General features: G+C 50.2%; 16 protein-coding genes and 1 non-coding gene across 43 annotated transcripts in view; 12 read left to right on the top strand and 5 right to left on the bottom strand.

The window, feature by feature from the left end:
• TP53 (tumor protein p53) overlaps window positions 1-8,724 on the bottom strand; it is an 18,954-nt gene extending 10,230 nt beyond the window's left edge. The window contains exon 1 of the mRNA XM_030800485.1: window positions 8,548-8,724. The gene's annotated coding sequence lies outside the window, so the exon portion shown is untranslated. The remainder of the gene's footprint in view (window positions 1-8,547) is intronic.
• A 628-nt stretch (window positions 8,725-9,352) lies between these two features.
• Window positions 9,353-25,112, top strand: WRAP53 (WD repeat containing antisense to TP53). Of its 2 annotated transcripts, XM_030800483.1 has the most exons (11): window positions 9,354-9,727; window positions 9,814-10,245; window positions 10,390-10,488; window positions 10,756-10,867; window positions 22,363-22,451; window positions 23,086-23,176; window positions 23,284-23,416; window positions 23,971-24,179; window positions 24,358-24,461; window positions 24,608-24,742; window positions 24,853-25,112. In XM_030800483.1, the coding sequence occupies exons 2-11, from the start codon at window positions 9,815-9,817 to the stop codon at window positions 25,094-25,096; spliced, it is 1,647 nt and encodes a 548-aa protein (XP_030656343.1). In that variant the 5' UTR covers window positions 9,354-9,727; window position 9,814; the 3' UTR covers window positions 25,097-25,112. The 2 variants fall into 2 exon arrangements, with proteins under 2 accessions (XP_030656344.1, XP_030656343.1); XM_030800484.1 differs by lacking the exon at window positions 24,608-24,742 and having other exon boundaries at window positions 9,353-9,727; window positions 24,853-25,105.
• Window positions 25,113-26,705: 1,593 nt separating this feature from the next.
• Window positions 26,706-32,989, top strand: EFNB3 (ephrin B3). Its single transcript, XM_030800482.1, has 5 exons — window positions 26,706-27,330; window positions 29,565-29,857; window positions 30,044-30,136; window positions 30,245-30,349; window positions 30,777-32,989. Exons 1-5 carry the CDS (start codon window positions 27,209-27,211, stop codon window positions 31,184-31,186), a joined length of 1,023 nt encoding a protein of 340 aa, XP_030656342.1. The 5' UTR covers window positions 26,706-27,208; the 3' UTR covers window positions 31,187-32,989.
• Window positions 32,990-39,317: 6,328 nt separating this feature from the next.
• Window positions 39,318-66,969, top strand: LOC115831525 (dynein heavy chain 2, axonemal-like). Its single transcript, XM_030800105.1, is given in 15 exon segments — window positions 39,318-39,400; window positions 41,217-41,396; window positions 45,399-45,460; window positions 50,256-50,426; window positions 56,206-56,434; window positions 57,364-57,474; window positions 57,941-58,179; window positions 60,505-60,696; window positions 61,401-61,558; window positions 62,370-62,457; window positions 63,176-63,381; window positions 63,858-63,987; window positions 64,254-64,436; window positions 66,275-66,727; window positions 66,730-66,969. Coding segments are annotated over 14 exon segments (2,628 nt in total). The 5' UTR covers window positions 39,318-39,400; window positions 41,217-41,230.
• Window positions 66,970-78,270: 11,301 nt separating this feature from the next.
• Window positions 78,271-78,916, top strand: LOC101177049 (60S ribosomal protein L29-like). The gene has a single exon (XM_004091516.2). It carries the CDS (start codon window positions 78,458-78,460, stop codon window positions 78,797-78,799), a length of 342 nt encoding a protein of 113 aa, XP_004091564.1. The 5' UTR covers window positions 78,271-78,457; the 3' UTR covers window positions 78,800-78,916.
• A 2,051-nt stretch (window positions 78,917-80,967) lies between these two features.
• LOC115831496 (dynein heavy chain 2, axonemal-like) lies at window positions 80,968-94,709 on the top strand. The gene is made up of 14 exons (XM_030799799.1): window positions 80,968-81,152; window positions 82,397-82,553; window positions 82,787-83,026; window positions 83,323-83,511; window positions 83,691-83,838; window positions 84,635-84,827; window positions 87,996-88,196; window positions 88,282-88,438; window positions 89,382-89,556; window positions 90,325-90,488; window positions 91,877-92,038; window positions 92,141-92,244; window positions 94,228-94,384; window positions 94,534-94,709. Exons 1-14 carry the CDS (start codon window positions 80,968-80,970, stop codon window positions 94,636-94,638), a joined length of 2,337 nt encoding a protein of 778 aa, XP_030655659.1. The 3' UTR covers window positions 94,639-94,709.
• A 290-nt stretch (window positions 94,710-94,999) lies between these two features.
• LOC115831526 (dynein heavy chain 2, axonemal-like) lies at window positions 95,000-99,394 on the top strand. Its single transcript, XM_030800106.1, has 3 exons — window positions 95,000-95,448; window positions 98,707-98,924; window positions 99,189-99,394. Exons 1-3 carry the CDS (start codon window positions 95,397-95,399, stop codon window positions 99,318-99,320), a joined length of 402 nt encoding a protein of 133 aa, XP_030655966.1. The 5' UTR covers window positions 95,000-95,396; the 3' UTR covers window positions 99,321-99,394.
• Window positions 99,395-99,706: 312 nt separating this feature from the next.
• On the top strand, window positions 99,707-158,246 carry LOC100581416 (dynein heavy chain 2, axonemal). The gene is made up of 57 exons (XM_030799798.1): window positions 99,707-99,716; window positions 99,796-100,085; window positions 100,715-100,825; window positions 101,379-101,567; window positions 102,010-102,113; window positions 102,212-102,401; window positions 103,177-103,357; window positions 104,094-104,221; window positions 104,550-104,702; window positions 104,960-105,085; window positions 109,961-110,179; window positions 110,407-110,524; window positions 110,733-110,869; window positions 111,691-111,828; window positions 111,917-112,075; window positions 115,738-115,890; window positions 116,073-116,164; window positions 116,478-116,676; window positions 116,802-117,026; window positions 118,114-118,218; window positions 120,379-120,567; window positions 121,097-121,182; window positions 121,321-121,451; window positions 121,601-121,750; window positions 122,078-122,245; window positions 122,479-122,639; window positions 123,009-123,148; window positions 125,206-125,338; window positions 125,564-125,703; window positions 127,919-128,129; window positions 128,620-128,736; window positions 128,927-129,068; window positions 131,153-131,322; window positions 131,469-131,585; window positions 141,044-141,208; window positions 141,763-141,888; window positions 142,034-142,182; window positions 142,261-142,327; window positions 142,417-142,567; window positions 142,783-142,931; window positions 143,114-143,247; window positions 143,390-143,534; window positions 143,685-143,884; window positions 145,724-145,850; window positions 147,918-148,104; window positions 148,310-148,458; window positions 148,597-148,780; window positions 149,013-149,203; window positions 154,814-155,005; window positions 155,163-155,347; window positions 155,591-155,819; window positions 155,895-156,046; window positions 156,165-156,279; window positions 157,081-157,257; window positions 157,354-157,428; window positions 157,584-157,734; window positions 157,881-158,246. Exons 1-57 carry the CDS (start codon window positions 99,707-99,709, stop codon window positions 158,033-158,035), a joined length of 8,637 nt encoding a protein of 2,878 aa, XP_030655658.1. The 3' UTR covers window positions 158,036-158,246.
• Window positions 158,247-158,698: 452 nt separating this feature from the next.
• KDM6B (lysine demethylase 6B) lies at window positions 158,699-180,094 on the top strand. The gene is given in 24 exon segments (XM_030800033.1): window positions 158,699-158,836; window positions 170,565-170,684; window positions 170,984-171,126; window positions 171,220-171,361; window positions 171,542-171,640; window positions 171,748-171,967; window positions 172,070-172,162; window positions 172,249-172,410; window positions 172,496-172,678; window positions 172,767-173,114; window positions 173,209-173,359; window positions 173,362-175,369; window positions 175,462-175,588; window positions 175,713-175,818; window positions 176,663-176,868; window positions 176,972-177,036; window positions 177,120-177,191; window positions 177,290-177,438; window positions 177,593-177,707; window positions 177,791-177,978; window positions 178,137-178,278; window positions 178,641-178,767; window positions 178,851-179,021; window positions 179,139-180,094. Coding segments are annotated over 21 exon segments (4,893 nt in total). The 5' UTR covers window positions 158,699-158,836; window positions 170,565-170,684; window positions 170,984-171,126; window positions 171,220-171,224; the 3' UTR covers window positions 179,163-180,094.
• A 415-nt stretch (window positions 180,095-180,509) lies between these two features.
• Window positions 180,510-181,734, top strand: TMEM88 (transmembrane protein 88). 2 transcript variants are annotated; one of them, XM_012501575.2, is made up of 2 exons: window positions 180,510-180,924; window positions 181,406-181,734. In XM_012501575.2, exons 1-2 carry the CDS (start codon window positions 180,715-180,717, stop codon window positions 181,715-181,717), a joined length of 522 nt encoding a protein of 173 aa, XP_012357029.1. In that variant the 5' UTR covers window positions 180,510-180,714; the 3' UTR covers window positions 181,718-181,734. The 2 variants fall into 2 exon arrangements, with proteins under 2 accessions (XP_012357029.1, XP_003274682.1); XM_003274634.3 differs by having other exon boundaries at window positions 181,080-181,734.
• A 585-nt stretch (window positions 181,735-182,319) lies between these two features.
• On the bottom strand, window positions 182,320-183,525 carry NAA38 (N(alpha)-acetyltransferase 38, NatC auxiliary subunit). 2 transcript variants are annotated; one of them, XM_003274636.4, is made up of 3 exons: window positions 183,018-183,525; window positions 182,650-182,833; window positions 182,320-182,478 (listed from the first exon to the last, which is right to left on the bottom strand). In XM_003274636.4, exons 1-3 carry the CDS (start codon window positions 183,096-183,098, stop codon window positions 182,366-182,368), a joined length of 378 nt encoding a protein of 125 aa, XP_003274684.1. In that variant the 5' UTR covers window positions 183,099-183,525; the 3' UTR covers window positions 182,320-182,365. The 2 variants fall into 2 exon arrangements, with proteins under 2 accessions (XP_003274684.1, XP_012356916.1); XM_012501462.2 differs by having other exon boundaries at window positions 182,650-183,525.
• Window positions 183,526-183,597: 72 nt separating this feature from the next.
• CHD3 (chromodomain helicase DNA binding protein 3) lies at window positions 183,598-238,145 on the top strand. 14 transcript variants are annotated; one of them, XM_030800288.1, is made up of 43 exons: window positions 183,598-183,928; window positions 184,036-184,112; window positions 184,239-184,457; window positions 185,023-185,194; window positions 215,073-215,185; window positions 215,989-216,159; window positions 216,358-216,482; window positions 218,691-218,974; window positions 219,210-219,340; window positions 219,501-219,639; window positions 219,789-219,982; window positions 220,305-220,538; window positions 220,727-220,930; window positions 222,467-222,678; window positions 223,355-223,486; window positions 223,880-223,979; window positions 224,395-224,586; window positions 224,727-224,927; window positions 225,280-225,417; window positions 225,666-225,787; window positions 225,934-226,107; window positions 226,228-226,369; window positions 226,619-226,750; window positions 227,979-228,096; window positions 228,306-228,430; window positions 228,636-228,867; window positions 229,189-229,355; window positions 229,805-229,982; window positions 230,465-230,530; window positions 230,986-231,071; window positions 231,222-231,355; window positions 231,918-232,062; window positions 232,234-232,396; window positions 232,488-232,609; window positions 232,716-232,851; window positions 232,964-233,065; window positions 233,258-233,386; window positions 233,770-233,878; window positions 234,078-234,210; window positions 234,535-234,730; window positions 235,819-235,982; window positions 236,238-236,364; window positions 236,853-238,145. In XM_030800288.1, the coding sequence occupies exons 1-43, from the start codon at window positions 183,769-183,771 to the stop codon at window positions 236,972-236,974; spliced, it is 6,522 nt and encodes a 2,173-aa protein (XP_030656148.1). In that variant the 5' UTR covers window positions 183,598-183,768; the 3' UTR covers window positions 236,975-238,145. The 14 variants fall into 14 exon arrangements, with proteins under 14 accessions (XP_030656148.1, XP_030656137.1, XP_030656140.1 ...); XM_030800277.1 differs by having other exon boundaries at window positions 234,535-234,776; XM_030800280.1 differs by having other exon boundaries at window positions 219,489-219,639; window positions 233,261-233,386.
• LOC115831642 lies at window positions 231,488-231,626 on the top strand. Its single transcript, XR_004027165.1, has one exon.
• Window positions 238,146-238,727: 582 nt separating the features above from the next.
• RNF227 (ring finger protein 227) lies at window positions 238,728-242,760 on the bottom strand. Its single transcript, XM_003274637.4, has 2 exons — window positions 240,998-242,760; window positions 238,728-240,896 (listed from the first exon to the last, which is right to left on the bottom strand). The coding sequence occupies exons 1-2, from the start codon at window positions 241,512-241,514 to the stop codon at window positions 240,841-240,843; spliced, it is 573 nt and encodes a 190-aa protein (XP_003274685.2). The 5' UTR covers window positions 241,515-242,760; the 3' UTR covers window positions 238,728-240,840.
• A 3,572-nt stretch (window positions 242,761-246,332) lies between these two features.
• Window positions 246,333-255,456, bottom strand: KCNAB3 (potassium voltage-gated channel subfamily A regulatory beta subunit 3). 4 transcript variants are annotated; one of them, XM_003274638.4, is made up of 14 exons: window positions 254,300-255,456; window positions 252,907-252,950; window positions 252,781-252,818; window positions 252,468-252,547; window positions 251,162-251,206; window positions 251,034-251,078; window positions 250,786-250,829; window positions 250,196-250,282; window positions 249,358-249,443; window positions 249,088-249,208; window positions 248,908-249,002; window positions 248,651-248,771; window positions 248,396-248,484; window positions 246,333-248,119 (listed from the first exon to the last, which is right to left on the bottom strand). In XM_003274638.4, exons 1-14 carry the CDS (start codon window positions 254,539-254,541, stop codon window positions 248,042-248,044), a joined length of 1,215 nt encoding a protein of 404 aa, XP_003274686.1. In that variant the 5' UTR covers window positions 254,542-255,456; the 3' UTR covers window positions 246,333-248,041. The 4 variants fall into 4 exon arrangements, with proteins under 4 accessions (XP_003274686.1, XP_030656131.1, XP_030656133.1 ...); XM_030800271.1 differs by lacking the exon at window positions 248,396-248,484; XM_030800273.1 differs by lacking the exon at window positions 250,196-250,282.
• Window positions 253,974-273,299, top strand: CNTROB (centrobin, centriole duplication and spindle assembly protein). 7 transcript variants are annotated; one of them, XM_030800265.1, is made up of 20 exons: window positions 257,246-257,347; window positions 258,324-258,745; window positions 259,533-259,617; window positions 259,877-259,958; window positions 260,383-260,539; window positions 261,447-261,563; window positions 261,781-261,897; window positions 262,249-262,347; window positions 263,540-263,776; window positions 264,123-264,269; window positions 267,108-267,241; window positions 267,843-267,968; window positions 268,195-268,357; window positions 269,445-269,703; window positions 271,286-271,437; window positions 271,631-271,694; window positions 271,872-272,042; window positions 272,202-272,334; window positions 272,803-272,875; window positions 273,102-273,299. In XM_030800265.1, the coding sequence occupies exons 2-20, from the start codon at window positions 258,476-258,478 to the stop codon at window positions 273,225-273,227; spliced, it is 2,712 nt and encodes a 903-aa protein (XP_030656125.1). In that variant the 5' UTR covers window positions 257,246-257,347; window positions 258,324-258,475; the 3' UTR covers window positions 273,228-273,299. The 7 variants fall into 7 exon arrangements, with proteins under 7 accessions (XP_030656130.1, XP_030656128.1, XP_030656125.1 ...); XM_030800267.1 differs by having other exon boundaries at window positions 259,533-259,621; XM_030800270.1 differs by lacking the exons at window positions 257,246-257,347; window positions 258,324-258,745 and adding an exon at window positions 253,974-254,058.
• TRAPPC1 (trafficking protein particle complex 1) lies at window positions 255,456-257,229 on the bottom strand. Of its 2 annotated transcripts, none has more exons than XM_003274639.3 (5): window positions 257,046-257,229; window positions 256,837-256,935; window positions 256,611-256,681; window positions 256,118-256,256; window positions 255,456-255,841 (listed from the first exon to the last, which is right to left on the bottom strand). In XM_003274639.3, exons 2-5 carry the CDS (start codon window positions 256,933-256,935, stop codon window positions 255,713-255,715), a joined length of 438 nt encoding a protein of 145 aa, XP_003274687.1. In that variant the 5' UTR covers window positions 257,046-257,229; the 3' UTR covers window positions 255,456-255,712. The 2 variants fall into 2 exon arrangements, with proteins under 2 accessions (XP_003274687.1, XP_030656134.1); XM_030800274.1 differs by having other exon boundaries at window positions 257,078-257,101.
• Window positions 273,300-275,489: the final 2,190 nt, after the last annotated feature.

Here is a 275,489-nt window from a genome sequence, read left to right as displayed (position 1 = left end):
ACAGACGGACTCCTGGGCTCAGTGATCCTCCTACCTCAGCCTCCCGAGTAGCTGGGACCACAGAGGCCTGCCTGGCTAATTTTTTAGTCTTTTTCTTTCTTTTTTTTTGGAGACGGAGTCTCGCTCTGTCGCCCAGGCTAGAGTGCAGTGGTGTGATCTCAACTCACTGCAACCTCCACCTCCCGGGTTCAAGCAATCCTCTTGCCTCAGCTTCCTGAGTAGCTGGGATTACAGGCGCCCACCAATTTTTAGGTGCCTGAATAATTTTTTGTATTTTTAGTAGAGACGGGGTTTTGCCATGTTGGCCAGGCTGGTTTCGAACTCCTGACCTCAGGTAATCCTCCCGCCTCCGACTCCCAAAGTGCTGGGATTACAGGCATGAGCCACTGTGCCCGGCCCACTTTTCTGTTTTTTGCACTGACAAAACATCCCCCTACCAAACAGCTCCTTTAATGGCAGGCTCTTTTCTTTTTTTCTTTATTTTATTTTATTTTGAGACGGAGTCTCAGCTCTTGTTGGCTAGGCTGGAGTGCAGTGGCACGATCTCCGCTTACTGCAACCTCTGCCTCCTGGATTCAAATGATTATCCTGCCTCAGCCTCCTGAGTAGCTGGGATTACAGGCACTATGCCTGGCTAATTTTGTATTTTTAGTAGAGACGGGGTTTCACCACGTTGGTCAGGCTGGTCTCGAACTCCCAACCTCAGATGATCTGCCCACCTCGGCCTCCTAAAGTGCTGGGATTACAGGCATGAGCCACCAAGCCTGGCCTAGTACCGTGTGTATTATGGGAAATGTAAAGAGTTGAGGAAAGTGCTGGGCACACAGTAAGAGCTCAACAAAGGTTAGCTGTTTCTGCAATTGTTCTATTTCACTTGTTCTATATTATTATTCTAGAGAGAACTGTGTGATTGTTAGTACGGATCTGTGGTACTGCCCCCACCCCCACTCCATTAAGGCAAGTGCATCTCCTTCAGGGAACTATTCAGTCAACAGGCCAAGAGGTGCTGTCCTGGAATGGGGGGCCCAAAGTCTCAATCCCACTTGGAGGGACACAGCTCCACAGACAGGTCTCCCTGTCTTCATCTCTGAAATCTTCAGTAGCAACTAAAATCTCAGTGTTTTTCAGAGCAGGACCTTCCCAGGGGTACCAGCATCAGTGGGCCAGGATACAAATGTGCCAAGCTGAACTAGGCCTTCCAAATGGCCAGGGAGCCAAGAGAAATACAGGCACCCTTGGCTGGGTGGGAAGGCAATGAGCTCAACTGAGACCCCAAACAGGGGCAGGCCTGACCAGAATCTTAACAGTGGCTGCTGGTATCAGTCTTGAAGGCATATATGCCCAGTGATTCCCTAAACAGTATAGTACGACAAGTACTTACATACATACTTGTATGTACATTAGCATTTTCATTGTATGGGGGTAATGTAAGTAATCTAGAGATAATTTAAACTATATGGGAGGATATGTGTAGGTTAAATGCAAATACTATACCATCTTATATATGGGACTTAGACATCTGTGGGTTTGGTGTGTGAGGAGTCCCAGAACCAAGCCCCTACAGACAGAGGGATAACTATATTGCCCTGTAACCTGCAACCCTGCTATATTTATTTATTTATTAGTTTTGGTAGCTTTTTATGGATTTTCCATTAGGACTTTTTTTCTTTTTTGAGACAGAGTTTCACTCTTTTTTTTTTTTTTTTTGAGACGGAATCTTGCTCTGTTGCCCGGCCTGGAGTACAATGGCATGATCTCGGCTCACTGCAACCTCCACCTCCCGGGTTCAAGCAATTCTTGTCTCAGCCTCCCAAGTAGCTGGGATTACAGGCGCCCACCACTACACCCAGCTAATTCTTGTATTTTTAGTAGAGACGGGGTTTCACCATGTTAGTCAGGCTGGTCTTGAACTCCTGACCTCAGGTGATCCACCTGCCTCGGCCTCCCAAAGTGCTGAGATTACAGGCATGAGCCACCACACCCTGCTGGAGTTTCACTCTTGTTGCCCAGGCTGGAGTGCAATAGCGCGTTCTTGGCTCACTGCAACCTCCGCCTCCCAGGTCCAAGCAATTCTCCTGCCTCAGCCTCCTGAGTAGCTGGGATTAGAGGTGCCCGTCACCACGCCTGGCTAATTTTTTGTATTTTTATTAGAGACGGGGTTTCACCATGTTGGCCAGGCTGGTCCCAGGGGAGCCATCTGCTTCAGCCTCCTAAAGTGCTAGGATGACAGGCATGAGCCACCACGCCCGGCCCCATTTATGTATAGAATCATACTGGCTGTGAATATAAGTTTTATTTCTTCCTTTCTAATCGTTATTTCTTTTTTCTTTCCTTTTGTTTTTGAGATGGAGTTTTGCTCTTGTCGCCCAGGCTGGAGTGCAATGGGACAATCTCGGCTCACTGCAACCTCTGCCTCCTGGGTTCAAGTGATTCTCCTGCCTCTGCCTCCCGAGTAGCTGGGACTACAAGCGTGCACCACTACGCCTGGCTAATTTTTTTTTTTTGAGACGGAGTTTTTGCTTTTGTCACCCAGGTTGGAGTGCAATGGCACAATCTCGGCTCACTACAACCTCCGCCTCCCAGGTTCAAGAGATTCTCCTGCCTCAGCCTCCCAAGTAGCTGAGATTACAGGCACATGCCACCATGCCAACTAATTTTTGTATTTTTAGTAGAGATCGGGTTTCACCATGTTGGCCAGGCTGGTCTTGAACTCCTGACCTCAGGTGATCCACCCACCTCGGCCTCCCAAAGTGCTGGGATTATAGGCATGAGCCACTGTACCCGGCCAACGCCTGGCTAATTTTTAAATATTTTAATAGAGATGAGGTTTCACCATTTTTGTCAGTCTGGTCTCTAACTCCAGACCTCAGGTGATCTGCCCACCTCGGCCTCCCAAAGTGCTGGGATTGTAGGTGTGAGCCATCGGGCCACTAATCATTATTTCTTTTTCTTTTTTTTTTTTTTTTGAGACAGAGTCTTGCTCTGTCGCCCAGGCTGGAGTGCAGTGGCTCGATCTCAGCTCACTGCAAGCTCCGCCCCCTAAGTTCATGCCATTCTCCTGCCTCAGCCTCCCGAGTAGCTGGGATTACGGGCGCCCGCCACTACGCCCGGCTAATTTTTTGTGTATTTAGTAGAGACGGGGTTTCACCGTGTTAGCCAGGATGGTCTCGATCTCCTGACCTCGTGATCCACCCGCCTCGGCTTCCCAAAGTGCTGGGATTACAGGCCTGAGCCACCGCGCCCGGCCCTCATTATTTCTTTTTTCTTGCCTGTTTAAAACCTCCAGTATGATATTAACGTTGTGAGGGTCAAATCCTTTTCTAGTTCCTGATCTTAGAGGAAAAAGCATTGAGTTTTCTTTTTCTTTTTTTTTTTTTTGAGACGGAGTCTCACTCTGTCACCCAGGCTGGAGTGCAGTGGCACGATCTAGGCTCACTGCAAGCTCCGCCTCCCGGGTTCACGCCATTCTCTCGCCTCAGCCTCCCAAGTAGCTGGGACTACAGGCGCCCGCCACCACGCCCAGCTAATTTTTTGTTTTTGTATTTTTAGTAGAGACGGGGTTTCAGCATGTTAGTCAGGGCAGTCTCGATCTCCTGACCTCATGATCCGCCTGCCTCGGCCTACCAAAGTGCTGGGATTACAGGCGTGAGCCACCGCGCCCGGCAGCATTGAGTTTTCTACCATTATGTATGCTGCTAGTGGAACTCCGACTGTGGATGCCCTGTTATCAAACTAGGTAAATTTCCTTTCCCTAGTTTGCTAGGAGGTTGGTTTGTTTGTAATCATGCGTATGTGTTGAATATCCTTAACTACTTTTGCTACATCTGTTGAAATGATCATAGGGTTTTTATGTTTCCATTTGTTAATGTGGTGAATTACACAGACTGAATTTTTTTCCCCCAGTAAAGACCAGTCTGACTATGTTGCCCAGGCTGGTCTCGAAATCCTGGGCTCAAGAGATCTTCCTGCCTCAGCCTCCTAAAGTGTTGGGATTACAGACCTGAGCTACTGCACCAGGCCAATTTTTGAATGTTAAATCAGCTACAATCATGAGATAAACATTATTTGGTTAGAATGTATTTATCCTTTATCTTTTTCTTTTTTTGAGATGGAGTCTCACTCTGTTGCCCAGGCTGCAGTGCAACGGCGTGATCCCAGCTCAATGCAACTTCTGCCTCCTGGGTTCAAGCGATTCTCCTGCCTCAGACTCCCAAGTAGCTGGGATTTCAGGTGCCCACCACCATGCCCAGCTAATTTTTTTTTTTTTTTTGAGATGAAGTCTTGCTCTGTCGCCCAGGCTGGAGTGCAGGGGCACGATCTTGACTCACTGCAACCTCTGCCTCCCGGGTTCAAGCAATTCTGCCTCAGCCTCCTGAGTAGCTGGGATTACAGGCAGGCACCACCACACCGGCTAATTTTTGTATTTTTAGTAGAGATGGGGTTTCACCACATTGGTCAGGCTGGTCTTGAACTCCTGACCTCGTGATCTGCCCACCTCGGCCTCCCAAAGGGCTGGGATTACAGGCGTGAGCCACCGCGCCCAGCCTAATTTTTGTATTTTTATTAGAAACGGGATTTCACCATGTTGGTCAGGCTGGTCTCAAACTCCTGATCTCAAGTGATCTGCCTGCCTCGGCCTCCCAAAGTGCTGGGATTACAGGCATGAGCCACCGCACCTGGCCTATTTATCCTTTTTTCTATATTACCAGGTTTGGTTTGCTAAAATTTGTTAGCTTTTGCATGTATATGCTAACAGGAATATTGTTCTAAATTTTCTTTTCTTGCAATGTCCTTGTTTGGTTTTGGTACCAGGATTACGCTGGCTTTAAAAACAAGTTGGGAAATGTTCCTCTATTTTTTCTTTCTTTCTTTTTTTTCTTTTTTTTTTTTCTGAGACAGGGTCTCACTCTGTTGCCCAGGCTGGAGTGCGGTGGCGCAATCTTGGCTCACTGCAACCTCCGCTTCCCAGGTTCAAGGGATTCTTGTGCCTCAGCCTCTTGAGTAACTGGGATTACAGGTATATGCCACCACACCGGCTAATTTTTGTATTTTTAGTAGAGATGGGGTTTTGCTGTGTTGGCCAGGCTGGTCTCGAACTCCTGACCTCAAGTGATCCCCCTCCTCGGCGTACCAAAGTGCTGGGATTACAGGTATGAGCCACCGCGCCCAGTCTGTTCCTCTATTTGCTGAAGAGTTTGTGGGAGATGGGTACTGTTTCTTCCTCAAACGTTTGAAGAGAGCAAAGAAGAGGAGATAAATAGAAAATAGCACTAAGAGGTCAGGCATGGTGGCTCACACCTGTAATCCCAGCACTTTGGGAGGCTGAGATGGGATGAAAGCTTGAGGCCAGCAGTTTGAGACCAGCCTGGGCAACATAGTGAGATCCTGTCAATACAAAAAAATAAAATAGTTAGCTAGATGTGGTAGAGTAATCCCAGCTACTCGTGAGGCTGAGGCTAGAGGACTGCTTGAACCCAGGGGTTCGAGGCTGCAGTGAGCCTTGAATGTGCCATTGTACTCTAGCCCAGGCAACAGTGTGAGTCCCTGTCTCAAAGATTAAAAAAAAAAAAAAAAAAAAAGAAAATAGCACTAAAATGGTAGCCCTATACTCCAACTGTACAATAATTAAAATTAAAAGCATTCAGTAGAGAAAGGAAGCCTATTTCAACAAGTGGAGACAGAATAACTGGATTTCCATACAGGAAAGCTACCAGAGACTGACTCCTACACCTAACACCATAAACAATTAATTTTAAGAATTAATGAATGGCTCAAGGACCTTACTGTAAAACTTACAACCATAAAGGTCCTAAAAGAAAATATAAGATAATATCTTCATGACCCTGGGGTTAAAAAAAAAAAAAAGATGTCCTAAACAGGACAAGGCAAATACTGGACATAAAAAAGATAAATCCACTCCTCTTAAGATACTGTAAACTCTGTAAAGCAAACAAATAGGCAAGCAACAGATCAGAAGAAAACATTCACAACACATGGATCTGATAAAGGACTTGCATCCAGAATGTATAAAGCAGTCCCACAACTGAACAATAAAAACAAACAAAAGACCAAAATAACAGGCAAAAGACTCGAAGAGCTACTTTACAAACAAAATGCGAATGGCCAATAGGCACGTGAAAAAATGCTGAACATCCTTAGTCAACAGAGAACTGTAAATTACAACCACAAGGATATGCCACATTAGAAAGACTGACAATACCTAATGTCCGGAAGGCTGTGGCACAACCATAGTAACTCCCATACCTTGCTAGTTGGAGTGTAAAATGGTACAACCGCTCTGGAAAACTCAGAGCTTCTGATAAAGTTCAAAATACGTCTACTTTTTACTTCCAAACTCGCAATTCCCCTCCTAAGTATTTCTCTAAGAAACACGAAAACATATGATCACAAAAAGAATTGTACAAGAATGTTTATAGCAGCTTTATTTCATAACCCCAAATGGGAAACAACTCAAAAGGCCATCAAAAACGGATATACAATCGATGGACTATACTAAATGAAAAGGAGCAAAATACTGATATATACAACAACATGAACGAATGTCAGACAGTACATTGAAGGACAGAAGCCCGACAAAAATGAGCACATAATGTATGATTCCCCCCGCTTTTTTTGAGACGGAGTTTCGTTCTTGTCGCCCAGGCTGGAGTGTAGTGGCACGATCTTGGCTCACTGCAACCTCTGCCTCCCGGGTTCAAGCGATTCTCCTGCCTCAGCCTCCCGAATAGCTGGGATTACAGGCACCCACCACGCCCAGCTAATTTTTGTATTTTTTAGTAGAGACGGGGATTCACCATGTTGGCCAGGCTGGTCTGGAACTCCTATCCTCAAGTAATCCGCCCGCCTCGGCCTCCCCAAGTGCAGGCGTGAGCCACAGCGCCCAGCCTGATTCCATTTTATATGAAGTTCTCCAACAGGCAAAATGGTTATGGAGATCAAAATAAACGTGGGGTCGGGAATCGACTGGGAAGAGGCGTGACGAAACGTTTCTGGGACGATGAAAAGGGTCTGTGACTTGGTAGGCATCACGGAGAGGTTAGGGGCCAAAACTCATCTTCCTGTGCACTTGGTGTGTGCACTGGCGCTGTGTGTAAATGCCGCCTCGACTTAGGAAAAAGATGACGTAAGTACGGCACAAAGTGCCCGGTACGCGGCAGGTGCATGGGAAGAAACTGCGGAATGAAACAACCGCGAGCTAAGAGATGGGGAAGCGGGAGAAATGAATTCGAGTTCCGCCTCCTGCCGGGAAGAACCGGCTCGGGCCGGAGGGCTGCACGGAGGATCACACGGACGCCTGCGGGCCCGCCCCTTCCGCTTCACGACGTTCAGCCTGCGTCTGGAACTGGAATGGCCTAGCCCAAAGCCAGATAACAGGTAGATTGTTTTTCCGACAAATTATCAAACGACCCATCATTGCACTCTTTCAAAATTTGATTATCAGACGTACCCATTCTTTTTTTTTTTTTCTCTGGGAAGATGAGATTTACTCATTCTTGAAAATACCCCCGGGCTTGCCTTCTGCACACTTCTTTCCCTCCCTGTCTCACGCCATGGTAGCGTCCGCCTAGGTTGCAGGCGACACACGGGGTGGGGCACACCATTCAAAGAAGGGGAGGGATCGAGGTTTGCATCAAAACAAATACCCCTGCCTTTGCAAAGGCCGTAACTAAGTAATCCAGAAAAAAAAATGCGGGCGGAGAATAGCAGCCTCCCTCTGCCAAGTAAGAGGAACCGGCCTAAAGGACATTTTTTCTCTCTCTCCTCCCCTCTCGTCGGGTGAATAGTGAGCTGCTCCGGCAAAAAGAAACCGGAAATGCTGCTGCAAGAGGCAGAAATGTAAATGTGGAGCCAAACAATAACAGGGCTGCCGGGCCTCTCGGATTGAGACGGTCCTCCTCGGCCTGGCGGGCAAATCCCTGGTTTAGCACTTCTCACTTCCACGACTGACAGCCTTCAATTGGATTTTCTCCATCTAGCGGAGCCGGGGGCTGGCTGGAAAGATCGCTCCAGGAAGGACAAAGGTCCGGAAGTTGTGGGACCTTAGCAGCCTGAGCTCCCCGGATCACCCCCAAATGATCATTTCGGAATGGAGCCCGAGGTTTCACTAGGATGCCATGGGCTCTAAAATATACAGCTATGAGTTCTCAATGTTTCGAGATCCAAAAGTCTCAGACCTCATGCTTTGTGCATCTTTTATTTCAGGGATTCCCTACGCCCAGCACCGGATGGATGTGCAAAGAAGTACCCTTTAGGCCGGCTCAAGGTTCCCCAAAGCTCCACTCCTCTGCCTAGGCGTTCAACTTTGAGTTCGAATGGTCCTAACATCCCCATCATCTACACCCAGATCTCCCAACAATGCAACTCCTATGTTGATCTCTCTAGCCAAGCTTCCATCCCACTCACCCCCAAACTCGCTAAGTCCCCACTGCCCCACCCCCAGCCCCAGCGATTCTCCCGAGCTGAAAACACACGGAGCCGAGAGCCCGTGACTCAGAGAGGACTCATCAAGTTTAGTCAGGAGCTTACCCAATCCTCAGGGAAGCGTGTCACCGTCGTGGAAAGCACGCTCCCAGCCCAGACGCAAAGTGTCCCCGGAGCCCAGCAGCTACCTGCTCCCCGGACGGTGGCTCTAGACTTTTGAGAAGCTCAAAACTTTTAGCGCGCCAGTCCGAGCACATGGGAGGGGAAAACCCCAATCCCATCAACCCCTGCGAGGCTCCTGGCACAAAGCTGGACAGTCGCCATGACAAGTAAGGGCAAGTAATCCGCCTGCCGGAGGAAGCAAAGGAAATGGAGTTGGGGAGGAGGGTGCAGAGAGAGTCAGGATTCTCGCCGAACTGGTGCCGTAGACACTAACATTTTGGGGTGGAAAATTCTACAAGCCAGAGCTGTGAGGGCAGAATTGGTGGAAACCATTTTGGAGGAATCCTGCACTGTGTCAAATATGAAGGGTGGAAGGAAGAAAGCTTTTGCGTTTGCTCTCAGCTGGATCCTTTCTTCTCATCAGTTAAAATGTCATTTTTAGGAAGGCTTTCCTTAATATCTCACCCTAACGTTTTCTCCCAGATACTTTATATCACACCATGTTATTTAATCTCCTTCACAACCCTTATCACTGAAAAGATTTATTTGTTCATTGCTTTCAGTACATGGAAACGTAAGCCTTATGAGGATATAGAATTTTTCTACTATCTTATTCATTGTTGTATTCCTCAGTGCCTATATTAGTGCTGGGTAGGAAGTAAGAGCTCGGTAATAAATATTTTTTGAATGAAGGGAGACAGGTCTGAAGCCTGGAGAATGAAATGCAAAAGAGGTGCAAGACCTGCTGCGCCCTCTGCAGGCGGCGGGGGGGCGGTGCAGGTGCTTTAAGAATTACCGCGGGACTCGGTAGGGGGAGTGTAGGCGCTTCTCGCCAAGATAGAAGCATTCAGACTACAACTCCCAGCAGCCCTAGGGCTTGATGGGAACGGGAAGCCTTCTAACCTTTCACGTCCCGGCTCCGCGGGTTCTGTGGGTCGCCCGCGAAATCTGATCCGGGACGCGGCGGCCCAATCGGAAGGTGGGCCCAAATCCCGCGACAGCAAGAGGTCCGTAGCGACCCGCGGTGCTAGGGAACGCAGTGCTTTCAAAAGAATTGGCGTCCGCTATTCGCCTCTCCTCCCGGGAGTTTTCTGCCTACTCCCAGAAGAGGAAGGAAGCACAGGTGGGTTTCTTTAGCTCTGCGTCGGATCCCTGAGAACTTCGAAGCCATCCTGGCTGAGGCTAATGTCCGCTGTGCTTCCTCTGCAGTATGAAGACTTTGGAGACTCAACCGTTAGCTCCGGACGGCTGTCCTTCAGACCAGGACCCAGCTCCAGCCCATCCTTCTCTCCACGCTTCCCCGATGGATAAAAATGCAGACTCTGAACTGATGCCACCGCCTCCCGAAAGGGAGGATCCGCCCCGGTTGTCCCCAGATCCTGTGGCTGGCTCAGCTGTGTCCCAGGAGCTAGGGGAGGGGGATCCAGTTTCTCTCTCCACTCCCCTGGGAACAGAGTTTGGTTCTCCTAGTGAGCTGAGTCCTCGAATCGAGGAGCAAGAACTTTCCGAAAATACGAGCCTTCCTGCAGAAGAAGCAAACGGGAGCCTTTCTGAAGAAGAAGCGAACGGGCCAGAGTTGGGGTCTGGAGAAGCCATGGAAGATACCTCTGGGGAACCCGCTGCAGAGGATGAGGGAGACACGTAAGTGGTGATGGCAGTGGAGTGTGGAGTCTGGGGAGATGACGTGTGAGGTCGACCTGCCCTCTGGTCCTGAGACCCACTTCTCCAGGCCCCTGCCCCCTTTGCTTGGCGACCCAGGTTTGTTGTCCCCAATCTTCCTTTCAGCGCTTGGAACTACAGCTTCTCCCAGCTGCCTCGATTTCTCAGTGGTTCCTGGTCAGAGTTCAGCACCCAACCTGAGAACTTCTTGAAAGGCTGTAAGTGGTAAGGATAACAACGGGGCAGGGAGCTGACCACCCCCGAGATTTTCACTGTAAAACAGTCCAGTTATCTAGGAGAGAGATGCCCCAGAGCTGGGAGAAGGGGCACGTAGCCCTTTTAGACTGAGTTTCCATTTTATCTAGCAGTTTGTGTCTTCTACTTCCCTCAAGGATTCAGGGGGGCTTACCTACCCCAGAGGTAGGCTCAGCCCTAGCCCTACACTTGAAAAGCATAGGTCTGGCCAGCTTTCTAACTCTCTCCTGTTTCTAGGGCTCCTGACGGTTCCTGCATCTTGACCAATAGTGCTGATAACATCTTGCGAATTTATAACCTGCCCCCAGAGCTGTACCATGAAGGGGAGCAGGTGGAATATGCAGAAATGGTAAGGACTGGGGCTGTCTCTTCATCAATGCTGCACATTTAAGTCCTTCATGGAGATGGAGAAAGTGTAGTCCAGGTGTTTCCTGTTCACAAACGAGACTGATTTTCAAGATGAGTTTCCACATGTAGCGTTTTCCGCCCCGAATTCTGAAGTTATTTAGGGAGACGTTTCCCCTTTCTTTAATTAGGAATCTGTGTTTTTCGCTAAAAAGTAGCGAATTTCTTGTGGCAGTATATATATATTTATATTTATTATTTTTTTGAAACAAGGTCTTGCTCTGTCACCCAGGCTGGAGCGCCGTGGTGTGATCTCGGCTCACTGCAACCTCCGCCTCCCGGGTTCAAGCGATTCTCCTGCCTCAGCCCTACAAGTAGCTGGTACTACAGGCGCACACCATCACACTCGACTAATTTTTATAGTTTTAGTAGAGACAGGGTTTTGCCATGTTGGGCAGGCTGATACCAAATTCCTGACCTCAGATGATCTGCCCACCTCGGCCTCCCAAAGTGCAGGGATTACAGGTGTGAGTCACCATGCCTGGCCTATAGATATTTATTGATTAACTGCTGATATATGTTAGTCACTGTGCTGGGATAAAGTGGTGGACAAGACAGATGAAGGGCTGGTTTGTTTTCTGTGTGGGAGATTGACAACACACATGTAAACCAGCAAACATCAGGACCAAGATGATAATAAATGCTCTGAAGGAAATACACAGAATGAAGAGAGACTAACTAGAGGAAAGCATATTGCATAAAATGTTCAGGAAGGAGCTCTCTGAAAAGGAGGCATTTGAGCTAAGACCTGAAGGAGGATGAGGGATCAGTCATGTGAAGGCTTCTGGAAAGAGCTTTCCAGGAACTGGCAATGATATTATAAACACCCAGAACTGGGAAATAGCTTTGTGTGTTAAAAGACCAGAAAGGCCCTGCACGGTGGCTCACACCTGTAATCCCAGCTACTCGGGAGGCCGAGGCGTGCAGATCACTTGAGGCCAGGAGTTCGAGACCAGCCTGGCCAATATGGCAAACCCCATCTCTACTAAAAATATAAAAATTAGCCACATGTGGTGGCACACGCCTGGAATCCCAGCTACTCGTGTGGCTGAGGCAGGAGAATCTCTTAAACTCGGGAGGTGGAGGCTGCAGTCTGACAAGATTGTACCACTGCACTCCAGCCTGGGCGACAGAGTGAGACTACATGTCAAAAAACAACAAAACAGACTGGGCTCAGTGGCTCACGCCTGTAATCCCAGCACTTTGGGAGGCTGAAGTGGGCAGATCACCTGAGGTCAGGAGTTTGAGACCAGCCTGGCCAACATGGCAAAACCTCATCTCTACAAAAATACAAAAATTAGCTGGGTGTGATGGTGGGTGCCTGTAATCCCAGCTACTTGAGAGGCTGAAGCAGGAGAATCATTTGAACCCAGGAGATGGAGGTTGCAGTGAGCTGAGATCATGCCATTGCACTCCAGCCTGGGCGACAGAGTGAGACTCCATCCCAAAACAAACACAAAACAAAAAACCCAGAATGCTGGTATAGCCAGACTGAGGCAAGTGAGGGGGACAGAGGGGTGAGGACAGAGAAGAGCAGCCACGTTGTGTTGGGTCTTATGGGTAAGGCATTTGGAGTTTATTTGGGAAGTCATGAGAGAGGTTTTTTTTTTTTTTTTTTTTTTTTGAGATGAGTCTCGCTCTGTCACCCAAGCTGGAGTGCAGTGGCGTGATCTCGACTCACTGCAACCTCTGCCTCCTGGATTCAAGCGATTCTCCTGCCTCAGCCTCCCAAGTAGCTGAGATTACAGGCGCCTGCCACCACGCCCAGCTAATGTTTGTATTTTTTTAAATAGAGACGGGGTTTTACCATATTGGCCAGGATGGTCTTGTACTCCTGACATTTGATCCGCCGGTCTCGGCCTCCCAAAGTGCTGGGATTACAGGCATGAGCCACTGCGCCTGGCTTAATTTTTGTATTTTTAGTAGAGACGGGTTTTGCCTCGTTGGCCTGGCTGGTCTCAAACTCCTGACCTCAGGTGATCCACCCACCTCGGCCTTCCAAAGTGCTAGGATTACAGGCGTGAGCCACCATGCCAGGCCATGGGAGAGTTTTTTTTTTTTTTTTTTTGAGACAGAGTCTTGCTCTGTTGCCCAGGCTGGAGTGCAGTGGCACCATCTCAGCTCACGGCAACCTCCGTCTCCCAGGTTCAAGCGATTCTCCTGCCTCAACCTTCCGAGTAGCTGGGATTACAGGCATGTGCCACCACATCCGGCTAATTTTTTTTTTTTTGTTTTTTTAGTAGAGATGGGGTTTCACCATATTGGCCAGGCTGGTCTGGAACTCCTGACCTTGTGATCTGCCCACCTTGGCCTCCCAAAGTGCTGGGATTACAGGTGTGAGCCACCGTGCCCTGCCAAGAGAGTTTTAAAACAGGAGAGTGAATGGTTTATGGGTGGGCAAGAGTGAAATCTGGGGCCAGGCATGGTGGCTCACGCCTGTAATCCCAACACTTTGGGAGGCTGAGATGGGTGGATCACCTGAGGTGAAGAGTTTGAGACTAGCCTGGCCAACATGGTAAAACCCTGTCTCTACTAAAAGTACAAAAATTAGTTGGGGCCGGGCGCGGTGGCTGACGCCTGTAATCCCAGCACTTTGGGAGGCTGAGGCAGGTGGATCACCTGAGGTCAGGAGTTTGAGACCAGCCTGGCCAACATGATGAAATCCCGTCTTTACTAAAAAAATTAGCTGGGCCTGGTGGTGGGCGCCTGTAATCCCAGCTGCTCTGGAGGCTGAGGCAGGAGAATTACTTGAACCAAGGAGACGGAGGTTGCAGTGAGCCAGGATTGCACCACTGTACTACAGTCCAGGCAACAGTGCAAGACTCTGTCTCGAAAAAAAAAAAAAAAAAAAAAAAAAAAAGATTGGCTATACTTTTCTCCCACCCATCCTAATCAGGTTCTGCCTCCATCACTTCCCTGAAACCCTGAAAGTGCTCTTGTCAAGGTCACTAATGTCCTCTTGGGTTATTCTCCCTTTTTTTTTTTTATTTTGGGACGGAGTCTCGCTCTGTCACCCAGGCTGAAGTGTCTCTCTCTGTCACCCAGGCTGGAGTGCAGTGGCGCGATCTCGGGTTACTGCAAGCTCCGCCTCCCGGGTTCATGCCGTTCTCCTGCCTCAGCCTCTCCCCAGTAGCTGGGACTACAGGCGCCCGCCACCACTCCTGGCTAATTTTTTTGTATTTTTAGTAGAGACGGGGTTTCACCGTGGTCTCGATCTCTTGACCTCGTGATCCTCCCGCCTTGGCCTCCCAAAGTGCTGGGATTACAGGTGTGAGCCACCGCGCCCGGCCGCTCTTGGGTCATTCTCTAAATTCGCCTCACTCCATCTCTCAGCAGCATGAGTCACTGTCTCCACCTCCCTGCGCTGGAGCACTCAGGCACTCAAGGCTCTGCTGGGCCTTCTCTTCCTCCATCAGCACTCTTTCTTTTTTTTTGAGATGGAGTTTCAAAAAATGAGACCCACCGAGGCATGTGGCAGTTGTGTTGCTCTTTGCTCGGTGCCCACTAGAGGTCTGTTGCCATTAATTTGAAATGAGACCAGTTAGTGTGACTGTGCATCTTTCCTGGCAAGTTAAATGACTATGGTTTCTCTGTTTGTAAAATGGGGATGATTATAATAGCACCTGCCTTACAGAGTTGTGAGAATTAAAGCACTTAAGGCCGGGCACGGTGGCTCAGGCCTGTAATCCCAGCACTTTGGGAGGCCGAGGCAGGTGGATCGCCTGAGGTCAGGAGTTCAAGACCGACCTGGCCAACATAGTGAAAACTTGTCTTTACTAAAAATACAAAAATTAGCCGGGCTTAGTGGTGGGTACCTGTAATCCCAGCCACTTGGGAGGTTTGAGACAGGAGAATTGATTGAATCCAGGAGGCGGAGGTTGCAGTGAGCTGACCACGCCACTGCACTCCAGCCTGGGCAACAGAGCAAGACTTAGTCTCAAAAAAAAAATAATAAAATTTTAAAAAAGCACTTAAAACAGCACCTAGCATATAGTAAGTGTTCAGTAAACACTAGTTGTCACTGGTATCAGTTGCGTGCAAACCAAGAATAGGAGGATGGTCTGGTTGAGGTTTACCAGGAGAGAAAGACAAGGGTATCTTGAGAGTGTCTTCAAGAGTGTGCGTGCCATGGTGGACTAGAATCTAAAGTGGGTAAGGAACTGGACTGTAAATATGTTTTTGATGAAGCTGAATAAATTGTCATGGTAGAAATAGCAGAGCAGGGTCAGGCCTGGTGGCTCACGCTTGTAATCCCGACATTTTGGGGGGCCGAGGAGGGTGGATCACCTAAGGTCAGGAGTTCGAGACCAGCCTGGCAAACATGGTGAAACCCCGTCTCTACTAAAAAAAATACAAAGTTAGCCAGGCATGGCCGTGATTGCCTGTAGTCCCAGCTACTTGGGAGGCTGAGGCAGGAGAATTGCTTGAACCTGGGAGGCGGAGGTTGCAGTGATCGCACCACTGCACTCCAGCCTGGGTGACAGAGCAAAACTCCATCTCAAAAACAAAAAAAAAGAAACCCCACAAAAAAACAAGAATGATAACAGGACTGTTTGTGGGCAGTGAGATGGTGAACCAGGTGGTAAAGTCTTAGTGGATGAGGGAGGGTGATAAAACAGAGGAAACTAGTCTGATAACAAGAACTGCAGAGGAGCTGGGGTTTGACAGCCGGGGGCATAATGACACCCAGCCACCTCTTGTCCTTGAGGTGTGTACTGGGGACAGCTGGCCATGAGCATTAAAGCCATCTCAGTATATAGGTGGTGGTGATGCCAGATGACCCAGAAGACCAGGACTTCTCTAGTGCTTGAGGTTAATAGGAGGATGGGGCAGGGGTGAGTCTTTTTTTGTTTGTTTGTTTTTTTGAGACAGGGTCTCACTCTTGCTTAGGCTGGAGTGCAGTGGGCAGTGGCACAATCTCAGCTCACTGCAACCTCTGCCTCCCAGGTTCAAGTGATTCTCGTGCCTCAGCCTCCCAAGTAGCTGGGACTACAGGCGTGCGCCACCATGCCTGACTAATTTTTGTATTTTTAGTAGAGACAGGTTTCTCCATATTGCCCAGGCTGTTCTCAGACTCCTGTCCTCAAGTGATCTGCGGCAGGGCTGAGTCTTGTTGGCTTGTTAAAAGAAGAAAGGTACTCAGTTCCAAGGCTGGTCCTGAACACTCACCTGACATGCAGCTCTTTAAGGCTGGAGGCTGCAGACATTTGAGTTCTCTGTAAAAACTATAAGATGATCTAAGCCCTGAACCCTGGTTCCTCAGGGCCAGGGGGTGGTGGTGCAGCTGGTGCAGCCATGTTAAAAGAGTTCAGGAGGTGAGAGGTTGTTTCAAGGCAGGGATAGTTAGAAGAGACTCTGGAAATGTGAGGGGGGGTGGAGGGGCAGTTTTGAGTATTGCAAAAACTTGTTTAAGAGAAATGGGAATGTTAAAAAGAGAAAAAATCGTCATTACGTGCCACTGCAGAATTTAGCCTTCTGAATTTTTCTACATTTCTTTCTAAGCTCTGTCCAAGTACTGAAAGCTTTTATGCGGTTGTAATCATGTAGTACATGGTTTTATACATTCCCTTTTTCCTTTTAACAATCATATCCTGAATGTTTTTTGTGGTAGTCTAGTCTTCACTGTTATGATGTCTAATGGTGTGTGATATTGCATTGAGTGCTTACCGTAATTTTCTTACCTCTTCTCCTGTTTTGGACATTTACGTTGTTTCCGGGATTATTATAACATAAATTATTCTTCAGTGAACAAATTGTCTTCATGTATTTTGAGGGAGGTTCTTTTGTCAAGAGAATTTTTTTTTTTTTTTTGAGACAGTCTTGCTCCATCATCCAGGCTGGAGTGCAGTGGCATGATCTTGGCTCACTGAAACCTCTGCCTCCCGGGTTCAAGTGATTCTCCTTCCTCAGCCTCCTGAGTAGCTGGGATTACAGGCGCCCGCCACCATGCCTGGCTGATTTTTGTATTTTTAGTAGAGACGGGGTTTCACCATGTTGGCCAGGCTGGTCTCTACTCCTGACCTCAAGTTATCCACCCACCTCTGCCTCCCAAAGTGCTGGGATTACAGGTGTGAGCCACCACACCTAGCCTTAGGAGAAATTTTATGAATAAGAAATATCCTAGATCAGATAATATTAACTTTTTTTTAATATATCTTGTAATACAGGTAGTCAGTTTGTTTTTTCTTTCTTTTCTTTTCTTTTCTTTTCTTTTCTTTTCTTTATTCTTTCTTCTTTCTTTCTTTTCTTTTCTTTTCTTCTTTTTTTTTGACAGTCTCGCTCTGTGGCCCAGGATGGAGTACAGTGGTGTGATCTTGCCTCACTGCAACCTGTTTCCCGGTTCAAGTGATTCTCCTGCCTCAGCTTCCTGAGTAGCTGGGATTACAGGCATGCACCACCACACCCGGCTAATTTTTGTATTTTTAGTACAGATGGGGTTTCACCATGTTGGCCAGGCTGTTCTCAAACTCCCGACCTCAAGTGATCCACCCACTTCCACCTCCTAAAGTGCTGGGATTACAGGCATGAGCCACCGCTCCTGGCCAGTCAGTTTGTTTTCAAAAGATTTTTGTGGCTGGTGTGGTGGCTTATGCCTATAATCTCAGCACTTTGGGAGACCAAGGTGGGAGGAACGCTTGAGCCCAGGAGTTTGAGACCAGCCTTGGTAACACAGCCAGATCCTGTCTCTATCAAAAAAGTTGGGCCTGTGGTCCCAGCTACTTGGGAGGCTGAGGTGGGAGGATCGCTTAAGCCTGCGAGGTTGAGGCTGCCATGACCTTTGATCGCACCATTGTACTCTAGCCTGGGTGACAGAGTGAGACTCTGTCTCAAAACAAACAACCAAAAGCTTTTTGGGTTTTGTTTTTCCCTGCTAGTGTACCAGTTCTTTTTTTTTTTTTTTTTTTTTTGAGACGGAGTCTCGCTCTGTCGCCCAGGCTGGAGTGCAGTGGCGCAATCTCGGCTCACTGCAAGCTCCGCCTCCCGGGTTCACGCCATTCTCCTGCCTCAGCCTCTCCGAGTAGCTGGGACTACAGGTGGCTGCCACCACGCCCGGCTAATTTTTTTTGTATTTTTAGTAGAGACGGGGTTTCACCGTGGTCTCGATCTCCTGACCTCGTGATCCGCCCGCCTCGGCCTCCCAAAGTGCTGGGATTACAAGCGTGAGCCACTGCGCCCGGCCCGCTAGTGTACCAGTTCTATCGCAACCTCTCTCATTAGGTATTTTCATTTTTAGTGTCTACAAGTTTAGCATTTGAAATAGATAACATTTCTTTTTTTTGTTGTTGTTTTTGTTGTTGTTGTTTTTGTTTTTTTTTTTGAGACGGAGTCTTGCTCTGTTGCCCAGGCTGGAGTGCAGTGGCGCCATCTCGGCTCACTGCAAGCTCCGCCTCTCGGGTTCACGCCATTCTCCTGCCTCAGCCTCCCGAGTAGCTGGGACTACAGGCGCCCACTGCCACCACGCCATGCTAATTTTTTGTATTTTTAGTACAGACGAGGTTTCACCATGTTAGCCAGGATGGTCTCGATCTCCTGACCTCGTGATCCGCCCGCCTCGGCCTCTCAAGGTGTGGGATTACAGGCGTGAGCCACTGCGCCCGGCCTTAAATAGATAAAATTTCTATAGGTCAGAAAATTGGGGAAGGGCGTATTTGGGTATTTCCATATATTTGCGTGTACTGAATCTTCCCAATATAGTTTCTCGGGTTTTCTCCTTTCTTTTCTACCTTTTCACAGAACTTTCTGCAAGTCTCATTTCCAGCTCCCCAGCGTCTTTCCTGAGTACTTGCCCTGCCCCATGGCTCTTGCGGGAAGCCTTTACTCCTCATCTTGCCCTCTCCAGGAGACACTTTGCATCCTCTGTGCCCTGCATCTCTCAGAGTGGGGAGGAGGAGTGTCCTCATTCCCAAATGCTGTAGCCACACAATCGCTCTTTCGTCTTTGTGAAACTTTTCCCTTGAGGCTTATGCTGATTCTCTCTCCCACTGACGACGTTGGCACTGTACAGCCTTCCGGGGCTCTCCAGTTCTCCCGCCATTTTGGTGACCTCAGGTATCCAAGCCAGAAGCCAAGGCCTCTCTCATCCTTTAATCTCCCTTTTCCTAACCCCTCACATCCAATTACTTCCCAAATCCCATCAAGTCTGCCTAATCTTCCTAATCCACCCACATCTGTCCCTCCCACTGCCTCTACTTTAATTCAAGGTCCTGTTATTTTGGGCCTTATGTTGCTGAAACAGTCTCCTGCCTCCTTTTGCTCATTAAAACCTTATTTATTGACCCTGCTGATTCTGCACCACGTGTTGGGGAAGCAGTGGTAGGAGCGAGGCAGATGTGATTCCCTCCTTCTCTGATAGGTATGATGGAAGGGGAGTGAGGAGCACCGGGGATATAGGAAAGAGGAACAGGGGCGCCTTGCTTAGCTGGAGGGGTTAGAGAAGGGTTACCAGAGGAAGAAGCATCTAAGAGACCTGAAGGATGACTAGGATTCAGCCAGGAGGAGTCGTTGGGGGAGATGAAGGAAGAATATTCCAGACTTGGAGCCTAGGACATGTGAAAGCCAGTGGGTTGAAAGTGTGGCGAGTTGGCACTTTATGGGACCTGAGAGTTAAAATGGCGGGACTCAGATTTTTTTTTTGTAATGGAGTCTCACTTTGTCGCCCAGGCTGGAGTGCAGTGGCGCTATCTCGGCTCACTGCAAGCTCCGCCTCCCGGGTTCACGCCATTCTCCTGCCTCAGCCTCCGGAGTAGCTGGGACTACAGGCACCCGCCACCACGCCCGGCTAATTTTTTATATTTTTAGTAGACACGGGGTTTCACCGTGTTCAGCCAGGATGGTCGTGATCTCCTGACTTCGTGATCCACCTGCCTTGGCCTCCCAAAGTGCTGGGATTACTGGTGTGAGCCACTGCGCCTGACCGGGACTCAGAGATTTTTAAGGGAATGAGCAGATAGAGATGAGCCTTGAGAGGTGGGTCGGGGGTAGCAGTGTGGTAATGAAAGGTTAGGAGGAGGAACTGGCAAGATTTGGTATTGGGTTGGACCAGGAGTGGAAAGGAAGTGAAGAGTGGTAGCAGGCAAGGCTGGTGCTCAGATTTCAGGGTTGAGCACTGGATGTGGAGTCCAGGAGGAACAGCAGGTTTGATGGTGGCAGATGCCGGGCCCATTATGGACAAATTGACTTTGAGGAACCTGTGGGATGATCAAGTGGCACTGTCCACCAGGCAGTTGGATATATGGGTTCAGAGTATAGAGGTGGACACTGAAGTCCTGGCTGGTTGACATCAGCCTGAGGCCCAGAAGACAATTGATGAAGGACAGCGTCCAGACTGTTTATCTCTCACAAATCAGTAAGAAAAAGACGGCTGGGTGCGGTGGCTAACGCCTGTAATCCCAGCACTTTGGGAGGCCGAGGCAGGCGGATCACCGGAGGTCAGGAGTTCAAGACCAGCCTGACCAACATGGCGAAATCCCGTCTCTACTAAAAATACAAAAATTAGCCAGGTGTGGTGGCAGGCGCCTGTAATCCCAGCTACTCAGGAGGCTGAGGCAGGAGAATTGCTTGAACCTGGGAGGTGGAGGTTGTAGTGAGCCGAGATCGCGCCACTGCACTCCAGCCTGGGGGATAGAGCGAGACTCTACCTCCAAAAAAAAAAAAAAAAAAAGAGAGAAAAAAAGAAAAGAAAAAGACAGCAACTGGCCAGGCATGGTGGGTCACATCTGTAATCCCCACTTTGGGAGGCCGAGGTAGGCAGATCACTTGAGGCTGGGAGTTTGAGACCAGCCTGGCCAACATGGTGAAGCCCCATCTCTACTAAAAGGTATAAAAATTAGCCGGGCTTGGTGGCAAATGCCTGTAGTCCCGGCTACTTGGAAGGCTGAGGCATGAGAGTCGCTTGAACCCAGGAGGCAGACGTTGTAGTGAGCCGAGATCGTGCCACTGCACTCCAGCTTGGGGAACAGAGAAAGACTCTGTCTCAAAAAAAAAAAAAGAAAATGGGCAGAATTTATGAAAAGGTATACCTAAGTGGCTAGTAAACATAGAGGAAATATCTAATTTCTCTTATAGTAATGATGGAAATACAAATTTATGCTCTGATGAAATACCATTTCACCACCTTCAAATTGAGAAAAATGTAAAGTCTGGCAATACCAAGAGGATAAAGAGCAATAGATACTTTTTTTTTTTTTTGGAGACAGGATCTTGCTCTGTCGCCCGGACTGGAGTGCAGTGGTGCGAACATGATGCACTACAGCCTCAAACTCCTGGGGTCAAGCAGTCCTCCTGCCTCACTCTCCCGAATACCTATAGTGGGACTATAAGTATGCCAACATGCCTGACTAATTTTTTATTTTTTGTAGAACTGGGATCTTGCTATGTTGCCCAGGCTAGAATAGAGACTCTTATACGCTGCTGGTGGGAGAGGACATTGGGATAAGTGCTTTGGGAAAGAAATTGACGTTATAGTATCTTACAAAGTTTGCAAAGTGCATAGCGTAGAGACCAGTAATTTTACTCTTCAGCAGAAACAGTAGAGAAACCCTTCTACATGTGTACAGAATGTTAAAGCACACTACCCAAAAAATAGAAAAACATCAGTGACTCTAAATAGAAGAAGGGTAGATCAGTTTGAATATATTCATGAGTGGAGTACTATACAGCAGTGAAAATGCATGAATTAGAGCAAAATGTGTTTCCATGGTTAAAGCTTCCTATTACAGAGGGATGTATATGATATGATACCATTACTGTTAAGTCTAGGCCGGGCATGGTGGCTCATGCTTGTAATCTCAGTGCGTTGAAAGGCTGAGGTGGCTGGATTGCTTGAGGCCAAGAGTTTTAGACCAGCCTGAGCAACACAGACCCCTGTTTCTACAAAAAAAAAATTGTTTAAATTAGCCGGGCAGGCTGGGCGTGGTGTCTCATGCCTGTAATCCCAGCACTTGGGAGACTGAGGTGGGTGGATCACAAGGTCAGGAGTTCAAGACCAGTCTGGCCAAGATGGTGAAACCCCGTCTCTACTAAAAATACAAAAAAATTAGCTGGGCGTGATAGCAGGCGCCTGTAATTGTAGCTACTCAGGAGGCTGAGGCAGAGAATTGCTTGAGTCTGGGAGGCAGAGGTTGCGGTGAGCCAAGATTGCGCCGCTGCATGCCAGCTGGACTACAGAGTGAGACTCTGTCAAAAAATAAATAAATAAATATATAAATTAGCCAGGTATGGTGGTGCATGCTCTGTCTCATAAAATAATAATAAAAAAAGTATGAATCTATATGGCTTTTGGTGGCTAAATTTGACGTTAAAGTCTGAGCTCACCCTTGAACATCGAGACAGAGTCTCTGCTCCATATATACACCCCATCTGCCACAACACTGCTAGAGGCACGCGCCTTAGACTCCTTTTCCCTCCGAGTGACTCAGCCATTCCCACATCTCTGTATAGGTCCCTGTCCTTCGAATGGTGGAAGGTGATACCATCTATGATTACTGCTGGTATTCTCTGATGTCCTCAGCCCAGCCAGACACCTCCTAGTAAGTAATGTTTGCCTCCCCGCTCGCCGCCCCACCTCCCAGTTTCAAGCGGGGCCTCTTGGGAGAGTCAAGGGCTGCCAGGGGTCTTCAGAGGAGGAAGGCTTGGCATGCTTATCAGAGGGGCTGGTCAATTGGCTTCCTCCCCTTCCTTTTTTTTTTTTTTTTATAGATTGAGTCTCGCTCTGTCACCCAGGCTGGAGGGCAGTGATGCAGTCTCGGCTCACTGCAACCTCCGCCTCCCAGGTTCAAGTGATTCTCCTGTCTCAGCCTCCTGAGTAGCTGGGATTACAGGCGCCTGCCACCACACCCAGCTAATTTTGTATTTTTCATAGAGATGGGGTTTCACCACATTGGCCAGGCGGGTCTTGAACTGACCTCAGGTGATCCACCCGCCTTGGCCTCCCAAAGTGCTTGGATTACAGGTGTGAGCCACCACACCCAGCCTCATTTTTGTATTTTTAGTAGAGACAGGGTTTCACCATGTTGGCCAGGCTGGTCTCGAACTCCTGACCTCAAGTGATCCACCTGCCTCGGCCTCCCAAAGTGCTGGGATTACAGGCGTGAGCCACCGTGCCCGGCCATTCCTCCCCTTCCTTTGACAGCACCAGGGTTTCAGTGTCCATGTCTCTCTCAGCGTGGCCAGCAGCAGCCGGGAGAACCCGATTCATATCTGGGATGCATTCACTGGAGAGCTCCGGGCTTCCTTTCGCGCCTACAACCACCTGGTAGGGACCACCACACTCAGCCCCAGCACTTGTACTGGCCCGGCTCTCCTTCCTTGAGGGCAGCTGAGGCTTTGCAAGACCTGTTTTCAGCCCTTTCCTTCCCCCAGGATGAGCTGACGGCAGCCCATTCGCTCTGCTTCTCCCCGGATGGCACCCAGCTCTTCTGTGGCTTCAACCGGACTGTGCGTGTTTTCTCCACGGCCCGGCCTGGCCGAGACTGTGAGGTCCGAGCCACATTTGGTAAGCATCTGTGCCTCCAAGGGAGGCGGAGAGGGAAGGGCACTGCCACCTGCACAGGGGCCTTTTGTGAGCCAGGGGCCACCTGTGGGGTTTCATGCCGTCCTCTGTACGGCCCCGGGAGCAGGTACAGCCCAGTCGGCAGAGGAGCAAACAGACTCAGAGCAGGTAGGAAACCTTCCCAAGGTCAACCAGCTGGTCAAAGGACTGCTTCCTTTCCGAACCCATACCCTGTCAGCTGTGGAGCTTTTGGTCTCTGAAATCTTTCTAGGAAATTTTTGATAAAGCTGATTCTGTTTTCCTGTAGGCCTTCAACTTGCATCTCTCCGAGGAAAAACTGGAATTTGAGAGGGATGAAGTGGGGCTTGGGCATTTAGGTCCTTTGGGAGGATAGATGTGGGGAGCATCAGAGGTCTTTGTCCTGCCTGTGACAGACAGCATGGGGGAGATGTTGAGTCCAAACATGTTGGTGCTGGGATGGGAGACAGACCTCTGCTTAGCCTGGTTAGTGCCAGGAGCCATTGCCCCCTCCCTCACTTTGTTCCTTCCCTCTCTAGCAAAAAAGCAGGGCCAGAGCGGCATCATCTCCTGCATAGCCTTCAGCCCAGCCCAGCCCCTCTATGCCTGTGGCTCCTACGGCCGCTCCCTGGGTCTGTATGCCTGGGATGATGGCTCCCCTCTCGCCTTGCTGGGAGGGCACCAAGGGGGCATCACCCACCTCTGCTTTCATCCTGATGGCAACCGCTTCTTCTCAGGAGCCCGCAAGGTAGGGGTCACACCCTGAGAGCCCAAAGCAGCTGGGCAGGAGTGGGGATGTAGTCTGCAGTGTAGGGGAATGGGGATGGGGAAAAAATCCCAAGCTGAAGGAGTGCCTGGAGACCCCGAGGGAGGCAGGGACATCCAGGGCTTTGGGGGAGACTCCAGGTCCTGTTCTGTGTCTCCAGGATGCTGAGCTCCTGTGCTGGGATCTCCGGCAGCCTGGTTACCCACTGTGGTCCCTGGGTCGAGAGGTGACCACCAATCAGCGCATCTACTTCGATCTGGACCCGTGAGTGGCCATGACTCCTTCCTACACAGGGCCCTGATAAGCCTAGGAATGCCACAGCCCAGCTGTAGGGTCCCAGCCCCTGGGTGTGAGGGGTTCCTGCCCCAGGGGTGAGGCCTCTGCCAGCAAATCTCTCCTCTCTCTCCCAGGACTGGGCAGTTCCTAGTGAGTGGCAGCACGAGTGGGGCCGTCTCTGTGTGGGACACGGGCGGTCCTGGCAATGATGGGAAGCCGGAGCCCGTGTTGAGTTTTCTGCCCCAGAAGGACTGCACCAATGGCGTGAGGTCCTCAGTTTAATTCCAGAGATGTTGGGGCTTGGGGAGGGAGGTGAATCCCAGAGGGAGCAAGTGTCCTCACTGAAGGCACTGATAGACCCTCCTCATCTCTCCCTCAGCCTGCACCCTAGCCTGCCTCTCCTGGCCACTGCCTCTGGTCAGCGTGTGTTTCCCGAGCCCACAGAGAGTGGGGACGAAGGAGAGGAGCTGGGCCTTCCCCTGCTCTCTACGCGCCATGTCCACCTTGAATGTCGGCTTCAGCTCTGGTGGTGTGGGGGGGGCCCAGACTCCAGCATCCCTGATGATCACCAGGGCGAGAAAGGGCAGGGAGGAACGGAGGGAGGTGTGGGTGAGCTTATATAAAAAGGTTTTTATGATACTAGAGTCTTCGTGTCTGTTTTGGGGGGGCATATGAGTGAGGTGGGGACCGGGCAGGGGGACTGGCGGGCTCCCTGGTCCAGCAGCAGTGGATATGGCATATTGGTCCTGAAACCAGGGGTTGAGAGGTGGGACCAGGCAGGAGCCAATGGGGCGGCTGAGCTTGGTGTGAAGTCAAGTGGGTGGGGGTGGGGCTTCATGCCATTGACTGGTTGGTTGCTAGGCAACTTGGTAAACTGAAGGGGGAAACCTGTTTGAAATCTCACTCCCAAGGTGGGGGCGGCAGGGGTCAGGGTGAGCGGGGCTGAGCAGGAGCTGGGTCAGACTGTTGGGTGTGACCGTGTGAGACTGTGCAGACAGTGACAGGGCGCCTGTCACCCACACTCCACACTGTTTGCCATTCTCCAGCAGTATGGGGACCATTACTCAGCTGTGAGGGGAGCAGGAGCACCCCCCTCCCCTCCCCGGGGCTCCCCAGGAGGCAGACAACCCAGTTGCCAGAGTCAAGGACACACATAAAAGAGTAAAGGTGTTGAAAAATACAGTCGTCACCTTTGGTATTGCTGTTCCATGCGGGGTGCGGCGAGGGTCTTATTCATTCAGCGGCTGTCGCTGGGCTTGTTTCTCCATTTGTCTGCTCTGTCTTTGGGGGTGGGGGGACGAGTGTGTCATTTGAAGCAGTGACTCCTCCTCCCTCCTCCCCCCAACACCTTCCCAAACACTGAGAATTGGGGGACTTTGAAGAAATACCGCCAGCAGGGGATGTGATTTTGGACCTCACAATCAAAGGGAAGGGACGAAAGGCCTGTGGAGGCTTGAGAGGGAGAGGAATGTCACCCCTGCCCAGAGGTGCTGAAAGCCAGGGCTCTTACACCCGAAAAGGCAACTCCTCCCTTCCCCCAGGATAATTGGAAACAGCCCTTCCTGCGCAGCACCGGTTTGGGGTTGTAGGTACGCCCCTTCTCCCAGCCCTGCTTCTCCCCCCAGCCATCTAGGAAAGACCCAAGTGTATCCCCTAAACTCTTGTTTCTCACTAACCCCCAGGTAACAACAGCACATGGTCCATGGAGCGGTGACAAAAGAGACCCCAAGAGTGGGAGTTGCGCAGGCTGGGTTTGGTTTCTAGCTTTATCCCAGACTTCCCGTGTGACCTTGGGCAAGTCACGGGTCCTCCCTGAGCCTCAGTTTCCTCATCTCTGTAATGGGATCGTTAGCTCTGCCCCTCCCACTTCACACAGGTAGTCGTGACGATCAGCTCCGCCGCACTTTGTAAAGTGCCAAGCCTTCAAGCTTATTATTATTCTCTCCAAACCTGCTGGGAGCAGCGGTGTTGTTTTGGGATGGAGGAGGAGGCTGCGGGAGCGAAAGGGGTGGGTTCCTCGGGGTGGAGAGGGCGAGAGCGTTTCTGGATTCGAGAGAGGAAGATTCCAGCAGCTTGGGCGATCGGAGGGCAGGAGGGGAGCCGGGCAGAACTCAGCCGGAGCTAGCGGCTCGGAGAGACAAAGGGGGCGTGACAGCCCGCGCCGGGGGCTGAGGCGGGGCGGCGGGCGGGAGGTGCGCGAGGTGACGGAGGTGTGGGGGGCGTGGGCCGCGGGATGCTGCCGCCCGCTCCGCCTCGAGCTCCAGCTCCGGTTTTTCCCTCCACCATCCTCTGCCCCTCCCCGCCTCTCTTTTAACTCCCCCCTCCTGGGCTCGGGACTGGCTTCCTCCCTTAGCCCGCTGCCCTCAATCCCGGCGAGGCTGGGGCTCCGGCTTGGCGCCCCCTTCCTCGCTCCCTGGTCCGGCGCCCCATGCCGCCCCCGCCCGGCCCCCGGCTCCCCCAGTCCCCCACTTAGGCGAGCTCACAGATCCCGGGGTGCTGGCGCGTGGGCCGGGGGCGCGTAGGGCGCCTGCAGACGGCCCCTGGAAGGGCTCTGGTGGGGCTGAGCGCTCTGCCGCGGGGGCGCGGGCACAGCAGGAAGCAGGTCCGCGTGGGCGCTGGGGGCATCGGCTACCGGGGTGGTCCGGGCTGAAGAGCCAGGCAGCCAAGGCAGCCAACCCGGGGGGTGAGCGACTTTGGGGGAGTTGGTGCCCCGCCCCCCAGGCCTTGGCGGGGTCATGGGGCCCCCCCATTCTGGGCCGGGGGGCGTGCGAGTCGGGGCCCTGCTGCTGCTGGGGGTTTTGGGGCTGGTGTCTGGGCTCAGCCTGGAGCCTGTCTACTGGAACTCGGCGAATAAGAGGTGAGCGGCCTGCGGCTGGGGAGATCCCAGACCCTAGGGCAGTGGGTAGGGAAGCTTTGGGGGCTTGGAGGCGGGCTTCTGTGGGCAGGGAGGAGGCAGGACGGAAGGTGCTGGTGCTCTGATGTGTGATGGGTTACTAGACAGGTGATCTTGGGAGCCAGACTCCGGGTCCCACGCAGAGCTGGATGCGGGTGGTGCTATGGATGTCAGGAGTTTGGAGACCCCAAAAGGGCAAGGAGAAGAAAGTTCATGGGTAGCCGGGAGGGCAGTGAGGTGGGTATTTGGATCTGTGGGAGGCCTGCGTCGGGGGCTGGGCTTGGAGGGAGCCTGGTTACTGTCAGCTCTCAGGAGAGAGCTGCAGATTAGGTGCTGCGAGTCGCTGAGGGGAAGGCAGGGCAGGGTGCCTCCCTCCCCCAGAGGGACTGGGCATTCGAGATGGGAGGCAAGGGGGTTCCGTTTGGGGGCTCTGGGGACAACTTCCCCAAGGCTCCTTGACTCTCTTCACAGTCTATCTCTCAACTCTTCCCCACAGCCAGAGGGTCAGTGAACTGTTGGCTGAACGATTTCCCAGCCAGAACATATTCCTGCCTTCCTGGCTTTCGGGCATCTTGCTGGAAGAAGCTTGGAGCCCCCTGAACCCTCCTTCCTTCCCTTTTGCATCTGGAGTCCTGAGGACTCCATTGCCCCCTCCCCCAATCTTTGCTGCAAACTCTTCCATCAGACCCTCTGTTCCATGGCATGCCTGCTTTGCTCTGAAAAGAAGCCAGGGGTCAGATGAAACTTCAAGCCACGCTGGGTAGGACAGAACCTTCGGGAGGCCATCTGGGTCCCCTGCCTACATGAGGATCCCACTTCCCGCTGGTAAAAGAGTTCTGTGTTTTGAAAAATTCCTACTTTCCTGGGGAGACTGTGTGAGGCCATGGGAAGGGGGTGGGCTTTGGAGCTCATCAAATCCTTGGTCTTAATCCTAGCTCTGCCACTTTCAGTTGTGTGGCCTTGGGCATGTCACTTAACCTTTCTGAGTTTGTATCCTCAATCCTTACAGCTATTATGAGGATTAGCGTTAAGGTGTTTGAATGCATTACGTGCTCATTAAAGGAGAGCTAGGATTATTGTTCCTCTCTTTATTTCCCAGCCTCCCTCACACTTCTCTGCCCTGCCATCCTTCCCTCTCTTTTCCCTGGATCTCTTCGGGTATAATCTCAATGTCTTTTCTGTACTCAGTCACCCACCTGCCAACTCCTAGCTGCAATGTGAGTATCAGGTGTGTAGCTTGAGAACATAAGCTTGTTTTCACAGGGTAGAGAAAAGGGAGTTAGGGTGTCCTGGGGGCTCTTTCGGATGTGGGGTGGGAGTGGGACATTTGGGAGTCTGGGAAGATATCAAGTAGCAGTACCCTGGGACCCAGTCCTGAGACCTGTCTCAGCAGCTGTTGATGTCCAGGAAGGGGCTGCAGGGATTGGCAAGTTGTGGCTGTGCTGGGACAGTGGATGCCTGGGTGCACTGGCCAAGGAGATGGTGAAATGTGTTGGTTGTGGTTAGAAAAGTCAACTCCTTTCCTTTCCAAAGCAATAGAGCACTTGCCCCGGAAGTCTAAGACCCAGTGTGGGATTCTGAGTGGGAGAATGACTCAGGCGGCAGGTCCCTAGACCCTGGTTCCCATCAGCCCCATTGATGGTCATGGCCAAACCAGGCATTTGCCTTCTGTCCTACTAGCTGGCTAACTTAGGACACTGGTCTGGACCACCCTCCACACAGCCCTTCCCTGAACCGCCCCTTTGCCCTGAAATCCCTGAAATTCAGTGGTGGCCTGAAGGAGGGGAGGCTCTGCCCCCATGGTTGGCTGCCATGGAATAGTGAAATCACCTGGGAGGGGTGGGCTGTGTGGTTCCAGAGAGGCCAGCTCCTTGGTAACTGGCATCCTGTTGCCATGGCAACGGGGCTGGTGATGGAGCGGGAGATGGCAGTGTGCATGTGGTGAGGGCGGGCTGAAGAGTGCATTTGGGCACACCAAGGGGCAGGAGACCTCTGAGCCTGGCTTCCTGCTGCTTCCAGTGTGAACACACAGAGTCCTTGGTGCCTGCTTTGTAAGAACAGACTTTCCACTCAGACAAAGGCGGGCAGGCGTGAGCAGAGAATTGCTGTCCTGGAAGGTTGTGGGGTGAGGGAAGGAAAGCTCTGGGGGCCAGGCCTCTGACATCTCTTCCTTGTCCACCTTACCCTCCTCCCCATAGGTTCCAGGCAGAGGGTGGTTATGTGCTGTACCCTCAGATCGGGGACCGGCTAGACCTGCTCTGCCCCCGGGCCCGGCCTCCTGGCCCTCACTCCTCTCCTAATTATGAGTTCTACAAGCTGTACCTGGTAGGGGGTGCCCAGGGCCGGCGCTGTGAGGCACCCCCTGCCCCAAACCTCCTTCTTACTTGTGATCGCCCAGACCTGGATCTCCGCTTCACCATCAAGTTCCAGGAGTATAGCCCTAATCTCTGGGGCCACGAGTTCCGCTCGCACCACGATTACTACATCATTGGTACTGCTGGGCAGAGGGCACGATTGAGTGGGGGCTGCTCCTGATACTAAGCAGAGAGGGAGGGGGACCCCTGCAGCCAAGAGGGAGATCCCAGTGCCCTCAGGCAGTGTTCACACCAGGGCGTGGGGCCAGAATCGGGGCTAGATTCTGGAGTGCCAACCTCTTCCTCTGGCTTTTCTCTCCCAGCCACATCGGATGGGACCCGGGAGGGCCTGGAGAGCCTGCAGGGAGGTGTGTGCCTAACCAGAGGCATGAAGGTGCTTCTCCGAGTGGGACAAAGTGAGTGGGGCTGGGGGACACCTCCTGGGCGCGAAGGGATGTTGGGACAGTATGATCATGGTCAGGGGCAGTTGTCTCAGCCCCTCTCTTGGTCTTCGTCATCTCCAGGTCCCCGAGGAGGGGCTGCCCCCCGAAAACCTGTGTCTGAAATGCCCATGGAAAGAGACCGAGGGGCAGCCCACAGCCTGGAGCCTGGGAAGGAGAACCTGCCAGGTAGGAACCAGGGGCTAGGCCCCTGCCCTCCCCAGCTTCCTCTGCTCTCAGACCCCAGCTGCCCTGCCGTCACCCTCCCTCCCTCTTCAGTTTTGGGGGCGGTGACACAGGAAAGAGGAGAGGAGAGGATGGGAGGGTGGGAGGGGAATGGAAGCCAAATGAGGAAAAGACTCAATTAGAACTAATTAGCCAAGTCAGTGCTTCAATCAGTGCTGTCAGAGAAGTGGGGAGGACTCCGTGGCAGGAAGCTGAAGGGCTGGACACCTGGATTCTGAGCAGAGTTTGGCGGGGGAGGGGAGGTGGGGTCCCCAAGGGGCCTGGGCCCTACAAGGGAAGCCCATGGGGACCCCCAGGGTTGGGTGTCCAGATGCCCAGGTGGCTCCTTCAGTCCCTCCCCCTCTTTCCTCCTTCACCCCTTCCCTGCCAGGTGACCCCACCAGCAATGCAACCTCCCGGGGTGCTGAAGGCCCCCTGCCCCCTCCCAGCATGCCTGCAGTGGCTGGGGCAGCAGGGGGGCTGGCGCTGCTCTTGCTGGGCGTGGCAGGGGCTGGGGGTGCCATGTGTTGGCGGAGACGGCGGGCCAAGCCTTCGGAGAGTCGCCACCCTGGTCCTGGCTCCTTCGGGAGGGGAGGGTCTCTGGGCCTGGGGGGTGGAGGTGGGATGGGACCTCGGGAGGCTGAGCCTGGGGAGCTAGGGATAGCTCTGCGGGGCGGCGGGGCTGCAGATCCCCCCTTCTGCCCCCACTATGAGAAGGTGAGTGGTGACTATGGGCATCCTGTGTATATCGTGCAGGATGGGCCCCCCCAGAGTCCTCCAAACATCTACTACAAGGTATGAGGGCTCCTCTCACGTGGCTATCCTGAATCCAGCCCTTCTTGGGGTGCTCCTCCAGTTTAATTCCTGGTTTGAGGGACACCTCTAACATCTCCTCGGCTCCCTGTGCCCCCCCAGCCCCTTCACTCCTCCCGGCTGCTGTCCTCGTCTCCACTTTTAGGATTCCTTAGGATTCCCACTGCTCCACTTCCTGCCCTCCCATTTGGCCATGGGTGCCCCGCTCTGTCTCAGTGTCCCTGGATCCTATTTCTTTGGGGAGGGGCACAGGCTCAGCCTCCTCTCTGACCATGACCCAGGCATCCTTGTCCCCCTCACCCATCCAGAACTAGGGGTGGGAACAGCCCACCTTTTGGTTGGCACCGCCTTCTTTCTGCCTCTCACTGTTTTTCTCTTCTCTCTATCTCTTATTCTTTCCCTCTCTTCCATCTCTAGGTCTGTTCTTCTTCCCTAGCATCCTCCTCCCCACATCTCCTTTCACCCTCTTGGCTTCTTATCCTGTGGCTCTCCCATCTCCTGGGTGGGGGCATCAAAGCATTTCTCCCCTTAGCTTTCAGCCCCCCTTCTGACCTCTCATACCAACCACTCCCTTCAGTCTGCCAAAAATGGGGGCCTTATGGGGAAGGCTCTGACACTCCACCCTAGCTCAGGCCATGGGCAGCAGGGCTCCCTTCTCTGCCCTGGCCCAGGCCTGTACATACTTACTCCAGCCATTTGGGGTGGTGGGGTCATGACAGCTACCATGAGAAGAAGTGTCCTGTTTTGTCCAGTGGCCAATAGCAAGATATGAACCGGTCAGGACATGTATGGACTTGGTCTGATGCTGAATGGGCCACTTGGGACCGGAAGTGACTTGCTCCAGACAAGAGGTGACCAGGCCCGGACAGAAATGGCCTGGGAAGTAGCAGAAGCAGTGCAGCAGGAACTGGAAGTGCCTTCATCCAGGACAGGAAGTAGCACTTCTGAAACAGGAAGTGATCTGGCTGGAACTCCAAGTGGCTTAGTCTGGGGGAATCAGGGGGTGGGAGGTGGATGGTTCTTACTCTGTGGAGAAGAAGGGCGGGAAGAACTTCCTTTCAGGAGGAAGCTGGAACTTACTGACTGTAAGAGGATAGAGGTGGACCGAGAAGGACTTTTCCCAGTCTTCAGTGGCACTTCCCAAGATCTCCCTCCCCTTGTGCTCTGTGCTGATTTTAGGACAACTAAGATGACTGCCATGTTCTGTGGCAGGCCCAATTTGTCTTGTTCTTTCCTTTCCATATCCCAGTATAATCTCTGTTAATCAACAGGACTACCCCAAGAACCCATGTGTTCTCCAGAGTAACCCAGATGGCTGTCTTGTTCATTCCATCCTCCATTTCTGACTCCTTTCAGACTCAACACAGTTCCCTTCTTAGTGACCAAAATGGTGGCCTACTGGCTGGTCTAGCTGACAGTGGTACTTAGCAAAGGCCACTGTTTCCATAGTGACCAGCTGATACCTCTTCCTGCCCTCTAGTGTGCAATTGGGTGTTGCCTCAATTTCCTCCCAGCTCAGTTTTATTAGATCAAAGCTGCTGTTGGGCACCAGGTTGGCCACCTCAATCACCAGCCAAGATGGTTGCTTTGTCCACCAGAGGTCAAGTCACCTCTCTGGTGCTGTAGTTCCCAGCTCCTTCCTGATTTTTCTAATCGCTCCTTCTGTGGAACAGGAAGTTGATATTGCCATGGTGGCGGGGTATGCCGTCACCTCAATAGTTTTACTGTAAAAGGGAAATTTGAACAACAAAAACCAAAAAAAAATAAAAAATAAAAAACTTCAAAAGTTGACAAGAAGGCTGGAGAATGACTGGACTTGGGACAAAGGCTTGGTTAGAATGGCTTTCAGCTGAGGGTTGGATTGCATGAAACCAACCAAGGGGGGTGGGTCCCTAGGGCTAGTTTGGAGTGGTGAGGTTGGCAGTGCTTGGGGAGGTGAAAATGGGCTGGGTGAGAAGGCGGAGGAAGGTGTCACCTCTAGGGGAGGGAGAGAGTAATGCAGGCAGGAGTGGGGTTGCCAATTCGTCCATGGGGACAGTCTGAGTGTCTTGCTAAGCCAAAGCACCAGAGACAGGGCAAGTCGAAATTAGGATCAAAGCAGTAAAAACATGTTAACGTATTAAAGTCTATTCCCTACCATCCCTACCCAAGGCACTTGAGAAGTTTTGCTGTTGGGGACTCGTGGGGAGAAGGGATGTGGCTGATCAGAAGGAAGTAGGAAGGACTCAGGGAGGGACCCAGGCATCAAGCTGCGTGTGCCCTGGCTCTCTGTATACCTATAACCAAGGCTCTTCTCCCCCAAAAAGCCCAGGTGCCCAGCCCCCTAGACTTAGCCCCATTCTCCAACCACAAAAGCAGCCGTCAGGAGCATCACTGGAGCGAGTCAGCAGGGGTCACAACCTCTGCCCTCCCTGCCCCTCCCCTGACTTTAGGTCCCCTCCCGCTGTCTCCCATCTGCCTGGAGGTCAAGGGGTCCCTCTTCCTCTCTTCTGTCCAGTGGGACCCCCGCTCCTCCCCCTCCCCGTCTGAGCAAGATGCCTGGGTCTTGAGAGGTGCAGGCACCGCAGGAGGGGAGTTGAAAGCTGGGAGGCCAGGTGCTGGGCTGTCTGGAATTTACTCTTGCCTTCTGAGCCCACACTGGAGCTGACCGAAGTGGGGAGGCTCGTGGGGGGTGGAAAGGCTGGTCCTTGCCCCTTAGTGGGGGTTGGTTGTCATGGCAACATCCCCTTCTCTACACAATGGGAAGCCCCCCTCAGTCTCCCGCGTGGATGGAGCCGACAGCCCCATCGCTGGCTATCAGCCTCAGGGACTTGGCAACCGTCACTATGGCAACCCAGAGCCCAGCAACAGGGCCCACTGAGAAAGGGAGGGGTCCAAGACTGGGGCAGGGCAGTGTGTGGGGGGCAAGGGAGCTCAGGGAGACTCTCCCTCCACCTACATCTAGAGGCACAGGTGGAGAGACGAGAGGGAAGAGACGTGGGGATAAATAGTCTCCGTGACAGACAAGCACCTCGCCAAAGCAGCCAAGACATCGTAACATGCTGAGAGACAGGAAGACACCTGGGGACAGATGCACAGCCGGGGAGAGGAACAGCACAGACTGCACAGCGCCTGGGACACGCCCCCTCAGAGCGCTGGCATCCAGAGACTCCCCGCAGCCCCGCTCGAATAGCACAAGACCAACAGCCTTTCACATGTGTAGTGACTTGGGTGTCTGGAGCTATTTGAAAATGCTGGTGACTTCCACGCAGAATAACACATGCCGTCCTATTTGCTTTGTGGAGACAAATACACACACATATTCCGAGAGTAGCAACTACAACAAAACAACTACAACAAAACGACTACAGGCACAGGAAGACATTCGTTTGTTCATTGGTTTGTTCATTCACTCGCTCAGCAGCATGTTAAATGCTACTTTGTTTCAGGCACCGGTTCAGGTGCTGGGAGGATGGGGTAAGGCCAGGTCCTCGCTTTCACAAAGTCCACATTTAGGTAGGGAATGAAATAATACAATTTCAGGTGTGAAAAGGGATATAAACAAAACAGAATGACAGGATGAGGAGGGTGGAGAGTAACAAGGAGCTGCTTTATTTATTTATTTATTTTTGAGATGGAATCTCGCTCTGTTGCCCAGGCTGGAGTGCAGTGGCACGATCTCGGCTCACTGCAACCTCCATCTCCCGGGCTCAAGCGATGATTCTCCTGCCTCAGCCTCCCGAGTAGCTGGGATTAACAGGTGCCCGCCACCTCGCCCAGCTAATTTTTGTATTTTTAGTAGGGTCGGGGTTTCACCATGTTGGCCAGGCTGGTCTCGAACTCCCGACCTTAGGTGATCCGCCCAACTTGGCCTCCCAAAGTGCTGGGATGACAGGCATGAGCCACCACACCCGGCCTGGAGCTGCTTTAGATGAGGAGGTCAGGAAGGTCCCTTTGAAAGAGATGTCCTTGATCAGGACCTTAAGTCATGAGACAAGAGTAAGCCATGCACGCTGAGAAGGGCATGCTAGACAGAGGAACAGCGAGTGCACGGGCACAGAGGTGAGATCGTGGTGTGTTTGGGAACAGTAAGAAGGACGTCACCACCACATGCATGTTTCAGATGTGTCCTGTTCTTCCCTAGCCTCGGCCTGGAGGGGAGTAAGTCACTTAGGGTCTGGGATCCACATTAAGGAAGTTGATCTCACTCAGTCTTCCATCTCCCTGCCTTTTGTTTCTTGTGTGTCTGTGACTTATGTTTTCCTCGTCTAAATTTTAAGCTCTGGGAGGGCAAGGATGATGCTCTGAGCTTTTTTGGGGGCTGTGGCACAGCTGCTGGCAGAGTCCACAGCAGGCAGGCAGAGCGGAAGTGAAGGAACTGAGAGGGCTGGGACCACAGAAGCTAGAGCTGTCCCCCTGCGATCACCAGACCGCATTGGATTGAGGCTGTCCTGGGGCTGAGCTGTAGAGTGAAGCTCAGGCTTTGCCCTCCTTCCAAATAATGGCAGCTGAGGGATACTATTCAGCCCGAGGTGTGTGTGTGTGTGTGTGTGTGTGTGTGTGTGTGTGTGTGTGTGTGTGTGTTGGGGGTTTTTAGGGAAAGGGGAATGGGGCAAGGAGTGGCAGTGGGAATTTCTTTTTTTTTTTTGAGACAGAGTCTTGCTCTGTGGCCCAGGCTGGAGTGCAGCGGTGCGATCTAGCAATTCTGGTGCCTCAGCCTCCCGAGTAGCTGGGACTACAGGCATGTGCCACCACGCCCGGCTAATTTTTTGTATTTTTAGTAGAGATGGGGTTTCACTACATTGGCCAGGCTGGTCTGGAACTCCCGACCTCAGGTGATCCACCCACCTTGGCTTCCCAAAGTGCTGGGATTACAGGTGTGAGCCACACTGTGCCTGGCCTTGCTGTGGGAACTTCTAATGGGGAATGGTTGACATCACATCTGGAATTTTAATTAGAATGAGAAATGGCGCTTCCTAAGGGGCTATATGGGCCACTGTGGACATGGGGCTTGGGAGAGTTTCGAGACTTGAGAGAAATGTGACAGGGTGGTTTGGAGGCAGGAGGCTGGCTGGCATAGGCTCAGAGTTGGGTGGGGGAAGGAAAAAGGACACAGAATGAATGGGAATGACAACTGGGCAGCCAGAGAGCTACTTGAAAGGTAGCAGGGCAAGTGGAGTTCTGAAGGGAGTTCTGAGGGGACCAGGCCCCAGGTACCCCCAATTCCCACAGGGAATCGAAGTGTTCAGTTTCCTGGTTCTCCCTCTTCCTCCAGTTGCCATCAGAAACTCAGGCACCGCAACCCCAGTGGCTGGTGGGGTGATGTCGGGGGGAGACTGAGCTGCCTCAGGGGGCGGCAGCTGGTGAGTGGGGAGGAATCTGTATGCTCAGCAAACAGCAGCCTCAGTGCCCGGTGGCTGCCTCCTCCCTCATCAATCAGCCCCAGCCAAATGTCCTTGCATTCCCACCACCCCAAGGGGACTGGGGCTGGGCCAGGGTCCCCAGGGGAGATGGGGTGGGGGGAGGCGAAGGGGGGTGCTTGGCTTCCCTTCCCTTGGCCTCTGTTCTCTTCTGTCCTGGAAGCTCTCAGTTCTTCATGTCGTGGAATGACTATCCTGGCCCCTACCATCGTGGGGGCATCAGCTACAAATCACCTGTGGGGGGCTGCTGGGGGAGAAGTATGAGTCAGGCTGTAGAGGAATCTACTCTGGTTCTCACGGGACTAGCCCAGGGCACAGCTGGCAGGGAGGCTGCTGGCATAGAGGCCCTGTCTCCCCTGGCCTCTGTCCCTGATGGATGATCCGGACAGCAGGCCGAGACCCTGACCCCTGGAATGGACCTCTCTTTCCACCTTCTCCTACTCCCCAGTCCTCATCCCCTGCTTCCAGCCAAGATCCAGAGGTCTGGCCCCCAGCTCACCCCAAATCTGCTGTTCCCCACTAGGGACTGGGGTCTCTAGACCTTAGCCCCTGGCTCTCTTTCCCCCTCCTCAGCCTTTGCTCCCCTCCGGGACCCAGGCGTCCTGCCCACTCCCTTCACCATAACAACCATTCTTTTGGAGTTGCTTAAGACTTTAATATCATTTCATTAAGTCAGCAAGTTCAGAGAAGGTTGGGGGCACAAAGAGACTGGGGGTGGGCAAAAGAGGGCCAAGGTGGGGGGAGGCAAGGAAAGACCCCCCACCACCCTCTCCGTGGAGATGGCTCTGAGAAATCAAATATTGACAATGAGGGAACAGAACTTATTAAATCTGGGACAGGGATGTGTGTGGGGAGCTGTGGGAATGGCCGGATGCCTGGGTTCGGAGGGTAATGAAGGTTCTGGGAGGAGGAAAAGGACCGTGGCTGGGAGGTGCAGCAAGGCTGAGGCTCGAGGTCACAACTCTTCTGTCCTTTCCTTTGGGATGTACACGGTCTTGCAACCCTGGCTGTTTCTCTATCCCCTAAGAGCCCCTGGGGACAAGACCCCCATCATAGCTAGCTGTGGTTGCCCCGCCTTCGTCCCTTCCCCCTACCTCCACCTCTGTTGATGAGCTTCAGCGGCGTTTAATCGCATTGAGCAGTAATTAGCAAAGCGAGATGTTTGATTACCTATTTAGCATAATGTGGGGGGCTGGGATCCGTAGGCACAGCCACAGTTGGGGAGGGGAGTTTAAGAAAAGAAATGGGGTCTGTGCAAAGTTCCTTTCCCCGAGGGACCCATGAACCTTGCCCCTGAGGCTCCCCACCCCACGACTCCAGCAAATTTTCACTCCTTTGGGACTTTTCCCTAGGGGTTCTGGCCAATCACATCACCTCTGTCTGCCACCCATGGCCTATCTGGCTAGAGGAACACCTCCACGTTCCATCTTAGCTGTGCTTGCTGTGCAGCTGGTTTTGGGATGGGCGGGACTCCTCTCCTTCCATTCCTGCTGTCAGCAACAGGAGTCTGGCTGGGCAGGAGGAATTACTGGGGGTCGGGGGGAGGGAAAGGGTTGACACTTCTGGGAATAAAGATAGGGTAGTTGGGAGGGTGAGGTCGGGGCTGGGTTAGGGTGTGGTTAATCCACTTGCTCTTCAGGAGTACCAGGGACTGCCACTCCTGGTAGTGCCAGGCTGGCATAATGACATCTGTTAGGTGTGAACGCCAAACAGAAAAAGGGGGAACTGAGGTGCCAGCTTCTCTTCTCCTCATCTAGCAAAGAAAATGTCATAAATTTTCCTCATGGAAATGTAATCAGTGGGCTCGCTGCTGGCTTTGTCTTAATTATGCACTATTGATGGAAACAGGGAGGGCGCCTTCCCATCCTCCGACTCGGCTTCCTCCCTGTATTTCCCAGGTTTCCCCAAAGCTCCTCCCGGCACCAGGTACAGCGGTCTTCCAGGCGCCTTCTAGCAGCCCCGGCCCGCAGCGCCCCCTGGCACCCTCGGAGATCTACCCTGGCCCTCATAGCCCTCCCCTCTCGCCTCCTCTCTCACGACGCAGCCTTTGTTCCTATGGAGAGCGAAGCCCCTCCCAGGCCCGGTCACCTTCCCCAGGGAGTCCCCGCCTCTAGTCCCCCCCCAAAAACCAGCGACGCTTTCGAAAGCCAATCCTCAGATTCCCAAAACTCCAGTTCCAGTCTTCCCTCTCTTTCCCCGCCCCGCAATCCTAGACCCCAATCCAAACTAAGAAGGGGGAAGGAGCAGGAGGGCAAGGGTGCTCCAGCCCTGGTTTTTCCCCCGGATCCAGCTGCAGCCACGGCTGCCTGGAAATCCTGGAACGCCTTCTAGATTGCGAATATCCCTCGCCGGCGGGGCGCCGGGCGCCATCTGCCGGACCCGTTCCGGCTGGGGCGCACAGACCTGGGCGCGGGGTCAGGCGCTTGGGTTCTCCCTGCCTTTTCAATGTCCTGCGGGGCGGTAGCTCACTGTCTCTCTCCCCAGCCCTTCCAGCTGGGTCCTGACACCAGGCCCCCCCGCACCCTTCGGCTCGCCAGATGCGGCTACTTTCCTTTAGTCCCGGAGCCTTCAAGCACCGGGTCCCTGAGGGGTAGACCTGGGCGGGGTGGGGCCGCGAAGCAGGGATCCAGGGCGCCTGCGCGGAGGAGGCGGGCTCTGCGGGGCCGCGCACCGGCCACTCGCCCCTCCCTGCCCGGGGTTGCCATGGGGACGCGTGCAGACGCCGGCCCGAGAGGGCTGCGCGGGGCAACTTCTTAGAGTGGCCCATCGGTCGGTCTAGGGAGGAGAGGGTCAGCGTGGCAAGGTGTGTGTCGGGGGCAGAGGGAAGGAGGGAAGGAGTGCTGGGGAGAAGGGGCAGTAGTGTCGGGGTAGGAAGGGACAGTTGTAGGGGAGAAGACGCAGTTGTGGAGGGAGAGGGAGCAAGGAATATTTGTGTGGGGGAGGGGGAGGAGAAGGGGCAGTTGTGACAGTTGGGGGGAAAAGCGATTTTGAGGGGGAAATTTGCCTGCTGGTAACCAGTTTAAGGAGAAAGCCTGGCCCCTGCGGTATTTCCTAGTAATAGAGTGAGCCCCGGGTTAGCAGAGCAGTTCCTCCAGGGGCCTGCGGTGTGGGATCGCGTGGTGAACCCCACGGTGCATGCGCCTCAGGCTCCAGTTTGAGGCAGGAAAGCGCAGCTTGATGCTTCTCTGGAGACTGATGGAGGAAGCCTCCTTGCTGTAGTTGGTTTTATTGATTTGTTGGCCCAACAGAACGTTTTTCCTTGGAGCAAAGTACCAATCCTTCAAGTTTGAAATTCATAACCTGAGATCAATGCCTGTGGCAGCCTGTGGGGATGAGGAAGGAGAGCCACAGGTGGCGTTAGGCTGCAGCTGAATGAAAAGAGAGTGCCCAGCGCCTCAAACTTTGCCCTTGGGATTCTGAGCACCTGCCCGAGATCCCCGCTTCCTGCCATCCTACTTTTCTGAGAGAGGCACCACTGTGGCCTTCCTCGTGCCCCAGTTGCTTTTTCCTCATTACACAAATTGAAATTTATGATTGGAGGACTTTTGTCCTTCTTGCTTCCAATCTGTTCTCAGGGCATTTTGAGTCAAATAAATGATCCTGACTGATCTTAACAATTAGCACAGAGTTCCTCAGCCAGCTATGCTAAGAGACCTCAGTACACACAAAACAGTATTCCTGCCCCTCAGGACTTCAGAGTGATAGAGCCAGGTGGCAAATACTGTTTTTCTCTATTTACAGATGTTGCAGATTTTAGTGGGATTGGGAGGAGCATTTTTCCATTTAACTTGGGAGGAAAAGAGGTACATAGGAAAATCATCTTGGTTTGCTTGAATGATTGAACAGTGACAAAGGGTGGGGGATGTGCACCCCTTCCTTGATCCTCTCTCACTCACTCATGGTCCTGGAGAGTGGAATGGATGAGGTTTGGGCAACCATACTTCAGCTTAATAGATCTTTTCCTGATTATCTTATGTTCTCATACCCCAGGGCAGAGATGGGGTGTCTGTTTGGCCATCTTTTTTTTTTTTTTTTTTTTTTGAGATGGAGTCTCATTCTGTCAGCCAGCCTGGAGTATAGTAGCTTGATCTTGGCTCACTGCAGCCTCCGCCTCTCGGGTTCAAGAGATTCTCATGCCTCAGCCTCCCGAGTAGCTGGAATTACAGGCACGCACCACCACACCTGGCTTATTTTTTGTATTTTTAGTAGAGACGGGGTTTTGCCATGTTGGCCAGGCTGGTCTCGAACTCCTGACCTCAGGTGATCCACCCGCCTCGGCCTCCCAAAATGCTGGGATTACAGGCATGAGCCACCACACCCAGCCTGGTCATCATCTTTAACTCCCATTTATTCCTAGTGCCTTGAGGGACTGATTTTGATTTTTAACCCAGTGCCCCGAAGACAGTAGGATATCCTAGGGAAAAACAGCAAGGCCTCCCAGGCCTCTGTGGAGTATAGAGCCCTTGTGATTAGTGGAGCAGGGTGTGGGTACCGCCAGAAAAGATGATCATATTGAGTTTCAGTCAATTTATGAATTCAAAAGGGACCACTTGTATCAGGGGGCTGGTTCGGGGGTGGTGATATCTGCTTGTGGACTCTCCATTCCTGTGTACCTGTAGGTTTTGCCTGCACGATGTCCAGCAAAGCTGAGAAGAAGCAGCGATTGAGTGGCCGAGGAAGCTCCCGGGCAAGCAGGTCGGCGGGGGCCCCTCAGGCTGCTGTGGCCACACGGGAGCAGGGGAACGCCCTGGCTGTCAGTGAGCCAGAGCCGCAGGCTGAGCTTCCCAAGGAGGAGCCTGGTGGGTACTTGCTGGGGTAGAGGATGCTTGGCAATGGAGAGGGGGGGGAACGTCAGGGGGGCTTAGAGGCATTTTAGGGCTGGGGAGCAGGCACTGTTGCTTCTGGGCAGGAAACCGGCTAAGTGACGCCCCCAGCCATGGAGGTTCAGCAGCCCTGCCACTGGGTCCTTTTTTTGTGTGTCTTCCTCCTGGCCAGCCTCGTCCTTGTTCTTTCTGTCTTAAAATTTCCCACAATATACCAGGAGTTCACCAGCCAGTCCTTTCTCTAGCCTCTTCCTCCTTATTTCAAGTGTTCCTGGTTGCTCCTACCCCACTGAAGAGGGTTTGATCTCTTCCTTTTTCCCATTTTCACCCTGGGTGGCAAAACAAATAATGTGTTTCTCCCATTAAGCCCATCACCATGGAGACTCAGCCTGTTTTGCCACCCTTTGAATCCGAAGCCCGGCTGATGCTTTCTACCATCTGTTTAAGGCTCTTGTATCTCCGCCCTCATTTTGGCAGGGACTTGGTAGACTGCGGAGGTTCAGGTTCAGGACGACAGGAAAGAAGTCTAGATCTAGGAAGGAAAGAGTTTAACGAGGCTGCCTCTTGTGGCTTTGACCTGAGGGGTTCCTTTCCTGTGGGTGAGCCGGAGCCAGTAAGGTCGGAAGGTTTTTGGTAGTTGTTGCTATTGCTGGGTTCTCCCCGAGAGCACAGGTCAGTGTAGACAGGACTATGAGCTAAGTGTAGACCCTCCTTCTTTACCTGGAGCTCCTTTACACTGATAGTAGCTTGTCAAGATGAAAAGAAATAGAATCCCTGTTCTAAAATTAAAGGTTGAGAGATTAAACATGGGCATGGGAGAAAAGTCCCTGGGCTATAGAACCTGCCTTAGGTTCCAGGATCTTAGAAATATGCAGAATGTATCCTTCTGAGTTCTGAAGTGCTCAGGTGAAAGCAGTTAAAATGGGACTGCTGGGTGCTAGAAGGACTAGGGGAAGATGGGAGGGAAGGCAGTGAAGTTCGGTTTGGAGAATCCTCTGGGGAGGGAAGGGAAGGAGCTTTAAAATGAACGTGTTGGCCTTCGAACAGCAAGGATTTCTGCCTCTCCCAGCTCTAGCTTCTTTTTCTTTTCTTTTCTTTTTCTTTTTGAGACAAAGTCTCACTCTGTCATCCAGTCTGGAGTGCGGTGGCATAATCTCAGCTCACTGCAACCTCTGCCTCCCGGGCTCAAGTGATTCTTGTGCCTCAGCCTCCCGAGTAGCTGGGATTACAGGCATACACCACCATGCCCAGCTTATTTTTTTTCTTATTTTTTTGAGACAGAGTCTCGCTCAGTTGCCCAGGCTAGAGTGCAATGGTGTGATCTCAGTTCACTGCAATCTCTGACGCCTGTGTTCAAGCGATTCTCCTGCCTCAGCCTCCTGAGTAGCTGGGATTACAGGTGTGCGCCACCACATCCGGCGAATTTTTGTATTTTTAGTAGAGATGGGGTTTCACCATGTTGCCCAGGCTGGTCTCGAACTCCTGTCCTCGAGTGATCCACCTGCCTCCGCCTCCCAAAGTGCTGGGATTACAGGCATGAGCCACCGCACCCAGTCTCCCCTGGCCTAGTTCTTGGCTGGAACCTGAATGCCAGCAGTTTTCCCAAGGGAGTTGGATCATCTCACCTACCGCTAAGCTCCGGAATCGCCTGTTCCATCTTTTCATGCCTTCCTGCCTCAGCCTCTGTGCCTCATTCCCCTCTTAGTTTTCCTTTCTGGAAGCCAGAGGGAGTGTCCTGTTCCTCATGGTCTTTTGGTTATATCTCATTTGTTCCTTCTTCCTTTCAGCCCCTGGGGGGATGGGAAAGCCACCAGTTTTACCCCAATCTCCTGTGTGACCAGTAGATCAGGAGGCAGAGAAACAGAGCCGCTGGGTTTTATGGGAGTCAGAGTGGGCGTGGCAGAACTGAGTGCCCAGTAGGCCAGTGCTTTGGAGAAGAGCTGATTCCTATGAGCCTCAACTTCTCTATGTGGGAAGAGGAGTGGGGGAAGATGGAGGGCCAGAAGCTGCGTGCCTGGAATAACCTCAGTACTAACCACCTTCATTCCCTCACCCCTACCCTAGTCAGTGTTTGTTTTATTTTTATTTTTTGGAGACAGAATCTCGCCCTGTCACCCAGGCTGGAGTGCAATGGCGTGATCTCAGCTCACTGCAATCTCTGCCACCCGGGTTCAAGCAATACTCCTGCCTCAGCCTCCCAAGTAGCTGGAATTACAGGCACCCGCCACCATGCCCGGCTAATTTTTTGTATTTTTGTAGAGACGGGGTTTCACCATCTTGGCCAGGCTGGTCTCGAACGCCTGACTTCAGGCGATCCACCAGCCTCAGCCTCCCAAAGTGCTGGGATTACAGGTGTGAGCCATCGTGCCCGGCCCCCAGTCAGCTTTCTACATTAAATTGAGAGAGAATTCACTGACTATAAAATTTACCTTTTTAAAGTCTACAATTCAGTGGTTTTTGGTATATTCACAAAGCTGTGCTACGTTCCCAATATCTAATTTTAGAACATTTTTATCTGGCCAAAAGAAAGCCACTTTGGCCGGGCGCGGTGGCTCACGCTTGTAATCCCAGCACTTTGGGAGGCCGAGGTGGGCGGATCACGAGGCCAGGAGATCGAGACCACAGTGAAACCCCGTCTCTACTAAAAATACAAAAAAAAATTAGCCGGGCGTGGTGGCAGGTGCCTGTAGTCCCAGCTACTCGGAGAGGCTGAGGCAGGAGAATGGCGTGAACCCGGGAGGCGGAGCTTGCAGTGAGCCGAGATTGCGCCACTGCACTCCAGCCTGGGTGACAGAGCGAGACTCCGTCTCAAAAAAAAAAAAAAAAAGAAAGCCACTTTAAGCACCTTGAGAAATTGGCACCAAGTGACTCCTATATCTTTACTTCTAAGTTGCATCAGAGCCTCGTCCTTTAGCAGTCACTCCTGGTTCCCCCTTCCCCCCAGATCCCAGGAACTGCTCATCTATTTTCTGTCTTTATGGATTTGCCTATGCTGGACATTTCATCGAGTGGTCTCTCATGACTGGCTTCTTTCACTTGGCACTGTGTTTTCAAGACTCATCCATGCTGTAGCATGAACCACACCGCCATGCCTTCTGATGGCTGAATAATAGCCCACTGCATGTTTACATCACTTTTTGTTTATCCATTCCTCTGTTAGAGGACACTGGGCTGTTGCCACCTTTTGCCTATTGTGAATAATGCTGCTGCGAACGCTGTAATGCAAATGTCTCTTTGAGTCCTTCCTTTCAAGTCTCACCGGTCTCTACCTAGAAGTGGAATTGCTGGGTCATTGGGTGACTGCGTTTAGCTTTCTTTCTTTCCTTTTTTTTTTTTTTTTTTTTTTTTTTGAGACAGAGTCTCGCTCTGTCGCCCAGGCTAGAGCGCAGTGGCGCAATCTCTGCTCATTGCAAGCTCCGCCTCCCGGGTTCATGCCATTCTCCTGCCTCAGCCTCCAGAGTAGCTAGGACTACAGGCTCCCATCACCATGCCTGGCTAATTTTTTGTATTTTTTAGTAGAGACGGGGTTTCACTGTGTTAGCCAGGATGGTCTTGATCTCCTGACCTCGTGATCCGCCCACCTCAGCCTCCCAAAGTGCTGGGATTACAGGCGTGAGCCACCGCGCCCGGCTTTTTTTTTTTTGAGACAGTCTCACTCTGTCACTCAGGCTGGAGGGCAGTGGCACGATTATGGCTCACTGCAACCTCTGCCTCCTGGGTTCAGGTGATTCTCCTGCCTCAGCCTCCCGAGTAGCTGGAATTACAGGCACCCGCCACCACACCTGGCTAATTTTGTACTTTTAGTACAGGCAGGGTTTCACTATATTGGCCAGGCTGGTCTCAAACTCCTGACCTCAGGTGATCTTCCCGCCTAGTACTCCCAAAGTGCTAGGACTACAGGCGTGAGCCACCACGCCCGGCTGACTGTGTTTAACTTTCCAAGAAATGCCTTCCTTTTTGTATCTTTATTCTTCCCAGAGCCACGGTTGGAGGGACCTCAAGCACAGAGTGAAGGATCAGTGGAGCCCGAGGCAGATGTGGTAGGCTTGGGTCTTCCCTGTGGCAAATATTCCTCCCCCAAAACTGGTGAATCAAAGGATCAGTTGTGGATGGCGCATGAGGAATTCTCTCTTGTCTGCCACTTCTTCTACTTCCTCTCTGCTGTTAGGCTACTCACCACAAATCCAGTTCACTGAGTAAAAGACAAAGTCATCTGTGCCTTCGCCAGGAGAGTGGAGGGCTTTAAGTAAGGCACAGGTCTCTCGTCTCCCCACCTTGGGTCAAACTGTGATGAGCTTATTCATCATGTGGGTGAACACCTGAACAAGTTGAACGAGCTGGGAAGACATTGTCCTAATTGGATACTAATTTCTAAGACATTCTCTTTCCACCTTTCCTTCAGTTCTTTCCTTTGGCTGAAGAATTTACAGAAGCTGCTTCAATCGCTTTGAGAAATGGCACTAAATGACCTCTGCTTCTTTATTTCCAAGTTGCATCAAAGCCTAGTCATGACCATAGTTACCTGGGTGAGAAGAATAGAGTGGTGACCTTGACATTTTTCAAAAAGGGAGAGAAAATTAATAACTATTGAAGGAAAAATGGCAAGAGACAGAAAAGTAAAACAGAGAAAATAAAACTCATGGTGTTACTGCCCAAACACATTTAATATTAATATTTGATATGTCTGGCCAGGCGTGGTGGCTTAAGCCTATAATCCCAGCACTTTAGGATGCCGAGGTGGGTGGATCACCTGAGGTCAGGATTCGAGACCTGCCTGGCCAACATAGTGAAACCCCATCTTTACTAAAAATACAAAAATTAGCAGGGTGTGTTGGTGGGCACCTGTAATCCCAGCTACTCAGGAGGCTGAGACAGGAGAATTGCTTGAACCCAAGGGCAGAGGTTGCAGTGAGCCGAGATCGTGCCACTGTACTCCAGTCTGGGCGATAAGAGCAAAACTCTGTCTCAAAACAAACAAACAAACAAACAACAAAAAAAGATATTTTGATATATCTTTTACTTTTTTTTTTTTTCTGAGATGGAGTCTCGCTCTCATCGAGCAGGCTGGAGTGCAGTGGCATGATCTTGGCTTGCTGCAGTCTCCACCTCTGGGGTTTAAGTGATTCTCCCTCCTTAGCCTCCCAAGTAGCTGGGATTACAGGCATACACCACCACGCCCGGCTAATTTTTGTATTTTTAGTAGAGGCGGGGTTTCGTCATATTGGCCAGGCTGGCGTCAAACTCCTGACTTTAGGTGATCCACCTGCCTCGGCCTCCCAAAGTGCTAGGATTACAGGTGTCAGCCACCGTGCCTAGCCCATATGTTATGATTTTGTATTAAACCTTTTCATAAAACATTTTATTTGTATTATTATTATTTTTTGAGACAGAGTCTTGGCCTGTTGCCCAGGCTGGAGTGCAGTGGCACGATCTGGGCTCACTGCAATCTCCGCCTCCCAGGCTCAAGTGATTCTCATGTCTCGGCCTCCTGAGTAGCTGGGACTACAGGTTCCTGCCACCACACCTGACTAATTTTTTTTTTTTTTTTGAGAGTGGTTCTTGCTATATTGCCCAGGCTGGTCTTGAACTCCTGGGCTCAAGTGATCCTCTTGCCCCGGCCTCCCAAAGTGCTGGGATTAAGAACGTGAGCTACTGTGCCCAGGAACCTGGCTAATTTTTGTATTTTTAGTAGAGACAAGGTTTTGCCATGTTGGCCAGGCTGGTCTTGAACTCCTGGCCTCAACTGATCCATTCACCTTGGCCTCCCAGAGTGCTGAGATTACAGGTGTGAGCCACCATGCCCAGCTATTATTCTTCACGTTATATATTCTTTGTAAACTTTTTTTTTTTTTAAGAGACCGGGTTTCTCTCTGTTGTCCAATCTGGAGTGCAGTGAAACAATCATAGCTTACTGTAACCTTGAACTCCTAGGCTTAAGTGGTTTTCTTGCCTCAGCCTCATGAGTAGCTAGGACTACAAGCATGTGCCACCATGCCCAGCTAATTAAAAAAAAATTTTTGGCCAGGTGCAGTGGCTCACACCTGTAATCCCAGCACTTTGGGAGGCTGAGGCGGGTGGGTCACGAGGTCAGGAGATCGAGACCATCCTGGCTGACATGGTGAAACCCCGTCTCTACTAAAAATACAAAAAAAATTGCCGGGCATGGTGGCGGGCACTTGTAGTCCTAGCTATTTGGGAGGCTGAGGCAGGAGAATGGCGTGAACCTGGGAGGTGGAGTTTGCAGTAAGCCAAGATCGCGCCACTGCACTCCAGCCTGGGCGACTGAGCGAGACTCCGTCTCAAAAAAAAAAAAATTTTTTTTTTGGTGAAGATTATAGTCTCACTGTGTTGCCAAGGTTAGTCTTGAACTCCCAGACTCAAGCAGTCTCCTGCTTCAGCCTCCGAAAGAGCTGGGATTATAGGCGTGAGCCACAGGGCCACCACTTTTTGCAAACACCACTTTTCACGGCCATATAGCATTCTACGTTACATGCAGGTACCATAGTCAAACCATTACTCTTGGACATTTTGCCATTTCTAATTTTTTGCTCTCAGAATACTTTCATGAATATTATAAGTAAAACTAACACTCTTGAAATACTTAATATTTCCTTAAAATAGATTCCTGTATGTGGAGTTACTGAATCAAAGGATAAAGAACATTTCTATCACTTTTAATACCTCACACGTTCCAAATGCATTATACTTTTTGCCCTTATGCTAGCAATACGCCAGTACACCTTTTCCAAGCCTGGGTGTTATTTGTTTAGCAAGGATTTTTTTTTTTTAAATGATGGGCAATAAATGATTTTTTTTTTTTTTTTTTGAGACAAAGTCTTGCTCTGTTGCCCAGGCTGGAGTGCAGTGGCACGATCTCGGCTCACTGCAACCTCTGCCCCCAGGGTTCAAGTGATTCTCCTGCCTCAGCCTCCCAAGTAGCTGGGATTACAGGCACACGCCACCATGCTGGGGTAATTTTTGTATTTTTAGTAGAGACGGGGTTTCATCATGTTGGCCAGGCTGGTCTTGAACTCCTGACCACTGGTGATCCGCCTACCTTGGCCTCCCAAAGTGCTGGGATTATAGGTGTGAGCCACTGTGCCTGGCCTTCTTTGTTATTTTATTTGTATTTGACTTCAAGTGAATATATATATATATATATTTTATTTTTGAGACAGAGTCTTGCTCTGTTACCCAGGTTGGAGTGCAGTGGCATGATCTCAGCTCACTGCAACCTCTGCCTCCCAGGTTCAAGCAATTCTCCTGCCTCAGCCTCCTGAGCAGCTGGGATTACAGGTGCATGCCACCATGCCCGCTGATTTTTGTATTTTTTTTAGTAGAGGCGGGGTTTCACCATGTTGGCCAGGCTGGTCTCGAACTCCTGACCTTGTGATTCGCCCCCCTCCTTGGCCTCCTGAAATGTTGGGATTACAGGCGTGAGCCACCACGCCCGGCCAGTTTTTTTTTTTTTTTATTTGCATTTAAAAAAATGATATATCTATGCGGGTCCTTTTGTCTATTTGTTTATTGAGGTTTTAGTGTTTTTCTTATTGGTTCATCCTGTCTATATGTATTATAGGAAAGATTTTAGATCACTATTAATTTTTCTTGACCTGGGAACTTTAAGTAAGAGAGATTCCTTCTTCCAGGAGGAAAGATGAAAAGACTTCCCAAGTTCACTGATCTGTATCTTCATATCTTCTGGTTTCCTTTATTTATTTGTTTGTTTATTTTCGAGACGGAGTCTTGCTCTGTCGCCCAGGCTGGAGTGCAGTGGTGCAATCTCGGCTCACTGCAACCTCTGCCTCCTGGGTTCAAGCAATTCTCCTACCTCAGCCTCCAAGTAGCTAGGATTACAGGCACCCACCACCATGCCTGGCTGAATTTTGTATTTTTAGTAGAGATGGGGTTTCACCGTGTTGGCCAGGTTGGTCTTGAATGCCTGACCTCAGGTGATCCACCTGCCTTGGCCTCCCAAAGCGCTAGGATTACAGGCATGAGCCACCGTGCCCAGCTAATTTTATTTATTTATTTATTTTGAAACAGATTCTCACTCTGTCACCCAGGCTGGAGTGCAGGGGTGTGATCTCAGCTCACTGCAATCTCTGACTCCTGTGTTCAAGTGATCCTCCTGCCTCAGCTTCCTGAGTAGCTGGGATTACAGGCATGCACCACCACGCCCAGCTAATTTTGTATTTTTAGTAGAGATGAGGTTTCTCCATGTTGGTCAGGCTGGTCTTGAACTCCCGACCTCAGGTGATCCACCTGCCTCGGCCTCCCAAAGTGCTGGGATTATAGACGTGAGCCACCACGCCTGGCCCTTTTTGGTGTTTTCATGTCTTTTTCCCCTCCTCGCTTTTTCCTTACTGTTGCACCAATTGACTTTTACCCAGTATTTTACACTTCTTTTGGACTCCATCGTGAAGAAATTGCTCCTGTACCCTCTCCCTTTTCCAGCTTGTGGTCTCCCTGCTCCTAATTGCTTGATCGAGGCTAATATCCTACACATTCCCTTAATTCACCTTTACCTTTGAGATCGAGGTCTGACATTTTAAAAAACTACAGGCATAAAGATCATCTCTTGCATTGGGTGGATAATATCCCAGTTTTCCAGTTCTCCTCTATGATTTTTTTTTTTTTTATGCTTAGAGGCAAGAAATCTTATTGTTCTGTTTCTTCCAAAGCTTGAAATCTATCATTCAATTTCTCCTAACCATTCTGAACCTGTCTGGCTTCTCTCATCTCCCATGTCCTCACTTGTGATTGTGGATGGGAGGAATGACTCATCCTGGCAGTTGTAGTTACTTTGGCCCTCTGTTTGCTCTCCTTCTATAGAAGCCCCTTTTCCTTTCCCGAGCTGCGCTGACAGGACTGGCAGATGCAGTGTGGACACAGGAGCATGATGCCATTCTGGAACACTTTGCCCAGGACCCTACAGAATCCATCCTCACCATCTTCATTGACCCTTGTTTTGGGCTGAAGCTAGAGCTGGGCATGCCTGTACAGGTGCGTACCCTACATTCCCAGATCAAAGGTGGTCCTACAGAGAGCTGAGGGCTCTCAGTTCCTTCGTCATCCTTAAGTCTTGTCATCTCCTGTGCCCACGGCCTATTGAGCCCCACTGTGTCAGGCACCCTACTTGGTGGCAAAGATAGGAAGAAGGATGATGCAAGAATGCTGTCATGGGCCGGGCACGGTGGCTCACACCTGTAATCCCAGCACTTTGGGAGGCAGAGGTGGGTGGGCAGATCATGAGGTCAGGAGATCGAGACCATCCTGGCCAACATGGTGAAACCCCGTCTCTACTAAAAATACAAAAATTAGCCAGACATGGTGGCGGGCACCTGTAATCCCAGCTACTCGGGAGGCTGAGGCAGAAGAATCGCTTGAACCCGGGAGGCGGAGGTTTCAGTGAGCTGAGATCATGCCACTCTGCACTCCAGCCTGGTGACAGAGAAAGACTCTGTCTCAAAAAAAAAAAAAAAAAAAAAAAATGCTGTCCTGGTCTAGTGGGGAAGACAGACATATAAGCAAATTAAGCAAATATTTACTGTAGTTTGTGATCATGGGCAAAGCTTTACAGGAGTGTTATGGGAACAACTAACGGAGCCAGTGGAATTCTGGGAAGGCTTGATGGTGGAGGTGCTATTTGAGCTGGGATGAAGGGTAAGTAGGATTCCATCAAGACTAGGTAAGAGCTATTCAGTGAAGACCACTCTATGTACAAAGAAAAGAGAAGTAGTGGGAAGTGATACTGAAAGGGGCTTGGGGTCAGCTTGTGAAGGGCCTTGTATGTTATACTTCAGAATTTGGCTGCTATCCCAGAGAGTGCTACTGAAGTCTTTTATAGTTTAGATAGATAACTATTTCAACAATGTGGAGAATACATTAGACAAGGGTAGACCTAGGGTAGGGAGACAGTTAAAAGACAGACGGATAGTAAAATGTTGCTGGTAGAATCTGGGCGGTGGTCGTACAGGTCATCATTGTAAAATTCTTTGAACTTTTCTGTATATATCTTTGAAAATTTTGGAAATAAAATGTTGGAAAAGTTAAAAGGCTGTTGCTTTGCTCTTATTGGCAGCACATATACAAAAGTGGAAAGGATGAGGATGATTGGCATGGCCCTGTGAAACAATGATGCAATTTGTGAAGCATTCTGCATTGAACATGGGCAGAAAACCTTTTGCCCTGTGCACTGGCAGTAATCAGCCACAAAACAATGAAAAAAGATTTCATTCGCAAAAGGAACCAAAATTTGCAAAATATATTTGAATATACATTTTAATATAAAAGTATGATTTATATGAAAGAAAAGAACTTTGTTGCAGGCCATGAAAAATGATTCAAAGAAATGAGCCACAGCTTGTTTTGGAGTAGGAATCTTAATATCATAAAGATCATTTTATATAAAAAACTATCATATTTGGCTCACACCTGTAATCACAGCACTTCAGGAGGCTGAGGTAGGCTGATCGCTTGAGCCTAGGAGTTCGAGACCAGCCTGGGTAACATAGTACAACCCCATCTCTACAAAAAATACAAAAATTAGCCAGGCATGATGGTGCATGCCTATAGTCCCAGCTACTTGGGAGGCTGAGGTGGGAGGATCACTTGAACCTGGGAGGTGGAGGTTGCAATGAGGTGTGATCACTTCACTGCACTCCAGCCTGGGTGACAGAGTGAGAACCTGTCTCAAAAAAAAAGAAAAGAAAAGAAAAGAAAAGGGCCAGGTGAAACTTCCTTTAAAAATTATTACCCTTGAATACCTGATAAAATGAGCAAAAAGTAAAACTACCGAAAAATAGAAAAAACCAAACCAACCAAAAAACCACAAAAAAACCCTGAGAGTAAACAAATTTAATCTAATACACTTTTAAAATGGGAGACCAATGAAAAACATATGCACCGAGTCAAAGAATGGTGCTCCCCCGGTTACATGGAGTGAATGCGAGAGGGTGTAATAAAATTTTAGTAAAGAGAAAGACAGGCCTGTGCACTGTGGAGGCTGAAGCCAAAGGATTACTTGAGCCCAGGAGTTTGAATCAATCCTGGGCAACATAGCAAAACCTCCAACTCAAAAAAAAAAAAAAAAAAAAAAAAAGAGAGAGAGAGAGGAGGAGCCTAGGTTTGTTTGTTTGTTTGTTTGTTTGTTTTGAGACGGAGTTTTGCTCTTGTTACCCAGGCTGGAGTGCAATGGTGCAATCTCAGCTCACTGCAACCTCCGCCTTCCGGGTTCAAGCGATTCTCCTGCCTCAGCATCCCGAGTATATGGGATTACAGGCATGTACCACCACACCAGGCAAATTTTGTATTTTTAGTAGAGATGGGGTTTCTCCATGTTGGTCAGGCTGGTCTCAAACCCCCGACCTCAGGTGATCCACCTGCCTCGGCCTCTGAAAGTGCTGGGATTACAGGTGTGAGCCACCACACCCGGCTTGAGCCGAGGTGTTTTAACAAAGATTTTTCACTGCCTTAAATTAGCACTAACCACCTGTCCATTTCCCTGAGGCAATTCTCTTAGGCCAAAGAAAAGTGAATAAAAGATAAAACACCCAACCCTTTCACTTTAGCTTCCAGGGGCAAAAATAAACTGGTCTCTCACGGTGGGAGGTCAAATCACCCACAGTACATTAGAGCAAAAAGAATGAGTTCACATGCTTGCTGCCCAAGCACGAGCAAAATGAAAAGAAATTGCATGGTAACTGCAAGCGCATTACATCAAAGAAAAAAGAGGAACAAAGCATGCAAAAGAGGAAAACATAACTGTGAACAGGAGGAGATTCCTCACAACAGTACCATATTCTACTACAACTTAATAAGACCAGGGATTCAATTAAAAAAAAAGCTGAGCGCTGAAATGATAAAATATGAGAATGAGATAAAAGGGAGATTGCAGATTTTAGGAAATGAATAAAGCGGCGTGTTATAAAACCAGTAGATTGGAAATAGCAAGGAACTGAATAGCTAACCCAGAAAATGCTATCACTGACAGAGGAGGGGCTTGAGGTAATCACAGTGTGTGCAGAAGAAAAAGCCAAGGACATTAACACAATTAGAGAAGCTAACAGATACGAAAGACTAACATAGATGATCTTGTATACAGAGCCAACACATGAAACAATAGAAATGTAAAGAGAAAATACAAATCATTTCCCTGAAATGCAGAAGGAACCGAATCTGGTAATCAAAAAGGACACACTGTATTCCACAAAATTTGTTACACATCTTGGCTAAGCTACTCAATTGTAGGAAAAATTAATTCCTTAGGAATATCCCCTATGTGGTAATCCTGCTAAGAATATTTAACTTGAATCTGGCAATAAGGAGACCATCCGATAAATCCAAATTAAGAGACATATTGGGAAAAGAAAACTGGCCTGGACTATTAGAAATATCAATGCCGTGACGTGAGAATCGCTTGAACCTGGGAGATGGAGGTTGCAGCAAGCCAAGGTTGTGCCACTGCACTCCAGCCTGGGTGACAGAGAGAGAGACTGTCTCAAAAAAAAAAAAAATAAAAATTTAAAAATTATGGGCTGGGCACGGTGGCTCATGCCTGTAATCCTAGCACTTTGGGAGGCCAAGGCGGGTGGATTGCCTGAGCTCAGGAGTTTGAGATCAGCCTGGGCAACATGGTGAAACCCTATCTCTACTAAAATACAAAAAAATTAGCTGGGTGTGGCAGCATGCACCTGTAATCCCAGCTACTTAGGAGGCTGAGGCAGGAGAATCGCTTGAACCAGGGAGGCAGAGGTTGCAGTGAGCCGAGATCGTGCCATTGCACCACTGCCTGGGCGACAGAGTGAGACTCCGTCTCAAATAAATAAATAAATAAAATAAATTAAATTAAAAATAAAAATTAAAAATAAAAAGAAAATGAATGCCATGAAAGAAAAAGGTTGGAGAGTGGTTTAAAATTAAAGGATACTAAGAGACATGACCATGTGTGATCTTGGATTAGATTCTGGATTGGGTCTTTCAAAGCAGTGAGCTAATAGAACTCGAAATTGAAAGTTAGTGAGAAAACTCATAATATTTTTCATAATCTTTTTTTCTTACCACCATAGAAAGGGATCCTTTGGGAAGAAACCTCTCTTCTGGATGAAGAAACATTTATTTGAAGCTCAAGAATTCCTTTATAGCTACTTCTATTTCTTTTTATTTGCTTAAATTCAAGTAAAATTAAATTTAATAGTTTTAATTAAAAACAGCTTGCTCCTATTTAAAAATAATGATTTTAATTAAATTTTCTATATGTATATAGCTATAGAAAAATATGTAGAATAATGTTGTCTCTAATATTAACAATATTAATTTTTAGGTGGTGGAATTTTAGATGACATTTTAACTTTTATCTTTGTACTTTTCTGCATTGTTTCAATTATTTATATTTAACATATGTCATCTTCACAAAAATAATAGTTGTTAAGCTTTTAAAAAGGTGGACATGGCTGGGCACGGTGGCTCATGCCCTTAATCTTAGCACTTTGGGAGGCCAAGGCAGGCAGATCACCTAAGGTCAGGAGTTTGAGACCAGCCTGACCAACATGGAGAAACCCTGTCTCTACTAAAAATACAAAAATTAGCTGGGTGTGGTGGCACATGCCTGTAATCCCAGCTACTCGGGAGGCTGAGGCAGGAGAATCGCTTGAACCCGGGAGGCGGAGGTTGCGGTGAGCTAAGATCGTGCCATTGCATTCCAGCCTGGGCAACAAGAGCGAAACTTCATCTCAAAAAAAAAAGACACAAAATGTCAATATTTATTTTATTTCTGGGTGGTAAGAAGACAGATGATTATTAATTTCTTCCTTGTGCTTTACTTTGTTTTTAAAATTAAATGAATTGTCAGCAGGGCGTGGTGGCTCGTGCCTGTAATCCCAGCGCTTTGGGAGGCCGAGGCAGGTGGATCATCTGAGGTCAGGAGTTTGAGACCAGCCTGGCCAACCTGGTGAAACCCTGTCTCTACTAAAAATATAAAAATTAGCCAGGTGTGGTGGTGCGGGCCTGTAATCCCAGATACTTGGGAGGCTGAGGCAGGAGAATTGCTTGAACCCGGGGGGGCGGAGATTGCAGTGAGCTGAGATAGTGCCATTGCACTCCAGTCTGAATGACAAAGCAAGACTCCGTCTCAAAAAAAAAAAAAAAAAATTGCCAAGACTAGTCAAAAAAGCACTAAAAAAAACAAATGAAACAGGTGAGTCTGATATTAGGGTGGAAATGGCCTTTCTAAATATGTAGCAGTCAGAACTTTAAGGAGTTTTATATTTAATTACACGAAAGATATATGCTTTTGTATGTAAACCACAAAAACTCACCATAAGCAAAATTGAAGCATATATGTTAAATTTTGGGAGAAATATATGCAACCAAAATGGAAAACCCTAGACAATTGTCTCTTCCTTCCAGTCCTTCTCCTTTCTGCTTTTTCCATTGGCTGAAGTGCTTCCTCCATTCCATCTTTTCTTTCTATTGATCCATTCATCCATCCAACAAATATTATTGAGCATCTACTCTATGCCAGGCAGTGTACTAGGTTCTGGAGCCTAGTTGGACAAAATGTACAGTCCCTACTCTCAAGGCATACTCTCTGCATTTCCTCCCCACATCTCTGGATATGGAATCTTATATCCGTGAAAAGAACAGGAAGCACTTCATGGCACTTCCATTTAGAGAAGGATCAGGATACCCTGAGGGACATGAGAAAGAACTCAGCCAGGCTTTCGTGACTGGGTGTCATGGCTGGGCCTGGAGACTGAACTCTGATCTGCTGTCTTCCATGCAGACCCAGAACCAGCTTGTCTACTTCATTCGCCAAGCACCGGTCCCCATCACCTGGGAGAACTTTGAAGCAACCGTGCAGTTTGGGACAGTGCGGGGCCCCTATATCCCGGCCCTGCTTCGGCTGCTCAGTGGAGTCTTTGCCCCTCAGATCTTTGCAAACACAGGCTGGCCTGAGAGCATTAGAAATCATTTTGCTTCTCATCTGCACAAGTTCTTGGCCTGCCTGACAGGTAAGTGGGAAGACCGGAGTGACTAGTTTCTCCTTAGTGTCCCCCAACTGTACAACTAGTGAAGTGGTGGGTCCGTCGTCAGAGCACCTGCGTGGAGGAAGTATTCAGCATGCTTATCGAATTGGTAGAATAAGGTACAAGATTATTCTTCTTCTTCTTCTTCTTCTTCTTCTTCTTCTTCTTCTTCTTCTTCTTTCTTCCTCTTCTTCTTTTTTCTTCCTTTTCTTTTTTTTTTTTTTTTTGAGACGGAGTCTCACCCTGTTGCCCAGGCTGGAGTGCAATCGCATGATCTAGGCTCACTGCAACCTCTGCCTCCTGGGTTCAAGCGATTCTCCTGCCTCAGCCTCTCGAGTAGCTGGGATTACAGGCACATGCCACCATGCCTGCCTAATGTTTTGTATCTTTAGTAGAGATGGGGTTTCACCATGTTGGCCAGACTGGTCTGGAACTGCTGACCTCATGATCCACCTGCCTTGGCCTCCCAAAGTGCTGGGATTACAGGTGTGAGCCACCACGCCCTGCCAAGATCCGCTTTCTAATCCAGACACACTTTTCTGTTGTAGAACTGGTTGGCCAGACCTGCTTCAACTTAGACTTGGAAATTTCTAAGAGCACATGTGGGGGAAGGGGAAATATAGGTGCTGTGGGGGCACTGGGGGGACTCGCATGTCTCGTGGTAGAGAGTATTGAAGGCGCGATACAGATCTTTGACCTTATTTTATGGCAATTTCTTGTTATAACTCCATGAGGTTTCCCTCTTGTCTTTGGTCATTTCCTGATATCAAAAAAGCATGAGTCATCATTTCTCCCACCTGCTCTCCTGAAATGCATATGCTTCCTGGTCCCCTAACGATCATCAACTGTGATTCCTTCGGGGCCAGCAAGAACTCATCCCCTCTGTCCACTTCCACAAACTTTCCTTTCCTTAGACACTCGCTATAAACTGGAGGGGCACACGGTCCTCTACATCCCTGCAGAGGCCATGAACATGAAGCCTGAGGTGGCGGTAAAGGACAAAGAGCTGGTGCAGCGGCTAGAGAGTGAGTGGCTGGTACTGCCAGCGTTACCTGGCGATCACAGGGGAGAGGGAAAGGGGAGGCCTGGATGCTGACAATGGAGTTGGGTTAGGAGGTCTCTGTCGGGGTTGTGGGGAGGGAAGATGCCATTGGGAAGCATGTGAAGAAATGAAGGAGATTTTTTTTTTTTTTTTTTTGAGACGGAGTCTTGCTCTGTCGCCCAGGCTCGAGTGCAGTGGCGCGATCTCGGCTCACTGCAAGCTGCGCCTCCGGGGTTCACGCCATTCTCCTGCCTCAGCCTCCCGAGTAGCTGGGACTACAGGCACTTGCCATGACGCCCGGCTAATTTTTTGTAATTTTTTTAGTAGAGATGGGGTTTCACCGTGTTAGCCAGCATGGTCTTGATCTCCTGACCTCGTGATCCGCCCACCTCGGCCTCCCGAAGTGCTGGGATTACAGGCTGAAGGAGATTTTGTACTCTCCCCTGCAGCCTCCATGATCCACTGGACCCGGCAGATAAAGGAGATGCTCAGTGCCCAGGAGACTGTGGAGACAGGAGAAAATTTAGGTCCTCTGGAGGAGATTGAGTTCTGGCGCAACCGATGCATGGACCTGTCTGGCATCAGTAAGCAGCTGGTGAAGAAGGGAGTGAAGCACGTTGAATCCATCCTGCACCTTGCCAAGTCGTCCTACTTGGCGCCCTTTATGAAACTGGCACAGCAGATCCAGGTTTGTGAGCGAATCAAAGGATTCAGGCTCAGCAAGAAGTGGGCAATGGTTGGGATGATACAGGGAGCTAAGTAAGGAGAGGGAGCCAAGGCAGTCTTCGATAGCACAGACTGACTCACCCAGGGTTCGGCCTTGTACTTGCAGTAGAGTATAACATAGTAGAATAGAGGGTCCCTAAGGAGAGACACATCGAGTTAACCAATAAATATACATCAAGTACCTTCTGTGAGCACAACCCCTGCCACCCAGCTGGGAAAATAAGATTACCCAAAACAGGATTACTAGACAGCGTGGGAGCCTAAGATGATGTGGTTCAGTCCAGGAATTACAAGATAAATACCCTTTTTCTTTGTTTGAATCTGCCTTCCAAGGAAAATCCAAGGAAAAGGGATAAACACTTTTTTTCTTTTTCTTTTCTTTATTATTATTATTTTTGAGACAGAGTCTGGCTCTGCCGCCCAGGCTGGAGTGCAGTGGTGTGATCTCAGCTCACTGCAACCTCTGCCTCCCAGGTTCAAGTGATTCTCCTGCCTCAGCCCCCTGAGTAGCTGAAATTACAGGTGCCTGCCACTAAGCATGGCTAATTTTTGTGTTTTTAGTAGAGACGGGGTTTCACCATGTTAGTCAGGCTGGTCTCAAATTCCTGACCTTGGTGATCCACCCACCTCAGCCTCCCAAAGTGCTGGGATTATAGGTGTGAGCCACTGCACCCAGCTCTTTTTCTTTTCTTTTCTTTTTTTTTCCTTTTGAGACAGGGTGCTGGAGGCTGGAGTGCAGTGGCGCGATCTCGGCTCACTGCAACCTCTACCTCCTGGGCTCAAGGGATCCTCCCACATCAGCCTCCTGAGTAGCTGGGACTACAGGTGTGCACCAGCATGCCCGGCTAACTGTTGTATTTTTTGTAGAGACAGGATTTTGCTACGTTGCCCAGGCTGGTCTCAAACTCCTGAGCTCAAGTGATCCACCCACTTCAGCCTCTCAAAGTGTTGGGATTACAGGCGTGAGCTACCTCACCCAGCTCAATTGTTAATTTTTTTTTATTATTATTATTTTGAGACAGAGTCTTGCTCTGTCAACCAGGCTGGAGTGCAGTAGCGCGATCTTGGCTCACTGCAACCTCTGCCTCCCGGGTTCAAGCCATTCTCCCGCCTCAGCCTCCCGAGTAGCCCACCGCCATGCCCGGCTAATTTTTGTATTTTTAGTAAAGACAGGGTTTCATCATGTTGGCCAGTCTGGTCTCGAACTCCTGACCTCAGATGATCCACCCACCTCGGCCTCACAAAGTGCTGGGATTACAGGCATCAGCCACCTCGCCTGGCCTAATTTTTCAATTTTTTTGTAGACAGGATCTCACTATGTTGTCCAGGCTGATCTCAAACTCCTGGTGATCCTCAGCCTCCGAAAGTGTTGAGATCATAGGTGTGAGCCACCACACCTGGCCAATAAACATTAAAAAAAAATTTGACATGATGTGACAAGCTGATTATGTTAGTGCTGGGTCACACAGGAAGTAAGAGTGGCTTGTAGAATACAGATAGAAGACCTGTCTTCCTAGGTGAAAATTTCAGCTGGGTATTAAGGGAATTGAGCCAGAACTAACTGGAGGAGCCTAAAGCCCTGGCTGTGAACAGGGCAGTGAAAGGGAACTGAGTGACAACTATGGGGATGAATGAGTGTGATGTGCAGCCAGTTGATCAACAGCAACAGAGTGTCCACTTAGTGCAGAGTCTTGAATTCAACTGGAGAAAACAGACACAAAATCTAGAAAAATCTAGACTCGAGGGAATTCTCGGTCTGGTGGGGGAGCTAGGGCACACACATGAGGAAAGACAGAAAAGTTGACATGTGCTAACTCTGGTCCAAAGGCTCACAGAGACCTGAAATGATCGCTACTGTGTAGGGCTGATGGGAGGGATTCCTCTTAGAGGCAAGTCAGAATGGGGTTGAAGGTGGTTAAAAAGCATTTGTGGGCCGGGCGTGGTGGCTCACGCTTGTAATCCCAGCAATTTGGGAGGCTGAGGCAGGTGGATTACCCGAAGTCAGGAGTTCGAGACCAGACTGGCCAACATAGTGAAACCCCATCTCTACTAAAAATACAAAAATTAGCTGGGCGTTGTGGTGGGCACCTGTAATCCCAGCTACTCGGCAGGAGAATTGCTTGAACACGGGAGGCCGAGGTTGCAGTGAGCTGAGATCGTGCCATTGCACTCCAGCCCGGGTGACAAGAGTAACCTCTAAAAAAAAAAAAAAAAAAAAAAAAAGCACTTGTGTTGAATCAGTGCTTTCCAGTGCATAAATCTACTTCTTGTCTCTCTTTACTGCCAGGATGGCTCTCGTCAAGCACAGTCAAACCTGACCTTTTTGTCAATCCTGAAGGAACCTTACCAGGAGTTGGCTTTCATGAAGCCCAAGGACATCTCTAGCAAGCTCCCAAAGCTGATCAGTCTCATCCGCATCATCTGGGTCAACTCTCCCCACTACAACACTCGGGAGAGACTGACCTCGCTCTTCCGAAAGGTGTGCATATGCCGAGGGCGGGATGGAGGGGTTTATGAGGGTGGCCGGGTTTTCTGAAGCAGGGGGAATGCATTTGGCAGAGGATCTGTGGTTGAAAAGGTAGTGAAGACGGCCCTTCTGCTCAGAGACTGAGCTCAGAAGGCTCCTACCGGCATCGTCTGCTTTAGGGTTGCTCAGCGTTGGAGCCTGGGCTAGACTTTCTGTTTCTAGGTGGAGGTGGCTTAGGCAGGAAAAGGGACTTCAGAAGAGGAGTTGGTGGAACACGGGGAAGCAGCAGGAAGAACAGACCCCCAAGCTGAGCTGTGTGGAAGGAAAAGCTCTTCTTCTCATTCCTCAAGATGGAGATTGCAGTGGGGGAGAGGGGGATTTAGGAAGGAGCACCCGCTCTTGAGGAGCAGGGCCTGGTGCATTCACTGGGGGTGACAGAGCCAAAGAGTGGGAGAAGGGACACTGAGCTGAGACCTTGCTGGGCAGGGCAGCTGCAGAGCTGGGCTGAGGCAGAGTAAGGGGCCACCTAGGACAAGGAGTGGGCATGGAACCCAGAGGTGTCGGCCTGGCCAGGGGTGGAGAACCAGGGGTGGGATGAGTTTCAGGAATCAAATCAAGGAGTAGGGGGCTGAGACACAAGGTACGGGCGGGGGATGCAGAGAAGGAGTTGGGTGTCAAGGAGGCGGGTACAGAGGCTGTGGGGACTCCTTCCGCAGATGAGCAATGAGATCATCCGCTTATGCTGCCACGCCATCTCCCTGGACCGGATCTTTGAGGGATATGTCTCTTCCAGCAAGGAGGACCTGCAAGGCTGCATTCTCTGTTGTCATGCTTGGAAAGATCACTACCTACAGGCTGTGCAGATGCACACCCAGTACGATACGCCTCCCCTAACATCCCATATCTCAACTCCCTTGTCATCCCTGTAAGAGGGTAGATTCTGACTTCTTTCTTGTACACTTTGTTTAGCCTCCTGGTTGTATTTTCCTAGACCCAGGAGTTTCTACATCTGGCCAAGTTTTCTCTCTGGATACAGACACTGTAACTCATTGCCCTGGCTTCTCCTTTTTTTTTTTTAATCTTAATTTTAATTTTAATTTTTTTTGAGACAGAGTCTTGCTCTGTCACCTAGGCTGGAGTGCAGTGGCATGATCTCACTCACTGAAAGCTCTGCCTCCCGGGTTCACGCCATTCTCCTGCCTCAGCCTCCCCAGTAGCTGGGACTACAGGCGCCCGCCACCATGCCAGGCTAATTTTTTGTATTTTTAGTAGAGACGGGATTTTACCATGTTAGCCAGGATGGTCTCGATCTCCTGACCTTGTGATCCACCCGTCTCGGCCTCCCAAAGTGCTGGGATTACAGGTGTGAGCCACCGCGCCCTGCCTGGCTTCTTATTTTAATAATCTCTCCTCCTTGATCCCAGGAACCCTACCTGATCTTTTCCTCCTATCTTGACCTCATCGTCTAAAATTCCATTATGTATGAATCTGCTCCTAGAACTTAGATGCTCTGTCTCCTGTCTGGTTCTTCTCACCTTGAGTCTTGTCCTTTGGGATTCAGGAGAGTTGTTTCTCGGGATCTGATTTTCTAGGGCTTTCCCTGAATGCAGGGCTCCTGGTCTAGCTTTGCATAGCCAGACTGATGCTCTTGCCTTCCAATTCAGTCAGCCTTTCTCCTGACGCAGGTTCTCCAGTCGGGGCTGGGTCCTAGACCAGACCAGCATCTTTGCTCAGGTTGATGCCTTTGTGCAGCGCTGCAAGGACCTTATTGAGGTGGGAAGACTGAAGAACCAAAAGCTAACAGTAGACCCTCCAGAATCCCTCCCCACCTCCCACCCCAGGAACCAGGGCAAACGGGGCAGAGGCTAAATATTGAACTTATGGCCGGGCGCGGTGGCCCACACCTGTAATCCCAGCACTTTGGGAAGCTGAGGCGGGCAGATCACCTGCGATCAGGAGTTTAAGACCAGCCTGGCCGACATGGTGAAACCCCGTCTCTACTAAAAATACAAAAATTAGCCGGGCGTGGTGGTGCATACCTGTAATCTTAGCTGCTTGGGAGGCTGAGGCATGAGAATCTCTTGAACCCAGGAGGCAGAGGTTGCAGTGAGCCGAGATCGCGCCACTGCACTCCAGCCTGGGCAACAGAGCGAGACTCTGTCTCAAAAAAAAAAAAAAAAATTGCACTTACCACATTGGCTTTTCCTGCACAATTGTGTGTCCTGCCACCACACCACTTTTTCTGGCATTTGCCTCTTATCGCTGCCCTACTATTTCATATTTCATTCTGTGGCCAAAGTTCATCCCAGCAGCCCCCTGCAGCTGGTTGGCCCTTCCTGTTTTTTAGATATTTTCTTTTCTTCTTCTTTTTTTTTTTTTCACTTGCCATCACTCGCGGTGACGTTTTTAGACGTTTGAAGCTAAACCAAATAGCGTAGGACTTTGGAGTTTGGAAGGAAAGCAGGAACCCTCACGCTGTCTTCTTTTTTAGGTATGTGACTGTCAGTATCACTTCGCCCGCTGGGAAGATGGCAAGCAGGGTCCCCTTCCTTGCTTCTTTGGTGCCCAGGGGCCACAGATAACACGGAACTTGCTGGAGATTGAGGACATCTTTCATAAAAATCTGCACATGCTGCGAGCCGTTCGCGGGGGCATCCTGGATGTCAAGAACACCTCTTGGCATGAAGACTACAATAAGTGAGGGAACCACAGGCTGATGCCAGGCGTGGGCAGGGAAGGCAGATCAGGCAGCCAAGAGTGGAGGAATGGCGAGAGTGTGCAAAGGAAATCGTGGAAGGACAGATCGGGATCGGGGCGATGGGGAGTGGGGACAGGAGAGAGTGCAGGGGAGGGGGGTGGCAGCTTGGGTTGAGGGTTCCAGAGTGAGCCTTTCCGGACTTGGATCTTGGTTCTGCCACATACCAGATATATGACATTGGGCAAATTACTCCACCAGCTCTCTCCGCTTCCTCCTCTATGCAATACGGTTAGAGATAGAGCCTATCTCACAGCATTGTTTTGAGGATTAAATGGATTCATGTAGGTAAAGTACTTAGAGTGCCTGGCACACAGGAAGCCCTCCGTCCTCAGCAATGCATGGGATTCTTCCTCAGGGGTTGGACTTGGGGGCAGGCGAGGGCACTCAGCTGCCACATGCCTCTCCACTGGTGCAGGTTCCGTGCCGGAATCAAGGACCTGGAGGTGATGACCCAGAACCTGATCACCTCAGCCTTCGAGTTGGTGCGGGACGTGCAGCACGGCGTGCTCCTGCTGGACACCTTCCACAGGCTTGCCTCCCGCGAGGTGCGGCTGCCCCGCGGCTTCCTCGGCTTCCCGTCCCGCGTGCTTTCCTGGAATCCCTTCCGAGCCTTCCGGAGACCCTCCTGCCTCCACGTGTGCCCTTCTCCATGTCCAGAATTCGGGCGCCTCTTGTCTTTCTTCTGTTCCCTGGCTTCGGCGTCCCCGGGAGTGTGACTCCCGCAGCGGGGTGCAGCTTTCCTCTGGGATGAGTGACCGGAGGGAACCCGCCTTCCCGGGCACGTCGCCAGCCTCTTCTTCTTCTTCCCTAGGCTATCAAGCGGACTTATGACAAGAAGGCGGTGGATCTCTACATGCTGTTCAATAGCGAGCTGGCCCTGGTGAACCGTGAACGGAACAAGAAGTGGCCAGACCTGGAGCCCTACATGGCGCAGTATTCCGGACAGGCGCGCTGGGTGCACATCCTCCGGCGTCGCATCGACAGAGTCATGACCGTAAGTGCCTGGCCTTCTCCAAATTCTGTCGTCAGTGAGACGGCCGGGTTTGCAGGCCGTGCCGTGTGCCGGGAGGGATGGGGGACGGCTCCTGAGAGGTTCCCCAAAGAGTCTTCATGACCAGCACCTATGTCGGTGAGGGGAGTGGCAGGTTCAGTTCAGTGAGGTAAGTCGCGGGTTAAGACCTGCAGAGGTGGTGCGTGAGGCTGGTAGAACATGGGCCATTTTAGGAATTTCTTTTCTTTCTTCCTTTCTTTTTTCTTTTTCTTTCTTGCTTTTTTTTTTTTTTTTTTTTTTTTTGAGACGGAGTCTTCGCTCTGTCACCCAGGCTGGAGTGCAGTGGCTCAATCTCGGCTCACTGCAAGCTCTGCCTCCCAGGTTCACGCCATTCTCCTGCCTCAGCCTCCCGAGCAGCTGGGACTACAGGCGCCCGCCACCGTGCCCAGCTGATTTTTTTGTATTTTTAGTAGAGACGGGGTTTCACCGTGTTGGCCAGGATGGTCTCGATCTCCTGACCTCGTGATCCGCCCACCTCGGCCTCCCAAAGTGCTGGGATTACAGGCGTGAGTCACCGTGCCTGGCTTCTTTTTCTTTTTTCTTTTTTTCTGAGAAGGAGTTTTGCTCTTGTTGCCCAGGCTGGAGTACAGTGGCGTGATCTCTGCTCACCGCAACCTTTGCCACCCAGGTCCAAGCGATTCTCCTGCCTCAGCCTCTCAGGAGCTGGGATTACAGGCACGCACCACCACGCCCAGCTAATTTTGTATTTTTAGTAGGGAAGAGGTTTCTCCATGTTGGTCAGGCTGGTCTTGAACTCCCGACCTCAGGTGATCCACCCACCTCGGCCTCCCAAAGTGCTGGGATTATAGGCGTGAGCCACCGCGCCTGGCCTCATTTTAGGAATTTCATATCAGGCTGCAGGGGAGGAATAGGGCTGGTATCTGAGGTGTCGGGTCAGTAGAAGATACAGCCTTATGATCCAGAGACCTGGACAGGTGACACCCTTACAGAGCCTGGTCTCTCTGGAAAGACAGCACAAAGAAACAACAGAAAAACATTGTTTTAAAACTTTTTGGGGCCAGGCGCTCACACTTGTAATCCCAGCACGTTGGGAGGCTAAGGTGGGTGGATCATTTGAAGTCAGGAGTTCATGACCAGTTTGGCCAACATGGTGAGACCCTGTCTCTACTAAAAATACAAAAAGTTAGCCAGGTGTGTTGGTGGGCACCTGTAATCTCAGCTACTTGGGAGGCTAAGGCAGGACAATTGCTTGAATCCTGGAGGCAGAAGTTGCAGTGAACCGAGATTGCGCCATTGTACTCCAGCCTGGGTGGTGGAGAGAGACTCTGTCACAAACAAACAAAACAAACAAATGAACACACACACACACACACACACACACACACACACACCCTTTGGGAATACAGGTTGAAAGCTGTTGAGGTAGTGACCTGCCATCATGCAGCTGGTGCTGGTAGAGAGTTAGGCAGCCTGCAGATAGTTGGAGGCTGGTTTGGGCCTGGTGGGCTACGCCTGGGCCTCATATCCTGCTCCTTCTGTGACTGACTTTTTCTCCCAGATTTTTTTCCTGAACAAATTCTCTGCGCTTTTCTTTCCTCATTTTGACTCCTTTTCTCATTGTGCCTTGGTCTCTTCCTGTCACCTTCCTTTTTGACTCTACCTTCCTTCTAAGTTATCAAAACTCAGTCCATCTCCATAGCAAGCCTTATGCATATTGTCGGGGTACGTGCGCATGCGCGTGTGTGTAGGTCTCAGGGAGATGGTGGCCCCTGGAGGAAGGTGGCAGGCCGGCTCCACCCGCCTGTTCTTCTTCCCCTCAGTGCCTTGCTGGTGCTCATTTCCTGCCCCATATTGGGACTGGAGAGGAGAGTGTGCACACCTATCAGCAGATGGTCCAGGCCATTGATGAGCTGGTTCGAAAAACTTTCCAAGAGTGGACATCAACGCTGGACAAGGATTGCATTCGGCGGTTGGATACCCCATTGCTGCGAATCAGCCAGGAGAAGGCGGGCATGCTGGATGTCAACTTTGACAAGTACAGGAGCCACCTGGCCCCTTTTCCCTACACTCCCCTTCTGCAGCTCTCCCAAGAATTTAACTCCCATCTTTTGACTCCTCTCTTCATTATTCTCTCTCTTTCTTATACTACAATATGTTTGCTATTGACATTTTACTTCGTTTTTTCTTCTTTTATTTTTGTCTCTCCCCACCTCCCACCCTGCTATCAACATTTTAATTTTACAACTTATCTTAAAACAAAACAAAACAAAACAGCAAAACAATGATCGGCCAGGCACGGTGGCTCACACCTGCAATCCCAGCACTTTGGGAGGCTGAGGCGGGCGCATCGCTTGAGCCCAGGAGTTTGAGAACAGCCTGGGCAACATGGCAAAACCCAGTCTCTGCAAAAAATACAAAGATTAGCCAGGCGTGGTGGTACAAGCCTGTAGTCTCAGATACTTGGGAGGTTGAGGTGGGAGGATCGCCTGAGCCCGGGAGGCAGAGGCTGCAGTGAGCTGAGATCACACCACTACACTCCAGCCTGGGTGACAGAGTGACCCTGCCTCAAAAACAAAAAACAAAAACCACTCCACTATCCAATTAAACCAGTGATGTCGCTGTTCTGCCGCTAGATGGCCATGATGGCTCAGCTAAGTCACCCAAACCCTGTGCTTTTCCTGACTGTTGGTGGGGCTGTCAGACCATGCCTTCTTCTACAGCTTTATAGTTATGAAACTGTCATACTATAATTACTTAAAATGTAATTAATCAATTAACTAATTTATTAAAAATATATAGCGAGTGCCTTCCGTGTGTCAGGAACTGAAATAGGAACAGGCAGGGAATGTACACAACGGCGAAGTCCCTGCCTTCAGGGAGGTTAGGCTGCTGCTCTGTAAGTCCACAGCTCTACTCTTGGAGTGGGGCTTCCTGTCCACATAAGATGCTTTGAGGCTGTGGCTACTAGTGTTAGATTCCATTCATAAAATGTCCACGCTTGAGCCCGGCCAGCATGGCAAAACCCTGTCTCTACTAAAAATACAAAAATTAGCTGGGCATGGTGGCAGGCACCTATAATCCCAGCTACTTGGGAGGCTGAGGCAGGAAAATCGCTTGAACTAGGGAGGCGGAGGTTGCAGTGAGCTGAGATCACGCTACTGCACTCCAGCCTGGGCAACAGAGTGAGACTCTGTCTCAAAAAAAAAAAAAAAAAAAAAAGTCCGTGTTTGTGGGGACAAATGTAGGAGGGGCTTTGCCAGAGAAGTCCTGTGTGGAGACGGAGTCCCAGGGACAGATGAGACTGTGAGTGTCTGTCCTGGGCAGCAAAAGGTAGCCTAACCAGGGCAAGAGGGCACATTCTGGCTGAGAAAGGAAGCAAAAGAACGAGGATGGAGAAGCAGAGCGGAGTGTCAGGTGACAGGGGTGAGGCAGAGGCATCAGTGAGGGGGACAGGGATATTGGGAACCGCATGGATGAGGAAGCCGTTGAGGAGCCGTTGAGGCCAGGTCGAGAGGTTTGAGAAAAGGCTCCGAGCAGTGAGGGTTGTTGGAGATTGGCTTTGCTGAGCTTCCTGGTTTTGTGAGTTATGGCCAAGCACAACCATGTAAACATTGCCTCCTAAATCAACGATAAGATTCTGAAGAGTTAGAAGCTAGGCCAGAGTTAGCCTAGTTATGCCATTTGCAAGCGTATAATGGGGTTGAACCTGCAAGACACATTCTCCCATCAAGCTGGGTACCCCCAAAGGTATTGTGTCAGGGGAGCCGCAGAGACACCGTTAGAGTTTATGGATATGAGCACACACAGTTCACCAGCCGTCCTTTTTCTGTGAAATAAGGGATTGTGTTCAAATAACTGGATTTCATTAAACACTAATGATCAATCTTTACATTTCTTTTTTTTTTTTTTTCTTGAGACAGAATCTCACTCTGTCGCCCAGGCTGAAGTGCAGTGGCGCAATCTTGGCTCACTGCAACCTCTGCCTCCCGAGTTCAAGCAATTCTCCTGCCTCAGCCTCCCGAGTAGCTGGGATTACAGGCGCCCGCCACCATGCCCAGCTAATTTTTATGTTTTTATTAGAGATGGTGTTTTGCCATGTTGGCCAAGCTGGTCTTAAAATCCTGACCTCAGGTGATCTGGCCACTTTGGTCTCCCAAAGTGCTGGGATTACAGGCGTGAGCCACCGTGTCTGGCCAAATATTTACATTTCAAATACGAGAGAAAACAAAAGTTGAGACAAGAGGTAAAGAAATGCTGTGTGTGGGTAGGTGGTAGGAGAGGATCAGGAAAACTAACTAATGGGTACTAGGCTTAATACCTGGGTGACGAAATCATGTGTACAACAGACTGTCATGACACAAGTTTACCTATATAACAAACCTGCACATGTACCCCTGAACTTGAAATAAAAGTTAAATTAAAAAAGAAAATGCCATATGTGGCTGGTGCAGTGGCTCATGCCTAGAATCCCAATACTTTGGAAGGCTGAGGCGGGAGGATCGCTTGAGCCCAGGAATCCAAGATCAGCGGGGAGATAAACAAAAATTAGCCGGGCATAGTGGTGCATGCCTGTAGTCCTAGCTACTCAGGAGGCTGAGGTGGAAGGATTGCTTGAGCCCAGGATATTGAGGCTGCAGTGAGCTGTGATCATGCCACTGCACTCTAGCCTGGGCGACAAAGCCAGACCCTGTCTCAAACAAAAAAAAAAAAAAGAAAGAAAGAAAAGATAAAAGAAATGCCACGTGAGCACTGGTTGGTGGCTACCTCCTTCCAGTCGCCAGGGGTCAGCCAGTGAGAATAGATACAGCATGAACTTCAGTGCTAACTAGTCTCAAGTTCAAACCCTGGAGCATTTTGCCACGTGACCTCAGGCAGGCCATTGAATTTCTCTGAGCCTGAGTTTCCTCATCTACTTAAGAAACGCTTTCCGCCTCGGCCTCCCAAAGTGCCATGGCGGGCGCCTGTAGTCCCAGCTACTTGGAGAGGCTGAGGCAGGAGAATGGCTTGAACCCGGGAGGCGGAGCTTGCAGTGAGCCAAGATCGTGCGTGCCACTGCACTCCAGCCTGAGCGACAGAGCGAGACTCCGTCTCAAAAAAAAAGAAACCCTTTCCTGGTGTTGTCGTGCAGCGGATGACTCATGCAAAGGTCCTCACAAAGAATGAACAACCAACAAGCATTCTTGCCCCTTCAAAACAATTGCCTCATAAAACTTGATGAAGATAGTATTTTCAAAACAAATTTAGCAGAGTGATGTAACAGTTTTAATTTTTAAAACATTTTAACCTTTACAAAGGGCTCATACAGGCATACAGTGTAAAATTCAAAAGTTATTCTACAAAAGGATAGAGAATGAAAAGCCTGCTCCTCTGCTGTCCCCTAGGGGAGCCAGTTTCACTCTGAAGACAGTCAGTGTTTTAGGTTCTTGTATAATATTCCAGGAATAGACATCTATGCCTACTTAAGTATCCTTTTTTGCATAAATAGTAGCATACTATACATATTGTTCTATATATTCGAAGTGTTTTCAAAATGATTTATTTAATTTTTCCATTATGAAATTATTGATCATTTTAGAACATTTGCAAAATGCAGAAAAGTAGAATGAAGAAAAAAATACTCCTAAGAATAACCACTTTTAATGATTTGGTGTATTTTTATCACTTCCTCCCCACCCTCCATTTCATTTGGTTGTTTTCCTTTAATCTTTTAAATCTTTACTGGGTATTTTAAAATGACAAAAACACTACATGTTCACTGTTAAGAAAAAAGATTAATGCAGAAGTATGTAAAGGAATGGCTGGCATGGTGGCTCATGCCTGTAATCCTAGCACTTTGGGAGGCTGAGGTGGGCACATCACCTGAGGTCAGGAATTCAAGACCAGCCTGGCCAACATGGTGAAACCCTGTCTCTACTAAAAATACAAAAATTAGCCAGGCATGGTGGCGTGCGCCTGTAATCCCAGCTACTTGGGAGGCTGAGACAGGAGACTCACTTGAACTCGGGAGGCAGAGGTTGCAGTGAGCCGAGAATGCGCCATTGCACTCCAGCCTGGGCAACAAGAGTGAAACTTTTTTTTTTTTTTTTTGAGATGAAGTCTTGCTCTGTCGCCCAGGCTGGAGTGCAGTGGCGCAATCTCGGCTCACTGCAAGCTCCGCCTCCTGGGTTCACGCCATTCTCCTGCCTCAGCCTCTCCGAGTAGCTGGGACTACAGGCGCCTGCCACCATGCCCGGCTAATTTTTTGTATTTTTAGTAGAGCCGGGGTTTCACTGTGGTCTCGATCTCCTGACCTCGTGATCCGCCCACCTCGGCCTCCCAAAGTGCTGGGATTACAAGCATGAGCCACTGCGCCCGGCCGAAACTTTATCTCAAAAAAAAAAAAAAAAAAAAAGCTTGTAAGGGAAAAAGTGAAAATTCAGCACATATCCCCAATCCCTAGAGGTAACCAAGATTATCATGTAATAATAAATATATCCTGCATACATAAAATAGAATCACATTATGAACAGCATTTTTGCAACTTGCCTTTTTTTTTTTTTTTTTTTAATGTGGAGACAGGGTCTTGCTATGTTGCCCAGACTGGTCTGGAACTTCTGGCCTCAAGTGATCCTCCCACTTTGGCCTCCCAAAGTGCTGGGAGCCACTGCACCAGGTCTCACCTTGCCTTTTTTTAAGGTTAACAATTTGTGTGGGGCATCTTTCATTCTGTATGTATAGAATTACTTAATTCTTTTTCCTGGCTTACAGTATTTCATAGTATGGCTGTACTGTAATTTAATGAACCAGTCTACTATTGATGGCCTTGTAAATTGTACAGTTTCTGTAAGGTTCTTGACTATTCTGTGCTGGTGGATTTCAACTGCGCTTCCCACACTTTGTTCCCTTCCCTCTGCAGCGCTGTTTACTGAAATTTGAGCACAGTGTCCATCTAGTTGGGATAAACGAGGAGACAACTTCTCTGTCTGCTATTATCATCTCTTGTCTGGAATACCTTTTGCATAATCTTGATAGTAGAGCTTATCAAGGCAACTTTGGGCCAAATATTTATGGTGTGGGTTTATCTGAAATCCAAATAATGGCGAAACACGTCTTCTAGACAAAAGAGGTACCTGTTTCTGTCCTTTGGGGATTGTTTTCTAGAGAGATGTTATAGGATTCTTTACATTTTTGTGGTTTTAAGATAAAACTGCCTCAATCCAGTAAATAATGGAAGGGAAAGAACATGATCACAGTGAAGGATTTTGAAAGTCTGGGCTCATCACCAGTAAAGAAATCCAAGTCAGTTACAGCTTCCAAAACTTATTAACACTTCAAGGAAGTGAAGATAACTTTATCAGATTTGCTCTTTGTGTTCAAGCTCCAGTTAAGATCTTGAAATAAGCAGACCTTTCAAATGTTCTGATGTTCCTCGGAATTACCTGGCTCTCTTAGTCCTGGAGCCTTCCAGTCCCTAATAGCACTTATTTAATCCCACAAGAGGTTTTGCTATCCCACCTATATCCCAAATATTTGAACTCTGAAGTCCAAATTGGCTTTTATCACGTTTTACAGCCAGAACAGCTTCACAGATTGCACTTAACACAAACATATTCCAGATGTCATCCACACCCTGGCTGAAGGAGCTGTGTTATCACCCTGTGTAGAGCAGAGTAGAATTTCCTGAGAGGAGGAGACGAGATACTGAGGTCTGTTTTTTGTTCCCAGAGCTTCTCTCTCTTTTTTCCCTGGTCATAGATTGCCTTTCCCCCCAAGGTCAGCCCGCTCTGGGCTCTAAGCACTCGATTCCACTGGCTTTCCTTTCTACCTCTACTGCCTGACCACTTGTTTGGAGATAAATTATGAAGTATTTTTAAAAAGTCATCCCCCAGACAGATGTTTATTTATTTATTTTTTTGAGACCAGGTCTCACTGTTACCCAGGCTGGAGTGCATTGGTGCAATCTTGGCTCACTGTAGCCTCCGCCTCCCAGGCTCAAGCGACCGTCCCACCTCAGCATCCTGAGCACTGGGAACACAGGCACCTGCTACCATGCCCGGCTAATTTTTTCTATTTTTGGTAGAGATGGGTTTTCACCATGTTGCCCAGGCTGGTCTCGAGCTCCTGAGTTGAAGCCATCCACCCGCCTCAGCCTCCCAACGTGTTGAGATTACAGGCCTAAGCTACCTTGCCCAGCCCCGCCAAACAGATTTTTTTTTTTTTAAAAGAAAAACTGATATTTGTCAATAAAATAAAATTTGCATTCTGGAAATTTCTTGACAAACTTCTGTTAAAGACTGAACATCATTCAAAGGTTCTCCCAGGATTTTCAGCTCAGCATCAGGAAGGTATTGTCTGAATTCATCCTGTTAACTGACATATTAAACTTGGATAATTTGCCTTAAAGTTATCTTGAAAATCTTGCCTAGGCTGGGTGCGGTGGCTCACACCTGTAATCCCAGCAGTTTGGGAGGCCGAGGCGGGTGGATCACCTGAGGTCAGGAGTTCGAGACCAGCCTGACCAACATGGAGAACCCTGTCTCTACTAAAAATACAAAATTAGCTGGGCATGGTGGCGAGCGTCTGTAATCCCAGCTACTCAGGAGGCTGAGGCAAGAGAATTGCTTGAACTAGGGAGGCAGAGGTTGCACTGAGCCGAGATCGCGCCATTGCACTCCAGCCTGGGCAACAAGAGCTAAACTGCATCTCAAAAATAAATAAAATAAAATAAAATAAAATAAAGAAGAAAGAAAATCTTGCCAAGATGAGAGAATGAAGAATTTGTTTTGGTGCAATATTGGCCAGCGTACATGCCCAAGTAGGCTTGCTCAGATGTTTATCAACAGTGACAAATCCAAGACATCCAGTTTGAAGGACATGATAATATGTTTATGCTACTAGAAATGTTTCCGTATCTATTCACACACTTCCATTCTCCCCATATCATTATAACACAACTTTTTGTTACATTGATGCTTAGGGCTTATCTTATTATAACTCTGTTAGGATTGTTTACTGCTGAGCTGAGTAATTTTGCATTGTTCTTCTTTTGCTTGTACGATGTTTTGCTCTATTTGGAATTTAAAATTACCTCATTATTAGGCCGGGCGTGGTGGCTAGTGCCTGTAATCCCAGCACTTTGGGAGGCTGAGGTGGGCAGATCACGAGGTCAGGAGTTCGAGACCAGCCTGGCCAACATGATGAAACCCCGTCTATACTAAAAGTACAAAAAATAGCTGGGCATGGTGGCAGACAGCTGTAATCCCAGCTACTCGGGAGGCTGAGGCAGGAGAATCTCACTTGAACCCAGGAGGCAGAGGTTGCAGTGAGCCAAGATCACACCATTGCACTGCAGTCTGGGTGACAGAGGGAGACTCTGCCTCAAAAAAAGAAAAATTACCTCATTATTATCGTTATTACTATTATTATTATTTGAGATTGGAATTTCGCTCTTGTTGCCCAGGCTGGAGTGCAGTGGCGTGATCTTGGCTTACCGCAACCTCTGCTTCCCAGGTTCAAGCGATTCTCCTGCCTCAGCCTCCTGAGTAGTTGGGGTTACAGGTGCCTGCCACCATGCCCGGATAATTTTTTGTATTTTTCGTATAGACAGGGTTTCACCATGTTGGCCAGGCTGGTCTCGAACTCCTGACCTCAGGTGATCCACCCACCTCGGCCTCCCAAAGTGCTGGGATTACAGGTGTGAGCCACTGTGGCCAGCCACCTCATTATTTTTGTTAGCGCAGCATTCACTATCACTAGGTCTTCCAAACCAACCAATAAAACCCCTTTGAGTAGTATTTTTCCTCACAATCTGACATGCTGGGTATTGGTTTCAATGTTTTTCTTAGATCTGTTTTTCCCCTGTCCTCCTGCTTCTGTCCAACTGGTGTCGTTTTCAAGGCCTGTTACAAAGCAGTTACCCTGGGACTTCCCTCAGCCTCTTTCCTTATTTGATTTCGTATTTCCTTTGTGTTCCTCTTTCTTGGTTTATGCCTTTGTTTTGTTGGTGTGTATCCATTAGTAGCTTCCTAAGAAACAGTGCACGGGAGGTAAATCTTTTGAGTTTTTGTGTGATTGACAATTGTTTTCCTGCCCTCTGCTTGTTGTACATTTGGCTGGGTTTGGAATTCTAGCTGATTTATAGTAATTGTCTTTGGCTTTGGCCTCTCTCTTTTACTTTGGAGGCTTTCCTTAAATGCCTGGTGATTCATTGCTCATTTATACTTTCAAGAGGCTTACTCACTTTGAAGAAATTTTAGCAGTTTTAAAAATACCACATACGTTAGTGGAGATCTTCAGGGTTTGAAAAAACAGCATTTCTTCTTCCACAATCTCTTAAAGCCTGTATCACAAGTAAGTGAGCACTTGAAAATCATTTCATTCTTGGAGGATTCTTCTCCAATAAGGACGGTAAAAACACAATCCTTTGCGAAATTTGAAATGTGTTATTATCTCCAGTATTGTTAATTCAGTGCTTGCCTGTAGAAAAGACGAAAAAAATTCTAGAATTTTCACCTCAATATTCTTTCCAAATAACATTTCAGCAGTATTTAGAATGCAAAGTTTCTTAAGCGTATCTTCAGGTCGTGGGAACGTTTATCCTTTGTGATTAAAAAGTGCAATTTTATTTTTAAAACCCTGCAGATTAAAAAAAAATCAAGTTATTTATTTATTTATTTATTTTTGAGGTGAAGTCTTGCCTTGTTGTCCAGTCTGGAGTACAGTGGCACCATCTTGGCTGACTGCAACCTCTGCGTCCTGGGTTCAAGCGATTTCTAGCTAATTTTTGGATTTTTAGTAGAGATGGGGTTTCACCATGTTGGCCAGGCTGGTCTCGAACTCCTGACCTGAAATGATCCACCCACCTTGGCCTCCTAAAGTGCTGAACTTACAGGCATGAGCCACCACACCATGCCAAGACTTTTTTTTTTAATTTTAAAAAATATTCCATATTTTCTTCTGGTATTTTATGATTTTATTCTCTACATTTAGATGTTTGATCCATTTGAAATTTATTTTGGTGTAGAGAAAGAGGTGCAGATTCAAATTGAGTTTTGTATTTCATTGTTTGTTTGTTTTTTCCAGATGGCTAGAGCCATCTCATTTAGAGTTGACCCAATCTCATTTAGTGAACTACTATCTTTATAGTAACAAATTCCCGAGTATATTTGTGTCTATTTTGGGATTCACTATTCTGGTATCTGTCTATTCATGTGCAGGAACCAAACTGTTTTAATTATTGTCCTCATTACTCTTCTTTCTTCAGAGTTTGCCTAGCTATATTTAATATTTATTTCCCACAAGAATCTTAGAATCAATTTGTTTAGTTCCAAAAATAGTCTCATTCCTATTTTTATAGGAGTAGAGATTTGGTTAAATTTATAGGTTAACTTTAGAAGAATATCTTTATGATCTTCAGTCTTTCCAAGAATAGTTGTGTGGGGTGTGTGTGTGTGTGTGTGTGTGTGTGTTTTGAGACTGAGTCTTGTTCTGTCATGCAGGCTGGAGTGCAGCGACACAATCTCAGCTCACTGCAGCTAGAACCTCTCGGGCTCATTGATCCTCTTCCGCCTCAGCCCCCCAAGTAGCTGAAACTACAGGTGTGAACCACCGTGCCCAGTCAACAGTGTTTTTTCTTTCAATTTATTTAAGTCCTGCCTTTTCCCCCAAGTCATTTTACACACACACACACACACACACACACACAATTTCTGATGAATTTTTAGTATTTTATTTTTGTTGTTTTAATTGTTATTGTCTCTTTTCTTGATGATAATATCTAACAAGTTACAGTTTTTATATTGAGAACTTTGATTTTTATAAATTAATTTTGTATCCAGCAACTTTTACAAATATGTTTAAAATTATTTTTTCCTTTAAAAACATTTTTATTATGAAACATGTCATACACAGAGATATACTTAAAACTTGTATGTTCAGGTGGGCGCAGTGGCTCATGCCTGTAATCCCAATACTTTGGGAGGCCGAGGTGGGCGGATCACGAGGTCAGGAGATCGAGACCATCCTGGCTAACACGGTGAAACCCCGTCTCTACTAAAAATACAAAAAATTAGCCGGGCATGGTGGCGGGCGCCTGTAGTCCCAGCTACTCGGGAGGCTCAGGCAGGAGAATGGCGTGAACCTGGGAGGCAGAGCTTGCAGTGAGCCGAGATCACGCCACTGCACTCCAGCCTGGGCGACAGAGCGAGACTCTGTCTCAAAAAAGAAAAAAAGTTGTATGTTCAGTTTAACTAACAAATCACTATAAAATAACACAAAATAAAACACCCTTGCAAACTACTGCCCAAGTCAAGGATTGCCAGGAGTCCTAAAGCCTCTCCCCGCTGGCCACTGAATAATTATTTTTCAGGTGAATTGTTGTTAGCACTTAAAATTCAGGAGATTTTACGTGAAAAACCAATTTCTGGCCTCTCTTGAAAAATCAGAAAATGCAGCCACTCTGGGCCCACATTTCCAGATGGCAACAATTGCCTGGAGCGTGGAGTGTGGCTTTCTTAGGGGGAGCATGCCCTCTTCAGCTCAACTTTAAGGCCAAGTGTCAGTTGCCATTTATCATCACACTTGAGCCACACTTGCCTTGGAGGTAGGTGTCTGAATTTCTGAACTTTGCTTTAGCATATTAAAAACAGAAGGAGGTTGGATGTCGGAAAGTGAGGCCGAGGAAGGATGCATGCTTCTGGTGTAGGTGGTAGGATGGTGCCCTTCCCTGAGACAGGAGCTCCAAGTTTGCAGAGAAGATGATGTGCTTGTTTCTAGACACATGGAGTTTGAGGTGCTTGTGGACAAGCAAGCAGGGCAGAGCTATCTAGTAGACAGTTGCACAACCAAGCCCGGAGCTCAGGTTAGCCGTGCAGGTTTGGGGATCATCAGCTTTCCGAAGGCAGCCGAAGCCGTGGAGTGGAGGAGATGACCAAGGGGGAGTGTGCTGGATGTGAAGAACCTCGGGGAGTCCGCACTGAAGGGAGCTGCAAGGAAAGCAGACTCTTTACTGTGTCCCCAGCGCCTAGCTGAATGATATTTACAGGGGATGCTGGAGAGAGGAGGATACTTCCACTGAAAGGAAGGGCAGAAAAGAGGACCATGGTCCAGAAGCCAGGGAAAAGAGTGCGTTTGAAGAAAGTGGGGTGTAGTCCACCATGATGTTAAAACCTACAGGCATGCCGGGTGTGGTGGCTCACGCCTGTAATCCCAGCCCTTTGGGAGACCAAGGCGGGCAGATCATCTGAGGTCAGGAGTTCGAGACCAGCCTGGCCAAAATGACAAAACCCTGTCTCTACTAAAAATACAAAAATAAGCTGGGCATGGTGGTGGGTGCCTGTAATCCCAGCTACTCAGGAGGCTGAGGCAGGAGAATCACTTGAACCTGGGAGGCGGAGGTTGCAGTGAGCCGAGATTGCACCACTGCACTCCAGCCTGGGCGACAGAGCGAGACTCCATCTCAAAAACAAACCAACCAACCAACCTACTGGCAGATCAAGGAGGATAAGGCCTGGGAAGCATCCATGGGGTTGAGTGCTAGGGGATGCTTGGTGAGTTTGATGAGGGCATTTGATGGGTGAAGTGAGAGCCAGATCTCAGGGATGAGGAGGGAATGGGAAGAAAAGAAGTGATGGGGATCTGTGGATGACATTCTTTAAAGCAGGCAGGTCGTGAAGGGGAGGACAGGGTATGGCACCTGAAGAAAGATAGGAGTTGAAGGGGCGCTGTTTTTTATCCATTTGAGATTGTAGAAACTTGGCCAAACTTAAGTGATGGTAAGGAACTAGTAGATTGAAGGCATAGGAGAGCTGGAAGAGGGCATCTGAAAGGGAAAGGAAGTTATACTAGAATAGACAGCCCAGGCTTCCGGTTCTAGGCACTTCGGGAGCCGTGGCTTAAGGTGCAGACATGGCCAAGTCCACACCGCACACAACCAGTCCTGAAAATGGCACAGAAATGGTATCAAGAAACCCCGATCGCAAAGATACAAATCTCTTAAGGGGGTGGACCCCGAGTTCCTGAGGAACATGCACTTTGCCAAGAAGCACAAGAAGAAGGGCCTAAAGAAGATGCAGGTCAACAATGCCAAGGCCATGAGTGCACGTGCCGAGGCGCTCAAGGCCCTCGTAAAGCCCAAGGAGGTTAAGCCCAAGATCCCAAAGGGTGTCAGCCATAAATTTGATCGACTTGTCTACATCGCCCACCCCAACCTTGGGAAGCGTGCTCGTGCCCGCATGGCCAAGGGGCGCAGGCTGTGCCGGCCAAAGGCCAGGGCCAAGGATCAAACCAAAGCCCAGGCCGCAGCTCCAGCTTCAGTTCCAGCTCAGGCTCCCAAAGCTGCCCAGGGCCCTACAAAGGCTTCAGAGTAGATATCTCTGTCTGCCAACGTGAGGACAGAAGGACAGGTGCCACCCACCCCGGGCTGCCTTCTGCATGGGGCTGGGGTCCTCCTGTGCTATTTGTACAAATAAGCCTGAGACAGAAAAAAAAAAAAAAAAAAAAGAATAGGCAGCCCAGGAAGAAGGGTTAGACTTGGGTGGGAGGAGGGACTCTCCTATCATAAATGGGAGAAATTGTAGCATGGAAACAGGTAAGTGTATACGTTTTACAGCCGGAAGTGGATGGAGTTCTCCCCTGATGGCCTTTTATTTCTGTGATGTAGGAGGTGAGGCTTTCTGCAGAGAGGGCGACAGGAAGACAAGGTTTGAGAAGAGTGGAAAGGATTGCAGGTAGTGACTTGTGAGAACAGGAGGGAGGGCAGGTTAGGGAACAGGGATGCAGCCTGGAGAACCCAGGTGGGACAGGTGACCGTGAGTCACGGTGGTGCCAAGCTGTGTGGTCATGTGACCTTCTCCAGCCTTTCCCACAGGGACTCGAGGGGAGGACGGTCGGACTTAGCCAGCACTGGCGTTTTGTCAGGAGGTTTAGACTAAAGAATGAGATAAAGTGAGTAAGGACTGGCAAGAGAGTGGCTAAAATAAAGGATACCAAGGTCTGTGGAGGAGGGAGTGACGTAGGGAGGGGGTTAACAGGAAGGAAGACCAGGCGTCAGTGGCCTGAAAAATAAGTAGGCTGGAAGGACTTGAGGACCAATGCTGGGATGCAGGGGAGGAAGGTGGGCCCCAGGAGCAGGAGGTCTGAGTGGGTTGTCTCAGATGTGGAGCGGTTGTGAACAGCAAGCTTCAGGGTGTGTCATGGGAATGGCAGCTGGAGTAGGAAGGAGGAGGCCACTGGATATGAGGTGGCAAAGGACACTTAAGATGAAGGCTTCATATGCAATTTAAAATTGCCTTGTATCTCTTTTTTTTTTTTTTTTTTTTTGAGACAGTGTCTCTGTTGCCCAGGCTGGAGTGCAATGGTGTGATCTTGGCTCACTGCAACCTCCACCTCCCGGGTTTAAGCGATTCTCCTGCCTCGGCCTCCTGACTGATATCTTATTTAATAAAGAAAAAAAGGCCAGGAGTGGTGGCTCATGCCTGTAATCCCAGCACTTTGGGAGGCTGAGGTGGGTGGATCACCTGAGGTCAGGAGTTTGAGACCAGCCTGGCCAACGTGGCAAAACCCCATCTCTACTAAAGATACAAAAATTAGCCAGGGGTGGTGGCAGGCACCTATAATCCCAGCTACTTGGGAGGCTGAGGTGGGATAACTGCTCGAACCCAGGAGGCAGAGGTGGCAGTGAGCCGAGATTGTGCCACTGCACTCCAGCCTGGGTGACAGAGTGGGACTCGATCTAAAAAAAATTTTGAAAAAAAGAAACAAGTGAATTAATTAATTAATTAATTAATTTTGAGACAGAATCTAGCTGTCACCCAGGCTGGAGGGCAGTGGTGCGATCTTGGCTCACTGCAACCTCCCGGGCTCAAGCAATCCTCCCAGAGTTAGCTGGGACCAGAGGCTCACACAACCATGCCTGGCTAATTTTTGATTTTTTGTAGAGATGGGGGTCTCACTATGTTGCCCAGGCTGGTCTCAAACTCCTGAGCTCAAGCGATCGCCTACCTCAGCCTCCCAAAGTGCTAGGATTAGGTGTGAGCCACTGTGGCTGGCCCCAGTGAAATTCATTTTAATACTTGATGCAACATTCCCCAAATATCATTCCAACATCAATCAATATAAAAATTATTAATGGCATATTTTCTATTATTTCTATTTATAATTATTACTGTTTTAGAGACAGGGTCTTGCTCTGTCACCCAGGCTGGAGTGCAGTGGTGCGATCTCAGCTCACTGCAACCTCTGCCTCCCAGGCTCAAGCGATTCTTGTGCCTCATTCTCCTGAGTAGCTGGGATTACAGGCGCACGCCACTGTGCCCGGCTAATTTTTATATTTTTTGTAGAGATGGGATTCCACTGTGTCGGCCAGGCTGGTCTCAAACTCCTGAGTTCAAGTGATCTGCCTGCCTCGGCCCCACAAAGTGCTGGGATTACAGGCGTGAGCCACCATACCAGGCCTCTGCTTCATCTCTCATCTCGACATTTCCCCGTGCTTCCCAGCCTCTCCACCTGTTCGGTTGTTGCTCTAGTTTATCCCCTCATGTGGTCCCCTCACTGCCTGGCTTCTCTCTCTCAAAGGTCCCTTCTGATTCTCTTTGTGGAAATTGACTACTGGGAGCGACTGCTGTTTGAGACGCCCCATTACGTGGTGAACGTAGCTGAGCGAGCCGAGGACCTGCGCATTCTGCGTGAAAATCTGCTACTTGTTGCTAGAGACTACAATAGGTAGGGCTCCAGTCCTCACTGCAGCCCTTCAAGGTGCTATTTTATTCCTTCTTTTTCTCTTATCTGCCCTGTGATGTTGTCCATTTTCTGTAATTTCTGTCCTCTACATCTTTTCCATCTCAAAAAAAAAATTATCTCCCACTCTTATGGCCCTATCATTATTCCTACCCCTTGTAGTTTTATCTTCTAGCTGCAGAGTGGAGAGTAAAGCCAACCAGGTCCCCTCCCACCCCATTGGTCATTTGTAGCATATATACTGTAGCTCTGGGCTACTTCTCCAGGAATGAAACGGGCTGGCATTAGGATTATGTGCACAGAATAACATCAGACTCATTGAACTAAGGCCCTGCTGCCCCCATCCCTGCCTCAGTTTCTGGACTGCCTTGGTATTCTCTCTGGAGTGAGGCTTTGTTCTGGGTTAGGTACTGTCTTAGTCTGTTTGGGTTTCTATAACAAAATGCCATATACCGGGTGGCTTATAAACAACAAACATTTATTTCTCACAGTTCTGGGGGCTGGTGAGTCCAAGAGCAAGGCACCAGCAGATTTGGTGTCTGGTGAGGGCCTGCATGCTGGTTCATAGGTGGCTGTCTTCTTGCTCTGTCCTCACATAGTGGAAGGAGACAAGGGAGCTCTCTTAGGCCTCTTTTATGAAGCCACTAATTCCATTCATGAGAGCTCCACCCTCATGACCTAATCACCTCCCAGAGGTCCTAACACCATCACTGTGGGAGTGGGGATTTTAACATATAAATTTTGTGGGGACACACACATTCAGACCATAGCAGGAAACTTTCTCAGCCCAGTTAAAGTCCAAGGAGGTGCAACCAGCAGTCTTGTTTGGGTGTCTATAACTGCAGTGTCCAACACGGTGGCCTCTAGCTGCATGTGGCTATTTCCATGTAAATTAAGTAAATAAACTTAAAAATTTGATTACTCATTGCTACAGGCCACATTTCAAATGCTCCATAGCCATATGCGATGAGTGGGTGCCGTATTGGACAGCACACATTGCATTAGGTTGGTGCAAAGTGATTGCAGTTGTTGCCATCACTTAAATGGCAGTCACTTTTGCACCAGCCTAAGAGAACTCTTCCATCATTGCAAAAAGTTCTTTTGGAAGTACTAGTCTAGAATCTAGACTAGTGGTCTAGAAATGTTCAGATTTCTCCACCATTTCTGGATGTGGAGGAAAGATCTTCAGGGCTTGTCCCCTCTGTCTACCAGGCCTCTCTTATACACAGGATTATTGGCATGCTGTCCCCAGATGAGCAGGCCCTATTCAAAGAGCGTATTCGGTTCCTGGATAAGAAGATCCACCCGGGACTCAAGAAACTGCACTGGGCCTTGAAGGGGGCCAGTGCCTTCTTCATCACGGAGTGCCGTATACATGCCAGCAAGGTGGGCTATGGTCCTTAGACCCTAAAGGTCTGCAAGGCTGATGGGTCATTTATATCCGAGTGTTGCATAGAGATTGGGAAACCTGGGGGTAGTGTAAAAAGAATTAAGTTTGCTTGGGGAAGGACTTTTTTGTGTGTCATCCAGTCTAGCTGGAGAACAAGTGGGAGGGTAGAATGAGGTCCGGATGGTCTCTTCCCAAGCTGAAACTCCCCCATGGCGGGGCCTGACTCTAGGTGCAGATGATTGTGAATGAGTTCAAGGCATCCACTCTGACCATTGGCTGGCGAGCCCAAGAGATGTCAGAGACGCTGCTGGTACGCATTAGTGGCAAACGGGTATACAGGGACCTGGAATTTGAAGAGGACCAAAGAGAGCATCGGGCAGCTGTACAGCAGAAATTGATGAACCTGCACCAGGATGTGGTGACCATCATGATCAACTCCTATGAGGTCTTCAAGAATGATGGTCCTGAGGTAGGGTTCCTGTGGCCAGGATGCTGTGGTTGGAAAAACCACAGTCCCCCAGTTCCATCAGGCCATTCTCTTGCTCCCCGACCCTTTTTTCTTTTTACCAGTGTGTACTTCTCAAATATCGTGCTCTAGTCTTGGACTCAGCCAACCTTCAGTCCTCACACCTCTTCTTCCAGGACTCAGCGTCCTGCCTTTCCATTAAACCAGCTTGTTTCTTTCCCTGTTGCCTGGTTCTCACTTCCCAGGATGTGCCCTGTCTTCCCTGAAAAGTTCTCTTTTTCCTCCCTCCATCCTATCAGATTCAGCAGCAGTGGATGCTGTACATGATTCGGCTGGACCGCATGGTGGAGGATGCCCTGCGCCTGAATGTGAAGTGGTCACTGCTAGAACTATCCAAGGCTATCAACGGGGATGGAAAGACCAGCCCAAACCCACTCTTCCAAGTCTTTGTCATTTTGAAGAATGATATGCAAGGAAGTGTGGCACAGGTAGGAACCACTTTGCACCCAACATCTCAAAACCATTGCATCTTATTTATCAGTTTCCCTTAATTCCTAAACTGGTCCTTGGCCTTGACTTTATCCTACGGCCTTCAGACCTGCTGCTGAAGTGTGTGACCTTCCCAGTCCTAAGGCTTATCTCTCCATCTCCACTGGGTTCCTCACAGGTGGAATTCTCACCCACTCTGCAGACTTTGGCAGCTGTGGTCAATGACATTGGCAACCACCTCTTTTCCACCATCTCTGTCTTCCGCCACCTCCCTGACATTCTCACCAAGCGCAAGTTACATCGTGAACCCATCCAAACAGTTGTGGGTGAGTGGGCAATGGGGAGGGCACAAAGCACAGGGTTTCAGAGGCTGTCGAGCGGGCCAGGCCAGGAGGAGAGACCAGGGCTGTTTCCAGGCATACTGGGCCAGTCACCTCCATGACCTGGGGAAAACTCAGGTCAAGGGGCCAGATTGGCTGGGCACAGTGGCTTGTGCCTGTAATCCCAGCACTTTGGGAGGCCGAGGCAGGCAGGTCATTTGAGGTCAGGAGTTTGAGACTAGCCTGGCCAACATGGCAAAACCCCATCTCTACTAAAAATACAAAAATTAGCCAGGTGTGGTGGCGGGTACCTATAATCCCAACTACTCAGGAGGCTGAGACAAAGACTCACCCAGGAGGCGGAGGTTGCAGTGAGCCGAGATCATGCCACTGCACCCCAGTCTGGGTGACAGAGTGAGACTCCATCTAAAAAAAAAAAAAAAAAAAAAGCAGGGGGGCCAGATTGGGGAAGGGAGCAGGGGCACAGATGGGGGTTGAGATTAGGTGACTGATGCTCATGGGATTTGGGATTTGGGATGGGAGATGAGGAAAGACAAGCTTGGGACTGGGACTGGGACTGGCTTGTAAGAGGCCTAGATACCAACAGACAAGACATCAGATCCTATGAAGGAGACACTAAGAGTCACATTTTCACTTTCTGCCTACTCCTTTACCTTCTAATGTGCATGTTTGAGCTGTATTTCTCTGGGAAGCTGGAAGGTCTGGAGCAGTGGGCAGGGCCCAGGCAGAAGTTGGGTTGGGGTGGAAGTCAGTGAGAAGCAACTTTCTTGGTCCTTTGAAGAGCAAGATGAGGACATCAAGAAGATCCAGACCCAAATCAGCAGCGGCATGACTAACAACGCAAGCCTGCTGCAGAACTACCTCAAGACCTGGGACATGTACCGGGAGATCTGGGAAATCAACAAGGACTCTTTCATTCGTCGCTACCAGCGCCTCAACCCGCCTGTCTCTTCTTTTGATGCTGACATTGCCCGGTGAGTGGTGAGGGTGGATTGAAAGTCTGTCTGTACGAGGCACAGCACTGCAGGAGGAGCCCGGGCCTAGAGTCTTGGGAAGTGGGTAGGGGAGCTGAGGACGACATGTGTCCTCAATGACAGGAAAAGAACAGGACCTAGGACATTGGACCTTTGCTTCTCAAGGGGTAGAGATCAGGGAAGACCTGGACAGGACTTACGTGAAAAGCAGTTGTCTAGGGGAGGATGGCAGGGCCTGGTGAGAAAGAAGAAGTTCCAGAGATCTGGAAGATGAAAGAAGTGAGCACTTTGATTCTAAGAAGGCATTTGGGAGTTAAATAGAAGATTCTTTGGTTTGTTTTATTTTGTTTGAGACAGGGTCTTGCTCTGTCATTGCCTAGGCTGGAGTGCAGTGGTGTGATCATAGCTCACTGCGGCCTGGACCTCCTGGGCTCAAGCGATCCTCCTGGCTAACCCTCCCGAGTAGCTGGGACCACAGGCACATGCCACCATGCTTGGATACTTTTCTTTTTTTTTTTTAATTTTTTGTAGAGATTCTATGTTGCCCACTCAGGAAGAAAATCTTTTTTTTTTTTCAATTTTGTTTTTTTTTGGGGGGACGGAGTCTTGCTCTGTCGCCCAGGCTGGAGTGCAGTGGTGCAATCTCGGCTCACTGCAAGCTCCGCCTCCCGGGTTCACGCCATTCTCCTGCCTCAGCCTCTCTGAGTAGCTGGGACTACGGGCGCCCGCCACCATGCCCGGCTAACTTTTTAGTAGAGATGGGGTTTCACCGTGGTCTCGATCTCCTGAACTCGTGATCCGCCCGCCTCGGCCTCCCAAAGTGCTGGGATTATAAGCGTGAGCCACCGCGCCCAGCCTCAATTTCTTTTTTTTGAGACAGAGTCTCACTCTGTCATCCAGGCTGGAGTGCAGTGCAACCTCCGCCTCCCGGGTTCAAGCAATTCTCATGCCTCAGCCTCCCGAGTAGCTGGGATTACAGGCATCCACCACCATGCCCGGCTAATTTTTGTATTTTTAGTAGAGACGGGGTTTCACTATGTTGGCCAGGCTGGTCTCAAACTCCTGACCTCAAGTCATCCACCTGCCTTAGCCTCCCTCAGTGCTGGGATTACAGGCGTGAGCCACTGTGCCTGGCCTAGAAGAAGATCTTAATTTCTGATCTTAACTCACATCTTTTTATGGGCCTCTGGTCATTCATTCATTCATTCATTCTGTAAACATTCATTCCATAAACATTCATTGTATGGGCCATGAGGAGTTAAGAAAAAAAAAAAAAAGAAATGAGCAAGTTCTTTCCTCCTGAGGGCTCTAGAGTAGTAAGGAATATAAAAGTATCGCTGAAAGGGTGGTGGCCGTGGCGTCATGAAAAGACTTGGAATTGCAGCTGTGCCACTTAGTAGCTGTGTGACTTTAGGCAGATTTTCGATATTCTCTGGGCCACAGTTTTCTGTGAAACAGATATTACACTATCTACCTTGGAACCTTGTGAAATGATTAAAGACACACGAAAGCACTTTGTAGGCTGAAGCCCTGTGCTCGTGTACTGTGTTATTACACAGCTGCACTGTGGTAAGTACTATGATGAAGGGATATCACACGCCAGGGCAGTTCAATGGAAGGACAGAGGATTTCCAGCTGGGGATTTTAGGGAAGGCTTCCTAGAGGAAGGGACTTTGCGTAGGATTTCTTTTCTTTTTTTTTTTTTTTGAGATGGACTCTCACTCTGTCGCCCATGCTGGAGTGCAGTGGCGCCATCTCTGCTCACCACAAGCTCCACCTCCTGGGTTCATGCCATTCTCCTGCCTCAGCCTCCCTAGTAGCTGGGACTACAGGCGCCCGCCACCACGCCCGGCTAATTTTTGTATTTTTAGTAGAGATGGGGTTTCATCGTGTTAGCCAGGATGGTCTCAATCTCCTGACGTCATGATCCACCCGCCTCAGCCTCCCAAAGTGCTGGGATTACAGGCGTGAGCCACCAAGTCCGGCCGGCTTTGCGTAGGATTTCAACGGGCAGAGATGGGCAGTGGGGAAGGCATTCCACGTGGAGGAAATAGCATGAGCAAAGGCATAAAGATGTGAGTCTATGAGCACGTTCACCCCGCAGAGTGAGATCTGCAACGTAGGCACAGGAAAGGAAGAACGTAAAGGGGCTCTGTAGCACCCAACCACCTTGTGAGGCAGGCTCTTTTTACTATCACTGTATTACAGATGAGGAAACCGAGGCTCAAACAGTTAAAAAAAAAAAAACCTGCTTGAGGTCATAGAACTAGGAAGCAGCAGAGGGTGAACTCAACCCAGATCTGTGCCACTCTAAAGCTTTTTTTTTTTTTTTTGAGACAGAGTCTCACCCTGTCACCCACGCTGGACTGCAGCGGCGCCATCTTGGCTCACTGCAGCCTCCGCCTCCCGGGTTCAAGTGATTCTCCTGCCTCAGCCTCCCCAGTAGCTGGGATTACAGGTGCCCGCCACCACACCCAGTTAATTTTTGTATTTTTGTTTTTATTTATTTATTTTTTTTGAGACGGAGTCTCACTCTGTCGCCCAGGCTGGAGTGCAGTGGCACGATCTCAGCTTACTGCAAGCTCTGCCTCCCGGGTTCATGCCATTCTCCTGCCTCAGCCTCCCAAGTAGCTGGGACTACAGGCGCCTGCCACCGCACCTGGCTAATTTTTTGTATTTTTAGTAGAGATGGGGTTTCACTGTGGTCTTGATCTCCTGACCTCGTGATCTGCCCGCCTCGGCCTCCCAAAGTGCTGGGATTACAGGCGTGAGCCACCGTGCCTGGCCAATTTTTGTATTTTTAGTAGAGACAAGGTTTCACCATGTTGGCTAGGCTGGTCTTGAACTCCGGACCTCATGATTCACCTGCCTCGGCCTCCCAAAGTGCTGGGATTACAGGCATGAGCCATCGCGCCCTGCTTCACTCTAGAGCTTTGAATGCCAGACTAAGAAGTTTGACTGCTATCTTATAGCCAGTGACTGGGAAAATGACAGTCACAGCTGCATGGCTGGGGCAGATTGGAATGAGGGATGCCTGGGAGTAGAAGAACACTCTAGAACTGCCACCCAGGTTTGGGTGGAAGGAAATGAGACCTGCAGCCCGCACTGGGACAGGGGGCATGTCTGCGAAGAAAACAGCATCCTAGCTGGCATCTGGGGCTCTTGCAGCTACACGGAAGTTGCTAATAACGTGCAGAAGGAGGAGACGGTCACCAACATCCAATTTGTGCTGCTGGACTGTTCGCACCTGAAGTTCTCCCTGGTGCAGCACTGCAATGAATGGCAGAACAAGTTCACGACTCTGCTCAGGGAGATGGCTGCTGGGCGCCTCCTGGAGCTGCACACCTACCTGAAGGAGAATGCAGAGAAGTGCGGGCTGGGGCGCCCCGCAGGAAGGGGGCAGGGGCAGGCCCTGGGCCTTCCACTCACTAGCACTCCCTTTGCCCGCCTTCAGAATCAGCCGCCCTCCGCAGACGCTGGAGGAACTGGGGGTCAGCTTGCAGCTCATGGATGCCCTGCAGCATGACTTGGCCAACGTGGAGACTCAGATCCCTCCCGTACACGAGCAATTTGCCATTCTTGAAAAGTACGAGGTGCCAGTCGAGGACAGTGTGAGTTCCCGTGGTGTTTGGTTTACCTGGGACCCGTATCAGCAGTAGATTGCAGGGGAGGCTCTTGGCTGTCCTCAGGGAGAGTAGAGAAGTGACAGGGGGAGGAGACTCTAGATTTGAAAGCCAAAGCTAGTTCAAATGATACCTTTACTTAGCTTCTGGATTTCTTTTGATTTCCTCTTCTTCTTTTTTTTTTTTGAGACGGAGTCTCACTCTGTCACCCAGGCTGGAGTGCAGTGGCGCAATCTCGGCCTACTGCAACCTCTGCCTCCCAGGCTCAAGTGATTCTCCTACTTCAGCCTCCCGAGTAGCTGGTACCACAGGTGCATGCCACCATGGCTGGCTGATTTTTGTATTTTTTGTAGAGATGGGGGTCTCATTTTGTTGCCCAGGCTGGTCTTAAACTCCTGAACTCAAGCAATCTGCTGACCTCAGCCTCCCAAAGTGCTGGGATTACAGGTGTGATCCATTGCACCCAGCTGGATTTACTTAACTGCATTTACTCTTTTTTTGTTTGTTTGGTTTTGGCCTCATTCTCAGACAGCTTTTGAATTTTTTTCTTTTTTTTTTTTTTGAGACAGGGCCTCCATCCATTACCAAGGCTGGAGTGCAGTGGTGCAATCATGGCTCACTGCAGCCTCAACTTCCTGGGCTCAAGTGATCCTCCCACCTCAGCCTCCCGAGTAGCTGGGACTACAGGCACCTCAAGTGATCCTCCCACCTTGGCCTCCCAAAGTGCTGGGATCACAGGTGTGAGCCATCACACCCGGCCAGGATTTCTTTTAGGCTCAGCAACTCACACCTTGATTTTTTTAGGCCTTGTCACATGTGCAAAACTCGTCCCCAGACTCTGGTCTGGAGGATCAGAAAAGACACCTTAAAAACCTTCATGAGAGGGCAGACCTCCTGCTTCTGGTCATCCTCTACTCTCTAACATCCCCAGGTCCGGGAGATGCTGGACAGTCTCAACGGGGAATGGGTTGTCTTCCAACAAACTCTGCTGGACAGTGAGCAAATGCTGAAGAAACACAAGGAGAAATTCAAGACAGGCCTGATCCACTCGGCAGATGAGTTCAAGAAGAAAGCACATACGCTTCTGGAAGATTTCGAATTCAAAGGTACTCCTTGATCCACCTCTCCTGCTTATTTAGCCTTTGTTTAGAGACCCCGCCTTCCAAACCCACGTCCTGGGAAGGCGAGAACTGGGAGGGGAGGAGGAGGGTCGGTGCTGGGGTGGGGGAAGAGCATCCACTCAGGAGCAAAGGAGCAAAGGAGGAGGACAGTGGCTCTCATTTTGGGTAGACAGCGGTGCAGCTCACAGCATTTCTACTTTTCTTTTTTCTTCCTTTTTTTTTTTTTTTTTTTGAGACGGAGTCTCGCTCTGTCACCAGGCTGGAGTGCAGTGGCGCAATCTCGGCTCAATGTAAGCTCCGCCTCCCGGGTTCACGCCATTCTCCTGCCTCAGCCTCCCCCAGTAGCTGGGACTACAGGCACACGCCACCACGCCCGGCTAATTTTTGTATTTTTAGTACAGACAGGGTTTCACCATGTTGGCCAGGATGGCTTCTATCTCTTGACCTTGTGATCCTCCTGCCTCGGCCTCCCAAAGTGCTGGAATTACAGGCGTGAGCCACCGTGCCCGGCCCCCATTTCTACTTTTCTTATCCCGATTTCCATATTCCATCTGTTCCTGACTCTCAAGCCGCATTTAGGAGTTTTTGCTAAGATTAACCGTCATTCTTTCAACGCATTCCCTCTTGCTCTCCTTCCCTTCCCTCTCTCACATGAGGAGAGAGGTGAGATTTGCCCACAAAGAGATAGGAGAGCCATGACTGTCCTTGCCAGACGTGAGCAGGAAACTGAGCTTCATCCTGAATCCTCCACAGGCCCTTTCACCAGCAACGTGGGATACATGTCTGCCTTAGACCAGATCACACAAGTGCGGGCCATGCTGATGGCCATGCGGGAAGAGGAAAATAGTCTCCGAGCCAACCTGGGCATCTTCAAGATGGAGCAGCCACCCTCCAAGGACCTTCAGAACCTGGAGAAGGTGGTGTGCTGAGCAAGAACCCTGTGGTCACCATCGATAAGGGGCAGGGACAGAAGAATGGGTCCTTAGCACCCACAAAGGCAGTGGGACGGGAGAGGAGCTCACGAAGAGCTTTTGTTTGTTTGTTTCAGTTGAGGTAAAATTCACATAACAAAATTAATCCTTTTTTTTTTTTTGAGACACAATCTGGCTGTCTTGCCCAGGCTGGAGTGCAGTGTCGCAATCTCAGCTAACTGTAACCTCTGCCTCCCGGGTTCAAGCGATTCTCATGCCTCAGACTCCCAAGTAGCTGGGATTACAGGCATCCACCACTATGCCTGGCTAATTTTTGTATTTTTAGTATAGAGATGGGGTTTCACCATGTTGTCCAGGCTGGGCTCGAACTCCTGACCTCAGGTGATCCACCTGGCTCGACCTCCCAAAGTGCTGGGATTACAGGTGTGAGCCACCAGGCCCTGCCAAAATTAACCATTTTGAAGTGAACAATTAGTGACATTTAGTAATTCACACCACATCTATCTAATTCCCAAACATTTTTATTACCCTAAAGGAAACTCTGCCCATTAGCAGTCATGTCCATCCCCCATCCCCCGTCCCAGTCTGTTATGAGCCTATTTTCCATGTGTATGATTCCCCTATTCTGGACACTTCATACAAATGGAACCATTTGTACGACAATACGTGGCCTTTTTAATCTGGCTTCTTTCGCTTAGCATAATGTCTTCAAGGTTCATCCATGGTGTAGCATGGATCAGTACTTTTTTAAATGGCTGAATATTCATATTTGAATATTGCATGAATTTACCACATTTTGTTTACCATTCACCAGTTGATGGACATTTGGGTTGTTTCCACCTTTTAGCTAAAGGGAGTAGTGCTGCCATGAACACGCGTGTACTTGTATTTGTCTGAACACCTGTTCCCTATTCTTGTGAGTGTAAGCCTAGGGGTGGAATTGCTAGATCATATGGAAACTCTATGTTTAACTTTTTGAGGAGCTGCCAAGCCATTTTCCACAGCAGCTGCACCGTTTCACATTCCCACTAGCAGTGTACAAGTCTCCCTATTTCTCCATATCTCTGTGCCAACACTTATTTACCTTTTTTTTTTTTTTTGGTTCTAGCCATCCTAGCGGGTGTGAAGTGGCATCCCACTGAGGTTTTGATTTGCATTTCCCTAATGACTCATGACATTGAGGATTTTTTCATGTGCTTGTTCCTTGATAAGCTCTTAAGGCAACAGAGTGGAGAAAAATATGTGGACTGAGGAGGCCGCTGTATTATCTAGAGGGGAAGCTTCACAGAGCGAGAGCAGCGAAGGGCCTGGGCGTCTGTCAGGGAGGAAGAGGGCAGGTGCCACTTCATGCAACACACCTCTCTGCCCTGTAGGAGCTCGATGCCCTCCAGCAAATCTGGGAGATCACACGAGACTGGGAGGAGAACTGGAATGAGTGGAAGACTGGCCGGTTCCTGACCCTGCAGACGGAAACCATGGAGACCATGGCCCACGGGCTGTTTCGTCGCCTCACAAGATTAGCCAAAGAGTATAAGGTGGGGAGAAACGGGGGGGAGGCGGAAGAGAAGCTGGTGGAGGATCCGGGTCTGTTCCCAGGGAGGTCGTCGGGTCTTCTGATGCCCCCAACTTTTGCTCAGGACCGAAACTGGGAAATTATTAAAACTACTCGCTCAAAAATAGAGCAGTTCAAGAGGACCATGCCTCTCATCTCAGACCTGCGGAACCCTGCCCTTAGAGAGAGGTGAGGCTGCTCCTCCGCTCCGGGGTGTCAACTCTGCCCTGCTGGCCTGCCCCACCGCCTGGTCCCTCCCATTCTCTTCTCCGCAGTGTTCACAGCCCTCTCTTCCCCTCTGTCCACAAATGTATGTCTTTTTATCTTTCCTCTTTTTAACATTTAATTTTGGTGGACGCATGAAAATTGCATACACTTATGGTGTACAGCATAATGTTTTGAAATATGTACACATTGTGGAATGGCTAAATTGAGCTAATTATCATATGCATTACCTCACATACCTATTTTTTGTAGTGAGAATACTGAAAAGCTACTCTCAGTGATTTTCAAGCATACAATAGATTGTTATTAACCATCGTTGCCATGATGTACAGGAGATCATCCCTCTTGTCTAACTGAAATTTTGTGTCCTTTGACCAACACCTCCCCAACTCTCCGCCTACCACCCCCAACCCCTCATAACCAGCATTTGACTCTGCTTCTGTGAGTTCAACCTGTTCAGACTTCACATATGACATATGAGTGCGATCATGTGGTGTTTGTCTTTCTTTGCCCGGCTTATTTCGCTTAGCATAATGTCCTCCAGGTTCTTCCAGGTTGTTGCAAATGACAGGATTTTCTTCTTTCCTGAGGCTGAAGAGTATTTCATTGTATATGTACACCACATTTTCATCCTCCATTCATCGCTCGATGGACACTTAGGGTGATTCCACATCTTGGCTATTGCAAATAGTGCTCAGCGAACATGTGGCGCAGACACGAAGCCTGCCACTGTCCTCTGCTTCTTGCACTGTCTCGGGTCATCCAGCCTTGCCGACTTCTTGTTCTCTACCCCCAGCCCCGGGGCCTCCCTCTCTCTGAAAGAGAGTTGTCTATCATGACTAAGCCTTATGTCTTTTTTTTTCCTTTTTTTGCGGGGAAGACAGAGTCTCACTCTGTTGCCCAGGCTGGGGTTTAGTGCCGTAATCTCGGCTCACTGTAGCCTTCACCTTGCGGGTTCAAGCAATTCTTGTGCCTCAGCCTCTCGAGTAGCTGGGATAACAGGCACCCGCCACCATGCTTGGCTAATTTTTGTATTTTTAGTAAAGATGGGGTTTTGCCATGTTGCCCAAGGTGGTCTTGAACTCCTGGCCTCAAGTGATCCACCTGCCTTGGCCTCCCAAACTGCTGGGATTACAGGCGTGAGCCACCGTGCCTGTCCCGCCTTATGTCTTTTGTATAACAAAAGATTTTATTTTGAGGTAGCCAAAAGTATAACTTTCTTTCTATATGGTTTTTGCCTTCGTGCCTTGTTTAGGAAGACCTTTCCTATCCCAAAGTTACAAATACATCCTCTTCATTCTTTCTTCTAATGCTTTGTGTTTCTCAGATTTAACTCTTTTAATTCATCTGGAATTTGTTGTATGGTAGAGAATGTATCTCAAGCCATTGGGGATAGATTTATAAAAATAAAGTAATTTTTATAAATGGTGTTTCAATCATGATCTATCCATTTAAGAGAAAATAATTTTACTTCGTCTTTCTTCCAATATGTTTTTGGCAATGCCGAAACCATTAAGTGTTATACGGTTATGTATAACCTAACCACTTTATTTGCTTACATTATTTAACCTCTCTAAGCCTCAGTTTTCTCATCTGTAAATGGAATAATAATAATTCCTAATTTATAGAACAGCCGTGAGAATGATATGAGATGTTTCATGTAAGGCCTTTACTCAGTGCAGATCTAGAGAAAACCTGCGGTGATTCATTGTGTGTTTTGTGGGTGCACCTGCCTTAACTCCCTCTGCAGAGAATCCACTCCTGGAGGGTTTCACCTCAATCTTCGTATTCCCCATGGTGCCTAAGATTGCATCTTCGGAGCCTGTTTAGCAAAATGAGTTGAATCATGAATTGATAACTATGCAGAATCACAGTGTCCCAGTGGGAGACAGCAATGGGAGTGACGGGAACTCTCCTGACCTCACACCCTCCTGTTCCTGGCTGCAGGCACTGGGACCAGGTCCGGGATGAGATCCAGCGGGAGTTTGATCAGGAATCTGAAAGCTTCACCTTGGAGCAGATTGTGGAGCTTGGGATGGATCAGCATGTGGAGAAAATTGGAGAGATCTCTGCTTCAGCAGCTAAAGAGCTGGCTATAGAAGTGGTACGACAGTCCTCTCCCATGCTCCCACACCTCCTGCGCCTCCTGGAGCACAGGCTTCCAGCTGTTCATCATCTGATGGCGCCTCTCAGCTCCTGTTCCCCTTAGTGAAGAGATACCTGACCGCTGTGTCCCCCAATTTCTCTCCACAGTCTTTACAAAACATTGCCAAGACCTGGGATGTGATTCAGCTCGACATAGTACCCTACAAGGATAAAGGCCATCATCGGCTCAGGTCGGGGGAGCTGGGGCTCTAGGAGAAGGGAGGGCTGTGTGACCCAGGCTGCAGAGTGGGGCCAAGGTTGGGCAGGTGGGGATGAACTGTGATTTTGACCCCTTGTGTCTCAGAGGTACAGAAGAAGTGTTCCAGGCACTGGAAGATAACCAGGTAGCCCTGTCTACCATGAAGGCATCTCGCTTTGTCAAGGCCTTTGAGAAGGATGTGGACCACTGGGAACGCTGCCTCTCCCTCATTTTGGAGGTTATTGAGATGATTCTCACAGTGCAGCGTCAGTGGATGTACTTAGAGGTCAGGACTCAGCGCCTGAGCTCTTCCTGCTTCCTGCTTTTACTCCTTCATTTGCTTAAGACCTAGATTTTGCCCTGTTATCAACCTCATTCTCCTACCTTTAAAGTCACTCTTCATCTAGGACCCAGCTGTCTGATTCTTAGTTATTACCTCTCACCTTAGATTCCCTCCCTAACAAGTTTTTATTCTTCTTCCCAGATTTTTCTTCCATTTTTCTTCTTAGACCCAGGTACCTGGCCCCCCACCTCCAACTTTCCTTGTAGAACTTGGGCATCTTGGCCCTTGACTTCTAGCACTCTGTATCTTCTACCCAACTGTCACCCACGATCTGGGAACAGGGAGCAGAGGGTGGAGAGTGTGTAAGAAGTGGCCTCTCGCCCCAACTTTTGGCCCCCTCAGAATATCTTCCTAGGAGAAGACATCCGCAAGCAGCTGCCCAATGAATCGACCTTATTTGACCAAGTCAACAGCAACTGGAAAGCCATCATGGACAGGATGAACAAGGACAACAATGCTCTCCGGAGCACCCATCACCCAGGTCAGAGCTCCAGGGCTCCTGCCCTGACACAGCCTCGGCATGCACTCTGCTTGGTCATGGTTGCGTGCTTCGTTTATTAAAAAGACTGATGCCCCCAGCTCTCATAACATTTCCCATCTCCATCACCTCTTCTAAGCATTAGATCCTAATTCTGTAAATTAAACTCAACAAATATTTGAGTGGAGTATAATAACGTAGTGGTTAAGAGCATGGGATATGGAATCAGTCAGATGAGTTTATTTATTTATTAAAAAAAATTTTTTTTTTTGAGACAGAGTTTTGCGCGTCGCCCAGGCTGGAGTGCAGTGGTGCAATCTCGGCTCACTGCAATCTCCGCCTCCTGGGTTCAAACGATTCTTCTGCTTCAGCCTCCCAAGTAGCTGGGAATACAAGCGTGTGCCACTACCTCTGGCTAATTTTTTTATTTTTAGTAGAGATGGGGTTTCACCAAGTTGGCCAGGCTGTCTCAAACTCCTGACCTCAGGTGATTCACCTCCCTCAGCCTCCCAAAGTTCTGGGATTACAGGTGCGAGCCACTGAGCCCAGCCTACATTGACTTTCGTTTGGCAGATTAACTAGCCTTCAGCCATGGGATGGGGTAGGGTATGGGGAAGAAAGGGATGAACACATGGCAAGATGAACACACAGTGAGGCCTGGTCGACTGGGGGAGATTGGGGTAGAGAATCAGGGAGTCAGGTTTGACAACAGGCACCTAGAATGGGCATCCTGTGGAGAAGAATTCTGGCGGGGGTGCAGAGGACCTCTTTATTTTACCTAGGGCTAGTCTTAACAGTGCCTCATTTTCCAAGAGCCTTCAGTATACACATCAATAAAAATAATTTTAATTATTCTGATAAAAGATAAACATGAAAAGTTATGATATGCGAAGTTGAATGACAACAACTGATACTATTTGAAATAATTGACAGAATTATATTTTGGAACAATTTATAAGCAAAGCTAAAAAAACAATGATCCCTTTGTTGAACGCACAGAACAAATCCGTCTTGTCCACGGCTACTGAGCATGCCTGTGATCTCCGGGGGTCGCTCAGGTTTGCACTAAAGGATCCAACAGCCTGTAGACCCTGCGCTTGAAGGCATGAGGGTCACCTCTGAGTTCACACTCATTAGTGTCCCTCCTTTCTTCAGAAAGCTAGGAACTGGGAAGACAAGGGGAAAATCAATCAAGACCTGAGGTATGGGGCTATAGGCTGGGAGGAAACTAACATTACTGAGAAGCTACCGATGTGAATACATTTCAATTACTACTCACATTGGTTTTTTGTTTGTTTGTTTGTTTTTTAAGACACAGTTTTGTTCTCGTTGCCCAGGCTGGAGTGCAATGGCACGATCTCAGGTCACCACAACCTCCACCTCCTGGTTCAAGCAATTCTCCTGCCTCAGCCTCCCAAGTAGCTGGGATTACAGGCATGTGCCACCACGCCCAGCTAAGTTTGTATTTTTTTTAGTAGAGACAGGGTTTCAGCATGTTGGTCAGGCTGGTCGCGAACTCCTGACCTCAAGTGATCCACCCGCCTCGGCCTCCCAAAGTGCTGGGATTATAGGCATGAGCCACCATGCCCGGCCTCACATTGGTTTTTGAGATGGATTTTATTGGCATTTTATACACAAAGAGGTCAAAACTCGATGAGGTGAATTGACATGCCAGTAAGTGAAAGAACTACTATCTGATTGCTATGACATGAGGGACACTGGCAACCCCAGTCCTTGCAGATTTCTTTCACTGTGTGCACATAACATGTATCTAAATAAAACGATTTAGCTTGCTAGATTGTGCAAGTGGAGGGTAATCTCTACTTTTCAGAAGCTCTCGGGTTGGCCAGTGGATCCCCAAGTTCTTCCCCCAGCCCTTCTTTTCTTTTTTGCCTATGGGAAATGAAGGAAGATGGACCCCCAAGTTCTTAGGTGGGTGTGTTATACAGTGTCCCCCGTTACACACTGGGGATGTGTTCCAAGACCCCTCAGTAGATGCCTGACACCTCAGATAGTACTGAACCCAATTGCTGTCAATCAGAATATGTTTCTGTTTGTGTCTCCCTCCCATAAATTCAATGCTCTTTCCATCTTAACTAAGCACTTATTATGCACTGAGGCTGTAACTTTTGCAGTTTGTGGTGTGACAGCAAAACTATCATGAATTTCTTTTTCCTTCCTCACAGTTTCACAGATAGAAGAGTCATTTTTTTTTTTTTTTTTTTTTTTTTTGAGACAGAGTGTCACTCTGTCACCCAGGCTAGAGTGCAGTGGCGTGATCTTGGCTCACTGCAACTTCTGCCTTCTGGGTTTAAGCAATTCTCCTGCCTCAGCCTCCTGAGTAGCTTGGATTACAGGCACCCGCCACCACGCCTGGCTAATTTTTGTATTTTTAGTAGAGATGGGATTTCACCATGGTGGCCAGGCTGGTCTTGAACTCCTGACCTCAAGTGATCCGCCCACCTTGGCCTCCCAAAGTATTGGGATTACAGGCATGAGCCACTGCACCCGGCCAGAAGATTCATTCTTACCGTAGATCTTAGCAACCTCAGTTGAGAACTTTCACCTTTTCACTTAAAGGAAGGAAGCTCTTTATGGAAGCACTTTACGGCTTCTCTTTGGAGTATCTGAATTGGCAGCATCACTACTCTTGCGCTTTTGCTTACATTATTAAGTGAAATAAGGGTCACTTGAACACAGGCACTGCTGTAATGTTGCAACAGTAGATCTGACAACCGAGAGGGCTACTAAGTGACTCATGGGCAGGGAACCTCCACAGTGTGGAGACGCTGGACAGAGGGATAATTCACATCCTGGGGGACAGAGCAGGATGGTGAGAGATTGCATCACACTACTCAGAACAGTGTGCAGTTAAAACCTAGGAATTGTTTATTTCTGGAATTTTCCATTCAGTATTTTCGGACCACAGTTGTCTGCAGGTAGTTGCAACCATGGAAAGTGAAACTGTGGATCAGGGGGAATTACTGTATTAATGAAATCATATATGATGTATCATTAATGCATAAACGGTAACATGTACAACAGTGCATAATGAATACTGTAATGAATTAATGGAGAGAATGAGTTGAGCATGATAGAGGGTCTGGGGATACTTCTCTGCGTCCGGAAACCCTTATGGCAGTCTGTGCCCCACTGTTCAAGAGCTGGCAAGGAACACAGAGTTGGGGCATCCAGACCCCCCCCCCCCCCAGGGCAGTGGAAAGAAAGCCATCAAATGTCATTCATTGCTCTTCTTCCCAGGCCTCCTGGACACATTGATAGAAATGAACACAATCCTGGAAGATATTCAGAAGTCTCTGGATATGTATTTAGAGACCAAGCGACATATTTTCCCCCGCTTCTACTTCTTGTCCAATGACGACCTGCTGGAGATTCTGGGCCAGTCCCGAAACCCAGAGGCTGTGCAGCCACACCTCAAAAAATGCTTTGACAACATCAAGTTGCTGAGAATCCAGAAGGTCGGTAGAAGTGGCCACAGTGAGATGCTGGGTGGGGAAGGGAGGGTGTTGGGGTATGAAAGGCTTTGGAGGGGACCCTGCCCTCCCAACAGGAGGGCCATATTAATTAATGATTCTCGATTCTCAGGGGGATATAACTTCTTAGAATTGGTAATATTGAGAGGAGGGGAGAGGAGCAGTAATTACCCTCAAAAGGCCCCAGTACTTCTAGGCGGACACCAAGGGTGGGCAGGCCAGGCTCTGAGTAGCTTCTGCTTTCTGCAGGTTGGAGGGCCCAGCAGCAAATGGGAAGCTGTGGGAATGTTCTCGGGCGACGGCGAGTACATTGACTTCCCCCACTCAGTATTTTTAGAAGGGCCTATAGAGGTGAGTTGTGGTGAGGGTCTGAGGACCTAGCTGATTCTTCTTCCTACAGAAAGTTCACCTGGGCCAGGCGCGGTGGCTCACACCTGTAATCCCAGCACTTTGGGAGGCCGAGGCGGGCAGATCACCTGAGGTTGGGAGTTTGAGACCAGCCTGACCAACATGGAGAAACCCCGTTTCTACTAAAAATACAAAATTAGGTTGGCACGGTGGTGCATGCTGGTAATCCCAGCTACTCGGGAGGCTGAGGCAGGAGAATCGCTTGAACCTGGGAGGTGGAGGTTGTGGTGAGCTGAGATCGCGCCATTGTACTCCAGCCTGGGCAACAAGAGTGAAACTCTATCTCAAAAAAAAAAAAGAAAGAAAGAAAACAAAAAAGAAAGTCCACCTGGCTCCATAAGGAGAGAAGACCTCTGTAAATGGCCATTAGTCACTCTTTCCCCTCTCACCTGCCATTCCTGACAATGATCATCTCTGCTCTGAACCGAAATTTCCTTCTGAAAGTCAGATCATCTGCCTCCTAGCCTCCATTTCTCTCAGGGACCCAAGCCAGCTGTTGGCCATTCCTGCTTTTCTCTGGGTACAAAGCCCTGCTTCCTAAGTGCCTTCCCTGTGGAGGACCTTGGCCGTGCCCCTCAGGCTGAGCTGCCCTATTCTCCCACCTCCCCCCAGTCCTGGCTCGGCGATGTGGAACGGACCATGAGGGTGACCCTGCGGGACCTTCTCCGGAACTGCCGCCTGGCCCTCAAGAAGTTCCTCAACAAGAGGGACAAATGGGTGAAGGAGTGGGCTGGCCAGGTGAGCTGGGGTCGATAGAAGTGAGGGAACAAGGGGCCAGGCGCAGTGGCTCACACCTGTAATCCCAGCACTTTGGGAGGCCGAGGTGGGCAGATCACTTGAGGTCAGGAGTTCAAGACCAGCCTGGCCAACATGGTGAAACCCCATCTCTACTAAAAATACAAAAAATTATCCGGTGTGGTGGTGTGCGCCTGTAATCCCAGTTTCTTAGGAGGCTGAGGCAGGAGAATAGCTTGAACCCAGTAGGTGAAGGTTGTAGTGAGCCGAGATCATGCCACTGCACTCCAGCCTGGGTGACAAAGCAAAACTCTGTCTTAAAAAAGAGGAATAAAGAAAGAAATGAAGAAATGAGGGAACAAGAAGATGGAGTTAAAAGGAGGTGGCCAGTGGAAAGACAGAATCTTGAGTCTCACACAATGCTGTTTCTTATCCCCCTTTCTGGGCTGTGGCTCTGGTACACTCCAAGCTGGACCCTTAGCTCCTGACTTGAGGCCCATGTCCCATCCTTCAGAGCAGATTGGGTGCAGTTGGGAGAGGCACACCGTTCTTGAAATAGCTGGGACTTGGGAGCTGGGCTATGTGGGTAGCCGAGGACAGGGCTTTGGGACGTGGCTTCTGCACATCCCCAGGTGGTGATCACTGCCAGTCAGATCCAGTGGACGGCTGATGTCACCAAGTGCCTGCTGACAGCGAAGGAGCGGGCAGACAAGAAAATCCTCAAGGTCATGAAGAAGAAGCAGGTGGGAGGCTGGGTGCAGTGGCTCATGCTTGTAATCCCAGCACTTTGGGAGGCAGAGGTGGGAGGAGCCCACTCGCTTGAGCCCAGGAGTTCGAGACCAGCCTGGGCAATATGGTGAAACCCCTTCTTTACCAAAAAATACAAAAATTAGCTGGTGGCACACCCAGGAGGTTGAGGCTGCAGTGAGCTAAGATCGTATCACTGCACTCCAGCCTGGGCGACAGAACAAGACTCTGTCTCAAAAAAAAAAAAAAAAGAAAAGAAAAGAAAAGAAAAAAGCAGGTGGGTGCTCTGCAAGTATGAGCTAGGCCTGGAGCTAGAATTGCAGGGAGGGAGCAGTCAGAATTAGAGGTGAGCTGGCGGAAAAGGGCCAGAGCGAGGGTGCTTTATGATGGAAGTCCAGTGGGGGCAGTCCGTGGTGGAGCAGAATTACCAGGAGTTACAGCAGGTGGGGTCAGCACAGGGTTGGAAGTGGTGCTGGGTGGGGGTGAGGAGTGATCAGGCTTTGGCGGCATTGCTCTGTCTGCTCTCTTCCCTGCTGCTTCATGCCACAGGTGTCAATCCTGAATAAGTATTCAGAAGCCATCAGGGGGAACTTGACCAAGATCATGCGGCTGAAAATTGTGGCTCTGGTGACGATAGAAATTCATGCCCGGGATGTGCTGGAGAAGCTTTACAAGAGTGGCCTCATGGATGTCAATTCCTTTGACTGGCTCAGCCAACTTCGGTTCTACTGGGAGAAGGTGCCAAATGGGCCAACTCCCCACTCTCTTACCGTAAAATGGATCCTGATGCTTTTTTTGCATCCATGTTCTGTAAATGCAAGGATATCCTAATCCAACCCTTAGTCCTGTCCCAGTACCCTAATCCGGTTCTTCCTTCCACCTCCTCCCCACAATCAGGAGGGGCAAGTAGTTGTCCCAGTCAGGGCTCACTATGAATGTCACTTGAACAGGACTCAGAAACACTCCAGACAGCTGCTGCATTGGGTTCGGGTGGATGTGCAATATGAAACCCATTTTCCGTCTTGCCCATAAACTGCTCCCCTTTTCAACTCTAAAAGGGAACCCCTGATCCCTTCACTGCAGCCTCCCTGACAACTCTGAGCCCCACTCTCAGTCATTGTCCCAGCTCTCACTCTCCTTCCAAGCCCACCTCTCTCTTTTTCTGCCCTGTTTTCCCCAGGATCTTGATGACTGTATGATCCGCCAGACCAACACGCAATTTCAGTATAGTTATGAGTACCTGGGTAACTCGGGCCGGCTTGTCATCACTCCCCTGACGGACAGGTCTGCCATGTGGGATGAATGAGGTGGCTGGGGTGGGGGCAGCGGAAGCTGAGAGAAGCTTCCGGGAGTCTGACTCCAGTTCTGTCCTCAATTCTCAGGTGTTACATGACACTGACCACGGCATTGCACCTGCACCGAGGGGGCTCCCCCAAAGGCCCTGCAGGCACGGGCAAGACTGAGACCGTCAAGGACCTGGGCAAGGCCCTAGGCGTATATGTCATTGTGGTCAACTGCTCTGAGGGCCTGGACTACAAGTCCATGGGCCGAATGTACTCAGGTCTGGCCCAGGTCAGTATCCTGCCACCCTGTGCCAGAAGCCCCTTAAATACCTTTTTGTCCCAGAAAATAAACTGAAACCCAAATCTGGTTCAGTGCTTTGTAGCTTCATGACATTGCATCACGTGTAATTCTTATTTATTTATTTATTTATTTTTTGGAGTGCAGTGGCATGATCTCGGCTCACTGCAACCTTCGCCTCCTGGATTCAAGCAATTCTCCTGCCTCAGCCTCCTGAGTAGCTGAGATTACAGGCGCGTGACACCAAGCCTGGAGAATTTTTGTATTTTTAGTGGAGACCGGGTTTCACCATCTTGGCCAGGCTGGTCTCGAACTCCTGACCTTAGGTGATCCACCTGTCTCGGCCTCCCAAAGTGTTGGGATTACAGGCATGAGCCACCGCGCCCAGCCACGTGTAATTCTTACAACTAGGAAAGTCCCTTCCCCTTCCTGAGCTTCAGGTAGCTTATTTGCAAAATCAGAAGATTATAAAGGATTAAAGAAAATAATGTGTGTTAACTGGAGCAAAGAAGACAGTGCACACAAGTTCCCTACCCCAGTCTCTTTCCAACCCACACCTTTTCTAGCATCACCCCAGATTGGCCCCATCTGATGGAAAGTTCTGGCCAGAAGCTACAACAGTGTACTCTGGTGCCCTGCTCCCTGCCCCCTATTCTGGAGGCCGCCTCGCCTGTTGAAACATTTGAAGGAAGGGTGTGCTAATCATGCTGTCTAGCCTCTTGGGGCACCTCTCTTGCTCCCAGTGACTCTGCCTTGCACCCCGCAGACTGGAGCCTGGGGCTGCTTTGATGAGTTTAACCGCATCAATATCGAGGTGCTGTCAGTGGTGGCTCAGCAGATCCTGTCCATCCTATCTGCCCTGGCTGCTGGTCTCACCCGTTTCCATTTTGATGGCTTTGAAATAAATCTGGTGTGGTCCTGTGGGATCTTCATTACCATGAATCCTGGTAGGTGGCAGGGAGTGGATGGGGTTCCTGGGGTGGGAAGAACTGGGTGTTCAGGGGAAATAACTGCGCATCCTCCTCTTCCCCCTTCCATGTGAACGTATATAGTTAAGTGAAGTCTGGCTAACGATAGCAAAGGGGAGAGAAGGATAAACACACAACTTTCCAAGAGAAGGGGAAGCAATATTACTGTTTTCCCCAAAGGGATTAATAACCACTTATGTGTGTATATGTAGCCCTCATCTTTTAAGATACTTAGCTATCTTCTCCCATTAGGCTAGATCCCAGAGTTCTGGTCTCTCTGCTGTCTCTTTTGCAGCAGGCCCTAGGGTCTCTCATTACTGTTTCCTAGGAACAACTCTGGGGGAAGGGTCTAGGACAGCACAGGCATAGGAAAGGGTTTAGGAACTGAACAAATAAGAGGAACAACTGTGATTTCTATTAGGACTGATGAGAGCTATACACAGAACCTGGAGAGATGGGAAATTGACAGCTCTGTGATTTGAGTTTGAAACAGGGCCACACAGAAAGTAAGGAAAGGACCAGAGATAAGAGGGAAGACCAAAGTGGACTGGGAAGGGCTGGGGCTGAGATGAGAAAGGATGTGATCTTGGAGTTGGAGAGAAAGTTAAGGTTGGAGTTAGGGTGGAAGAAAATGAGATTGATTGGAAAGTGGGTTTGGGGAAGCAAATCAAGATGAAGAAATATATGATTCTAAGCAAGTGGCATTGTTTTCCAGGCTATGCTGGCCGCACAGAGCTTCCCGAAAATCTTAAATCCATGTTCCGCCCAATTGCCATGGTGGTGCCTGACTCCACCCTCATTGCAGAAATCATTCTCTTTGGAGAGGGCTTTGGCAACTGCAAGGTACTCCAATAAACCTTTTCTCCAGTGATTTTAATTCCCTTTCATAATTATTCCCCGGACAGAGGAGCTCACGATCAGCTTATCCTCTAAGGAACTTAGACTATTGTCAGTAGGATGTGCAGGGAGAAAAATTTAGGGGAGGGAGGTTTCTCCTCTGTGATATTACTAACTGACGATGGCGTGATTCACACGATTTCATTAGGAGAGTCCATAGAGTACCTCCTAGCTGCTTCATGTCCTGGGACCTGGCTTCTTGTCTCTGTCCTGAGATGAAGCAGAGGGATTTGTGGGGAGATGGATTGTTTCCTCCTCTGTTTTGGTTCCCCAGATTCTGGCCAAGAAGGTGTACACACTCTACTCACTGGCCGTGCAGCAACTGTCCAGACAGGACCACTATGACTTTGGCCTGCGTGCCCTCACCTCCCTTCTGCGCTATGCTGGCAAGAAGCGCCGCCTACAGCCAGATCTGACTGATGAAGAGGTAGAGCAAGGACACAGCCTTTGGACCTGACTTCCACTGTCACTGGCCCTATGTCACTTCTCTCAAGTCTTTCAGACCCTTTCTTTCCCCAGATGGGGATTCCCACCTTCCCACCTCATCCCATCCCCCTGTCGCCCGCTGCTTTGCTAATGGCTAACTGGTGTATCCATTGTTCTTGGCACCTGCCCCGAAGCCCTTTGGAGGTGAAAGGTAGGCCCTGGCTCCTCAAGCCTGAGTCTCTGTCTTTTCCCATTCAGGTTCTGCTGCTCTCAATGAGAGATATGAACATCGCCAAGCTCACTTCAGTTGATGCACCCCTGTTCAATGCCATCGTGCAAGATCTGTTTCCCAACACTGAGCTGCCTGTCATTGACTATGGCAAGGTATTTTTTCCTTAATACTCTCCCTGACTGGGTGCTGTGGCTCGTGGTTGTAATCCCAGCACTTTGGGAGGCCAAGGTGGGCAGATTGCTTGAGTCCAGGAGTTTGAAACCAGCCTGGGCAACATGGTGAAACCCCATATCTACAAAAAATACAAAAATTAGCCAGGCATGGTGGTGCACACACGTGTAGTCCCAGCTACTTAGGAGGCTGAGGTAGGAGGAGTGCTTGAACCCAGGAGGTCGAGGCTATAATGAGCTGAGATTGTGCCTCTGCACTCCAGCCTGGGTGACCGAGCAAGACCCTGTCTCAAAAAACAAAACAAAACAAAACCAAAAAAACACACACTCTCCCTGACCACATATGTGAATATGCATCTGGGAACAGAAAACTTGGCTTCCAGTCCTTGTTCTGCCATCTACTAGCTATGACTCTGAACAAGTCAATTGACCTCTCTTTGGACTTCCTGATCTATAAAGCAACAGACTATTCAAACATTCTGCTCTCTGACCACAACTCCCTCCTCTGCTGACCTGCTCAAATGTACCTGCTCCAGTGCATCCATGCAGCAACGCTCTGACTTCATCGAAACCTCTAGTCTGTTGCCTTTGCACTTTCTCTGTGCCCACCAGACCTCTGTGCCTCTACTTCTCACCTCATCAGGGAGTTTTGAGGAGAGGCTGCTAGAAGCCACTTGGTATCAGAGAGCAGCAGAATGGAAGAGGGAGTTTTAGAAAGCATAAGAACTTTCTTCTCTGGCAGTGTGGTAGTCTAGATACCCTGAATGATCCTTTCAATTGAAACTACTAAAATGATGGATAAAAATGTAATAATAACATCCTTTTTAATGCATTGCTAAGCTGGCAAGAAAGAAAGAATTCCAGGAGTTGAAGAGGGTAGGAAGTAAAAGCAGGAACCCTGGGAGGTAGGTGAGTACCAAAGCTGGCCTTCTCTCTGAAAATTGTTGTTGATCTTAAGGCAGTGGGGATAGGAGATGAAACAGCCCAAGTCTGAAGATATAACAGAAGATGCAGTGCTGCGTAAACCCCAGTCCCCAAGGGGCAACACCCTCAGTAGATGGAAAAAGGAGAAGCCTGCGATTTAGAAGGTTATATATAGGAAAGGAACTTGCTTATTTTGATCTCTGATGATGGAAGAAAAAGACCAAATTTCCTTTGAGATTTCCTAACCACACACCAGCTCTCACATGGTTTCCAGTCATCATTTATCCTACTGCGTAATCAGAAAAGAAATCTCAAGCTTAGATTTAATATTAAGTAGTTCTAGGTTGTTAGTGCCCCCAGGTGACTGGAAGAAGCAAAAGCAAATTATTTCTGGAGGAGTGAAATTTCAACTCACAGTTCAAAGAATTGCCACAGGTAAAAGTCCAAGAAAATGAGCAACTCATGGTCAAAAATCACAAAACACACAAGGAAGCAAGAACCCATGAATGGGAGCCAGAAGAACAACAGACAGTGGAATCAGATCCATGAAAACTTACTTCAGATATTGAAACTGATAGGGGCGAGGTGCGGTGGTTCATGCCTGTCATCTCAACACTTTGGAGGCTGAGGCAAGAGGATCACTTTAGGCCAGGAGTTCAAGACCAGCCTGGGCAACATAGCAAGACCTCCACCTCTTAAAAAAAAAAAAAAAGCCACGCGTGGTGGTGTGCTCCTGTAGTCACAACTACTTTCTCCAAAAGCTACTAGAAAATGTGCTCTACTTAAATACAGGAGCATACCATGGAAGGGACAATGGGAAACAAAAGATTCGGTGCAAGGGGGAGGCTACAGTAATCCTCGGGGTGTTAGTGAATGGAGGTCACAGGATGACGGTGGTGCACTGGGCAAAGAGAGAAACCAATCCAGACTGGAGCAAACCTGAAGGCTTCAGGAGGACTCTTTTTTGGCTTGTTTGTTTTTTTGAGATGGAGTTTCACTCTTTTTGCCCAGGCTGGAGTGCAATGGCACAATCTTGGCTCACTGCAACCTCCGCCTCCCGGGTTCAAGTGATTCTCATGCCTCAGCTTCCTGAGTAGCTAGGATTACAGGCATGCGCCACCACACCCAACTAATTTTGTATTTTTGGTAGAGACGGGGTTTCTCCATGTTGGTCAGGCTGGTCTCGAACTCCCGACCTCAGGTGATCCGCCTGCCTCAGCCTCCCAAAGTGCTGGGATTATAGGCATGAGCCACTGCGCTGGGCCAGGAGGACTTTTTAAAGAAGAAATTGATACCCGATGTGAAAATTGTTTGAAAGATTTAGTCAACTGGTAGAGTTTGGAATTGAGTTAGAGATAAGCACATTAAAAACTAAGCAAACATGGGGACAAAAAAAAAAACCTGAGCAAACAGGCCAGACATGATGGCTCACACCTGTAATTCTAGCACTTTGGGAGGCATAAGCAGGTGGATTGCTTGAGGTCAGGAGTTTGAGACCAGCCTGGGCAACATGGTGAAAATGAGCCAGGTGTAATGGCTCATGCTTGTAGTCTCAGCTATTGGGAGGCTGAGGCGGGAGGATTGTTTGAGCCCAGGAGGTGGAGATTGCAGTGGCTGAGATTGTGCCACTGCACTCCAGCCTGGATGACAGAGTAAGACCCTGTCTCCAAAAAAAAAAAAAAAAAAAAAAAAAACCTAAGCAAACAAAAATCACACATAGAAAATTGCTGGAAAAGGAAAATTGATGACTATGTAAAGGCCATAAATTTGCCTCAAAAATGTCAAAGGAAGATATTCAGACCACATTTTCTGATCACAGTGATAACTCTACTGCTATCAGGCAAAGTAGACTTTATGGCAAGAAGCAATAGTAAAGGTGAAGCGTGACATTTCATAATGATAAAAGGATCAATGCATAGAAAGTTATAAGAGTTCTAAATCTGTATGTGCTAAATAATATAGCTACAAAATCCATAAAAGAAACTGGACAGAACCAGAAGGAGAAACACATAAATCCACAGCCCTGGTGGGAGATCTTGACTTACTTCTTTACTTCTTTTTTTTTTTTTTTGAGACGGAGTCTCGCTCTGTCGCCCAGGCTGGAGTGCAGTGGCGCAATCTCGGCTCACTGCAAGCTCCGCCTCCTGGGTTCACGCCATTCTCCTGCCTCAGCCTCTCCGAGTAGCTGGGACTACAGGTGCCCGCCACCACGCCCGGCTAATTTTTTGTATTTTTAGTAGAGACGGGGTTTCACCGTGGTCTCGATCTCCTGACCTCGTGATCTGCCCGCCTCGGCCTCCCAAAGTGCTGGGATTACAAGCGTGAGCCACCGTGCCTGGCCGACTTACTTCTTTCAGAAACAGATAATGCAAACAGACCAAAAAATCCATAAAGAGACGCATTTGAATGCTTTTAACAGAAAGTGACAAAATGGAATTAGAAAAAGCCCAAATGTTTGAAAATTTGGCAATACAATTCTAAATAACTAATGGATCAAAGAAGAAATTAGAGAATTTTTTTTTTTTTTTTTTTTGAGATGGAGTCTCAAAAAAAAGCTCTGTTGCCCAGGCTGGAGTGCAGTGGTGAGATTTCGGCTCACTGCAACCTCCGCCTCCTGGGTTCAAGCGATTCTCGTGCCTCAGCCTCCTGAGTAGCTGGGACTACAGGCACACGCCACCACACCTGGCTAATTTTTTGTATTTTTAGTAGAGACGGGGTTTCACCATGTTGGCCAGGCTGGTCTCGAACTCCTGACCTCAGGTGATCTGTCCACCTCAGCCTCCCAAAGTGTTGGGATTACAGGCGTGAGCCACCACGCCCGGCTGAGAATATTTTTTAACTGAGTAAGTAGAAAATGTGACATTAAACTTGTTTATGACACTAAACACACATGCACACAGAAAACATACTAATAAAACTACTTCTCAGATAGTGGAAGGAAGTGGAATTGGTGAGGCCTGTTAGTGCAAGTAACTATCTTGTATCTATTTGAAAATATTTGGCTACATGAGCTGTGTGTTTAAAAATGGCACACTATTCTGGGACCCATCTGTTAGGTCATGGTTCTTCAAGCATTACTTTTTAACTTAGGTAATAATGTCTTTAATGTTAATTGGGCTCTTCCACTAAACTGTGAGCTCTGCAATAGGACGAAATCTATTTTGTTCCAAGCCGTATCCCTGGCAACCAGCACAGTGCTTGGCATACATTGTAGAGGCCTAATAAATATTTGCTGGATAATAACAAAAAGGGTGTAGAGCTACATGTAAGACATTGTGCCAATGAGGAAACTGAGGCATGGAGAAGTAACTTACCCAGGATCACATAGCTGAGAGCTGGGGAACCAGGCTGGCGGACTCCAGAGCCCCAATCTTTCAACTCTGCAATGGGCCAGCTTCCCAGTGAGTGAACAGAGCCGGAGTGCAGAGAGCCCTGGTGCCATTTTTAACAGTTTGAACATATTCTCCCTGGCACTGGGGAGGTTTTGAAAGCCCTTTAAAGGCCTCATCCATTCTTTCTTTCTTTCTTTCTTTCTTTCTTTCTTTCTTTCTTTCTTTCTTTCTTTCTCTCTCTCTCTCTCTTTCTTTTCTTTCTTTTTTTGAGACGGAGTCTCGCTCTGTCGCCCAGGCTGGAGTGCAGTGGCACGGTCTCAGCTCACTGCAAGCTCCGCCTCCCGGGTTCACGCCATTCTCCTGCCTCAGCCTCCTGAGTAGCTGGGACTACAGGCGCCCGCCACCACGCCCGGCTAACTTTTTGTATTTTTTTAGTAGAGACGGGGTTTCACCATGTTAGCCAGGATGGTCTCGATCTCCTGACCTCGTGATCCACCCGTCTCGGCCTCCCAAAGTGCTGGGATTACAGGCGTGAGCCACTACACTGCGCCCGGCCGCCTCATCCTTTTTCTTCTGCTTGCTGTGTTTTGCCTTCCCTCAGCTGCGGGAGACCGTTGAGCAGGAGATTCGAGACATGGACCTGCAAAGCACGCCGTTCACCCTCACCAAAGTTTTCCAGCTGTATGAAACCAAGAACTCCCGCCACTCCACCATGATTGTGGGCTGCACCGGCAGCGGCAAGACTGCCTCATGGCGCATCCTGCAGGCCTCCCTGTCCTCTCTGTGCCGCGCCGGAGACCCTAACTTCAACATTGTTAGAGTACGGGGCTGGGACAGTGGAGTCAGTGGGCAGAGACTTGAGTAGTAAGAAGACAGTGGAGGGTGGGGGCCAGGGAGGACCTTGCAAGGCCAGGAGGGCTGTACCTGGGACCACGGAGGCCTGGAGCGATGAGAGAAGGGACAAATGCGTGTACCTAAGAGGGGTCTGGAAGTAAAGGGGGGTTTTTGTCTATCAGCAGCTAAAACCCCTTCCGGTGTTATTTTCAGGAGTTTCCTTTGAACCCCAAGGCATTGTCCCTAGGGGAACTGTATGGGGAATATGACCTCAGCACCAATGAATGGACAGATGGCATCTTGTCCAGTGTCATGCGGACGGCATGTGCAGGTATCCAGAGGATCGTGGGGTGTGGAGAGCAGATGCCTGAGTCTCCTAAGGGGGCAGGGAGTCTGGGGATAGGAAGTCCAAGTTGGGAGAGAAATGCCTGGGGAATGCTGAAGTACAAGGACGTGCAGGCTTGCGTATCCGAGGAGCGTGAGCGGAGGGTGCAAGGTGAACGGCTCCCTGGTTGCCTCATCACCCACCATCTACTCAGATGAGAAACCCGACGAGAAGTGGATCCTGTTCGATGGCCCCGTGGACACGCTGTGGATCGAGAGCATGAACTCCGTCATGGATGATAACAAGGTGTTGACCCTCATCAACGGCGAGCGCATCGCGATGCCCGAGCAGGTCAGTGATGCAGCTGACTCCCGAGGGCCTGCAGAGGCAGGCACCGGAGGGCATGGGCCGGGGCTGGGGAGGAGAGCCAGAAATCTCAGAGCAGGGCAGGTTCTGCGGGAGAGAGCTGAAGGGAGGATGCCTGGATTCAGGGAAACCTGCAGCTGAAGAAAAAATGCTTTGCCTGCCGCGGCTGTTGAGAACAATGATAAGAAAAACACTCTGTGTTGTAAGCACTGTGTAGGCTTGGGCGGCCCTCCTCGGCTCGTTCCCATGGACGCATGAGGCAGGACCCTCGTTTGTGCACCCAGAGGTACGAATTCACGGACTGGCAAGCACACCCTTTCCACCCACTCCAGCAATGCGAGCCAGAGAGTGATTTTTCATAAGGACAACCTTGAATAAACTCTGGTTTCTTTTAAAGCAAACTGGACCAGGCCGGGTGGCTCACGCCTGTAATCCTAGCACTTTGGGAGGCCAAGGTGGGCAGATCACGAGGTCAGGAGTTCAAGACCAGTCTGGCCAACCGGGTGAAACCCCATCTCTACTAAAAAATACAAAAGTTAGCTGGGTGTGGTGGTGTGCGCCTGTAGTCCCAGGTAATCTGGAGGCCGAGGTGGAAGGATTGCTTGAACCTGAGAGGGGGAGGTTGTGGTGCGCCAAGATCATGCCACTGCACTCCAGCCTGGGTGACAGAGCGAGACTCTGTCCCGCCCCCCCCAAAAAAAGCAAATCGTTTGTGAACTTGTAGCATCCGAGTTCTGGGTGTTTTATTATTCCTGAAGGTGGGGGATGCAGAGAAAGATGAAGTTCTGACGAACGTATATCCTTAGGTGTCTCTCCTGTTCGAAGTGGAGAACCTAGCAGTGGCCTCTCCGGCCACCGTATCCCGCTGCGGCATGGTCTACACTGACTACGCTGACCTGGGCTGGAAGCCCTATGTTCAGTCGTGGCTGAAGAAGAGGCCAAAGGTATGAAGGGAACTGAGGAGACAGAAAGTAACCAGGGTGGCTCCAGGACACAAGGGTGAATGAAGAGCCCCTTCTTATTCAACTCCAGGCTGAGGTGGAGCCCCTTCAACGCATGTTCGAAAAGCTCATCAACAAGATGCTGGCCTTTAAGAAGGACAACTGCAAGGAGCTGGTGCCCCTGCCCGAGTACAGCGGTATCACCTCCCTCTGCAAGCTGTACTCCGCCCTGGCCACGCCAGAGAACGGGGTAAGGGGAGGACACAGACCACGGGCAGGGGCAGGGAGGGCTCACAGCCTCACCAGGACAACTTCCGCGAAACAGTGTGTCTGGGACAGGTTGACTGGAGCAGAGACTCCAAGGGGAGGCTTCAACGACCATGGAGGCAGTGAGGGGTGTGTATGTGCACGTGTGTGTGTGTGCACGTGTGTGTTGAGCTGAAAGGTCCGACTAGGGTTTCTGAATTGAATATGTACACAATGGGGTCTCACTATAATTTCCCACCCATGCTTTGGGAGCTGAAAATAGCTCATTCCACTCCTCACTTCTCCATCCCTTCAAAATATAAATATAAGTTTTGGCGTAGATGAGGCCCTGGGACACCATTTCTCCCATTTCTCCTGGAAGAAGCTCCCAGACTATTCTGATGAGAGGACTTTTTAAACATTTCAGATTAATAGATATTTAAGAAAAACTGTGCTCAGTTTAGAAGTAAGGACCAAAATTTGATATCTTCTGTTGAGATTAAGTCATTGCCTATAAATGGTTTGTATTGTTTTTAAAGACGTTGCCAGGTAATTAAACTATTAATATGTCATCAACAACAATTAAGATCTATAGGAACATATGTCATTCCTGGTACAGTTAATGTAAATTAAAAATATGTAGATGGGGCTGGGCACGGTGGCTCACGCCTGTAATCCCAGCACTTTGGGAGGCCGAGGTGGGTGGATCACCTGAGGTCAGGAGTTCGAGACCAGCCTGGCCAACATGGTGAAACCCCGTCTCTACTAAAAATACAAAATTAGCCGGGTGTGGTGGCACGTGCCTGTAGTCCCAGCTACTTGGGAGGCTGAGACAGGACAATCGCTTGAACCCAGGAGGCAGAGGCTGCAGTGAGCCAAGATTGTGCCACTGCACTCCAGCCTAGGCAAGACAGAGCAAAACTCTGTCTCAAAAAAAAAAAACAAAAAAAAACTGCAGATGGACTTGCCTGGTACAGTGTGGGCAGAGGGCAGTTACAAGTTATCAATGGCCCACAGGTGCCAAGAAGGATGGGCTGGGTAAGGGAGGCTTCCTGGGTGAGCAGAGGGCAAGAGTGGCCTCTGCAGAAGTGCAGACACACAGGAGTCAGGCCTGGCAGGGCAGGCCGAGCTGGTGGTCTGTAGCCGGATGTGGTGGGTGGTGTTTTTGTGCAGATGCGCTTCGGCGTGGCAGAGACCCTGAGGAGAGGGCTGGACCATGAGGATGGTGAGATGTGTTGTGTGCTGAGAGAGGCCGGGAGCGCAGACTAAGGATTCTGGACTGAAAATGGCAGACGATTGATTTTTAACATAATTTCCCACCTATAGGATTGAGGATTACTCTTTTTTTTTTTGAGATGGAGTCTCACTCCTTTGCCCAGGCTGGAGTGCAGTGGCACGATCTCAGCTCATCGCAACCTCCGCCTCCCGGGTTCAAGCAATTCTCCTGCCTCAGCCTCCCAAGTAGCTGGGACTACAGGTGCCTGCCACCACGCCCAGCTAAATTTTTGTACTTTTAGTAGAGATGGGGTTTCACCTTGTTGGTCAAGCTGGTCTTGAACTCCTGACCTCAGGTGATCCACCCACCTCGGCCTCCCAAAGTGCTGGGATTACAGGCGTGAGCCACTGCGCCTGGCCAGGATTGAGGATTACTCTCTAAACCCAAGATCAGTATTCTGAATTGGACGCACCAAGTGTATCACATTATCCGTGATCCTAGGTATCTTAATTCACAACCCATCGTCAAGTGCTCTCCAACCACGGGCCTGTGTCTGCTTTGCATAGTAGGCCAGGGATGGTTTGAAGGATGCCGAGTTTGCTGTCTATGGTCTCCAAGAGGCCCGACAGAGGTGGGATGGCCCAATGTGCTCCATGTGCCCAATCAGAAGAAAGACACCTGTCACGTGCCCCCTGGGCAAGGGGTTGAGAGCACGGCCTCTAAATATGCTCTTTCCATTATTAAGTTGGTACATTTTACATTTTATATTTTTGGAGATAGGGTCACACTCTGTTGCCCAAGCTGAGTGCTGTGGTGTGATCTCAGCTCACTGCAGCCTCAACTTCCTGGGATCAAACAATTCTCCTGTCTCCTGTGTAGCTGGGACCACAGGCGTGCGCCATCACACCCAGCTAATTTTTTCTTATTTCTACAGATGGGGTCTCACTGTGTTGCCCAGGCTGGTCTCAAACTCCTGGACTCAAGTGATCCTCCTGCTCAGCCTCTCAAAGTGCTGGGACTAGAGGCATGAGCCACCACACCAGGCCACATTTTACATTTTAATTTTTAATTACACAGATAATTGTTGAATCAAGTTCCCTTTCTGAAAATAATAATTTTTCATATAAAGCTAAAGTCCTTTTTGTTCCCCTCTCTCCTCCCAGTCCTGATCTGCTCCTCACTCCGCACAAGTAGCTACTGTGGTATGTTTGTGTATGTCATTCCAGACCTCTTTTTTAATTTTTTTTTTTTAAGAGATAGGGTCTTGCTCTGTTACCAAGGCTGGAATGGCATGATCAGGGCTCGCTGCAGCCTCAACATCCTGGGCTCAAGTGATCCTCCCACCTCAGTCTCCTGACTGGCTGAGGTTACAGATGCACACCACCATGCCTGGCTTTTTTTTTTTTTTTTTTTTTTTGGTTGAGACAGGTTTCACTATATTGTTCAGGCTGGTCTTGAACTCCTGGCCTCAAGCAATACTCCCATCTCAGCTTCCCAAAGTGCTGGGATTATAGGCATGAGCCACCATGTCTGGCCTAGGTCTTTTTAAAGGTAGACCTTTACATATAATCCCATGGGTATCCATAGAAAATGTGTTTTTTTGTTTGTTTGCTTTTTTGTTTTTGGAGATGGAGTTTTGCTCTTGTCGCCCGGGCTGGAGGGCAGTGGTGCCATCTCGGCTGACTGCAACCTCCACCTCCCGGGTTCAAGTGGTTCTCCTGCCTCAGCCTCCTGAGTAGCTGGGATTAACAGGTGCCACAACACCTGGCTAATTTTTGTATTTTTAGTAGAGATGGGGTTTCACCATGTTGGCCAGGCTGGTCTCGAACTCCTAACCTCAGGTGATCCACCCGGCTCTGCCTCCCTAAGTGCTGGGATTACAGGCATGAGCCACTGTGCCTGACTGAAAATGTGGCATTTTTTTAAAACTATATCATGCTGTATACTGCAACATGTCCGTTAAATTAACAATATGATTTGGAGTTCTGTATTACTACATGTAGATTCATTTCATTGCTTTAACTGCTATATACTATTCCATGATAGAACACTACGTTTTATTTTTCCACTGCTCTACTGGTGAATATTTAGGTCATCTCCAGTGTTCTGCAATTACAAACAAGTCACTATGAATGTTCTGGGACCTGTCTGCTGAGACCCATGGGTGCTTTTCCAGGGCAGGCCTGTTGTGGCCAGATGATGGCTGCGTCTTCATGAATTAGCAGTGAGGAAGCTCAGGGCAACTGCTGAGCTATAAGAAATTTCAAGTTTGTCTCAGTCTTTCAGCAGGTTGTAGATAAACATCCACATTTGGAAAACTGTGCGATTTTCCTAATAGAGCCAGGAAAGGAGGAAGACCCAGGCTTTCCACACTCTGGTGTCACGAGTCTGCCAGATGGACCCCTGGTCTCTTACAGGTGGGTTATTTCCTCTTCTTGTTCTCCATCCAGGTGAACCCAGCTGACGGCGAGAACTATGTCACCATGGTAGAGATGACATTTGTGTTCAGCATGATCTGGTCTGTGTGTGCCTCTGTGGATGAGGAGGGCCGCAAGAGGATCGACAGCTACCTCCGAGAGATCGAGGGCTCCTTTCCCAATAAGGTTGGGCGCACACCCAGCTGTCCTGTTTGCCCTGTTTTTCCAGACCCCCTGGGCATCCCCCATCTCAGGCTGTGCTTGGGTTTCCCTCTCTCTTTCTTCCACCCGGTGGTCTGGGGCCCGTTCTCTGGGCTGGAGAAGGCTCAAGGAAGGCTTTGGTAACCTGACCTACATGCCCTCCTTAGGACACCGTATACGAGTATTTTGTGGACCCCAAAATACGGAGTTGGACATCATTTGAGGACAAGCTCCCTAAGAGTTGGCGCTACCCTCCAAAGTGAGAGCTGGGCCTGGGTGTGAGGAGGGCATGGGGCAGTGGTAGGTGGGGGACGTGGCAAGAGTGATGGGGCCTAGAAGCAAAAATGAGTGATAGGAAGGAGAAGGCAGGTCCCAGAGAAGAGCTGCCTCTTAAGGACAGGAAGCGGGACCTAGAGTGCTTGGGACAGGGTCTTTGAGGGGAGCGCGTGATCCCCAGGCCCCACAGGAGGGCATGGTGGTGATGAGACAGTGGTGACGTGGAGGGAAAGGAAGTGAGAGTTGGAAAGGAGTGGGCGGCTGGTTCTTGAGAGCCGGCCCCTGCTCTTCCCTAGCTCCCCCTTCTATAAGATCATGGTGCCCACCGTAGACACTGTTCGCTACAACTACCTGGTCAGCACCTTGGTGGCCAACCAGAATCCTGTTCTGCTGGTGGGTCCCATGGGGACTGGGAAGACCTCCATCGCCCAGAGCGTTCTGCAGTCCCTGCCCTCCAGCCAGTGGTCGGTGCTCATTGTCAACATGTCCGCACAGGTGTGTTGGGGATCCAGGGGCCAGGCTGCTAGCTCCCCTGGGATCCAAGTGCCTGCCTGGCCCTCCTCTCTAAGCCCGTATTTCTCTCAGGGGACCCACACATTCATTCGGTACCTTTTCACCAGACCACATCCAATAACGTGCAGAGCATCATTGAGAGCAGGGTTGAGAAGCGAACCAAGGGTGTCTACGTGCCATTCGGGGGCAAAAGCATGATCACCTTTATGGATGACCTAAATATGCCGGCTAAGGACATGTTTGGGTCCCAGCCACCCCTGGAGCTGATCCGCCTCTGGATTGACTATGGCTTCTGGTATGACCGTGCGAAGCAGACCATCAAGTACATTCGAGTAAGCCTCCCGAGAGTCTGTTCTTCAGGCCTCTGCTCCCTTCTGGGATAGGCTCAGTCCCCACTCCACTGGGGCCCCAGGCTATGGTCCTATCATCCTGGATTCCTTCCCACACAGGAGTGTCCTTCTTCATGACAGCAGTCCTCAGCTCCCCACTCACGAGCCAGGCATCCTCCCTCAGTCCTGGCTACTTCGTGGGATTCTGAGCATATTGTTTGCTCTTTCTTTCTCTCTCTTTCTTTCTTTTTCTCTTTCTTTCTTTCTTTTTTCTTTCTTTCCCTTCTTTCTGCCTTTCTTTCCTTTCTTCTTTTTTCTTTCTTTTCTCTTTCTCTTCTCTCTTTTTTCTTTCTTTCTTTCTTCTCTCTTTCTTTCTTTCTTTCCTCTCTTTCTTTTCTTTCTTTCTTTCTTTCTTTCTTTCTTTCTTTCTTTCTTTCTTTCTTTCAGTGTCTTGCTGTGTTGCCAAGGCTGGAGTGCCAGGTTAATTTTATGATTTTTAGTGGATACAAGGTCTCCATATGTTGCCCAGGCTGGTTTTGAACTCCTGGGCTCAAGAGATCCTCCCACCTTGTCCTCCCAAAGTGTTGGCATTACAGGCCTGAGCCACGCCCCCTGCTGCTTCTCTTTAATCAGCGGCCATCGCGGCCTGGCTCCTGGGGTTGTTTGTGTGTATATCTGGCACTCAGGGCCAAAAACTTGGCTAGTGATATATTCATGTGTGTTTGAGAGAGAACATACACACATGTGTATAGATATGTACAATTTTAAAAGAAGAAAAATAGAAAGTCTAGAAGACACAAGTTTTTTTTTACTTACCTGTATTTTCTCATTTGGGTACATGGATTATAAGGATGAAATACAGACAAATGCATTCCTGGTTCTAAAATAAGTTTCCCATGTCCCTTCCTTCTCTTCGCCTCCCCCTGCCCTGCCGCTCCATGATCCTCTCAACCCGCTGCGTCCTGGTTCCTCTTCCCCTTTGTCTCTCCTCGCACTGTTTTCCTCCCACTCCTTTTTACCCGGCCTGTGTCAGCACCTCTCTTGCCCTCTCCCCTCCTGCCTCTCTGTCCTCCTTGTCACTGCTCTCTAGGAAATGTTCCTGATGGCTGCCATGGGCCCCCCTGGGGGTGGACGGACTGTCATCTCCCCAAGGCTACAGAGTCGCTTCAACATTATCAACATGACCTTCCCCACAGTGAGGACCTCATGGGGGCTGCAGGACGAGGGGAGGGTAGGAGGTGAAACGTGTCTGTCTCAGAGAAGCAGGGGCCAGATCCCAGGGGGCTAAGGCACCTCAAGCAGAGCTCCACACAGGAAGCTGGGACGATCCGTAGGGCCGGGCCTGTGCTGGCTTCTGAGCTAGGAGAGCTACGGGATGGAAGCGTACCTTCCTGGCTGTGGACAAGGAAGCCTTGTAGTCCCAATGGGCAGAGAACACAGTGAAGCCCAAGTACTAAGGAAGGTAGATCCTACAAAGCCCACGGCAGTGTCAGGATTAGAGCCAGGCCAGCGAGTCACCCGTCTCAGTGCAGAATTTAAGGGGGCATCCAAAAGACCCTGTAACCAGGAGAAATAACATGTTAATACTTCCTTTTTTATTTTTATTTTTTTTTTTTTGAGACAGGGTCTCACTCTGTTGCCCAGGCCGGAATGCAGTGGCATGATCTCAGCTCACTGCAACCTCCACTTCCCGGGTTCAAGTGATTCTCCTGCCTCAGCCTCTAGAGTAGCTGGGACTACAGGCGCCCACCACCATGCCCAGCTAATTCTTGTATTTTCAGTAGAGACAGAGTTTCATCATGTTGCCCAGTCTGGTCTCAAACTCCTGGACTCAAGAGATCCGCCCACCTCAGCCTCCCAGCACACTTGGCCTCACATTTTTTTTTTCCTGTCTGTGACATTCTATTGATCGTATGGAGTGGGAAGGAGAACTGGAGAAGTATGTGGGGCCAAGGGATCCCAGGGGAACAGGGAGGGTATTGAGGCTTGGCCACTAGTACTGGTGAGTCTGTAGTAACGCAATATTTTTTAAAATTAAAATTAATGCCAACAATTTATGATGAGCAAAATACCACCATTTTGAATAAATACAAAATCAGTAGAGTGCAGTGCTGAGCCATATTGGAGCCTAAGGGGAAAGGAGAAATCAGTAATCCCCATCTGGTCTTTATTTAAAATGTTTGTGTTTGTTAATGATGAATATTTTGCATTCATTTTTGTTTGTAAATACTGTGTTGGCCAGGCACGGTGGCTCCCAGCTGTAATCCCAGTACTTTAGGAGCCTGAGGCAGGCAGATCACTCTAGCCCAGGAGTTTGATATCAGCCTGAGCAACATGGGGAAACCCTGTCTCTATAAAAAAATACAAAAGTTAGCCGGGTGTGGTGGTGCACACCTGTGGTCCAGCTATTTGAGAGGCTGAGGTGGGAGGATTGCTTGAGCCCAGGAGGTCAAGGCTGCAGTGAACCATGATCGCACCATTGGACACCAGCTTGGGCAACAGATGAGACCCTGTCTGAAAAACAAATTTTATATATATATATATATATATAAATATATATATATATATATATATATATATATGTATAGTGTTAAGGCCGGGCGCAGTGGCTCACGCCTGTAATCCCAGCATTTTGGGAGGCCAAAGCAGGCGAATCACCTGAGGTAGGGAGTTCGAGATCCGCCTGACCACCATGGAGAAACCCTGTCTCTACTAAAAATACAAAAAATTAGCCAGGCGTGGTGGTAGGCACCTGTAATCCCAGCTACTTGGGAGGACCAGGCAGAGAATTGCTTGAACTCATGAGGTGGAAGTTGCAGTATATATAAATAAATAAATAAATATAAATATGTATAAATATATAGTATATATAATATATATAACACTATATGTATATATATAGTGTTAAAATAGCATTTATCGGTTGTCTTATTTCTGAGTTTAGGATTTTTTTTTTTTGAGATGGAATTTCACTCATTGCCCAGGTTGGAGTGCAATGGCACGATCTTGGCTCACCACAACCTCCGCCTCCCGGGTTCAGGTGATTCTCCTGCCTCAGCGTCCCGAGTAGCTGGGATTAGAGGCATGTGCCACCACGCCCAGCTAATTTTATATTTTTTAGTGGAGACAGGGTTTCTCCATGGTGGTCAGGCTGGTCTCGAACTCCCGACCTCAAGTGATCCGCCCGCCTCGGCCTCCCAAAGTGCTGGGATTACAGGCATGAGCCATCGTGCCTGGCCCTAGGATTTTTTTTTGATGCCCCCTTAAATTGTGCCCATGAGCCAAGCTCTTTATTGGCTTCCCCTCTGGCTAGAAGGCCAGGAGCCCTAGAGAGTGAGCCAGGGTCTACTTCTAGGAGTCCCAGATCATCCGCATATTCGGCACCATGATCAATCAGAAGCTTCAGGACTTTGAGGAAGAGGTGAAGCCCATTGGGAACGTGGTGACAGAGGCCACCCTGGACGTGTACAACACCGTGGTACAGCGCTTCCTGCCCACGCCCACCAAGATCCATTACCTCTTCAACCTTCGAGACATCTCCAAGGTGACTCTCGGCCTGACCTTGCCCCTTCTGCTTGGCCCAGCCTCGCGGAGGCTTTCTCTTCTCAAACTAAGCCTTATCACTCACTAGCACGCGCAACCAAAAGTCACCCCCATGCCGAAGTGCCACATTCCCTGGCCTTACCTTTAAAACTTCTGGGCCAAGCGCAGTGGCTCACACCTATAATTCCAGCACCTTGGGAGGCCAACGCAGGCAGAACACCTGAGGTTACGAGTTCAAGACCAGCCTGGCCAACATGGTGAAATCCTGTCTCTATTAAAAATACAAAAAAAAAAAAAAAAATTAGCTGGGCATGGTGGCGTGTGCCTGTAATCCCAGCTACATGGGAAGCTAAGGCAGGAGAATTGCTTGAACCCGGGAGGCAGAGGTTGCAGTGAGCTGAGATTGCACCACTGCAGTCCAGCCTTAGAGATAGAGTGAGACTCTGTCTCAAAAAAACAAACAAACAAACAAAACACTTCTGGAGGGAATCCTTTTGCTCCCTGGTCCCAACAGTCAGTCCTCTTCCCAGGTGTTCCAGGGCATGCTTAGAGCCAACAAGGACTTCCATGATACCAAGTCCAGCATCACACGGCTCTGGATCCATGAATGTTTCAGGTGACATGCATGTGCCCTGGCCAGACACAGGCTTCCTCAGCCTTGCTCCCACCCCCACTTCGCTCCCGGCCTGACGCTGCCTTCCCCAGGCCATTCTCCTCTTTATTCCCAGATCTCACCCCAGTTCCCTGCCCACAGAGTCTTCTCTGACCGGCTGGTTGATGCGGCAGACACAGAAGCCTTCATGGGCATCATAAGCGACAAGCTCGGCTCCTTCTTTGACCTCACGTTTCATCATCTCTGTCCCAGCAAGCGTCCTCCTATCTTTGGTGAGCTGGGAGCTGTGACGACCTTGGGCTTGACACTCTTAGGACTTCGGGGCTAGAAGGAGTCAGGGCATGGAGTCTGAAGTGTGAAGCCCTGCAGGGGGAGGCAAACCAGGCATTTGTGACTCTGATCCCCTCTTCCCATGGCCCAGGGGATTTCCTGAAGGAGCCCAAGGTGTATGAAGACCTCACAGATCTGACAGTGCTGAAGACAGTCATGGAGACGGCTCTAAATGAGTATAACCTGTCACCCTCTGTCGTGCCCATGCAGCTAGTGCTCTTCCGAGAGGCTATTGAACACAGTGAGTGCCTGCCACACCCCTCCCCTTCCCCATCATCTCAGTGATGGGGTATGTCTAAGGAAATAGGTGTCCCTTCCCAGGTCTCCCAAATCAAGTTCTGGAAGCTGCCTTTCTTCCTGGCCCCAGATGCCCTGTGGCAGTGTGTGTTTAACAGAGAAGGTGGAGGTTAAAAGTTGAATTGCCTCCTGGGCCTTGGGCACCAACTTCTTCTCATACCTCTTGGTTCCTCTGCTTCAGTTTCAGGGGCCCCAATCCCTAGCCTAGGGCCTGGAGGTCCCCTGAGTTTGCTCAGCCAACTTATTACCCTCACACCCACCCCACCCCCAGTCACACGGATCGTGCGGGTCATTGGACAGCCTCGGGGCAACATGCTCCTGGTGGGCATCGGGGGCAGCGGACGCCAGAGTCTGGCCCGCCTGGCTTCATCCATCTGCGACTACACCACCTTCCAGATCGAGGTCACCAAACATTATCGGAAGCAGGAGTTCCGAGACGGTACGGCTGGGTTTCTGAAACGCTAGGAATGAAAGATCAGATGCGTGCATTCCTGCAATGACAAGAGAGGAGAGATGGCAGCCAGATGGGCAGACGTACCTGGCCTGTGTTGGGTGTAGGATGGTGTTGTGTGTATGCTGCAGGGCAGGGAGGGTTCCTAAATCTCAGAAAAGGAATCAAGCCCAGGATGGGGAATCTGCAGTGAGTTTGTCCTCCTTCCCTCCCTCGGCCAGATATCAAGCGTCTGTATCGCCAGGCTGGGGTGGAGCTCAAGACCACGTCCTTCCTTTTTGTGGACACCCAAATAGCTGATGAGTCCTTCCTAGAGGACATCAACAACATCCTTAGCTCAGGCGAGGTGCCCAATCTCTACAAGCCTGATGAATTCGAAGAGGTAGGATTCCCTCCACACCCTTGACCAGTCGGTTCTTTGGCCTGCCTAGCTGACACCAGAAGGACCACACCTCCCAGATGTGCCACTGGAGCACCCCCACTGCCCACCTTAGCCCTGTAAGGTGGAAGATCCCCTCCAGGGACCCTGGGCAGAGCTGCTTTAAAACCCACGCTTCAGAGCCAGGCACAGTGGCTTGAGCCTGTAGTTCCAGCTACTCGGGGGTGGGGGTTGCTGAAGCGGGAGGATGGTTTGAGGCCAGGAGTTCGAGTCCAGCCTGGGAAACACTTCGTCAGCCCTGCCTGACCTGCTGCCCCCGCTGATTCTGCCATGGACACGCCAGCCCTCTGACCCTGGGTGGCTTCTGTCCAGATCCAGTCTCATATCATAGACCAGGCCCGGGCGGAGCAGGTGCCTGAGTCATCGGACAGCCTCTTCACCTACCTCATCGAACGCGTGCGAAACAACCTGCACATCGTGCTCTGCCTCAGCCCCGTGGGGGATCCCTTCAGGTGACTTCTGTGACATCCTTCTTCTCTCAGCCCCTTCTGTGTGCTCCCTCACCCTGCTGTGGCCTCCTGTGCCTTCTGGAAATCAGTGTCAGGAGTAACAGCAGGCTCCTCTGCGCGCCTCGCCCATCTCCTTTCCTTAGGCTGTGCCCGATTTCAGGAAGTTCCTTTGGTGGACATGGGAGTCATCCATCCTCTTTTGGCATAACTAGGTTTTGTTTGCTTGTTTTGGTGGGTGGCTTTTTGGTTTTGTTTTGTCATTGTAAATCTAATTGTGGTTGAACACACACACACACAGGCTGGGCACAGTGGCTCACGCCTGTAATCCCAACACTTTGGGAGGCCAAGGAGGGTGGATCATGATGTCGGGAGACCGAGACCATCCTGGCTAACATGGTGAAACCCCATCTCTACTAAAAATACAAAAAATTAGCAGGGCGTGGTGGCAGGGGCGCCTATAGTCCCAGCTACTCAGGAGGCTGAGGCAGAAGAATCGCTTGAACCCAGGAGACAGAGGTTGCAGTGAGCCGAGATCTCGTCACTACACAGCAGCCTGGGCGACAGAGCGAGACTCTGTCTCAAAACACACACACACACACACACACACACACACACACACACACACACACAAAATGTATCATCTTAATCGTTTCTGAGTGCAGTGCTCAGTCGTGTGAAGTACACTCACACTGTTGTGTAACAGCTCCAGAGCTTTCTCATGCTCCCGAGGTCGCACTCCATACCCATGAAACCACTGCTCCCCATTCCCTCCCCAGCTGCTGTCTCTTGAGTCTGACATCAGATGCCTCACATAGGTGGAACCATGCAGCACTTGTCTTTGTTTCTTTTTTTGTTTGAGACGGAGTCTTGCTCTGTTGCCCAGGCTGGAGTGCAGTGCTGTGATCTCGGCTCACTGCAGCCTCCACCTCCCAGGTTCAAGTGATCCTCGTGCCTTAGTCTCCCAGTAGCTAGGATTACAGGTGCTCGCCACCATGTCCGGCTAATTTTTGTACTTTTAGTAGAGACAGGGTTTCACCATGTTGGTCTGGCTGATCTCAAACTCCTGACCTCAAGTGATCCACCCGCCTTGGCCTCCCAAAGTGCTGGGATTACAGGCGTGAGCCACCGCGCCCAGCTACCATTTGTCTATCTGTGACTTGCTTATTTCACTTAGCGTAGTGTCCTCAAGGTTCATCCATGTTGTAGCATGTGTCAGGATTTCCTTCTTTTTTTAAGGCTGAATAATATTATCTTGTATGTCTATACCACATTTTCTTGATATGACTAGATTTTTAAGGGCATCAGAAACTAGGAAGAGGGCAGAGAACTTGTGCAGGGAAGCAATTTGGATTACCTTAAAAAAATTTTTTTTTGAGACAGAGTCTTGCTCTGTTGCCCAGGCTGGAGTGCAGTGGTGCCACGTTGGCTCACTGCAACCTCCATCTCCCAGGCTCAAGTGATCCTCCTGCCTCAGCCTCTATGGTAGCTGAGACTACAAGCACATGCCACCATGACCAGCTAATTTGCGTACTTTTTGTAGAGATGGGGTTTCGCCATGTTGCCTAGGATGGTTTCGAACACCTGGGCTCAAGGAATCCACCCGTCTTGGCCTCTCAAAGTGCTGGGATTACAGGCACAAGCCCCAGTGCCCGGCCTACCATTTTGTTTTTAATGTTTGTGATATACGGTGTACTTACCACAGCCAGGTGCTACGCTGAGCTTTTCACGTGTGACACCTCATTGAATCCCCCAACCGCCCTAGTCAGCCTGTATTATTATTCCCATTTTAGAGATGAGGAAACTGGCATTCAAAGAGCTTAGATCCTTGCTGGAGATCCACACCTTGAAAGTGTAGAACCAGGTTTTTCTGACGCCAGAACCTGTTTCTAAATGCTCTGCTGAACTAGCTCTGAAGGAACAGAATTTGGACAAGGAGATACAGGAGCAAGGGGATGGGGCATTTTAGGTTCCTAGAAAGTGAGTGGATGCGTGTGGGGAAGCCAGTACCTGCAGGCTGTGTCTGTGCGCGGAATTTACAGCCTCTCCAAACCCCTTCCCAGGAACTGGATCCGCCAGTACCCAGCCTTGGTGAACTGCACAACCATCAACTGGTTCTCAGAGTGGCCCCAAGAGGCCCTGCTCGAGGTGGCTGAGAAGTACCTCATAGGAGTAGACCTGGGAACTCAGGAGAATGTGAGCCCCTCCTCCCCGCCTCTCATCGCACCCCCGCCTCCCTCCTCCCCGCCTCTCATCGCACCCCCGGCCTCTCTCCTCCCCGCCTCTCATCGCACCCCGGCCTCCCTGCTCCCCGCCTCTCATTGCACCCCCGCCTCTCTCCTCCCCGCCTCTCATCGCACTCCTGGCCTCTCTCCCACTTCTGCTTCCATCCGCCTTTTCAACCTGTGTCACTGGCCTCAGATCCACAGGAAGGTGGCCCAGATCTTCGTCACTATGCACTGGTCAGTAGCTCAGTATTCCCAGAAGATGCTGTTGGAACTGCGGAGACACAACTACGTCACACCCACCAACTACCTGGAACTCGTGTCTGGATATAAGAAGTATGAAGCGGGGCAGGGGATGTGCAGGGCCAGGGAGGCTGGTGTCTTCGGAGGGCGATGGGTGAAATGATGTTGATGTGCAAGGGCAGAGACGCAAAGGCCACAGTTCTGCCCAGGAAGTTGGGAAGAGGGAGTTGGGGCTTCCCGTGGGAGGGGCTGTCTCCAGAGCCTTCTGGCTATGTTCCCCTCAGCCCCCCTCCACACCCTCTTGGCCCTTATTTTCTGGCATGAAGTTTCTCTGTCTTTTTCTGACCATAATATCACTGGAACATTGCCATAATATACCCAGTCCTTTCCTGTCTGCCTTTAATGTCTTCTAGACTTTCTACCTGTATGAGATAGAAAAAATCAAAGTGTTTTCCCTACTCTCTCACTCAACACAAGACAGTCCCTCAGTATCCATGCAGAATTGGTTCCAGGACCTCCCACGGATACCAAAATCCACAGATGCTCCAGTCCCTGATATAGAATGGTGTATTTGCGTGTAACTTATGCATGTTCCTCCCATATACTTTGAATCCTCTCTAGATTACTTATAATACCTAATACAATGTAAATAGTCATTATACTGTATTGTTTAGGGAATAATGACAAGAAGAAAAAGTCTGTACATGTTCAGTGCAGATGCAACTTTTTTTGCGATTTTTTTTTTTTTTTTTTTTTAGATGGAGTCTCGCACTGTTGCCCAGGCTGGAGTGCAGTGGCGCAGTCTTGGCTCACTGCAACCTCTGCCTCCTGGCTTCAAGTGATTCTCCTGCCTCAGCCTCCCTAGTAGCTGGGATTACAGGCACGCACCACCATGCCCAGCTACTTTTTTTTTTTTTTTGTATTTTTAGTAGAGACACGGTTTCACCATGTTGGCCAGGCTGTTCTTGAACTCCTGACCTCAGGTGATCTACCGGCCTTGGCCTCCCAAAATGCTGGGATTACAGGCATGAGCCACCGTGCCCAGACTTTTTTCAAATATTTTTGATCCTCTGTTGGTTGAATCCATGGATGTGGATACGGAAGGCTGGCTGTACTTCACTTCTGACACCAGATGTGGCGGGGATTTTCCCCACCCAAGCAGTTCTCCAGGGGACACTGGCTGGGTGTCCTATAATATAACTCAATTCTGAAACGATCTACCTGGAGTTAGAGTCAGATCACACAGGTGGAGGGCTCAGTCCTACAATACACCCCCCGCTTCAGATGCTAACCGAAAGCCCAGTGTTTTACCTGTGTTTCTGCCTGGCCAGTTATAAATCGAGGGTTCCCACCACCCCCTTGTCAGGTTCAGTTAATTTGCTAGAGTGGCTCACAAAACTCAGGAAACACTTCACCTACTATTGCTGATTTATTGCAAAGGATATTTTAAAAGATACAAATAAGGCTGGGCGCAGTGGCTCACGCCTGTAATCCCAGCATTTTGGGAGGCTGAGGTGGGCGGATCACTTGAGGTCAGGAGTTCAAGAACAGCCTAGCCAACATGGTGAAACCCTGTCTCTACAAAAATACAAAAATTAGCCAGGCATAATGGCGGGTGGCTGAGGTGGGAGAATCATTTGAACCCAGGAGGTGGAGGTTGCAGTGAGCTGAGATTGCATCATTGCACTCCAGCCTGGGTGACAGAGTGAGACTCCGTCTCAAAAAAAAAAAAAAAAAAAATCAGAAATTGTGGGGCAGGTGCAGTGGCTCATGCCTGTAATCCCAGCATGTTGGGAGGCTGAGGTGGGAGGATTACTTGAGGTCAGGAGTTTGAGACCAGCCTGGGCAAAATAACAAGATGCCATCTTTACAAAAAAAGAAAGAGAGAGACAGAAATAAATTGTTGCAATACTGGGCCACATTCCCATAGGTAAAAAAAAAACCAGGCTGGAGCTGAGGGACAGCTGCCTGCCCTGGGCCAGCCCACCTGCCTGTTCCACAGTGGGGAACAGAGGAAGATTCTCATGTAGGGGAGGTGGTGTGATGGAGACTGTTTAACAAGCTGATTCCGGTAGTGGTGTGTAGAATAAACCAGAGGAATGAGAGCCTGAAATCAAGAAGAGCCCTTGGGAAGCTGTTGGCAATGACCCAGGCAGGAAATGATAGAATCCCAACCAAGATGGTGGTGGTAGTGTTGGTGGACAGAAAGGAAGGTAGACTCGAGACACACGGGGAAGGTGGACCTTACAGGACACCCCACTTGCTGGAAGCCCCACCTCTCCACACCCTGTCCTATTCTCTCCCCCAGGTTGCTGGGAGAAAAACGGCAGGAGCTGCTGGACCAAGCCAATAAACTGCGGACAGGCTTGTTCAAGATCGACGAAACTAGGGAAAAGGTGCAAGTGATGTCATTGGAGCTGGAGGATGCCAAGAAGAAGGTGGCTGAGTTCCAGAAGCAGTGTGAGGAGTACCTGGTCATCATTGTGCAGCAGAAGCGGGAGGCAGATGAGCAGCAGAAGGTCGAGGGCCCACGCCCACCCCCCGTGCCCCACTCCCACCAGTGCCGGCTACTGCGTCAGGGAACCCACGTTCCCCTTCTTAAATTTTCTTTAGCGACTGGGTGCAGTGGCTCACGCCTGTAATCCCAGCACTTTGGGAGGCCGAGGCAGGAGGATCACCTGAGGTCAGCAGTTCAAGACCAACTTGGCCAACATGGTGAAACCCCGTCTCTACTAAAAATACAAAGATTAGCTGGGCGTGGTGGCAGGCGCCTGTAGTCCCAGCTACTCGGGAGGCTGAGGTGGGAGAATCACTTTAAACCCTGGGGGTGGAGGTTGCAGTGAGCTGAGATTGCACCACTGCACTCCAGCCTGGGCAAAAGAGCTAGACTCCATCTCAAAAAAAAAAAAAAATTCTTTAGCTTTCTCTTTCATCTTTTCCACCAACACCGTCACTCCCACCTTTGCCCAAGGCAAAGACAAAAAACCCTTGTCCTTTTTTCATCCCTAGGCCGTAACAGCCAACAGTGAAAAGATTGCAGTTGAGGAAATCAAGTGTCAGGCACTGGCTGACAATGCCCAGAAAGACCTAGAAGAGGCACTGCCCGCCCTGGAAGAGGCCATGCGGGTACCAGGGGCGGGTGCAAGGATGGGAGCCGGAGCGCGAGGCCCCGGGGAAGGGAATGGGCCAGTCTTCTTTGTCCTCAAAGACTCTGGGGAAGTGGGAAGAAGAGGTGGCACCTCAGCTAGGTTCCATCTCCATAAGGTCCTGTCTTACCCGTTGAGTTGCTCCCTCACTTTATCCCTTTTTCCCCCAGGCCCTGGAGTCTCTGAACAAGAAGGATATAGGAGAGATCAAGTCTTATGGACGGCCCCCAGCCCAAGTGGAGATAGTGATGCAGGCAGTTATGATTCTTCGAGGCAACGAGCCCACATGGGCAGAGGCCAAGAGGCAGCTAGGTAAGCTAGAGACCATGAAATAAATGACTTCCGCTCACCCAGTGTTTATTGATCGTCAGCTGTGCAGCAGACACTCAGAAAGACAGGGATGGATGAGGCATTGTTCTTACCCTCAAGAGCACAGGGCCTAGTAGAAGGGAGAGCATAGAGCCTAGTAGAAAAGAGACCGCATGAATATCAGTTAAGGTTCTTTGGTTGTGGGTCGAGTGTGGTGGCTCATGCCTGTAATCCCAAGCTTTGGGAGGGCAAGGTGGGCAGATCACTTGAGCCCAGGAGTTTGAGACCAGCCTAGTCAACATGACGAAAACCCATCTCTACAAAAAAAATACAAAAATTAGCTGGGCGTGATGCTGCATGCCTGTAGTCCCAGCTACTTGGGAGGCTGAAGCAGGAGGACCATTTAAACCTGGAAGGCTGAGGCTGCAGTGAGCCGAGATTGCGCCATTGCACTCCAGCCTGGGCGACAGAGCCAGACCCTGTCTCCAAAGAAAAAAAAAGATTATTTAGTTGTTACTGGTATTTTCTGACTTTTTACAGTTACCTGTTTCTTTTCATTAAAAAGAGAAAAAGAGGTGCCGGGCGTGGTGGCTCACGCTTGTAATCCCAGCACTTTGGGAGGCCGAGGCAGGCGGATCACGAGGTTAGGAGATCGAGACCACGGTGAAACCCCGTCTCTACTAAAAATACAAAAAATTAGCCGGGCGTGGTGGCGGGCGCCTGTAGTCCCAGCTACTCGGAGAGGCTGAGGCAGGAGAATGGCGTGAACCCGGGAGGCGGAGCTTGCAGTGAGCCGAGATTGCGCCACTGCACTCCAGCCTGGGTGACAGAGCGAGACTCCGTCTCAAAAAAAAAAAAAAAGAAAAAGAAAAAGAAAAAGAAAAAACTACATTTCCAATTGCTTTTAGAATTTAATTATTAAATATGAAATTTTAAAAAAGATTATTTGGTTGTAAGTAACAGAAAACAGCTCATCTTAATACTGACATTCAGCTTACAATGGTTTGACTGAAGATTTTTCGTCTTTACAATGGTGCCCATACAATCATTCTGTTTTTCACTGTCAGTACAGTGTTCAATACATTACATGAGGTATTCAACACTTTGTTATAAAACAGACTTTGTGTTAAATGATTTTGCCCAACTGTAGGCTTAATGTAAGTGCTGTGAGCACGTCTAAGTTAGGCTGGGATAAATTATGACATGCAGTAGGTTAGATGCATTAAACGCATTTTTGATTTACCATATTTTCAATGTTTGATGGGCTTATTGGGAGCATCTGTATATTAAACAAAATTGTCCTAAAGATAGAAGAATGGGCCGGGCGTGGTGGCTCATGCCTGTAATCCCAGTACTTTGGGAGGCCGAGGTGGGTGAATCACGAGGTCAGGAGTTCGAGACCATCCTGGCTAACACGGTGAAACCCTGTCTCTACTAAAAAATACAAAAAAATTAGCCAGGCGTGGTGGCAGGCGCCTGTAGTCCCAGCTACTCAGGAGGCTGAGGCAGAATGGTGTGAATCTGGGAGGCGGAGCTTGCAGTGAGCCGAGATCGCGCCACTGCACTCCAGCCTGAGCGATAGAGCGAGACTCCATCTCAAAAAAAAAAAAAAAAAAAAAAGATAGAAGAATGTATTGCTGCCTCCAAGGGTAGGAATGCCCTCAGGTCCCCAGAGGGGAACAAGAATCAGAAAATGGGAACCGGGACTCTGTGTTCCATTCTTGTGGTTTACTCTGCTCTGGGTTCCCGTAGTAGAATACAGCCTGCCAGTCTTGGTTTGGTGATCCCTGCCCTAGAAGAAAGTGCAAAGCAGAGAGAAAAAAAGTGAAGTGTAGGGTGGCTTGGCTGCGTGTTCAAGGTAAGTGGTGAGAGAGGAGTTGGGAAGACTGTCGAGGACCTTGGGGGCTGAGAGGTGCCTAGAGGCAGAGCCAAGTCAGAGGGAGGAACTAGGGGCCAGGTCAGATGGTTTGGCCTTAGGAACTAAGCCCAGGAAAAATGTGGCTATGCGTGAGTAGTGGAGGTGAAACTGCTGGACAAGGAGGATGGCATTAGGCCTCTGGCTAAGGCCCCTAATTTTCATCCCACAGGGGAACAGAACTTCATCAAGTCACTGATCAACTTTGATAAAGACAATATCTCAGATAAGGTTCTGAAGAAGATCGGGGCCTACTGCGCCCAGCCTGACTTCCAGCCTGACATCATCGGCCGCGTCTCCCTGGCTGCCAAGTCCCTCTGCATGTGGGTGCGGGCCATGGAGGTAAGGGCGTCTGGGCTGGGGCGGGGCGGTAGGGAGGGCAGGCCTGGGGGAGGGTGGATGCACAGACCCAAGTGGAAGGAGGGGATGCCTGGAGGTGCGGGGGTTGGTGGGTTGGCGGGTGACACCCATAGCCTGTCTCCCCGCAGCTGTATGGGCGGCTGTATCGGGTGGTGGAGCCCAAGCGGATCCGGATGAATGCTGCCTTGGCTCAGCTTCGGGAGAAGCAAGCCGCGCTCGCTGAGGCCCAGGAGAAGCTGCGGGAGGTGAGCCGATCGCCTGTCCTTTCCATGGAGGTCCCTCTCCCAGAGTTCTGGATTGCTTCATTAAGCATTTGTTTTTCCCCATCTAATTCTACCTCCCTTCCCCATGTCCTGTGCCATTCCAGTCCTGTCTCCTTCCCACTCTGTGCCCTTTTTAGACTGGGCTGCCTCTGGCTCAGAAAGCTAAGTCAATTGCAGAGGGTTATAAAGGCTCAGAGGCACTGCGACCCAGGAGCCCTTCCAAAGATTGACTTGGGAGCTGGCAATCTCTGTCACACCCTTCGGAGATGGGGCCTGAGATATTAACTGATGAAATCTGGGTGGCAAATTGGTCTTTGCCAGAGGGATGGGTCAAGAGTGTCTGTGTCGCTTCTGTGGACCAAGAACAACGTGAGGGTGTCTGTGCATATGTTGTGTGGGGACGGGCTCTCCTAGAGGCCAAGTGGGTTAGTTACCGTGAGGAGTCTGGGCAACCCAGGCAATCTCCTGCAAGATGCATGCATGAGGCCAGGCGCCACGGCTCACACCTGTAATCCCAGCACTTTGGAAGGCCAAGGTAGGTGGATCACCTGAGGTCACGAGTTCAAGACTAGCCTGGCCAACATGGTGAAACCCCGTCTCTACTAAAAATACAAAAATTAGCCAGGCATGGGGGCGGGCGCCTGTAATCCCAGCTACTTGGGAGGCTGAGGCATGAGAATCGTTTGAACCCGGGAGGTGGAGGTTGCAGTGAGCCAAGTTCACGCCACTGCACTGCAGGCTGGCAACAGAGTGAGACTGTCTCAAAGAAAAAAAAACAAAAAACAAAAAACAAGATGCATGCATGAGTGACTCCTGAACCAGGCAGAATGATGGGCAAGTGCCATTATCAAAAAAATTCAAAATTCTTCCAGTTTATCATTTGATTTTTTAAATGATTGATTTAATAGGTAATACTACTCTATCCCCAAGGTAATACAGTTACATGGTTTGAAGTGTGAAAGGTACAAAGGGGTATCCAATAAGAAGTCTCCCTCGCCCACCTTCTGTTCTCTAGCCACCAGCTTTCCTCTCTGAAAGCAGCCGATATTACTGTCACCCAGGCTGGAGTGCAGTGGTGCAATCTCAGCCCACTGCAACCTCCGCCTCCTGGGTTCAAGCGATTCTCCTGCCTCAGCCTCCCAAGTAGCTGGGACTACAGGTGCCCACCACCACGCCTGGCTGATTTTTGTATTTTTAGTAGAGACGGGGTTTTGCCATGTTGGCCAGGCTGGTCTCAAACTCCTGACCTCAGGTGATCTGCTGGCCTCAGCCTCTCAAAAGTGCTGGGATTACAGGCATGAGCCACTGCCCCCAGCCTGCACCTTACTATCTTATTTACCTGTGAGTCGAAGATTGTTCCTTATCAGTATGTAAAGAGCCTCTGCTTTCTTTTTACCACTGCATGATATTCCAGTGGGTAGCTACAGGGACACCATCATTTATTTAACTGTTCCCCATTTGAGGGAGACACTGTTTCCAATCTTTGGATCTTTGCTTGCCTTGTAACTTTGTTGGTGCTATCTTCATATAGAAATTTAAAATATTTATAAAATTGAAGCTGGCCATACAATTTCAAACTGTTTTACCTAAAACCAACTTTGGAAAACATTCAGGTTCGACCTCCACAGATCAGATGAGGAGCCTGAGGCCAGGGAGATCAAGGGCTCACTGGCTCATCACCGTCAGAGCTGGGCTAGATCCCGGGTTTCCTGACTTCATGCCACTCTGCCCATGGCTCATCCCCGTTTTTTCCTGCTGTAGGCATCTTTACTGTCAAAAGTTAAGCTGCCCGCGAGGCCTCTTCTGTGTGGGGAACTCACCCAGGTCGGGTGAACAGGGTTTCTCTCTGCACCTGCTCCTCCACGGCTCCATCCCTGCTACCACTGCCACCTCCCAACCTCTCACAAAACTTTGCTCTTTTACTCTCTCTTTTCCCAAGAGTGAAGAATCACAGGTGTGGCGATCTGTTTGGAAAGGGTTTTCACCTAGATGAATCATATCCTGGGCTAAATAATTAGAAGTGGTTCCTTACATATGTGAAAAATGGGACCTCTGTGGTGCACTGCCAACAATGTCATTCATCAAACAAGCATTTATAGCGCACCCAGTGTTAGGTCTTTTGGTGGAGGGTCCACACCCACACTTGAGAACCCCTAAGTGATAACAGAAAGCAGATAGGGAACAAACATTTCTCCTTTTTTGTGGACAAAGGCTGTTAAGTTTACGAGCCAAATGCACCTTAAAAAAAAAAAAAAAAGAAGAAGCAGCATTTATGTGTTTATTTTTAGAGATGGGGTCTTGCTATGTTGCCCAGGCTGGTCTTGGTCTTGGATTCCCATCTCAGTCTCACAAGTTGTTGGGATTACAGGTGTGAGCCACCATGCCCCCAAATGTACCTTCCTTTCCTTCCTTCCTTCCCTCCCTCCCTTCCTTCTTTCCTTCCTTCCTTTTCTTCTTTCTTTTCTTTCTTTCTTTCTTTTTCTTTTCTTTTTTTTTTTTTGAGACATGATCTCACCCTGTCGCCCAGACTGGAATGCAGTGGCGCAATCATGACTCCTTGCAGCCTTGACTTCCTGGGCTCTGGTGATCCTCCCACCCAAGCCTCCTGAGTAGCTGGGCCTACAGGCACACTCCACCATTCCTGGCTAATTTTTTGTGTTTTTTGTAGAGACGGGGTTTTACCATGTTACCCAGTCTGGTCTTGAACTCCTGGGCTCAAGTGACCCTCTTGCCTTGGCCTCCCAAGTTGCTAGGATTACAAGGGTGAGCCACCCCACCTGGCCCAAATATACCCTTTTTGTTTTGTTTTGTTTCATTTTGTTTTTGAGACAGAGTCTCGCTCTATCACCCAGGCTGGAGTCCGGTGGCACGATCCCAGCTCGCTGTAACTTCTGCCTCCCAGATTCAAGTGATTCTCCTGCCTCAGCCTCCCGAGTAGCTGGGATTACAGGCGTCTGCCACCACGCCTGGCTAATTTTTATATTTTTAGTAGAGATGGGGTTTCACTACGTTGGCCAGGCTGGTCTTGAACTTCTTACCTCAAGTGATCTGCCCGCCTCGGCCTCCCAAAGTGCTGGGATTACAGGTGTGAGCCACCACGCCCGCCCCCAAATGTACCTTTTAATAGAACTTCACAATAGACACTGTGCTGATACCTGGGCCCTGCCCCAGGCCAATTAAGTAAGAATCCCTGGCAGAGCATAAGAATCACATTTTAAAAGCTTTCTTGTCAGAACCTACCAGAGATGGGAAAGCTTATGCATAGTACTGAGGCTCAGGTCTGAAAAGAGGCTCAGAGCCCAACTACAGTGCAGATCAGAACAAATTTTGAGTAAATAGCTTTAGCCATTACTCACTTGTCAGCTGGTTCTGATATACAGCAAGGGTTACAAACCAGTGGCGTAGATAGGGTCCCAGAAGGCTCTGAAATGGGTCAGAACAGAATCTTAATATACTTCAAGGCAACTGTATCCCCAAGTCTGAACATTCCCATTTTTTCCTATTTTGCATTCCAAATTATGTCTTAATCTACTTCAGGGCAACTGTATCCCCAAGTCTGAACATTCCCATTTTTTCCTATTTTGCATTCCAAATTATGTCTTAATCTACTTTAGGGCAACTGTATCCCCAAGGTTGAACATTCGCATTTTTTTCCTATTTTGCATTCCAAATTATGTCTAGTCACATTGTCCAATATAACATATCAGAGGCCATGCAGTTCAGTTAAATGACAGCATTAAAACACTCCAATAATAACAATATACAGAAATTCCACAAATTTGAATATAACCCCTAGGGAGAAATTAAATTTTAAAGATTAAATAAATCCCTTTGTAAACTAAAGTCCAAAGAAATGGAAATTCGAAATCAACTAATCTTGCCTTTGTGAGTTAAAAATCTAGACTTCAACCTTCTAAAGCCCCCAAATCATCCTCCCCAACTTCCTGTTCTGCTCCGTCTCAGCTGAGGGGTTATCTCAGTTCATTTGGGCTCCTATAACAAAATACTGGGTAATTTATAAATAACAGGAATTGATATCTTACAGTTCTGAAGGCTGGAAAGTCTAAAACCAAGGTGCAAGTACATTCGACGTCTGGTAGGGTCAGTTCCTCATAGATGATGCTTATGTGTGTCTTCACATAACAAGGGACAAACAAGCTCTCTTGGGCTTCTTTTACTAGGGCACTAATCCCATTCCTGAGGGCCCCACCCCCGTGACCTAATCACCTCCCAGATGCCCCACCTTGCAACACCACTCCACTGGAGATTAAGTTCAAAAATGAATTTGAGTGAGATGACATTTGGACCGTAGCAGGGTGGGGGTTCTCTGGGTAGATCAGTTTTCTTAACCTGGGCTGTCTCTCCCTGGAAAAGGATGTTGTTCCTCAGGACCTCAGAGGCTGTATTAAGTTCAGAATGAAGTCTCTCATGAGCATTATTTGAGATTAAAATAGAACTCAAGGGTCTTAATAAGGCATACACAACCTGCAGATAAAATTAAGTTGCCAAAAAACTGGTTATTACTGTTGCCAAAGACCGTAGAAGAAATCTAATAGCATTTGAGGGAATGAGGATACACAGAGAAAATCTTGGTTTTAGCTTCACCAAAATGTCAGTTATCTGGAACCATGACTTGTGCACTTAAATTTAACTAGGAGAAATCTTTAGCAATAGATTAATATAAGAGATACAATCTAACCAATAAGCATTTACTGGATCGGGGGTTATAAATCCACACATATGTATACACTCTTTTCTTAGGGGGTAAAATACATATAAAATATGTCATTATAACCATTTTGAAGTGCACAATTCAGGCCGGGCTTGGTGGCTGATGCCTGTAATCCCAGCTCTTTGGGAGGCAGGGGCCGGGAGATTGCTTGAGCCTAGAAGTTCAAGATCAGCCTGGGCAACATAGAGAGACTTTGTCCCCACAAAATATAAAAAAATTAGCCAGATACAGTGGCGCACACCTGTAGTTCCAGCTACTTGGAAGGCTGAGGTGGGAGGATCACCTGAGCCCAGAAGGTTGAGGGTGCAGCTATGATTATGCCACTGTCCTCCAGCCTGGGCAACAGAGCAAAATCCTGCCTCAAAAAATAAAGATAAAAATAAAGCCGGGTGTGGTGGCCCACGCCTGGAATCCCAGCACTTTGGGAGGCCGAGGTGGGCGGATCATCCGAGGTCAGGAGTTTGAGACCAGCCTGGCCAACATGGTGAAACCCTGTCTCTACTAAAAATACCAAAAAAAAAAAAAAAAAAGCTGGGCGTGGTGGTAGGCACCTGTAATCCTAGCTACTAGGGAGGCTGAGGCAGGAGAATCGCTTGAACCCAGGAGGTGGAGGTTGCAGTGAGCTGAGATCGCGTGATTGCACTCCAGCCTGAGTGACAAGAGTGAGATTCTGTCTCAAAAAAAAAAAAAAAAAGCCTAAAATGGATACACCAGGCAACAGCAGTATAGACTACTTGCGTATGTATAGAATACCTCTGGAAGGAGAGTCAAGGAACAGGTAACACTGGCTGCCTCTAAAGAAGGAACCCGGCTGAGTGGGGAATAGGGTTAGGAGGAAGACCTTTCATACCCTCACGCCCTTGGGCCTTTTGAATTTTTGATAGCTATTCAAAGATTCACAAAGTAAACAAAATTTAAAGGAACAAGAAACAGCAGTGTGAAGATGTGCTTATGCCTGTATATGAATTTCTTTTTTTTCTTTTGCAGGTTTTTTCTTCTTTTTTTTTTTTTTTTGGTGGGGGGACGTAGAGACAGGGTCTTGCTGTGCTGCTAGGGGTCTCAAACTCCTGGCCTCAAGCAATCCTCCCACCTCTGCCTCCCAAAGTGCTGGGATTACAGGCGTGAGCCACCGTGCCTGGCCTTGTACAAGGATATTTATTACAGCATTGTTAATAGCAGAATGTTGGAAAAACACAAATGTGTATCCGTAGGAGACTTGTTACATAAATCATGGTTCGATCTCACATAAGAGTATTTTGCAGCTACCAAAAAGAATGAGGCAGCTCACAAGAACTGATTTGGAAACAAGTAAAAAAAATAGTAAAGTACAAACAGTGTTATAGCATATAACCACTGATTAAAAATTCATTTATTCTGGCTGGGCCCAGTGGCTCATGCCTGTAATTCCAGCACTTTGGAAGGTTGACATGAGTGGATGACTGGAGGTCAGGAGTTTGAGACCAGCCTGGCCAACATGTTGAAACACCGTCTCTACTAAAAATACAAAAATTAGCCAGGCATGGCGGTGCACACCTGTAATCCCAGCTACTCGGAAGGCTGAGGCAGGAGAATCGCTTGAACCCAGGCGGTGGAGGTTGCAGTGAGCCAACATGTCGCCACTGCACTCCAGCCTGGGCAACAGTGTGAGACTCTGTCTCAAAAAAAAAAAAAAAATTATTTATTCAAAAAAATATGTGAGTGCTGAGCATTATTTTAGGTCTAAGGATTCAGTGGTTAACAAGTCCCTACCTTCACTGTGCTTATATTTTTCTTATATATAAATGATTCTGTGCATGGACTATTCTAGAAAGCCACACGGGAAACTAGGGCAGGGCCTGGGACCAGGCTCAGGAATGGCAGGAAGACTTCCCCTTCACCAGGGGCACTTTTGTTCCTTTTGGATTTTGATTTATGTAAATATATTCACGATTCTCAAAAAAAAAAGGTAGTAAAAATTATTTTCTAAGATATGACAAAGATTTTATTAGGTGTAATAATAGTGTTGTGGTTATGCAAAAAAAAGTCCTTATTATTATTACTTTTAAAGATATGTTATAAAGTATTTAGGTTTGAGGATTTCATGAGTTTTTAATTTACTTAAAGATACTTTGGCAAAAAACAAGTAGATGAAATATATATAGCAAAATGTTAACTGTGAAATCTAGCTGATGGGTGTTTCTAGGTTTAAAAATTTTCATAATAATTTTTAAAAATTTAAAGCTCCAAAGAGATTAGCATACTTTAAAAATAGAGGCATACGCATATTTTTCAGAGATATGGAAGTAACAACTAGCATAAATAAAAAGAAAAGTGGTTAAAAAGCAGTTTGCCATGGTTGGGCGTGGTGGCTCATGCCTGTAATCCCAGCGCTTTGGGAGGGTGAGGCTGGAGGATCACCTGAGGTCAGGAGTTTGAGACCAGCCTCTACTAAAAACACAAAAATTGACTGGGTATGGTGGTGCACGCCTGTAATTCCAGCTACTCGGGAGGCTGAGGCAGGAGAATCGCTTGAGCCCAGGAGGCAGAGGATGCAGTGAGCTGAGATCATGCCATTGCACTCCAGCCTGGGAGACAAGAGCAAGATTCTGTCTCAAAACAAACAAACAAACAAAGTAGTTTGCCTCAGAGGAAGAAGTCTGGCTGTGGGAAAAGTGGTCTAGATGCTACTTTTCCTGTAACCTCTTTTATATCATTTAGGTTTTAACCTTGTGCATGTATGTCTTTCTTTTTTTTTTGAGACCAAAAAAAAAAAAAGATTGGCCAGGCTGGTCTGGAACTCCTGACCTGGTGATCTGCCTGCCTTGGCTTCCCAAAGTGCTGGGATTACAGGTGTGAGCCACCGCACCTGGCCCTCCATGTTGTTTTAAAGAATATCTTTTGGAGAGTGATCTCTCCCATTTCCAAGTGCTTGGGCCAGGTAGTGCTTGCTTGCTGTGTGCCTCGCACCGTGCCACAGCCCTTACCTGCAGCAACCCCGGCGAGGCTCCGAAAGGGTGAAACTTACCAGAATTACTCAGTTAAGGCAGAGCTACTTCTACTTTCTAGTAGTGGAACTATTTCCATGATGTGGGCTGCCTTTCCCAGTGAGGTGGCGGTGGGAAAGGGAACATGTATCATGTAAATGCTATGTGTAATCCCCCACCCCATATTCCTCATGATGAAAAGGACGGTGATACAGTCTGTATCCAGGCACAACTGCTGTTGGCCGTCAGATATATGTACAGGATCATACACACATACACAGGATCATACACACATATATAGGATCATACACACATATACAGGATCTTACACACATATACAGGATCATACACACATATACAGGATCATACACACATATACAGGTTCTTACACGCATATACAGGATCATACACGCATATACAGGATCTTACACACATATACAGGATAACAAATACAGGATCATACACACATATACAGGATCATACACACATATACAGGGTCTTACACGCATATACAGGATCATACACGCATATACAGGATCATACACGCATATACAGGATCATACACGCATATACAGTATCATACACGCATATACAGGATCTTACACGCATATACAGGATCATACACACATATACAGGTTCTTACACACATATACAGGATCTTACACACATACACAGGATCATACACACATACACAGGTTCTTACACGCATATAAAGGATCATACACACATATACAGGTTCTTACACACATATACAGGATCGTAAACACATACACAGGATCATACACACATACACAGGTTCTTACACGCATATACAGGATCATACACACATATACAGGATCTTACACACATATACAGGATCATACACACATATACAGGATCATACACACATATACAGGATCATACACACATATACAGGATCTTGGGACAAGGCTCTATCAGTTCTCTCCTTCAGATTTCAGTGAATGTATATATATTCATTCCAACCTCAACAGAGTCCACAGGTGGCAATGACTTGAGAGGGGTTTCTCTAGTATACACAGCTCTGCCCAGGCCTCCATCTCTGGTGTGGGACCTTGCACTTGGTCCTTTGTCTTTTTATTTCTATTCTTATTTTCTACTTTTTGAATAGAGGCGGGGTCTCACCATGTCGCCAGGTTGGTCTCAAGCTCCTGGCCTCAAGTGATCCTTCTACCTTGGCTTGCCAAAATATTGGGATTACAATAGGCATGAGCCACCATGCCCAGCCAGCCCTTTGTCAGGAATGGACTCTCCCTCTAACAGCTCTTGGGTTCATTTCTCTCTTTTTCTTCCTCTTTCAAGGTTCCACCTTAGGTATGGCCTCTGGCATGGAGTGGCAGTCATTTATGTGCTGTCTGGCCTTCACTTGCCAATCCATCTTGTGTGGCTTATTATGCTTCAAGAGGTCTCCGTCCCCTACCCAGCTACCCCGAAACTACCAAGTAGTTTCTGGCTCTAGGAAAGGGTGGTGGAAGGAAGGGGAAGAAAATTCACCTCATCTCACGTATTTTATCTCATTTACTCTTCACGATAACCCTATAGGGTAGGTATTCTTTTACAACATGAGGAAACTAGGCTCAAAGAGATTAATTTAACAAAGCTACAAAATGGCAGCTACAAAATGGCAGCACAAAATAGCAGCTACAAAATGACAGAGTCATGATGTGAACGAGAACAATCTGGCTGCAAGCCCTGTGTTTGATGCGCTATACTTGAATCTCTCCCAGGTAGCTGAGAAACTGGAGATGCTAAAGAAACAGTATGACGAGAAGCTGGCACAGAAGGAGGAGCTTCACAAGAAGTCTGAAGAGATGGAGCTGAAGCTGGAGCGAGCCGGGATGCTGGTGTCGGGATTGGCTGGCGAGAAGGCCAGATGGGAAGAGACAGTCCAGGTGAGATCGACTGTACCACCTGGTGTCCTTTCACTCTGCCCGCCACTTCTGAGAGACCCATCCCTTTTAGCTTGAGGAGCAGTCAGGGAAAACAGGGACACCTGGGTATAGGGAACTCTAAGAACTGAGGCGTGGGAGCTCTTCCCCTCCCCCTGCACACCTTTGGTGAGAGCAATGGAAGGAAAGGCTTTTTGCATCATTAGGGATCTGCTTCAGTGTTTGGGCAGGGCTGGGAAGCACACACAAGGACTCTTGATGCAGCCCAACAACCAGACAGAAAACAGACACGGCACATCTTGCTTCTGCCCCTCAGTGAGCTCCTGGCTTCGCAAAAAGGTTAGGCCTTATCACCAGAATGTAAACATTGCCATTAGAGATAGAGAACTCGAAAGTAATTAGAACCAGGCTAGAGTTGTCAGGACACACAGGTTTAGGGGAGGGAAAGAAACTCTTTAAACCTGACAGTGTCCAGAAGAGGGTGCCTTCAAAAGCATTCCAAGTGTCTCCCAGAGTGCTGGGGCCCAGGCAGGCTTACCCTCCCTCCTGTCCGCCAGGGCCTGGAGGAGGACCTGGGCTATCTGGTGGGGGACTGTCTCCTGGCAGCTGCCTTCCTGTCCTACATGGGACCCTTCCTGACCAACTACCGGGATGAGATTGTCAACCAAATCTGGATCAGGAAGGTGAGATGGTGCTCAGGTATGACAAGTAGGCTCCGAGACCAGGGCTGGGAGCAGGACCTTTGGGAACATTAAGAGATACCGTGAAGGCACAGGGACTGCTGGGCTCAGCTCTTCAAGTTAAAGCGTGGGGCTTTTCTCTCCCCAGATCTGGGAGCTTCAGGTTCCTTGCTCCCCTTCCTTTGCCATTGATAACTTCCTGTCCAATCCTACCAAAGTCCGGGACTGGAACATCCAAGGGTTGCCCTCAGACGCCTTCTCCACTGAGAATGGCATCATCGTCACCCGAGGCAACAGGTAAGGGTGCTGCTGGGCATGGGGGCGGTACAGGAGCATGGGAGAGGGCCTCACCTCTGACCTGTACTCCCCCTCCAGGTGGGCACTGATGATCGACCCTCAGGCGCAGGCCCTGAAATGGATTAAGAACATGGAAGGAGGCCAGGTGTGAGGCTGGGGGGCCGGATTAGTCCCCCTCTTCCTGAGGCCCCACCTCTCCCCCAGTGTTTCTTCACCTTCCCCCTTGCCCTCTAGGGCCTGAAGATCATTGACCTGCAGATGAGCGATTACCTGCGAATCCTAGAAAATGCCATTCAGTTTGGATACCCGGTGCTACTTCAGAATGTGCAGGAATATCTGGACCCCACACTGAACCCCGTGCTCAATAAATCTGTGGCCCGAATCGGTCAGGACAAGTCCCCAAGACCAGCCGAGTGGAATGCTAGGGAGGGAAGGGCTGGCTCTCTGACTGTGTCCTCTTCTTACCTGTCCCTCCGTTCAGACAGCCCTGGGCTGGGGCCTTAGTACAGGCCAAGTCACTGCCCCTGGATGCCGGTGGGGGACGGGTTAGCTGGTACCCATCATATGGAGTCCTTGCCCCTGACCCTTCCGTGGATGCAGGTGGTCGGCTGTTGATGCACATTGGCGATAAGGAGGTGGAATACAATAACAATTTCCGTTTCTACATCACCACCAAGCTCTCCAACCCCCACTACAGCCCAGAGACCTCAGCGAAGACCACCATTGTCAACTTTGCTGTTAAAGAACAGGTGGGTGCAGGCTGAGGTCCAGACTGAGCTAGGGTGAAGCAGGAAGAGTTTGGAAGGATTGAGAAAAGGCATAAGCTTGTGTTGGGCAGCTGAGGATGAGGGGTCTTTCGAGGTGGAAAGGGATGAGGAAGGTGAAGGTCAAAGGGGTGAGAGCCCCTCACTGTGAGTCCTGATGCCCCCAGGGCCTGGAGGCCCAGCTGCTGGGCATTGTGGTGCGGAAGGAGCGGCCTGAGCTGGAGGAGCAGAAGGACTCACTGGTCATCAACATCGCGGCTGGCAAGAGAAAGCTCAAGGAGCTGGAGGATGAGATCCTGCGGTGAGGCCCTGCCTTCCCCTCCCACCGCCCCACGGGTCTACTCCCAGCCAGCCTCCACCCAGTCTACCCCAGGCACGACGGCATCCCAGGGAGCCTGGTCCCCCTAACCCCTTGCTCCATGTGCCTCTGGGCCTCCCCTTAGGCTGCTGAATGAGGCCACCGGCTCCCTGCTGGATGACGTGCAGCTGGTGAACACACTGCAGACCTCCAAGATCACAGCCACAGAGGTGACTGAGCAGCTGGAGACCAGTGAGACCACAGAGATCAACATTGACTTGGCGCGGGAGGTAAGCCCCCTGCCCTCCAGTCCTGCCTCCCGCCAGCCATCCAAGATGCAACTCCATCATGACGACTCGAGACCTCTCCTTCCCTGAGCCCCTGCTCCCTGCCATGTCCCTCGGTGGCCCTGACTCCACCCCCCCCGCCCCCGCCGGCAGGCTTACCGCCCGTGCGCCCAGCGGGCATCAATCCTGTTCTTCGTGCTCAATGATATGGGCTGCATCGACCCCATGTACCAGTTCTCACTGGATGCCTACATCAGCCTCTTCATCCTCAGCATCGACAAGAGCCACCGCAGCAATAAGCTGGAGGACCGCATTGACTACCTGAACGACTACCACACCTATGCTGTCTACAGGTCTGAGGGTGCCCCCAGTATGCCCCAGCCCAGAGGCCGAGTGGCCGTGGTTGTTCTGGCCGCTGCGCCTTCGTGCTTTCCCGCACCGCGGCTCTCAGCTGCCACTGTCCTCGGCATATGTCCTCCTGGTAGCTCCTCAGTCTCATGGCTTAACCATCACCTGTGGGCCGACAATTCCCCATCTTGTGTCCGTAGCCCTCCCTTGAGCACTGGACTTGTCTACACAACTGTTGGCGATACCAGCACTGCCCAGACGTTAACGGGCAGGAAGTGCACTGGCAATCTTGTGAAAATACCAGTTGGGATTTGGCAGGTCTGGGGTGGGGCCTGGGGTTCTGCAACTCCAACAAGCTCCCAGGGGGTGCCACTGCTCCTGGTCTGTGGATCACATTTGAGCAGCAAGGAACTGGACTTCTCTACCCTGACATCCCACAGACCCTTCAAGCTCAACTTGCTTCAGATCCAACTCATTCTCTTCCCTCTTCCTTCAGGGTCCTCATCCTTGGATGGCACCAACACCCACGACCCAATCACCCAAGCCAGAAATTGGGAGTTATCCTTTATTTTTATAATTTTCATTTGTACAGAAAGGGTCTCCCTATGTTGCCCTGGCTCGTCTCAAACTCCTAAGCTCGAGGGATCCTCCTGCCATGGTCTCCCACAGTGTTGGGATTACAGGCGTGAGCCACCGTGCCTGGCAAGAACTGGGAGTTATCCTTGACTCTTCCCTTTCAAAGCAGTCACCAGGTTTTGTTCATGAATATTTCTGCAACTGTTCCCTCCCCATCTTCCCACTGCTTGGCTGTACTTTAGTTCTGGCCCTGGTGATCCTTTTTTCTGAGTTGCACAATGGTCTCCTATAGGTCTTTCTGCCCCTACCCACTGTCCCTCTCAACCCACCCTCCTGCATTGCCCACCTGAGCAAATCTGACCATGCCGCTTCCCGGGTCTGACTGCCAGTGGTTGGTTGCTTGGTCCCTGTGGCCCACGAAAGCCCTCATGACCTGGCCTTCTCCTGCCTCAGCCTCACCTTTCCTGCCTTGCACTGGGGGCCTGAGCGTCCCTGACTGCCCTGCACGCTGTGCCCTTCTCGTGCTTTTGCTCATGCTGTGACCTCTCTGCCTCTCCCATGTCACCTGAAAACTCTGCTGCAGCTTGGGGCAGCTCCTCTCGGAAACTTTCCCTGAGTCCAGCAGGCAGGGACATCATAACCGATGGCCTCTCTGTCCTCTCCGAGACTGTGGCTTATTCATCTTTGTGACTTCAGGACCTAGCAGAGTGCCTGGCAAGATAGTAGGGGAATAATGAATGTTTTGTTTTTTTAATGGAACTGAACGACTAATTATGAGTGAATGGCTGGGCACGTTGGCTCATGCCTGTAATCCCAGCACTTTGGGAGGCTGAGGCGGGCGGATCACCTGAGGTCAGGAGTTCAAGACCAGCCTGGCCAACATGGTGAAACCCCGTCTCTACTAAAAATATAAAAATTAGCCAGGCGTGGTGATGGGCTCCTGTAATCCCAGCTACCTGGGAGGCTGAGGCAGGAGAATAGCTTGAACCTGGGAGGTGGAGTTGCAGTGAGCCGAGATCGCACCATGGTACTCCAGCCTGGGTGACAACAGCAAAACTCTGTCTCAAAAAGTAATAATAATAATAAGTGAACTCTGGGAAATTCTTGTCTCTAGGCCCCTGAGTCCTTGGCTATTTCCAGGAGGTTAGGATTAGAGGCTGGTGAGGTCGTCTGTGTGAGGCTGTGTGATAGTAGGATCATAGCATTCGAGTGGAGCATCAGCCCCCATTCCATCCTGCCCCTCCCTCCTCCCTGTTGTTTTGTCCCAGGTACACCTGCCGTACCCTTTTTGAACGCCACAAACTACTATTCAGTTTTCATATGTGTGCCAAAATCTTGGAGACTTCTGGCAAACTCAACATGGATGAATACAACTTCTTTCTACGTGGGGGTGTGGTGAGTTGGGCAGAGAGCACATCCCAGGACGGGATGGTGGTCAAGGTTGGGGATGAGGGCAAGTGTGACAAGGACTCCAGACCCAGAGGGTCAGGCCCACGGCATCAGTGAGTGAGCTGAGAAAATCCAGGTCAGCATCAGCTGCATGGTGAGCTCCCTGGGGCTGCGGAGGTGACTTGCCATGCACCCCCTTGCACTCAGCACAGGCTGGGCTCTGTGGCATGTCTCACCTGTGTCCCACAGATTGGCCTGATCATGCCACTTTTTACTGCCTTTCAAGGCACTCCTTCCCCAGCCTGAGTTCCACGGTCGCCCTCACAATCTCTCCCTCACAGGCTCCTCAACGCCCATTTTCCTCCTCTCTGTGTTGCATCTACCACTCTGGCTAGATCCAGCTTCTCTTCCCCTCGGTCCCTGCGTGGCCTGTGCACTGAGCATGGCCAGAGAAGAACACACCCACACCAGCTGGACTCGCTTTAAGTCCATGATCATGAACCTCAACGAGGCCCTTAAGGCTTCCAGACAACCATGCTGCACTCTCCCACCCTCCTAGACATTTTCTTGACTTTTCCCACCTTCACTTCCTGCCTCCCACCCCAAACTCTCAACACAGCAACCAGAGAGGTCCCACTCTGTCACTCAGGCTGGACTGCAGTGGCAGTGATCTTGGCTTACTGCAGCCTTGACCTCCCAGGCTCAAGCCATCCTCCCATCTTAGCCTCTGGAATAGCTGGGACTACAGGCCTGTGCTACCACGCCCAGCTAATTTTTGTATTTTTTGTAGAGGCGGGGTCGCACCATGTTGCCCAGGCTGGTCTCAAACTCCTGGGCTCAAGCGATCCTCCCACCTCAGCCTCCCAAAGTGCTGGGATTATAGGTGTGAGCCACTGTGCCCGGCCTGAGAGGTCCTTTTAAAGTGGATGCCATTGTGACAGGCTCCCGATGGCTGGCGCCGCCTCCCACCACACAGCCCCTACTCCACTCCAGCCACGCAGGCCTCATTGCCTTCCCCAAACCCCCTGGCATGTCTCGCCTCAGGGCCTTTGCGTGGCCGTGCCTTCTGCTGGAAGCCTACTCCCCGGTGTGTGCACCTGGCCATCTCTCACCTCCTTCAAACCTCACCTCAGTGCGACCTTGATCTTCTTATTTAATACTTCAAACTACCCCTCAACACTCCCAGTCTCCCTTACCCTCCTCAGAGTATCCTATTTTTCCATGGCACTGCCATCTTTGCTATACTAGATAATTTACTTATTTGTTATGTTTTTGGTTCATAATCTGCCCATGAGTTCACAATCCCATGTTAGAAAATAAAATCCCCAAGGGCAGAGATATTTGTCCGTTTTGCTCAGTAATGCATCCCAATGATTAAAGTGCATAGTTGGCGAACAATAAATATTTGTTAAGAAGAATGAATAAGCAAGTGAGCGAATGAATGAGTAAATAGTTTGTGCTTCTATGAAGGTGAGGCTACCAACCAGTCATTAGGTTGGAGACATTATTACCAGGCAACCAGCAGAGGGCGCCAGCTTCCTAAATTTGAACTGTGAGGGCTAAGGGCAGGGTCTGAGTCCTAGACCCCACGTTTATTCCCCAGGATCCCTGTATTCATCTCTTCACTCTCATAGAAAACCCATTTTGGGCTGGGCGCGGTGGCTCACACCTGTAATCCCAGTACTTTGGGAGGCCGAGGAGGGTGATCACCTGAGATCAGGAGTTTGAGACCAGCCTGGCCAACACGGTGAAACCCCGTCTCTACTAAAAATACAGTAATTAGCCAGGTGTGGTGGCAAGCACCTGTAATCTCAGCTACTCAGGAGGCTGAGGCAGGAGAATCGCTTGAACCTGGGGGTCAGAGGTTGCAGTGAGCCGAGATTGTGCCATCGCACTCTGGCCTAGGTGACAAGAATGAGACTCCATCTCAAAAAAAAAAAAAATTCCATTTTCGCTTTCCTACCGAGAGAGAGAGAGAAATACAGAAAGAGAGAGAGAGAGAGAAAGGAGAAAAAGATCACTCTTCTTTGGAAGTATTCCCAAGTCAATCCCTTCTTCCCCCTCTCCCACCAGGTCTTAGATCGGGAGGGCCAAATGGACAATCCATGTACTAGCTGGCTTGCAGATGCCTACTGGGATAACATCACAGAGCTAGACAAACTGACCAACTTCCATGGACTCATGAACTCCTTTGAGCAGTATCCTCGTGACTGGCACCTGTGGTATACCAGTGCTGCCCCAGAGAAGGCGATGCTGCCAGGTACCGGGCGTCTGTGCCCCACTGTCACTTTTCTCCTTCCCTCCATTCAGCCACGTGCCTGCCCTTCCCGTTGTCCTCCATCCCCTCTCCCAGCTGGTGCTGGCCGCCTGGCTCGGAGCACATTCCCGGCAGGTGCCCCTTTGTCTGGATTCCCTGCTCTTCCAGACTCACTCCCTTTCCCTGCAATGACTCACCTCATCCCCAGGTGAGTGGGAAAATGCCTGCAATGAAATGCAACGGATGCTGATCGTCCGCTCCCTGCGCCAGGACCGCGTGGCCTTCTGCGTGACCTCCTTCATCGTCACCAACCTTGGCTCCCGCTTCATCGAGCCGCCTGTGCTGAATATGAAGTTGGTCGGTGGCTCGGCTTCCTTGTCTCCACGGCCCCTGGGTCTTTCCTGCCTCCTTCGCTCTGTTTCAGTCTCCTTCATCTCTCTCTCTCACTTTGGTCATGTGGCCTTCCGCCTGATGCTATACCTGTGCTTCTGGCAGGTGATGGAGGATTCAACCCCACGATCCCCACTCGTGTTCATCCTGTCCCCTGGTGTGGACCCCACCAGCGCCCTGCTGCAGCTGGCAGAGCATATGGGCATGGCCCAGCGCTTCCACGCCCTGTCCCTGGGCCAGGGCCAGGCCCCCATCGCTGCTCGGCTCCTTCGAGAGGGTGTGACTCAGGGTTGGTGTCCATCCTTTCTTTCACCCCCATCTTCAGCCCAGTCCTTGTCCCTAGAACCTCCAACCTCAATTACACTACTGTCCCTGTACCTCCCACTTCTACAGAGGGCCCCAGAAGTGGCAGATCTGAGTGGTAGGCCCTCCCAGCACCCCCACCCCAACACCAGGTGGAAAGCGTGAGGACAGGCAGGGCTTAGGAAATGATTCCCACTGACTCTGGCATCTCCTTGCAGGACATTGGGTGTTCCTGGCAAACTGCCACCTCTCACTGTCTTGGATGCCTAATCTGGACAAGCTGGTGGAGCAGCTGCAGGTGGAGGATCCTCATCCATCCTTCCGCCTCTGGCTCAGCTCCAGCCCCCACCCAGACTTCCCTATCTCAACCTTGCAGGTCAGCGTCAAGATGACCACAGAGCCACCAAAGGTATGTGGCCATAGAGAGCCAGCATCATCAGGGCCATCTGGTCCACCTTAACTCCTGCTAGCACCAGAGAGAGGGCTTAACCTAAAAACAACATGGCTTTGATTTGATTGTCCTCAAAAAATTCCACCTCATTCCTCTCCTGTTTGTGCCAAACTCCTAGAACATAATAATAATAGCTAACATTTCTTGAGTGATTATCATGTGCCAGGCACTGTTCTAAGTTCTTTACATTTATTAACTCGTTTAATATGCATGTGTGCACACACGCCCTATAAGGTGAATACTGTTACCCCCATTTTAAAGATAGGAAACTGAGATACAGAAAGAGTAAATAAGTATTCCAGAGCCAGAGTTTGGGTAGTTGGGTCCGCAAATTCATTCTTTTATACCTCAGAACCTTCCTGCCTTCCATCATTTCCTTACATTCTCTTCCGAATGTCACACTTCCTGCCTCTTTGTCCTTCCTTTCCTCCGACTCTACTGAAATTTTTATCTCCAATATCACAAGCTCATCACCAAATGCAATCATCACCACCCTCTAAAATCTGCCGTGTCACTGCGCTTCACCCACTCACCCCTGCTTAAACTATTTTAGTAGCTTTTCATTGCGCTTAGTCGAGATCAAAATCCTTTTTGCTCACCCTGTGAAAAGCACATGGACCAGTATGTATCATCCTCAACAGATAAGAGCTGTTTGAATCACGCATGGGTGCCTTTCATCATTCTTAATCCTCCTTGGCCACTTGGGGCAGCTGTCACAGTCGACTGTCCCTTTCCCTGGCTCCCTGACACATCGCTCCTGCTTTCCCCCCTGTCTTTTGACATATCATTTATTACTTCTGTGTTTCTTTTTCCTCTGCCTGTGGCCAGATTGCAATACTTACTCCTTGACCTAAGGACTAAGAGGGGAGGGCCAAAGAGGGGAGGGACCCTCAGTCCTGGCCCAACGTTTCTCATTCTACTTTCTCCTTTCACAAGTTGTTGGAGAAATTGTCCTTTTCATGATTTCAACTCTAATCCCATCTCTGGCACCAGCCCCAAAGTCAGTTCCAGCTCTGAATTGCCATCGGATTACAAAGCACTTCTTGGCACACCAGCACCATAATAGCACACTCGTTTCACACTTTTTTGTCCCAACCCCCAAGACTCAGAATGTGATTATGTTTAGAGACAGGATTTTTTTTAGAAAGAGTCTCAGCCAGGCATGGTGGCTCAGGCCAGGTGTGATGGTTCACACCTGTAATCCTAGCATTTGGGGAGGCTGAAGCAGGTGGATCACCTGAGCTCAGGAAGGTTAGATATGGAGTTCAGGTATGATAACCCCAGCTAGAGGTGGAGGTTGCAGGGAGCCGAGATTGCGCCATTATACTGCAGCCTGGGCTTCTCCTCCCAGGTTCAAGCAGTTCTCCTGCCTCAGCCACCTGAGTAGCTGGGATTACAGGTGCGCACCACTACACCCTGCTAATTTTTGCATTTTTAGTAGAGACGGGGTTTCGCCATGTTGGCCAGGCTGGTCTCGAACTCCTGACCTCAGGTGATCCACCCACCTTGGCTTCCCAAAGTGCTGGGATTACAGGTGTGAGCCACCGCGCCCAGCCTGAGTTTTACTTCAAATAAGAAAGCCCCTGTATTCACAGCCCACAGTTGCCAGTTTGGGGTATAGTCCTGGAGTATATTCCTGGGTCACTTCCTGCTATCCAGTTTTTTAAAAAAGCTAGATATTAAGTAATCTAAGTTTAAGTAGATACAAAAGAAGATTTATAAACTATATGCAAGTTATAAAGGATCATGATTCCATGAATATCTGTGTGCCCATCATCTTTTTTTTTTTTTTTTTTTTGAGATGGAGTCTCGCTCTGTCACCCAGGCTGGAGTGCAGTGGTGCCATCTCGGCTCACTGAAACATCCGCCTCCCAGATTCAAGCGATTCTCCTGCTTCAGCCTCCGAGTAGCTGGGATTACAAGTGCCTGCCACCACACCTGGCTAATTTTTGTATTTTTAGTAGAAATGGAGTTTCACCATGTTGGCCAGGCTGGTCTCGAACTCCTGACCTCAGGCGATCCGCCTCCTCTCGGCCTCCCAAAGTGCTGGGATTAGAGGTGTGAGTCACCGCACCCGGCCCACCATCCTTTTAAGAGAGAAAAATCCCAGCATTTTCTTTGAAGTCCCAGTGTGCCTCTTCCCAGTCTCATCACTTTCCCTCCCCACTCAGAGGAAACCACTCTTCTGAATCTTGTATTTGTCATTTTCTTTATAATGTTTTTCTTTTCCTCTGGAGTTAGGGATTCTTTATCATTGTAATGCAAAAGTTTGTATTGCTAATGCAACCATTGCTATATACGTTTCTCTGCAACTTGCTTTTTTCATTCAACATTATGTGCTTGACATGCATTCATGATGTTCTTCGCGTTTTGTAGTTCTTCCAGAACTGTATATCCATACTATATATGTAGGATATATTCCAGATCCTAATCCTTTGTCAGTTATGTGTTTTGTGGTTTGTCTCTTCTCTTTTATGCTGTTTTTTGGTGAAGAGAAATTCTTAATTTTTATGAGGTTGAATTTAGCTATCTTTCCTTTTTTAAATGGTTTGTGCTCCTTTGTCTTGTTCAAGAAATCCTTGCTTACTTTAAGATTGTAAAAGTACTCTCCTATACTTGCCTTCCAAAAAATTTATAATTTGACTTACACATTTAAGTTTTTTATCACTTGGAATTCATTTTTGTGACTGTGGTATGAGGTAGAGGTCCAATTTTCTTTTGTTTTGTTTTGCTTTTTTTGAGACAGAGTCTTGCTCTGTCACCCAGGCTGGAGTGCAGCGGCGTGATCTCGGTTCGCTGCAACCTCTGCCTCCCGGGTTTAAGTGATTCTCCTGCCTCAGTCTCCCGAGTAGCTGAGATTACAGGCACCTGCCGCCCTGCCAGCTAATTTTGTTATTTTTTGTAGAGACGGGGTTTCACCATGTTGACCAGGCTGTTCTCGAACTTCTGACCTCAGGTGATCCACCCGCCTCAGCCTTCCAAACTGTTGGGATTACAGGCATCAGCCATCGCGCCCAGCCAATTTTATTTTTTTCTACATGGATAACCAATTCTCCCAGTACCACTTCTCAAATACTGCAAAAGTACTTTTCTGATCTGTAGTGCCTGCTCAGCCTTCAATCATGTTTCCATATATGTATGGGTTTCAGGGTCCTTTATTCTGTTCATTGGTCAAATTGTTTTATCCTGGAATCAATACTTTAGTCTTTGTTTGTTTGTTTAGGATGGAGTCTCACTCTGTGGCCCAGACTGGAGTGCACTGGCACCATCTTGGCTCACTGCAACCTCCGCCTCCCAGGCTCTAGCAATCCTTCCACCTGCACCTCACAGGTGTACACCACCACTCTGGCTAATTTTTGTATTTTTTTGTAGAGACTGGGTTTCACCATGTTGGCCAGGCTGGTCTTGGACTCCTGGACTTAAGCTGTCCTCCTGCTTCAGCCTTCCAAACTGCTGGGATTACAGGTGTAACCCACAGTGCCGTGCTGATATATTTTCGTCTTAATTACTACATAGCTTTATAATAATTCTTGATGGCTGGTAAGGCACATCCTCTTACCTTATTCTTCTTCAGGCTATTCTTGACCTTTTATTCTCCAGTATAAATTTTAGAATTCATTTGTTCTATAAAAAAAAGTTCTATTCATCAATTTGGGGAAAATTCACATCCTTAGAACAATGAAGCTCCTAATCTTTAAGTATATTTCTCCATTTATTCATTTTTTCCTCTTTTTTTTTTAGAGAGAGAAGGGTCTTGCTCTATAGCCCAGGTTGGAGCGCAGTGGTACAATCATAGCACAATGGGATTGCAGGTAGCATGAGCCACTGTTCCCAGCCTCCATTCATTATTTATTTTAATAAAATTCTGTAATGTTCTTTTTTTATTTTTTATTTTTTTAATAGAGACAGAGTCTTGTTATGTTGCCCGCGTTCGTCTCAAACTCCTAGGCTCAAGTGATCCTCCCATCTTGGCCTCCCAAAGTGCTGAGATTACACGTGTGACCCACTATGCCTGGCCTAAAATTCTGTAATTTTCTCCATAAATAATCATACATTTTAATTGGATTTATTTCTTGGTACTTGACATATCTTGATGTCATAAATGGCATTTTTTTAGAAGTCACATGTTATTTTTGTTACTGCTATCCAGTATTCCTCAAGTTTCTCACTATTCCATTCTGTGAGTCATAGATAAGTCTTTTTAAAACGCTGTTTGAACAGATCGCTGTCCTACTCAACATAGAGACTGGCTCCATGATGCCCGGTGAATCAAGTCCAAATGGCCCAAACATCCATTATTCTTTTTTTTTTTTTTTTTTTTGAGACAGAGTCTTGCTCTGTCACCCAGGCTACAGTGCAGTGGCACTCTGCAACCTCCGCCTCCTGGGTTCAAGTGATTCTTCTGCCTCAGCCTCCCAAGTAGCTGGGACTACAGGCGCGCATCACCACGCCTGGCTAATTTTTGTATCTTTAGTAGAGAGGGGTTTCACCATATTGGCCAGGCTGGTCTCAAACTCCTGACCTCCTGATCTGCCCACCTTGGCCTCCCAAAGTGCTGGGATTACAAGCGTGAGCCACTGTGCCCGGCCAAACATCCATTATTCTTATTGCATCTCCATCTGTCCATGGCCCTCCCTTCCCACCTGAGCACTTGCACTTGACTTCAGCCAGGCTCATCCTCTCACTTTATTCTGTCCTCGGTGCCTTTATTCAATTCCTTCCATCTCCAGGAAAGCGAGACTCTCCTCTCAAGCCTAGTCATATCCTTCCCATTTGGAAGGCTTAGTTCAAATCCCAGCTTGCTCATGGAGACTAATAATGCCAATCGCATAGACTGTTCTTCCTTGATGATATATTATGGCCTTTTTAATCTACACTAACCTTTGCACACAATTCTGTACATTTTTGTTAGTTGCATGTATATGTATTTATCTTTGTTCATATTTTCTGACACCCCAAATTGCGCTGGCCTACCTACCACTGAGAACATCAGGGCTGAGAGCATCAAAAGTGGTGGGATGGCTGGGTGCGGTGTCTCACACCTGTAATCCCAGCACTTTGGGAGGCCGAGGCAGGTGGATCGCTTGAGGTCAGGAGTTTGAGACCAGCCTGGCCAACATAGTGGAACCCTGTCTCTACTAAAAATACAAAAAATTAGCTGGGCGTGGTGGCGGGCGCCTGTAATCACAGTTACTTGGGAGGCTGAGGCAGGAGAATCGCTTGAATCCAGGAGGCAGAGGTTGCAGTGAGCTGAGATCACACCATTGCACTCCAGCCTGGGCAACAAGAGCGAAACTCCATCTCAAAAAAAAAAAAAAGTGGTGGGACAAGAAGGCAGGGCTGCCGCAAGCCCATACAGTGCCTATCTGCCAATTAGAGAAAGGCACTCAGCCTTGTGGAAGAATGCAGATCTTGGCATGTAGATCAATGGCTACATTTCAGCCTCCACTCACCCTTTCAGCCAGCGCCTTTGTGCAATGAAGAACCTCCACAACTGTATATGGCGGTGCTAGTGGCAGGTCTGAGTATGATGCATGTCACCCCATCTTTGTATTTCATTGTCCCCAGGGCCTAAAGGCCAACATGACACGTCTTTACCAACTGATGTCAGAACCACAGTTTTCCCGCTGCTCCAAACCTGCCAAATATAAGAAGCTGCTATTTTCACTCTGTTTCTTTCACTCTGTATTACTTGAACGCAAAAAGTTCCTGCAGCTTGGCTGGAACATCATCTATGGCTTCAATGACTCTGACTTTGAGGTTTGTATTAGCCAGGGGTCCTCATCCCAGCCCTCTCTCCTTACACTTCCAACCCCATGGCTCCCCTGTGGGACACAAAGCCTGTGTTGAAGCCCCATTGGCAGATTTCCTGCCATAACTCTGTGGGAATGGGGGCTTGGGTTGGGACTATGCCTAGGTGTCAGAAAACTTGCTGAGCCTCTATCTGGATGAGTACGAGGAGACACCTTGGGACGCACTTAAGTACCTCATTGCCGGCATCAACTATGGTGGACATGTCACAGATGACTGGGACCGGCGCCTGCTGACCACTTACATCAATGATTATTTCTGTGACCAGTCTCTATCAACTCCCTTCTACCGGTGAGGGGGAGGTGGCCCTGGGCAGGGAGCCAGAGGTCACAAGTCAGCCAGGTGGCGGGATCAGGGGTGGGGGAAATGTTTGAGGAGAGGACGTGAGATTGGGAGAAGACAGAGTTTATGGGATTGGGAGGAGGAGCAGGGCAGGGAGCTGGACAAATGGGACATGCATAGGCTTGGGGTCTTGGCCTGGCATTGAGGCCTGAGTCCCCACAATGTGGCAGTAATTATGCTATGACTCCCTAGGTTGTCAGCACTGGAGACTTATTTCATCCCCAAGGATGGGAGCCTGGGTTCTTACAAGGAATACATCAGCTTATTGCCTGGCATGGACCCCCCTGAGGCCTTTGGCCAGCACCCCAATGCTGATGTGGCCTCTCAGATCGCTGAGGCACGAACCCTCTTTGATACTTTGCTTTCCTTGCAACCTCAGATTACACCCACCAGGGCTGGAGGCCAGACCCGGGAAGAGAAGGTAAAAAGAGCTGGACTTGGGGGAGGGAAAGTGATGAGAAGAAGGGGCTACACTCAAGAGCTCTTGCCTGCTCAGGTCCTTGAGTTGGCCGCTGATGTGAAGCAGAAGATCCCTGAAATGATCGACTATGAGGGGACTCGAAAACTGCTAGCTCTCGACCCCTCCCCCCTCAATGTGGTCCTTCTGCAGGAGATCCAGAGATACAACACACTGATGCAGACCATCCTGTAAGAGGAGGGGGACTCTGCGGAACAGGGGAGGGGGTGAGGAGAGGCCTTCACCTTCTGGCTAGAATGACGTTCCCAGGCCCACCCCATCTCTAACACTCCACCTCATCCTGCTCAGGTTCTCACTGACAGACCTAGAGAAAGGCATCCAGGGCCTCATTGTCATGTCTACAAGCCTGGAAGAGATTTTCAATTGCATCTTTGATGCCCACGTTCCTCCACTCTGGGGAAAGGCAAGATTATACCATTGTTGATCCTTCTCCAACAATGAGCTCCCCTCTCAATCCTGTGCCCCCCAATCTCCTGGTTCTAGGTGGGCATACAGCAAACTGCAGAGAGCCAAAACTTTGAAGTTAGATAGGTTCAAGGTTGAAACCTGGCTCTGCCATTCATTGACTGACTTCATACAACTTATTAACTTACAGACTTACTCAGGGCAAATTACTAACCTCTCCAAGGATGTTTCAGAGATTCCCAGTACTGTGCCTACCACTCAGTAGGTGCTTCATCAATGCTACCTGGTTAATATTACCGCGGTTATTATTATGAATGCATAGCTGTTGTTGTATGCCTCTTTCCTGGACGTTGGCGTTGGAGAGCTTTGTTCACCTGTAGTTGGGGAACAGGGGCTGCCACCACATAATCTTCCCATATCTGCTTCAGGTGCTCAAAATAAGGATTTGGGCTGGACGCGGTGGCTCATGCCTGCAATCTCAGCACTTTGGGAGGCTGAGGTGGTCAGATCACCTGAGTTCAGGAGTTTGAGACCAGCTTGGTCAACATGGTGAAACCCCGTCTGTACTAAAAAAATACAAAAATTAGCCGGGCGTGGTGGTGGGCGCCTGTAATCCCAGCTACTTGGGAGGCTGAGGCAGGAGAATCGCTTGAACTTGGGAGGTGGAGGTTGCAGTGAGCCAAGATCGTACCACTGCACTCCAGCCTGGGTGACAAGAGCGAAACTCTGTCTGTAAATAAATAAATACGGATTTGAATGCACGGCCAAGTGAGTGAATACACACGCGCTCCTTCCCCAGGCATACCCCTCACAAAAGCCATTGGCTGCTTGGACCCGGGACTTGGCCATGCGTGTGGAGCAGTTTGAGCTGTGGGCCAGCCGGGCCCGGCCTCCTGTGATCTTCTGGTTGTCTGGTTTCACCTTTCCCACTGGCTTCCTCACTGCTGTGCTGCAGTCTTCAGCTCGCCAAAACAACGTGAGCAATGTGCAAAGTGTGAGGGGGATGTATGCTGGGGCCGTGTATGTGTTCTCCTCTTCGGGGTCCTCTCTTATTCTCACCTTCAACCCCCAGGTTTCAGTGGACAGCCTCTCCTGGGAGTTTATCGTTTCCACTGTGGATGACAGCAACCTAGTGTATCCCCCCAAGGTGGGAGCCAGTTGTGCTTGGGGCTCTGAGCAAAAGAGGGCACTGGGAGCAAAAATAGGAAATAATTGGACGAGAAGGGAGGAGAGAGGGAGCAGGTCAGGGGCGCTGGCAATTTAAGTCTAGCTTCTCCCAGACCTGCTCCCATTTCTCCCCAGGATGGTGTCTGGGTCCGGGGCCTGTACCTGGAAGGTGCTGGCTGGGACCGGAAGAACTCCTGCTTGGTGGAGGCAGAGCCCATGCAGCTTGTCTGTCTCATGCCCACGATCCACTTCCGGCCTGCAGAGAGCCGCAAGAAGAGCGCCAAGGGTGGGACAGCTCCCCAGGCAGGACCTGCCTGCCCCGTCCCTAGTTTGGAACCTAACCCATTATCTGCTCCAGCCCATCCCACACCCGCTCCTGCCCTGCTCTCCCGGAGGCTCCAGGAGTCTGACTTCTCCTCTCCTTTTCCCCAGGCATGTACTCCTGCCCCTGTTATTACTATCCCAACCGGGCAGGCAGCTCAGACCGAGCCTCCTTTGTCATCGGCATTGACCTGCGGTCTGGGGCCATGACATCTGATCATTGGATCAAGAGGGGCACTGCTCTACTCATGAGCCTGGACAGCTGAGACCTCCTCCTCTTCTCCGCTTGAGAGAGAGGGTCAGGGACTCCAGGAGCTAAGACAGATGTTGCACCTAGGACTGAGGCTGGACCTCACTCAGACTTTGACCTTGGCCGAATTTGTGTGATGTGGCCCTGGAGATACCTAGTTGTGTTAGCCATAAAAGTGGAAGAGTTGTATTGGAGCTCAGTTCTGTAAAACACCCGCGACAACAAGCCTTAAGTCTCTCAATGCAATGGTGAGGGTCTGGGGAGGGAGGAAGCCTCGGCCTCACAGAGGACAGAGCTACTGCGGAGTTGCTACAGGGTGGGGAAAGAAGCGAGGGAGGTGGGGCGGCCTGGAGAGGAACGGAGGCGTGGCCCTGAACCAAAGGGCAGGGCGGAGCCGCCTGAAGAGGCTGTGGCTTAAGTCTCCGGGCAGGACTTCAGTGGGTGGGGCGGGGCTTACCTTAGAAGGGCGCGTGATCCAAATGGGTATTTGTCAGGCAGGGATCAGGGCTGAACCCCGTACACTGCACCCTGAAGCCCGCACCCTGCACCCGGCATCCTAGCCGGTACCCGCCCTGAGGCGAGCGGGACCGGCAGAAGACGGGGCGGAGCCGGAGAGGGGGACTAGAGCGCGAGGAGGGGCGGGACCACAAGAAGGGGGCGGGGCTGGGGAGCGGGGGTGCGGGTGTTTGTGTTGGAAAATCCAACTGCGCCACTGGGCGGAGCGGCCCCCCCAGCCCCGGCCTGGGAGAAGGGGGGGCCGCTCGACCCCCTGGGATACCTTGGGGAGACTGAACACCTGGGACCCCCCCAGAACCAGGTAACGGGGAGCCGCGAGGACGTCTGGAAAGAGGGAAACCCTCTCTGTGCAGCAGGGCAGGACGCCTGAGTCTCTGGAGGGGTAGAGCTGGGGATGGACGTTTGGGTCTTGGGAAGGGCACTGGGAAGAAGACTGGGGCGAAGGTCATGGGTCCCTTAGAAGAGAGTACGGCGGGGAAGGAGGAAGAACTAGGAGGCAGATGTCTCAGGTTCCAGATATCCAGATGGGCCTGAAAGGACTCCCCGTTCCCCTTGGGCTGGGATTCCCCTTCCCGACTCCAGGGCGGGGCGGGGCGCGGAGGTCCTTACTGAAGGGCAGGACTAAAGGGCAGAGTTTGCAGACAGGTCAATGCCATGGCCCAGTAAGGTCAGATGTGGTAAGACTTGGGTGTGTCCCTGTCCCAGGGCTACTTTAAGTCTCCCTCCAGTTCTCTGCACGGTTGAGGTGTAGAAGCCTCAGCCTGACCTTCCCACCAGCGGCCCCAAGAGCTTCCCAGCGGTAGCCTTCGTCTTCTTCCCACTCCCCCCACTGCGCCTCCCTTTCACTCCGTCTCGCCCCGCTAGCCTCCTCATCCCCGGTCCTTCTCCCACTCCGCCGTTTCTGAGCCCTCGCGCGCCCCGCACGGCTTCTTGGTGCGGAGCTTTCCCAACGTAGCCACAAGATGGCGAGGGCGAGACGCACCCAGGGCGGATAGGGGATGTGACCCTGAAAGTAGCTGAAGCCCCCCGCCCCGGTCCAAGGGAAAGGTGGGCTGAGGCCCCCACTTGACTTCCTGTCATCTGGGCCCCCTCACAGGAAATTGTGGGCAGGAGGTCACAGCGGAGAAGATGGGGAGGGGCTGGGGACTCAATCTCTGCTTCTCCGGGCTGGGGTAAATAGTGGGGAGGGGGGCACGCGGGGTGGTTGCTAAGCGACGTAGATTCGCTTCCTGTTTGCTGCAGCTTATGTTGTGACACTAGGTAGGGGTTAGAGAGAGCGGAGGGCCTGAAGACTGTGGGGAAGGTCGAGGGCAGGACGCCTGGTTCCCGGGACAGGAAGAGCCCTGGGAGGAAGGCGGGGAGGTAGCGAGCTGCGCCGCGACCTAAGGGGACTCGGCGGTTGTCCGGAGGGGGAGGGACCGAGGCGCAGCGTTCACCTCGGCTCCCCTTCCCTCCTCGGGGTTGCTTGTCCTGTTGCCAGAGTAACTGGAGGGCGAGACTTGGGAGCTGGATTCCCGAACTCTCCCGTCCGTCCAATCCGCTCCAGCGGTCGATCCTGACGTCAGGGCTCTGGCAGCCAATGGGGAAGGGGGATGATAGCGACGGGAACGGGAGAGGGGAGGGGCAGCGGCGGAGGCTGGGAGGCAGCAGCTGCCCGGGACCCGCACGTGCACTCCCACACGCTCGCGCCCACCCCCCGCCCTGCGCCGCACGCGCCCGAGCACCCCGTTGCGCCTGCGCGGCGAGCCGGGCGCCCCCTTCCCTGGTGGAGTCTGTGTAAAGCCGCTTGAGACTGCGCTCCTCAGCCCGTGGGGACCCACACGTCTCGGTCTGCACCGTTTCGCGGGTCGCGACCATAATGCCCAGTTTGGCTTGGGAGGGCCGACTACCTGTTCCCCACCTCCCCCCATCTGGCGCCCCACACTCCCAGGTGGGCTGGGCGGAGCTGTGGTTTCCGGCCCCATCTGCTTGGCCGCTGCCTTCCCGGGCTCTGGCTTAAGTTGCTTTCCCAAGAGAAAGCGAGCGAGTACCAGCGCCCCTTCCCAAGGCTTCTCCCGCCTGGGCCCAGCTGCTGTTGGTGGCGGAGGAGGGCACTGCGGGGAAGCCCCGGACGGCCCAGGTGATTCTTCTGGGCCATCACGCCCCTTCTTCGCGTGAATTCCTGCTCTTTGATGTGCACCAAAACCCTTCCCATTCCTAACGTTTCCTCCTCGTTCGCCCCGGCGTTCTTTGCACCTCCCTCGGCTCCTTTCGGGCTGTCTGTCCCTGTCTCCACTCGTCCTTCTCCGCTTCTCTCGGTTATATAACTCTTCCTCTCGCCGTGTCCTGGTTTCAACTCCACAGACTCCGCCCTGGAACAGCGCGGGGAGGGGCGGGAGAGTCGGGGACCCAGACAGATTCCGGCTGGCGGCCGGCTGGGGCACGGGGGATCCTGCAGATGGAAGACGGAGCCCCGCGGGACCCGGTGCCCCCGTCCCCGCCTGCCGGCCCCCACCGAGATCTCCCCCAGGAGAGAGAAGGCACAGTATCTCCGAGGGGCGTGTCGGGCCGACTCCCTTCAGAAATGTGGGTTGGGAGGTCAGGGCTGCAGGCGGAGAGGAGGAGACAGGCAAGAGGCCTGATTCCCTGGGATTGGAGTCGTATTAGGGGTAAAAGAGATAAGGATGCCTGGGTTTCTTCTTATGTCTCCTTTTTGGGTTCCCAGAATTCCTAAGGGTGTTTCCAGGAAGCTTAGCCAGCACACCCACTCCGCCCCGTAGGGGTCAAAGGTCTGTGTTAGAGGTGGCCTGGGATGATGTCACTAGTGCACGTGTCCCTGGATGGTTGCCAGGCAATGAGGCTTCCTCCCCCTTCCATTCCCTCCCACCTCTGCCCCGAGTCCAGTTCCAGTCCCGTGCCATCTCTTTCCCCTCTCCCTTCCATTGGTCTTAGCATCCTGCAGGTGGGAAACCCCGGCCTGGAGTTTTGTGAGGGGGAGGGGCACGGGTGTGGTGTGGCTGAAAGACTTTGCCCCTTTGCTGGGCTGAGGGAGCCTTGGGTCACTTTTCCCTAGATTGGCACAGAAGAGCTTCCCCTCCAAGGCTCCGCCCCCATAGAAAAAGCTATCTTGCCGTCATTTTACTTTCCCACCTGCTGCATGGCCAAGTGTCCTATTGCCCCCTTCCCCAGATTGATTTGAAGTGGGAGTGGTTGAAAGACGGAAGAGTTGGTGTGTAGTATGGGGGGTTCACTACACACCAGCTTATCCCTGAAATCCCCTTAATGGCACACCCCCAACTGCAAACAATGAAAGGAAAAGGGTCAAGAAACAGTATTAGGCTGAAAAGTCAGGGTCTTTATTGTGTGTATGCAGGTGAATCGGTTTGTAGCCTCTCACTTGGTGGAGGGGGACTCAGTTGATTGCTATGGTTGTTCTTCTCTATTAAGTCCTAGGGTTGGTGATGGTATTGGAATGAATCGGTTTGTGCTTTTATGTACCTTAGAGCTTGGGCTGTCAGATCAGACTTGGATTCTAATTCCAGCTCTCTCACTTACTGGCTACTAGGACTTGGAAAGGTCAGAACCTCTCTGAGCTTCGTATGTTAATCTTGAACATTTAAATATCAACACCTACCTTGAAGGCCGCTGGGAGGAAAAAAATGAGATAATTTATGCAAATCACTTAGCACAGTGCCTGGCACAGAATGAACACAGAATGAGTGATTGTTGTTATGAAATACTTTTATTATTAAATGATGTTAGTTACTAGTTTATTATTATTATTGTGGGTCTGCTCCAAACCAGCAGTAACCCTAGGAGTTTGTTAAGGGGGAGTGGATAGTTTGTGTTCATTTGGAGATTGGGGTTAGGGGGCTGGGGATTAGCTTCAACTGCTTTGTGCATTTTATTTGATGAAGGCTTTAGGCAGATTTGTATTGCTTTCTTTAGGATTTTTTTTTTCCTCTTGGAGAAGAAATAGATAAGACTATTCCGTGGGCCTTGAAAATAAAATAATTGTATTATGGTTCTTGATTTTGAAGCAAGACCTCAGTCCCCTCCCATGTTGATCTCTGGAGCCTTTCATTTTGCAGAGGGACTCCACAGTTTCTCTAGTGGGGACAGGGCTAGGCTGAGGGGTGTGTACAAGGTTGGGGTGGGTGGGTGGAGAGAGACTAGTGCTGGGGGCTGGGGGGGCGGGTAGTTAAAGGAAGAGACCGGAAGGGAGGAGGAGGGAGCCTGCTGGTGGGGAGGGAGGGAGGGGAGGAGGAGGTGGAGGAGGAGGAGGAGGAGGAGGGAGGGGGTTGGGGAGAGCCTGCTACAGTTCTTTGTTTGACTCCGGGACTCAGGGACGGGGAGGAGGAGGGAGGGAGGCAGAGGCTGCAAGCGCCGGGGCAGGCCCAGGAGGCAGAGGAGGGACCGTCTCCCCCGCCCCCCCAGCCCCCACTCCCCCCCTGCTGCTTCCCCCCCTCCCTACCCGGACTCCGGGGGCACCGCCGGGGGACAGACACCCAGCAGGTAACCCCGGCCTGGCTCGCCCTCCCCTCTCTGATTTTCCTCCACACCTTCCCGGATGACCCCTTTTCCCCTTTCCGTCTCCCCGTTTCTCCCCGGCCTTGCCTCTTTTCCCTGGCCTTCCTTGTTCCATCGCCCCCACTTGGGCTTATCGCCCGCTGGCCGCGCCGGCATCTCGTGCAGCCTGATTCCCTTCTCGCCCGACAGCCTGTGCGCCCTAGGTCTGCCCAGGGCACCTTTTGGGGCTCTGTCTGGCTGCTGCTTTGGGCTCTTGCTTCCCTTCCGACCTGTCCCCTGGGGCTGTCGGGGAGGAGGGAGTCCCTGCCTTTTTTTGCTCCCCCCCAGTTCCCCGCCTCCCCAACTCTGGCCCCCTTTCTCCTTCTAGCAGTCTCTAGGGGTGGGGAGAGAACCGGAATTTAGGGGGCCCCCTGGAGGGGTAAGGGGCTGTGTGTCGCTGGGGAAAGGGTCTGTGAGTGTGTGTAGGGTGGGGGTGGGGGGGCAGTTAGAGACCTGGCTGCCTCTCCGTTGTCCCTTTAAATGGCCCTCACATTTCTGGGGACTCATGGGGGGAGGTGGCAAGCCGCCTGCCTGGGGGGCAGGGCCCTTGGTTCGTCCACACAATCAGGGGTGGTAATGATTTAAAGGGACAGCCTCGGTGTGGCCGCTGCCACCCTGCGCCGGCGGGAGGGGGAGCCGGCAGGCCATGTCTGGGGAGGCTTGGCTGGTGAACAGGGCATTTGAGGCTGAGTCTGTTGCTGGGCCTGCCAGGTCTGGGACAGTGCTGCGGCTGGGAAGGTGCAATGAGGGGTGACAGCCTGCCTGGGGGGTACACAGCCTGGGCTTTTTCCAGGGCCCCACCTTTGGGTCCACCGACTCCTTGGCCAAGAATCCTTGAGTCCAAACTATGGAGTCTGTCGGCCACCAGGTGAAGGGCCACTGGCCGGTCTGCAGGTCAGGGGTCTGGCCTGGGCACTTTGGAGCTGGCACTTCAGCTTCCCCTTTTGTTGTTTGGCTCTGTGCACAAGAAAGCCCCAGCCCCTCCCCCAGCCCAGCTCCCCCTTCCCGTCCACATGCCCCCCTCACAAATACACACACACACACACACACACAGACACACACACACACAAACACACACACCCCAGCTGTTGGACAGATGAATTACAGCCTCCGGCTTGGGGCCAGGGCTGGTGAGGGATTAAAGCTCTGGGGCTGGCCCTTTAAATGGCTGTTAGCCCCTCCCCCACTCTGTTGTCCAGACACCCCTCACACACCCTCTAACCCCCTAGGCTTCCCCTTCACTCCTCCTCTAGGTCTGTCCTAAAGTCTGCTCACTCTGCTCTCTAGACTAGCCCTTCCCGAGTCCCTCCCCCAGCACAACCGCAGAACACAGATGCCACAGACTATAGATACACACTCCCTGCTCCCAGGTTGTGAGTCTCCCTGTCCTGGAGAGTTCTAGCCTGAAGCTCCCTTCCCGAGCAGAAGGGCCTTGCCTCCCTGACCTGTCCCACCTACAGCTGACCACTACCCTGGCTCAGTAAGGAGGCTTGGTGGGTCAGAAATAGCACCTCCCTGGGGGCAGTGTCATCAGCAGCCACAGAAGCTTGCGGAACATTGCATCATGGAGACTGGGGGCTAGAGGCCTGAGTCTCTGGGGCAAGGGGAAGGATGGGGGCCGGAAGGCTAGGGAATATAGAGATTAGATTGGGACCCCAAGTGTTTGGGTCCACAAGGGCAGAGAACTGTGATTAAGGGAGCAGAAAACATAGGTCCCTGAGGAGCGAGGCTGAGGTGAGGGCCAACCTAGCTCTGACCCCTGATGGACACCTGATTCTTGGCCTTGGACTTATGCTAAAAGACCTAGCTTCTTGTCTATGAGGGCTGGGAAGGGAGTGAGCCTGTATCACCTTCTTAGGCCACATAAGAGGAAGGAGGTGATGGGGAAACAGGATATTGCCTTGGGGTTGGCAGGGAGGGGAGGCTTGCAGTGGAGGCTACTTCCAGGCTCAGGCCCAGAGTCAGAGTTCTTGCAGGGGAGGATGGCCCCTCCCTGTTGGGCCCGTTCATCTAGTCTGGCTACCTGTGCTGCTAGCCAAGACCTGCCTGCACCCGCCTGGGGGAAGAAGAGGGGGCAGAGTCCAGAGGGTGGGGTTGACTATCTGGTGTCTTGATAAGGTTGGAGAGGACACAGAGCTGAAGGAAGAGGGTCTGCATGCCCTGGTGCTAGGACTTAGGCTGGCTTGTGTACAGAAGTCAGAGCAGCTGGGGCGACTCGGGGGCCAGGGAGTCTCAGCAGGAGGGTCCTGTCAGAAGAGGGATCACGGGTTTGGGGTCTACTGTAGACTTACTCAGATGCCATATCATGGCCCCTTACCAACTGATTGAGCCTGCTTCCCAAAGGGGAAGGTTGGACGACCACTTTGGGGATGGCTTTTTCTGGTTGCCATGGAAACAGATTCTCCCATCATATGTGACCACCAGAGCCAGGTTTCTCCTTAATGAGGGGGGCAGGGAGCCCATGAAAATTCTCCAGCCTGGGAGACCCCCACCTCTAACTGACTTTTTTCTTTTAGGTTCCCCCCAGGGCAACATGCCAGCCCCGTAGCACTGCCCACCCCACCCACTGTGGTCTGTTGTACCGCACTGCTGGGGTGCTGGTTCCAATGAGACAGGGCACACCACACTCCATCTGGTAAGTCCTGTCTGAGTGACCCTCTCTCCTCAGCAGTCTAACTGCACCACATGGTTGGAGATGCTCGGTATGATCTGGATCATGCCCACTCTTCAGAATGGTCCAGTCCAATTCTAAGCACCCCACCATGTGGTGCTTGAGTGGTTCAGCCCTCCTGGTTTATGGACCTCCCTTTTATCTCCTATAAATGGTTCAGCCCTGTACTTCACCAGCCTCTCCACTACTACCAAAAAATCTTTTCCCCACTATCTCCCTAGTGCTACAACTCAGTTGCTTATTGAAATGAAGATGAAGTTTGCAAGCTGAAAAGTGGGTATGAGCTACCCTGGAGGAATTCTTTCTTGGTAGGGAAAGGGCTTTGTCCCTATAGGAGTTGTTGAACACCCTGGCTTTTGGAGGGTGTTCAGAATTTATTTGGGGAGATACTGGAGATCACTGCCAGCCACAGCAGTCTTGGCATTTCACCTTTCTTCCAGATCTCTTTCAGTCCCATTCTCTCCCCACTGCACTATAGCATTTGCCCCCATACCTAAGTCTTACTCTTCTGCTTCCCTCTCTGTCAGTTCTCTGCCTGAGGCCCTGCTTTATTTCCCATTCCTTTGTAGGAGAAAAGGGAAGATAATCCCTAAGCCAAGGGCTTAAGTTCTCTCTGTGTTGTTCTTCCTCATTACATATGGGGTTTGTTGAGTGGGACTGTTTTTTTCTATGTGTGTCTTACTATTTTGCTTGATGTTTTGCACATTGGGGTGCATGGTGGATTTGTGTTGAATGTTAACTGAATGAGCTTCATTACCAAGAACCTATGACTTCTGAGATTTGCTGCACAGCCTCCTACTTTCTCCTCTAGAGGACGTGAGACACTGGGGATGGTAACATGGGTAGAGCTGAAAGGAAGGTTGACCCAGGAGATGGCCTGTGAGGATAAAACCAAGGGAGGGAGAGTAGGACAGAGGCAGTATATAAGACTGGTAAGAATGTGGCTCTGGAAAGAAGCCTAGCTCTTTCATTCTTCACTTGCAGAATGACTTTGGCCAAGTCACCTATCCTCTCTGGGCCTCAATTTCCTCATCTGTAAAATAGGGGTAATCAGTACCTCCTATGTCAGGTTTTGGGGAGGAGTAAAAGAAATGCTTGTAAAATACTTAATACAGTGCCTGGCATGTAACAAATATTCACGAAATGCTAGCAGTTATCACCACAATGGGAGCCACAGGGAGCTCTGAGGATAAGCAGGGATGTCGAGGGATGGGACAGAACTTGATTGAAGGCAGACAGACCTCCAAATTCTTGACTCAGAATGATCACTGATCCAGCGAGACATCAGGTGTAGCAAGGAGTCAGCAGGGTGGGCCTGCGCCAGTGTCGCCCCGACTCTGTTCAGTAACATGAAGGCAAACACAGAAGGGCATGTGCGGAGACACACGTGATCACGCTAGTGATGCAGAGGCAGACCCAGACAAAAGACCGAGACAGGAGCTAGGCAGACACACAGACATAGACAGCCCCGCGGAGTCATGTAGACAGGGATAATGACAGGAACGCGTCAGACGCAGGCACAGAGGGAGACAAGATGAGCAGATATGCAGGTGCACGCGGAGACAGACACCGGGACCCACGCACAGCCGACCGTGTCAGACAGACTGGTGAACACAGCGCCCAGTCAGAGGCAGACACAAGGCCTGCAGTGACACATAGCGGGCCGGGGCCGGCACCGTCACTCCTCGGTGGGGGGCGGGGAGGGGCCGGCAGCCGGGGGAAGGCTGGGGAAGGGAATCCCGGGCGGGCGGCCTGCCCGGGTGGCTGAGTCACAGCGGAGCCTCAGCCGGCGGCCCTCCCCTCCGCCTCCCCCTCCCCCAGGTAAGAAGCGAGCCTGTAACCCCTCGCTTCCACCAGGCGTGATGAGGACGGGCAGGGAGCGGGTTGAAACGAGGGTCCTGGACCGCCCCACCTCGGCGCGCGCGCAGCATGCCCGCTGATTGCCGGTTCGGTAAAACCCTATATGCGGGCTCTTGTCTCTGGCCGTCACGTGAGTTTGCGTGCGCACTTCGGGCCTCTTACCACGCGTCCCGCGCGGCTGCGGCGCTGCGCGGAGGGGCTCCTCGGCTCAAGCCCAGAGAGAGTTAAGTGGGTGTGATTGATGGAGTGTTTCTCTCTTGGGGCTCCAGCGGGGGGCGGGGGGTAGGGGGTCGGTTAAAGTCCCGGAGTCCAGGGCCCGGATGGAGTGGGCGGAGCTGGGCTTTGCCGGGAGTGCCCGGATGGAGAGGGTGTGGCCTCGGCGGGAACGGAATTAACCCTTTCAGAGCCGCTGGCTCCCGAGGTTGTGGGTCGGGTCGGGAGAGGCTGGAATGTCTGCCTCAGAAGTATATCGACCTCCCAGCCTGGCTCTGGCCGCGTGCGTCTACCTCTCGCCTGTCTTCGAGGAGTCTGTGGGTGTCAGTCTTTGTGCTTGTCCGTGGTTCCCTTCCCTTGGTTAGTATGGACACCGGGAGTCAGGGAGGGCTATTCTTGCCCCAGAGCGAGAGTGGAGGTGAGAGTGGAGCGCGAGCTGGCGGCGGCTGGGGAACAGGTGCAAGCGCCGCGTCGGGGCTGCCCGGCACGGGGAGGGGCCATCGTGGGGGAAGACGAGAGGGGAAATTCCGCGGGACCGGTGGTGAGCCGGTGTGTGGGCTGAGGAGTTGTGTCTGCCTCTGACTGTGTGTCTGTGTGTGTTCAGGGAGGCGGGGGCTGAGTCAGTGGGAAGAGGGGAAGGTTTTCTGGGTGACTCACGCTCCCCCACCCCAAGCCTGAATCAGACCCCGAGGGAGGGCTTTGTACGGGGGGCGAGTGAGGAGTCCAGCGCCTGGGTCCGGGGTGCGGACAAGGATCCGAGGTGGCTGGTGAGAATGAGTGTGTGTTTAGTGTACAGGAAGTTTTGTCTTCAAGTGAGGGCTTTGTATTCTTGGGTGCTGGCGTGGGGCTTTGTGGGTAAAGGTGGAAGAGCAGGGGGCTGGAGGGACGGCACTCACTGACTTAGGGAAAGCTGAGTCAGTTCCCCGTGGGAAAGGGGAAGTGGCAGAGGGGAAGTGTCATCATCGCCGAAGGGGAAGCTGCCTTTCCTGGTAACTGGCGGCGCTCTCGGGACCACTTCCCAAGCAGGCATCTGCCCCTCTGTTGTCTGGTTCCCCGGCTCCCTCTCCACGTCTGGTCTTTGGGTCTCCTCCCCGCCCCTGCCTCGGTACTCGGGTGGGGTCAGTCAGGGAGGGCCATACTTGGCCACAGTTCAGCGCCGTACCTGGCTTGGTTACTGATGGAAAGGATGCTTCCTCTAGTGAGGAGAGAGTTCTGACAGTAATACCACGTGAACCGCGGAGAGGGTCCGCGGGGCCCAAGCGACCGCAAGGGCTTGGCGGAGAGTGGCACGCAGGGACCTGTAGGGTCCAAGCGCTTCCATGCAAACAAACGACCTTGCCCCTTCGGGAAGGAAGGCTCTATTCACCAGAAACCCGCCTGCCCTTGTGGGCTGGGTGGAAATTTCCCCACAGCGCAGACTTCTCTCAACGAAGGCGAACTTTCCAGCCACCCCCAGCCCCTCGTCGCTCACTCTCCCCCGGCTTCCTGCCCGGCGCTCGCTCCAGCTGGAGCGCTGGCCCCGCCCCCGCCGCTTTGTACTCGACACTCGCCTCTCGCTGCTCTTTGTACTCTAGACTCTCAATGAACCGATCCCGGGAGCCAAGCCGGCTCCCTACCTGCGGGGACGCCGGGTAGGCAAGGAGGAGGCGCGGGGACGCAGCTCCTGGGCTCAGAGAGGCGAGAAGGAAGAGCTGGGGCTAAAGGGAAGGTGCCCAGGAGAGGGGAGCGCTGTGCCAGTCGGGGGTCCAGCCGGCACCAAAGCGAAAGGGTGGGGGGGGGGCGTGAAGGAGGAAGTGAAACGGGTTCTGGGTTCTTTAAGGGAGTGGGCGGTGAGAGTGGGACAAGGGTGATGTCACTGCCTGTCGGGCCCCGCCCTCCTCCCTCCCTCAGGACCCCCCCCCCCCCGTACATTTACACACACCGCTTCCGCTGCGCAAGTAGCCACGTCACGGGCAACCCCCGAAATCCCCCCTCCCTTGGGGGGCGGGGGCCACGTGGGCCGTGGGGAACCGCGTGGCCTCGGCGGGGAAGGGCAGAGAGGATACGCGAGCCACGAGAGAGGGGCCACTCGGGACCGCGGTGCGCGACTTCTCGGAAGTTGGGGGACTAAAAGGGGTCTGATTTTGGGGGTCGGTCTGTATTGAAGACCCAGAAAGCCAGGGGAAGTAGAGGACCTGGAGGAACTGGGTATGAGACTGGGGGCTTGACCAAGGTTTGAGTCGGGGTCAGGCGTTGGGGGTAGAGCGCCCTGATAGCGGCGCGAACGGGTTTGGGTGCCGTGGAAGTCGCTGTGGGCTGGCCAGCCCTAAGCAGTTATTAGGGGCGCTCGGGGTAGGGAGGTCTGTCACTGGGCGAGGTGAAGGGAGGAAGGGGAGGGACGTCTTTTTTGCGTTCTGCATCCGTCTGCCGTCCGTCGGTCTTGCGGTGGCCGGGAGCGGGGCTACTCGAGCGGCCTGGCCGTGGCCACCGGCGGCTCTGGGTGCGTGAGGCTTGCGGGTAGCGCCAGCCCCCACGCCGGCTGGAGCGTGCGACTAACCGGCCTCATCCGCATGCGTCTTGTCCTGGCTGCCTTCTGGCCCTGACGGCCGGAGTGTCAGATCCTAGATGGGGACCCTAGGTGGGAGCCGCGGGGTCACATCGGGGTCACCCCGGGCTGAGCTCGTCTGACCGGCTCCGGCGCCCCTCCTCCCCCGGCCACCGCTGCCGGGCTCACCTCGCTCCCATTGGTTCCGGCCAGGCTGTTACTGAGGCGGAGACACGGGTGATGATTGGCTTTCTGGGGAGAGAGGAAGTCCTGTGATTGGCCAGATCTCTGGAGCTCGCCGACGCGGTGTGAGGACGCTCCCACGGAGGCCGGGTAAGCGGCCGCTGCGTTGCGAGTCGGCCCGGTGGCTCTGGACTGGAAGCCTGGCAGCGCAGCCACCCCGTCCCTCTGACCAGCCTTTTGGTTCCCTGCCACATACGTCCCGGCTCCCAGCCACACTCCTGGGCCTCTAGGGAGTGGTTGGGCCGGGCGGGCCTCCCTTTGGGGAAAGCTAAGGCCGGGCCCTTTGCACAAATGACAAATTGGTGGATGCCACAGTCCGCCCGTCCCAGCCCCTGGGCCTTGACTATGTGCTGGCCAGCTTGTTTCACTCCCTTTCCTCCTCTCTGTAGAATTGGCCGTGAAAGGACCCAGGCAGCCATCTGGGGGTAGCAGGCACTCTTACCAGAGCGGCTGGAGCCGGACCATCGTCCCAGAGAGCTGGGGCAGAGGGCCGTGCCCAATCTCCAGGGCTCCTGGGGCCACTGCTGACCTGGTAAGGGAAAATCTGGGGTCGAGCTGGCTGGATGTACACTGGCAGCTCTGGTTTTGCCTCCAGTAAGAGCATAATTTCTTATCCCCAACTCAGGCTGGATGCATCGGGCAGTGGACCCTCCAGGGGCCCGCGCTGCACGGGAAGCCTTTGCCCTTGGGGGCCTGAGCTGTGCTGGGGCCTGGAGCTCCTGCCCGCCTCATCCCCCTCCTCGTAGCGCATGGCTGCCTGGAGGCAGGTGAGAAGTTGGGGCCCTCTGTCTCCAGGCACACCTCTTTCTATCTCTGTATTCCTCAATCTGTGTCATTCTCCATGGGTTCCTGTCATTCTGTGGGCTTCTGTGCATCAGCCCCCTCCTGCCTAGGTAGGACAAGACTGCTCCTTCTTGCCGTATATAACAGACTCCTTCTCTCTCCAGATGCTCAGCCAGCATTGGGCAGCCCCCGCTTCCTGCTCCCCTACCCCCTTCACATGGCAGTAGTTCTGGGCACCCCAACAAACCATATTATGCTCCAGGGTGAGTGGATATTTGAAGGTTCTGGGGGTAGGAGGTAAGGCTGGGGCCTTGAAAGAGTCCCCTCAAGGCCAACCCCCACCCACACCCCCACCCCTTCTGCTCTGTAGGGCGCCCACTCCAAGACCCCTCCATGGGAAGCTGGAATCCCTGCATGGCTGTGTGCAGGCATTGCTCCGGGAGCCAGCCCAGCCAGGGCTTTGGGAACAGCTTGGGCAACTGTACGAGTCAGAGCACGACAGTGAGGAGGCCACACGCTGCTACCACAGCGCCCTTCGATACGGAGGAAGCTTCGCTGAGCTGGGGCCCCGCATTGGCCGACTGCAGCAGGTAGGAGAAGGCAAGGCGCGGGGGACGGGATTGTACGATTGTGCCTTCTGGCTCAGTGTCCCGCCTGACATCTGCCCCTGCCCCGTGTCCCCCCACCCCCAGGCCCAGCTCTGGAACTTCCATACTGGCTCCTGCCAGCACCGAGCCAAGGTCCTGCCCCCACTGGAGCAAGTGTGGAACTTGTTACACCTTGAGGTGAGGCTGGCACTGGGTGGGTTAGGGAAGAGAGCCAGGCTGTGCCTGCACCCGTGCCATTTTCTCTTTTCTGTTTTTGTTCTTAGCACAAGCGGAACTATGGAGCCAAGCGGGGAGGTCCCCCGGTGAAGCGAGCTGCCGAACCCCCAGTGGTGCAGCCTGTGCCTCCTGCAGCACTCTCAGGCCCCTCAGGGGAGGAGGGCCTCAGCCCTGGAGGCAAGCGAAGGAGAGGCTGCAACTCTGAACAGGTGTGGGTATAGGGGGGCCAGCAGGCAGTAAGTAGGCAGGACTTGGGCAAGGAATGGGATTCTCTCACACTGTCTTCTCTCCTAGACCGGCCTTCCCCCAGGGCTGCCACTGCCTCCACCACCATTACCACCACCACCGCCACCACCACCCCTGCCTGGCCTGGCCACCAGCCCCCCATTTCAGCTAACCAAGCCAGGGCTGTGGAGTACCCTGCATGGAGATGCCTGGGGCCCAGAGCGCAAGGGTTCAGCACCCCCAGAGCGCCAGGTGAGCCCCTGCCTGTTGCCTTTCACCTCTCACCTGCAAGTCCCATGTGCTCTATTCCTCATCCTGCATCCCTGTTTATCTCCTATAGGAGCAGCGGCACTCGCTGCCTCACCCATATCCATACCCAGCTCCAGCGTACACCACGCACCCCCCTGGCCACCGGCTGGTCCCGGCTGCTCCCCCAGGCCCGGGCCCCCGCCCCCCAGGAGCAGAGAGCCATGGCTGCCTGCCTGCCACCCGTCCCCCCGGAAGTGACCTTAGAGAGAGCAGAGTTCAGAGGTCGCGGATGGACTCCAGCGTTTCACCAGCAGCAACCACCGCCTGCGTGCCTTACGCCCCTTCCCGGCCCCCTGGCCTCCCCGGCACCACCACCAGCAGCAGCAGTAGCAGCAGCAGCAACACTGGTCTCCGGGGCGTGGAGCCGAACCCAGGCATTGTGAGTGACAACTGAGGGTGGAGTGGGAGGATGGGTGGAGCTTGTCTTGAGGTGGCCCAAGCAATGCTCCTACCACCCACTTCTACACTTGCAGCCCGGCGCTGACCATTACCAAACTACCGCGCTGGAGGTCTCTCACCAGGGCCGCCTGGGGCCCTCGGCACACAGCAGTCGGAAACCGTTCTTGGGGGCTCCCGCTGCCACTCCCCACCTATCCCTGCCACCTGGACCTTCCTCCCCCCCTCCACCCCCTGTCCCCGCCTCTTACGCCCCGCACCACCCCCTGCCTGGTTGAAGGGTCCGGCCTGCCGGGCAGCCCGAGAGGATGGAGAGATCTTAGAAGAGCTCTTCTTTGGGACTGAGGGACCCCCCCGCCCTGCCCCACCACCCCTCCCCCATCGCGAGGGCTTCTTGGGGCCTCCGGCCTCCCGCTTTTCTGTGGGCACTCAGGATTCTCACACCCCTCCCACTCCCCCAACCCCAACCACCAGCAGTAGCAACAGCAACAATGGCAGCCACAGCAGCAGCCCTGCTGGGCCTGTGTCCTTTCCCCCACCACCCTATTTGGCCAGAAGTATAGACCCCCTTCCCCGGCCTCCCAGCCCAGCACAGAACCCCCAGGACCCACCTCTTGTACCCCTGACTCTTGCCCTGCCTCCAGCCCCTCCTTCCTCCTGCCACCAAAATACCTCAGGAAGCTTCAGGCGCCCGGAGAGCCCCCGGCCCAGGGTCTCCTTCCCAAAGACCCCCGAGGTGGGGCCGGGGCCACCCCCAGGCCCCCTGAGTAAAGCCCCCCAGCCTGTGCCGCCCGGGGTTGGGGAGCTGCCTGCCCGAGGCCCTCGACTCTTTGATTTCCCCCCCACTCCGCTGGAGGACCAGTTTGAGGAGCCAACCGAATTCAAGATCCTACCTGATGGGCTGGCCAACATCATGAAGATGCTGGACGAATCCATTCGCAAGGAAGAGGAACAGCAACAACACGAAGCAGGCGTGGCCCCCCCACCCCCACTGAAGGAGCCCTTTGCATCTCTGCAGCCTCCTTTCCCCACTGACACAGCCCCCACCACTACTGCTCCTGCTGTCGCCGTCACCACCACCACCACCACCACCACGGCCACCCAGGAAGAGGAGAAGAAGCCACCACCAGCCCTACCACCACCACCGCCTCTAGCCAAGTTCCCTCCACCCCCTCAGCCACAGCCACCACCACCCCCACCCGCCAGCCCGGCCAGCCTGCTCAAATCCTTGGCCTCTGTGCTGGAGGGACAAAAGTACTGTTATCGGGGGACTGGAGCAGCTGTTTCCACCCGGCCTGGGCCCTTGCCCACCACTCAGTATTCCCCTGGCCCCCCATCAGGTGCTACCGCCCCGCCGCCCACCTCAGCGGCCCCTAGCGCCCAGGGCTCCCCACAGCCCTCTGCTTCCTCGTCATCTCAGTTCTCTACCTCAGGCGGGCCCTGGGCTCGGGAGCGCAGGGCGGGCGAAGAGCCAGTCCCGGGCCCCACGACCCCCACCCAACCACCCCCACCCCTGTCTCTGCCCCCTGCTCGCTCTGAGTCTGAGGTGCTAGAAGAGATCAGCCGGGCTTGTGAGACCCTTGTGGAGCGGGTGGGCCGGAGTGCCACTGACCCAGCCGACCCAGTGGACACAGCAGAGCCAGCGGACAGTGGGACTGAGCGACTGCTGCCCCTCGCACAGGCCAAGGAGGAGGGTGGCGGGGTGGCAGCAGTGTCAGGCAGCTGTAAGCGGCGACAGAAGGAGCATCGGCGGCACAGGCGGGCCTGTAAGGACAGTGTGGGTCGTCGGCCCCGTGAGGGCAGGGCAAAGGCCAAGGCCAAGGCCCCCAAAGAAAAGAGCCGCCGGGTGCTGGGGAACCTGGACCTGCAGAGCGAGGAGATCCAGGGTCGTGAGAAGTCCCGGTCCGATCTTGGCGGGGCCTCCAAGGCCAAGCCACCCACAGCTCCAGCCCCTCCATCAGCTCCTGCACCTTCTGCGCAGCCCACACCCCCGTCAGTCTCCGTCCCTGGAAAGAAGGCTCGGGAGGAAGCTCCAGGGCCACCGGGTGTCAGCCGGGCTGACATGCTGAAGCTGCGCTCACTTAGTGAGGGGCCCCCCAAAGAGCTGAAGATCCGGCTCATCAAGGTAGAGAGTGGTGACAAGGAGACCTTTATCGCCTCTGAGGTGGAAGAGCGGCGGCTGCGCATGGCAGACCTCACCATCAGCCACTGTGCTGCTGATGTTGTGCGCGCCAGCAAGTGAGTTGGCTGCCTGCTTGGTTGTCTAGGAGATAGGCTCCCTTCCCCCATCACCCTGATGTTTCTGTCTTCATTCCACTGTCCTCCCACAGGAATGCCAAGGTGAAAGGGAAGTTTCGAGAGTCCTACCTTTCCCCTGCCCAGTCTGTGAAACCGAAGATCAACACTGAGGAGAAGCTGCCCCGGGAAAAACTCAACCCCCCTACGCCCAGCATCTATGTATGTGTGCCACCTGGCCTCACAACCACCCCTGCCAGAGGGTTCTAAGACAGTGTTGGGGACTGCTGGGGTGCTCTGAGCCTGGGCCAGTGCTCTGACCCCAGCTCTCCTGGTCATGTCTCAGCTGGAGAGCAAACGGGATGCCTTCTCACCTGTCCTGCTGCAGTTCTGTACAGACCCTCGAAATCCCATCACAGTGATCCGGGGCCTGGCGGGCTCCCTGCGGCTCAGTGAGTATGGGGGGCAGAAAGTGTCAGGGAGGGCTACAAGGGTCTGGGGCATGTAGGACCCTCTGAGAAATCCCACACTTGAAGACTCAGGACAGTGGCTATGAGGAGTCCACTGAGTGATGGGTCAGCTGGCCTTGGGCTCTTCTCCCATCTGTCTCTCTCCATCATTTGGCAAGGGGGAAGGGGCCATAGTCAGGACCTGATTAGTCATTTCTGAATTTGGTGATTAAGGAAGAGAATAATACAGATTTTAGAAAACCCCTGAAAATCTGTGATTTTGGGGCGCTTCTCTCAGTCTTTTATTGCGCAGAATTTCAAACACATACAAATTAGAGGAAGCTGTATAGAAATACAAAGGTCAATCTTACCTCCTTTATACCTGTATGTTCTCCCTTCCCCACACTGAGTTATTTGAAGCACATTTCAGGCTTTCACTTGAATGAATCTTTAATCTTTAATTGGATCCAATGGTAACTCAAAGAAGCTGCTGTTTTGACTAGACTCCAAATGGGGAAAACAAGAAGCTGCCATTCATTGAGCAGCTACTATGTGTCTGTCAGGTGCGGTGCACATGGCCACGCACACACCTGGGAACACTGGTCTAGGGGCTGAGTCCTTGAGCAGCTGCAGGAGAAAGAGGGCTGGTGAGGATGCAGATAGAGGCCAGCACTCCCAGCTTCCTGTGGGGCTAGGGTTCCTGCCTATTTCTTCTGGGCTGAGCTCTGCTAAGCCTATGACCACCCTGTCAGAGCCCAGAGAAGTAGGAAGGGAAAGGGTCGGTTGGGTCCTTGGTCCCTATCCTCTCTGCCTCTGCCCCGACACCCTGCTCGGCCCTCCCTTCCAGACTTGGGCCTGTTCTCCACCAAGACCCTGGTGGAAGCGAGTGGCGAACACACCGTGGAAGTTCGCACCCAGGTGCAGCAGCCCTCAGATGAGAACTGGGATCTGACGGGCACTCGGCAGATCTGGCCCTGTGAGAGCTCCCGTTCCCACACCACCATTGCCAAGTACGCACAGTACCAGGCCTCATCCTTCCAGGAGTCTCTGCAGGTGAGACGAGAACGTGGCCAGAGGCAGGTCCTGGGACGGGGCTGCGGTGGGAGGGCTCTCGAAAGGTCTCTGACCCAGGCCTGCCTACCTTCTGGCTGAGCAGGAGGAGAAGGAGAGTGAGGATGAGGAGTCAGAGGAGCCGGACAGCACCACAGGAACCCCTCCTAGGTACCGTGCAGGTGTGCCCCTTCCGTTCGTGCTTCCTTCCCCTCCCTCTGCTCTCCACCAACCTGTGCTCTTCGCCCCAGCAGCAGCGCACCAGATCCGAAGAACCATCACATCATCAAGTTTGGCACCAACATCGACTTGTCTGATGCTAAGCGGTCAGTGGGGCTCAGGCCAGGGAAGTTGGGGCAGGAGTGCTGCTGGGACCTCGTGGCGGGGGCGGGGTGTAGCCTCTCGTCGCACTTTCGCACCGCAGGTGGAAGCCCCAGCTGCAGGAGCTGCTGAAGCTGCCCGCCTTCATGCGGGTAACATCCACGGGCAACATGCTGAGCCACGTGGGCCACACCATCCTGGGCATGAACACGGTGCAGCTGTACATGAAGGTGCCCGGCAGCCGAACGCCAGGTGCGCTCCACGCCTGTGCGCGCTGATGCGGAAAGCGCGAGAGGAGGGGCCGGCGGCGGCGCTCAGCCGTCAGCCAATGAGGGCAGAGGGCGGGGCTGTAGGGGAGCGCAGCTCCGACCTGGCCAGCCATGCCGTTCTCTTTCGACCCCTGCAGGCCACCAGGAGAATAACAACTTCTGCTCCGTCAACATCAACATTGGCCCAGGCGACTGCGAGTGGTTTGCGGTGCACGAACACTACTGGGAGACCATCAGCGCCTTCTGTGATCGGTGCGTGCCGTCCTGCGCAAGTCAGACTGCCGCGTCCCCGCCCTCGGTCCCCAGTTCCTACTTGACTTGTGGCCACCCCGCAGGCACGGCGTGGACTACTTGACGGGTTCCTGGTGGCCAATCCTGGATGATCTCTATGCATCCAATATCCCTGTGTACCGCTTCGTGCAGCGCCCTGGAGACCTCGTGTGGATTAATGCGGGGACTGTTCACTGGGTGCAGGCCACCGGCTGGTGCAACAACATTGCCTGGAACGTGGGGCCTCTCACCGGTGAGAGGGTGGGGCAGGTGTTGGCGTGGTCTGGCGCCTCAGCGGCAAGGGCCTGGGAGGCTGGGGCTTGGAGAGCCGCCAGCAGTGAGGGAAGGGGCTTGGGCCTAGGTGTCTGGGGGCTCTTTGAGAGTCCTATTGTGATCGCCTTTGGCCCGCAGCCTATCAGTACCAGCTGGCCCTGGAACGATACGAGTGGAATGAGGTGAAGAACGTCAAATCCATCGTGCCCATGATTCACGTGTCATGGAATGTGGCTCGCACGGTCAAAATCAGCGACCCCGACTTGTTCAAGATGATCAAGTGAGGACCCTATTTGGGTGGGAGCCGACCTCCACTGACGGTTCCCTGTTCTTGTTCTTCCTGTCTGACTCCACCCCATTCTTACCTCTCTCCATCCTTGTCTGCCTGTGCCCCTAGTGTTACTGTGCTGGGGAGGCTAACTAGGTCCTTGCTGTCATGACCTTTCCTAGTGTCCAAATAGACCAAAGCCACAGGAAATTTTGCCTATAACAGATGCCCAGGACAGAGGATGTGACCCAGACATGAAGCGGGGAGGCCCCTAGGGGAGGGCCCTGGGGCTGCCCACCCCTCTGCCCTTGCTCCAGCCCTTCCCCAGGTCTCCTCCCTGCCGGTGATCTCAACACAACCCCACTGCTCCCCAGGTTCTGCCTGCTGCAGTCCATGAAACACTGCCAGGTGCAACGCGAGAGCCTGGTGCGGGCAGGGAAGAAAATCGCTTACCAGGGCCGGGTCAAGGACGAGCCAGCCTACTACTGCAACGAGTGCGATGTGAGTGGGCCGGCTCTCCTGCTCTCCCTGAGTGTCCACAGTGGCCCTGCCTCCCCCTGACTGCACTCTCCTCCCTGCCCCAGGTGGAGGTGTTTAACATCCTGTTCGTGACTAGTGAGAATGGCAGCCGCAACACGTACCTGGTACACTGCGAGGGCTGTGCCCGGCGCCGCAGCGCAGGCCTGCAGGGCGTTGTGGTGCTGGAGCAGTACCGCACTGAGGAGCTGGCTCAGGCCTACGACGCCTTCACGCTGGTGAGGGCCCGGCGGGCGCGCGGGCAGCGGAGGAGGGCACTGGGGCAGGCTGCAGGGACGGGCTTCGGGAGCCCGGCCGCGCCTTTCTCTAAGCCCCCGCCGGCTTTCTCCCCCCAGGCCCCAGCCAGCACGTCGCGATGAGGCCGGACGCCCCGCCCGCCTGCCTGCCCGCGCAGGGCGCCGCGGGGCCACCAGCACATGCCTGGGCTGGACCTAGGTCCCGCCTGTGGCCGGGAAGGGGGTCGGGCCCAGCCCTTCCACCCCATTGGCAGCTCCCCTCACTTAATTTATTAAGAAAAACTTTTTTTTTTTTAGCAAATACGAGGAAAAAAGGAAAAAAAAAATGGGAGACGGGGGAGGGGGCTGGCAGCCCCTCGCCCACCAGCGCCTCCCCTCACCGACTTTGGCCTTTTTAGCAACAGACACAAGGACCAGGCTCCGGCGGCGGCGGGGGTCACATACGGGTTCCCTCACCCTGCCAGCCGCCCGCCCGCCCGGCGCAGATGCACGCGGCTCGTGTATGTACATAGACGTTACGGCAGCCGAGGTTTTTAATGAGATTCTTTCTATGGGCTTTACCCCTCCCCCGGAACCTCCTTTTTTACTTCCAATGCTAGCTGTGACCCCTGTACATGTCTCTTTATTCACTTGGTTATGATTTGTATTTTTTGTTCTTTTTTTGTTTTTTGTTTTTAATTTATAACAGTCTCACTCACCTCTATTTATTCATTTTTGGGAAAACCCGACCTCCCACACCCCCAAGCCATCCTGCCCGCCCCTCCAGGGACCGCCCATCGCCGGGCTTTCCCCGTGCCCCAGTGTGTGTCCGGGCCCGGCCCGACCGTCTCCGCCCGTCCGCCCGCGGCTCCAGCCGGGTTCTCATGGTGCTCAAACCCGCTCCCCTCCCCTACGTCCTGCACTTTCTCGGACCAGACCCCTCACTCCCAACCCGACCCCAGCCCCACCTGAGGGTGAGCAACTCCTGTACTGTAGGGGAAGAAGTGGGAACTGAAATGGTATTTTGTAAAAAAAATAAAATAAAATAAAAAAAATTAAAGGTTTTAAAGAAAGAACTATGAGGAAAAGGAACCCCGTCCTTCCCAGCCCCGGCCAACTTTAAAAACACAGACCTTCACCCCCACCCCCTTTTCTTTTTAAGTGTGAAACAACCCAGGGCCAGGGCCTCACTGGGGCAGGGACACCCCGGGGTGAGTTTCTCTGGGGCTTTATTTTCGTTTTGTTGGTGGTTTTTTCTCCACGCTGGGGCTGCGGAGGGGTGGGGGGTTTACAGTCCCGCACCCTCGCACTGCACTGTCTCTCTGCCCCAGGGGCAGAGGGGTCTTCCCAACCCTATCCCTATTTTCGGTGATTTTTGTGTGAGAATATTAATATTAAAAATAAACGGAGAAAAAAAATCCTGTTTCGCTAACGGCTGGTGATAGCAGGTTGAGTACCGGGAGGGCTGCAAGACCGTGATTGATGGGGAGGACTCCGCAGACCCTGGCGAGGGCGAGCCCCTCCCCGGAGGCGCCTGTGGAATGTCCAGGGCTCTGGTCCGCTTCTCGGGATGGGGGGTGCCTAATCCTAGAGCCGCATTCCAGGATAAGGGGGGTGGGGAGAGGCTGGGCCGGGGGAGGAGCAGGAAAGAGGGCTATAAGGGCAGCGGCCCAGGCGGGCGGGATCCAGGCGGGCCATGGCGGATGTCCCCGGGGCACAGCGAGCTGTTCCCGGTGGCGGCCCAGAGCCCCGGGACCCCCTGGACTGTTGGGCCTGCGCTGTTCTTGTAACAGCCCAGAATCTGCTGGTGGCTGCCTTCAATCTTCTCCTGCTGGCGCTGGTGCTAGGGACCATCTTGCTACCTGCTGTCACCATGCTGGGCTTCGGCTTCCTCTGCCACTCTCAGGTAAGCGTGCGCCCCGGGGTGTGCGTGTGTGAGTGTTGGTGTGTGGTGATGCTGGCGGTGGGGTCTATGGGCCACAACTTCAACCGCCTGGGCTGTTTCCACCCCGTGCACAGTATGGCCCGGTCGGCTTGGGCCTGACGCCTCTTCTCCCACAGTTCCTGCGCTCCCAGGCACCCCCTTGCACCGCGCACCTGCGGGACCCCGGTTTCACGGCCCTACTGGTCACCGGATTCCTGCTCCTCGTGCCGCTGCTCGTGCTTGCTCTGGCCAGCTACCGCCGCCTCTGCCTGCGCCTCCGCCTAGCCGATTGCCTCGTGCCCTACAGCCGAGCCCTTTATCGGCGTCGGCGCGCCCCGCAGCCGCGGCAAATCCGGGCCTCACCCGGGTCCCAGGCCGTTCCCACATCAGGAAAGGTCTGGGTCTAATGACCCTCGAGTCAAGAACAACCCTGACGGCTGCCCTCCCTCTTATTCGGCCCAAGGACTTGAAGCCCGGCATCTTCCGACCTGCCCTGCCCCCACCCCTGCCTGATCGGAGTCCTAGCATCCTCTTGGGAGCAGCAGCGTCAGTGGACCCAATGCTGAGAAAAGCCCCCACATCCCGGAAAACCCACTTTCCTTTCACTACCCACATCTCAATCCTGAACATCTGGGCTGGAACCTGCACACCTCCCCCTCAGCCCCGTCGTGAATGGGACAACAATCTCGTGCCCTCTTTTTATGGTGCAGCTCCTCCAGTATTTCCGGGGCTGGGGGACGGGGCTGGAGGGGAAGGAGTGCCCACGCATCAATAAAGATTTAACTAACTGAATGTGCTCTGCGAACAGAGGAGTGGCACAAGTAGTATCACCCCTGCCCTGTGCCGAGGAACAGGAAACATGTGCCAGGGCTACAAATGAGTAGAGAGGAGCATCCTTCAGCCCCCTGGCCTTATCGCTTTTGTCCGTTCTTCCTGGCCAGACCTCAGAGATCTGTTCCTGACCCCAGGCACCTCCCCATCAATAGAGTGGAGGGGGCCCAGCCTCGACCGCCTGCCCCTGCTCCCCTTGGGGACCTGAGCCCGTTCTCTGACCCCAGCTTAGAGGAACTCGGTGTTGCCAGGCCGGGGTGGGAAACAATGGGCCTTCCGGAGCAGGATGACACCCCCTCCCGCCACAATTCTGGAGCAGCAGCGTGGGAGGGAAGATGCAGGGGCCCACCCTGGGGCCTGTTGGTCCGTCATTCAGCCCTGTCCCCCATCTCTACCCCTGAACTTGAGAGAACCTTTGGCACCCCTGGACATCTCGGTTGGGAGTGGAGGGTTGAGGGTGCTCCCGACTTCAGATGAGCCCTTTCCTCTAGGGATGGGGTGTGCTACCCTGCACCGGCATCCCAGCTACACACAGACACAGGCCCATTCGGTCATAAGTTTAATGAAGTCTGAAAGGTATGCGCCATCGTGGTCAGAGATATGGAGGCCCGGTCAGATTCTCCCTCTGCACCTCAATGGAAACGATGTGGTGTCCTGGTACCATGGCCAGGCCCAGCACACGGGGCTCCCCGGCAGAGAAGGAATCTGGAAAGAAGGATCAGAGCATCAGGGAAGTAGGCCAGAATCAGTCCCACCCCTCTGAGCCACGAAAATGAGCCCCAGAAAGCAAGGGTTGCAGCCAGGCCCTTAAGGGGAAATGCCTTGCGTAAGGCTCCGCCACATTCCCAGGCGGGTGTGCATTCCCCGGGCACTGACCCGACGGCTTGAGGAACTCCTGCGCCGAACCCAGGATGACATTGCAGTCACGGTCAGTGCAGAGGAAGCAGCCGACCAGCGTCCGTCCATCTGTCATGCGAATGCGCATAGTCTTGTTGAGCAGGGCCTCTAGCTGCTGCCGGGCGCGCGCAGCCGCGGAGTCCTCGCGCTCTCCGTCCGAATCCTGCGCGGGGTGTAACAAGCGCTCAGACCGCGCAGCCCCGGCTGCCCGCCCGCGGAACCACAGCTCCCGGCGGCCCGCGGGGCGCTCACACGAAGCCCAGAGGCTGCCGGGAGCTGCAGTTCCCCACCCCCTCCATCTTGCTGCTTGACTGCCCCTTAGTCCCAGAACCAGAGCCCGTGCTAACCCCGGCACTAGAGCTGCTCTGACGCCGACTGCAACAGCCATTCTCTTCTCGTAGCAGCATGGTCGGTCCAGCTCCAGCCATTTGCCCGGAGGCCTCCTCTGGGCCTTTCAACTTCCTAAGCACCTTTCAGGTTGGGTGGTCCGAGATCTCGCGAGCGCTCCGACCTCTTTCCTTTCGCGAGATCACCTCTCCTCCCCCTCCTAGTCTCCTCGGCAACGGCAGAGATATCGCGAGCTTCTCCTACTTCTCTGGTGCTGTGGCTCACTGAAGCGTACTACGCCGGATGTCTTAAGATATCGCGAGACCTTTACCTCTAGTTTCTTACACATCCTTTAGAAACTCTGGAATTTAGCGAGAATACATTTTTTCATACTGCCTCCTCCCTTTTCTGTCTCAGCGAGATAGTCTGTCCTAACTATCCCATGTAGCCCAGGCCACTGAATTAAAACGGAGCGTTTTCGTTCTCTGCACCCCGCCCCCCAACTCCTGAAAGCGGCGCAACTCTATTACTTGATCCTTATATGCCCCACGCGGGACTCATACTACGTTTCCCGTGAACACGTGCAGTCCAAACCCCGCCCCTGATATTTGGCTCAGTGGACGGTGGCCGGAAAAGGACAATGGTTTCCATGTCAGCGGATAAACGCTCTCCCCTCGGCTCCCGGACGCGACGGAGGTCGTAGTAGTAGTGAGTACGTGCTGAGGAGCAAAGGAGTAACCAAGAGATCCAGTGACCGACAGAGCAAGAGCCATGCCGCGCCGGGGCCTGGTGGCTGGGCCAGACTTGGAGTATTTTCAGCGTCGCTATTTCACGCCGGCGGAGGTGGCCCAACATAACAGGCCCGAAGACCTCTGGGTATCTTACCTGGGACGCGTGTACGACCTAACGTCATTGGCACAGGAATACAAGGGTAAGGGCCACACGTTGGGCCGGGGCTGGAGTGTGTGTGTGTCTGTGCACGCGCGCGTTTGCCTCGTTCTTGAAGAGCTGGCATTGACAGTGGCTGCTCTTTTCAAGGGAACCTGCTGCTGAAACCCATCGTGGAAGTTGCAGGCCAGGATATCAGCCACTGGTTTGATCCAAAGACCAGAGACGTGAGTTATGCTGGAATCTGGGGTTGTGGGTAGAGGCAATGGAGTGCGGGGATGGGAAGGAAAAGCAGAGGCTAGCCAGAGCCTAATGACTGCTCTGACCCCCTCGCCCCAAACCCTCCTTTAAAGATCCGCAAGCACATAGATCCGCTGACCGGCTGCCTGAGGTACTGCACCCCGTGGGGCCGCTTTGTGCACGTTCCGCCTCAGCTGCCCTGTTCGGACTGGGCCAACGATTTTGGGAAGCCCTGGTGGCAGGGGTCGTATTATGAGGTGGGGCGGCTGTCTGCCAAGACCCGGAGCATCCGCATCATTAACACGCTCACGTCGCAGGAGCACACACTGGAGGTGAGAACTGGTGACAAGGAGCAGGTTAGAAGGAATGGGGAATTCCAGCAAATCTCCAGGCCGATCTTCAGGGCAACATTTTTTCCATAACCGCTGGGAGTGTATTTTCTGTCCTTTACATTGAGGCAACTGAGGAAAGCACAGCACCTAGGTCCCCAGGGTTGGGAATTCTAGGAGTGTCTGGGTCACAAGGGGACAAGAGACTCCTTTATAAGCCCGGGAACAGCAGTTCATGTATCTTAGTGATGGTGGTCCTTCGAAGCTCTTACACGCCGTTTTGGACAGCAATTGAACTTTCTTTTTAATCTACTCTATTGCATGGATATAGTGAGGGGACAGTTGACCCTTTATGGCCATCTGGTAGTTAGAAGTGGCTGCCATTGAGATCTGTAGGACTTTAGGGCCTGTTCATTGCATGCTGGAGTTTCAGCGTTTTTTCTGGGGCCGCAGAGTACCTGAAGCTGCTATCTCCGTCCAAAGTGCCAAGGGAGGCTCTTTGATCCCAGTGTGTGTATGTGTATACTCCATCCAGAATTCTGGGGCGGGGTACTTCTATGTTCTCCAGGTGGGGGTTCTGGAGTCCATATGGGAAATCCTACACCGCTATCTCCCCTATAACGCACATGCTGCCAGCTACACGTGGAAATATGAAGGGAAGAAACTGAACATGGATTTTACCCTGGAAGAGAATGGGATCCGGGATGAGGAGGAAGAATTTGACTATCTCAATATGGACGGTACACTTCACACACCTGCAATACTTCTGTACTTCAATGATGATCTCACAGAGTTGTAGGAAAGGAGACGTACATTCATGGAGACTCAAGACATATTTCGAGTTTGGCTTTTTCTGTGCCTTGAGGAAAAGTGGTGGGGCCGAGGGGTGCCTGGACCTAGATCTCCATTCCTCTCTAGGAGCTAGCCTGTGCCCTTCTGAAGTGTAAAGGCCCTATTCCCTGCCTTCATTACAGTTTGCTCTGAGTAAATTAGTGAATTAATCTTTAGGAATGATACAAGAAGATCAAGTACCTTGGTTTAGGGAGATGTAGAAGAGGATAGTCAGAGTTCAGGCAGAACTGTTTGATAGTTAAGAGAGAGTAGTTCTACAGGGGTGAGGGATGGAATGACTTTTTTTGCAATGATGGAAATGAGATGTCTGCGGGAAGATGGGATTTACAAAGACAGGAATAGGAAATGTTTATCCTTGACCATACATAGCTGGCTTATCTTACTTGTAGAAGAGTGTTTGGCAGCTGAAACCCAAGGGAAAGAAAGGAAGTGCGTCATTATAGGCAATACAGGCTAGAGAAGGGGTCTTGCTCTATCACCCAGTCTGGAGTGCAGTGGCAAAATCATGGCTCACTGCAGCCTAGAGCTCCTGGGCACAAGTGATCCTCCCATCTCTGCCTTGAGTAGCTGGAACTTCAGATGCATGCCACAATGCCTAATTTTTAAATTTTTTGTAGACACAGGGTCTCGCTGTGTTGCCCAGGCTGGTTTCAACCTCCTGGCCTCAAGTGATCCTCTTGCCTCAGCCTCCCAAATAGCCTCTTCAAGACAACTACCTCCATAAGGTAGATTACCATTACTATTTTACAGATAAGTCCTTTGAAACTTTGAAAAGTTTAATAGCTCAAAGCCACACTAGGTAGTAACCACTAGAGCCAGAATGCAAATTCAAGTCTGCCCAACTCCAAAGTCCATGTTCTCTCAATAGAAAGGGACCATCTCAATGTCTAATCTCATGTTAACATTTGTAACCACTGCTCTCAGCAAGTATTTGGGATGTGGCTTTGTCCTAGGATCCCTGCACAATAGGAAATTGTGGTCCTATTGTATAGTTAGCAGTTATTGTCTCTGGAAGGGAGTTTGCAGAGTTCTCCTGTGGTGAAGAGGAGGCAAGGAAGGCTAAGTGTCAGTTAAGCAATAGCTATTGGGGCTACTTCTTTGTTAATCCCATACCCCAGATTTCCCTCCTGACCTTTTTGGGGCAAAGAGGTGGGTATTTACTAACTTGGGGGAAAACTAGAGTGGGGAAAAGGCCGGCAAATTAGTGACACTTCGGCGAGGGAGAAAAAGGAGGCAGTTTGCCACTTGGAGAAGATGAGGAAGACAGGGTTGCAGAATGGTGACTCCAAAAGAGGGACCTTGACAGGGGTAATGTAAAGAGAGATGCTAACTATGTCAGAAACCTCTCCTGGTGACCAAAAGAGAACCACTATTGGGGGTCATGGCTAGATTTGGTCTCCTTTAACTTAAGGAGGGGAGATTTGAGAATGACACACAGGTGAACTTACTGGCAGCAGCAAGCAAAAAACAAATCAGGAAGAGTTTAGTGTGTCTTCTGGCAGGGGACACCAGGGCCCTGCACAGGAGAAGGTGGCCCCTGTGAGATACTGGTGGGCTATATAGGTGTTTTCTGAGGGGCTTTGGGAGGCATGAACAAAGGTGGAAACATTGCTGTTGGCTTCAGCAGTATCTGAATTTACTGTGAGATGGAGGGTTTAAATCTAACCCCATGGAATGCAGGAGTCCATGAATTATCTAAATCGATCATTTTGATCTTTAAGCAACTCTGCAATTATGTGTACCTTGTTTGCTCAATTAAACCCTGAACTATTTGAGAATGAAAGCTATGCTGTTCCTCTAGTGCAAGCCTCAGGGCCTGTCCTGTGCCTACAGGATGTCCCCATTCTGCCAAAACCTGTCCCTCTTCCAGAGACTCCTACTTCAATGCCTCCTGCTAAAAACACATCCCTTTCCTCACCCATCCAGTCACTCATCAAGTGTAATCTGTCTCCTAAATATCTCTGGAACTTATCTTCTTTTCTCCAAGTTACCATCACCTCTTATCTAAACTGCTATGGAAACTTCCTAACCTGTTCTCCCATTTCCACTTCTGATTTCCATGCTGCCATGAGAGTCAGCTATGAAAAACAAACCTAAACATCGAACTTTCCTTAGCTTCTTCAGTGGCTTCCAGCTGTTTTTGGAATAAAGTCCTAAATTCAAAGACCTTGTATAAATCAGGCTCATCTCGCAACACCCCTCTTTGTTCTCTATGGCCCAGACACACTAGCTTTCAGTTCATTACATGTCTTGCCTCAGACCCTCACACACTGTCCTCTCTGCCTGCAACACTCTTCCTTTCGCTTTCCACCTAGCTGATCCTAAATGTTCCTTCCTCAGGGAGGTCTTTTCTGATTTCTTGGTGGGTCAAGACTTTCTCATAAATTGGTTAGCACCATGCATTTTCCAGAGTTTTTATTACAATTGTAAAATTATGGCTGTAATAGGCTGGCTGCGCTGCTAGATTGTAAGCTCATGAGGGCAGAGATCTTGTTCACATCTTGCTTACTGCTATATTCTCATTGCTGAGCACACAGTTGCTGCTCAATAAATTTTGAATGAACTCAAATGTTAAGTGAACTCATCCGTCTATACCTAGTGGGGGGGATGTTGTGTCCTAGTAGGCAAGGAAGAACCAAGAAATAGGATGTCTGGTTCCTGTGCTATAGTCTCTATCCATAGGATTCACTTTCCTTGCTTCCCTAATATCCAAAACCAAAAGTTATTCCATAGATATGGTCTCTGGCCAGGCGCAGCGGCTCACGCCTGTAATCCCAGAACTTTGGGAGGCCAAGGCATGGGGATCACCTGAGGTCAGGAGTTCAAGACCAGCCTGGCCAACCTGGCGAAAGCTTGTTTCTACTAAAAATCCAAAAAATTAGCCGGGCGTGGTGGCACACACCTGTAATCCCAGCTACTTGGGAGGCTGAGGCAGGAGAATCGCTTGAACCCGGGAGATGAAGGTTGCAGTGAGCTGAGATAGCGCCATTGCACTCCAGCTTAGGCAACTAGAACGAAACTCCATCTAAAAAAAAAAAAAAGTTAAAAAAAAAAAGAGGGTCTCACCAGATTTTTTGGGGCCAATCCATCTGTCATTTCCCCATATGGCCACCAGGTGGCTGTAATTACCTATAGAGTCAGGGAGAAGCCGGGAGGGAAAACCCTTCCAAAGTTAGGATGGAAAGGTGGCCCTTGGAGATTTATAAGGGGGAAGGAAGGACAAGAAAACAAGGAAAAACCACGTGGCCACCATTCTATTAGCATTAGGTTTATGCCTGCTTTTTTCTCACAAGCACATGGCAGGAAAGGAGTGCAGTTAGGAATTTATGGGCTAGAACAAAAGGGGGTCCTGATTACAGGTATGGGAGTTATGGGGCAAAGTATGGAGCTGGCAAAGGGATAAAGATGTAACAAATTTTTAAAATAATAGAATGCATTCATTTATTAATACTTAAAAAAAATCTTTCCAATAGGCACTGCTTTGTTCTCTAAATAGCCAAGTGGATATTTGCATGAGGAGTATGTAAATAATGCTTTAGCCTAAAACCCAGAAAACAAACAGAACATGAATGCAGGGTCCAAGTCCTCTTGTGGTAATCTCTTTTGTGTTAGAGGGTGGTGGGTGAAGGATGGAATGCTGAAGGGAAGGCTGCCGTCCTCAGTGAATCACAGCAGCTTCAAAGGACTCAACTGGCAAGATTTCCCACAGGTGAGGTCCCTACATGCCCACATTACTGGGGGTCATAAAGAGGCATATGTTCCTTGTAGGAAGTTTGCCTACTCACTGGGATAAAGCATGCACACACGAAAAGATAAATGAACATAGTACATGATAAAGGCTTAAGTTATGGTATAGAAAAGTTTCTACCCTTACAGCAAGTCACAGGTGGATTACTAACCTGGCCATCCTGAAACTGTTTCTAAATACTCTGTGTGTGTGTGTGTCTGTGGATGTGTATTATTTTTGGAAAACGGTGCTATAATTTCCATCAGATTCTCCAAATAGCCCAATCCCCTACTCCTACTCCTGAAATAGCACGCACACACACACATACACAACAATAATTTAAAGAGCCTCAAAAGTAAAATATCGAAAGTGATAATACAATGTAGTCCCAATATTCTGGCATCTGTCTCAATGGTCTGCCTCAACCTGTGGCAGAACCATGGCAACCCATGGCAGAAATTCCTAAAACTTTAACCTTTGGGGCTAAATTTATGACAAGTCTCAAGTGTTTTACTACTTTACCAAATGTTAATCTGGCTGTACCTTGGAGCTGAGTAAAGGGATCCATCATTTGGTCTTGATACTATAACATCCCATCATACATCACGATAAGGTTAATGCATCCAGCCCCACAGCTAAGTTTAGGGAGGCCACATGGATGGGCTGCTGTTGGGAGAACGGCCACTTGATCATGGGTCAGTAGAGTACATGGTTTGGCTGGAAGAAAGCACACAGAATTAGAAACCTGACTGATCTTTATCCTGGAAGCCAAAGATTAAGGATTCAAAATACAAATGGATATGCACCCCAAGTACTAGGTATTCTAGGCACACCGGAAGCACTAAAAAGAAAAACCCAAAATGCTGGTGAATGAATAAGTGAAGTGAATCCATCAAAGTGGGGATGGGGGTAAAGGCTTAAGTGCAGTGGTGTGATCATAGCTCACTGTAACCTCAAACTCCTGAGCTCAGACAATGCTCCTGCCTCAGAGTAGCACCACCATACCTGGCTAATTTTTTATTTTTTTGTAGAGACAGGGTCTTCTTATGTTGACCAAGCCGGTCTCAAACTCCTGGCCTCAAGCAATCCTGCTGCCTAGGCCTCCCAAAGTGTTGGGATTATAAGTGTGAGCCACCGTGCCTGGCCAATATTTTAAATAATTGTGTGCCTGGACTGGGTGTGGCAGCTCATGCCTGTAATCCCAGCACTTTGGGAGGCAGAAGGATCACTTGAGGCCAGGAGTTCAAGATAAGCCTGGCCAACACAGTGAAACCCTGTCTTTACTAAAAATACAAAAATTAGCCAGGTGTGGTGGCAAGTGCCTATAATCTCAGCTACTTGGGAGGCTGAGGCAGAATGGCTTCAACCCAGGATGCGGAGGCTGCAGTGAGCCAAGATCACGCCACTGCACTCCAGCCTGGGCAACAGAGTGAGACTCCATCTCAAAAAAAAAAAAAATTATGTGCATGAAGCAAAGTTTGTGTTAAGTACTTGTATGTAGAATTTTCTACTTGTGGTGTCATGTAGGCATCTAAAAGTTTCTGATTTAGGAGCATTTTGGGTGATTAGGGATGCTCAACCTGTACATACACATACCTATATATAAACATATTATGAATAGAGTGAAAGTACCATAAAGACACACAGAATCATATGAGAGTGATGGCGGAATGATCAGAGGCATGTCTGAGGAGATGCTCACATGACTCATCTGTATTACCTGTAGAGCTGCATTTACCAACATGAATCCTCCCAACAAACTTAAGGCATAGGTACTATTTTTATTTATACTGAAAAACAACACTGAAGCAGAGAGAGGTTAAGTAACTTGCCAAAAGTCATACAACTAATAAGTACCAAGGTAGTCATAGCCCATCCAACTAACATACCGCCTCCCTGCATGTCAAACATAGGATGCTATTCTAGTTACCTACCACTGCTGTATTTTGCCAATGAATCTGCAATATGGGTAGGGCTCAGCAGGGACAGCTCACTTCTACTCCCAAAGGTGTGAACTGGGGTGGACTGTTGGGAGCTGGAGGATCCACTTTCAAGATGGCTCTCTCACATAGCTCTCAATGCTGACTATCAGTTTTTCTCCACATGGGCCTCTACACAGGGCAGTTTGGGCTTCCTCACAGCATCCCAAGAGAACCAAGAGGAAGCCAAATCATATGACCTAGCCTCAATTCCAAGGGGAGGGAACTAGCTCCCACCTCTCAGTGGGAAGAGTCTCAGAATTACACTGTAAGAAGAACATGTGGGATGTGAGACATAATTGTGGGCACATTTAGAAAATACAATCCACCAGAGATGCCCTGGAGGTCAAAGGGGTATCCAGCCCAGTCTAGGGTGGAGTGGAGGGGTGGTCTTTGAAGGGTTGTGTGTAGGGGAGATAGGGCATTGATACTTGAGCCTTTCTTGAAAGCCTAGGTTGGAATCTTGACCCTATCATTTATTCAATTCGTTAAAATGATACTGAGCATCTGTCAGGCACAGTCCTGGAAACTGTGGATACAAAAATTAATGACACAGTTTCTGCCCTCTAGGAGCTTACAGTTTAATGGGAGATTCACTGAAGTTTGTGATTCTCTTAATTTGTCATCCTGCTTCCTTATTTACACAGTAGCCATGGGGAACTTTTTTTTTTTTTTTTTTTTTTTTTTTTTTTTTTTTGAGACGGAGTCTCGCTCTGTTGCCCAGGCTGGAGTGCAGTGGCACGATCTTGGCTCACTGCAAGCTCCGCCTCCCAGGTTCACACCATTCTCCTGCCTCAGCCTCCCGAGTAGCTGGGACTACAGATGCCCGCCACCACGCCCAGCTAATTTTTGTTGTTGTTGTTGTATTTTTAGTAGAGACGGGGTTTCACCGTGTTAGCCAGGATGGTCTCGATTTCCTGACCTCGTGATCCGCCCACCTCGGCCTCTCAAAGTGCTGGGATTACAGGCGTGAGCCATTGCGCCTGGCCGCCATAGGGAACTTTTAAAGTTCCCATGTTAAAAGTCTTCAAAGGCAACCTACTTCTCTTAAGATGAACTTAGAAACCGTTACCATGGTCCAGAAGGTAAGATTTGGCTCTTCCAGGCTCTTCTTTGTCTCCCACGTTGGCCTTTCAGTTTCCGAAATGCCCCCTAAGCTTTGCATCAGAGCCTTCCTACATGCTGTTCCTCTGTGTGGAACAATCCACCCCCGACTCTTCAGTTGGCCACCTGGCTCCTTAAAGTTGCTTAAATGACACTTTCTCTGATACCTCCACTTATGTCAAGTCCCTTAACACGCCCTCCCCAGGGTGTTCTGAAATGTCATAATTATAATTAAAAAATTTAGTGTAATTCACTGTTTAATGTCCATTTTCTTCCCTTCTTAGACTGTAAGCACCATGGGGGCAGGGGCCACAGCTCTCATTTGTGAAATACCCAGCCCTAGCCCAGTGCCCAGCCCAGAGCAGTCACTCAATAAATACAGAATGAACAAATATTTGGTGAATGCTACAAAAGAGCTAAGTATGAAATACACAACAGGAGAACCTAACCCAGTCCAGGGGGGCTGAGCCTTCTGGGGAAGTATCATTTCAAGCTAAGATTTGAAGGACAAGGAGGGGTCAGTCAAGTGGGGAGGACAAGGGATAGGTGGAGGAGAGAATGCTTCCTGCACAGGATAAGTAGCAAATGCAAACGTAGATTGGAGAGTGTGGAGGGCTCGGAGGCAGAAGGAACTGCAGCATGGTAAAGCTAAGAGGAAAGTGGGAGGCAGGGGGAGGGAAGCCAATGAGAGACGCTGAGCCAGGCCAAATCATAGAAGGCTTTGTAAACCAGGTTAAGTTTTTCTTTTTTTAATTGCAACATAATTCACATATCAATATTCACCCTTTTATAGTGTACAATTCAGAGTTAAGTGTTTTTTGTTTTGTTTTTGAGAGGGAGTCTTGCTCTTGTTGCCCAGGCTGGAGTGTAATGGTATGATCTTGGCTCACTGCAACCTTCGCCTCTCGGGTTCAAGCAATTATCCTGCCTCAGCCTCCCGAGTAGCTGGGATTACAGGCGTGCACCACCACACCTGGCTAATTTTTGTAGTTTTAGTAGAGACAGGGTTTCATCATGTTGGCCAGGCTGGTCTTGAACTCCTGACCTCATGATCCGCCCGTCTGGGCCTCCCACAGTGCTGGGATTACAGGCATGAGCCACTGCACCTGGCCCAGAGTTAAGGGTTTTATAAAGAGAATCACATGATCAGATTTGCATTTTCAAAAGGTGACTTGACTACAATGTCAAGAGAGAAGGAAATGAGGGAGAGAAAGTGGAGAGAGAGAGACTGGCGCTAATGCAGTAGTCCAGATGAGATCCAAAGGCAGCCAAAACTAGGTTAGTGGCAGTGGAGATCGGAGATGAAATGAAGTTAAGAGAGAATTGCAGGACTTGATAATTTGGGTAGGGGTCTAAGGCAAAGGGAGGAGTCAAGGATGACACCTGTGTCTCGCCTGGATGACTGGGAGGATGGTGAGTCCACTGGCAGAAAAAGGAACTGCTGGAAGAGGACTTTGGGAAGGAAAGTGATGAATTTTTAGTTAGCTGTATGAGGTAACTCGGGCACGCAGGCACATGTCCCAATCTTATTGGATATATAGGACTGGATCCTGAAAGACAGCTCTGGGCTAGCGTTATAGGTGTGGGAATTATTGGCAGATAGCAGCTGTAGCCAGTCGAGGATCAGATCCCCTTAAGGGCGAAGTGTAATCTACACAGAGGTTTGAGGAGGAGAAAAGGACACCACAAAGGAAGAGCTAGAGGGTGAAAGAGGCCAAGCGGGAAATGTTGCCACAAAAGCCAAAGAGAGAGCACAGAAGAGAGGGGAACGGCCAACAGTATAAAGTGCTGCACAGAGGTCACGTAAGATGAAGACCTGAGCGACCATGCATTCAGCAAACAGCAGGTCACGGTGGCTTTGTTAAAGAAGCCAGGCTGCAGTTGGACAAGGTATGCATGGGATATTCTTAGAAGAAATCTAACTGCAGAAAGGAGGAATGTTCTGGCTTTATAACCATGCACAGAATATTTAAATACCTTCCTTTGGATTCCATTTCTTCAACCATAAAATACAGACAATAGAAAGTAAGATGACAGTAGGGCAACAGGCACGACCCAGGACATGGTCACCCTAAAAAGATGCTACCTTATAGTGTTGTTGAGAAGATTAAATAAGGAATGGGATCCTGCCCAGCACTATAAAGAGTCCTTGGAAAAGACACTCAGAAAACCTTAGTTTTCTTTCCCATTCCTTGTGCTAGCCATTCTTTATTTAGTAATGAATCCTCCCCTCAGGATTTTGAGATTCGGCATTTTTCAGCATCCAGGTAACGTCTGTCATGATTAGAAAATTATAGACCGTATCTGTGACTAACATTCAGTTTCCAACCTAACAATAGTGTTTATTCCTTCATTAGGAGAAGTTTTTGAGTCAAGTAAAATATGGTTTGTTTCATATCATGCCAGAATTGAGCTTCTTTATACAGTGATGGAAAGCAAGGGAATGGGGCCAACTACTGGGAGAAGAGTAACAAAAGTCAGTCCTTTGCTCCTAAAGGATTTTAAGGTGCTTAAGCTCATAACTCAGGTTGTGAATCTTCTCACCTTGCAATCATCTTAAGTGAATCTCTGAAGAGAGAAGTGGCTAACAGTAAACTTGATGGTTTAGAATGCAGCTACCAATTATTGAGTACCTTATTACAGCCAGTGCTTTATGTAAGTTAGCTCACTTAACCCTCACCACAACCCTTTGAAACAGGCATTAATACACCGTTTTACAGATGAAAGAGCTGAGACTTGAGGGATAAATAGCTTGCCCAGGGTCATAGTTATTAAGTGGCAGAGCTTGGATTCCAGGTGCTACCTTTCTGACACCAAAGCTCAAACTCTTCCTCTAATGAAGTGAGTGGATAACTTTATTATTGACTCTGGGATACATTTTAGGAGTTCTACAGTTTTGGAATATAGAATAAGTTGATTTTTAATGTACTAATTACATCTCATTCAGTCCGAAATAAAAATGATTCTCAGTCGAGTGCGGTGGCTCATGCCTATAATCCCAACACTTTGGGAGGCTGAGGCGGGTGGATCACTTCAGGTCAGGAGTTCGAGACCAGCCTGGCCAACATGGTGAAACCCCATCCCTACTAAAAATACAAAAATTAGCCGGGCTTGGTGGTGAGCTCCTATAATCCCAGCTACTTGGAAGGCTAAGGCAGGAGAATCGCTTGAACCCGGGAGGCAGAGGTTGCAGTGAGCTGAGATCACACCACTGCATTCCAGCCTGGGTGACAGAGCAAGACTCCGTCTCCAGAAAAAAAAAAAAAAAAAAAGAAAAAAAATATTTTCCTTTACAGACTGGAGTGCTAGATGGTGAAAGGGCCCAAGAGCAAGTGAAGGGGTAAGAGGAAGCTAGTGTGGGTTAGCATTTCCCATGACAAATTTATAACCTAAAGGATAGTTAATCAGCTGGGAAAAGTGTGCAATTCTGCTGGAACAACTGGGGCTTGAAAACAGATGAAAAGCAAGATACTTCTAGCTGGCCAGGCAACAGAAAACTATTAAGAAATTGTTAAAAAGCAATGTCAAATGGGAAAAAGTTTGGTTTTTGCCATTTTGTATAGGATTATTCAGTTTCTATCACAGTGGTCAATCGAAGATCTACAGCTGGGCATGGCGGCCCCTGTGCTTGTAGCCCCAGCTACTCCAGAAGCTGAGGTGGGAGGATCGCTTGTCGCTTGAGCCTGGGAGGCAGCTGTTGCAGTGAGCTGAGATCATGCCACTGCACTCCAAGCCTGGGTGACAAAGCAAGACTCTGTCTCAAAAATAAAATAAAATAAATTTTTAAAAGCAGATCTAAAAAACTTGCAGAAGGCAAAGACAACAATTAGAACAATTTTAGGCTTACATCTTCCTCCTTCTGATTAAGATGATATTCCTTACTCAGTGAGAGCAAGGAAAAGGATTTAGCTAAAAGTCAGCAATAGAAGGATGAGCAGACTAGATAAAATCTTTTAGTCAATTAAAAAACAAAAAATCTTTTAATTGAAAAGATATATTGCAGTATTTGGGTTCTTTATTAGGTACTGGAGGTACAGAGAACTATTCCATAGCTCAGAAGTTGAGTTACTTCTATTTTAAAATTTATTTATTTTGGCCAGGCACAGTGGCTCACACCTGTAATCCCAGCACTCCGGGTAGCCGAGGTGGGCGGATCACCTGAGGTCAGGAGTTCAAGACCAGCCTGACCAACATGGTTTAACCCCGTCGCTACTAAAAACAATACACAAAAATTAGCCTGACGCAGTGGTGCACACCTGTAATCCCAGCTATTCGGGAGGCTGAGGCAGGAGAATTGCTTGAACCTGGGAGGTGGAGGTTTCAGTGAGCTGAGATCGTGTCACTACACTCCAGCTCGGGAGTGGATGCTTTAAAGGAAAACATGGATAGATTTAACTCAATGAAACTAAATTTTACTATGTAAGAAAACATCATAAAGTTAAAAGACCAGCTAGGAAAATATTCGTGCCATTTATGACAGACCATTTTATTCAGTAAATACTGTGTGCTCTAATAGAGCTCAGAGATAACAGAAACTACTCTAGCTCAGAAAGTTACTTTATTCAGGAAACTAGGGCTTACAAAATTATTGGAAGGGCCAAAGAAGGGCTACAGATTGGGTTTCCAGAGTGACAAGAAGATTGTAAGGACAGGCTTGGTGGCTCACGCCTGTCATCCCAGCAGTTTGGGAAGCCGAGGTGGGTGGATCACTTGAGGTCAGGATTTCGAGACCAGCCTGGCCAACATGGTGAAACCCCATCACTACTAAAAATACAAAAAATAGCCGGGCATCATGGTGCGTGCCTGTAATCTCAGCTACTCGGAAAGCTGAGGCAGGAGAATTGCTTGAACTCGGGAGGCGGAGGTTGCAGTGAGCCAAGATTGCACCACTGCACTCCAGCCTGGGCAACAGAGTGACTCCACCTCAAAGAAAAAAAAAAAAAGAAGAACGTTTTAGAACTGACCCACCAGAGATCTACTTCCTATTTCTTTGGTGATCAAGAAGCTGCTGGGGTCGAGTACTGGCTCCAGGATTACTCCAGTATTGTATAAAAGCAGGAGTAAGGGGGTATAAAGGAAGATAGCGAGCTAGTGTTTGTATTCTTGATGAAATAAAGATGTCATAGAAATCAACGATAAGAAAAAGACCAATAGAAAAATAATACAAAAATAGTAAAGTATATGTACAAAAGATGAACAATAGGATGATGATTGCTGACTTCTATTGAGTTTTACTCTGCGTCCAGGAACTAAGTACTTAATATATACTAACTCACTCCTTTCAATAACCTTATAAAGTAGAAAGTATCCTAATACCCATTTTACAGATGAGAAAACTGACAAAGGGAGGTTAAATATCTTGCTCAAGGTCAGAGCTATTGAGAGGTGGGCATTTATGCCTAAACTCACGGACCATAGTAGACCTGAAAAAAGAAAATTAGATGATGTGATGGCTCAGAATTGGACATTGTTAATAGCAATTGAGAAAGAAGCTGGCTTTAAGAGGGCATAATGAATTTGTTTCTAGATGTGCTTAGCTCGATATGATGGCACCTTTTCAGAAATAATTTCTGGCTGGGTGTGGTGGTTCACACCTGTAATCTCCATACTTTGGGAAGCTGGGGTGGGTGGATCACTTGAGCCCAGGAGTTCAAGATCAGCCTGGGCAACATAGTGAGACCCTGTTTCTACAATTTTTTTTTTTTTTTTGAGATGGAGTCTTGCTCTGTCGCCCAGGCTGGAGTGCAGTGGCACAATCTTGGCTCACTGCAACCTCTGCGTTCAAGTGATTCTCCTGCCTCAGCCTCCTGAGTAACTGGGATTGCAGGCACGCGCCACCACGCCCAGCTAATTTTTGTATTTTTAATAGAGACGGGGTTTCACCATGTCGGTCAGGCTGGTCTTGAACTCCTGACCTTCTGATCCGCCCACCTCGGCCTCCCAAAGTGCTGGGATTATAGGCCTGAGCCACTGTGCCCGGGCAATTTTTGTTTTTAATGTCACTATTTAATCCATCTGAAAACTACTTTAGTAAATGGTAAGGATCTACCTCTTATATTTTCGCAAATAGTTTTCCATTTATCGATTATGCATCATTATTTATCAATAATCCTTTACCCCACTGATTTAAAGTATCACCTTTGCCATATATTAAACACTTGAAGCAGTCAACAGGTATTTACAGGGTGCCTAATGTGTGCCTGGCCGTGTGCTAGACTGATACGACAGTGGAGAAGGGTGACAGGGCCCCTCCTCTCTGGAGCCTACTGAGAAAGATAAAGGATAATATGGTAGCACATAGGAGGGGCACCTATTATAAGCTTGGAGAGTCAGGGGAGTTTAGTGCATGCCTGCTTACTGTGTGTCAAACACAGTACTAAAGACCTTAAAAGTGTAATTCCATTGACTTGGTAATATTAGGGCTTCACAAAAAGACTTATATGTTGCCATTTTAGTTGAAGAAACTGAAACTCTGAGAAGTGGAAGCCGCATATGAACCCAGACCTGTCTCCCAAGCCCAGGTTCTTAAGTACCATGGCTGACCACTAATCTACACAGCACTGCCTCTTTGAACAGGGACTGACGAGGAGGAGCCAGAGAGGCAAGGGAAAAACCAGGAATGCGAAACTACAGACATCAAGCAAATTCCTTTTTCAAAAAGGGGGTGGTCAAGTGAAGAACTAAGAACATCCTCTGATTTTTAGCAACCAGGAGGTGTTGGTAATTTGGTGAAAGCAGCCGTAGTGGGGGCAGAGGGCTGGAAAATGAGTAGGCAAGTAGACACTGAGAGCAGTTAATGCTTTCAAGAGGGTTGGCTGTGAATGGACACAGTGCGGTAAGGTGGCAGCTAAAGGGATCCAGAGTATTTCTTTCAAAGATAAGGAGATTTGAGCACATTTTAATGTGGTTGAGAAAGAACAAGTGGAATTGGAAATAAAGGACTGAGTTAGAGGATCGCTGCTAACCATTAGTCCCTGAGAAGGTGGCAGGGGTGAGACCAAGAGCCCAAGTATAGGGATTAGCTTCAAACAGGACAGGAGGAAAGGATAAAAGGACAAATATGGATAGAGTTAAACATGTAGTTGAGTGTTGGAATTTCAAGGGAATTTTCATATGATAATCTATCTCCTGGAAGTAGATAAGATTTTCTGTCTATTATGATATTAAAATGAACATATGTATCCTGTTCTTTAAAATGAACTAGTATCAGGAGAAGGTTTTGAGGAAGTCACTGTGGAGAACTAAAAGAAAGCTGACTAGGAAAAAGGATTCCTGAACAGAAACTTTGGTCTGAATGGTCATGGTGTTTTCTTCAGCAGCCCTTTGCATCCTGGGTGTAAACAAGCAACCACAGTGATACAAGGCCAGCGGTTTGCAGGAAGGAAAATAAGAAGAGGGCACCAAGACAGTGGCAGGAGCATGGTTAAAATGATAGACCATGGAACTTAAGCTGGATAGGAAAAGAGGTGTAGATGGTATAGCTGATTAGGAGAAAATGAGGAGCTAAGGGACTACATTGTCACATGGTGGGCCCAAGAATAGAGTAGAAGTAAATGAGGGGGCTAGAAGGATAGAAAGTTGTGGCCCAAGTTGGGGGTTTGAATTTAATATTTCAAAAGGAAGTCCAGAGATGGGGCCAGAAGTGGGATGGCTAGAAAGGTCTCTGGAAATAAGGGGATCAAAGGACCAAAAAGTCTGGGTGATGAATAGATCATTCATGTGGATCCTAAGGTCACCCAAGATGATGGCAGGACTAAGCCAGGTGTCAGTCTTCAATGAATGAAGGAAATGTCAGGAGGTAAGTAGAAAACAGTGAGGAAGAGAAGGTAAGGAGCACATAGCAAGACTGTTGCAGCCTTAAAGAAATAGGGGCTTCTTACACAAGATGAGGGAATCTGGAGGCAACAGTTGAGATAAAGAATTAGCCAGGCACAGTGGCTCATGCCTGTATCCCAGCACTTTGGGAGGCCAAGGTGGGTGGATCACTTGAGGTCAGGAGTTTGTGACCAGCCTGGCCAACATGGTGAAACCCCATCTCTACTAAAAATACAAAAATCAGCTGGGTATGGTGGCGGGCGCCTGTACTCCTAGCTACCTAGGAGGCTGAGGCAGGAGAATCACTTGAACCAGGAGGTAGAGGTTGCAGTGAACCGGGATTGTGCCACTGCACTCCAGCCTGGGCAATAAGAGCAAAACTCCATCTCAAAAAAAAAAAAAAAAAAAAAAAAAAAAAATTAGGTCGGGTGTGGTGGCTCACACCTGTAATCCCAACACTTCGGAAGGCCACTGGTGGGAGGATTGCTTGAGGCCAAGAGTTTAAGACCAATTTGAACGACACAGCGAGATCCCATCTCTATAAAAAATTTTAAAACTATCCAGTTGTGGTGGTGTGTGCCTGTAGCCCAGCTACTTGGGAGGCTGAGGCAGGAGGAAAGCTTGAGCCTAGGAGTTTGAGGCTGCAGTGAGCTGTGATCACGCCACTGCACTCCAGCCTGGGTGACAGAGCAAGACCCTGTTTCTAAAACAAAACAAAACAAAACAAAAAACCTTCCATAAGTAATATTTTAATGGTTTCCCACAATCTTTAATTGATATCTAACTTCCTCACTAAAACTGGCTTTAAAGGTGACCAAATGACAAGTACAATACTTTTCTTGGTTTGTACTGTTTTTTTTAGAGACAGAGTCTCACTGTGTTGCCCAGGCTGCAGTGCAGTGGTGTAATCATAGCTCACTGCAGGCTCCAGCTCCTGGGCTGAGCTCTCCTCTTGCTTCAGTTTCCTGAGTAGGTAGGACTACAGGCATGAGCCACCATGCCTGGCTAATTTTTAAACTTTTTTTGTAGAGATAGTCTTGCTATGTTGCTCAGGCTGGTCTTAAACTGCTGGCCTCAAGCGATCCTCCTCCCTTGGCCTCCCAAAGTGCACTGGGATTACAGGTGTGAGTCACTGTATTGGCTGGTTTGTATTAAAAAAAATTCAGATAGAATTAATATACCTTATTCACCACTTTAAAGTGAATTCAGGGGTTTTTAGTATATTCACAAGGCTGTGCAACTATCACCGTTATCCAGAATTCCAGACATTTCCATCACCCCAAAAAGAAACCCCATACCCATTAGCAGTCCCTCCCATTCTTCCCTTCCCTGAAACCTGCACAACCACTGATCTACTAGTTCCCTATTCTGGACATTTCATATAAATGGAATCAAATAATATGTGGCCTTTTATGTCTAACTTCTCTTACTTAGCATAATGTTTTCAAAGCTCATCCATCTTGTAGCATGTATCAGTATTCCATTCCTTTTTACGGCTGAATAATATTCCATTGTATGGATATACTATATTTATCCATTCATCAGTTGATGGATATTTTTGTTTACACTTTTTGGCTATTATGAATAATGCTTCTATGGAGATTCATGTACAACTTTATGTGTGGACATATGATTCAATTATCTTGGGTGTACACTTAGTATTGAAATTGCTAGGTCATATGGTAGCTCTATATTTAACTTTTTGAGGAACTGACAGTTTGTACTCTTCTTGATTCCCATGAAGCATCTAGTATCAATGATCATGCCTTCCTTCTGAAGCTGTCTGCTTACTCTACCATAACAACACTACCTGGTATGCTTACGACTTGAAAAACTTGTTTTTCTTTGGCTTCTCCTCTCCCCAGTCCATCCTTCAAAGTTCCCCCAAGGTTCTGACCTCTACTCTTCACTTGATATACTAAAATTCTTACCCTTTAAAGAGGTACCAACTCCTACTATAACCTATCATGAACTTTACCACTCCAGCCATATGAGGTCTACATACTACCTACTAAATTCTTTCTTATCCCACCTAAACTGCCCTTTTTCTTCCTCTGTGCTATACAAATCTCAGTTATTTGGGAGCTAACCTCAAATGCAACTACATATGAAAGTTATTTACTTGCTTCCCCCCTCCCAACCAAGAAAGAGCTTTCTTCTCTGAATGCTGATTTTATAGCCCATAACCATCATCACAATCATATATTGCTACTTAGGTTTTTATATCTGTTTTAAGTCTTATCTCAAAAAATGTCCCTCCTCCCTTCACCTAGTCAATCTCTTGGTCACTAAAAAATTTTCAAATTGCTTTATAAGATGTGCAATGAAAAAATAATTTCCCCTTCCTAGTGGCAACTACTGTAGTTTCCTGTATATTCTTTCAGGAATATTCTATGGATATTCACATATTTTTTTCTTTCATAAATGTTACCATGTTATATATGCTCTTCTGTACTTTCCCTTTTTCCTTCTCATATTTTAATTATTCTTTAAAGTGGAACCTCACTAATGTTTTAAAAACCCTAACTACATTACATCTACTGATTGTACTTTGCTTACACATTTTTCACTTCAAAGAACCAGAGATTCATGAGGAATTATTTCTTTAGAGAAGTCATACTACTTTTCATCCCATTTGGCTCCAGTTGCTAATGTAATCAATGAAGCTACTTAATTTTGTTTACATAAATAATAAATACTTTCTCATTGTAAAAATTCAGAATTATCAATGAAGCAAACAATCCCCCTTGACTATTTTTTCCTGAAAGTAACCAATGTTACCAGTTGGGTATGTATACTTCCAACATTTTTAAAAGCATTTAAATCCAAATAAATGTATCAGTAAAAATATTATTGTTTTAATTTCTTTAAACATAAACTAAATGATGTCATAACATTTTTTTTTTACAATTTGCTTGTTTCCATTCAACAACATATTAACCATGTCTCTACATATAGAAGTAACTCATTTTTCTTTTTCTTTTTCTTTTCTTTTTAATGACTGCGACACAGCCCCATGAAATCCTGAGAACATGTGCCCCAGTAACTCCTTTTTCTTAACTACTGTGTAGTTTGTTTAGCTATTCCTTACTGTTGGAGATTTAGGGTGTTTCCAGTTTTTTGCTGTTACAAACAATGTTGTAATGAATAGCTCTGTAATGTCACCCTATGCACAAATATGGTGACTGTTTCTCTATAATAAATGGTGAGAAGTGGAACTCTGTGTCAAAAAACACTAAGTTTATAAGTATAATAGATACTATTAAATTGGCCTTGCTTGTTCTGTGGTATAGTTGTTATAGTTAATAACAGTAATATATGTGACCATCAGTTTCACATATTAGTGTCCTTTAAAACTCTAGGACATCTCATTGACTTAGAACTCATGTAGTATATAGTAGAAGAACACTAGATTGGAAACTGAAAGATAAAAGTGCAAGTCCTGGTTCTGTCTCCAACTACTAACTTGATCTTAGGTAATCCTTTCAATATCTAGGCCCCAGTTTCCATACCTATAAAATTAGATTAAAGTGATATTTTCTAAAATATGTACCTATATGATTAGTAGCATGCAAGATGCTTTTACTTTTATCGATTTTTATTTTAATAATTATTGCATTTTAAATTAGGAAGAAAAACATAGAGTATCAAATTAAAGATTTATGAATATTATTTCTAGCAATATAAAATTTACCTTTTAAAGAACATTCATTTAAGTTAAAGAAAGGTGAGTGATTTAAAGAAAAATAGTATGCATATAATGGTATAGCTGATATATAGATATAGCAAATCATGAATATGATATATGAAGGACTGAAGTTTCCTCCTTGATAAAATCAAGAACAGGTTAGATTAAAGCAGTAAATCCTAGACTTTTAGATTTTAATGATCAATAACATGTAAAAAAAAAAAAGTTAGTGATCAACATGGGGTTGCTGACTTTTCATTGTGCTGAGTAAGGAAATTAAGAACAACAAAATTCATAATCCCAGCACTGTGGGAGGCTGAGGCAGGTGGATCACCTGAGGTCAGGAGCTCGAGACCAGCCTGGCCAACATGGTAAAACCCCGCCTCTGCTAGAAATCCAAAATATTAGCCGGGTGTGGTGGTGGCATGTGCCTGTAATCCCAGCTACTCGGGAGGCTGAGGCAGGAGAATGGCTGGAACCCGGGAGGCAGAGGTTGCAGTGAGCCGAGATTGCACCACTGCACTCCAGTCTGGGCAACAAGGACGAAACTACGTCTCATAAAAAGATATTTAAAATTATTTAAAATGTTGTATAATTATAAAAGAAGTACATGTTGAAAATTTTCAGATTGTACAGTATAAAAAGTCATTTTCTTATTCTTTTTCTCCCCCTTCCCCGCTAAAATCTACTCACATTCTGCCATACAGATCTATCTCAGCTTTAGAAAGGAAGTTTTTAACATTATAAATATGTATATGTGTATATGTTTAATAATATGTAACATAATTTATAACATAAAATATAAGCATATATACATATATTTATCCTATATAAATATACTATATAATATATTCTATGTAAAAATACAGAGGATCAGAAATATATCCTCTCAGAATAAAGGACAAACTTTTCCAGGAAAGGACATGTGGCAACCTTTCTTAGCCATTTGAGAACTACTGATTTACAAGACCTTCCATCTCTAAAATACTATGATTAGGTCTAGACTATCCTGAGTATTTACATGCCTTTCATTATTATCACTGACCTACATATTTCAAAAGACAATTAGGAATCTCTTTAACATATCCTTGGGTAGAAAATCAGATTGCAAGTGTTTTTTCAGTCTTTTACTCTGCTTGTTGTATGAGTACATGTCTATGCTCTATCACTGATTATCATTGGTTCCCTACATCAGAGTTTTAACCTGGGGTCCAAGACTTTAGGGTATTCGTAACACCATGAAAACATACGTGATATTTTGTATGTATTTTTTTTTTCTGGAGAAAGTTTCTAACTTTCTACGATCCTAAAAGGTTAGAAATTATTGCTTTAGATATGTTTCTTGCTTTTGCGTTAAATAAATAATCTTATTCTTGGCTTGAGAGTCCCTTAAAATTTTTTTTTCATTTGCATTTCACAGCTGAATATTTGAGTTCTTTGTTCTCACCTTAATAGTCTTCTCATTAAAACCAAAAAATATTCTCCTCTACCCATTAATCATAAGGAATTTAAATTTTTTATTTAATTTTTATTTTTTGAAGTACTGAAAGACAGAAGAAGGCAGAGACTGATGCCCCACAATGAAAGTGACAGGCAGGGAGACAAGCAGCTAGACAGTAAGACACACAGGCATAGATAAAAGGCCTAACGACAGAGAGACTAGACAGGCAAAAGAAATATAGAGAAACCTGGAAACACAGAAGGAGAGACACCAGAACTGAGCAGACAGAGAAGAGGGATGGCAGAAAAATAGGCTGGCAGGGAGGGAATGGAGATTGACTGACAGAGAACGCAGGCAAAATCACCAAAAGGGATGCAGACAGGCAAACAGAGAGAGAGAAAGAGAGAAGAAGGGAAGACAGATAAAGGAAGAAAAAATAAGGTAAGAAGGAAGACAAAGTGATAATGGTGTTTTATACAACATAGTGCTTTATAATTTATAAAGTGCTATCACATACATTATTGCAGGCAGACGGGGAGAATCCAGCAGACAGATGGGGTGATGGAAGGATACAGGCCAATCAGACAGAAGAGAGGGGAGAGGGCCAATCAGAAAAAGAGACTAGAATAGAGATCAAGACAGACAGATAAGAAGAACCAAGAAAAGAGAAGAGAGGGAAAGAGGGAAAGAGTGGAGAGATACAAAGATAGAGGCTGAAACAGTTAAACTCAGGAAAACAGGCAGTAAAAAAGCAGAAATGAAAGAACAGTGCATTGTGTGTAGAAGTTTTATTATCATCTTTTTCAAAAAGACCTGGTTAGAGGTTGTGTCTTTGTCTCCTTCAAAGAGTTATAAAATGTCTCTAAGGTGGCATGTGAGTGGAGCCAGAAGGCCGGATGGAAAAGGAAAAAAGTTTTAATCAGGAGAAGCTTTTTAGACTAGGAGGAAGACAAACTTCTTAGGCCTAGGTCAACAACCTAAAGGATCTAGATTCACATGACCTTACAGAATTCATATAGACTAAGTGAGAAAGCAGGGCAGTCCTCGACCTACTCTGTGTGCATGTAAGCTCAGCTTACTGTTAACTTATTAACTGTGCCTATATTTATAGGGTACTTTTTAGTACCACCGGTGCTTTCACGCCTTCTCCAATACACATTTCAGTGATGAAGCGACCAACAAAGATGTCTTGCTATCATCAGACCACTTACCATGCAGAGTAGACTACATTTGGAGAGAGTAAAGCCTTCCTGAGCACTCCTCAAGTACTGGTAGTGAACGCATGCAACCAGCAATTAGTCAATCCAGAAGACAAGTGCTTTGGGTAACACTTGGAAGAATCAAAAAGACCAGAGATGGCAAGCCCAGCCAAGTTAGTTAGGAGTACCGACAGACTGACAGAGGAAGGAGCATCCAGAAAAACTGGAAGAAAAGTAGGGAGGAGTACAGCAAAACACAAGCAAAAGCAAGCAAGCAAAAAGACTTGTGTATGTGTAGACTCCTCTCTGGAGCAGTATCCAGGAAATGTGAAACAGTGGCTGCTTCTGGGGAGAGGAACTCTGGGACTAGGGGAGAAAGTTGGGAGAGAGGTTTACTTTTCACAGTACACTTTCTGTACTTTTAAAATGTTGTACCGTAAGTATGTACTACCTATTTAGAAGTTAACTGGGAAAAAGAAACAAGAGAGAAAAGCAAGAAGAGATGTGGACAGCAAGAGCCTGCCAGGCAGACAGCAAAAAGGCAGGAAGGCAGCGAGAGACTGGGAAAATGGCAAAAAGACTGAGGCAGGCAGACTGTCTGAGGAACCAGAAAGACAGAAAAAGAGATAACTGAAATAAAGGCAAACGTGAGAGAAGGCAGGGTAGGGGATGTGGCAAGAAGTTAGATAAGACTTTGAGGCAAAGGGGTTACTGAGAGGTTTAGGGGAGAGAGACTATCCTCATTGATGGATGTTGGCAGAGAAGAAGCAAAGAAAGAAAAAGCTGATAAGTATGAAGACTAAAGAGAGAAAAGCCTGAAACGGTGGAATAGCAGCAAACAGGGTAGGCAGGCAAGAGAGATCTAAAGGAGGCAAGGGAAAAGGAGGAACTTAACAGGCACAAATAAGAGAAGGAACAAGCAGAAGGGCAAGAGAAGAGGCAAACCAAGATGGGGAGCCGTGGCAGGGCCTGGAAGGTAGACAAACCGAGAGATGCAGGCTAAAAAAGTGATAGAGACAGGCAGGCGGGGAGACAGATGGCTAGAGAGAGAGTGGTGGGCAAACAGCCAGAGAAGCAGACAGACAACCAGAGAGGAAAAAGAGGCTGCCAGCCAGTCAGGGAGGAGCAGACAGGCAGGCAGGCAGGCAGACACCATAACAGGAGCAAGCAGGTAAAGAGGCAGAAACAAGGAGAGAAGAAGAAAAATCAAGAAGTCAGGAGAGAGAGAGAGAGAAAACAGAAAGAGATGCAGACAGGCAAAAGGGAGGATGGACAAGGAGAGGGAGAATAAGGCAAATTAGCAAATCCACATGCAAAGCACACTCGAGAGAGAGAATGACGAGTGTTTGTATAGGGATGCACACGGCCACCTTTAGCCACCCGCACCTGCAGATCATGGCACATGTGGCAGGCAGAGGCTCTCAGTATAGGAAGAGGGCACAGAGGCAGAGAGGCTGCAGCGCACATGATGCGCAGTGTGGCCCACATACACGTGGAGACACTCTTCCCATACACAGTGTGATCCACAGACACACATAGAAGGGGCCAGAAAGAGGGGGAGTCAGGCACACATGAGGAAGAGCCACACACAGTCAGAGACTGGAAGACAGAAGTAAGCAGAAAGAAGACAGAGATGGAAAGTCACTTAGAGGTGACAGAGCCTGAGAGTCCAAAGGATGAGAAGGATAGTCTCAGTTAAAAACAAAGACATAAATAGAGAGAAGCCCACACATGTAAAAAGTAGATAACCAGATGAACTAGTAAAGAGGGACAGAGAAAGAAGACAGGAGAGCAAAATCGACTGGAAAACTGGAAGAGGAGGAGGAGTTAGACTTAGTAGAGAAATGATGCGGGAACCGAAGCAAGAGAATTCCAAAGGCCAGGTTAAAAAAAAGAGATGGAAACCAACACCCAATAAAGTGCATTAGTGTGGGGAGTGGAACATTAATAAAGAACATTTTAGCTTCATAAACAAAAATGTGCGTCATCTTCCCAGTCACTAATACTTTCTGGTTGCTGCCCACCTACCCCTCCCTCTCAGGGTGCTCCTGAGCACCACTGAAGATGGGTGGCCAGCAGTTACACTGGAGAGGTAGAAGAATAACCCAGAGAGAAATGATTCCACAGGCATGGAATGGGAAGCAAGGGAAGGGGCAAAGAGAGATTAAAGGAATGGGAGGAAGCTAGAGTAAGAAAGGGTCGACAAGAATGAAAGAGGGTAGAACTGAGCTATTTGCCCTCCTTCCTTTGCTCCCTTTGGCAAGGATCATTTTCTGTCTAGACCTCTCTGGGCAAATCTCTGTATGAGAAAGCTACTTTGGGACTCCTTTCCAACTGTCCAATTCCTGGTACCACTTTACCATAAACACTGGGGTACAGCTGGAAATCACAGGTCAGAAAGTTAGATGAAAACGCCTGGGTATAACCCCTACCTCTGCTTTTTCTCAGCTCCAGCTCCTTTCTCTTTCACGGTACCTCAGTTGCTTCTACTTTATCGGATAGTGTTGGAGATCATGGAGGGAAGGCAAATATACTGAAACGGAAGAAAAGAGAACATAATTTCACGATCTTCAGATTTGACTCTTTCCTCTTTATCCTAAAAATTTGTTCTATTTACCCCCAAATTAATTTCTCAAGTCAGTTGAATTTTACATTCTAGCAATTGGAGGAGGGGAAAGCGAGGGAAAAGGGGAAAAGAGTAAAGATAAAATTTACAACAATTATAAATCACTGAAAAGGCTGGGTAAAGGGGAGAATCAAACATGGACTCCTTTGAAAAAAACTCAATCATCGTATCTATTCATATCTCTCCCCCAAAAGTCACTAGGATTTCTATCACTTTTTTTAAAGAAAGAAGAAAAAAATCCAGTCCCGCTTCTCATTTAAAAGATATGTACACAATTAAATGCGTTGTGACTTCAATGAGGTATGTAGAAACAGAGTTATATATAAACATATATTTCATCTTTTTCCTTTTCAATGCCTGAAGGGGAAAAAAACCTTCACATCAAACCACTCCCTTCTGAAGTATTCAAAAAAAAAAAAAGCTTTTCTTTAGAGAAGGGAGGTGGGGAGGAAGAGACTAGTAAAGAAAATAAAAAAAATTAAATCTAGTTGGACTAGTATCTAACTAGTTAACCTTTAACAATTTATGCTGATGTCAGACTGAGCATGAGTAGATTAATGCCCCCCCTCAAATATTTTTTATAAGGGGGGAGTTAGTCACAGCAGCCATTTTTGTTTTATGCAGAAATCCTTCATGCCCCCCCAACACACACACACACACACACACACACACTTCAGTACACAAGGAAAATATCTCTATTAATCTGTGCACTAATCAGTTATGAAAAAGGAGAAATTTGTGGGTTTCTGGGTAGAGGCTTGGAGATGGGGGTGTAACAGGGAGGAGAATGGGGGGGTGAAAAATGAAATATTAAGCCAGCCATTTTGTTTGAAAAGGGGATTTTCCCCCCTCTCCTTTTCTTTATGGAGGGGGTGGCGGTGCTGGAGGGGGGGTTGTTTTAAAAATAATTTCAAGGCGGCCATCTTAGTGCCTCAGCTCTGAGAAATATTTCTGAGCGCCCCCCTCAGAATTTAAATATATTTAAAGCAACGGAGAGGGGGGCAGAGAGAAGTCGAAAACTTTTATATATATACATACATATATATATATATATATATATTTTAAATCCCCCTTTCTTGTTCTCTTGGGAGGAAAGAGAGAAGGAAAGTCTTCCCTCAATTTTTTCCAAGACAATTTTTGGGGGTGGTTTGGCCCCCCTCCTCAGACGGCGGCCCCGAGGGTGGAGGTTTCGGAGGGGGGTGGCCCGGGGGTTTGGGGGGCTGGGGGAGGCGGTGAGGAGGAGGAGGACGCCGCCGCCGAGGAGGAGGAGGAGGAGGAGGAGGAGGAGGTGGTGGTGGTAGCGGTGGGGGAGGCGGGCGGGCGGTGGGTGGGGGGGTGGTGGGGGGGCCAGAGCCACAGGATGGCTTCCCCTCTGAGGGACGAGGAGGAGGAGGAGGAGGAGATGGTGGTGTCGGAGGAGGAAGAAGAGGAGGAAGAAGAGGGCGACGAGGAGGAGGAGGAGGTGGAGGCGGCCGACGAGGACGATGAGGAGGACGACGACGAGGGAGTACTCGGGCGCGGGCCGGGCCACGACCGGGGCCGCGACCGCCACAGCCCCCCCGGCTGCCACCTCTTCCCGCCGCCGCCGCCGCCGCCGCCACCGCTGCCCCCGCCGCCGCCGCCCCCGCCGCCAGGTAAGCGGCCGCCCCGACTCCCCCCCAAGCCCGAGTGGGAGCCGCGGGCGCGCGAAGCCGGGCGGGGGCGAGGCACCCACCGCGCGGCCGAGCCGAGGCGAATCCGGAGCGCGAATCCGGGGCTCGGGCCCGTGGCCCCGCTGCGGTCCGGGAGGTCGGGGCGGGCGGTGGCGGCTGCGACCGCGGGGCCAGGCCTCCTCCCCTCCCCCGCCGCACCCCTCCGCCGCCGCCGCCGCCGCCGCCGCCGCCGCCGCCACCCGGGCTGGAGAGGGCTGGGCGCGAGCTGCGCGCGCGGACCGGGCCACTCGGTCGCGGCTTTCGGGGGAGGAGGAGGAGGAGGTTTTTTTTTACCCTCGGCGGGGAGGGGGTAGGCAGGAAACGGCCAAGGCGAAGCCAGGGCCCCCTCCCTGGCCGAGCGAGGGACCGCGGAGACCCTGGCGGCCGGACGGCGGCGTGGGGGAGGGGCGCGTGGGGGAGGGGCGGCCGCGCGAGCGCCCCTCGGGCTCGGGCCCGGGTGGGGTTGGACCGAGGGAGAGTGGGGTTTCCCCGCACGGAGCAGCCGACGGGCCTGCCCCCTCCGCTCAGGACTTGGCAGAGTGGGGACGGTGTCCATCGGACCCCCCTCCACCCGCGGAGACTTAGGTGCCCGCCAACTGAGGGGCATGCGGTGGCACGCGAGGGAGGGGTCTTGTGAATGTTTGTGGGCTGCTGATGAGTAGGGGCAGGTGGTGGCCACAGTCCACGCAGACCACTTCCTGGAATAAGACTGGAGCTCGTCCCCTCGCTCCCCCAGCCTGTGCAGGGGACAGCAGTCCCGTAGGATTGGGGAGCGGAGAGGAGAGTGTCTGGGGAACCAGATGCCCCCAGCTCCACCCCCTTCATCTCGTCGGGGCTCTGGGCTCTTTTGTGTCAAGTGCGGTGGGGGGGATCCCCCTCTTGACCCCGTCAGTCTGGGGTGGCCAAGCTGCCCAGCTGTGACTCTCACGTGGCTGCCATTCACTGTCACTCACTCTCTCGCTGAAACCACCCACTCCCTGAGCACGCTGGGGGGCGTGAACTGCCCACCCAGCTGTTCTGCAGCTTGACCATCACTCAGCACCCGTCCCCCGAGGTGACAAGTCACCCGGCGGGACTCTCTGGGCGGCGCTTTCCAGACCGCTGCGCCGCGTCAGGCGCCCAGCGGTGTCCCCCTCAGACCACCCTCCTAGTGGAGTGATTTCTAGTCTTCTTTGGGATAGGTGAGCATCTGGGTGTCCACACCCCCTGCTTGGGGAACGGCAGGGGGACCTCCGCACCCCCGGGCCTCTGGCTGCCATGCGGCACAAATGCACCAAACTTCAAAACGGCCAACACCGGGCTCTTTGTAAAACTGTCATATTGATCCGTGTGGCTTCTGTGGCAAACGTTCCTGTCTAGCCGAGACGACCTTTGGGGGAGCGGGGGGTGCTTTCTTGTGGGTCGGGGAGGGATGTGTGTCTCCTGAAAACTGGATAAAGTCTCCCCGCCCCCCAAGCTTGTCTGAAAAAGGGAAAAGTTTTGAAAAAGTTCTCCCAGAGAGCCCCCTGCCTTGGCAGGAGGGGGAAGAATGAGGAGTTGTGGGGAGAGGGTGCCTTTGGGGTTGCCTCCGGCAGAGGCGCTGAAAAGAGGGAAAGAAAGGCCGCCAGGTCCTGCCAGGGGCTTGGCAGCGCTCACCTATTTGTATTGGGAGTTGGAGTCTGGGGTGGGGCGGTATGGGTCCCGGATCTGGGTACCTTGGGGAGAGAAGCGTGAAAGGATCCGAGGTTGAGATGGGTCTTTGTGTCAACCCGGCCTCCCCTTTCCCTTTTGGCTTTCTGAATAGACCAGAAGAAACGTCAGAGGCTGCTTACATTTTACATCTGAAATGAAAACCCACCTCCCCTCTCCCCCTGGGCAATTTTTATCTCCCTTTCAGCCCTCCAAGTCGAATGAGTGACCCAGATACACCCCCTCAGATGACTTTCGGAGGTAAAACTTCGGGAAAATATTTTTAGCCCACTCATTATTTCTGTCTACCTAAGTGTGGGGAAAATAACCCTCCTCTAAGGAAATTTGTTCGGGCTGCCCTCGCTCTTCCTTGTCTAGAGTATGCATTTGTGCACAGGAGAGGTTTCCATTGTTTTCCATTCCGACTGCTTTGATTCTCACCATTTTGTTTTACATTCTTACTCAAGACCAATTTTATCCCTTCCCCCTCTCACCAGTCTCCTTACATTGTTAAACGTTTAAAATAATAGCAGTCGTGTTGGTGGGGGAAGGGAGCAGGAAGCCAAAAACTCATTTCTTCTCCCTCCCCCTTCTGGCAAGTCGAGAGAAATAATATAACATAATATATAGATGTGATTCCTTGGGGGTGGGGGTGGGGAATGATTGTGGGTGGTGCGGAAAATTCTGGTAGTTTCTTTGCAAAAGGTCTGAAAATACAAACCCACCCCCTGCCTGCAGTACGCATGTGCAGCAGACCTATTATGGTGGTGCGTTGTGGGGGAGGGAGGGGAATTTGAGAAAAAATAAATATATGTGTGAGAGATTGATGGTGAGATTAGAAGAAGAGAGGGGCGGGCGGGAGGCGAGGCTTCGGCCGAGACTCCTCCCGCTTGCTCGGGCGGCCAGGCTCCGCCTCTCTCCTCCCTGCCTCCCTGAGATCCGAGCCGGGGATGTGGGAGAGTCTGGGCTCCAGGCCAGCATTGAGTGGCTGCTGAGACCGAGGTTGGGACTTAGATTTGCTTTATTGCCCTTCCTTGCTTTTCCTCGCCATTCTCGCTTTGCCTCTCCCGCCACCGACGTCTGCCCAAGTTCGGGAACCTCCCGCTGGGGTGGGGAGTAGAGTGAACGGGCTTGTGCACCACCCCTGGCTGGTGGTGGCCGAGGCCGTGTCCCTGAACCTTAGCCAGTTGGCCTGCCCTTGCCACTGCCCCGGCAGCCTCCGTTTCCATGTTCAAGTCAACCGAAGTCCCTGGGGCCAGGGGGAGCCGGCTGCTGGGGCATGGCGCCTTCCTTGCTGACTTCCTATTACAGTCCCCATTACGTTTCACACCCGGGCTCTGGCAGCCACCCCCCTGCACACACGCACACAGTCCTAGAGTGTCTTCCTGCACAAGGGGACACAGGATGCTGGAGTTAGCAGGAAAGGTGGCACTGAAGGAAGGCGAGGCAGCGACTCTGAGGCAGTGGAAACCGAAGGCCTCTGGTGTTAATTGTGGCTAATTTTCCTTTGGCTGTTGAGGGAAGGAGAAAGGATTGTGTGTCCTAGAGCTAGGGGCTGGGCCAAGCCCAGGCTTTCCCGTCCTGCATCGGCTGCCTCTCTCTGTACTAGACAGGTCTGGCTGGTTAGTCTAGTGCTTGGTAGGGGAGGGAGGTGAACCAGAGCCCCAGGGCCCCAGGTCTGTGGGGCATCCTGTCTTCCTTTATGTGGGGTAACTCTCCGTTCCCCAAGCCTTCACAGAGTGACACCTTCACAGATAACGGGGTGGGGTGCATAGGGGCCTCTGACGGAGACATCTGGGGAGAAAGCCAGGGACCCATCCCTGCTGAAGCAGGTACAGGCCATCCTCTGGATTTGTGGGCCTGAGAGTGTGTGTGGGTGTGGGTGCGCGCGTGCGCGCGCGTGCTTTTGAGAAGGCATATGCTGGGTGTGTCTGTCTGTGCCTATATCTTTGTTTGGGTCTCCCATACTGCGTATAGATGAATGGGTCAGGATATCTGGAACAAAATATGGAGGTGAAGGGTGAGATCGGGAAACAAAGGGTATGGCCCCCTAGTTCCCAAAGGGAGCAGGGAGATGGGAATAGAATTGAAGGTAGGTTTTAGGCTACTTGGGAGGAGGAATGTTTAGGTAATTGTGGAGACTTTCTCCTGTCGAATTAGGATGTGATGAAGGAGGCAGACACTGTGATCCTGTGGGCAAGAAGTAAAAATGACCAGCTGAGGATTTCTTTTCCTCCAGGACTGTGTTGGGGTGACAGAATGCCTGGTAATTATCCGAGGAAATGTAAATAGAGGCCTCCCTCTTGGCAAAGGATGTCAGGGCCCCAGGGTGTTAGTGTGAGAACCCAGGTGTCCACCTTTGGCTCTCCCTCCCCAGCATCTGGCTTAGGGAGCTGCCAGCTTGTGTCTCCCCACTCCAAGTGCTGGGGTCAGGCCAGGCCAGCAGCTGGGCATGGCTTCCCCAGTTCCTGGGCAGGATGCCAGCTGGCGAAGTGAGGGAGAAGGCAGGAGGAGCCCTGGCGGTGACTGAAAGGACCTGCCACAGTCAGAGCCCATGGCCTGGAGCCTGGTCCCTTGTTAGTAGGAGGGGAGGGAGGGGAGTGGTTTGGCTGCTCTTCTCTTCTGACCCCTGACCTCCCATTCAGAACCAGAGCATCCCAGAGTACTCGAAACACTTTCTGTTTGCATCCAGTGAAGGGAGGCAGGGCTTGGAGGAGTTAATGCTTCCTAGAGAGTGGGAACTGCTGAGGTGGGGAAGGGGCAAGTTGAGGGGCCTCAGAGGCTGGAAACCTAGAGGCTTAGGTTTTCTGATGCTTTTTGCCTCAAAGATAAGGATGACATTCGGCTGCTGCCTTCAGCATTGGGTGTGAAGAAGAGAAAACGAGGACCCAAGAAGCAGAAGGAGAACAAGCCAGGAAAACCCCGAAAACGCAAGAAGCGTGTAAGTGTCAAGAATTCCTAACTCTGTGGCAAGGCTCAAGAGACCCATTCTCAGAGACCTACATTTTCTCTGGTCCTGATTACCGGTGTGGGGGTGGGGTTCTGAAGCCAGGGAGGCTTGATCCCCCGGGCCCCCCAATTCCCTGCCACTGTTGGCCTGTATCTCAGGGATCTGGGACCCTAACTTCATTCACTGCAACCTAGTGAAGAGCCTCGTTGTCAGTGTGACTTGCCTCAGCAGCAAAGAGAAGCAATTGAAAGCACAAGCTCCGGAAGAAGACTGTATGAATTCAAGAGTCCAGCATTTCTCTGTCTAGGATACCAGGCCATTTATTTGGCTCTCTGTGCCTTAGTTTCCTCATGTGTAAAAAGTAGATAAAGGCCGGGTGCAGTAGCTCACGTCCTGTAATCCCAGCACTTTGGGAGGCTGAGCCAGGTAGATCATTTGAGGTCAGGAGTTCGAAACCAGCCTGGCCAACATGGTGAAACTCCGTCTCTACTAAAAATATAAAAATTAGCCGGGCGCGGTGGTACATGTCTGTAATCCCAGCTACACAGGAGGCTGAGGCAGGAGAATCGCTTGAACCCAGGAGGTGGAGGTTGCAGTGAGCCGAGATCACGCCACTGCACTTCAGCATGGGTGACAGAGCAAGACTCCGTCTCCAAAAAAAAGGAGATAAAAAATTAGTTACTATCACATAGGATTGTTGTGAAGATTAAAAGAGATAAGATATGGTATGTGCTGAGAACAGTTTCTGGCAATGGTAGGGATGAATAAATGTTATTTTTATTTCTTTTTCTTAGGACAGTGAGGAGGAATTTGGTTCTGAGCGAGATGAGTACCGGGAGAAGTCAGAGAGTGGGGGCAGTGAATATGGAACCGGACCGGGTCGGAAACGAAGAAGGAAGCACCGAGAAAAAAAGGAGAAGAAGACAAAGCGGCGGAAAAAGGGGGAGGGAGATGGGGGGCAAAAGGTGAGTAGAATCAGGGCATGAGAGTGAGAAATCTGCATTAAAGATGGGCATGAGGAGGGGAGGAATGGAGACTGGGCTGGAGAATGGGGCAAGAAGCAAGAAAGCCCAGGGAAGCTAGTGGGTAGGTAGACAGGCATGTGTGGGGCCTGGAATAGGGGCTGGAGGAGCACCTACTTCACCAACGCCCCTCTACCGCAGCAAGTGGAACAGAAGTCATCAGCAACTCTGCTTCTGACCTGGGGCCTGGAGGATGTGGAGCATGTGTTCTCTGAGGAGGATTACCACACACTCACCAACTACAAAGCCTTCAGCCAGTTCATGAGGTGCGGTAAGACTGGGGAATCCTTGCTAATAGACACTTTTAATTTGAGGGAGGCCCTGGACCCCTTGGAATCCAATGAAAGCTATGAAACTGCTCTCCAGAGAATTCACAGCATATACACACCAAATTCTACACGTCATTTCAGGGAACTCCTAGACTCGTAAGGATCCAAGAACCCCAGTTGAGAACTCTTCACTGAGGGGTGAGGGGTGGAGGGGCCATCATGATTCCAGTGCTGGGTTAGAGAACTCTTTACCAACAGAATAAAGTGAGGACAGAATATAGTGAGCCCTCCCCTGCCCCAACAGCTCCATCTTCTGCTCTGTGACTTCTCTCTAGACCGGACCTGAGAGATACCATCAGTGTTCCTGAACTTCCTTTGCTCACTTAGCAGGTCCTGTGCCCCTTCCTTAGGCCCTGGTAATAATGGAGGGTCCACTGCTGGCAGTGGGACCTGAGCTTCAGTGGCTCCTGAAGAAGGGTAGAGAATAGCAGAGTAGAAAATAGCAGAGATGGGCCGGGTGCGGTGGCTCATGCCTGTAATCCAAGCACTTTGGGAGGCCAAGGCAGGTGGATCACCTGAGGTCAGGAGTTCAAGACCAGCCCGTCCAACATGGTGAAACCCCATCTCTACTAAATACAAAAAAATTAGCTGGGCATGGTGGCACATGCCTGTAATCCCAGCTACTTGGGAGGCTAAGGCAGGAGAATCGCTTGAACCCGGGAGGCGAAGGTTGTAGTGAGCCGAGATCACGCCACTGTGCTCTAGCCTGGGCAACAAGCGAAACTCCGTCTCAAAAAAAAAAAAAAAAGAAGAAAAGAAAACAGTGCGGATGTATTTTGTTTTGGGGAGGACATATCAATTCAGTGCTCTGGAGGCAGCTGCTGAGGTTCAGATCTGGTTACATTTTGGGCAAGTAACTTCTTCAATCCTCAATTTCCTCTTCTATAAATGGGGAATAATAATATATACCTCATAGGAATCCATGTGGGTTTGGTGGGATAATGAATGGAAAGCACAGTACCGTCAGTGTCTGGCTCCTAGGGAGCATTCAGTAACTGGTGACTGTCATTAGTGATGTTGTCTCACCTACCTTACTGCTGAACATGGGGCTTTTCTCAGCACCATGGATCACCCATGTCTGCACAAGAGTTTAGCACCCCACCCCATAGCAGAACCAGCATGGTCTGACTCTTTCACACTCCGTCCTATGGAAGCCCACCTTCAGGGCCCATGGAACTTACTAGTAAAATGCAGAGAATCATAGCAACTCAAGAGTACTATTGTGAGGACAAGATAAGGTGTAATGTATGTTAAAGAGTTTTATGAACTGTAAAGAAGTATACAAAAGTAAAGCATTTTTGTTGATTTTATTTTAACCTTTTATGCTTTTAAGTTTTATTTTGCTGTTTTTTATTCCCCCCCCTTTTTTTTTTGAGATGGAATCTCACTTTGTCACCAGGCTGGAGTGTAGTGGCGCAATCTCAGCTCACTGCAACCTCTGCCTCCCAGGTTCAAGCAATTCTGCCTCAGCCTCCCGAGTAGCTGAGACTACAGGCGCATGCCACCACGCCCAGCTAATTTTTATATTTTTAGTAGAGACGGGGTTTCACCTTGTTGGCCAGGATGGTCTCCATCTCTTGACCTCGTGATCCACCCACCTCGGCCTCCCAAAGTACTGGGATTACAGGCGTGAGCCACCGCACCCAACCTATTTCCCATTTTTTAAAGACAGGGTCTCATTCTGCCACTCAGGCTGCATTGCAGTGGTGTGATGATAGCTCACTATATCCTCCAACTCCTGGGCTCAAGCCATCCTCCTGCCTCAGCCTCAGGTGCCGCCACACCCAGCTAATTATGTTTTTTTATTTTAATTTTTTGTAGAGACAGGATCTCGCTTTGTTGCCCAGGCTTGTCTCACAGCCCTGGGCTCAAGCAATCCTCCTGCTTCAGCCTGGGATTATAGGCATGAGCCACCGTGCCTGGCCTGTATTTCTTTTTTAATGCTTTTTTAAACCTGTTCTTTCCCTGATTTTTTTAAACTTCCTTTTATTTGTTTATTTTTTTTAAATGGCTGTTTTTCCTAATAGGACATATTCTCACCACCCAAGAATCCTAGCATGTACATAGATTTAATTGATGAGGGGAGATGGCAGTGTTCCCAGACCATCTGTGAAGGGTCCGAGTTTTCTGCTTCTATATTTACAGGCCCCTAATTGCTAAGAAGAATCCTAAGATCCCAATGTCTAAGATGATGACCATCCTTGGGGCCAAATGGAGAGAGTTCAGCGCCAACAACCCCTTCAAGGGGTCAGCAGCTGCTGTGGCGGCGGCAGCGGCAGCAGCAGCAGCAGCTGTAGCTGAGCAGGTGTCAGCTGCTGTCTCATCGGCCACCCCCATAGCACCCTCCGGACCCCCCGCCCTTCCACCACCCCCTGCTGCTGATATCCAGCCCCCACCCATCCGAAGAGCCAAAACCAAAGAGGGCAAAGGTAGGGAACTCTCTTCCAACAACTGTCATCTCACCTTCCAAACTGCATGTCTTCACGTTAGAGTCTGGAACTCTTGCCTTCCCAGCCCTGATTGCTGGAGGGGAGATGCTTTCCAGGAAGTGCGGCTTAGTGAAACCACAGCCCACAGAGGAATCCAGAGGCCCCTGTGACTTCCATTATTCCAGGATGTCGTGACCTCTCCTTTTTCCTCTTCTCACCCCGACTCCTCATTCAGGTCCAGGCCATAAGAGGCGGAGTAAGAGCCCCCGAGTGCCTGATGGACGCAAGAAGCTTCGGGGAAAGAAAATGGCACCACTCAAAATAAAACTAGGGCTGCTGGGTGGCAAGAGGAAGAAAGGAGGCTCGGTGAGTGACCCGTCCCTGTCTACTAAACACCTGGGGGCCAAGGATCCAGAGACAGGGATCTGTGAGGGATGGTGGAGCAGGAAGCCAAAGTCCTGGGGAGGGCGTAGAATGAAGTCTGCCTCACTGACGGCCACGGGGCTATGGGCAGTATGTTTTTCAGAGCGACGAAGGTCCTGAACCAGAGGCTGAGGAGTCAGACCTGGACAGTGGCAGTGTCCACAGTGCCTCAGGCCGGCCTGATGGCCCTGTCCGCACCAAGAAACTAAAGAGAGGCCGGCCAGGAAGGAAGAAGAAGAAGGGTAAGGAGTGTTGACTGCGTGTGATCCTGTCAGTGGGCCGTCCTCTCATTCTTATTTTCAATTTTGACTTCTCTCTTCAACCCTTCTCCCTCTCTCTCTCCATCTCCCCCTGCCCCGCTTCCTTATCCCTCCACCGGGGTATATGACAGTCCTGGGCTGTCCTGCAGTGGCCGGGGAGGAGGAGGTTGATGGCTACGAGACGGATCACCAGGATTACTGTGAGGTGTGCCAGCAGGGTGGGGAAATTATTCTGTGTGACACCTGCCCTCGTGCCTACCACCTCGTCTGCCTTGATCCTGAACTTGACCGGGCTCCAGAGGGCAAATGGAGCTGCCCTCACTGTGTGAGTACCTAATGCCAGCATCTGATGGCCCTGAGGAACCTACCCATCTCTTTCCCCCTTGGTTTCACTTACACTCTTCCTACCCCCAGATGGCTGGACTTCTTAGTAACAGATGTCCAAGTGTCTAGGATCCTAATGTATTCCTTTCTGCCACACCTTTGCTCCCAGAATCAACATTTCTGAAACTGGAGTGTCCTTTTCTTTAGTTCCCATCAGTCTTCTCTGCACTTCTAGGATTCAGGTGTCCTGTCTTTGCCTGTATCTTCCAGTTTCATTCCTTAATTTCTTCCATCTGTCTGTGTGTCTATCCTTGGCCCCCTAGGAGAAGGAGGGGGTCCAGTGGGAGGCCAAGGAGGAAGAAGAAGAATACGAAGAGGAGGGAGAGGAAGAAGGGGAGAAGGAGGAGGAGGATGATCACATGGAATACTGCCGCGTATGCAAGGACGGCGGGGAGCTCCTGTGCTGTGACGCGTGCATCTCCTCCTACCACATTCATTGTCTAAACCCTCCCCTGCCTGACATTCCCAATGGTGAATGGCTGTGTCCCCGATGCACAGTGAGTGGAAACATCTCCCCTCTGTATTTACTGTCAGGCCTGATCCCTTCCCCCATCCCTGGGGCCCACATGTCCAGCTTTTCCTTTCTCTGCACTCCCCCACCCTTGTGGGACCCCTATCCTCTCATGTAACGATGGGTTCTTTCTGCCTCTTTCTTTGCTCCTCCTTGTACGTGTCCATCCCAAAGTGCCCCGTGCTGAAGGGTCGAGTGCAGAAGATCCTACATTGGCGGTGGGGGGAGCCACCTGTAGCAGTGCCAGCCCCTCAACAGGCAGATGGAAATCCAGATGTCCCACCCCCCCGTCCTCTTCAAGGCAGATCGGAGCGAGAGTTCTTTGTCAAGTGGGTAGGACTATCCTACTGGCACTGCTCCTGGGCCAAGGAGCTTCAGGTACTAGGACCTTTTCTTTCCCTCTCCCCCATGACCTCATTTCCTGCCATCCTCTCCCTCTCTTACTTCTCTGTTTGCTGGGTTCCCATACTCTTTGTTTTCTCTCATTTCAGGCCTCTGGCCTTCATACCCTACTTGCTGAGTTTCCATATGTGGTTCTTTTGGTCTACAGTCCTCTTTCTCTCAGTCTCCATTAGCTTTCTTCCCTCAGATATAGCATAGCCTTTCTTAACTTCATGTCCTTCCTTATCTGTCTTTTTCCATGTTTTATAATATTCCTGGCTGGGCACAGTGGCTCACACCTATAATCCTAGCACTTTGGGAGGCCAAGGCAGGAGGATTGCTTGAGACCAGCCTGGGCAGCATAGTGAAACTCCATCTCTGTTTAAAAAAAAATTCTCAGCCGGGTGCGGTGGCTCACGCCTGTAATCCCAGTACTTTGGGAGGCCAAGGTGGGCAGATCGCCTGAGGTCAGGAGATTGAGACTATCCTGGCTAACACGGTGAAACCCCATCTCTACTAAAAATACAAAAAAATTAGCTGGGCATGGTGGCAGGTGCCTGTAGTCCCAGCTACTCGGGAGGCTGAGGCAGGAGAATGGCATGAACCTGGGAGGCGGAGCTTGCAGTGAGCCGAGATCGTGTCCCTACACTTCAGCCTGGGTGACAGAGCGAGACTCCATCTCAAAAAAAAAAAAAAAAATTCTCAATGTTTATAATCCCGTTCCCTATCTCTTTGCTCATAACAGCCCCACCCAGGCCTTGTCTTCTGAAACTGTTGCATCTGTTTCATTTTATTTATTCTCCTGTCTTGGCTTTGACTCATTTATCTCTAATCCATCCTTTTTCTTTTTTTTCTATTTTTTTTTTTTTTTTTTTAGATGGAGTTTCGCTCTTGTTGCCTAGGCTGGAGTGCAGTGGCACAATCTTGGCTTACTGCAACCTCTGCCTCCCGGGTTCAAGCGATTCTCCTGCCTCAGCCTCCCAAGTAGCTGGGATTACAGGCATGCGCCACCACACTTGGCTAATATTGTATTTTTAGTAGAGATGGGGTTTCTCCATGTTGATCAGGCTGGTCTCGAACTCCCAACTTCAGGTGATCCACTTGCCTCTGCCTCCCAAAGTGCTGGGACGCACCTGTTATTCTCTTATTGCCCAGGCTGGAGTGCAGTGGTGCGATCTTGGCTCGCTGCAACCTCCGCCTCATGGGTTCAACTGATTCTCCTGCCTCAGCCTCCTGAGTATCTGGGATTACAGGCGTGCGCCACCACACCTGGCTAATTTCTGTATTTTTAGTAGAGACGGGGTTTTGCCATGTTGGCCAGGCTGGTCTTGAACTCCTGACCTCAGGTGATCCGCCCACCTGAGCCTCCTAAAGTGCTGGGATTATAGGCGTGAGCCACCGTGCTCAGCCAATCCATCCTTTTTCATAGCTCCCTTTCCCTGTCCCATTCCTCCTGCCCGCCTCTTCTCGGTTCCCTGTTGTCCTCTGTGAGTGTCAGGACTATCTCTTCCCCGTTTTTCTGTGCCCTCTTAGCTGGAAATCTTCCATTTGGTTATGTATCGAAACTATCAGCGGAAGAATGACATGGATGAGCCCCCACCCCTGGACTATGGCTCTGGCGAGGATGATGGGAAGAGTGACAAGCGTAAAGTGAAAGACCCACACTATGCTGAGATGGAGGAGAAGTACTATCGTTTTGGCATCAAGCCAGAGTGGATGACCGTCCACCGTATCATCAACCACAGGTGAATCCTTGGTCCCTGGGAAGTCAGACCTGGTATATGACATTATACTTACCATGGTGATGGCCCCATGTTTTTTTTGCTGATTAACCAGGTAATTGATCTAACCTTGATAATCTCTGCTGTAGCTCCAGCCTTTCTGGCCTTGTTTCCTCCAGGGAAACGGGAGAAAACAGGAGGAAAGTCCGGCCAGGCAGTGCCTCTTTTGTCCTTTGCCTCCTGTCATCTCCAGTGGCATAAGACATAGCACATGAGTCTGGGGATGAGGGCATGAAAGCAAAATATGAGAGACATAATTCATCCAGACCAGTGTTTTGAATATTTCTTCTTCATAGTACTTATTACTGCCTAAACTTACGGTATGTATTTAGTTATTTCAATGCTGCCTTCCGCACGAGACTCTGAGTTCCATGAGGAAAATACTTAGTGATTAGGTGAACACATGATATAAGGAGGGATCTCCAGGAATGTTTTGTGATAGTTGATTTTTAGGATACCATCCTGAGAAGGTTAGGCTGCTAGGTCAACTATTCTAATCTCCCTTCCAGCAGCCCACTGTTGAAGGTTGGGTGACAACTTTTGTGTGTTTGCTGATAATTGTGTTTCTCAGGCCTTCTTTCTGTTTGTGATCTGTGCAATATTTTCCTCCTGCTCCTCCCCATGGCCTCCTGCCCCACAGTGTGGATAAAAAGGGGAATTACCACTATCTAGTAAAATGGAGGGACTTACCATATGACCAGTCCACGTGGGAGGAAGATGAAATGAATATCCCTGAATATGAAGAACATAAGCAAAGCTACTGGAGACACCGGTGAGGGAATGAACTTGTGGATTCGAGGGATTCTGACGATGAGGGCATGAAAGCCAAAACTCCAGCATAAAATGAGGGTACAGTAGGGACTGATTCAACCTGGAGTTTAAGGCAATGGCCACCTGGGCTGGGTTGTTTGAGATGGGCTTGCCAAAGAGGTAGTGCAAGGAACAGAAACAAGATCTGGCTGAGCAGTGGAGAAGAGGATGTTCAAGAGCGGGGAGGGCTGGCTCTTGAGGTGAAATCCAAAGGGCAAGGGTAAAGAGCCTGGGAAAAAGGAAATATGGGAAAATCTAGGTCATGGACAGTGGGAAGTAGGTCTGGAATAGGTTCAGAAAAGAAAGCGTAGGACTCCCAAGGATGAGGCCTCATTCAGACCCACTCTTTTTCCAGAGAACTAATTATGGGGGAAGACCCTGCCCAGCCCCGCAAGTATAAGAAGAAGAAGAAGGAGCTACAGGGTGATGGGCCTCCCAGTTCTCCCACTAATGATGTGAGTCCTCTCAGTTGGCATTTCTTGTTTCTGGAGCCATGGTGATCAAAGATTTTCCAGGGGCTACTGATGGAACTTCCCAGAGATTCAGTAACCTCTGTGAACAGTAGCTCTTCCTTCAGCATCCAGCCTTGCCCCAAGAGTGGCTTAGAATTTTGGCCTGAAAGGGCAGGAGCCACTAGAGATAGCCCACTGGTGGCTCTGTCACCAGCTGGCCCTTCCCCATGGTGCTGCTGGATATTGTCTTAAGGAATGAGGGGGAGGGGCTGAAGACTAGATGTGAGAACTTTTGTAAACTCAGGCCATAGTAGAGGGCATTGTAATCCAACTTGGTATCCATGCCAGGGAGGAGGAGACTAAGACTGGAGGAGCCGCTGACTATTTCCTTGAGCTTTCTGACTTCTTGTCTCTATAGCCTACTGTGAAATATGAGACTCAGCCACGGTTTATCACAGCAACTGGAGGCACCCTGCACATGTATCAGCTGGAAGGGCTGAACTGGCTACGCTTCTCCTGGGCCCAGGGCACTGACACCATTCTAGCTGATGAGATGGGGCTGGGCAAGACCATACAAACCATTGTCTTCCTCTACTCACTCTACAAGGAGGTACTGGATTCTAGGACCTTGAAGGGGACCGCCTGGACTGGGGAAGTGGGGAGGGGGAAGATGGAGGGGTGTAGCTGGCAGAGGACTGGGGTATACAGCCTCTAGCCTAGACTTATGCTGTCCCCATTCTTGACTCCCAGGGCCACACAAAAGGTCCCTTCCTGGTGAGTGCCCCACTTTCTACCATCATTAACTGGGAGCGGGAGTTCCAGATGTGGGCACCCAAATTCTATGTGGTGACATACACGGGTGACAAGGACAGCCGGGCCATCATTCGTGAGAATGAATTCTCCTTTGAGGACAACGCCATCAAAGGGGGCAAGAAAGCTTTTAAGATGAAGGTAAGCCCCTCTACCTCATATCCTCTGAGACCCTCAAACCTGTCACTTCTTTTTCTCAGCCAGGAATTCAGTTTCTGTATTCCCCTCCTCACCTTTCTCCTCTTCCTCCACCTGTCCTCGTGTCTCTGCACTACCATCCTAGAGATGTGGCAGGTACTCCCAGGGGCATACATGGATCTGTCGGTATTGGAAATGTGGGCAGAGGTTTAGGGGCCATGGTCTGTAATCCCTGCTTGGAGAACAGAGTAATGGCTCCTGTTGGGAGCCACAGTCAGGACAAGGTGTCTGGTTCTGGAGGTGTAGGTGCATGGTTGTCAGGTGGCAGCTGAATGGGCAATAATTATGTTGGCAGAGGGAGGCACAGGTGAAGTTCCATGTTCTCCTGACATCATATGAGCTGATCACCATTGATCAGGCAGCACTTGGTTCCATCCGCTGGGCCTGTCTTGTGGTAGATGAGGCCCATCGACTCAAGAACAACCAGTCCAAGGTGAGTGAGGTTTCCAGACCTAAAAAACTTGAAGTTGTGGACTTCCCACTTGCCCTGGTCCTAAAAAACAACAAAAGTTCTGGGGATTTTCTGTAGTCTGGGAGGACGACCAGGTTGGATGAGGGAGAGGGCCAGAGTTTGGGGCCTCTGATCCTGAGTGAAATGGGGCAGGGAAAGGCTGATGCTGTGGGTTGGTCACTTGTCACTAATAAGCCCATTCTCCTGCCTTGCCTTGCCCCGTCTTTTAGTTTTTCAGGGTTCTCAATGGTTACAAGATAGATCATAAGTTGCTGCTGACAGGAACCCCATTGCAGAATAATCTGGAGGAGCTCTTCCATCTCCTGAACTTCCTCACCCCAGAGAGATTTAAGTAAGTGGTTCCCTAAGGGTAGCTGGCAGAGATGAGAGGTGGAGCAGATAAAATGAGCTGGTAGAGGATTAATCTGAGGTGGTAAGCCTGAGATCAGGGGCAAGGAACTTGCCAACCTGTTAATTTTCTTCTCTTCTGGCTCTTAGCAACTTGGAGGGCTTCCTGGAGGAGTTTGCTGACATATCCAAAGAGGACCAGATCAAGAAACTGCATGATTTGCTGGGGCCACACATGCTACGGAGACTCAAGGCAGATGTCTTTAAGAACATGCCAGCCAAGACAGAGCTCATCGTTCGGGTGGAGCTAAGCCCCATGCAGAAGTAAGATGCAAGAGGAGCTGCCTGGAGTAGAGCTTGGGGATTGATGGGAGCGTTCCAAGTGCAATATCATAATTGCTTCCTTTATTTATGCTTCTTTTACACCCCTTTCCTCGCCTTTAGGAAATACTACAAATACATCCTGACTCGAAATTTTGAGGCCTTGAATTCACGAGGTGGCGGGAACCAGGTGTCGCTGCTTAATATCATGATGGATCTTAAGAAGTGCTGCAACCATCCATACCTTTTTCCCGTGGCTGCTATGGTAGATAAACAGAGCAGGGAGCTGATCGAACGCCCATTCTCAGAAAACATGGGTGGGGAGTAGTGGGGAGGTGGGTATTGAGCCACAGGGGTGGAGCTGGGTGGAAGGCCAGGGACTGGGTCTCTGAGAACAGTAGGAATTGGGAACATGTGGAAGCTGGATCCGGGCATCTGGCCTTCTAGGCATGGTAAGAACATGGGGGCATGTTTCCAACTGACCCCCTCCTCCTCCTCTCTCCTCCCTTTTCAGGAGTCCCCCAAACTCCCCAGTGGGGCTTATGAGGGTGGGGCACTTATTAAGTCGTCTGGGAAGCTCATGCTGCTCCAGAAGATGCTGCGAAAGCTGAAGGAGCAAGGACACCGAGTGCTTATCTTCTCGCAGGTGACCTGTGCCCTTAGCTGTCTTTACATCTGCTTCCTCTTCCCTCTCCTCATTCTCCAGACTTTAATTTCTTACTGTCTTCCTGTGGCTGCTCTGGTGTGACAAATGAGGAGATTCCTCCTGTAAGAGTTTTTTTTTTTTTTTTGAGACAGAGTTTCGCTCTTATTGCCCAGGCTGGAGTGCAATGGCGCGATCTCAGCTCACTGCAGCCTCCGCCTCCTGGGTTCAAGTGGTTCTCCTGCCTCAGCCTCCTGAGTAGCTGGGATTACAGGTGCCCACCTCCACAATCGGCTAATTTTTTGTATTTTTAGTAGAGATGGGGTTTCACCATGTTGGTCAGGATGGTCTCAATCTCCTGACCTCAGGTGATCTGCCCACCTCAGTCTCCCAAAGTGCTGGGATTACTGTACAGCAAGTTCATTCTTGGCCTCTGATGCCTGTTCTTAAGGTTGCTGGAAGTTGAGGTCCAGCTCTAGTTCCTTTTCAGCTGCATGGGGCAAGGGTGAGGGTGAGCCATCTGCCTTCTTAGGGACTGGTATTATTTCTTCATCTTATTGGCAGGTGAGGGTGAAGGGCACAGACCCTTTGGAAATGTGATGAAAGCTCTGGGTCTACTCTCCAGAAAACTGTACATACAATGACACAATTTTGTACGGATTTTCAGGGGGTTCCTGGATTTCCCTGAAACCTTTTCATGGGTCTCAGAGAACCTCTGCCTTAGGAGAAACAATCTTAAATCAAGAGAGTGTGACGAGAGGGCCAGACGTGGTGGCTCACACCTGTAATCCCAGCACTTTGGGAGGCCGAGGCAGGAAGATCACTTGAGGTCAGGAGTTTCAAGACCAGCCTGGCCAACATGGTGAAACCCCGTCTCTACTTAAAATACAAAAATTAGCTGGGCGTGGTGGCACACACCTATAGTCCCAGCTACTAGGGAGGCTGAGGCAGTAGGATCACTCGAACCCAGGAGTGGAGGTTGCAGTGAGCCAAGATGGCACCACTGCACTCCAGCTTGGGCAACAGAATGAGACTCCATCTCAAAAAAAATAAAAATAAATAAAAATAAGAAAAGAGAGTGTGACAAGAATGTGGAATAATGAGGAGCTTAAGACAGGGCAGGGGTTCAGGTGTAAGTATTAGGGTTGAGTTTGTGTAAAGGAGTAGTTAGAATAAGCAAGCCATCCCACCACCTCATTATTCCAGACTCCATCCTTTTCTCTTGCTCTAGATGACCAAAATGTTAGACTTGCTTGAGGACTTCTTAGACTATGAAGGCTACAAGTATGAGCGCATCGATGGTGGTATCACGGGTGCCCTGAGGCAGGAGGCCATCGATCGGTTTAATGGTGAGGGAGATACACTGGTCCCTGGTGGGTGTGGGAGGCCTGAGAAACCTGTGATAGGTCCCTGGGATGGGAGGGGGACTGGCTTGGGGGACATTGGAAACTTAGGCTTTGAGTTGGGGGCATGGTTGTTTGTCGTCAGAGAACGTCTAGGAGCAGGTGGACAGAACTACCGGGTACAAGAAAAACCTGATCCAACTCTCACCTCCTAGCTCCTGGGGCCCAACAATTCTGCTTCCTCCTGTCCACCCGAGCTGGGGGCCTGGGCATCAATCTGGCCACTGCCGACACTGTCATCATCTTTGATTCGGACTGGAACCCCCATAATGACATCCAGGTGGGAACTCACATCCTGGAGCCCCTGCACCATTTAGCAAGGAGATGTGGGTTCATGGAGGAGGGTGTCATGTTCCGGGGTCAGAAATAAATCTCTTCTGGGAGGAGAGAAGGCCCTTCTGCAGCAGCCTTCTTTCCTGAGCATGTGGGCAGCTTCTCCCCGGCCACTCCCCTGACCCACCCGCCATTTTCTTTTGCCCCCGCAGGCCTTTAGCCGGGCTCATCGGATTGGCCAGGCCAACAAAGTGATGATTTACCGGTTTGTGACTCGCGCGTCAGTGGAAGAGCGAATCACACAAGTGGCCAAGAGAAAGATGATGCTGACACACCTGGTTGTGCGGCCTGGGCTGGGCTCCAAGGCAGGCTCCATGTCCAAGCAGGAGCTTGACGACATTCTCAAATTTGGCACGGAAGAGCTGTTCAAGGATGAAAACGAGGGTGAGAACCTTTTCTGCAGCTCTATGAAAGCAGGCCCCTGCTCTCTCAGGAGTACTTATCAGCCCCCTGGGGAGAGAAAAAGAACTCTTCTCTGCAGCCTCTGAAGGAAGGAGAGCCTTCTTTTAGTAGGCCTTGGAGGAAGGTTGGCCTCTTTCTTTGCCTGTAGGGTTAAAACAAACAAAACAAAAACCTTTCAATATTGGCTCCCAGGGAGAGAGCCTTCTCTAGGGCTCCTGTGAAAAAGACGCAGAGTAGAAGCTTTCCCATCAGCCTTTCTAAACTTTGGAACCCAAAGTTCCCTTTTGTTTTCCCTCTTACCAGGGGAGAACAAGGAGGAGGACAGCAGTGTGATTCATTATGACAATGAGGCCATCGCTCGGCTGTTGGACCGGAACCAGGATGCAACTGAGGACACTGACGTGCAGAACATGAATGAGTATCTCAGCTCCTTCAAGGTGGCACAGTACGTCGTGCGGGAAGAAGACAAGGTGAGAGGCTTTGGGGGCCAGACATTATCTATCCCAGGCCATCTCCAAAAGGCAGTATCCTTTACTAGGCCTTGAAGTAGGAGGGTCCATCCCCCTTAAAACAGTAGTGGACTTCAAACAACTTCTTCGTCTAATAGGTGAGACTGGACTTCAGAGAGAAACGTAGGCACAGACAGTACTGGTAAACACAGAAGGGTACCTTCTGAGACAGTGCAGGAGAAACACTGTCAGAGGGATTAGAGGAGAGATTTAGAAAACATGAGGAGAGCACATTGCAGGTAAGAGATGGCATGGAACATGCACAATGTCCAGAAAATGTATGCACAGTCATGAAGCTCCAGGAGTGGGGAGACCGGATTGGGCTGACGCAGCAGAGTAGGGATTTCCTTGCAGTGGAAGGATTAGCAAAGAAGGAGACCCCCAGTGTTCATTCATTCTGCTGCCCTTAGATTGAGGAAATTGAGCGAGAGATCATCAAGCAGGAGGAGAATGTGGACCCTGACTACTGGGAGAAGCTGCTGAGGCATCACTATGAGCAACAGCAAGAAGACCTAGCCCGGAATCTAGGCAAGGGCAAGCGGGTTCGCAAGCAAGTTAACTACAATGATGCTGCTCAGGAAGACCAAGGTGAGGGCTGCCCCAGCTGCAGGCAGTAAAAGGTGGGGAAGTGATGATGAGGAGGGACTTGAAGGCTGGGGCTATTTAGAGGGAAAGAGAGAAGCCTAGAAGTCAGAGCCTTCCCCTGCTAAAAGGGAAAGACATAAGGTAGAGTCATTAGGAACTACCCAGAGGCCAGGTGGGTTTGCAGGAGATTTAAACTCTTTGGTGGTTGCACAGGCATCCTATGGACACCCAGGGCCATTGCTTAGAGTAGGTTTGGCAGGAGAAGCAGAGGGGCCCAGAGACTGAAGGTGGGCGGTGAATGGAGATGGTGTAGGATATGTGGCTCCCAAGTCAGACTTTGGGCAGTGATCTGGTGTTCCCAGAAGGACCAAGGCCAGAATAAAGGTAGACAAGTCTCGGCAGGGAGGAATCCACCTAGAAAGGGCCTCAGCATGGGCATATCCCAAGAGCCCTCCCTGACCACTGGGCCCTTTCCACCCCCACAGACAACCAGTCAGAGTACTCGGTGGGTTCAGAGGAGGAGGATGAAGACTTCGATGAACGTCCTGAAGGTGGCATCTGTGTTCCTGACTCTACCTCACCTCTTCCCATTTTATTTTCCAGTTTGCTTTAAGCCCACTGTTTTTATACAAGTAAAAAAATCTTTGTGTGTATGTGGAAAAACTCGATTGCAGATGAGCAGAAAGGAAGAAATATTCATAGTCTCTCCGCTAGTAAACTTTGGTGTGTGTGACCACATAGGCTAGATCCAGAAAGGCCGTATCATTTTCCATTCCCACTGGTAATCTGGGCCTTTGTCAGATATCAGCTGTTAATTTTAAAATATGACTGGTTCTTTTAGACTTAGTGGGTTAGTAGTTCTGAAGTGCTTGGGAGAGAATTGGGAGCACCTCAAACATGACAGGAATATTCCTGTCTTCCATATCTTGTGGGAATGGGGTGCTAAGGAGGACCGAGGCTTAGAGGAGGTGGTGGATCAGCTAACTGATGTCATCCCCACCTTCAGGGCGTAGACAGTCAAAGAGGCAGCTCCGGAATGAGAAAGATAAGCCACTGCCTCCACTGCTGGCCCGAGTCGGGGGCAACATTGAGGTGAGAGCTGGGCCCAGTGTTCCTGAGTTCTCCAAGGAGGGCATGAGGGCAGGGGGTTGGAAATTGGGGCCTGGATCACTGAGGGTAGAAAGGACAAGACCTAAGAACCCTGGACATTTGTCGCCATTGCCTCCTTGCTCCCACCCTCAGGTGCTGGGCTTCAACACCCGTCAGCGGAAGGCTTTCCTCAATGCTGTGATGCGCTGGGGGATGCCACCACAGGATGCCTTCACCACGCAGTGGCTGGTGCGGGACCTGAGAGGCAAGACTGAGAAGGAGTTTAAGTGAGTGTGGGTGATACAGGGCTGAGTTGGACACAAGGGGAAGAGCTTTGGGTGTTCCTTTCTTCCTTGGGGCCGCCATATGATGTGACCTTACTCAACTGATTATCACCCTCCCTGCCATACAATACTTCCTGGCTCGATTTCCTGGGGGGTGGTCTCAGCCCACTCCACCTCCCCTCAGCCGAGCCTAGAGTAGAGGGGCCAGGCATCCTTCCCAGGGGAGAGGCATTGAAGCAAGGAGCCTCTCCTGGGCTGTCCTAGCCTCACATTTACTTGGCCACAATAACCTGGCAGGAGGAGCTGGTGGAAAGGATGAAGAGCTGACTGATGGGGCCCAGGAATTAAGTACCAAGGCCAAGGGGAAAGACCAGGGGTGGGGTGCAGGGGGACAGTTAGGACTTGGAAGGCTGGTAATGGTGAGAGTGAGAGGCCCAGGGGAGGAGCCCTGGAGCACCTGGGGATTTGGGGGTTTGGGGGTCCTCAGTCATCCTTGCGCCTCCCTCATTGCCCTGTACCCCTTCTGTGGCTCCCCAAACCCTCCTCCCACTCCCATGCTCCTTAGGGCCTATGTGTCTTTGTTCATGCGCCATCTGTGTGAGCCTGGGGCAGACGGCTCTGAAACCTTTGCCGATGGGGTCCCTCGGGAGGGACTGAGTCGCCAGCAGGTGTTGACCCGCATTGGAGTCATGTCTCTCGTCAAAAAGAAGGTATCAGTCTTCGTGTCACCCAAAGAATCAAGCTGGCTGCCTAGTCTCTGTCCTTCCTCTGCCTCCGTCCCTGAGTTGTAAGCTTGCACTGGTGTGAGATGGAGGAGACTGGAGCTTCCTGTCTCTAAGTGCCTGGAGCTGACACCTATCCCTCCCACCCTGCCACCCCAGGTGCAGGAGTTTGAGCACATCAATGGGCGTTGGTCAATGCCGGAACTGATGCCTGACCCCAGCGCCGACTCTAAGCGCTCCTCCAGAGCCTCCTCTCCTACCAAAACATCTCCCACCACTCCTGAGGCTTCTGCTACCAACAGTCCCTGCACCTCTAAACCTGGTAATCAGAAGTCAGGATGGTGGGAGAGACAGAAAAGCCAGGAGTCAGGGCGGGAGAACCTCTGTCTTTATCACTGTGCCTTCCCCTGCAGCTACTCCAGCTCCAAGTGAGAAAGGAGAAGGCATAAGGACACCTCTTGAGAAGGAGGAAGCTGAAAACCAGGAGGAAAAGCCAGAGAAGAACAGCAGAATTGGGGAGAAGATAGAGACAGAGGTGTGTGGCTCCCTGGATTCCCCTGCGGAGCGGGAGGGGGAGGGGGCTCGGAGGCCAGGTACCTGGGAGCCCTCTGGCTCATCCTGACCCCATTGTCCTCTTCCAGGCTGATGCCCCGAGCCCAGCCCTATCACTTGGGGAGCGGCTGGAGCCAAGGAAGATTCCTCTAGAGGATGAGGTGCCAGGGGTGCCTGGAGAGATGGAGCCTGAACCTGGGTACCGTGGGGACAGAGAGAAGTCAGGTGGGTGCATGGCCTTAGGAGTGATGGGGGATTAGAACTTGGGATTTCCCTCTTCTGGGGTCAGGGGATGAGGGTAACATCCTCCCTTCCTATCCCCTACCCCCTCCCACAGCCACAGAGTCGACGCCAGGAGAAAGGGGGGAGGAGAAGCCGTTGGATGGACAGGAACACAGGGAGAGGCCGGAGGGGGAAACAGGGGATTTGGGCAAGAGAGGTAATGGGTGGAAGGACCGGACACCTGGGTCCCTGAGGGCATCAGGGGAGGTGGAGTGTGGGGAACCGAATGCTTGGGTCCTGGGCGGGTAGCTGTTTGAAAGGCCAGTACAGTACAGTACAGTACAGATAGTAGTCTTGGGACCTGGGAGGAGGGTGTCCTGAGGTGTGAGCTTTGCCCTGTCTGTCCTAGCAGAAGATGTAAAAGGTGACCGGGAGCTTCGACCAGGGCCTCGAGATGAGCCACGGTCCAATGGGCGACGAGAGGAAAAGACAGAGAAGCCCCGGTTCATGTTCAATATCGCAGATGGTGGCTTCACAGGTTGGGGAGACTCTCGCTGCTTTCTACTCCTCAAGGGGATCTGCTCATCCTCATGGGGTTTCTCGTTTTGCCTGAGGCTTCCTGCTACCTTTAATTCCAAGTAACTTCCAATGAAGTATGTTGCATGCTGACTCCGATCCTTGCTCTAAATCTTTCTTAAGTATCCCTCTTAACTCCAAAGCTGGCTCTAATCCCACCTTTATTCTTAATTGTAACTTGAACCTGGTTAGAACTGATTTGTTCCAAACCTAACCTTTACCCATTCCTCTTCAGGAGCCCTTAGTTCCCTTTCATTATTCAGTTTCTCCATCTCTACCTGTCTGTTGGACTGAGTGCAGTCTGCAAAACCCTGTTGCCTCTTCTGTCTGCTGCCTTCTTTGCAGAGCTTCACACACTGTGGCAGAATGAGGAACGGGCAGCTATTTCCTCGGGGAAACTCAATGAGATCTGGCACAGAAGACATGACTACTGGCTTCTGGCTGGGATTGTCCTGTATCCTTTGATACACTTGCAATAAGATTCTCTCAAGCTGGCAAAAAAAAAAAAAAAAAAAAAAAAAAAAAATGAGGATTTCACACCCAGGGACAGGGCTAGTGCCACACTTTGGGGAGTCAAGCCAAAAGGAAGAAGTGTTCAAAGCCAAGCCTATTCCTGTTAAATTCCTTGATGGTTCCCTTTCCTTCTTTGGTAGCCATGGCTATGCACGGTGGCAGGACATCCAGAATGATGCTCAATTTGCCATTATCAACGAGCCATTTAAAACTGAAGCCAATAAGGGGAACTTTCTGGAGATGAAAAATAAGTTCCTGGCCCGGAGGTTCAAGGTGGGAATGAGGACGGAAAGGAACAGGTTATAGACGGGCTTGGGTCAGAAGTGAGACCAGATCTAGTTGGAACCTAGGGAAGGTTAACACCTTCAGGGCTGAGGTGATGCTTGGGGCCAAGACCAAAGTGTAACCTTGTACTTGGGAGTGTGGTCTGGGTCAGGGTTGATGCTAGGTTCGCAGTCGGTTTGGAACTAGGAGTGCTCTGGGCCAGCAGTGAGGGCAGGGTGGGTCTCCTGCTATGTCTGCCCGCCCCCCACCCCCACCTGCCCCCTTACCCACTGCTGGCAGAGCCCTACCTTCACCTCCCAACTCTGCCCTCAGCTCCTGGAGCAGGCGCTGGTGATTGAGGAGCAGCTGCGGCGGGCGGCCTACCTGAACCTGTCGCAGGAGCCGGCGCACCCCGCCATGGCCCTCCACGCCCGCTTCGCCGAGGCCGAGTGCCTGGCCGAGAGCCACCAGCACCTCTCCAAGGAGTCGCTGGCGGGGAACAAGCCGGCCAACGCCGTCCTGCACAAGGGTAAGGGCCGCGGCGGCCCCGCGCGGGGGAGGGCCCACAACGCTGCGTAAGTCTTCACCCCGCACCCCTCAAAATCTTCCCACCCCTCTGACCCCTGTACCCGCTGAACCACCCCCCTCTGACCTCTAACCCCACCCCTACCGACCTGGCACCCCCTTGGATTTTAGCCTCTAGGACTTGTGCAAGCCAACCCTCATCCATGTCTGATAGCATTCACATCCGTGCCCAGTAGAGGGACCTGCCCCAGCCTCTATGTCCCCTCCACACAGTGGGGCCTCTTCACTGGCAGTGGAACTGCATGCCTGCCATACTGCTAACATCACCCAGTTAGGGGCCTTGGACTGTGAGTGCACCATACAGATCCCTGGCTGTGATCAAACAAATCACGTTCCCTCACATCTGTTTCACCCCATGAGGCAGAAACTACCACCCATCCGACCCTCTGACCCTACCCCATGAAACTTCCCTTTGACCTTCGACCTTTCCTCCTACCCCCTCACCTTGCCAATGATAGAGATTATATCCCAAAGCCCTCTAACCATCTAATCCTGCCTGATGTAGTCACTGACTCCTGGCCCCTTTGATCCCTGTTCTAATTCCTTGAATCTGTAATACTGACCTTCTAACCTCCCTCTCCCCTTTACATATTAAAACCTTGATTCCTTAAAGCTTTGACACTTACCACCTCCCATGCCTCCTGACTATTTCCTCCCCATCATCCCCAACCCCAAACCTTGCTCTTCCAGTATGAGATGTTCTGACAACTCCCCGCCCCCATGTCTTCCAATGTCCCCCCATCTTCCTTTCCTCCATGCTCCCTTTTTCTTTCTTCTTTCTCTCCATCTGTCTTCTGTGGTAATCTGGTCTCTCTGTCTCTTTTCCTGACACTTTTTCTTTTCCCCTGAGTTGCTTCTGTTTTCTGTCCACTTCTTTTACTTTCTTGATCTCTGGTTCTTTGACATCTGTGTTCTCCTCTCTTGCTCTTTTTCTGCCTGTATCTGTCCATCTGATGCCTCTCTTTTCCTGGCTCCATCTCTCTATTTCCCTGTCTTTCTCTTGCCCTTCTTTCTCTGTGGCCCGGGCCCCAGTTCTGAACCAGCTGGAGGAGTTGCTGAGCGACATGAAGGCGGACGTGACCCGCCTGCCAGCCACGCTGTCCCGAATACCCCCCATCGCAGCCCGCCTTCAGATGTCCGAGCGCAGCATCCTCAGCCGGCTGGCCAGCAAGGGCACGGAGCCTCACCCCACACCGGTAACCCTCTTTCCCCCTAGCTCCACTTTTCCCTGTTTGTGTTCCTCCTGCACATATACAAACACTTCCATCAGAATCCTATACAATATGGAAAAACAACTCGCTAGAACACAGTCATCATCCTTGAGTGAGTCTCCCTGCCTGTGTATCCTACCCTTAGTAGTTGTGGAGTGTGACTCCTCATGTCTCCCCTACAGCTTCTTTCCTCTCACAGACTATGAACTAACTCCAACTTCTGCTTACTCTCTGTTCCAGGCCTTCCCCCCGGGTCCCTACGCTACACCTCCGGGGTACGGGGCGGCCTTCAGCGCCGCACCCGCAGGGGCCCTGGCCGCCGCAGGCGCCAATTACAGCCAGATGCCTGCAGGGTCCTTCATCACAGGTCAGCTGGTGTTTTCCCGCCCCTGCTGCTCACACTCCTCCTTTGCCAAACTTGATTTCTGCTCAGCTGCCCTTTAACTACTCTAGTCCACCTCATTTCCTCGGTGGTATCCGGTGTTTTATGGGATAGAGTTGTTCTAGGCTGTCCCCCCACCTATCCCTTTCTTAACCCCTCTTGAATCCCCTTTATCAAAAACCAGAGTTTTAGCAGATCTGTGGCTTGGTGTCTTCTACCCGAGCCACCTCCCTCCAGGTTCCTTCAAGGGAAAGTGAATACGAAACCCGAGGGGGTAGAGTGGGAACATGTGTTCAATCATGTAGCACAAAGTGGAATCTCAGGGAAAGGAGTTTGCCCTGGTCTTCCCTCCCTTACCTGGGGCAAACGGGAAATGGCAGGAGGTGACCTGGAAGTGAGAATTCACCATTGTCATGAAGTGACGTTTGGGAGTGATGTGGGGATTGATCTTTCCTTACCCCTTTCCCAAACAGCCGCCACCAACGGCCCTCCAGTGCTGGTGAAGAAGGAGAAGGAAATGGTGGGGGCATTGGTGTCAGATGGGCTGGATCGGAAGGAGCCCCGAGCCGGGGAGGTGATCTGTATAGACGACTGACTGGATCCCAGGCCTGCCCTTCACCCAGGCCCCGTCCACGAGGCCGACCCCCAGCTCAAGCACTGGGGCCTGCTGCCAGCCCTCCACCTTCCCCACCCCTTGGGCCATCACTGGGCTAGGAACCCCTTTGCCCCTCTCTGCAGCTCCTCTCTTCAAGAAGGGCCCTTTGTCTTTCTCCACTCCCGCACACCTTTCCCACCAAGCCTTGAAGACTATGCTGGTGAGAAGAGGTCTGGGTGGGAGATGGCTGGCAGGGTCTTCCAAGTACCTTCCTCCCCCACTGCCAAGTATACACAACTTCCCAGTAAATGGTTGTGGGAAGGAAAGAGGCGGAGCCTCCCCAGCTGTTTCCCTGCAGAATCAGCTCCATCTCATGCAGAAGTGGAGAATCAGCCTTGCCTGGCCTTTAGGAACTTTTGTGGGGAAGAGAGCTTTGAAGAGAGGAGGGGGACTTTTAGAGAGGGATGAAAATTAGCCCTGGGAGGGAGGAAGGGACGAGGAGGGGTGGCTGCATGTTACCGTCCCCTACCTCTCCCCACGTGGAGGGTGGAGCAGTTATGAGGGAGGAAGTCAATTGCTGTTCAGCCTCAGAATAAAGGCGCCGTTCACTGGCTCAGTTACCTCCTGTGTACCGGCATCTTGTGTTGGGAATGTTCCCCCTTCCCTAGGGACCAAGGACCACCCCTACAAAAAGAGTAATGGTTGGGTGATACTCCCTCAAGCCAAAGAGGAGCTCCCCAACCTGTTCTAGGGACCCAGGTAACCTAGAAGGGTGGGAGAGAATACAATGGGCCAGATGTGGAGGAAGCCCAGCTCTGGGGCTCAGGTTCCTGGAAGACTTCTACTACCCTCCCTCCTCAAGGCCTGGATACAGACTAAATTTGTGTAAGTCAGGCAGGGGATCTAGTCAGGGTCTTGGGAGCTATCTTGTCGTTGGGACCAGAGCAAAATAGTGGAGGGCAGGCTAGGGAAATGTGGGCACATCCCCCCTCCCAGGAGGGGCCGGGGAGAGTGGCAGTTTGCATGGCGAACCCCCCACTTCCTCTTTGCTGCCCCTTCACTTTCTTGCTGCCCCTTTCCCAGTCTCTCTTCATACCCACTCCTGGTCTGTCCTGATCCCCTCTTCTGTATCAGGTTTATTGGTTGTACATATAAATTATACTTTCCTTTCTGTGTGCTCTGTTATTTTTTTATGGGGGGGAGTTTTTGGGGGGAGGGATAGGAAAGGTTTTTGCTTTCTGCCTTTTCTTTTTAAAAAAATCTTACGACTTTTTCCTTTTCCTCATTTTTATCTCTTGGATTATTCACTAAAACTGAGGTTCTTCCAGCCCCAACTATGTCATGGGCTCTGTAGAGAAGGAGGGTGAGCAACAGATACCTACGTGGCCTCAGGTTGACTTCAGAGAGAGTGGGACTTACTGGACAGAAATGTAGTGGGAGGAGCGCCTAGCAAGATTCAAAACTGCCTTCCAGCCATCCTTTTGATCCTCCTTTCCACCTTCAAGTTGTTTAGTTCCCCTAAGAGTCAGTAGAGGTCACTACAGCTCCACAGGTTCAGTTCCAGTATGAAGCAAAGGCACACTTTTTTTTTTTTTTTTTTTTTTTTTTTAAGGCGTTGAGGGTCAGATCTGTCTAGCTTACCAAAGATTTGAACTACTAGGCACTTCCTTGATGTTTATTGTTCACTAAACAGAACCTCTCAGAGATTGAGAGAGGCCAGATGCTTAGTTCACAAAGCTATTATATTAAAAAATAAGAGATAAAGCCAACAAATATTTATTGAGTACATACTATACAGTAACACTGCTGTTGGCCCTGGAGATAAAACAGTCACAGGTCAGCTCTTGCTCCCATGGGGCTTACACTCCATTGGGGACACCCACAAAGCATGAAAATAAAAGCAGTAAAAATAAAACAGGGCATTATGTTACAGAGGGGTGGAGGAAAAGGCTCTACTACGTTGAAGGCAGAAAAAGGCCTCCCAAAAGAGGGAGCATTTAAGCTGAGATGTAAGGACAGGAAAATGCCAAAATAGGGTTACAAAAATTGAGGTTTATACCCCATAAGTGTATAATTATGATTTGTCAATCAAAAATATATTTTAAAAAGATTGGAGACCTCTAAAAAATTGAGGTTAATACTTAATAAGTTCACATTTTTAACTAAGAGAAAAATGTAACATAGTAGGTTAGGATTTCTTTAGCTATAGAATGTTACTTTAGAACTTTGGGGCCGGGCGCAGTGGCTCACGCCTGTAATCCCAGCACTTTGGGAGGCCGAGGTGGGTGGATCACGAGGTCAGTAGATCAAGATCATCCTGGCTAAACGGTGAAACGTTGTCTCTACTAAAAATACAAAAAAATTAGCCAGGCGTGGTGGCGGGTGCCTGTAGTCCCAGCTACTTGGGAGGCTGAGGCAGGAGAATGGCGTGAACCCAGGAGGCAGAGCTTGCAGTGAGCCGAGATCACGCCACTGCACTCCAGTCTGGGTGACAGAGCAAGACTCCATCTCAAAACTAAAGAGTGTAGGATCTAGACCAATGGTACTTAAATTTTCACATGCACACAAATCACCTGGGATTGTTAAAATGCCAGAGTCTGGCCCGGCACGGTGGCTCACTCCTATAATCCCAGCACTTTGGGAGGCCCAGGTGGGCGTATCACCTGAGGTCAGGAGTTTGAGACCAGCCTGACCAACATGGCGAAACCCCATCTCTACTAAAAATACAAAAATTAGCCAGGTGTGGTGGCAGGCGCCTGTAGTCCCAGCTACTCCGGAAGGTGAGGCAGGAGAATCGCTTGAACCTGGGAGGCGGAGGCTGCAGTAAGCTGAGATCACGCCACTGCACGCCAGCCTGGGCGACAGAGTGAGACTCTGTCTCAAAACAAAAACAAAAAAACAACCTTGCCAAAGTCTGATTCAGGAAGTCTGGAGTGGGATCCTGGAGTGAGACTGTGCACTTCTGTTGACAGTATACCAACACTGCTAGTCCTTGACTATGACTATGTGGTCATAAGATACTTACAGGATTCTAAAATAGAATACATGGCATATATACAATAGGTGATGTTCCATTATGGGACACAAATTTTAAAGACACAAAATTGTATAAGTGTCTTTTCAGTAGCGCCAGTGTGTTCCCCTGTGACTGTAAAGATAACACAGATAATAGCAAAAGTTTGAAATATGATGCCTTTCAAATGGCTCTCCCTTCCTACTTTGATAGGCTCTAATTAGGTGCCTCACATAAATGCCCTTTGGAATTTCTGATACCTGCCCTAGCAGGTTGAAGGGAGATTCTGAAATGAAGCAAGGCTCCTAATCATAGTCACAGGCAGGGAGCCATCTCAATTTTTGGAACACAGAACTGGGAGTGGGGAGACAGCAGGCATACCAGCACCCTTACATGCCAGAGAAGTGAGATTAACATGACGCGAAAATTAGCCTCTTCTCTCCCGTTCCATCTTAAAAAAAAAAAAAAAAAAAAAAAATTCAAACCATTGACAAAGAATTGCTAAAATGGGACCTGTTGCTCCCACACACCAGAGCCACCCTGGACAAAAGCCAAAGTCCCAGCTAAGAAAACAGTCTGTCTTCTTCCCACGGTAACGTAGGCTTTGTTTATATCATCCCTTGGCCACTCCATCCTGAAAATGTAAGACTGGCACAGTCAGTAGATGGGGGCGAGTTCGTCTAGGAGCCTCCCCAACTCAGCATCAACACCTCCCAGGGCGTTCCCTCCTGCCTTTGGCTCATCTCTCTCATCACATGCCAATCCTGGGATCTGAGAGAGAGTAGTCTTGACACCAGCCCCCGCGAGGCTGCAGCTCCCACCTTCCTTCGGCTGTAGCTTCCGAGTTCCTCGGTTACAACGTGCAACGGGTCAGGTGGGCAATGTCCTTGATCTCCGGACAGTAGAGCACTGCGGGAAAAAAGAAGGGTTAGTGGCAGCAGGAGCAAGCCAACGAACCCCGGTATTCCTCGGCGCTCTCTCCCCTGCATCCTCCCTGGGCAGCCCCTCACCGTTGCTAGGCAGCGGACGCCGCCAGCGCCGCGCAGGCGCCAGGACCCTGTCCCAGAGCCGCCGGAGCGCGCGCCACCCAGCGCTCCTAGGCCCCGCCCCCTTCTCGCTCTCCCCTTCCTCCTCTGCCTCTCCGTCAGCGTCGCTTCTTTCCTTGGCCGGGTTCCCAGCCTCATCTCGTTCGCACTTGGCCCGCGCTTTTTCCTCCAATCGCGACCACAAGTCCGAGTCAAGAGCCATCTCCGTGACGCCGCCGCGCGGGAGCTGCGAGGGCGCGCGGCAGAAGGGGCACGTGACCACGCGGCGCAGGCGCACCACGCGCGCGGCCGCCCCGCCGCCGTCCCCGCGCGCCGCCAGCTCGCGGAGGCAGGCGGTGCAGAGCGTGTGGCCGCAGCGGGCGCGCGCCGTTCCGGACAGGCGGCGGGGCGCGCGGCCCCCGAGGTTGAAAGGACGGTAGCAGATGTTGCAGTCCAGCTCGCCCCGCTCCAGAAGAGAGGGCACCCTCACCAAGAGCTGCATCGTGTCCGCCGCGGACTCGAGGGCGTCGCTAACGCGGCCGGCTCCGTGAACAGAACGAGCAGACTCTTCTGGGGCCCGGGTCGGGTCCTGGGGCCGGCGCCGCGGCTTCTTTCCTCTTTAAATAGGGGAATAAGTGAGGCCCCACCCTTCGAAGCGTCACGCCTTGATCGGGCCGCTCCCTGTGGCGGCACGTGTGGGGGCGGTGGAGGCTTGAGGCCGGGAATGACAGCGATGATGGAGTCGGGGAGGCGGCCCAGGCCGTGCCAGGACCGGAGCCCTAGGAGCCAAAGCACCCATTCCTCCCTACTCCCGGGGGAGCGGGGTAGGGCTTTCCTTCTTCCCCCAACGCAACGCCAGCGCTCCTTAATTCTACCATGTGCAAATCCCCGGGTCCCTCCCAGCGCCTGAGCCCTCAGTCATTGGCACAAGTCTCTAAAGCCCCCTCGGCCTATTCAGTTGCTCGCAGTAAGTTTCACAGTCCCACCCAAACAGTTTCCAAACACTGCCCATTCTGCCCAACCTTTAGTGGTCCCTGGGCCTTTGAATCGATTTTGCCCTCAATTCTCATTATAGATGACCTCTCTGTGTTGTTTGTAAGGCTGGCTTCCTAAACTTCATTCTCCCCAAACTACTTAACTCTCAGCTGATATCTCAGCCTAAGGAGGGACCTAGATTCCAGGACCATGGCTTTAGGAATGCTGGGAATCCTTTCCTTCCGGAGGCCTGGACACCCACACATCGTGATGGTCCCAGCAAAGCTCCCCAGCATAAGTTCTGACTCAGGGGTCTGACTTCTCCCACTGGTAAACAGGACATGGTACTCACAACCCACATTCCCCTCATGGTGCCACACCCACACACAGCTGCCTCCTCACCCTCCTCTCCTGGACCTGTAGCCCAGGTTCTGTTGTGGAGGGTGATAACACAGTCTAGAGCCAGCTGGCTTGAGTTCAGATCCTAGCTTCCACCTCTTACTAGTTGTGACACTTTGAGCAAGTTACTTAATTTCTTTGGGCCTTGGTTTCCTAGTTTTAAAAATAATAATAATGAGGACTGAACGAACTTAATATGTGTAAGGTGCTTCAAATGGTGTCCAGTACACAGTAAAACACCAGGTAAGTACTATATTAGCTACTACTCTTATCCTGTGCCCCCAGCCTATACTGAATTCACCTTAACTTCTGAGTACTCAACATTTTCTTCCTCTCTTTTTTGAGACAGAATCTCGCTCTGTCACCCAGGCTGGAGTGCAGTGGCACCATCTCGGCTCACTGCAAGCTCCGCCTCCCGGGTTCATGCCATTCTCCTGCCTCAGCCTCCCAAGTAGCTGGGACTACAGGCACCCACCACCACGCCCAATTAATTTTTTGTATTTTTAGTAGAGACGGGGTTTCACTGTGTTAGCCAGGATGGTCTCCATCTCCTGACCTGGTGATCCGCCTTCCTCGGCCTCCCAAAGTGCTGGGATTTACAGGCGTGAGCCACCACGCCCGGCCAGTACCCAACATTTTCAGCTCGCATCCCTCTTGACCAACATGTGCAAGATGAGCTTCTCCACACCCATGGCATTTACCAGCTATCACAGGCAATGCAGAGCTGGTTTTTTAACCTAAATTGTTAAAACCTAGAAGGTAATCTCTTTTGAGGAAGTATACCATTATTTTTAAGCAAACATTTCAGAGCTTTTGAATGGTACTCTCTGTGATCATGAGAGAAGCTGTCTACTTATTACAGTGATGCTGTCACAATTCAAAACTTCTTGGTCTTAAAAAGGGACTGGTAAGGCCGGGCATGGTGGCTCTTGCCTGTAATCCCAGCATTTTGGGAGGCCAAGGTGGGTGGATCACTTGAGGTCAGGAGTTCAAGACCAGCCTGGCCAAATGGTGAAACCCCATCTCTACTAAAAATACAAAAATTAGCTGGGGGTGGTGGCTCACACCTGTAGTCCCAGATATTCGGGAGGCTGAGGCATGAGAATTGCTTGAACCTGGGAGGTGGAGGTTGCAGTGAGCTGAGATCACGCCACCGCATTCCAGCCTGGGCGACAGTGAGACTCAGTCTGGAAAAAAAAAAAAAAGGGAGGGGGGACTGGTGGGTATCTATTGTTAATAAATACATGATGGGCCGAGTGCGGTGGCTCACGCCTGTAATCCCAGCACTTTGGGAGGCCGAGACAGGCAGATTGCCTGAGCTTAGGAGTTCACAACCAGCCTGGGCAACACAGGGAAACCCTGTCTCTACTAAAATACAAAAGATTAGCCGGGCCTGGTGGCGTGCACCTGTAGTCCCAGCTACTCAGGAGGCTGAGGTGGGAGAATCGCTTGAACTCAGGAGGCAAAGGTTGCAGTGAACTGAGATCATGCCAGTGTACTCCAGCCTGGGCGACAGGGTGAGACTCTATCTCAAAAAAAAAACAAAAACCTTTTAATGTGGTGGTAGATTAATGGTGGCCCCACATTCCTTTGCAATGTGACTTCGCTGCATCTCACATCAAGAATTGGGGTCTCTTTCTCTATCCCTTGAATCTGGGCTGGTCTTGTAACTAGCTTTGACCAATAGATGTGGCAGAAGTGATGTGTGAGTTCTGGAACCTTGTCCTTCAGAGGCCATGTAGCTTCTGCCTTTGTCCCCTTGGAACAATCCCTGAGACCACCATGTGAGGATGAGGTCACACGGAGGAGCGCCAGCCAACAACCAGACATGCTGGTGAGGCCATTTTGCATTTTCCTGCTCAGCTGACCTGCCATTTGAGTGCAGCCACGTGAGTGAGCCTAGGTGAAAACAGCAAAGGAACTCCCAGCCAGCCCACAGAATCATGAAAAAGAAGTTTTTAAAAGTTATTTCTACTGAGTGTGGTGGCTCACACCTGTAATCCTAGCACTTTGGGAGGCCAAGATGGAAGGATAACTTGAGCTTGGGAATTTGAGATCAGCCTGGGAATTGTGGTGAGACCCCGTCATTACAAAAAAAAAAAAAAAAAAAAGAAGAGAAAAAAGCCAGGCTCAGTGGTGCACATTGTCCCAGCTACTCAGTAGGCTGAGGTGGAAGGATCACTTGAGCCTCAGGACTTTGAAGCTGCACTGAGCCGTGATCATGTCAGTGCACTCCAGCCTGGGTGACAGAGCAAGACCCCCGCCTCTTAAAAATAAACAAAAAGTGGCTGGGCGCGGTGGCTCATGCCTGTAATCCCAGCACTTTGGGAGGCCGAGGCGGGCAGATCACGAGATCAGAAGATCAAGACCCTCCTGGACAACAAGGTGAAATCCCGTCTCTACTAAAAATACAAAAATTAGCTGGGCGTGGTGGCACATATCTGTAATCCCAGCTACTGGGGAGGCTGAGGCAGGAGAATCGCTTGAACTAGGGAGTCGGAGGTTGCAGTAGGCCAAGATCGCGCCACTACACTCTAGTCTGGCAACAGAGCGAGACTCCATCTCTAAATAAATAAATAAATAAATAAATAAATAGTGGCTGGGTGTGGTGGCTCATGCCTGTAATCCCAGCACTTTGGGAGGCCGAGGCGGGTGGATCACCAGATCAGGAGTTCAAGACCAGCCTGGCCAAGATGGTGAAGCCCTGTCTCTACTAAAAATACAAAAAATTAGCTGGGCATGGTGGCACTGGCCTGTAGTTCCACCTACTCAGGAGGGTGAGGCAGGAGAATTGCTTCAACCCGGGAGGTGGAGGTTGCAATGAGCTGAGATCACACAACTGTACTTCAGCGTGAGTAACAGAGCGAGACTCCATCTCAAATAAAATAAAATAAAAATAAATAAAAAGTTATCTCAGGCTATTAACTTGGGTGGTGATTTGTTGTGTATCAATAGATAACTAATATAGAGGGCTTCCTACTGTTTTTTTCTCCAGTATGATAAATATAATATTTTTTGAGACAGGAGCTTGCTCTGGCCATCAGGTTGGAGTGCAGTGGCGCAATCTCAGCTCACTGCAACCTCTGCCTCCTGGGCTCAAGTGATTCTCCTGCCTCAGCCTTCCGAGTAGCTGGGACTACAGGTGGGTGTCACCATGCCCGGCTAATTTTTTTTTTTTTTTTTTTGTACTTTTCGTAGAGATAGGTTTTTCGCCATGTTGGCCAGGCTGGTCTCAAACTCCTGACCTCAAGTGATCCACCAGCCTCAGCCTCCCAAAGTACTGGGATTACAGGCGTGAGCCACCGCACCCAGCCATTACCTATGTCTCACTTTCTGTTCCGTTCCTCTCTAGACACTCTGGCTTTGGGTACTTTTGGCTTGTATGTTCTTTTCTGCCACACGCCGTAGCATATGCTCTTAACCCTCTTGCTTAACCCTTATCAACACCTATTCATCCTTCAGCTCTCAGCGTAACCTCGCCATGTCAGATAACCACTACAGACTCAGTAATACCGTGTGCTTTCCTCTGGACTTTGGACAAGAAGTTTCTATTTATTTGGTGGTTCTGTGATTGTCTCCTCAGCAAGATATGTGAAGGTTCTGAGTCTGGTTTTGTTCACCCTTGTATCCCTGTGCCACACCATAATAGGACTCAATAGACAAATACTTGCTAAATTAATGAATGAGGTGGGTGATAAATATGGCAAATGTCTATATACGAAGGAGGTGTGACAATAAAGGAAGGTTTTTTTTTTTAAATCAAGGTGTTTCCAAACTGTCTCTGAAGGTAACTCTAGGAGGAGTGGTGTTTGTTTGTTTGTTTGTTTTTAATATTTTGAGCAATGGGACAGTGTTCATTAAAATAAGTGCATAACCCTCTAAGATAACTATTTAAGGAGAATCCTATTTGGGATTGATAAATTCTCATATGTTACAGAATAACTAATCATAGTTTAGTCATATATTTTACTTCCTTGTTTCCTCCACAGTATTGCAAAATGAGTGGGAGATGATGGGGTGGATGTAAGTATTAATTAGTTGATGCAGTTGGCTGCTAATCCAGTAAATGGCATGCCGCTGACTTTTCTCTTTTGGAAATTAGTTTTACTCTGCTCGCCCAGCTTTTGGATCAAGGCAGGATGAGGATGGGTAGAAGGGAGATGGGCAGGTTGTATTTAAGGAAGGCAGAGCTCATCCTCCTCTACCTTGTGATCTTTAAGGTTGTAACTGTCCACCCAATTCTGTCCCAGTAAAATGATAACATCTTTCCTTCTCTCTGTATTCCCTCAACCTCAGACCATTCTTCACTTTACTTCTCCACCAAATCACAAAGCCTCAACCTCAGAACAGCATCTCCCACTCAGCCACAAGTTCCTTGGCATATGTGTGGGTATCCGGCGAGAGAGAAATGAGAAGTACAAGAAACAAGTATGGCTAATATTACTTTAAATACAAACAAATAAGGGCAGATAGCTAAGTCTTTCATAGAAAGAGGAACAAAATTAAGAAGCCAGATTTCTGGGTTCTAAGGAATGTGGTAGCTGAAGGAAGAAAACTGGGGCCTGGGGTATCTGGTGTCTTGGTCCTTGATGAGAACAGTGACTAGGAGCCCGATGCCTGGGTCACCAAGGTGAATGAGCAATGGAGAGAAAGCTAATGCTAGGAGATTTCTAATGTTAGGGGGCGAGAGGACCAGACAGGTGAGACTGTGACCCTAACCTCCCAAGCCCCTGCAACTTTAGACACTGTGAGGATCAAGCTGAGGTTTATTTACAGTTCCCTGGGAAGTCTTACAGAGGAGGGGCCATCATTATTGCTTTAGGGTTATTGCCAGGAGGAAGACTGCAGTTCCCCACTGCCAGGTAGGAGGCCCTGCTCAAGGCTCAAAAGTCTATACCCAGACGTTTTATGTCAGCCCCTTGTCCCTGCCCGTGACGGAAAGGCTGTCACTAATTCCTGCCAAGAACAACCCAATTGTTTTCCAAGTGCCACCCCGGCCACTTTCACCAGACTGCAGTGTAGATGTGCTATTAAATTTCCCTCTACCTTTGTCAGTGCTGTGCCACTGTAGGCCCCACCCTGACCGCCCTCCTCCACCTCTGGGCTGGGAGGCAGGGTCCTGGTTTCCCAAAGATTGTCATTTACTTCCTGCCAGGACCAGCCTGGCTTCCTTCGTACTAAATACCCTAAGAGCCCCATTTCCTATTTTCCAGATGACATCACAACTCACTCACTAGGTTATTACCCCTTGATGACATTTCAAGGGCCCCTTTTGAGGTACTCTGCATGTTTCTTGTATGCGCTGGGTTTTTGTTTTTGTTTTCTTTTCTGGGCCTCAGGAATAAGGGGAGGGGAGTAGGGGGCGAGACCAAGTGGCAGAGAGCCGACGGCAAGTAGCTCATGCCCGGGATTTGCAAGAAGGGCCTAGAAAGACGCAGCAGGGAGCGGGCGTACTACTTTCTCTCTCGACCCCACTGCAAAAGGATATGGCTTTGTTCATGCGTATCACTACTCGAAGCCGGGACTCGTTGGCGGGCGGGGCTAGTCTGGCTCCGGCCGCTGCGTGGAGGGATCCGGAGCGGGAGAGGCGGCTGCGGCGAGCGGGTGTCGGGCGGGTGCAGCGATACCGGGTTGGGTCCCTGCGCCCGCGACAGACTACTTCTTGGAATGCGGCTTGTTTCCCAGGAGCCCGTCTATTTCCATCACCGTCTGTGGGGTCAGCTGGCTCAGCACCTGGAGGAGAGTGGGATGGTGGCGACGGCAGCCCATGCTGGGTCACTGAGAAAGGGCATGGGGTTCCAGTACCCGGGGAAGCACCACAGTGGGGTCAAGTGGCAAGACAAGAGCCGCAGCTGTGCCGGTGCCTCGCTTTCCGGCCCTGGGACCTCTGACCTGCAAAGTGAGGACTTTGTAGTGGGTGACCTTATGGAGCCATCCTGGGTTGCATAGCGTGGCTTTGACTCCTGGGGAGGGGGACAGATAGGCTCTGCCTCTGAGTCTCCGGCTCACCTGTAGCGCGCCCAGGTGTTCTATCAACTGCTCCGCACTCGATACCCCCAGCAAGACAGAGCTGACACCCTCACTGCGGAGACACCACGCTGGGGCCAGAGGAGGAAAAAAAGAGAACTGATGGGGAACAGTGACCACATAGATTTCAGAAGTGTCTCTGAAGACGAGGGTCCTCCTTAGGGACAAACCAGTTTTAGGATGGGCTTGGGAGCATGTCAGGAGGAGACAGGGCCCCTGCAGGGTGCAATGTCTCACCAATAGCAAGCTGGGCCACGGTGCAGCCCAGCTGGTGAGCGACAGGCAGAAGGTCCATGACTTTGGCTTGTTGCTTCTTGCCATCTTCACTCTGCACTTTGTCCTTGAGCCACTGGTAGCCCTGGAGGTCAAGAAGAATCAGCAGAAGACCCCGCCATCACCACCACCACCACCACACTCGCACAGCAGCCCCCCGCAACTCCCCCCAAAGCAGCCCATGTAGCCCAGTCCTGCCGTCGAGAGCCCCCAGATCTCACCTTGATGGAGGCCCTGCAGGTATCTGGGACTCGCCCATCATACTTGCTAGTAATGAGACCACAGGCTAGAGGGTACCAAGTGACTGATCCAACTCCTAAGGGAAGAACACTGGGTGTCAGGAAAAGGACCTAGCCATGGATGAGGCTAAGGTAAAGAAGGCAGGGATGAGGGCTGCAAACCAATCTTGTGGTAGAGCTCTGGCAGCTGCATCTCCACCTTCTCCCTCTGAAACAGATGGTGCTCTGCTTGTTCACACACTGGAGGAATCAGATTGAACTGTCTGGCCATGGAGTAGGCCTCCTGGGTGGGGGTTGGGGAAAAGAAAGTGGTCAGAGCACTACTTGCGTTTTCTTCTCTGCCTTCTCCCCCAGGGCAGTGGGCTTTGGAGTAACCACGTGAAAAGTGGGAACCAGCTGTGGGACAGGGGCAACGTGGGGTCACACACTCACCATGATTTCTGCAGCCCCCCATCGGGATGTCCCCCAGTATAGGGCCAGGCCCTGGTTGATGACATAGGTCATGGCTCGCACAATCTCTAGGTACACAGGAGAGGGAAAGCCTTACTGTCAGACCCCTGGAATCTAAGACTCCAGATTTGCAGACCTCCACCTGCCCCACCAAGGCCCCGGGCAACTCTATGGAGTCATGAAAGTTAATATCTATTCTTTGCCTCCCTTCCTGTCCATATCCTGGAGTCTCAGCCTCCACTGTGGAGTTTGGGAGGCCTTCTGAGCAGGGGCTGGCTTCCTGCTGAGGGTTTGAGGAAGTGCTCAGTTTTTGTATTTTAGATTTTTTGAGAAAGGGCCTCGCTCTGTCACTCAGGATGTAGTGCAGTGGTGCAATCATAGCTCACTGTGGCCTCAAACTCCTGGGCTTGAATGATCCTCTGCCTCAGCCTCCTGAATAGCTGGGAGTACAAGGCACACACCACCACAGCCAGCTAATTTTAAAACTTTTTTTTGTCTTTTTTTTTTCCTTTTTGTGGAGAATGGGGTCTCGCTATATTGCCCAGGCAGGTCTCGAACTCCTGGGCTCAAGCTGTCCTCCTGCCTCTTGCCTCCCTGAGAGCTGGGATTACAGGCGTGAGCCACCGCGCCCGGCCTTTAAAACATTTTTTGTAGAGACAGGGTCTTGCTATGTTGCCCAGGCTGTTCTCGAACTCCAGGCCCTGAGTGATCCTCCTGCCTTGGCCTCCCAATGTCCTGGGATTACAGGAATGAGCCACCGCACCCAGTGAGGAAGTGCTCAGTTTTGAAGGACTGTAAGGTTTGGGGGTGCTGCTTTTACCCTCCATAGGACAGTTGGGGTCTGAGCGATTAGCAAAGACAATGTCCACGTATCCCAGCTGGAGGCGTTCCAGGGATCCTCGCAAGCCTGGAGGTGGGGTAGGGAGAAGAAGATAAGCACCTCAGCTTCAGTGTACTAAGAAATTCAGGCCACCAGGCGTGGTGGCTCACACCTGTAATCCCCGCACTTTGGGAGGCCGAGGTGGGCGGATCACCTGAGGTCAGGAGTTTGCGACCAGCCTGGCTAACATGGTGAAACCCCGTTTCTACTAAAAATACAAAAAATTAGCCAGGCGTGGTGGCGTGCGCCTGTAATCCCAGTTGCTCAAGACTCTGAGGTAGGAGAATCCCTTGAACCCGGGAGGAGGAGGTTGCAGTGAGCCGAGATCGAGCCATTACACTCCAGCCTGGACAACAAGAGGGAAACTCCGTCTCAAAAAAAAAAAAAAAAAAAAAAAAAGAATTCAGACCTTGCCCCCTTGCCACGGCCACCTAAATCCCTATTCAAAACCTCCAGAAGTTCAGAGAATGTGCCCTACTCCTCTGGCTTCCATATCCCCTCACTTTGGGTTCCCAGCCCCTAACTCTCACCCTCAATGATGTGCTTTCGGCTTAAACCTCGCTCGGTTTCTGCCCTGTAGGAAAAGGTAAGTCAAAGATGAGATGTGACAAAGATAGGGGACCAGGGCTGGCTTGGAGCCATAAGGAAATGGGATTGCATGAGACTTCACAGGCACGGTGCGGACCTGGTGCAGGATAGCTCTCCCCACCCCCACCCCATACACCTTCACACATTCTTTGTAGGCCTTCTCCACAATCACAGTGGGGCAGCCACTTACTGTCCTCCCCAAAAAATCTTGGTAGTGATGACATAGCTTGATCTCCTGGAAGAATAGAAATGGGAGAACTAGTAAGAAAAGGGTTTTTGGGTGATCACGTCCCCAGCAACCCCCCAAAACAGTCTCACCTCCAACCTTTGCTCTTGAGGATGTTGCCTAGGGTTCTTTCAGCCCTAAAAGAAACATAAGGCAGAGCCACTGATCCCTCCCAGACCCATCAATTCCTTCCTCTCCTCCCCACCTTTTCCTCTCTTGCAAAGTAGGATATAAACCAGGGGTCCATTTCAGCTCACAGCCCCATCCTGGACAAAATAAGAGGTCTGTTGAAACTAGGAGTGTAGTTGTATAGTTTTCATCACGTATTCAACAAATATCTGTTGTGCATTAGCTATGTACCAAACCCTGCTGTGGGTGCCAAAAAGATAAAATAGGATGAGGTGAGAGGGGCCAACTATGGCGGAGCCAGGAAGGACACTGCATTGTCTAGCTTCAACTATCTGGGTTGCCCTCCCCCTTCTTTGAGCCTCTGCAAAATCCCACCCGTCCTCCAAAGCTCAGCCCAAATTCTGCCTCACCCATAATGTGTTCTCTGAGTGCCACAATCTATGGTCCAGCCTTCTTGTCAGCTTCCATAGAATTGGCTACATAATTTAGCATAAAATTATGAGCTCACTTGTGACAAGTCTTAAGTTGTCATGGTGTACTGCTACTGAAATATTTTACCGTTGTTTAATCTTTCCTATTGCCCTTTTTTGTTCCTTTAACCACTTAGACTTGTGCACTTTTGCAGACATGTTGATTCTTCCCAGAAGCAGCACCTGCTCTGTGCTAGGCTCTGTGTGGGTACTTGGGGAAGAGCAAGACAAGTTCCATGGAAGGAGGCCTCTGACGTGAGCAGCTAATATAGCTGCATAACCCACAAATTGCGTGTCAGAAGGCAGTCCACAGTGCTTTAGGAGCTCATGGTGGGGGAGCGGTGACCAACTCTGGGGAGTTGGGCAAAGTTCTTGAAGGAGCGGACACTTGGGTCAAGTCTTGAAGATGAGCAGAAGTGTTGGCTAGATGGGGAAGAGGCAGGGTAGGTCATCCTAGGTTTTCCCTGCTCCTAGTGTGAATCCATCAATGTGTGATACGGCATGATGTGTTTGAAAATTCATCTTTGTAATCCTCATGTAGTTGCACATAACTAATGCCTCAGATATATTTGTTGGCTTTATTTAATGTAACTGCACAGTATGCCCACTGACTTCTAAGCCAGAGAGGGACTAATGTTGGGACTGTAGCTCCTACAATGCTTTCGGGTCCCTCCACCAAAAGGTTGGAACTTCACGTTCTCAGAAGTCCCAGGGTTCTTTAGAGGGAATACGGGAAGATAATCCCTGGGGTCCTCTCAGCCTTCCAAATGGAGCTTAGCTCTTTCACCGCAGTCCTTACTTTCCTGCTGCGTACACTTCGGCGGTGTCAAACAGGTTTACACCATGCTCATAGGCTACAGTCAGCACATCCTCTGCTGTCTAGGGAGGTGAAAGAGGTAAAGATCAACTACTGCTTCTCTGTTACCTCCCTCACTGTACTCTAACCCATCACATCTCAGCCCTGGGTTCTCTAGTCTCTCCCCTCTCCCCATCCTCCAGCCTCAGACCCCTCATTCCCTGTGCTTGTTGTCCAAACCCCTATCCAGGTTCACTTCCCTTTTTTCAGGTTCCCTCACCCCCACCACCCTGATTCTAGGTCCGATAACTTATACCTCATCTGAGATCTGAGAACCAAATGTGACCCAGGTACCTGCAAGAGAGAAACCAGGCACATGAGCACTGCAGGGGACAGACCATGAAAGAATGCCCCCCTTTCCTTAATCCCTATTCTGACTCACCTAGGCCAAGACAGGATACTCGAAGACCAGACTTCCCTAGGTTCCTGCAAGATACAGAAGCAGCGGGAAGGGGTGGAGCCTCCATTATGGACTTAGATTATCAGCCCCCAGCTCCTCTCCTTCCAGACTGAGAAGCCCTCAGATGTCTCAGTCCAAAGAAACTAGACCCAGTGGGCCTATAAGATTGGGCAAGTGCTATCTCCAGAGCAGAGGTCCTAGGAATTTTCTCAAAAGGACAAGTGAACCATATGTGACTGCTCCTCTGGAGCCACTGTCCAGAGTCTCCATTCTGTCTTATCACGTTGAAGACGTGCAGTCTGGTTTGTCCTTCTTCTGGGGTCTTGTCTGTTTTGAGTCATCTGTGGGTTATGTGCAGTGAGGGGCTGGGAGGAATTTTGTTTGATTGTGGTGAGTTTGTGAGACCAGGCCCTCAGACAGAGTGCTGTGCCAAATGGTAGATGCCAGGTTGGAAGAGGTAAACCAAGTCAAGTTCAGGCATTCAGACAGGCAGGGGTCCCTGGCTAGGCTAGGCAGATGGGCCTGGAGGAAAGGCAGATTGAGGACCTGGGGGGAGGGGGGAGAGTAAGACAGAAAAGCCTAGTTCTCCCTCTCCACTCCCTCTGTTCCTATTGACTTGTGAAGACTGTCTCTGAACCAGTGAGCCCCCTCATCCTCCCAAAGCCCCCAACCCAGGTGTCAGCTCAGCTTTCCAATCAGGGCCACCACATAGAGGAGATCAGATTCCTCAGGTGAAAAAGCAGGTCAGATCAGTGACCTCAGCTCACTCCCAAGCAGGAGCCCCTCCTCTACCCCCTACTTCAAGTTCTGAGCCTCTGGTCTGGCAGTCCTCTGAGATAAAGTCAGTTACATTTCAGTCTACCCAGACCCTGTCCCTCAGCATGGAGATGAAAAATGTGGTCCATCCTTCCCACAGGCCCCACTCCCCTTGCGCCCAAGAAAGGTCGCAGGAGACCTAGCCTTTGGGACAGGCAGGGGCAGTATCTGGGTCAGGCACCCCGAGCAGGCCAGAGTGAGAAGCCGATTCCCTCCCTCCACTCCCCAGGACACGGACCCAAGGACATTCCACTGGAGGAGGCATAGCCTGGAGATCCGTGTAGCGTGGAGATCCGTGCATCCCTGACCTTCCCAGGGGTAAGGAGGGAAGCTCAGGGGCATCCAGTCAACCTTGGTAAACTTGATTCTCTCGTAGTCAGGGGTATCGACAGAAACCAAGAGAGGGACAAAGTGAGGGAGTGCCAGAGACAGGAAGAAGAGATGGGAAGAAGGGGGACCTACTTAGTGAAGTTTGAAGGGGTCTTGGCGGCCATCTCAAGAAGCCTCAGGGGTCCCGAAAGGAAAGCGGAAGGAGTGCGCTGCCCGGCCACCCCCATACCTGTATTTCATGCCAGTGCCTCGGCCGGTGCTCTCTCGGAGGGCCCCAGCGGGCGCTGGGGGTCGGGGAACCAGTGCAGCTCGGGCCTTGGGGCCAGACCCTCCACCCCCCGGAGGATTCCCGTGCCCCCCGCCGGCCGGCCCGCCATTACCGCCCCCGGGGCCCGGCCGGGGTCCACAGAGACGGTCCTCACTGCTCCGGCTGCGAAGGTTCTGCTCGGTACACGCGATAGACACCTGCATGCCAGCTGGCCGGGGCGGGGGAGGGGGCTCCGAGGGGACGGGAGGGGGGAGCAGGGAAGCCCGAGGGCGGACGACCGGGGGCGTAGTGGGGCGAACCCCGGCAGAGCGGGAAGGCTGAGGAGGCTGCGGCGGGAGCCGCCGGGCAGGATCGGGCCCGCGGGGGCGGGCTGCTGGAGGTCGCGAGGTTTGCGGCGGGAGGGAAGAAACGCGGGGGGCGCCAGGAGTGGAGATATTTAGTTACAGGGGACACAGGTGCAAGGAGTAGGAGGGGGAAATGGATGAGGGTAAAGGTCGAGGATGAGGTAAAGGTCTCGGAGGATAAGGACCCAGGGGGAAGCGGGGCGGGAGAGAGATGCCACTTCAGCGCGAACCGCTGCGGGACCCGCTGGGCTCCCAGCAGCTTCGGCAGCGGGCCCAGCTCATCAGCATGCAGGCACCGCCTCCTCATCTGCATAGAGCCGCCCTCCTCCCCATCAAACCTGCCGCTCATCAGCATAAGCCCCGCCTGCCGAAGGCTCTGCAGCTTGAATATTTTCTGAGCAGAATCGGGGAGGATGGCTCCTGCACCCTCTGGGACCCAAGGGCTGTCAGGCTTCCCTCGGCCCAGTGATTCTCAATCGGGAGAGACTGTGTCTCCCAGGGAACTTTTGGCAAGGTTTGGAGATATTTTTGATTTCACGCCTGTGCTATCAGCATCTAGTGGGTGGTGGCCAGGGATGCTGCTAAAATCCTACAAAGCACAGGACGGTCCCTACAATAAAGAATTATCCAGCTCAAAGCATCGATATTCCCACGGTTGAGAAACCCATCCGCAAAGCCACTTCGTGGCCCTCAAGGGGGTGTGGCTGCCCTACTTTCCGCCTTCATGCGTGGGGCAGGACTGAGAGGGCCCTCAAACCAACACGCTCAGGCAGGAGAGTGACAAAAAGTTTATTCTGTGCTTCTCGCAGCATTAGGCAGGGGATAAAACTGGAGAGAGGGCCTGGTGTGGAGGTGGAGGGACTCTGTGGGCTTCATTCTGGTAGGAGGAGAGCATCAGGGCAGGCCTTTAGGCTGTTGCTCTGGGCAGAGGGTGGGGGTGCGGGGGCTTACAGTGGGGGCCCTTAGTTGGCACAGGTTCGGAAGGGCCCCAGGCAGACATGAATTCTCTTGAGACTTGAGGTAGGTTGCTTCAGCCAGCCCGGGCAGAGAAGAAGGGCAGAGAGCGAACATAGGAGTCCAGTCGGGAGCGAAAAAGCTCACTTTGCACAGTTTGGCCCAGCGGGCACAGGGGATTCTTCACCACCAGCTCCACATACAGCTATGGAAAGGGAAGATGTTAGAGCCAGGCTTTGGATACTTCTGATTTTTAGCCCCAAACCTCGTATAACCTCAGGGGTGTGTGAATGCACAAGGAACAAGGGCTGGAAGGCAAGCCCTCTCTGAGGAGAAAGTGGTGGTGAGAGTTAAGAACCTAAGGGCCCCTGAGAAAACTCTTGAGTTCAGCAAACATATAGTAGGATTAGGGCAGGGGAGATGAGGGAGTCCTGGAGATCTGAAGAGCTCTGGGGGATGAGTCCCCGGAGCTGGCACTGACCGCACTGTAGATGTGGTGCAGCACATCTCGGATGGATCCCACGCCCAAGTCAGTATTCATGACAACTTTGATCCCAGTGGGCGTCTCGTAGTAATGGAGTTTGTAACGGCTAGTTTGGAAGGCCAGGAAGCCATCCTTCCTGCAGAGATGAGGAGGGTGTTAAAGAATGGGAGCAGAATCTCTCCCAAAGAGATACTTTTGATCCCCTCAAAGGTCGACTCCCTCTTTATCTAAACATATCCTGTAGAAGCCTGGTTGAGTAAAGACATCGCCCATCGTCACCCCTCAATTTAGCCCCCACCAACCTCTCTACTTTCAGACCCTCCCCACCCCCACTCCTGCCAGCTCCAGCACTCTCGCTCTGGACTCAGCCTCTCTTAAGTACCCTTTCCCTCTCTGGAGGCCAATGCTCCTTCCACTTCAGAAAGTGTCCCCCATCCCCAATTCCCAAATTGCTAGCCCTCCTCCCCACATCTTTTCTGACTCGGCGTACATGTCTAGCGGGGACATCTTGCTGACAAACGAGCGGATAGAGAACAGCATTCCGTACATCAGCTTATACTCCTGGAGGGAGAGGGGCAGAGTTAGCTCTCGGTTGATGCGGGAGACGGGGTGGGGGGTGGGAACGAGCTGGGGTTTGGAGAGGAGGGGCTGGGTTAGGGGACTATAGGTGTTTGGAGATGAGAGGTCGCCTGGGCTGCACAGGGCCCTCTCGTCACCTCCTCCTTGGGAATCCCTGCTTGCTTCTTGCGGTGCCATTCGCTGTAGTGCAGACACACTCCATTCCGGTCAAACAGGTACAGGTTGTGGACAGTCATCTGCAGGGCAGGGAGTGTGAGCCTCGCTCCGGGACCGCCCCCACTCCGTGGGCTCGGGTTCCCGGACCCACAGCCTTCCAACCAGGTGGGGACCCCACCCCTGGACTCACCGGAACTGCTCCGAGTGCCCGTTAAGACTTACTTCCGGTTTCCACGGAGCTCCGCCCCTTAGGGGGGTTCTCACCCGGCCGCGGCGGGGCTTTAACTCCGTTCCAATGCAGCTCGTCAGACTCCGCCTCCCTCCCTCAGCCAATCTGTGGCCACCGAAGCCGCGCACGCGCGGCCAGGCGCTCGGGAATACAGAAGTGATGTGTCTGCGAGCGCGGTCTCGCGGGCGGGTGACGTCATTGAGGCGAGAGAGGCGGAGCCGTGGACAGTGGGCGGGAGACTGCGAACGGTTTTGAGCGTAGAGGTAGGCGTGAGAGGGGGATCTCAGGGGAGGAGGCCAATCGCTTGCCCCCCACTTTGGTAAATTGGGGGCTGAGGACTGGAAGGGTGGAGAGTGGGCGGAACCAGGTGGTCGTCGGGGCAGAGGATCTCGGGCTAGGCTTGAGGGCGGCGTGCTTTTTAGGGACGACTTAGGGCGTGACTGAGGGTTCACAAGGTTTCTGTTTTTTTTTTTTTTTTTTTGAGACGGAGCCTCGCTGTCGCCCAGGCTGGAGTGCAGTGGCGCGATCTCGGCTCACTGCAAGCTCCGCCTCCCGGGTTCACGCCATTCTCCTGCCTCAGCCTCCCGAATAGCTGGGACTACAGGCACCCGCCACTACGCCCGGCTAATTTTTTGTATTTTTTTAGTAGAGACGGGGTTTCACCGTGGTCTCGATCTCCTGAGCTCGTGATCCACCCGCCTCGGCCTCCCAAAGTGCTGGGATTACAGGCGTGAGCCACCGCGCCCGGCTACAAGGTTTCTTTTGGAGTGGTCGGGAGGGAGAGATTCTAGGGAGCAAGGAAGCTCGCTATGGCTTTCTTGCCAGGAGGGATCGAAGGGAAAGTACAGGGAGCTGACCCTGGGCAGAACGGGTGAAGGGGTGGGGGAGCGTGAGGTTCCTCCCTCTCTTGAGACTGGAGCCAATTGAGGGATTAGTAGGGCAGGCGGACAGAAATTGGGCTCCTAGTGGATTTGGGTCCGTTTCCGTTGGGACGTTTTGGGTGTGAGAACTTAAGAGCTCAGTTGACCGGGGATAGCCTGTGCCGGAGTTGAACTGCAGCTTCCAGCACTTGTAGTTGGGAAGAGGAGCTTCAGCGGCGCTGTTGTCCCACAGTAGGTCTTCTGTCCGCACCCCCTGTGCGCTGCACCCTCTTAACACTGTTCCCAGGAGCTGGGGAAAGGGATGCTTTTGCCCACTCCCATGGCCCCTGGAACTGGTGGAAACCTTTCCTCTAACCAGAAAGCCTCGATACCCTTGATTCACCAAGGATCCTTGGCGTGGAGTCTTCCTCCCTTCTCCCAAATCTTTCTCCGTGAACTTTTCCTCCTGGACTTTGCTAAAGCAGAAACTCCCAGCTCTTTGCTGTCTCCGGTTGTCTCTTCCCTGTATTCATGGCAACGTCAGCTGACAGTCCCAGTTCACCCCTCGGGGCGGAGGATCTCCTGAGTGATTCATCAGAACCCCCTGGGCTCAGCCAAGTGTCGTCTGAAGTGACCTCCCAGCTCTATGCTTCTTTGCGCCTCAGCCGGCAGGCGGAGGCCACGGCCCGAGCCCAGCTGTATTTACCCTCCACCTCCCCGCCTCATGAAGGGTTAGATGGTTTAGCCCAAGAATTGAGTCGAAGCTTGTCAGTCGGATTGGAAAACAACTTGAAGAAAAAGGTGAGGGAAGTGTGTCTTGGAGACCACTGTGGCACTATACACCAGAGAGTCTTGGGATTGGGGTTGGTAAAAATAAAAAGCTTTGATGAGATTTGAACTCTTCCTGTTGGATTTCATATTCCTTTTAACTGCATAGGCAGTCATGCTTATGAGGGAGGGAGTGACCTGGGACACCATAATTTGAAAATTATGAAACTTCCTAGTGTTTTTTGTGAGAGACATCTCTGCTCTGAGTAGATAGAGCAAACCTATGGGGTAGGTTGGTGAGCTGTTTTCTGTGCACTGGGAATGGGTAAGGTTTCTTGATCCCAAGAGGGAACGAGGGACTTAGGATAGCAGCTCAGAACCTTCCAGCTCAACACTATTTTGATAGTATGGTTCCAACTTTGGCATGTACATCATTAAGACATAGTTTAGTCAACTACAACATGTTACAGAGAAGATAGTTATTAGTATTGTATAGAAAAGGTATCAGAGTCAATTTGCAGACTGGTTAGGTCTTCCAGAGTTTGAAAACGATAGCCATAAGCCATACAGTCCTTACATTTGTTCTCGAATTGGCAAGAATCTCCACAACTCTTGTCTTATACCTCCTCAATTATTTTATTTACACTATCTTTCTGGTTTCTGTAGTATTTGAATTTCTGACTCAAGGTTAGGACATCCCTTATTGGATCCGTTTGGTTTTTCTTGTTTTCCAAAGTGCTGGAGTGAAAATTCTACCCTGGTAATAGGTAGGAGACAGATAACGCAGATTGCATCTGATTTCCATGTGGCTTTTTTCTAGGATGGTTCTAAGCATATCTTTGAGATGGAAAGTGTTCGGGGTCAGCTCCAGACCATGCTCCAAACCTCACGTGATACAGCCTATCGTGAGTAAGCCCCTTCCCTAGAACTATGAAGGAGAACCTAGATGTAAGGGGTGGAGAAAGTGGACAGAGGAAGCAGGTAGGAAAACCTAAGCAGGAAAACCTCTGAGCAAGAGATTTCAGGAGAAAAGTCTCCTGTTCTTTGGGAGAGGGGGTGAAGGAGTGAGGGAACTGGAAAGGAAGGCCTTTTCTCTTCTTCAAGTGGCCCCTGTTTTTGTCATTTACCTGACTCTGGCTTTGGGATCCCTCTGGCTGCCTGCAGGGGATCCTCTCATTCCTGGCGCTGGCTCAGAGAGACGGGAAGAGGACTCCTTTGACAGTGACAGCACAGCCACCTTGCTCAAGTGAGTTCTCCTTGGGGTTCTCCTAGCTTGTTTGCTTTCTTGGAAATCCAAGTGTTTTGTTCCTTATTTCTCTCTTTATTGCTTTTGTACCTCTTAAGAACCCAAGAAGCTTATCAGGTGGCTTTCAGTTTTCATCCTTTTTCTACTGTCTCCTGCCCGCTTTACTCCTTCAGGAACACGGGTATCTGCTGCCTAGTACCCAGTTTTCTCTTAACCTCCAGTCATTCTTCCCCTCTAAAGAGTTAGCTTGTTTCTGCTGAAACCTTTAAGTGAATCACAGACCAGTGTGTTATTTATGGCACTATGGTTATATAGCTTTACGACTCTGGACAAGTCTCTTGCCCTCCGTGGGTCTCAGTTTCCTCATTTGTAGAATATCACAGTTGCTTTCCCAGCCCTAACATTCTCTACCTGATTTGCTCAGCACCCGGCCCCTGCAAGACTTGTCTCCAACTAGCTCAGCCCAAGCCCTGGAGGAGCTGTTTCCCTGCTATACCAGCCTTCGGCCAGGGCCTCCACTCAATCCCCCAGATTGTCAGGGGCTGAGAGATGCATTGGATTCAGAGCATACCCGCCGCAAGGTAAGACGCAAAGGCTTCCTTTCGAAAGCAGCAAAGATTAGAAAGAGGGGATCCAAGTGTTGAAAAGGGCTGAGGGTTAAGAGCCTGAAAGCTGGGACTTAAATGTTTTTCTGAGGAGGGCTTTTTTGACCATCCATCTAATACAGCACCACCTCCTTTCCAAGTAGTCAGTCAGATCGCCCTCTTATTTCCTTCATGCAGCTTATCATTCTGATATATCTTGTTTTTTTCTCCCCTCTAAAATTTGAGGGTCCGTATCTTGTTTGTCTTAGTACTGGCTGCCTAAGGTCTAGAATATACATAACACAGAAACACTCTGTTTGTTGAATGGACACAAACTCTGCTAGCTTGTGCACAGGATTTACAGCTACTGGTGATATACTGCGCTTTATCTCTGTGAACCTCTGCCTTAGTGTCTAAAGGGGACAGAGAAATAAGACAAAGGAGAAGAAAAGTCAAAATCATTGGTTGCCATTTTTGGAAGCCTCTCTTTCTCCATGTTAAACCCCTTGGCATGAAAGAAAGGCTTTCCCCTTTATCCTTGCTGTGTTTACTCATTGTGTCCAATGAGCTTCTGAAGGTAGGAGTAACTTTGCACATTTTGCTGTGTGGGCTGCTGCACCTCTGCCAAAAGGTTTATGGGATTTTTACTCAGGAGATCCAGGAAAAGGAGGAGCCTGGAATCTAAGCACTTACCTCCTGAAAAGGTACAGAAACATGTTGGAGATCTTGAGCCTCAAGGTGCTTGCTTCAGAATTTTCCTGATTCTCCCTCTCCAAACCTATTCTGTTCTTGGGACCCAGGCTTCTTGGCTCTAGCCCATTCCCCCACTAGAGGAGCTGGAAAGTTTGGTGCTGTGGTCATATGAAACATGGGCAACACCCAGACTCCTCACCCTTTTCCCCAGCATTGTGAGCGCTATATTCAGAGCCTGCAGACCCGAGTGTTAGAGCTACAGCAACAATTAGCCGTGGCTGTGGCTGCCGACCGCAAGAAAGATACCATGATTGAACAACTGGACAAGGTACCAGGGTAGCAAAATGTGGGTGGGTCTCTCCAAGAAGACATTAAGGAATAATAAATAAGTGGGTGGCCAACCAATGTTTCTTGGTGCATGCTGAGAGCTGGGCAAGGGGTTGGTTTGCTGACTCTTGGGAGAAGATGGCTGTTGACCCCACCCCTGTGGGTAGAAAGAGGCAAAAAAGTTATTTTGGAATTTCATCTTACTTTCCCTACCTAAGACCCTGGCCCGTGTAGTGGAGGGCTGGAACCGGCATGAGGCTGAGCGGACAGAGGTTCTCAGGGGACTTCAAGAGGAATGCCAGGCAGCAGAGCTCACCAGAAGCAAGCAGCAGGAGGTGAGCACCCTGGAGCATATGGAGCATTAGAACCTGAGTCACAGATCTCTAGATGGAAAGGGGCAGAAATAGCTCTGGAATTAGGATTTCTAACAGATTGACCTCAGTCTTGTAGTAGCTGTCCTGACATTTCTTCTCATCCCTCCTTTCTTCTCCTTTAACCGTTTCTGCTGTCCAGCTTGCATCATCAGTGTCTTCTTAATTTTTCCCACACCATGTAGTCTTCTATCTGGCCCCTTAGTCATTTAGTTAACTCTGAAGTTTCGAGTTTACATTGTCATTGCTTTATAAAATATAGCACACACAGATTTCCCACAGTTCCTCTGCCCTGTATTCCTCTCTTCCTGAAAGACAGTAACCCACCTGGAACAAAGCCTTTCTGAGGCCATGGAGGCCCTGAATCGTGAGCAGGAAAGTGCCAGACTGCAGCAACGGGAAAAAGAGACACTGGTGAGAAGATTGGACTGGGTTAATTCCACTGGAAGCTGTTAATTACTTCTAGAGAGCTGTGGGCTATTGGTGGATTGTGGGAGACTATAATTTGAGTTGTACCAGAGCACTGTTTCCCAAAGTGTGTTCCTTAGAACAGTAATTCAGCTAGATACTCTATTAAAAAAAAAAAAGGCTCTGCTACCAAGTCGGTTTGAGAAACTCTGCAAATTGTATCCTCATTAGAACATTAGCATCATCTGAGGAATTATTTTAAAATATAGGCTGGGCACAGTGGCTCACGCCTGTAATCCCAGCATTTTGGGAGGCCAAGGTGGGCGGATCACAAGGTCAGGAGTTTGAGACCAGCCTGGCCAGCATGGTGAAACCCCGTTTCTACTAAAGATACAAAAAATTAGCTGGGCATGGTGGTGCATGCCTGTAGTCCCAGCTACTCGGGAGGCTGAGGCAGGAGAATTGCTTGAACCCAGCAGGCAGAGGTTGCAGTGAGCTGAGATCACGCCACTGCACTCCAGCCTGGGTGACAGAGTGAGACTCCATCTCAAAAAAAATAAAATAAATAAAGTAAAATAAAATAAAATAGTAAAGTAAAATAAATAAAATAAAATAAATTTCTGGGACTCACCTGCAGAGGTTTTGATTCTGTAGATATATGGTGGAACCCAAATCTTTTCAGAAATTTCCTGGGTGATTTTTTTCAGTCTGGTTTGGGAACGCTGGTGTAGGGCATGGCCAAAAAAGGTACGGAATTGACTAACTCAAGTTTCTTTTCTTTTCTTTTCTTTTTTTTTTGAGACAGGGTCTCACTCTGTTATCCAGGCTGGAGTGCAGTGGCGCAATCTCAGCTCACTGCAGCCTCTGCCCCCTGGGTTCAAGTGATTCTCCCACCTTAGCCTCCCAAGTAGCTGGGACTACAGGCGTATGCCACCATGCCCAGCTAATTTTTGTATTTTTTTGGTAGAGACGGGGTTTCACCATGTTGGTCAGGCTGGTCTCAAACTCCTGACCTCAAGTGATCTGCCCACGGCCTCCCAAAATGCTGGGATTACAGGTGTGAGCCACCGCACCCGGCCTAATTACTGTGTTTTTAATGAGCATAATTCTCAGCAGGCACCTTGTATGAGGGTCAGAGGGCAGATCGCTGGTCTCTGAAGAGCCTACTAAGGAGCTTGGTTTTCTTCTGCGGCTGTAGGAGGAGGAAAGGCAAGCTCTGACCCTGAGCTTGGAGGCAGAACAGCAGCGGTGCTGTGCCCTGCAGGAAGAGCGGGATGCAGCTCGGGCTGGGCAACTGAGTGAGCATCGAGAGTTGGAGACTCTTCGGGCTGCCCTAGAAGAAGAACGGCAGACCTGGGCCCAGCAAGAGCACCAGCTTAAGGAACACTACCAGGCGCTGCAGGAGGAGAGCCAGGCTCAGTTGGAAAGGGAGAAGGTAAAAGTAGCAGTTGGAAGAGTTGAGGAACTAGGGAGTAGATGAAGGGCAAAATAATTGAATGGGATGGAATGTTAGAACATGGGGGCTATATATAGGCAGGAATGGAGAGTAGAGAGCCATGTGTGGGAGACAAGGTTGAGAGTATAGGGCCAGCAGGAAGGGCTGGGGGTAATGAATACATGAAAGGCCAAAGACTGAAATTCAACAGGGATGGGGAAATAAGACAAATGGGAGGAGAGGGGGGAAGCTTGGATTTTAGGGTTTGGGAGGATGAACTGGGGAGTGGAGGTAACCAGGAGATAAGAAATGAGGTATGTATATACATTTGATTTGTCTTTCATAGGAGAAGAGCCAGAGGGAAGCCCAGGCCGCCTGGGAGGCCCAGCACCAGTTGGCATTGGTGCAGTCTGAGGTGCGGCGGCTGGAAGGAGAGCTGGATACAGCTCGGAGAGAGAGAGATGCCCTGCAGCTGGAAATGAGCTTGGTGCAGGTCAGAAGGCAGAGGGTTCTTGAGGTTTTGTTCTGAGAGAAGTAGATCTGAGGCAGAGAGACCTCTCAGGAGTTGCAGCAGACACTCCCAGTTCAGGTGTTTGGGGTTTAATTCCATTAACAGTTTCTGTGTAGTATGAGTAGTTTTCTGTCCTAAACTCAGAGCCATTTCTCACTGAGTGACCATTTCCCACAATATGTCAGACTGACCTAGTGTTACTTTTAGGATTAAATAGATTTAAATCTATTACAGATACCTTATGTTATTTTAAGAGATGACACCACACTTAGTGGATTGACAGAGCAGGTGAAAGCTTTTGTCAGAGACTTGATTCCAATCGTAACAGTATGCTCTGTAATTCTCGTTACTTGAATAACTTGTATTAATTTCTCTGAGTAGGTCAGGGACCCAGGAGGGCAATGATTTTTTAATTTACTTATGAAACTTCCATAACAGCACATGGCCTGGCACAGAATTGTACTCAAAAATTGTTTGTCAAATATAATTACACTTTGAAAAACACTTTCCATCTAGCTAACACACTGAATTTTAAATTCAAACTAGTCAGACTCTTGCCATGGAATAGAGCAGGAGTTGGCGAACTTTTTCTGTAAAGGGCCAGACAGTAAATATTTTTAGCCTTGTGGGTTGTATGGTCTCAGGTGCAACTACCCAACTGTGCTGTTATACCACAGAAGTAGCTATAAACTGTACGTAAACAAATGGGCACAACACCTGTACTAGAACAATGTTCTAGTACAACTTATTGAAACAGGCAATGGAGGGCTGAATTGGGCTGTAGTTTGCCGATCTCCAGAATAGAGGAAAGGATTGGAGAGAGCTGTGTTCTGGCCCATGGTGGAAACACAGCATTGAAGAGGAAAGAGTACTGCATTAGGACTTAGGGCACTTACGTCTACTTCTAGCTAGAATTTTGACCTTTATGGGCCTCTGTTTTTATGTATAAAATGTGTGTTAAGGAAAAATTGATGAATTTTCTAGGTGCAAGCCAGTCTGAGAGGCTGTGTTCCTTATAAATGGTTAACTTGAGGTACCAGTGAGGCCAGCATTTGAGAACCACAATCCTTTGGCCCGGTGTGGTGGCTCACACCTGTAATCCCAGCACTGTGGGAGGCCAAAGTGGGTGGATCACTTGAGCCCAGGAGTTTGAGACTAGCCTGGCCAACATAGTGAAACCCCGTCTCTACTAAAAATACAAAAATTAGCCAGGTGTGTGGTGTGCACCTGTAGTCCCGGCTACTAAGAAGGCTGAGGCAGGAGAATCGCTTGAACCTGGGAGGTGGAGGTTGCAGTGAGCCCAGATTGCACCAGTGTACTCCAGTCTGGGCAACACAGTGAGACTCCATCTCAAAAAAAAAAAAAAAAAAAGAATTGACCTAGGGCGTCAGGTGTTACAATGAGATCACATGCGATAAAGGCTAAGAAAGCATCTGGGTGTGGTGGCTCACACCTGGAAACCCGGCACTTTGGGAAGCCAAAGCGGGCAGATTGCTTGAGCCCAGGAATTCAAGACCAGCCTGGGTGCAATATGGCAGTACCTAAACTCTGCTAAAAATGCAAAAACTTAGCTGGGTATAGTGGCACGCACCTGTAGTCCTAGCTACTCTGGAGGCTGAGGTGCGAGGATCAACTGAACCCTGGAAGTAGAGGCTGCAGTGAGCCGTGATCACACCACTGCACTCCAGCCTGGGTGACAGGAACAAGACCGAGTCTCAAAAAAAAAAAAAGACAGAAAGGGCCAGGTGTGGTGGCTCACGCCTGTAATCCCAGCACTTCAGGAGGCTGAAGTGGGAGGATTGCTTGAGTCCAAGAGTTTGAGACCAGTCTGGGCAACATAGTGAGATCCCATCTCTACAAAAAATAAAAGGATTAGCTGGGCATAGTGGCACCAGCTTGTAGTCCCAGCTACTCTGGAGGCTGAGGTGAGAGGATCGTTTGAGTCTGGGAGGTCGAGACTGCAGTGAGCCATGATCACACCACTGCACTTTAGGCTGAGCAACAGAGCAAGACTCTGTCTCAGAAATAGGGGCTGAGAAATAACCACTATTTGGATTTAGAAATTGAGTTCTTTGGGCCATGCACGGTGGCTCACACCTGTAATCTCAGCACTTTGGGAGGCCGAGGCGGGTGGATCATGAGATCAGGAGATTGAGACCATCCTGGCTAACATGGTGAAACCCCGTCTCTACTAAAAATATAAAAAATTAGCCAGGCCTGGTGGCACGCACCTGTAGTTGCAGCTACTTGGGAGGCTGAGGCAGGAGAATTGCTTGAACCCGGGAGGCAGAGGTTGCAGTGAGCCGAGATCGTGCCACTGCACTCCAGCCTGGGTGACAGAGTGGGACTCCATCTCAAAAAAAAGAAAGAAAAGAGATTGAGTTCTTTATAGTAAAATACTATACGTGGAAATCAGATTTTAGTGAGTTGAAGGACTGTGGCTGAGAAAATGGAGACACTTATAGGTTGACTGCTTAAGGAGGAAGAGGCACTGCCATTTATTGAATGTCTACTGGCTTTCAGGTACTCTACTCAGGGTATGTTATCTCAGACACATAGAATGGATTTGATTGCTCTATCAAACATTTATTTTAGCTAAGAAATTTATGTCTTTCACTCATAGTCATTTTCACTTTGATGTATGTTTAAAGTGTGAATATCTTAAGGAAAGGGAACCTCTTTCACCCCTTGAGGCAAAATTCTTGTTCTTCATCTCATATGAGGGGAAAGTTGGTACTGGATTTTGACTACATTATATCCTCCATCCTCTTCTAAGCCCAAACAGATTTGGGCCGTTATCCCACCTTCCTTCACTCCCAGGCCCGGTATGAAAGCCAGCGGATCCAGCTGGAGTCGGAGCTGGCTGTGCAGCTGGAGCAGCAGGTGACAGAGCGGCTGGCGCAGGCTCAGGAGAGCAGCCTACGGCAAGCAGCCTCCCTCAGGGAACATCACAGGTACGTGGGACTCACTGGGTGTCACTTCTCTCAGCCACAGCAGGTATCGTTAGTGCCAGGCCTGTGTTCCCTTCAATCCCTTTGCTATGGTCCAGCACTGTGACTCTCAGGGTGTGCTAACTCCCATCAGCTGGGACCTGAGTCTCTCTCGGGAGGGCTGCCTTCATGCGTTCATGGAGAGCCAGAAGTGCCTGGGAATTTTCATCCCATAGGGAGTAGACCTTAACCAAGAACTGATAGGTGCAGAATGATAGATGGTCCAGCTCCCTTGCTGGGACAGTGCCGAGGTATGACCTGCGCTATCTCCAGAGCTGCTCTGTCAGACTGGCGTCACTTCTCCTCCCAGCCTGGCATCACTTCTCCTCACCCCCATTCTGCTGCTGAGATTTTCTGGAAATGCTTCCGAAATAAATTTATTTAAGTCTCTGCTACTGAGGAACCCATCTTAAGACCCCAGCTTTGTCCTTGCCGCTTCTTGTGCCATGGCCAGGCTAGCTGACTGGCTATCTGGGTCACTGTCACATGCACACATGATGTCTTTTTCTCAGTTGCTCACTTCTTCTGTCTCCAGTCTCAGGCCTCTTCTACCTGTGCCCTGTAGGAAGCAGCTGCAGGACCTGAGTGGACAGCACCAGCAGGAGCTGGCCAGTCAGCTAGCTCAGTTCAAGGTGGAAATGGCAGAACGAGAGGAGCGGCAACAGCAGGTGGCTGAGGACTATGAGCTCAGGTCCTGGTCCCCAGAGTGCCCCTTTCAGGCCCCAGCCCCTTTCCCATGGGTAGAGCCCAAACTGGGAACAGTGAAGAGCTGCTCCGTTGATTGATCTGTCCTCCTCTACATGGGCCCCAGCTCCTTTCAGAATGTCAGATGTCCAACATTCCCTTCTGGCTCTTTTTAGCTCCCAAGTATCTGCTTCCTTAAAGGCCCTGAGTCACTTCTTCTCTCTTTGCTTCAGACTGGCCCGGGAGCAAGCGCGAGTGCGCGAACTGCAGAGTGGGAACCAGCAGCTGGAGGAGCAGCGGGTGGAGCTGGTGGAAAGACTGCAGGCCATGCTGCAGGCCCACTGGGATGAGGCCAACCAGCTGCTCAGCACCACTCTCCCACCGCCCAACCCTCCAGTACGCCTTATCCCTTGAGCTAAGCTTCTCCGTTGTGTTCTATTTTTATTTTTATTTTTGAGACAGGGTCTCATCTTGCTTAGGCTGGAGTGTACTGGTGCGATCATAGCTCACTGCAGCCTCAAACTCCTGGGCTCAAGTGATCCTCCCACCTCTAACTCCCAAAGTGCTGGGATTCCAGGCATAAGCTACCATGCCCAGCAAGAACTGTGTTCTAAATTCCTTCTTTGGAAATCTAGCTCCCTCCTAAGGGAAGTACTAAGTTCAGCTCCTAAGGCCTACATCAGGGGAGAAAAATTGGTGGACTTTACAAATAATAACTGCCTCAGCAAAATACATCCTTTTTTCCATGGCCATACTCACTCAGACTGGCCCCATTCCATTGGGCATAACTCTAGTCTCCCAGTCCCAAGAGGGGACAAATGATACATGGTACTAGTTTTGTGGAGGGACAGCTGAATTAATTATGAGGGAAAGGGCCAAAAATTGTTGCCAAGTCCTGCCCCAGAGTAGAGTAGGGAGTCTCACTTCCTAGCCCTTCATACGTTGGTACTTCCCACTTCCTTCTTTTAATTATGAAATTCTAGCAGGTGTGGTGGTGCGCCTGTAATCTCAGCTATACGGGAGGATAAAGCAGAAGGATCACTTGAGCTCAGGAGTTCAAGAGTAGCCTAGGCAACATAGTGAGACCTCATCTCAAAAAAAGAAAAAGAAGAAAAAATTAGGATATTTTAATTTTAATTTTATTTATTTATATATTTATCATTTATTTATTTGAGACAAGGTCTCACTCTGTTGCCCAGAGCACTCAAGCAATCCTCCCTCCTCAGCTTCCCAAGTAGCTGGGACTACACACACGTGCCATTGCCCCCAGCTAATTTTTAAATTTTTTGTAGAGATGGCATCTCTCTATGTTGCCAAGCCTGGTTCAAACTCCCAGCCTCAAACGATCCTCCCAAAGTGTTGGGATTACAGGTGTGAGCCACTGCACCCGGAAATTTATAATCTTATTAAAGTGTTTGTACCATGTCTTATCTCTTTAAACCTACTGTGCTTTGACCCTTCTTTCTGCCTCTCTCCTGGTCAGGCTCCTCCTGCTGGACCCTCCAGCCCCGGGCCTCAGGAGCTGGAGAAGGAGGAGAGGAGGGTCTGGACTATGCCTCCTGTGGCCGTGGCCCTGAAGCCTGTATTGCAGCAGAGCCAGGAAGCAAGGGATGAGCTACCTGGAGCACCTCCTGTTCTTTGCAGTTCCTCCTCAGATCTTAGCCTCCTGTTGGGCCCCTCTTTTCAGAGCCAGCATTCTTTCCAGCCCCTGGAACCCAAACCAGACCTTACTTCATCCACAGGTAACTGGGGGCAGAAGTCACTCGGGTTCCCCTTCTGTGCATGAATTGGCTCCCTCTTTTGTACCTTGCTTTCTGTCTGATACTTGAGCATTTAGTTTCCCAGATGCCTTTAGTGATCACAAGTTGCAAGGAGCAGAAATCTGCTCACATTGGTCCAAATAAAGGGATTGAGATCTCATGAAAATGTGACATCGCGGGACTTAAGGAGAACTGGAGTTGGGAACGGGGCACTATCAGGAACTGAGGCAGCTAGGTGGCCCTTTTCTGTGGGCCTGCATAGTCTCCTGGGTCCACCTCTCCTGCACATCTGCTCTTTTTTCTTGCTAGACCGGCATTCAAGGTTCTCGCCCCTCATAACTTCAGTTTACACGTGGGTTTGACCAGCTGTGATACTGACTCTAGCTGAGCCTCTAGACATTTATAGAAACATCGGTGTCTCAGTTTTTTAGGTCCAGTTTAAAGAGGCCATCTGATTGGATTGGCTGACCTTGGGTGTGGTGTCCACCCCTAGTTTAATGTCAGCTGTGATTTGAGTGGATGGGGGTGTTCTGTGTGGTACAAACATGACAACCCAGGTCGAATTAAAAATGAGGGATGGGGCCAGGCACGGTGGCTCACACCTGTAATCCTAGCACTTTGGGAGACTGAGGTGGGAGGATGGCTTCATGCCAGGAGTTCCAGACCAGTCTGACCGATATAGTGAGACCTTATCTCTACACAAAAAAAAAAAATTAGCTGGATGTGGTGGCACACACCCAAATTTCCAGCTACCCAGGGAGGCTGAGACAGAAAGATTGCTTGAGCCAAAGAGTTTGGGGCTACAGTGAGCTAAGAAGGTGCCATTGTACTCCAGCCTGGGCAACACAGCAAGACTGTCTCTTAAAAAAAAGAGAGACAAAGTGCTGGGATTACAGCTCACGCCTGTAATCCCAGTACTTTGGGAGGCCGAGGCAGGCGGATCACAAGTCAGGAGATTGAGACCATCCTGGCTAACACAGTGAAACCCCGTCTCTACTAAAAATACAAAAAAATTAGCTGGGTGTGTTGGTGGGCGCCTGTAGTCCCAGCTACTCGGGAGGCTGAGGCAGGAGAATGGTGGGAACCTGGGAGGCGGAGCTTGCAGTGAGCCGAGATCACGCCACTGCACTCCAACCTGGGCGACAGAGTGAGACTCTGTCTCAAAAAAAAAAAGAGATTAGTTGTAGCACAATTAATTTTTTTTAAATTATGTGAGAATAATAAAAGAATGGGGCATATTCTGGGGAAGAGGTCAGAACATGTGTGTTACTCATTTCCATTCTTCAGGGACTTTGTGAGGGTATTTATTTGTTTAGAGTTTGAGTACCACAGCTTTCTTCTGTCTGTATTTCTGTCTTAGAATTCAGCTGTGCCATCTCCCAGTCACCTCCAACCCTTCCCTCTCCAGCTACTTTAAACCTCCATCTTCATCTTCTCTTAGCTGTAATGTTCCTCTTACATTTAATAGGCCCTTTTCTTCTGAGTATTAGGTGAGTTGATTTGTGGAGGAGCCCCTTCCCCCCTGAACACACTTGCATCCACCCACACCTGTTTCACTTTATAGGTGGGGCCTTCTCTGCACTTGGGGCCTTCCATCCTGATCATAGGGCAGAAAGGCCATTCCCTGAGGAAGATCCTGGACCTGACTGGGAGGGCCTCCTAAAGCAAGGGCTGCCGCCTGCTCAGCTGGAGGGCCTCAAGAATTTTTTGCACCAGGTAAGAGAGATTCCACCCAGACTAGCTCATTTTCTTCTTCCCTTTCTCCTTTCCTCTTCCTGCTCTGGGAATCCAGGACTCTGGCCTCATTCCCTGTTTATGACTAACTCTTTGTCCCAGCTTCTTCTCTCAGATCCCTAGGCCTTTTTCTCTATCAGTCCCTAGGGAACTTGACTATTTTATTCACCCACAGTTGCTGGAGACAGGGCCCCAGAACAATGAGAACCCTTCTGTCGACCTGTTGCCCCCTAAGTCTGGTGAGTTCCAATTCTGAAGAAGGTTGGGGCTGCGGCCTAGGAAAGATCGGAGGTGGTTATCTAGGATGAATTTTTAGGAGCTGGCAAAGGTAATAAAGCCTTATAAATGCTGGGTGGTGGGACTTCCTTGGTTCTTTGCCCCATTTCCTGATTCTTGGCTTTCTTTCCTTTTGCTAGGTCCTCTGACTGTCCCATCTTGGGAGGAAGCCCCTCAAGTGCCCCGTATTCCACCACCTGTACACAAAACCAAAGTCCCCTTAGCCATGGCATCCAGTCTTTTCCGGGTCCATGAGCTTCCCTCCTCCCATTCACAAGGCAGTGGTCCCAGCAGTAGTTCCCCAGAGAGAGGTGAGCATGTTCTGGTTTACTAGGGAAAAAAGGAGGGACAGTCCTGAGTGTGGATCCAGTACAGGCACTTACAGTCCTTCTGAATTCCTGGGGAAATGGGCTGAGGGCTGGGGAGACAGGCCCTAGGATGACGCCGGTGATTATTGCTATGTGTGTCAGGTAGAGATGGGCTCACATTCTCAAGGCAGCTGATGGAGGTGTCTCAACTGTTGCGACTCTACCAGGCTCGGGGCTGGGGGGCTCTGCCTGCTGAGGATCTCCTGCTCTACCTGAAGAGGCTGGAACACAGCAGGTACAAGCCTGGGAGGAAGGAGGAAGGATTCACAGGATGGAAGCTGGATTATGGGAAGTGGAGTGGGTGTGTTTTACACTGAATTGAATCGTTGTCCTTTTCTGGGGAGGAAAGTGAAGGATGAGAGGTGGATCCACAGATCTTCTTCTCTTACTGCCCCACAACTTTCTTTTGTCTCTACCTTTCTATTGCTTTTTTCTTCTAAACAAAAAAATCTTTTCCCCAGGTCTCTCTACCTTCGTTTTTTTCCTCTTTACCCTTCAGCTCAAAACTCAGAATCCTAGAATTTTGACTAGCTAGTGTAACTCATTATTTACTTCCACTAATGTCTCCTCCCAGTTGATGCCCGGGTCTATCGAGTTTGATCTTATTCTTAAGAGATAGAATTGGGGAGTGGTTCTTCCATCCAGTATTGGGTAACCGGGGGGACGGAGATCCCCATCCTCATACCTTTGATTTGTGTGGCAGGACTGATGGCCGAGGGGATAATGTCCCCAGAAGGAACACAGACTCCCGCTTGGGTGAGATCCCCCGGAAAGAGGTGAGGGAAAGTCAGGCAGGGACCGGGGAGAAAAGGGCTCTCACTGACCAGTTCCTTCACCTCTGCACACTCCTGGCTGGCCCCTCCATTCCACCCCCACGTTCTGTAGCATGGCCTTTCCTCCCTGCAGACTCATCTGGCCCTCTCCACGTGCATTTCCTCAGTGGGGTGGGGAATTGAGAGGATCTGACGCTGATTTCTTCCTTTCTCTTACCTCAACTCTCAGATTCCCTCCCAGGCTGTCCCTCGCCGCCTTGCTACAGCCTCCAAGACTGAAAAACCTCCCACACGGAAGAAAAGTGGGCACCCTGCCCCAAGTAGCATGAGGAGCCGGGGGGGAGTCTGGAGATGAGCCCCCCTACCCTACCCTCCCTCTTCTTTGTTCTCTCGTTGTGTTATTTTAATAAATGCTCAATAGTCTGTATCAGAGTCTCTGGCTCATAGGAATTTGGAAAATAGAGGTTTTGTAGGAAATCACTTTGTAAAGAAACCACATTTGGTTTCAGTACTTTTTTATATGTTACATGTTTATATGTCATTTCCTGTGGGAAAAGACATGAGTGCTTTGGAAGATGGTCTATGACAAGATTTGGAAAGTTGGAGCGGCTAAGATTCAGTGGACAAAGCTAAAACCTGCAGAGCAATGAACTCTGGGTGGTAGTGGAATTATGAGTGATTCTTAGTTTTTTAATACATTTCTGTATTTTCCAAATTTTCTAAAAAGTATATGTTACTTTAATAATCAGAAAAGACCCAAATTTTAATAAGAGTAAGTTATTGTATAAAGATTTGAGTTAAAATTTGGTTGTTGGGGAGAAAGTTTTCTCTTTTAAGGGAAAATAATTCTTTCAGGTTGCATTTGTAGGATTCAGATTGGCAGATTCTACTCCAGCCAGCAGACATATTGTTGCTATAGTCTTCATGCTTGCAGCTTTAAAACGTGTAAAAGACTAGAGTGCTGGGTCCTAATTAAACTAAAGAGTTTCTGCACAGCAAAAGCGACTGTCAACAGAGTAAACAGACAACCTACAGAATGGGAGAAAATATTCTCAAACTATGCATTTGACAAAGGTCTAACCAGAATCTATTAGGAACTTAAATCAACAAACGAAAAACAAATACCTCCATTAAAAAATGGGCAGAGGACATGAACAGACACTTCTCAAAAGAAGACATGCAAGCAGCCAACAAACATTTGAAAAAATGCTCGTTAATAATCATCAGAGAAATGCAAATCAATTTAATGCAAAACCCCACAATGAGATACCATCTCATACCTATCAGAATGACTATTATTAAAAAGTCAAAAAACAACATGCTGAAGAGGCTGCAGAGAAAAGGGAATGCTTATATAGCTGTCAGTGGGGATGTAAGTTCAGCCACTGTGGAAAGCAGTTTAGAGATTTCTCATAAAACTTGAAATAGAGTTATCATTTCACCCAGCAATCACTTCACTGGATATATACCCAAAGGAAAGTAGGTCATTATTCCAACAAGATACATGCATTTATATGTTCATTACCACACTGTTCTTAATAGCAAAGACATAGAATCAACTTAGATGTCCATCAGGGGTGGATTGGATAAAGAAAATGTACATATATACCATGGAATACCACACAGCCATGAAAAAGAATGAAATAATGTCCTTTGTAGCAACATGGATGGAGCTGAAGGCTATAATCTTAAGCACATTAGTGCAGGAACAGAAAACCTCATACTACATGTTCTCCTAAGTGGGAGTAAACATTGAGCACACGTGAACTTGGGAACAACAGATACTGCAGACTCCCAGAGTGGGGAGGGAGGGAGGGAGGGAGGGGGGCGCGGGTTGAAGAACTACCTAATGGTATTATGCTCACTACCTAGGTGCAATATACCCACGTAACAAACCTGCACATGTATGCCATGTATCTAAAATAAAAGTTGAAATTGAGGCTGGGTGTGGTGGCTCACACTGTAATCCCAGCACCTTGGAAGGCCAAGGCAGGCAGATCACTTGAGGCCAAGAGTTCGAGACCAGCCCGGCCAACATGGTGAAACACTGTCTCTACTAAAACATACAAAACATTAGCCGGGCATGGTGGCGGGCACCTGTAATCTCAGCTACTTGGGAGGCGGAGGAAGGAGAATCACTTGAACTTGGAAGGCAGAGGTTGCAGTGAGCCAAGATCGTGCCACTGCACTCTAGACTGGGTGACAAAGCAAGGCTCTGTCTGAAAAAAAAAAAAAAAAAAAAAAAAGTTGAAATTGAAAAAAAATAGACTACTGGCAAGAAAATTAAACCACGTTTATAAAACTTCCATTTAAATGCTCACTAAAATGGACAAAGAAAAACAATACTAGGGAAGAAAATAACAGACATGAAATTTAAAAAGGCCCCAAATTCATGGTACAAACACTGAAAAGCACTCAGTCAAACTGAAACTGGAAGAGGATATCCTCCCTTGAGACTCACACGCAGCTCTCAGCTCTGGCACACAGTGCAGGGTAGTGGTGATGGCAGGTACAATTCTGAAAGTGGTGATGGCAGGTACGAGGTGGGTGTTTGAGGGACAGAGTTTACTGGATTCTGAGAGGAAGGCATGTCTATCTGGCCCTGAGTTATAGACAT

Source organism: Nomascus leucogenys, chromosome 19 (assembly GCF_006542625.1).
Source record: "Nomascus leucogenys isolate Asia chromosome 19, Asia_NLE_v1, whole genome shotgun sequence".
NCBI classification, from domain to species: domain Eukaryota; kingdom Metazoa; phylum Chordata; class Mammalia; order Primates; family Hylobatidae; genus Nomascus; species Nomascus leucogenys.
Note: the sequence above shows the minus strand (reverse complement) of the source record. Positions and strands in the feature narration are given on the sequence as shown.

Bases quoted from the DNA above. Each gene is read 5' to 3' on its own strand.
- WRAP53 (XM_030800483.1), top strand. From the start codon at position 9,815: ATGAAGACTTTGGAGACTCAACCGTTAGCTCCGGACGGCTGTCCTTCA. The intron at 22,452-23,085 runs GTAAGTAATGTT...TGTCTCTCTCAG, and splicing joins GCCCAGCCAGACACCTCCTA to CGTGGCCAGCAGCAGCCGGG. The intron at 23,177-23,283 runs GTAGGGACCACC...TCCTTCCCCCAG, and splicing joins TTCGCGCCTACAACCACCTG to GATGAGCTGACGGCAGCCCA.
- EFNB3 (XM_030800482.1), top strand. From the start codon at position 27,209: ATGGGGCCCCCCCATTCTGGGCCGGGGGGCGTGCGAGTCGGGGCCCTG. The intron at 29,858-30,043 runs GTACTGCTGGGC...TTTCTCTCCCAG, and splicing joins CCACGATTACTACATCATTG to CCACATCGGATGGGACCCGG. The intron at 30,137-30,244 runs GTGAGTGGGGCT...CGTCATCTCCAG, and splicing joins GCTTCTCCGAGTGGGACAAA to GTCCCCGAGGAGGGGCTGCC.
- LOC101177049 (XM_004091516.2), top strand. From the start codon at position 78,458: ATGCACTTTGCCAAGAAGCACAAGAAGAAGGGCCTAAAGAAGATGCAG.
- LOC115831496 (XM_030799799.1), top strand. From the start codon at position 80,968: ATGTGGTCCCCTCACTGCCTGGCTTCTCTCTCTCAAAGGTCCCTTCTG. The intron at 88,197-88,281 runs GTGCGGGCTGGG...GCCCGCCTTCAG, and splicing joins CTGAAGGAGAATGCAGAGAA to AATCAGCCGCCCTCCGCAGA. The intron at 92,039-92,140 runs GTGGGGAGAAAC...ACTTTTGCTCAG, and splicing joins GATTAGCCAAAGAGTATAAG to GACCGAAACTGGGAAATTAT.
- LOC115831526 (XM_030800106.1), top strand. From the start codon at position 95,397: ATGGACAGGATGAACAAGGACAACAATGCTCTCCGGAGCACCCATCAC. The intron at 95,449-98,706 runs GTCAGAGCTCCA...TCTTCTTCCCAG, and splicing joins CCGGAGCACCCATCACCCAG to GCCTCCTGGACACATTGATA. The intron at 98,925-99,188 runs GTCGGTAGAAGT...TGCTTTCTGCAG, and splicing joins AGTTGCTGAGAATCCAGAAG to GTTGGAGGGCCCAGCAGCAA.
- LOC100581416 (XM_030799798.1), top strand. The intron at 122,246-122,478 runs GTACGGCTGGGT...TCCCTCGGCCAG, and splicing joins GAAGCAGGAGTTCCGAGACG to ATATCAAGCGTCTGTATCGC. The intron at 148,459-148,596 runs GTCGGTGGCTCG...TGCTTCTGGCAG, and splicing joins CTGTGCTGAATATGAAGTTG to GTGATGGAGGATTCAACCCC.
- TMEM88 (XM_012501575.2), top strand. From the start codon at position 180,715: ATGGCGGATGTCCCCGGGGCACAGCGAGCTGTTCCCGGTGGCGGCCCA. The intron at 180,925-181,405 runs GTAAGCGTGCGC...ATTCGGCCCAAG, and splicing joins GCTTCCTCTGCCACTCTCAG to GACTTGAAGCCCGGCATCTT.
- NAA38 (XM_012501462.2), bottom strand. From the start codon at position 183,058: ATGGCTGTTGCAGTCGGCGTCAGAGCAGCTCTAGTGCCGGGGTTAGCA. The intron at 182,479-182,649 runs GTCAGTGCCCGG...CCTTCTTTCCAG, and splicing joins GGAGTTCCTCAAGCCGTCGG to ATTCCTTCTCTGCCGGGGAG.
- CHD3 (XM_030800275.1), top strand. From the start codon at position 183,769: ATGCCGCGCCGGGGCCTGGTGGCTGGGCCAGACTTGGAGTATTTTCAG. The intron at 219,640-219,788 runs GTAAGGAGTGTT...GGTATATGACAG, and splicing joins AGGAAGGAAGAAGAAGAAGG to TCCTGGGCTGTCCTGCAGTG. The intron at 226,751-227,978 runs GTGACCTGTGCC...CTCTTGCTCTAG, and splicing joins GAGTGCTTATCTTCTCGCAG to ATGACCAAAATGTTAGACTT.
- RNF227 (XM_003274637.4), bottom strand. From the start codon at position 241,514: ATGCAGCTCTTGGTGAGGGTGCCCTCTCTTCTGGAGCGGGGCGAGCTG. The intron at 240,897-240,997 runs GTGAGGGGCTGC...TTTTTCCCGCAG, and splicing joins GCGTCCGCTGCCTAGCAACG to TGCTCTACTGTCCGGAGATC.
- KCNAB3 (XM_030800271.1), bottom strand. From the start codon at position 254,541: ATGCAGGTGTCTATCGCGTGTACCGAGCAGAACCTTCGCAGCCGGAGC. The intron at 249,003-249,087 runs GTTTGCAGCCCT...TTCTTCCCTTAG, and splicing joins AGAGCTCTACCACAAGATTG to GAGTTGGATCAGTCACTTGG. The intron at 248,772-248,907 runs GTGAGATCTGGG...CTTGACCTCCAG, and splicing joins CCTGCAGGGCCTCCATCAAG to GGCTACCAGTGGCTCAAGGA.
- TRAPPC1 (XM_003274639.3), bottom strand. From the start codon at position 256,935: ATGACTGTCCACAACCTGTACCTGTTTGACCGGAATGGAGTGTGTCTG. The intron at 256,257-256,610 runs GTACGCCGAGTC...TCATCTCTGCAG, and splicing joins AAGATGTCCCCGCTAGACAT to GAAGGATGGCTTCCTGGCCT. The intron at 255,842-256,117 runs GTCAGTGCCAGC...CCCTTTCCATAG, and splicing joins TGCACCACATCTACAGTGCG to CTGTATGTGGAGCTGGTGGT.
- CNTROB (XM_030800265.1), top strand. From the start codon at position 258,476: ATGGCAACGTCAGCTGACAGTCCCAGTTCACCCCTCGGGGCGGAGGAT. The intron at 264,270-267,107 runs GTCAGAAGGCAG...CTTCACTCCCAG, and splicing joins TGGAAATGAGCTTGGTGCAG to GCCCGGTATGAAAGCCAGCG. The intron at 267,969-268,194 runs GTCCTGGTCCCC...TCTTTGCTTCAG, and splicing joins GCTGAGGACTATGAGCTCAG to ACTGGCCCGGGAGCAAGCGC.